Source organism: Loxodonta africana, chromosome 3 (genome assembly GCF_030014295.1).
Source record: "Loxodonta africana isolate mLoxAfr1 chromosome 3, mLoxAfr1.hap2, whole genome shotgun sequence".
In the NCBI taxonomy this organism is placed as follows: domain Eukaryota; kingdom Metazoa; phylum Chordata; class Mammalia; order Proboscidea; family Elephantidae; genus Loxodonta; species Loxodonta africana.
In genome coordinates this window covers 85852069-86140426 of record NC_087344.1, presented here as the reverse complement: position 1 = coordinate 86140426, position 288358 = coordinate 85852069, and the positions used below count along the sequence as shown (strand labels likewise).

Sequence of the window (288358 nt, the reverse complement as noted above, 5' to 3'; positions counted from 1 at the left end):
TGGACTATACGTGGGAGATGTTAGGCAAACAGATTGTGATCTTTGTTGGCTTCTGGCTCCATGTCCCCATCAGAGAAAGAAATTACATGGTCTGATGGGAATAGTAATATGGTCTGGGAGAAAGTGTCCTCTGGACTGGGAGTCAGGAGATCTGGATTCTGATGACAGCACCGACCTCATCCCAGAGAGCACCCTTTAGCAAGTCCTCTAACCTCTGTGAGGTGAGCTTCCTAACCTTTAAAAAGGGACCAAGGACCTTCATACTTTTCTAACCCTTGTTATGGGAATTAAATAGAGATATCCATGAAAAAGCATGGTATTATGCAAATAGAACAGATTTTAGATTCAGATGTACCTGGGTTTGAATCCTGGCTCAGCCACTAACTAGATGTGCAGCATTGGACAACTTATATAACTTCCTCCAGCCTCAATTTTCTGATCTGTAACAGTAGAACATAATAATACTTAATCTCACTGAGTTGTGATGCAGTCAAATGTATGTCAGTGTATAGTGTAAACTTGAAATATTAAGTGAAAATTGATTAAAACATTGAAAAGGCTTATATGAGTATGAATGAGGACCTACATTTATGTTAAAGAGAGTAGACAGGGCTATTAGAGCAAAAGACAAATAAATAGCTGCCTAAGTAGGACTAATGGGGCAAAGGGCCTTGATGGAGTTGCCACAGTTAAGGACTTTGACATCAGAACACCATTTAACAGTGGGGAATGCGCAATTCCCATGATGAGTCACTTATGTCTGTCATCCAGAGTACCCCCTTCCCAGTATCAGGGTATGTGGCAGCCAGGTTAGTGAACTAGAGGATGCTGGGTGAGTGTGAGATCAGGGAAGGGCTGGGAAAAGTAGGCATCCTGAAGGATATTTCACCCCGGCTCACAGTAGGGTCCACTTCTCCACACATGTGTCTGTCAGCTTGATTTTTTTTCCTGGAAAGGCACTAGCTAAATACTGCTAGAATTTTCCTCTCTGATTTCCCTTCTCCACTATATCAGGGAAATATGGCAGTGGGCACAGTCACTGAAGCATACCTAGCTGTGTGACCTTGGGCTGGTCACCACACTAAAAAAACCCAAACCCATTGCTGTTGAGTTGATTCTGACTCATAGTTTCTCTATAAGACAGATTAGAACTGCTCCATGGGGTCTCCAAGGCTGTAATCTTTACAGAACCAGATTGCCACATCTTTCTCCCATGGTGCAACTGGTGGGTTCAAACCTCTAAACTTTCAGTTAGTAGATGAGTGCTTTAACCACTGTGCCACAAGTCCTCATGTCACCTCACTACTCTGAACCTATCTCTTCAATTTGTAAAATAAAAATAATAAGCACTTTGTGGGTTATTGGGAGGATGAAATGATGCGATGTATCTGTAATCCCCCGGAACTGCCTGCCACCTAGTAGGTACTCAACAAATAACCCTTCTGTTCCCACTTCTCTCAGCCTCATACAAGCTCCATGGCTCTCCTTCTTTGGTTGAGCCTTTAGCCAGATGATCAGGCTTTGAAGCCAGCAACTGGGGTTCAGATCCTGACTCTACCACTACTACTGGGTGGCCTCAGCAAGCCTTGTCCCATCTCTTAGCCTCAATATCTAATAATTCCTGCCTGTCTGAGTTGTGGAATGAAATTATATGTGGACTCTATCACTACTCTGGTCCCTTTCAGTTCTGACATACTAAGATCTTTCAAGTTCGAAAATCTAAAGTGATATAACTCCACACTTAGATAAATTTATGACATCAAGAACCCATAATCCTGCTATTTGGTGAATCTTAAGAGTCAGTGATTCCATAAACATATGAGTTTCCAATCTACTAGGGAAAATTAGTGCAAAAGTGTCCTGGACAGCTTTCAGTTTAGGGTTCTTAATTGAGGGGTCCACTGACAAGCTTCAAAAGGAACCCAAAAAACGTCTAAAATTTGTGCAAAACTGTAAGTAAAGATGCAGAGGTTCATTTTCTTTGCAAAGGCCCATAGTTTTCACCAGATTCTATAACAGAACATCCTCAGGGCCTTCTGCCCTGACTAGTGGTCTTTGGGGCTCTTCCTGCTCTATGTCACGGCAAGAAGACAGCTCTGGTGTGAGAGTCCTAGGTGTGAGTTGCTGAGGGCCCTGAGCAAGCTATTTAACCACTCTGAACCTGTAAAGTAAGGATAATTATCATCTACTTCACAGAGCTGCTGTGAGGATTACACGGAAGAATGCAGATAAATCTCAGGGCACATACTCAGTGCCATTAAATATTATTCCCTTGTCTTTCCTTCCTGTAGTTGTTTTCGTTGTTGTAAACTGATAAATTCCTGAGAATTTTAGATCGTTCTTCAGCAAACCCAATTTACATTTTCCTGGGCTGCCAAGTAATAAATATGCTCTGTTCAAATGATTTTAAAAAAAAAAAAGAACAAGAGAAGTTAAACTGGAATCATAAAGTAACCTAGAGCTTCTTTGACCTTTGTTTACGGCCTGGTTACAAGCCAAAAGGAAATAGATCTTTCATATAACGTATAAGAAAAACATTGGGAACAGTGACTGGGTCCTGGCCAGATTGGTTTCCACGCAGGCCTGTAGTTGTGGACACCTTAAAATCAGAAAATGTAGTAGAAGGACGTGACTGGTGTGGGCAAGAGAAGATGCAGAGATTTAGAATTTAGTTAATTGAGTTGGTCTTGATTCAGAACCTACTAAATGCTTTGTGCTGGGCCCTCTAAAGCATATATCAGACATTGAAGATATAATTTATTTACTCATCCATCTAATAAATACTCATTAGACACTAGAAACAGACATATGAGTAAGGCGTGGCACCTGCCTTCAATAAAGAAACAGTTTAGAGGACGAAATAAATGTAAAGAGGCATCAGCTTCTCAGAGGGATTAATGCTCCAGCAGAGGGGAATTCTGATGGCTGCAGAAGCACACAGGAATCATCTAACCCAGCCCGGGGTTGGCAGGGGAGGAATTGGGAAGAAAGACTTCCTGAAGGAAGAAAAGCTAGAGCTCAGTCCTCAAGGATGAATAGGACATAGGCAGGAAGAGTTGGAGCAGCCTTTCCAGCAGAGGGAGAAGTACAGGAGAAAGCCCAAAGGCCAGAGAGAGCGTCCTGTGTCCAAAGCATCAGAAAGTGGTTGGGGCTGGGCTGGAAGCAGCAGGTGGGTCCACTGGGACAGCAACTTTTCTCCCTCAGCTTCAGGCATACCATTCTCCTAGTCTGAGTGGCGACTCCACCCTTAGAAACACCAGAGGCCAAGGCTACACCGTTTGAAGCCCCAGAGGTCGTGGCCATACCCTTTGACACTGAGGCAGCTTGGCTCCCTGTTTTCCTTGTCTCTTCAACTTCTGCTTCCTGGTTTCTTTTCTCTTCAGCTTCTGCTTCCTGGTTTCTTGGCCTCTAGCAGCCTTGGGCCTCTCTGACAGTGTCTGCCCTGCTGGGGCAAGTGTTCCAAAGCTCCGTAGCTCCACCAATAGTTGCCTGCAGGCACCCCACTCTGCCAGTAAACGTTGGCCGAAAGGCACTCAATTCTCTTGCTCCATGGGTTGGCAATCCTAACTCCACTGATAAGTGCCTAGAGGTACTCCACTCTGCCAGGAAGCCTCCTGTGCACAGGCACTCAGCTGTCTTGCTTCATAGGTTGGCTCCAGTGCTGTCTGGTGCTGGTCTCCTGGTTCTGTTGCTGCCAGTTCTCTGCTACTGCTTCTCACCATCTGCACCATCTCCTCTATCCATTCAGTTTCAAAACTTCTTCCACATTTTAGGTATCTGTTAGAGCAACACCCCACTCTGTCCTCTGTCAGTACCAAATTCTGTCTTGGTGTTCTGGTGCTGCTGTAACAGAAATACCACAAGTGGATGGCTTTAACAAACAGAAGTTTATTCTCCCACAGTCTAGTAGGCTAGAAGTCCAAATTCAGGGCATCAGCTCCAGGGGGAGGCTTTCTTTCTCTGTCGGCTCTGGAGGAAGGGTCTTCTCATCAATCTTCCCCTGGGCTAGGAGCTTCTCCGTGAAGGAACCCCAGGTCCAAAGGATACGCTGTGCTGCCAGTGCTTCTTTCTTGGTGATATGAGGCCACCCCTTTCTGCTTGTTCCCCTTTCCTTTTATCTCTTGTAAGATAAAAGGTGGTGCAGGCCTCACCCCAGGGAAACTCCCTTTACATTGCATAAGAGATGTGACCTTAGTAAGGGTGTTACAATCCCATTCATCCTCTTTAACATAAAATTACAATCACAAAATGAAAGACAATGATGCAATACTGGGAATCATGGCCTAACCAAGTTGATGGATATTTTGGGGGGACACAATTCAGTTCAGGACATTTACTGTAAACTTGAAATAATTAAAACTGTGTGGTATTGACACACAGATATATAAATGATTGGAACAGAATAGAAGGTTCAAAAACAACTCAAATACATACAAAAAATTTATATGATAAATATGACTTCAAATCAGTGGGAAAAAGCTGAATAATTCAATTAGTGGTGCTGGGACAATTAGCTGTTATCTATAAATAAAAACTTAATCCTTACCTCAAAACCTACATCCAGACAAACTGAAATAGAGACACAATATTTAAATGTTAAAAATGAAACAATAAAAGCAACAGGACAAAGAATGTAAGTATTAGATGAAGAAGCCATAAAATGAAAGATTGATAAATCTAACCATATATTTACAAATTCCTGCATGGAAAAAGCATTTCTGCATGGAATTAAAGCCAAAATATAAATGACAAACTGAGTTGAAATAATTTTTATACTGTACATAAAGACTAATTTATATAATATATAAAAAGTTTCTACAAATCAAAAACTAAAGACTAACAACCCATTTTTTTTTAATGGGCAAAGGATATGAATTTATAGAAAAGAAAATGCAAAGTTCTTAAATATATAAAACATGCTCAACTATATAATTAAAGATAATAATAATAATAAGAGAAATTCAAATGTAAACTAATCTTCTATATCATTTCTCACCCATCAAATCGGTTAATAGGCTGTCCCTTGTAAGTTTCTTCAGTTATACCCTCTTCCTATGCTGAAGATCCCTTGATTTGGGTGGATGCATCTATCTGCTCAGGCTGGTTGTTTATGGTCTCTTCCTCACTACCTGGTGGTCTGGCAGTTTACACCCAGTTAAGGTTACTGCATTCCTCAAGCGGCATTTTTGGTCTGAAGAAAGATAATAAATAAAGGAAGAAAAATTGGTTTTGTGGATCCTTCTTTTGCAAGTCCTGCCTAGTGGTTTCATATCTCACTTTGAAATGTGGTATCTATGGACAGTGAATAAGGAAGACCGAAGAAGAATTGATGCCTTTGAATTGTGGTGTTGGCGAATATACCATGGACTGCCAAAACGATGAACAAATCTATCTTAGAAGTACAACCACAATGCTCCTTAGAAGCAAGGGTGGCAAGACTGCATCTTAAATACTTTGGACATGTTGTCAGGAGGGATCAGTCCTTGGAGAAGGACATCATGCTTGGCAGAGCACAGAGTCAGTGGAAGAGAGGAAGACCCTCAATGAGGTGGATTGACACAGTGGCTGCAACAATGAGCTCAAGCATAACAACGATTGTAGGGATGGCTCAGGACCAGGCACTGTTTCCTTCTGTTGTGGAGCATAGGGTTGCTATGAGTCGGAACCGACTCAATGGTACCTAACAACAACATGGTTTTGGATCCTCAGCTAAAACCAAGACTTTAATCCAGTTCCATTTTAAGAACACGCTCCAGAATCTAATGAGTGGATTTGAGTATCCATGGTGATTTATCAGGTGTGAGGTAGAGAAGAGTCAAGGAAGATGCCTGGGTTCTTAACTGGAACAACATGGTGGATGATAGGCTTAATCACTTATATATAAATTATAGAAGTATGGGTTTGGAAGGGGATATTTTAAACTCTATTTGGTATGTGTTGAGTGTAAGGGGTTTGTATGACACCCAAACGTAGGAGTTTAATATACAGATAGGTCTATGAGCCCGAAGTTCTGGAGAGATGCCTGGGTTTTAAATAAGCTAAGTAAAGATTTTTCTACAAGGTACTATAGAAGTACAATAAAGGAAGTGATTTTCTTGATGGGCACAGTCAACTAGGCTTCCTACTTGATGAATTGGTGAAAATAAAGCTGGCCTTGGGATTCCCAGTTCCATTACTGCCTTTTGCCCCTTACCTCTTCAAAAAGCTGTGTAATCTTGGTTAAATTACTTCACCTCTCCAGCCAAATCCTGGGGCTGGATAGGCCCTCAGTGAGTGCTTGTATATTTACCCATGCATGCATGGGTACATGCATAAATGAATGAATGAATGAAAGAAATGGAAGGAGCCATCATCCAGCATCTGCTGTTCCATTTGGCTCACCAGTAGGGCAATGGGTTGTGTGGTCTGTCCTTCCCTGAGGAAGCATCAGCCTTGGGCAGGGGGTAGTGCTGCCTGGCTTTCCTTTCTTGAGGGGAGGCTTCACTTTTTAGGGAATGAAGGGCAGAGGAATAAGAAGCAGTCAAGTCTGAACGGTTCATTAGAATTTAAAGGTTTTTTTTTTAAGTGCTTAAGTTGGCAGTTTGAACCTACCCTGTGGTGCCACAGAAGAAGGGCCTGGCAATCTGCTTCCATAATATTACAGCCAAGAAAACCCGATGGAGCTGAGTTTCCTTGCCTTTCGTGAGCCCTGCCTTGGACCTACTGCCTCCCCCTTCCAGGTCACAATGTGCCCCGATTCCTGAATACCTTCTGCACAGGCCTGGAAAACCAAAACATCATTGCTTTCCCCCAGGCTTCCTCATCCCCCAAAATGAGGTTTCTAAGGGTTTTATCTGCCGTTGTCAAGTTTATAGCCGTAATTCGAAATGCTGTTAATGTTACCGACAGCAGAGAGCTACAAATCACAAAGTTGTAAAGTTACTTTCTAGTGATAACTGTCAACCTTAGCTAGCAGGGCTGCATAGCTCCACGGAAACGGAGTTGAGCGTAAAGAGAGTTGATATTGTTTCAGGATTATGGTTTTAGTAGATGGTAAGAAATCCTGGCTTGTTCCTAAGTAACATGAACATGCCTGTGTATATAAACGCTCACTTGCACACGTATGCACATGGTTGGTTGTGTTCCCACCCTCTCATTATAAAAATGGAGGTGGCGGGTGGGGGGCGGGGGGCAAAAGTGGAAGGACTTTTTCCAAGATCAGTTCCAACCAGTTGTAGATTTGGGGCCTAACTTTGACCAAACCAGAGGACAATGAGGGGGACTGTCTGCCACATAGTAGGTGTTTAATGAGTAATTATTGAGTGAATGAATGCCTGAAACACTTGGAGGCTTGGGCAAAATTAAGAACAAAGGCAATGAATAGTTTCTGCCTTTAAAGTAGAACAAAGGCAGCTGCAGAAGTACTGACTTGGGGAAATGAGGTTTTCTATGTAGTGAAGTGGTTTAGTCGTCTTAATTGACATTATTAAGCTCAATGTTGGTCAACAGGGCAATGTATCAACCGCCACATCCGCCACACACCACTTTCCTGCAGAATTTGATGCTGATTGTGGCTGCATTAACAGAAGCAGATGTCTGGAGCAAGGAGGTGCTAGTTTTTCTTTGCCCTGCTGTGTCACCCACCCCTGGAGATCTGTTTACTTCTGGCCCCCACTCACTGTAAGACATCCACAAAGTGATTCATGGGCCCTGAAGGACCAGGATGGGAAGAGAACACAAAGCTAGGGAAACCAACTGTCCTGGTTTTGCCAGGATTGAGGGGTTACCTGACACAAGGGATTTTCAGTATTAAAACCAGAACAAAAACTCACTGATGTCAAGTTGATTCCAACTCATGGCGACCCATATGGCTTCCAAGGCTGTAAATCTTTATGAAAGTAGACTGTCACATCTTTTTCCCACAGAGCTGCTGATGGTTTTGAACTGGTGACCTTTCAGTTACCAGTCAAGTGCTTTACCCACTGCACCACCTAGGCTGGAAGGTATCTTTGGTCTCAGCCACTGACTTTGCTGTGTGATGTTGAGCAAATCACTGCTTTTCCCTGGGTCCCACTTTCCCGCCTGTAAAATGAAGAATCTGGACAAATAACCTCCATACTCTAGACCCTGGCATTCAAAGACTTTATTTAACTCAGTCCTAACTCACATTTATTTAACATCTGCTATGTGCTGGACACAGTCATACCTAGGATTTTGTCAGACCCCTGGGGACATGGGCCATTCTTCCTGGGACCACCAATCCTCCCTTTCTTCCAGAAAGAACTGCGACCAGCACCTCAAACCTCACTTCTCAAGCCGGCAGACTACGTGCCCAACTGAGACACGCTGCCTGTCTGGGTTTCTTATCCATCAATATTTCCTCAGGATGATAAATGTCCTGCCAATAAGAGGAGGCAGCTGCCAACTCTGTCTGAGACAAGGTCCTTTAGCTGGGGCTGTGGCTGTCCTTGGCTTGTTGATGAGTCTCGAGAGGCAGGAGGTGGGAGCCGTGGCTGGGAAGATGAGAGATGGAAGAGATGGAACTCAGAGGGAGGAAGGGGTCAGGACCACTGCTCTCAATCTATGCAGATTTCACTACGAGGCAGCGGAAAGGGGACCAGAGAGAGGAGACAGAGGATGCTTGGGTTTTAGTTAGAAGCAAAATGTATTTACAGAGCTCCTACAGAATTCCAAGCCCTGGGTGGACCATCAGGAAGTGAACAGCACTTATCAGTATATGAAGTGTCTTCAGAGCCATCATCTTGTTTGATTCTCACAACAGCCTAGAGAGATGAGTATTATTACCCCTATTTTATAAACAAGAAATCTGACAGACAGAGGAGGGAGGTGCATTTTGCCCCTAAGTTCATATCCTGAGCTGGGACAGTCCCAGGCTCTAGAAGTGCAAAACTCAGAGTCAGGAGGAGAAGCCTGCTCAGGTGGCACAGATTATAAGTCGTGGTATAATACCCTCCCAGAAGCTCAAATTTTTTCTTCTCATATCAGATCTTCTGATTGCCTCACCAAAGGACACTTTCTTTGAAGAAACCAGCCATGTGGTCAAGGAGCTAATAGTTGAGATGTTAGTAGATGCCATTGTTAAATAATATGGTGAAAAAGAGCATGGCCTTTGGAGCCAGGATGACCTTAGTACAAATCTCGGCTCTGCTATTTATCAGCTGTGTGACCTTGGGCAAGTGGCTTAACCTCCCTGAGCCTCAGTTTGCCCATCTGTCTCAATGATGATGATTATACTTACCTCATAGTGTTGCTTTGATTAAATGGAAACATAAAAAATATATACTTAGGTGCCTAATAGATTACCTGGAATATAGTAGGCACTCAAAAAAATCATAGCTGTTATTATTACTATCACTAGCCAAGTATGGAACTAGATGAAATCTAAGTAATACATTTCTGGGCCATCAGGAATAGACAAAATCAGTGTGGGCTAGGGGTTCCATGAAAGGTTCTTAAGAATCTTAAGGGGTTTTTAAAGTCCTTAAGTAGCAATCTTCTTTAAAAATCTATTTCAAGTTCTCAAATATCCCAGTGGAGTCAGATTCCACTATCTGTGCTCACGTACATAATTCAAAACTTTTTTCCCAGGACAAAATTATCAAAGATCAGGCTCTGGGCTTAGTCTATGGTCAAGATCTGTGACTGAGGCCAGAGCTCAGATTGTGACCAAAGTTGGGTATTTGATGCTCAGTTGGAGACAAAGTATCTAAGCCCTCCTTGATTCTGGTATAGAGGAAAGATGTCGTGATAGAGTTAAGATATTTGGTTCTCATCAAGGAATTTAAGAGCGGGAAAGTACAGTGATTTTTTTTAAATATGATCATAGACAACTTACACCTCATGTCTGTGCCTCAGTTTCCCATCCGCCCTGCTGTGCCCGCCTTATGTATGTGTGTGCAAATCAACTGGTATAAGTTAGATGGAAATCATTCCGAAAACGATTCTGCCTTGCACTCAAGGAAGGGTTGATTACTGGGGAAGGGGAAGAGGAGGAAAGGGTACAGGGGTCTTGGGGGGGAGAAGTTGGAGGCATGCTGCCCTTTGGGACAGAAAGAAAGCAGCGAGGGAAGACCTCCTGGGTGAGGGTAAGGACAGGGTCAGGGCCCAGAGGAGGTGCTGGGCTGCTGTTGAGGCAGCCAAGAAGGACCCAGACCAGTCCATTGTCCATCTAGTGTCCCCAGGGGCTCTGGGAGAGGTGCTGGCTGCAGGACAGGTGACCTACCTGAACTAAGCAAGAGATAGCCTCTTCCTCTGGTTCCTTCTCTCTGCCGCTTGCCTTGAGGGACCACCAGCTGCAGCTTTGTTGCAGTTGCCTGAGGTTGAGGTGCCCTCTCCTGGCCCCCAGGGTACATGGCTGGCTTTGAGAATCAAGCTTCCTTCCCTGCATGCAGATCAGGAGGCAGCCAGGTCCTTTGTCTGGGTTGGGATCAGAGGTGGGGGCCTGCGCTGCCTTTGGGGGCTGGTGGAGGAAGGGGTACCTCCCCCTTCACTTCTCCTAGGCTTACCTCCTGCATGAATATCCCTCCTCTCACTGATTTCTACCCTCTCTTGTATTCTCCCTTTTCTGTTTCTTTTTTCTTTGTCTTATTGTCTGTTTGACTCACTCTGTCTTATATGCATCTACACACATTCACACTTATCTCTATTATCCCTTGCTCTTACCCTCCCCGCCTTCTATCTTGTCTCCCCCCGCCCCCTTAGCCTCCCTTCTCTCCTACCATCTCTTCTACTTTTCCCTTCTCTCTCTTTCTTCCTCCTTTGTTCCCTCTCTTAAGGCAAATTTTGGAAATGTTTTGCACCCAAATCTGCATTTGACTCCAGTATTCTCCACTTGCTATCATACAATCTTGAGCAAAGTTGCTTAGTGCTTTGACGTCCTAACTGACTGCGAGGATTAAATGAGATGATGTGTAAGTGCCTAGCACAGTCCTGGACACGCGGCGGAGGCTCAGCTGTCCTTCCTTTCCTGTCGGCCTCCAGCCCCCGCTTTGCTGGCCCACCCCCTTTGCTTTTTCCTCTTTCTTTTTCGACCCTCTCTCCCTTTTCCTGACATCATAATTCAGATTCAGATTCAAATCCCATTTATAAAGCTTTTCAGAAAAGTAGGGACTTGCCCTTCCCTTTGAAGGAAGTGTCTTTCAGGGCTCACTATTTTTCTCCCATGCCTTCTCAAGGGCCTAGATTGCCTTCCTGACCGATTGTCTGATCAGGTGCTGTGAACTGAGCTAAAGCACAACCAGAGGGTGTCAGAATGTCAAGGACAATGTGTCCTACAGAAAAGGTTTAGGGGAAGCAAAGAATCATTTCTTCCTCAGGCCCCACATGATATCCAGGAATATATGTCCATGACTGAGTTTTTTGTTTTGTTTTAATTTGCTTGCTCATTTATTTGTTATTTGTGGTAAATTACAACAAAAGCACATGCTCCAATAAAGCAATGTAAAGCATTTCCCAGCACTGAGCTCTTCAGGAAACATCTCACACAGGCATCCCATTTAGAGGCAGTAACCTCTGGTCTCAAGCATCCCTTCAGCAGATGCCAGCAGGCGTGTCATGAAGTTGCCTCTCATAGTGTCTCCTGATGAGAACCAAGGGCAGAATATGAAAACACAGCCCAAGCATGCAGCTGTCTGAGGTCTAGCTAGATGCTGTACTAAGAGAGGCAAGGGTAGGCTGCATCCTCTACACCATTCTCTGGGACTACCCTGTCTCTCAACCCAGTTACAGAGAGAGCCCGGATAGCCAACTTGTCCCAGCTGGGCTCTCAGACAAGGGCCAGGACTATAGGTATCTGAGCCAGTGTGTCTTAGGGATTAGGAGCCCAGGTTCTGGAATCATACCCATCTGGGTTCAAATTCTGGCTCTACCATTTCCAAGCTCTGTATGACTTTGAGAAAGTTACTTCACCTCTCTGAACTTCAGTCTCTTTATCTGCCCAATAGAGGCAATGATATTTCACCGGGTTTCTGTGAGGATTAAATAAGCTAATGTATGTAAAGTACTTCTAGTAAGGGCTTCCCGTAAGGGATGGTAGCTATTATTTCACATCGTAGGTCTGTGTGATCCTTTGATGGAGATTCCAGTAAGTCAGGATCTGCTGAATAGATGATTGGAAGGCCCAGTAGTTGGGAAGGAATCCCTGGTGGCGTAGTGGTTAAGAGCTATAGCTGGTTAACCAAAAGGTCGGCAGTTCAAATGCACCAGGTACTCCTTGGAAACCCTATGGGGCAGTTCTACTCTGTTCTATAGTGTCACTATGAGTTGGAATCGACTTGACGGCAGTGGGTTTGTTTTGGTAGTGGGGGACATCAAGAAGCATAACCAAACTTCTTGCCTAGATGGGGAACCCTGTGATCCACCACAGAGGCACATGTAGGCAGACCACCTGGTTTAAAGCAAAGGGGATTCTTCTCTTGAGTTCTCTCATGAGAAATCTGTGGCTGTGGTCTGCCTACCTATTTGCACTAAGAGCAAGCTGAAAAATCCCCAACTCACTTTCTCTTGGCTAAGCACTTTAGTAATAACATGTACAAATGTATGACTTTGGGATTCTGGGATGAGGGAGCTATCTGAGTCTTGGAAAAATAGGAAGATTTGAGAGGAAAATATTTGCTTGTTGCCTACTATGTGTCAGGCACTGTGGTAAGTGCTTAATTAGCTTACTTAATTCTTGTGACAACCCTACAGAAGTAGTCACTATTTCTGTCTTATCAGTGAGAAAACGATGGTTCAAGATACTAACTTGCATGGGGTCACACGACTTGTAAGAGGAAGAGTCAGGCTATGAACCCCAAGCCGTGTCATCTTATAACACTTGTTCTTTCCCCTGAGCTCACAGTCAGACTGCCTGTGAAATGTTGCCTGTCTCATCCCACTCTCTCCCCAGCCCTCCAGCCCCTACTGCTCCTTGAGGAGGCAGCAGAATGCTAAGCTGTTGAAGACCAGACCCCTCTCTCCAGACTTGCTGGCTTACTTGGTCTCTACCCTGTTTTGGTTTTCTTCTGAGTGACTGAGAGTTTTTCGCTTGTCCTACACGCCCACATACCTCTTCGTCAGAAGGTTGAGGGAAAATTACAGGGCTCTGCTGAAAGTCATTTTTGGATTCCAGAGCAGGACAAGAAGGAACAATGACTTTACGTGCGCATGACTAATTCAAAGCTTTTTAATCTTCAAAATGTCAAACTTTATGGTCAGTGGCTGTTCCACAGTAAGTGGTGGCACTGTGAATATTAAAATACCAGGATGGCAGGGCATCTAGACTGGGAATCTTTGGTAAGGGCAAATAATCTCTAAAAATGTTGGCTAGTGCTGCAGGCCAGCTTTGAAGTACAATTTGAAGACACAACATCATCGTAAGTGATTGACCACTTAGGATATCCTAGGTACATGGCACACATTATCAGTAATCTTAGCTAAAAACCTGAAAGACAGGCATTATGGTCTCCATTTTATGCAGGAGAAGACTGATTCTTAGAGCAATTAGAGGATTTGCCCAAGGTCATGCAGCTAGCTCCTGCTTCTACTGATTCTCACACCCAGGTCTGTCAACCTCCAAAGCCTGCTCTCGTGCTCCACATCACACTGTCCTTCCCTTCATGGCTTTAAAGCAGCATAAACTCATCATGTCAGATTCACCAATGATCTAAGACAAATTTGGAGTGAGTAATTAAGGACCCACTTCACCCAACCTTAGGTCTGTGTCAAGAAATGAGGCCTTAGAAAGAATCCGTAAGGTTATGGTTTCCTGGAAGTCAGGGGAGCCAGGATGGAATCCAGGCCCTACAACAAACTTGCTGTGTAACTTAGGGACTTTATTTTACCCCTCTGGGCTTCTATTTTCCTACCTATGGAAGTGTTAGAGGGATTCATGCAACAAGAAATATTTACCAAGCACCTACTCTGTACTAGGCCCTGGCTGGGCATTGGGGATTAAAGATAAATAAGATATTGCTTCTGCCCTGAAGTGAATAGTTGAATTAGGCAATCTGTAATGTCCTTACCTGCTCAGCTATCCTACGAACTCAAAGTATAGCCAAAGTGCAAATGATGGGCCAAGGGGCTTTGGCTCTGCTCTGTGAGTCTTAGGTCTATTGTAACCTAGACATAGGGCTTTGAACTATATATATCGCAGTGGGCCCAGGGTTAGAGCATACACAGAGGCCAAAGAGTCCAGGCAATATGGATCAGAGGCAGGTGAGCAAAGAGAAACCAAAGGGGCTCAGGCACTGGCCATTCATTTATTCAATTATTCACTCATTGTTTAGTAAGGACTTTCTGAGCATGCCTTCAGTGCCGGGCCACATACTAGGTAGCTGGGGAGATGGAAATGGATCAGATGAAACCATGGATTCCAAGAGTACGGTCTGATGGAGAAGTTGGTATACAACTATTATTAATATGGTAATTGCTGCAAGGACTCGTGAAGTACAGAGGGAGCATGAAGGAGAAGGTGTATAACTCTGCCTATGGGAGATAGGGTGGCTTCACAGCGGAGGAGCCCTCGAGCTGAAACTTGAAGAATGAAATGGATATGCAGCTAAAAAGGCCATTCTAGGCAAGGCAGTGGCATGTGCAAAGGCCCAGAAACAGGATACAACATGCTGTGTTTAGGAGCTAGAAACAACTGTGGGCAAGTGTTCTTCCCTATCCCACTAATGTTGGACTTTTCCAGGTGACATGGCCAATAAGTTGCTAACAGAACTGACTCCAGTGGATGTTTTCAATGTGCTCGTGCAGTTTGGTTTGGCACTGGCTACTCCCATGACCCACCAACAGATAAGTATGTCACAGGGGGGTTCCTGTTGCTTCAGCCGGCACAAAAACAAACACTGGAGAAGGCAGACCTGAATTCAGCCTACAGCCTGGAGCCAGGCCAGCATGAAGCACTGCCTTATGGGCCAAGTCCATCCTAAAACCTCAAGACCCATTTCCGTTGAGTCGATTCATACTCATAGCAAGCCTATAGGACAGAGTAGAACTGCCCTATAGGGTTCCCAAGGAGTGCCTGGTGGGTTCAAACTGCTGACCTTTTGGTTAGCAGCTGTAGCTCTTAACCATTACACCACCAGGATGTCCATGCTTGATCAGCCAAACCATCAATCCTGTTGGGGTTGCTGACCTGTTAGTGAGGGGGAAAAAAATTTTTTTTTAAAGCATCAGGAGAGGGAGTGAGAAAAGACAGGGCCAGGCAGAGGAGTGGGGTCCATGTTTTGTATGTCCTAGCGGTTCAAACCCTCAAGAGTCTGTCAGTTTGTCATACTGCAGGGGCTGGCATGTTGCTGTGATGCTGGAAGCTATGCCACCAGTGTTCAGATACTAGCAGGGTCACCCATGGCGGACAGGTTTCAGCTGAACTTCCAGACTAAGAAAGACTAGGAAGAAGGACCCGGCAGTCCACTTCTGAAAAGAATTAGCTAGTGAAGACCTTATGAATAGCAGCGGAACATTGTCTAATATAGTGCCAGAAGATGAGCCCCCCGGGTTGTAAGTCACTCAACAGAAGAATGGGGAAGAGCTGCATCTTCAAGGTAAAGTCAACCTTAATGACGTGGATGGAGTCAAGCTTTCAGGACCTTCATGTACTGATGTGGCACAACTCAAAATCAGAAGAAACAGCTGCAAACATTCATTAATAATTGGAACTTGGAATGTACGAAGCATGAATCTACGAAAATTGGGTATCGTCAAAAATGAACTGGAATGCATAAACATTGATATCCTAGGCATTAGTGAGCTGAAATGGACTGATATTGGCCATTTTGAATTGGACAATCATATGGTCTACTATGCTGGAAATGACACCTTAAAGAGGAATGGCATTGCATTCGTTGTCAGAAAGAATGTTTCAAGATCTATCCTGAAATACAGCGCTGTCAGTGATGGGATAATATCCATATGCCTACAAGGAAGACCAGTTAATATGACTATTATTCAAATTTATGCACCAACCACTAAGGCCAAAGATGAAGAAACTGAAGATTTTTACTAGCTTCTGCAGTCTAAAATTGATCGAACATGCAATCAGGATACATTGCTAATTACTGGTGATTGGAATGTGGAAGTTGGAAACAAAGAAGAAGGATCGGTAGTTGGAAGATACGGCCTTGGTGATAGAAACAATGCTGGAGGTCCCATGACAGAATTTTGCAAGACCAACGACTTCTTCACTGCAAATACATTTTTTCACCAACATAAATGGCAACTATACACACAGACCTCACCAGATGGAATACACAGGAAACAAATTGACTACATCTGTGGAAAGAGACAATAAAAAAGAAAAAAAAAAAAATAGAAAAGCTCAATGTCCTCAGTTAGAACAAGGCCAGGGGCCACCTGTGGAATAGACCTTCAATTTCTCATATGCAAGTTCAAGTTGAAACTGAAGAAAATTAAAACAAGTCCATGAGAACCAAAGTACCCCCTTGAGTATATCCCACCTGAATTTAGAGACCATCACAAGAATAGATTTGATGCACTGAACACTACCGACCAAAGACCAGATGAGTTGTGGAAGGACATCATACATGAAGAAACCAAGAGGTCATTAAAAAGACAGGAAAGAAAGAAGAGACCAAAATGGATGTCAGAAGATACTCTGAAACTTGATCTTGAACGTCAAGCAGCAAAAGCAAAAGGAAGAAATGATGAAGTAAAAGAACTGAACAGAAGATTTCAAAGGATGGCTCGAAAAGACAAGGTGTTATAAGACATGTACAAAGCTGGAGATAGAAAACTAAAAGGGAGTAACGTACTCTGCATTTCTCAAGCTGAGAAAACTGAAGAAAACAAGCCTTGAGTTGCAGTAGTGAAGGATTCTATAAGGAAAATATTAACCAACGCAGGAAGCATCAAAAGAACATGGAAGGAATTCACAGTCATTATACCAAAAAGAATTGGTCCACGTTCAACCATTTCAAGAGGTAGCATATGATTAGGAACTAATGGTGCTGAAGAAAGAGGTTGAAGGTGCACTGAAGGCATTGGTGAAAAACAAGGCTCCAGAAATTGATAGAATACCAATTGAGATGTTTCAACAAATGGATGCAGCACTGCATGAGCTCACTCATCTAAGCCAAGAAATTTGGAAGACAGCTACCTGGACAAACAACTGGAAGAGATCCATATTTATGCCTATTCCCAAGAAAGGTCATCCAACCAAACACAGAAATTATCGAACAATATCATTAATAACACACACAAGCAAAATTTTGCTGAAGGTCATTCAAAAGCAGCTGCAGCAATATATCAACAGGGAACTTCCAGAAACTCAGGCCAGATTCAGAAGAGAACGTGTAACCAGGGATATCATTGCTGATCTCAGATGGATCTTGGCTGAAAGCAGAGAATACCAGAAGCGTGTTTACCTGTTTTGTTGATTATGCAAAGGCACTCAACTGTGGGGATAATAACAAATTATGGATAATATTGTGGAGGATGGGAATTCCAGAACACTTAATTGTGCTCATGTGGAGCCTGTACGTAGATCAAGAGGCAGTCATTTGAACAGAACAAGGGGATACTGTGTGGTTTAAAGTCAGGAAAAGTGTGCATCAGGGTTGTATCCTTTCACCATACCTATTCAACCTGTAGGCTGAGCAAATAATCTGAGAAGCTGGACTATATGAAGAAGAGCAGGGCATCAGGATTGGAGGAAGACTCATTAACAACCTGCGTTATGCAGATAACACAACCTTGCTTGCTGAAAGTGAAGAGGACTTGAGGCACTTACTGACGAAGATCAAAGACAGCCTTCAGTATGGATTACACCTCAACAAAAAGAAAACAAAAATCCTCACAACTGGACCGATAAGCAACATCATGATAAACGGAGAAAAGATTGAAGTTGTCAAGGATTTCATTTTACTTGGATCCACAATCAACACCCATGGAAGCAGCAGTCAAGAAATCAAAAGACACGTTGCATTGGACAAATCTGCTGCAAAGGACCTCTTTAAAGTGTTGAAAAGCAAAGATGTCACCTTGAAGACTAAGGTGTGCCTGATCCAAGCCGTGGTATTTTCAGTTGCATCATAGGCATGTGAAAGCTGGACAATGAATAAGGAAGACCAAAGAAGAATTGATGCCTTTGGATTGCGGTGTTGGTGAAGAATATTAAATATACTGTGGACTGCCAAAAGAATGAACTAATCTGGGAAGAAGTACAACCAGAATGCTCTTTAGGAGCAAGAATGATGAGGCTGCGTCTTATATACTTTGGACATGTTGTCCGGAGGGATCAGTCCCTGGAGAAAGATATCATGCTTGGTAAAGTAGAGGGTCAGCAGAAAAGAGGAAAACCCTCAACAAGATGGATTGATACAGCGGCTGCAACAAAGGGCTCAAGCATAATGATTGTGAGGATGGCGCAGCACTGGGCAGTGTTTCGTTCTGTGGTACATAGGGTTGCTATGAGTTGGAACTGACTCGACGGCACTGAACAACAACAGCAGTTCAAATCCATGAGGCACTCCTTGGAAACGCTGCGGGGCAGTTCTACTCTGTCCTTTAAGGTCACTTTGAGTTGGAAGGAAGTTGATGGCATCGAGTTTGGTTTTTCTTTGTTTGTTTTGTTTTTTTAGTGAGGAGTGTAGGTGCTAGTCATGTTGAGTGAGAAATGACGTGAGCAGATTTGTAGGATCCTTGATCCACACAGAGACCGCAACCAAAAGACTTACTAGAGCTTGAGGGGGCAAACAGGATTTTGCAGCTGAGTTTTCTAACAAGTCCATCTGGAGAGACCTCAACCTCTTCTGTTCTCCCAGCTGAGGGAGGAAAGCTCATCACAGAGATTCCCAGCTGAGTGCTTGAATAGTTTACTGCTGCACCAAGTACCGATTCCTCAGTCTTCTCACAGCCATGCAAGGCCTGAAGCTGCCCTGGCTCTGGGGCTGATCACCTCCAGCAGAAAGCAGCCCCTCACTTTTTTCCTTCACTGCGCCAGCAAATATCATTTTCTCTGTGAGTCACAGCATGAAAGAGTCAGGAAGCACTGACTTAACACTCTTGGAGCTCTAAGGGGCACAGCCCTTCTTGCCTTCCCAAGGACATGCCACCTGCTCTGACCTGTTACCCTCCTGTCAAGGCCCATCTCCTTCAGGCCCCAGTCATGTCTTCCTCCTCCCAGGTGCTGGGTAGAGAGCAGACTTAGTGTTGCACGTCTGCATCTGTAATATACTGTCTGAGGATTTTTTACTACCCTGTCGAGACAAAGAGCAATGGGATGAATTTAAATTCAGAACCCAATAGACAGCAGCACCTTGTCTGAATCCTTCCCAGCAGCCAGCTCTAGCTTTGAGAGCTGCCCTAGACCAGCCTACACTGGAACTCTTTACTGGACCTCCTACTCCCTCATCCTTTATCCCCTACCAGACCCACCAGTGCTGGGCATCACATGCAGTTAGACTCTAATAGACAGGATGGAGCCAGGAGTGTCATGTGGGCCCAGAGCAGTCTCAGGAGTGTTGGAGACAAAGAAGGCTGGAGCAGTTGAGGACAATTTCTTAGAGGAAATGGGCCCTGATAATAAGATTTAGCAAAGTGAGTAGCTCACAATTTACAGGGGCTTTCACATATACAGACAGGGTCACAATGAATCATCGCAATAACCCTATGAGAGAAGAGCAATGTTTCCTGTTTTACAGATTAGAAAACAAAGGCTTAGCAAGGTATAAATAACTTGACAGAGGTGCACAGCCCGTAAGTGGTAGAGCTTAAATTAGACTCCAGGTCTTTTGGCTTCAAATCCTCAACTTGACTATATTGGTACACCCAAAGGGACCTATTCTGGACTTTATAAAAGAAGAAAGGTTTGAATATGTGCCATTTAATCTAGTTTTAATGAATATTTATTAAGAGGCTTCATTGTATCCAGCTGTATTAATATTGAGATTAAAAAAAAAAAAATAGCACCTGACCTCACAGTTTAATGAAGGAACTTCCAGAGTAGTGGGGAAGCAGGGAAGGCATTATAGAGAGTGGGTCATTGTGAATAAAGCCTCAGTGGTAGAACTCAGCATGTTAAGACATTGGCCTGTCTGGAGTGGGGTGTTTATACAAGGGAAGGTTAGGAACTGAAGTTGGAAAAGTCCTTTGGGGCCAGATCGTAGACAGCATTGAATGACATAGTACTAATGTTGGATTTTAGCTTACAGGCACTGGGAAATCACAGAAGGTTCTCAAGCAAGGGAATGGCGTGAGGAAATTATTATGTTAACAGAAGGAGTGGGTGGTGTGTATAGGAGGAATTGAGAGTAGGGGAGCCAGGTCAGCTTTACTCTTGGTATGATCTGGAAAGCATGGTGAAGTCCATACTCCATTCCCCAATCAAGAAACTCAAAATCAAAAGCAAGAACCAAGAACTCCTCCCACCTGAAATACTACCTCAGAAGGTTTAACAGAACCCCTGATGGAGCAGTGGTTAAGTACCCGGCAGCTAACTGAAAGGTTGGTTGTTTGAAATCACCAGCCACTCCGTGAGAGAAAGATGTGGCAGTCTGCATCTATAAAGATTTACACCCTTGGAAACCCTATGGGGCAATTCTACTCTGTCCTATGGGCCACTATGATTCGAATTGACTCAATGGCAACTTTTTTTTTTTTTTTTTGGACTTCTGTGAGAGGCCTTTCCTCCTGAAGATCTCACGGTGAATGTTCTTAGGCGCTGACATCTCCGTGAAGATGCAGAATTGAGGAAGGACGCATGGTAATGTACCAGGCACTGCCCTAGGTATTTTCCCTAATTTAATCTCAAAACAATCATGTGAAGAACAGGACAAGAATTGTTGTCCTCGTTTGATAAGGACACTGAACGTCAGAGAGATAGAGTCACTTTCCCAAGGTCACACAGCTGGTAGATGATTTCCAACTAGGGCTGTCTTATTCCATAACCTGCACTCCTAATCACTAAAAAGCAAGTAGAGGGTGGGTCTTGAAGGAACCCTGGATGCCTGAGTGTTGTGAAAAGAAAAGAGTAACAAATGGAGCGGCAGGAAAAAAGGAGTTGAACCAAAGACTATTTTTTTAAGACAGTAATGCCTTGCCAAGGCCTGACTTAGGGGTAGATGCTGGAAGCAAGGAAACCCAGTCATGTGTGGAAAGACATAGAATGTCAATTGGGGGAGACCAGGGAAGAGACGGTGATCACTTGCCGGAGCCCACCCCCAACTAGAGGCCTATCTCCACTCCCTGTTCAAACTGTGTTTGTATTGGAGGTGGTGAGAGAGGCCATTTCTTACTGCTATCAGGGCCCTCTCCTGGGTTCTGGTCACTACAGCCATCCAGCCTTTCCAGAGTTAACCCTCCATTGCTACAGTGGTGTGAACTCTGAGGAGAGGGCAGCCATTTCCTTGTTTGCTCCCACCTGTAACCATTGCCTTACCTGGTGGAAGGCATCATTTGGTGTAATTAGGTTTCATTAAAATGCTGATTAATAACATCTTGCCTGGGCCAGGTGTATGATGGGATTGGCCTAGTCACTGTAAATGTTAGTGTTCTCTGCAGCTGTTTACACATGGTTAACACCCCTTCAGGGCCAAGGGGGAAGAGACAGCAGAGGCTCTGAAAATGCACCCAGACAGGGAACCAGATGCAAAGAGATGGCAAGAGGTGAAACTGGGTCCTGAGCACAGAGGACTTGCTTCTAAACAGGAAAATGTTTGCTAGCTGGTGAGTTGGTTGGTTAGTTTGTTTAATTTTGAGTGTAAGGGCCTTTAAGCATGGCATTTACTGCCCAATTTGTCACTGCTCCCCTATTGTTCCATACCTGTCATTGCACATATTTGCATTAAAAGCCTGTCCTCTGAAGACATTTGAGTCTGTGACCCTTGTGTACATGTTGATAAGAGATGAGGCACTAAAAAGAAAAAGCTAATATGCAGGGGAAGCATACGAACAAAATCACAGATGTTGAAAGGCACAGAGCATAAGCAGGGAGCAGTGTGGTATTGCAGGGGCCAGAAATTATGAACAGGAGCCCAGAGCCCAGACACACAGACAGTCTGGAGTATCCTGGGGCCCCGCAGTTAGAATATGAGTTTAGTGTGGTGAGCGGTGACAGATGGGTCTTGGAGAAGGCTTCAGCGAAGGCAGCAGGAGTGAGAGCGTGGAGGGGGGTCTTGGATACCATGAATAATAGATTTGGACTTGATCCAGAGACATTGTGGAACCACTGAAGAGGTTTAAGTCAGGGAGGGACATAGTCAGATCTGCATCTTAGAAATATCACTCTGGCAACAGTGGTAAGAGTGGCTGGACAGCAGCAAGGAGAGACCAGAGGCTGTTGCAGTAATCTGGATACGTGGCCGTGAGGTCTGAACCAGGGCAGAGGCAGTAGATGGAGAGGAGGAAAGACACGTAAATCATTTCTGAGGTAGACTCAGTAGGAGATCATTGGTCTTTCCTTGAAGGAGACAAGACCCATCAGTTGATCATAATCCTGGCTGTTAAACCCATTGGGTTTATGGGAGAAAGTCCACAAATGGGGAAATGCTGGCTGCATACTGAAACTTCTAAAGAGAAATTGAGGCTCATGGGAAATCCAACTTTCAGTGTAAGGAAGGGAGAGAAAATCTCTGGTTTTGGTCTCCTGGTCTCTGCCTCTCTTGGCTCTCACTTTGCCATGTTGTTTGTTTAAATAACAAGTTTATTTGGACAGTTTCTGAATCCCTTCTTTCTGTTTTCTCTCTCTGGGCCCTCTGAGTTCGTGCAGAAGGGTGGTCGCAAGGAAGCTGTCTTCTTCTGAGGAGAGCTTCTCGTTTAGAAGGCCAAACAGGAACTGAAGGATTCTGAGAAAAGTAGGTCTGGAACAAGTGGTTGAAGATTTGGCCTAACTCTAAAGAGGTCAGGGGGACATTCTGGGCTCACCTGTGGTGCAGCCTGGCTTGGGAAGTTCAAATGGAGATATGCGACCAAGACTTAGCTAGTACAAAAGAGTGTTCACTTATCCTCTGTGCAGATCTCTTTCTCAGGTACTTGCAATGAGAGAAGCTTCAGGATCTTGGCTGTTGTCTCTTTCGAAATAAAACTGATAGACGAAGTAACTGGCCAAATGGGGGCTGTAGGTTGTATTTATCTGGACTCTTTATTATGACAGAACACTATCTCAAATTAGCTTATGCAAAAAGGTTTTGGTGACTCAAGAAATCCAAAGAGGAGTCAGACAGTCAGAGTCTTAGGGACAATGGAACTAGGACAAACACTGAGGACTCTCTCTCTTTCTCTTCATGTCACTTCTTGACTTTCCTCTTGCAGACGGATTTTCTCCACTGGGTAGAAAACACGGCTGCTGAAAACTTCTGGGTTTTTCATTTTGTGGCTTCAGCCACCAGAGTGCAAGATAGAAAAGGAAAGGAGAGGTGAACTCTTGATGCTTTCTCTGGTCCTAAGTCCAAAAATCTGAGGAAAGAGCTCATTGTTCATTATATCATCAGGGATCCATCCCTGGATTTGGGGCTAGCAGGGTCTTGTAGAATCTAGGAGCTCCCACGATAGCCATGCGGAAGGAAGGGCTAGATTCCTACAAGAGATAACACCACAGATGGAATAGAAGCCCACTTCTGGTAGAATGGAGAGAGAGAGCGAGCGAGTCAGAAAAGGTGACTTAAAGATAGACAATCAAATAGACGTAGAGAAAAAGAAATAAATTTCTTAAAACATACAGAAAAGATATGACAAAACTTTCCTACAACCAGTAGCTTTGGGAAAGTCTAGCTATTCTTATGGGCCCTTTCTCATTGAAACCTGAGTTCATTGGAGAGTATCCAGGACAAACACAACTATTTTCAGATATTCCTGCCCCCTCCTTAACTGAATTTAGGTCACGAGAGGGCATATAACTGAACTGACTCTATTTTATACGTTTTCTAAAGTCCTATATTGCACTTCAGTCCCTCGAATCCCCTTTAGCTATTATGATCTCAGAGATGATAAGTCTCACTTTTCTGTCACTCTCTTTTTGCAAACCATTTTCTTGCTGATTAAAATTATGTTTAATTCTTAGTTGTAGCAGCTAAGCTTTGACAAATTTTAATTTGGACTGTCACGGCTAAGCCTGATTTTAAAGATAACAACTCTAAAGCTTCCCAGTCATCACCTACTTTCCCAAAGCTACTGCTGGTAAGAAAAGTTTTGTCATATGTTTTCTGTGTGTTTTAAGAAATTTATTTCTTTTTTTTCTGTGCCTATCTGATTGTCTATCTGTTAGTCAGCTTTTCTGTCTGTCTGTCTCTCACTCTGTGTCTGTCTGCCTCTCTCTGAAAATTACTGTCTTTATGTGCTCTTTCTCCTGTATCTCTCCTTCTCTGTGTTTCTCTCTTTTTCTAACTTTCTCTCTCTGGCTCCTTCACTCCATCTTAGTTTTGTCTCTGTCTCTGTCTGCCTCTGTTTCTCTCCTTCTGTTCTAACGCACTCTCCCTACTCCCCTACCCCCTTTCTTCTGTCTCTTTCTCTCTATGCTTGGTTCTGATTAGACAGATGACTTAGAGATGAGGCCCGTCTCTGTCTGGTGCCTAATTGATGGCTGCTATAGAATTGCCTAAGTGAGGAACTCTTGTCATTAGCAAGAGATGGGTTGCCTTGGCCTACAACTAGAAAACCTTTGAAATCCTGCCTCTAAATTGCCATTCTTTTGACTGCTGCTAGTGATGCTAATTAGCTGTGTTAATTGGATGTTTTGATATTTGAAGAGCAAAGCAATTCAACTCTTTCCTCCAGAAAGCCAAAATTATTAATGAACTTGGCAGCAGCCTTGGCTATCTTTTCACAGTGGGCACAGCCAGAAATTTGAGGGCAGGAGAAGGGGCTGTTCTGAGCAAGTGTCTTGTCTACTCTTGGGGAGAAGGAAAGGCTGGGAAAGTCACTGTGGAGCTTCCCCAGTGATGAAATCACACAGTAGGACAGGAGAGCCTCAGACCTGGAGACCAGAGACCAACCTAAGGGATTTAGCCCTACTCTACCACTACCTGTCATGACCATGGACACCCGTGTTTGAGGATGCTCTGTATCCCTAGTGTCTAGCACAGTGCCTGGCACATGGTTAGCATTTAACGCATATCATTGAATGAATAACCAACAAGAGAACTGATTTTGTGTTTAGACTTAGATTTAAATCCCAGCTTGGCTGCATTGTAGCTGAACGACTTGAGCAAAAGCTACTTCACTTCTCTTGAGTTCTGATAAATATAACCTTCCCCAGCTTGTTGTATTTCCATTGATGCTTTACCATTTCATTATGGATGGTACCTGGTACCTGGCCTACCTAGCCTGCCTTTTGATCTGGCTTAGATTATAAAACAAAGTGCTTAAAGCCTAAGGAAAGACAGATACAGAATTCTGTGGGAACACAGAGGACAAAGCAACCAATTCAACCTTTGGGAGTCTGGGAAGGCTTCCTAAATGGGAAGATTTTGATATGGGTTTGCAGGGGTGATTAAGCATTCACCAAGAGGAGAAATAAGAGTGGGAGGAAAGAGAAGGCATTTCAAAGGGCCTTCAAAGCCCAGAAGCATGGAAGAGCATCTCACTGCTCTGAAGTAAGAGGCTTAAGTGATCATCTCTGAGGGTCCTGTTAGCTTGATAGGACAGAGTTCTATGAGACTGCCCTTTCCCATAACTTAGACCCTTTTTTTTTTTTTTTTTTTTAGGGAGCAAATTATAACCAAGAGCAGGAACAGAAATCTAGGAAGGGGAGGGTTGGATATGGTTGAGGAAACTTTACATTTCATTCACCACTGGAAGAAAGTTTAAATATAGGTAACTTTCTTTAAGAAGGCAAGCCCACACCCTGAAATCTGGTTAATTGGTTTCTTGGACTTTTTCATATACCATGAGGAGAGGCACAGCTCTGACAGTTTAATCATGGGTTCCAAAGTCCAAGCACAGAGATTAATAAGTGGTTACTGTTTTTTGAAGCGGTTGGTAGAATCAATCTAATCCAATTGCCCCTTTAATAGAAGAAAGAAAGGAAAGGAAGGAAGAAAAAGCTTTGTTAAAACCATAATATTTAGAACTGTTCCCACCTTACAAGTGTGATGCACCTTCTGTGCATACCTCTTAAACTAATTTCCTAGGACTGCCATAGCAAAGTACCATAAAGTAGATGGCTTGAAACAACAGAAATTTATTGTCTCACAGTTATGAAGGCTACTAGTCTGAACTCGGTGTGTCAGCAGGGCCATGTTCTCTCTGAAGTCTCTAGAGGAGGATCCTTTCTTGTTTCTCTTAGCTTTTGGTAGCCCCAGGCGTTCCTTGGCTTGTAGCTATAGCATAACTCTGTGGTCACAGTCCATCTTTCTTCTGTGTGTCTCTCTGTGTCTCTTTTCTCTTTTATAGAACATCACTCCGATTGATTTTGGGCCCATCCTACTCCAATATGACCTCATGGTAAAGTCTTCAAAGGCCATATTTCCAAACAAGGTTATATTCACAGGTCACATTCAAAATTTACTTCAACATAAATTTGGCAGGGGTGGGGGTAGTGGGGAGGGGGCCCAATTCAGTCCATAACACCTCTATTTTTGGCACTTATTACTTTATTTTGACGATGATCAGAAACTTAGCAGGTAGAGAACATTAGAAGGACATCATATGAGCAAAGACAGGAATTATAATGGAGCAGAAGGGCCAGCACTACAGGATGGCCAGAGCACAGGGTCAGCATGGAAGAGAAACTAGACAGGTAGGCAGGAGCCAGATCGTGAAAAGCCTTGGTGTCAGATAGATAAGCTTGGGAATTTATCCTGAAGACAATGAGGAACCTTCTTCCAGTGTAAAAACAAAGAACAACACAGTACAGAAATGTTAAAGCATCTCTCTTTGATGTCCCTTTTCATAATATCTACTAGACCATGAGCCCTTCAAAGGAGCTAATCACATCTGACTTATCTCTGTACCTCCTGGACTAGGCACAGTGCTGGAAACACCTTAGGTTTTCATAATTGTTGGCTAAATAAAATTGAGATGGCTAATAGGGTGGTTGTGAGTTGGAATCAACTTGACAGCAGTTGGTTTGGGTTTTGGTTTAAATTGATACGCAGAGAGAGTAAATGACTTGCCCAACATAACTATGAAAACTGGTGGCAGAGATGGGCCTAATCCCAGGCCACAGAGGTCATATAGTCATTTTTACAGGTATATTTCTAAAGCCATATATATCCCTGGTCACCAAGTCCTAGCTAATCAGGCTTCTTGGGTTTGAGTGTATCCGGTATGACATAATCTAGGGGCAGGGCTAATAACCCTAGCTTCCTTACTCTAATCCCAAATCCTTTCCCTCAAAAAACTCAGGGATACCTAGTGCCCGACCCCAAGAAACTCACTGTCTTTGTGTAACAACACAAAACCCACCAGTGTCCCAGCCAATGTCTTCTCCTGGGCAACCCACTGCTGTTATCAAATATGGAAGGATCACTTACTATGGCCCAAGGTCTGGTTATAGAAAGATGAATGAGAGACAGTTGCTACCCTAAAAGTCTGGTCTGAACCATGAGTCCTCAAGATCTGATTCTTGTCAGTATCTGTAGAGCCCAGTATATACTTGCTCAAGGAGAGCTGGTTGAATGATTGAATGAAGGAATTTGAAGTGATGAGGAACATAAGATACTCACATAAATATTGTAACGCAAGGTAACGTGTACATATACGTGTATGTTAGAGTTGATTGGGGGAGGGAAAAGGTAGAGGAGTGAAAGGAGGGTCTGCGGGAGACTTATCAAGTTGGTTAGGCTGGATCAAGAAGCTTCAAAGATCTAAAATGTCAGATCACATTAGGCCTTTATTCTCTGCAAGTCACAAAAGGTGTTTGATGTGGAAGGAAAGAGAACGGCTGTGAAATGCTTATTGAGTTCCTGCTATAGACCGGTGAAAAGTGCTTTATAGACAATATTCTTATTTAATCTTCTAAACCACTTTGAAGTAGGTATGTGTTATTCCCGTTTTACAAATGAGAAAGCTAAGTTTATGAAACTAGTTAGTGGTAGAATCTCTGTGACTCCAAAGTCCTTGATTTTTCCACTACACCATGCTGACAAGACAGCATGCTTATCCTATGCTCTCTTCTTATGCCCTGGTTGATTGTGTGTGTGTGTGGGCATACATATGGCTGCTTATGTTTGCCTGCATACAGGTACCAACTGTGGGCTAATGGAGATCCTGATTACTTCCATCCAATTACTGCTCTGTTCATTCTTGCTGTCTCCTTGTGATTAGAATTAATTGCTGTTGATTACACTGTGTGGAAGAGAAAGGACAGTCATCAGCAGTTCTGCTTAGGGGATAAAAACATTGTAATGCAAAATGGAACTGGTTCCCAAGGACTTGAATTAAAAAATTCTCTCCTTTGGAGAAAGGTTAGGCATTCTGTGACCAAAATCAATATTCTATGACCGTATCCAGGCAGAAGGACAACCTGCTCCTGTTCTGGTCAGCAGGAAAGATAAAAATAATTGAGGCAATATACTTATTTAGAAAGTTGATTGTGTGTAAAAACTGTCCGTGTGATTTTTGCAAATCTCTTCCTCATCTGACAAATCAAGAGTTTTGATGAGATAAACCTCAAGGACTTGTATTAGTCAAAATTCCTTTGGTTGCAAGTGACGGAAAACCCAACTCAAACTGACTTAAGTATAAAAGAGAATTAATTGGCTCACAAAACCTTAATGTCTACAGGTATAATGGTTTTAGGCAGAGGTGGTCTAGGGACTCAAATGATGACATCAGGATGTAGTCTCAAGCTCACCATCCTTCTATCACTCAGCTCAGTGTCCTGAGTATTGGCTCCATTCTCTGACAGGCTCTTCTCTCATGTAAGCAAGATGGCTGCCAGTGTTCTGGGTAGATATCCTCTCCTCTCAGCAGTAAGGGTGATTGTCGTTCTCACAAGTCCCAGAATTGAGTCTCCTTGGGCCCTATGCCATACTTATCACTGTGGCAAGAGGAACTCAGTGTTCTGATTGACTAGGTCAGGGTTGACTCTATTTCCATCCAAGGCCTGGGGTAGAGTCAGCACCTCCTGAGCCATGGGGACTGAGAGTGGGGGTTCAATATGGAAAACTGGGGTATTGTGAAAAGAGAAGAAGTTTATAAGCGAGAAAACAAAACAGATGGTCATTATTGGTTCTCTCCTGCTCTGATATTTTATGATTCCCTGAACCACTGGTGCACCGTCAAGTTCAGTTTACAAGATGTGAACACCAGTAAAGTTCAGGGAGTATTTGAGGTTAGGACTGGTGGGTTAAAGGCAAAAAAAGAGGACAAAGTATTTTTGAGTACCTACTTTATGTGAGACTGAATAAAACCAAAAATACACTGCTGTCAGACTGATTCTGACTCATAGTGACCCTGCAGGTTAGTATGGAACTGCCCTATAGGATTTCCAAGGCCATACATCTTTACAGAAGCAGACGGCCACATTTTTCTCCCATGCAGTGGCTGGTGGGTTCAAACTCCCAACCTTTTGGTTAGAAGCCAAGCACTTAACCACTGCACCACCAGGGCTCCAGCTGAGGCTCCATACTGGGTCATTTAATCTTTTCGATACTCTAGTTACTAGCTATGGCTATTCCCATTTTACCTGAGATTTAAGGGGGTTAACCACTTGTCTAATGTTTATTTATTTATTATTCTTTCTACAAACATCCTTTGGGGGTATTATACTAGGCTGTGGGGAAACGAGGATGAGGCAGATGGGGGCTCTGCCCTCCAAGAACTCAGGGTTGAATGGGTAAGACATATGTGCAAACAAGCAGTAGGGTTTTGAGTGCTATGAGTGCAGTCCCATATCTGGTGGGAGCCAATTCAGGACTAGCACCAAGCTGTGTCTGCTGACCCCTGGCCCATCTCCTTTTTTGTCCCCTCTAGGTACAGAACAGGGAGTCCTGGTGGCACAGTGATTAAGTGCTCAGCTGCTAACCAAAAAATGTCAGTGGTTCAAACCCACTAGCCGCTCTGCAGGAGAAAGATGTGGCAGTCTGTTTCCATAAAGATTACAGCATTGGAATTGCTATGGGGCAGTTCTACTCTGTCTTATAGGGTTCCTATGAGTTGGAACCGACTTGATAGCAATGGGTTTAGATACAGGACCAGGGTCCCCCACTAGGCCTAAGTAGGGCATTGTCCCTAGAGCCTGTGGTTCAAGAAGGAGCCCGCATCCCTAGAGTCCCAGTCTTACTCAGTTGGGTTCGATCCCTACCTACAACTAACCAGCTGTCAAAGGGACATCACCCCTTTACCCTAGGATTCACCTCAATAGGACTAGAAGGTCATCATTTCTCCCCCAAAACCTTTTTTGCATCCAAGAGACAGATGCTGCTTTACTTGAGGCTCCATGGAAATGCCTCCCAGATCGTACTTCAGATTGTCCTTCTTCTCTTCTTCATCGGACAGTCCCTCTTTCAGAGTCCCTAGCTTTGATGGACTTTTCCCTATTTTTAAGGAGCAAGAGAGGTAGAACAAGGCCACTTTAGCTTCTGGAGCTTGTGATGTTTGCTTTTGGCCTTCCTCCCACCCAATCCTGCATCTCACAGCATTTCTCTTTTCACAATTGTATTCTCCATTAACTGCTAGGAATTGACCTCCCTTTCTCTTTTCAATGAAGTCCTGAGATAACCTTGGCCCAGGGAGAAGGAGGAGCCAAATTACCCTCCAAATTCCCACCGTTAGCACTATTCATTATTTCACTCAGAAAATAATTAAACACTGAATGTGTCAGTCACTCTGCTAGGCACGGGGGAAATAACAGTGAACAAAACAGATATTGTCTTTGCAACCACAGAATTTAATAGTCTGGGAGAAGAGACATACACGTGTAGAAGAGACACACAGGTATAAACTTATCAACTGTGAGAGGACTATGAAGGAGTGCATGAGGTTCCAGAGGGGGTTGTAATGGTGGGCACCACACTGGCCAGGAAGTCAGGGGAGGCTTCCTTGAGACAATGGTGGTTGAATGGAGGTCTGAAGAATGAGCAGGAGTTAACTAGAGACAATGAGGCAGGAGATAGGAGACCCTTTCCAGCAGAGACCCTGCCACAGGAGGGCACATCACAGTGGCACATAACTGGCTTAAGAAATCCTGTTGATCAAAGGATAAATGATTGCATGGGATGTAATAGGACTTATTGTTACTAAAATAGGACAGGATTGAGTGAGATGTGGAACAGGCATGTTTTATCCTGACAGAGAGTAGATCCTAGTTAGCAAAAGGAAGGGAAGAGGCAATCAGATAGACGACAGCTAGCCAGAGTATGGGAGAGTGGAAATGGAGACGCAAGGAAAAGTTTCAGAGAAAGTGTATTCATACCCATTTTCCTTCAAGTCCCCCAGATTGCAACCTTATTGTACATTTACTTACCTATCTTCCCTTACTATAACATGAGCTCCATGGGAGTAGATACCTGATTATTTTTTTGCATGGTTATATTCCAGCACGTAGAAAAGTACTTGGTACATAGTAGATTCTCAATTATTTGTTGAATAAATTGTTTAATGAAGACTCATTTCAAAAAAAAGAAAAGAAAGACAACCGCACCAATTCCACTCAAGAGTCACCTCCTCTGAGAAGCCCTTCAGGATCCCTTCAGGTTTAAATTCCCTTTTCTGTGCCCCTACTTGCCTTATTTACTTCCATCTGCCATAATAGTCATTCCTCTACAATGCAATTTTTATTTACCTACCTTCTTCAAGGAAGCCCTGGTGGGGTAGTAGTTAAGAACTGTGGCTGCTAACCAAAAGATCGGCAGTTCAAATCCACCAGGTGCTCCTTGGAAACTCTATGGGGCAGTTCTACTCTGTCATAGAGTGTCTTTGTGAGTCAGAATTGACTCAGTGGCAGTGGGTTTTGGTTTTGGTCTTCTTCAAGTGATGCTTAAGGTCATAAACCCTGATTTCTCATCTCTGAATCCACAGCAGTTGGCACTATGCCTTACACAGCACAAATATTTAATAAATATTTAACAACTGAATAAATTCATTTTAAAGAAAGTTAAATAATAAGGGATTATCGCATAATGAAAGGGCCACTTCTTTATTCCCTGGTAAAGTCGAGGGTCAGCAAAAAAGAGGAAGACCCTCAACAAGATGGATTGACACAGTATCAGTCTATCTTGTTGAGGGTCTCCCTCTTTTTTGCTCATCCTCTACTTTACCAAGCATGATGTCCTTCTCCAGGGACTGCTCCCTCCTAATAACACATCCAAAGAACATGAGGTGAAGTCTAAGGAGCGTTCCTGGCTGTACTTCTTCCAAGACAGATTTGTTTGTTCTTCTGGCAGTCCATGGTATAGTAAGTATTCTTCACCAACATCATAATTCAAAGGCTCAATTCTTCTCTGGTCTTCCTTATTCATTGTTCAACTTTCAAATGCATATGAGACAATCGAAAATACCACAGCTTGGGTCAGGCGCACGTTAGTCCTCAAAGTGACATCTTTGCTTTTTAACACCTGAGAGAGGTCTTTTGCAGCAGATTTGCTCAATCCAAGATGTCATGTCGTTTGATTTCTTGACTGCTGCTTGTAAGCCAAATTCTTCATTTTTATACAAATGGATAAACCAAAGCTCAGGAAGGGGTAAGTGACCTGTCCACAGTCATACAGCAAAGCAGTGAAGGCTGACACTCAAATGTAGATCTCCTGACTCATATTGCTCTTTCTATTAATCCACTTAAGTACTTCAGATTCAGACTTGGTCAAGAGTGAAGATACAGAAACAGGGGAATTGGACTTCTCTTAAAGATCAGGGGCCCTATATTCTGTCCCTTCAACAAACCCTGCAGTGGGCATTTTAAGATCTGAGCCCAGCTTTTGATGCTCCTCAGCCAAAGATTGACCTCCAGTTCTCAGCCAGAATGGCCCAGACACCAGCTGATTTTTACAGTCACTTCCTATGAACTACCATTGCTGAACTGTTCTTTGACCCCTTCAGAAGACTGGGGTCACCAAGACTTGGAAGTTCTGTAGTTAAGTTAATGCACGTGCACTTGGGATCAATTCTGCATATTGTTCATTCCATTCCAAATCTAGCTTGATTTATCCCCCAGCACTGCTGGATTCTCAGTAATCTCAGAAGAGTCAGGATATAAAAAGGGAATGAGTCAGGAAAATGAAAGAAGAAATATTACCAGGAAAGTGGTGATAAACTCAATTATTCCACCCACAGACCTAGGGCAGGGACTCAACATTTTGGAGGATGCAGACTCCTTTGAAAACTGTAGAAAATTATGAATGCTCTTCCCAGAAAACTCACATATACACATAAAATTCTGCCTGTACTATCAGAAGGTTCAGGAACTCCCTAACTGTCCCAGGTAGGGACATATTGAAATATCTGCAAGCCAAGCCTTCCCTGGATTTACAGAGGAGACTTGCCCCATGCAAGGCCTTGCAACCACCTGAAGCAGTGCTGAGGCCAGAAGCCAGTACCGGTCAGATCTCCTCTAGCTCATTACACCTCTCTTCCCTCTCCTCACCCCGCCTGCTCCAAAATGCTACTGGGCAAATATTTACTCTGGTCTTTGGTTTTGTTTTTACTGTGCATCAGTTGAAGCTTCTAAAAGTACATATAAGACAAGCAGGGACTGAGCATCTGTCCAAAAGGCAGTGCCTCCTCTCAGGCTGAGCTGCATCAAAGTCAGCCGATTTCAAGAGCCACTTTCCAGAGCCGTGGTCAACAACAACAACAACAACAAAAACAGTCAGTGGTAAAAGGGAGGCACTGCTGGGAAATTGCTGGTGCCTAGAGTGGAAGAGGGGAGTTGTGCGAGGGAGACAGGAGGCAAGCAATAGTGTGGGAACTGGAGAGATTAATTTCCCTCTTGAGTGAGAAGTGGGTCTGAGACAGGCAGATGGGCTTTAAATACCAGGAATGCAGGACAAATGGGGAAGGGAGAAGCATCTCAGAGATTAAGGTATGCTGGAGATAGAGGGAGACCACTTTTCCCTGCCAAAGTGATTGCCTGGGAGGAGTTGGATAATCATCCTATGAGGTTAATACAGCCAGCAAGGGTAGATCTCTTTCCCTTTCCCTCATCTCCAAGGACCCATTCAGGGATTACTTTTTCCTGGTAGGAAGCCGAGACCCTCTCCAAGTCAAGCTCCTGCCAACCTCTCTCATTTCACCTGCTGCACCTCCACCACATACTGTGTAACCCCTAGACCAGTGGTTCTCAACCAGGGATGAGTTTGTCCCTCAAGGGATGCTTAGCAATGTCTGGAGACATTTTTGATTGTCACAGCTGGGGTAGGGAGTTGCTACTGGAGGAACAGGGATGCTGGTAGATACCTACAATGGACAGGACAGCCCCCCACAACACAGAATTATCTGTCTCAACACATTAATAGGGCCTGGACCATAAGCAGCTTGAAGGCAGGACAATCCCTGTTTTGTTTGCACCATATGCCCATTTATGCCTATTACACCTCAGCACACAGGAGGTTTTTTTAGTAAATGTCTTAGTTATCTAGTGCTGCTGTAACAGAAATACCACAAGTGGATGGCTTTAACAGATGGAAGTTTATTCTTCCACAGTCTATTAGGCTAAAAGTCCAAATTCCAGGCATCAGCTCCAGGGGAAGGCTTTCTCTGTCAGCTCTGGAGGAAGGTCCTTGTCATCAATTTTCCCCTAGACTACAAGTTTCTCCGTGCAGGGACCCCCGGTCCAAAGGACACACTCTGCTCCCAGCACTGCTTTCTTGGCGGTGTGAGGTCCCCCTGTCTCTCTGCTTGCTTCTCTTTTTATTTCCCAAAAGAAATTGGCTCAAGACACAATCCAATCTCCTAAAGTGCGTCCTTCTTCATTAACATAACTGCCTATCCTCCTCATTAACATCATAGAGAGAGGATTTACAACACATAGGAAAATCACATCAGATGACAAAATGGCAGATAATCACAAAATACTGGGAATTATGGCCTAGCCAAATTGATACACATATTTTGGGGGGACACAATTCAATTCATGACAATAAGTATCTGTTGAATGAATAAATAAGTAACAAATAATGAATGAATGACAACAGCCTACCTAATGTGGTCTGAAGCCCAAAATTGCCCCAATGTCATCCCATCCAGAATTAGGCACAGTTATCTCTGAGGTCAAATCTCTATCTGTTCTAGGCCAGCCACGCTCTAGCCTGACTTCTCTTCCAACTCCCCCATTGGAGTGGTGGCACCACCTTCATGCCTGATTAGGCTGGCCCTCATCTGCTTGGCCAGAAAGGATAATCCCTGCTCCAGGAAAACTCTTCTCTTAGAATAGAGCAGAGAGTGTGTGAGAATTAGAACTAGAGTTCATCTCATTCAACCTCTGGCCAATTTTACAGGTGAGGAATCTAAGGCACAGAACATGGTAGGGTCTTGCAAAGTCTTATCTCTAAACATCTATTTTAGAAAACACAGAATTTTAAAAACAATTTCTTCTCTCCCTCCTTCTGTCTATTCCTCTCTTTCTCCTTCCCTCCCTTATCTCTTGATTTTTTCTTGTCTATAGTGTGCTGAATGGCTCTGGATACAAAATTTGAACACGGCATAGTCTTGTCCTTGAAGAGCTCACAGTTTGTTGGGAAAGACAGGTTCATAAATAACAATGATAATAAGAAGAACTACTCTATGCCAGGAATCTGCCGAGTGCTTTGGATATATAGTTTCTAATCAGCACAATGAGGGAAAGGGGCTTGGTAGTTCAGTGGTAGAATTCTTGCCTCCCGTGAGGAAAACCTGGGTTTGATTTCCGGCCAGTGTGCCTCATGCACAGCCACCACCGTCTGTCAGTAGAAGTTTGTGTGTTGCTATTATGTTGAACAGGTTTCAGCCTACTTCCAAAAATCAACCAGTGAAAACGCCATGAATCACAAAAGTCCTATCCACACTGATCATGGGGAGGCGCAGGACCAGACAGCATTTTGTTCTATTGTGCACAGGGTCACCATGAGTCGAGGACCAACTAGACGGTGGCTAAAAGCCACAACAATCCACACAATAATCCTGTGAAGGGAGTAGTTTTATCCCTGTTTCAGAGATGAGGAAACTGAGAAGATAAAAACTACCCAAGGTCACATAGCTAAACATGTATGAACCAAGATTAACACCTATGCTTCTCAGACTCTAAATCCCACATTCTAAACAGATTCACAACAGGATACACTGTCAGGAGAGGAAGTTTAGGCCTGCTTACACAAAGGCCATTAAGCCAGGTTAAAGAGCTTAGATCTTAACCTACAGGTAACAGGGAGTCAATACAGGGTTGTAAACCAGAAGTGACAAGACTAGCAATTGTGAGAACATCACTCTCAGCAATAGTGGGGAGAGGCTGAAGGCAAGAAGAGCAATTAGGGTGAAGCAATAGTTCAGATAAGAGATAAGGGTCTGAACTAAAGGAATAGCAGTGGGAAAAGGGGAGGGGCAAATTTTCTGTATATTGAAGAGATAAAAGAGACAGCACTTGGTCCAGAGCAGATATTTCCTGGCCTTGAGAGGCAGCAAACAATGCAAATAAAAAGGACTCTGGAGTTAAACAAACCTGGGTCCAAATCCTGGTAAATCCATTTGCTGCTTGTATAGATGGTATTGAGACTCTCCTAGTGATACTGAGGGTGAAGTGGGGTGGTGCTGGTGGAGCATTCGGCAAGGTGTCTGACAGAGCCAGAACTCCATCTATGACTTTCCCTTCAGCATCTTCCTCCTAGCTAAGCAGCTGAATTCTGAGGGAACCTGTGGTAGCCTGAATAATGATCCCCCAAGATATCCAGGTCTTAATTCCTGGAACCTATATATTTTACCTTATATGGGAACAGGGTCTTTGCAAATGTTATCAGGTGAAGGATTTGAGATGAGATTATCCTGGATTATAAGGGTGGACCTTAAATGCAATCACATGTGTCCTCATAAAAGGAAGCCCTGAGGAAGGCTGGACACACACAAAAAAGGAGGAGGCAATGTGACCACAGAAGCAGAGACTGAAATGATGTGGACCCAAGCTCAGGAATGCTGGCAGCCACCAGGAGCTGGAAAAGTCAGGGAACCCTTTCTCCTCTAGAGCCTCTGGAGGGAGTGTGGCCCTTTTGACACCTTGATTTTGGTCCAGTGAAACTAATTTCAGACTTCTGGCCTCCACTACTGTGAGAGAATAAATTTCTCTTGTTTTAAGCCACCAGGTTTGTGGTAATTTGTTACAGCAGCAATGTGAAACTGATACAGAGCCTCGTAGTTATCCCAAACTTTTCTCCGCTCTTTAATGATTTAGACACCCTCCCCACCGTTTATACATATGCAGTCATCTTCAGCCTCCCACCTGAAGTGAACTTCTCAGAAAATACCGACCCTTTCGAATTTCATCTCACATAGAAAATAAGAGGCCTCCCTTCCTTCTCTCTGCCTCTCTCACTGTTTCTGACTCTATTTCAGTTTTATTGTGTTTCTTTAGAGTCCCTGGGTGGTGCAAATGGTTAAGCACTCAACTACTAACCCATTTACTAACCAAAAGGTAGCCACAGGTGGGTAGCCACTGGTGCCTTGGAAGAAAGGCCTGGCAATCTGCTCCCAAAAGGTCACAGCCTTGAAAACCCTATAGAGCATTTACTCTGAAACACATGGGGTTGCCATGGATTAGAAATGACTCAACAGCAACTGGGGTTTTTTTTTGGAGGGGGGCAATCTCATTTACTGTCTCTCTCTTCTGTCATCCATATATCTGTCTCTCTGTCTCTGAGTTCGATTCTCTCCTTTTTCTATCATTTGCCCCTTTTTCTCTTTCTCAGCCTCTCACTATTCCTCTCCAATTTCCATGTTTGAGTCTCTATCAGCACCTCTGATTCTTTCTTTCCTTATCTTCCTGCTTCATCTTAATCAGTTTCCCTCTGCATCTTCCTGTCTGTTTACACCTCTTTCTATTTAGGTCTCTGCCTCTCTGCCTATTTCTCTTTGTTTCACCCTCTCTTACGCTATCTCTCCCTGACTCTCTCTCCCTCCCTCACTCTTTCACAGACCTTCTTACCTCAGGGGCGCCTCAGGACTTGCCTGGATTGGAAAAGACTGCAATTACATCTGCAGCCTCCACACTGCACTTGAGAAAGGGATTCATCTGTTTAGTCATGCACCTGTCCGACACCGTGGGAAGACTGGTGAGGGAGGCAGAAACAAAAGATATTTCAATGTCGCATTGTTCTTCTGGCTTTACCTAGAGGCTCTGAGACAGGTGCCTCTTAATATCCCAGCAGTGCTGTCAGCCCTACCAAAGAGAAATCGCTTTCCTTGGCCAATCCCTCTGGAGGATTAATCTTTCCCTTTTAATGATGATCGTCTGTTGCTGGCAGTGGTAGGAGTATGGGCAGAGAAAGAACTCGGATGGGGGTTTCCAAACAGAGTGCAAGTAGGACTTTAGTTTTCTTATTTGGAGGCAGTTTGATGGCAAGGAAAGACCTTCATGAAGAGAGGGACACTGTCTGTTTTTCTCTCCATTGTATCCCAGCTCCTAGAACAGAGCCCAGCACATATAAGGCACTTAATACATGATTGAATGAGTGAATGAATGAACAAACTAACAATCCTCCTTGTGCCAAAACTTGATGTGCCTCATTGGACAACTCGCTTTCGATTTCTCATCAGCAAAATGTGGGTAATAATTACACCTGCCTCTAGCACAAAGCTGTGGGAAAAGAGGAGGTGAAACATTGCATCTAAAGAGTGGGAAAGGGCCTCAGCCCCTTCAGAGCAGGGCTGGCCAGGTGATCTCACTGGAGGTTCTGGAAGAGCATAGGGGACTGAGAAGTGGGGCGATGACTTCAGAGACAGGCCCATGAGGAAAGGAGCAGGACAGGACACCAAGGCTTCACACCAGGCCGGAGAATGTGTGCGAGATTCCACCCCTCTGTGGGTGCTGGTTGAGATGTGGTGACCCTTAAGCAGGAAACTGCCCTGTGCCGAGGAGACGTTCCTGACTCCCACCAGGGCAGACTTGTTCCCAAGATTGATTATCATCCACAGTTGTGGAATTGGGCTGGATTTAGCAAGAGCTCCCCTTTCAGATTCATGTTTGTCCTTTGAAGCTTTGCTGTGCACTCACATCTATGAAGTCTTTCACGGTTCTTTCATTTAGAATTAAATCATCTTCTTCATGACCACAGAATTTTGTGTTTGAATCTGTTATTACATGCAAGAGAGATTTTAAAAAATTTGCACGTTGTTGAAAGACACTCTTGGTTCATATGCTACCTCTACTGCTCTCAAGCCATGAGACCCTGGGTTCATTATGTAAAGTCTCTGATTTTCAGTTTCCTCATCTATAAAACACGTGTAGAATTGTCCTTTCACCGTGCAGGGTTGTGGTGAGGACTGGCAGTAACAACCACACTGTACATAGCAGAGAATAGGCTCTAAGAAAATACTATATTTTTATGCAAATAATGCACGCTTTCCACTTTTGTTTGCCAACCGCACTCCCGGCCCAGTGAAATATTTTCATAAGTGCGCTACACTAATTTTTTTTCCGGCAACATGGCGTCGCGCACTGTGGAAATACCTCTTGGGGGAGGGGGAGGGCGCGGTCGGCAAACAACCACAGAAATGATACGTTATTGGAGTAAAAATAAATACTGGTAGCAGTTGCTTCGGTGAGGGTGACAGTGCAACAGCCTACTGCGTAATCGGTTTCAGTGGGGTGTGTTGGGTTCCCCTCCCAGACTGTAAACTTTATTTGTGTCTAATTCTTCTTGACATCTCACCCCATCCCTGTAACTATTTATAGCAGTATACACATGGGATGAGCCCAACAAATGTTTGAATGAATAAATGAATGAACAAACAGTAAACGTCCAAACCCTCACTATCTGTTGAAGGGTCCCGTGACGTAAGATTCCAGGGCTACTGACACCCACCCTTTATTTCAAAACAGCTCGGAAGTCACCAAATCAGTCTAAGTGTCAGACAACCCCAGCCTCTCTGTCCCTGTCTTAGAGCTGCCTGTAGGCCTTTGACTTCTCTCTGGCCCAAACCCGCACCAGAGGACCCAGAATTGCCTACCCTTGGAAGGCAGCATCAGTCTCTGTCTGTGAAGGTGAGGTGCTCGCTTGCTCTCCCGTTGCTGTTACTGCAGGCTCTGATCTCCTAGGTTCTGACCCAGTCTGCCAGCTGGACCCATGAAACCCTACCTGCTTGCTTGACTCAGCTAGCTACTAAGGACCTTCCTCATCGTTACTGCCCTCCACCCAAATCCTTCTGCTTCCCCCCTTTGAGAGTCCTGATCCTACCTGTTCCATATAGCTAGCCATTCCCTGCCGCGCCCCCTGAGAAACAAATCAGTGACCTATACAAAAATCTGAGGATAATGAGATTTTCAGATTACACACCATCCTGAGATTTTTGTTGGCAATGAACAGTTGGGAGTTTTCACCCCAATTTTTTTCTCCCTTAATTCTGCAATATATTGGATAAATTCCAGCCAAGAGAGTTATTGCCTCCTCTTTGCCTGGGTCTTAAATCTTTGTTCAAAGACAGCTTATTTTAATTGAAAATGTTCAATCAATCTCTCCCCTCCTCCCCATCTATATCCCATTCCTTAACTCAAACAGGGCCATTTGCAGTAAATAACCTGGAATGAGGCTTTTGGGGCTGGAGGAATATGTAATAGGGTTGGAGGGGGAAGGGTAGAAAAGGGTTGTCCCAGACAACTCTCACCTTTAAAGTACTGTCTTTTAAAGACAGCTTGTCCAAAATTATCAACATCTCACAGTGGGATCTTGTACTAGGACAGCCTTTACCTCGTAGATTTAAAGAGGATTGATTAACAAGGATATCTCCTAAGATTACTTCAAGATGGGCTGTCAGTACAGGTTGGGGCAGAAGGGTTTTGGCTTCCCTCTTTCCTCTTCATTCATTCACTCAGTACCCATATGTTAATCGTCAGCTAGGTATAGCCACATACTTCACAACAACCCTGTGAGGCAGGCATTAGTTTCAAATTTTACAAAGGAGGAAACTGAGACTCACGGAGATGTAACAGCTTATGCAAGGACACACAGTGTTCTCATTCTTTATTGCTGTATAACAAATATATCCAAAACTTAGTGGCTTAAAACAATAGCTATTCTCTCGTGTTTTCTGTGAGTCAGAAATTGGGAAAGGGCCTTACTGGGCAGTTCAGCTTGGAGTCTTTGATATAGTTGTAGGAGTTGGAACAGCAGAGGGCTAGGGGAGCAGGGGGCTGTTTGGGAATCTCTCTCTTCATGTAGTCTCAGGGCTTCTTCATGCAGCCCTTCTGTGTGGACTTGTTGGGGCTTCCTCACAGCATGGCAGCCTCAGGGCAGTGAGACTGCGTACATGGAGGCTCAGATTCCAGCTTGAGTATTTCAGCAAGCAAAGTGAAAGTCAAATCATCTCTTCTGACCTAGCCTCATAAGTCCCACAGTGTTACTTCTGCTACATTCTTTTGGTTACAAGTGAGTCACATGCTCAGCCAGATTCAAGTGAAAGAGACATAAACCACATCTCTCTATGGGAGGAGTGTCAAGGTCATATCATAGAATAACATGTGAGATATCATCGGAGCCACCTTTGGAAAAGACAATCTGTCATGTACAATATGCAGCAGAGGCAGGATTTTGATTACAAAAAAACCCCCTAAAAACCAGTTGCTGTCAAGTAGACTGATTAGTGTTGACCCCATGTGTCAGAGTAGAACTGTGCTCCTCAGGGTTTTCAATGGCTGATTTTTTGGAAGTAGATCACCAGGCCATTCTTTCCAGGTACCTCTGAGTGGATTCAAGCCTCCAATCTTTTAGTTAGCAGCCAGGTGTGTTAATCAAGTGTGTCGCACCACCCAGGAACTCTGCTATAACTTTTTAGCCCACCCCACAAGGACCGTTCTTTTCCTTTATGCCCTGCAGCTCTTAGTGTCAGTACATACAACTTGTGCCTTGGTCTCCTCAAACAGACTGACTGGGTTAAAGCAGCCAGCCTGCCTCTGCAGACCTTGGCAGTGAGTGTGCCTCCAGTCTGCTGGTCAGAGAGGCCATGTCCCAAGGCCAACATGTGGACTTTTTAAAGAGGACAGAGAAGGTCAGTGACATACAGAAGAAGAAAGCAGATGGCAGCCCCAGAGCACAGCGTGGCAAGCCAGCCACACATCTCACTGTCATAAACAACTTGTCTGGTATTTTTCCTTCTATACCAGGTATTGACCTGGGATGACTCAGCCTCTGACAGATAAGGTGACTTCAACTTGAGAAACAGCCCAGAGTAGTGGAAAGTTCATAGTTCTGGAGTCAGACGTTCTTGGATTTGAGTCCTGACTCTGCTATTGCCACTTATGTGGCCTAGAAAAAGGTACTTAACCTCTCTGAGTAAAAGGGAGATAAAAATGCCTTCCTAAGCAGGAGAGCAGTGGGATACAGACCTCAAGTTCTCGTAAAAAGGCCAGACTTAATGGTCTGACTGAGACTAGAAGGACCCCAGAAGTCATAGTCCCCAGACCTTTAGTTGACCCAAGATAGGAACCAGTCTCAAAGCCAATTCTTCAGACAGGGATTGGACTGGACTATAAGACAGAAAATGATACTCCTGAGGAGTGAGTTTCTTGGATCAAGTAGACACATGAGACTATGTGAGCAGCTCCTCTCTGGAAAGGAAATGAGAAGACAGAGGGGATCAGAAGCTGGCTGAATGGACACAGAAATACAGGGTGGAGAGGAAGAGTGTGCTGTCTCATTAGGGGGAGAGCAACTAGCAAGGTATATATAAATTTTTGTATAAGAGACTGACTTGATTTGTAAACTTTCACTTAAAGCACAATAAAAATTTTTAAAAAATGCCTTCCTCACTGGGTTGTTTTGAAGATTAAAAAGCGTACATAAGCAAAGCACCTAGCACAGTACCAGGCGCATGGTAGGTGCTCCATAAATGATAGTTTTCATGTCCTGGGCTACCTCCAAGCCTGGCTTGGGGACTCCTTAAAGAAGGAGATGAGAACTCACTTGGCTGTTACTCAAAGGCTAGCCCAGTTCCACCGCCCTGGATGGAGTGGCGACCCAGAAGCCCTAGCGAGACCAGGGCAGCAGCAAAGGAAGGCCTGCAACAACTGCGCATCATGCTACAAGTGAAATCAACTGCATCTTTTCTTCCTGCTCCACCTTGGCTTCTCTGCTGCGGCCCTCCAAAGCCTCCTCCCACCAAGCGCTCCCTTCACACAGGTCCTGGCACACTGCAGGCTTCCAAAAATACTTGTTAACTGGATGGATGGATGGATGGATGGATACATGGGGGATCTAATTCTATATTGCTGCTTGTTTTATGTCACCTCCCTGAAATGTTCTCTCCAGTTGTCCTGTCTTTACAATCTAACTTAAAACTGTTCTCATCCAGAGAGCCTTCTCAGACCAACATCAGGTTCTTGCTCCTCTACCCTGCATGGCACCCCACGTGCCCCTGAGTCAGGGTGTGAGTCTTGTTTCCCTTGGTAGACTGAGGGTTCCCTACCATGTTTAAGGTAAGAGGTACACAGAGGTAAATATCAAATGGTGCATGCCCTGGAGGCTCTCATGATGAAACAGTATGGGAGGTTGTTAAGTACGTGGAGCTAGGGTCGTTGTTATTGCTGTATGCTGTTGAGTCAATTCTCACTCATAGTAACCCTATATGACAGAGTGGAGTTGTCCTATTGGGTTACCTAGGCTGTAATCTTTATGGGAGCAGATTGCCAGATCTTTTATGATCCAGCTCCTGGGTGAGTTCAACTCACTGACCTTTCCGTTAGCAGCTGGGCACTAAACAATTGCACCACCAGGGCTCCTTGGGTTCAGATCCCAGTTCCTTCACTTATTAGCTGCCCAATTTGGGGGGAAATCACTTACCCCCTCTATAAAGTGGGCACAATAGTATACCTACCTCACTGGATTGTTGTGAGGATTAAATAATATACATAAGGCACTTCTATAAATATTCACTGTCATGATTTATAATAGCCCTGGTGGTGCAGTGGTTGTGTTAGGTACTAACTGAAAGATCAGTGGTTTGAGCCCACCAGCTGCTCCATGGGAAAAAGATGTGGTAGTCTGCTTCTGTAAAGATTTACAGCCTTGGAAACCCCATGGGACAGTTCCACTCTGTCCTGCAGGATTACTATGAATCGGAACTGACTCAAAGACAGTGGACTTTGGTATTATGATTTATTCATTCAATAAATATATATTTTACACTTATTGCCAGGCAAGTATGTGGATATTAGGTGATGAATAAGACAGATATGGCCTCTGCCTTATAGAGCTTGCAGACTAGAAGGGGCTACCAAAAAGAAGAAGCAGTTACACTACAGTGTGACAAGTGGTCTGGTTGGTGAAGAACTGAAGAAAGAAGCTATATGAAAATCCTGGGAGGGTCCCCTATCCAGCTTGGGTGGCTAAACTGAGGTCTAGAGGCTGAGAAGGAGCTGGTCCCATAAAGCATGTGGAGGGAAGGAGGGTGTTCTGGAAAGACGGAATGGTATGGGCAAAGTTCTGGAGACAAAAGTTCAGTATTGCTGGAGTTTGAAGGGCAAGGGAGTAGACGGTGGGTGGTGGCAAGCACAAAGCTGTGAAAATAATCAGGGACCCAACTATGAACAGCCTTATAAATTATGTTCAGAAATTTGGACTCTGAAGGCAACTGGGAGCCACTGAAAGGTTTTACTGAGCTGATTGGCATGGTCAGATCTATGTTTTAGAACAACTTCACTAGCTATACTGCAGAAAACATACTAGAAGGGGACAAGCCTGTGACAGGGAGACCCATTAGGACAGGATGACAGTAATCTAGAGGAAAGATTGTGCTGGCCTATTCTAGAGGAATGGCAAGGGATGGTGAGAAGTGGACAAACCCAGGTGCTAGTTGGGAGGTCTCAGGGAGAAGAGTTGATGAGAGCTTAAGAGTTGGGAAGAAGGAAGGGGTAAAGGTTAAGGTGAGTAAACACATAATTCCAATATTCTGAGATAAGTGTAAGTGCTTTGAATTAAGTCACTTCAGAAGCCATGGAGGTATAGAACAAGGGTACCACCTATCACAGGTTGGAGGCAGTAGGAGTATCATGGTAGGCTTTACTAAATAGATATCATCTGATTGGAGAATTGATGGGAAAAGGAAGAGGCATTTCAGGCAGAGGAAATAGCACATGTGAAGGCTCAGAGATGTGAAGATGTGAGATATAATGCACAGAGCAGATACTCTGTGCTGTTGAATAAGGGATTATTTATTAATTCATACTAATGTGTTAGTGGTCCACATCCTAAGGGAGTTTGTACTTTAATAGACTGTAAATCCTTACCCAGCCCAGGGCAACACCAAAAGAAGGCCTACATCAAATTATTAGAAGAATTTCACAGTGGAATGGGGATGGTAATAGAAGGTGAGAGGGCTTTCCTATTATCCCTGAAGTCCCCAGAGTAGATGACTGAACCCTGAGGTCCTGGCCTCTATATAACAAATGGTCTCCTATTCTTGGGTCTTGTTTATCTGGCTCCAACCTTAGGTACCTGAGGTCAGTCAGGGAAGCCCAGTGATTTCCAAATGGACGCAGTGTATCCATAGACACAGTGTATGAGCACAGGCTTTGGGGTAAGACTACCCAGGCCCATAGCCTGACTCTTCCTCTTCTCAGCTTTGTGACCAAAGGGTAAGTTACTTCTGTACACCTCAGCTTCCTCATCTGTTAAATGAGAATAATACTAGTACCTGCCATTTAAGGTTTTGTGAGGATCAAAAAAGACTGTGAATTCAAAAATTTAGAACAGCGAGTGGTATTACTATTTTTATTACTAGTCTTCTTTTCATTCTGTGTCAGTCTCTTTTCAAAGTTAATCCTTAACGCACATACCTGCAGATATGAAGCTGGGACGGAATGTGGCAAGAACTTTTTTGGACTATTATCGGCTGAACCCCATGGTGGAGAAATTGGCTATTCCCATGCCAAGGCTGCGGTAAGTAGCAGAGCAGAGTCTGGGCTTGAATCCTGCTTAACGGCTTTGTGCGCAGAGGCAACTTCCTTGCTCTGGCCCTCAGATTCTCATCCGTATCATGGGAGTGATAATCCCAGCCCTGCCTCAGAGATTGGTATATGGATCAGAAGAGTGCAACAGGTATTCTCTGAGCGTAAAGTACCATCATGAGGTCAGACAGTGAGGGGTGGTCACACTTCTGGGTCTAACATGAGAATTTATGTGAGTGGAGGATTGCTGAGGAACTGAGTTGGGTCATTGTTCTAAGCTAGTCTTAGTATTTTCATATGCTTCTTCATCTGATAGTTTCTCCTCTGGGGTTTCTATATCACCGAGGCTCATAACTTCTCAGAGCTGTCAGTTTCTTCATCTGTAAAGTGAGGACAATGGTACTCATTTTAAGATTACTATGAGATGCATGTTAAAGCACCCTGCACAGTGCCAGGCATAGATATATCCCCTTAGTACATGATCATTCCCTTTTCTCAAGACATGAAGTGTCTGGACTGAAGAGGATACACTCCTGAGAAATTCCACTTCTGGGGCCTGAGCCCTTCTCTTCTGGGGCAAGCTGCTTGCTGCTTGCTTAGCCAGTGAGGAGAGAAGATCAGGAGGTGAGATCCATCTAGGCTAGAGCCCAAAGCAGTGGGCATTCCCATGTCCACTGGTGGGAAGCCCAGTGAAGATTCAAGCAGAAACATCCAGGCATCTGAAAGCGCTCGCCCTGCCCTACTGCTTGGCCTCATCTCCTGCTCCCTCAGTGGTCCAGCCTCATATCCAATTGGACATGGTGATGTCCAACTCCCTGCCCCTGTCAGTCTATCTTCCTACAGACCTTGCCCATGATCTTGCTCATGTGCTTTGCTGCCTCAGGGCCTTTGCAGTGCTGTCGCTTCCTCCCTACCCTGTTATTAACAACAATATTAATCCTATTATTTATTGTGTGAAGCACTTTTGGTTCATGGTCTTTTTAACTCCTCACAAGTCTGTGAGGTAGGTATTATACTCCCCACCTTACAAATGAGAAAATGGAGGCTCAGAAAGATTAAGAGGATTGCCTGAAGTCAGAGTATGTTTGGCAGAGCCAGGATTTGATTCCAAAGCCCAGTACACTGAAGTCTAGCTAACTTCCACTTCAAGTGAGAAGCCTTTCTCACTATCAGTATGGGTTCAAATTCTGTCTCAGGTTCATGCTAGCTGTGGGATCTTATGCAAGTTTCTTGGCCTCTTGAAGTCTAACTATAAAAGTGAAGATAATCACAAGAACCTCTAAAGATGGTTTTGAAGATTGGATACGAGCTTAGTGCAGTGCCTGGCAGCTAATAGGTCCTCAGTAGATGTTTCCATATCTGCTGGCTTCTGGATTGCAGTCTCAGATTTCCAACCAGCACATTCTGGCCTAAGGCAAGTCCTTAATTTCTCTTGTTGGGCTAGGTGATCTCTCAGAGCCCACATTCCATGGTGCTGTGAGTCACATCCTGGCTCCACATAGAGTCTGCGTGACACTGTAGCACTGACTTATGCCTTGTCTCAGGTTGTTCGTGAATCAGCTAGAGCCTTTGCGCCGCCCATACTGGGGATTAGGAATTCTTCAGGAAGATAGCATCTGTTTCTTCTCTGTGCCTTGTAGTGCCTTGTCCGTACTGAGCATGCATGCATGTATGCATTCATTCATTCATTCACTTAGGATAAACAACATTCTCTGCCAGGCCCTTGGGGAGGGGGCTGCAGAAATGAGTAGATGATTAAGGCATGACCCCACTTTTGAGGAGCTCATCTCTGGTGAAAAGGTTTCAGTTCATTCTCAGAAGTCATTCTTGACTGGTTAAAGTTCTTAACATTGTTAAGCTTTATAAAACTCAAAAGAATTCCTCAATCTCATTTACAAGTTAATTTGGAAGATTGTCTCTTTGAGGTCTTCTGTCAGCCTGAATAAAAGTATCTTGATCCTTAACCACTTTTTTCTTGCACGTTACACTGTCAGACCAATGAAATGATGCTGACATTCAGGAAGACTTTAGGAACCACCTAATCCCCCTCAGTGTGCTGGGCCTGATTAGGAAATAGAGGCCCAGCAAGCAGAAGGGGCTCATCAGGCTCAGGTGGTCAGAGTCCAGGTCCTTTGACACCCAGTCCGGAGATCTCAGCATCAGTCAGTGGAGATTTCTTTGAGAGGCAGAGAAGAGGGTGCTAAAATCGGAACTGAAGAATACAGGGGATTTCTCAGGGCCCTGATTTCAATTGTTATGGGACCTCCTTGCCCTGAGCTTTAGAATCCTTTCATTCCGCACAAGCTCACAGCCCTGATGACTTAAATGCCGAACGAAACAACAAACCTGTTGCCATGGAGTCAGTTCCGACTCATGCCAACCCCATGTGTACAGAATAGGACTACTTCATAGGGTTTTCAAGGCTGTGGCCTTTTGGAAGCAGATCACCAGGCCTTTCTTCTGAGGCACCTCTGGGTGGGTTCGAGCCATCAGTCTTTCAGTTAGTAGTCAACTGCTTAGCCCCTTGTCCACCTAGGAACTCCTGCACCCATGCTTAAATTAAGAAACAATTTAATACTCCCCCCCACCGACATCCCCACACCTCAGTCTCATCAAACTATGAGCACCACTTAGCTCTAAAATGGGCATCAACCTTTTAAAAATGAATTCCCACGAGGATTAAAGGCTCAGATTTGGGAATTTGAATACTTCTCTTTTTTTGGCATTATTTTTCACCCAAGCATCAAATAGCATAAGTGAAAGAGCAGCTCTGGCTTTAAAGGAAAATTATATGTTTTGACTCAAAATTAATCTTTGTTTTCTCCCATCTCTGTAGATAATTACAGTATGTCAGTTTCTACCCACATGCTGGCGGAAGCCTGCCGGCATCCCTGGGTGCTGGGCTGCCCTTCAGGGAGGGTCCCTGGGCAGGGGCAGCAATGTGGGCAGGGAAGCTCGGGCTCGGAGACATGGCCTTGGTGACTAAAGCTCTGAGACCTCACTTTATTTGGATCACAGTGACACAGTCTCAAGGGCTAAATGCCCCATCAGAAGGGATAAAAATGAGACAGGAACAATGAGCAGGCCAGGTGAGCCTCTGTGGGGAGGCAGCCACGAATGTGGACGGTGGGCTGACCTGATTGTGAGGCAGGCTCAGGCTCAGTGAGGGGCTGGGAGGGCTGGCTCCATGGTGAGGTCATTATGTCTGTATATTGGTGGTGGGGGTGGTGATCACCAGCTAGTCGACGCTCATGTACTAGAGCCCACCACGTGCCAGGCTCTGTGTGGAGTGCAGGAGGGACATACAGAGTACAGAGGCCCTGCGCATCAAGAGCCCCAGTTAACGGAGGGGAAAGGCATATACACGTGCAAAGATAATAAACAATATTGAGCACTATATAATAAGTGCTCAATGACATATCAGAATATACCTTCTCTCAAAAACCTTCCATGGCTCCCCATTGCCTTCAAGGTAATATTGCAGCTCTCCTTCTTGTTATTCAAGACCCTAGCCTGCATTGTTACTTCATTTGCCACCTCCTACCACGTCCCCTTCTTTGTGTGAGCACCCCCTCCACCCCCACCTGCTTTCTACCACTCCATGCCCTGTGTTTCAGCTTGAATATTTTCATGCCTCCATTTCTTTGTTCATCCTTTTCTCTCTTTCTGGAACATGTTCCCTTTTTGCTTCTTGCAATATCACAACCTCTGTTTCACCATTCCTGTTCTCTACTCAAGACAGAGATATGTTCCTCTCTGCTGGGTTCTCAACTACATTTTGTACATACCTTTGACATAGCATGTCCTGTGGTGTACTGTCATGATATCTTTACATGTCTGGCTTCTCCATAGACAGGTTGCACTTTAAGGAGCTGTGTCATACTTCTGTATCCTCAGTGCGTGGCATGGGGCCTAGCGCAGAAAAAAAAAAAAAAAGTGCAGAGTAGGTGCTAAATAAGGCCTGAATGTAACCAAATTTACTGGTGGCGTAGTGGTTAAATGCTATGGCTGCTAACCAAAGGGTCGGCAGTTTGAATCTGCCAGGTGCTCCTTGGAAACTCTATGTAGCAGTTCTACTCTGTCCTATAGGGTTGCTATGAGTTGGAATCGACTCGACAGCACTGGGTTTGGTTTTTTTTTTTGTGTTTGGTAACTGAATTATAAAATAACAGAACTGATGGAGCCCAGAGAAATCCTCTACTTCAACCCCTCCACACTATGGAAAAGAAAAGTGAGATACAACAAGAAGTTATCCCCCCATATGCATCTGGCAAGCATTCAGCAGCAGGCAGGAGCACCCCAAGAAGACTTCAGGGAAGAAGTGGGGTTCGAGCCAGGCTTTGAAGGACATGTAGAATCATGGATGAAATAGAAAAGGAAGAGAGGGCATTCCATGTTGGGAATAAGAGGTACACGTACAGGAGGAAGGACTTAAAAAGACATGTTCTAAGGCAATGACAAGGCCAGGCCAGGAAGTTTAGAGCAAAGGTAAAGATAAGACTGAAAGTTGATTTCTATTCATCATTGCTATTCACCGTTACACTCCTCAAGCACCTACCCCACGGCAGGCCTGTGCCTTGCTCAGGAATTATGGAGAAATATCAAATGCTTCAAATTTTCATTTTCATGAGGGAAACACAGTTTCATGGGCAAAGAGCTACCTAGAAAATGGTGTGCTGAGGGGTGAGATATAAAGTGCTGCAGAAGCCCGGAGGAGGCAGAGGATAATTTTCTGGGAAGTTAGCTTCCCAAAGGAGGTGAGTCTGGAGATGTAAGGAGAGGAAGCTATAGGCAGAGGGAACAGCCTCTGCAGAGGCCCAGAGGTTTGGGGTGCTTGTCTTCCAGTACCTTCTCTCCCTAGGTGCCCCGTCTTTAGTTATAAAAGCTCCTTTCCTCCCTAAACCCACCAGTCAATTCTACAAATTCACACTCCTCTGCAGCCACTACACTCCTTCCCCCATGCCACCATCTATCTAAGGCTACCCACCTGTGGCTATACCTGGGTTACCTTTCTAAAGCAAGCACATCCTCTCTTGTTGCCATAAAAACGTACCTATCTTATGCCCCAGGCTCCCTTTGGGTGTTAAGAACTATACCCCTCAATGACATCTGAGTGGCACCTTGTAATTTACAAAGCTCTTCCCCAACCTCCATTTCACCAGAGCCTATGAGACAGGAAGGACCTGGGCCCTTCTGCACATTTTAGAGGTGAGGAAACAGGCTCAGAGGAAAGGGACTTGTTCAAGGTCATGTTGCCTATAAATGGCACCCCAGGTCTATGCCCCAGGCTGTTAATGGGTGTTGAGGCCTAGATGTAGACCTCATGCTAGAAAACCTTGCCATGTTAGCAAGGGCCTTCCATGAGTGTATGACGTCAGGCAGTGAGGCTTCCTGTGGGGAGATATGTTAGGGTAAGATGTCCCTTTTGTGTGCTGCTACCTATTTCACCTTTACCTTAGTCATGATTCATTAACAATAAAGGACAATAAATACTTCCTTGTCAGTGCATAATGGGTCACAGAAGTCAATTCTTCAACCCCAGTTCAGACTCAGCCCAAGAGATACCCATTATCTATGGCATTTCCAACTTTCTGCTGTATGTTGTAGTTATTTATTATTTGTGTATTTATTTTATGCAGCTATCTCCTCTACTAAACTGTATGCAACCTGGGGATAGCATCAAAGTCTGACTCATTTTTGTCACCTCCAGAGCCTGTCAGACTGTACCTAGCACACCATAGGGAAGGGAAGGCACTAGGTGCTTTTACTCATGTTATTTAACCTCATAACACCCTACAAGACAGGAATGCTTTATTCCCATTTTACAAATGAGGCTCAGATAAGGTAAGTAACTTGCCCAAGGTTATACCTCTAGTACATAGCAGACCTGGGAATTCAGTTCAGTTCTTTTTGACTCCAAAGCCCACTCTTTCTACTGCAAATAAATCTTAGTGCAATGAATGAATGAATGAATGAATGGCACATCAGTCAACAATACAGCAAATATTTACTGAGTATTTCTTTAGTTCAAGGCCCTGAATGAGTGAGAATGCAAAGATGAATTAAAACGTGACCCTGCTCACAAGGAGCTCATAATCTAGTATGCAAGCAAAGCAGACAAGCGGGTGTTACTACACAGAGACATTCAGAGTATTTCACTGGGTGTTGGGTACTGGGTTCTGGGACACAGGGATGAACCATACGTCTTTATTCTCGAAGAGTCCTGAAGCTCGTGGGGGAGACAGACCCACCATGAAATGTCCATAATTGGAAAAAAAGGGGACTCTAGAGCCCACGATGGCTACGAAAGGAATGCGGTCCCAGGCCCTCCTAAGCCACAGCTCTTCTACAGCCCATCCCACCTCATCCTGGCCTGAGTTGGAATCAGGATGGGAAGATGGAAGAGCTGGAGCCACAGGACAGTTAGGTTTTCCCCAGAACTAGAATGACACCATATATTTATTCATTCATCCAACAGGCATTCTTGGTGCCTGATTGGCTCTGGGAACACAGAGAACAGGAAGAAAAGACCACTGCCCTAGGAGGTCACAGTCCTGTGCGGAAGATAGACATGCACACACTGATTATAACACAGTACGCATCTGTGCTATCCTTCTTCTCTCTCTCTGCTTATCTTCTCCTTTGCAGGAAAGAAAAAACCCCTCCCTACAAGCACCCACTCCTGCGGGGCCTGGCCAGCAACTACCCCAACGGCAAAGGGGACAAGAAGAGCTCAGTGAGCCACAAAGACCCTTCAAACTCTTTTTAAGGACATGGAGTCCGGGGAGGTCTTGTGGGCACAGGAGCATGCATTTTCTGCTAGAACATGAAATTAGTCACCCTTTTCTAGTTTTCCAGATGAGGTTTTGTGGGATAATAAATTGGCTAGTGAAAGGGGAGAAAAAATGAGAAATTTCATCATTGATTTTCCCTTTTACTAATGGAAAATGAATTGTGAGACTTCAGCTCAAGGCTCAGGAACAAAATAGGAGACCCCAACCAGGCAAATACAGGTGCTGTCTTCCACGATGTAGAGTTCCTCTCAGGAAGAGGAAAGCCTACACACCCTTTGTAAGAGGTTTGACATGTCTCAGGCCAGACCTCTCAAAGTCCTTCCGTGTTTTTAAGTTGTATAGTTACTATAGAGGCTACAGTTTAGGATAGGCTACGGTTGTTTGCAGCTTTAAAGATGCAGTGTTCATATTTTCAGATCCAAAACAAAAGCAACAATATGCACAACCCAAAGAAAAATGTATTGTTGAGAACAGTGGGACGGAATTTTTGAAATCAGGGCAGTCTTAGACATACGGTCACTGGATCTCTAAGCTGCTGTCTCCTGGCTTCCCTATCCCCAACATGCAACTTCAGAAAACCATTTTGAGAACTATTTGCCAATTACCTGGGTCATTTAATTATTACCTGGGTGGTTTAATTGTAACTTTAGCTGCAAAGGCAAAAAGGGTTGGTCACTTATTCCAAGAGGTCTGTCATGGTTAAGATCTCCAGATCTGTCTGGGAACAAGCTTTTCCACTTAAGAGGTGGGCATTGATAATCTGCAGTGGAAGAAGAGAAAGGGTCAGCTTGAGGGAAGGGTGACTGCAGGTAAGGAGGATGCAAATGACAAAAGGATATACCCCCCAAAAAAGGCGGGTAGGAATGATAAAACAGGAGTAGCAACTGTCAAGGTGGTGCAAACAAAACATTGTTCATTTTTCTGAAGAGTAAAGTGCCTTTGCGTGATGAATGGGTCCAGGGGAATCTGCTCCCTTCCTGTCTGTAGAAGCAGCAGGCTGAGTCACCGTGACAGCCTGCTAATTAAAATGACCTCGCAGAAATGAGGATTCGGAAAGAGCGAGAGGAACGGAGGCTCGAGGGAGATGAGGCCTTTAGCACAAAGCTGCAGTTAAGCATTCTTTTGGTTTTGTTTGAGATTTTTGGAGTTTGTTGCAAAAATCAAGAGCAAAGCTTGTTCTCTCTTTGTATGTTAGTTTGCAGAAGTAATAACAAAGAACCACATGTTAAAAAAAAAAAAAACATGTTAGCTGGCTACAAATACCATGTTGTATTTAGAGCTTCTCCCCTGGGTTCTTGTTGCCCCAATAAAGTGGTTTGTGCAGCTGCTCTGTTCCTATGGGTATTCTTGGCACCTCTTCCTCTAGATCTCTCACTCCCTCAAGGAACCAACCAGCCAACCCAAATTTGGCATAAACCATACTTTGATGTCAGGGGCTTTGTTATCAAGATAAGGAAGAATGGCCGAGACTTGACTTTCCAGCAGTCCTGTATCAGAGTCCTGAGGAGTCCTGAGGAGGTTAGTTGACTCTAATCAGCTCAGTGGGAGCAGGCAGTGTGGTAGGCCTGCCATAAATAAAGCATCACTTCAGGTAGCATAAATAGAGGCAGGTTGCATAAAATAAGGGAGATGATAGCCCACATCTGTTTTTCACTGGTCATATCACTTGCACAATGTTGTGACCGTATTTTGGCCCCACGTTTTAAAAACAGAATTGACTAATTGGATCTCAGGTCACAAAGGCAGCAGGTAGGCTAGTGGTTTAAGAGCAAAAAGTTGGAGCCAGGCAACATTGGGTTCTAATTCTGCCTTCATACCCTGGTTCTATCTTTCAGTCTCTATATGAGGCTGGGCAAGTTGCTTAACCTCTCTGAATATTGGTTTCCTTACCTGCAAAATGGTAACAATAATGTAATGATAGCTCATTACAGTAGTTATGAAGATTTGATGAACTTAGGTTCTCAATAAATGATAGCTGTGATCATTTGGAAGGTGACCGGAATGATGAGATGTCTAAATCATTTCCCACTAGAAATGGATGAGAAGACTAGAGCTGTTTATCCTGAGCAAGAAAAATAAAAGGAAGTGGGGTAGGAAAGCAAGATCACGGTCTCTAAAAAGTTGAAGGAACATCGTGGGAGAAAAGCAGCCTACTTGTTCTGTGTTGCTTGATGTAAAAACAAGGTCCAAGGATGAGACACAATGAGAGAGATTTCAGCTCAGGATGAGGAAAACTTTCTAATGATTACAGTTGTCAATCATTGAATGGGGACAGTGAGCTCCCTATCACCGGAGGTATACAAGCAGAAACTTAATGATCTGTCAGGAAGGGAATAGAGGGGAAGCATTTTTAGTACTGAGGTGGAGGACAGCACCGAGCCAGCAGGTGAAACAGTCAGAGCCTGTTGGCTTGACGAGCCCCAGCAGGGGGCGCTCCAGTCTCTCTTCTTGCCACCCACTTCCTTCTCAGGATAGAGCAATAAACAAACCATTGCTGTTGAGTCAGTTTTGATTCACAGCAACCCCATATACTACAGAGTAGGACTGCTCCATAAGGTTTTCCTGCCTGTAATCTTTACAGAAGCAGATCACCAGGTCTTCCTTCTACAGTGCCACTGGATGAGTTCAAACCATCAGCCTTCAGGAAAGTAGCCGGGGACAAACCATTTGTGCCACCCAGGTAGAACTGGCCACCAAGTCGGAGTTCTTTGTATGTCTGAGGAAAAGGAAAGAGAGATAAACATACCAGGTCTCTACCTGGCTCTCACACAGCTCTCCACACTCAGCGCCAGCTTTGCTCCACATCAGTGCAGAGTGTCAGACACAGGAATAGAGGTCCTTTTACCCCCAAAAGGTTAGGGCTCAAAAGCTCTGATAGGTAAGCAGGAGTCCACCCAGCCTTCTTGCTAGTAAAACCCACAGCAGAGGAGGCTGAGTCACCTGCTCTGATGATCTGGTTTGCTTTGCCTTTTAAACGCAGTAGTGGACCCTTGGCTGGGAGCTTTCCCTATTGCCTGTTTGAATTGGAGGAGGCACAGGAGAGCTTATATCCTTTGACTGTAAATCAACTGACACACCTGAGGCCTGCCTTAGAGGGCCCCCAACTCATTTTCCTAAATCATAAGAGTAGGGCCATCCGTGGAAGTACGAGGTGATCAACATTTGTTGAGCATCAAGTCATATATCTACCAAATATTTATCGAACATGTATTGTACACCAGGCACTGTGCTAGAGGCCTTCACAACGATTGCCTTATTTGATGTTCCCAACATCCCAACAGCTATGAGGTAAGTATCATTTTCTCCCTTTCTCTGGTGAGAAAATTGAGAGTCCTAAAGGTAAAATCCTTTGTTTGCATTCATATGGCTAGTGAGAAACTGGCTTCAAACCCAGCTCCCTTTCCACCACGCCATCCTGGGTCTTATCCGTTTGTCTCTCCAGGTAAAATCAGGTCAAAACAGAAAAACAGGTTGAAGCAGAATAAGGAAACAATGGCACCATCTAGAGGTAGTGGAGGTAGGAAGAGAGGGAAGGAGTGTGTAACTTTCCAGGCTGGTTGCATGTCTTAGGACTTCAGAGCTTTTTAGCACCTGCTTATGGAGCCCTGCCTTCTTCCCATCTCTCATTTCTACCCTCCTGGCCAAGTCCCTGCTGTGTGTCCAGTATCCTCCAGAGGGTAGGGTTTGGAGCATGGGACCTGTTCATCACTTGACATGCAGAGCCTTCCAGATCTTCAGCATGGTAGTCATCACAGGGCCCATCTGGCACCCTGTGGGTTACTGGCCCCAAGCAGATAATTAGCTCAAGCTCTTTATCACCCCCTCTTTCTGGAGTGTATGAGCTGCACCTGCCTCCTGAGTGCTTCAAGAGCACCGAGATTAGACATCCTATCACTTCTGGTCCAGCTCAGCTAACAGGGCACCACAGTCAGACAGAGTAGGGGAGACATTACAGCATAATAGAAACAGACTGTGTTTAAAGTTAGAGAAATCTAAGTGTGAACCCCAGCTATCCTATTAACTAGCTGTATGGCTTTAGGCAAAGTATTTAACATCTTTCAGCCTCTGGATCCTCATCTGTAAAATGAAAGTGATGATATCTACCTCCCCAGTTACTATGAGGGTAAAATACAGTAACATCTATAAAGTGCGTGGCACAGAGTAAAACTCTTTCCCCAAACCATCCTCCCCTTTGTACTCCACCTCCCACTTGCTTGACAGGGTTGGAAATTCCATTTCTTGAAGCCAAAGTTTTCTTACCCCCAGAGGACAGGCAGACAGGAGTACAAACCCTTTCTGAGTATAGGTCAGTTGTGATAGAGTTGCTCAGAAAGATGACAGTCAGCTGAGCAGTCAGTGCCAGGGCTGGGACCTAGGTCTTATTCATCTTTGTGGCCTCAACACTTAGCACAGAACAAGTAGCTGAGTCTGTGCTCACTGAATAAGGAGTGAATAAATTATTGGAGTGGAGGTGGGGTAGTCTGAAGGCCCTGAACTCACAAACAGGAAGAAAGATATAAGCTGGGGCTCTGAACAGATGGGAAGACAGTGTTGAAGACAATATTAACCCAGTCTGGATTGAGGCAGAATTTACAAGACTAAAAAGAGAGGGCAGTATAGATTCTGAAAGATACCATGTTTTATTAAAATAACAACAAACAAACCTTTCCAGGATTTATAACAGGCTCTTTCTGTGGTGTTTTCAATTGATATACAGCTTTTCAGGGATTGTCTCTATGAAGCCATCATCCCAACAAGCTCTGCCACCTGACACTCAGGGCCTCCCTGGTGCACTCTAACCAGTATTAGTAATTCCTACTCTCACCACACTCAGAGTGCATGCTATACAGGGCTTATTGTCCCCATTTTGCAGATGATGAAACTAAGATCAGTGTGATTGAGTTATTTACCCGTGGACCATAGCTGGGAAATGACTAGAACAGGACTTGGGCACCAGCCTGACTCTGTCACACCTCACTACCTCTAGGCTCAACTCTAAACTCTAACAATAAGCCTGACCAATTCAGAAATTCATCTCTATGACACCTGTTTTAGCTCCTTTCATGCTTAAAATTCAATTGTCCCCCAAAGACTTGGGATCTATTACAGCTGACTCCATGTTAATCTCAAGTTCAAATATACTCTGCTTGCTAGCATTAGCTGTCTTGGTTCATATCCTCATCTTCCAGTAGTTGCCCAGGCCAGAAACCCTGCCACTGTCTTAATTTCCTTCTCTCCCCCTCCCCACACATCCAACCAGTCATCAAGGCCTCTGTGAAGCCTCTCCCTCCAAGCAGTATAATGGAGTGACTTTGGAGTCAAACAGACCTGGGTTTTAATCTTAGCTCGACCACTTGCTATTTGTCTTGTGAGTCATTTAAATCAGAGTCTACTTTTCCCAACTTTAACAGAGGTTAATAATAACTACTTGGCAAGAATGTTGTTCATTTCCTTTTCTCTATCCTTTCCATCCTCTCCTTCCTTCCCACTCTCACCATCATCCCCTGCCTGGATTATTGTAATGGCATCGTAAATGGCCTCCCTGGTCCCATGTTCTTTCCTGCTAACCCATTCTCTCCTTGGAAGCTTCCAGGATCTTTATAAAAAATACCTCCCATGTTTATCACACCTCTTTCAGATCTATTGTCCTAGTCAGGTGCCTGGATACCATCCCACTTTTGTGTCTTTCACACCCGTCTTCTGATCAATTGCCAAATCCTGCCAGTTCTGCCCACTCAGTGTTTCTCATATCCATCCACCCTCTCTATTCCTCTTAACCAAAGAAAATCCTTCTCATCAGTCAGACTTAGCTCAAATGTCCCAACTCCATGTCACCCTCCTCAGCCTCATCAGTTGTAATTAATTCCTACCTTTTTTGGGGTTCTCCCAGCTCTTTGCTTATTCATCCATTTGTCAGTTATTTCACTCAGATTATAGCCACTTCCCCTACTATCATTTAATATCTTTGAGAGCAGAGATTGTATCTTCATCTCTGTACCTCTCATAGCATCTAACAGAGTACTGCAGATGTCAGAGGCATCAGTCCATATAGCAGAATAAATGAAAGAATGAATGAACCTCAAATCCAAAATGTCATCCTGACTCCACCCTGGTAACTTGATCCTAGCTACAGACTTATCTTCCCCAAGCACTGACATCCCTCGGACATTCCACTTCTCAGGCTTCTCCTATGGCTCCCCATCGACTGCGGGATTTAGTTCCCACGTAGTGTGAGAGGCGCAGGGTAGTAGAGACCTTTGGACCTAAGAGTTAGACACCCTGGTGGGTTTTCAAGGTGCCAGTCTCTGTGGAGAGACTGAGGTGATAAACCTGCTTAATCCCCTAGTCCCTTCCTCAAAACCAAATTCTTTTTCAGAGCCCAAAGCTATTAGACCTATTTTTTTGCTATAACAACTGCTGCTGCTGCTACTACTACGGCTTCTATTACTGCTGCTGACTCACTGCTACTCCTCCTGCCACTCCACTGCTACTGTTCCTACTGCTTATGCTCTACTCCTACTGTGACTAATTCTGCTGCTACTGCTAACCTCCTCCTCCTACAACCCCTACTACCTCTGTTAATACTGCTGCTGCTGCTCTGCCCCAGTTGCGTCCACTCTCCTCCAGGCCCTGCACTGGTTGCTCTGTGTTTGTGATCTCATGTAATCCTCACAACAAGCCTGTGAGGTAGGTGTTATTCTCTCCATTTCACTGATAAGGACAAGGAAGCTTAGAGAGGGTTAGTAACCTGCCCAAAGTTGCACAGCCTGTAAGTGGAGCAGCCTGATGGCACCAGACTCCAGTGTTGGTGTTCTTTCCACTTTCCCCTCCGCCTTTCTGTGTACATTCCGAAGACTGACAATACAATAAATATTTAATGCTGGTTATAAAAAGCCTCTGCCTGACAGAGCCCACAGGCTCGCCTCGCTCCTGTACATGACCTCATTTTGCCTTATTCCCCCGAGCCTGGCTTTAGGCATTCTCCTTTGTGGCTGGAAGTCCCTGCAAGCCCTCCGTGCCCAAGTCTCTTCCTTTGAAACGACTGCTCTGAAATAATTGTCTTAACAGGCAGAGGTGGTGCGATCCTCAGAGCTGTAACAATAAGAGACATGTTTTGCCAGGAGATCAGGATGGGGCGCTCAGATCAGTCTCAGCTTCCATTAACCTAGCCCTCCCCCACCTTCTGCATTTGTAAAGCTGATGCATAGTCACCAGCTGGAGAGAAGAGGAAGTTTTCCCACTAACTATCCCAAAGGCTTCCTTTTCCCTGTATGCCCATACCACTTCCCACCCTTACACCCAGGATTCAAATTGCAAAACCAGAAGAATTTAAAGACTAGGTTCTGTTTCCAGCTCTGATACTGCCCGGACTACGTGACCTTAAGTAAACCTTTTCCCTGTCTGTTCTTACCCCAGATCCCCGGCAGGTTTGTTTCTTATTCTTTGATAAAGGGACATATTTCTCAACCGAGCTACACTTAAGAATATTATGAAGATCAAATGAGAGAATGAAAATGACAGTATTTTGAAAAGTATTTCCCAGTATCTTCTCCCCATCTTCTGAGACCTCATAAAGACTCCCACTTCATCCATGCTTTGCCTTTGACCTGGGTTGACCTGTCCTTAATTCATACGCAAAATTTATTAAACATCTTAGGTGAACCAGGCATCTCCCCGTTCCCTACACTGCCTCAATTCCTCCTATTCTTCAAAACCCTTCCTCCAGGGAGTCTTCCCTGACACTCCATTCTCATCAATAACTCCTCTGAGTTTCTATAAATACTACTATATTGTCTGAACATCTCATTGGCACTTAGTGATGGCTTGATATTTCACTTTTCCTGTGTATCAGCTCTATCTTCCCAACTCAACTTTGTATTGTTCTTGAGGTGAGATGATCAGAGAGGACAAAAGCCTTGTCTTATTTATCACTGGGACCTCAGGGCCCAGCACGAGGCCAGGCACTCAGAGTTTTCTGTGAATGCTGCTGCTGATGGTGAGAATGAGGATGAAGATAAGGATGAGGGTACCTGCTCTGTGCAGAACATTTCTGACACCGACACTCCTTCCTTCTCTCCCTCCCTCCCAAAGTTCATAAACAAGAACAGCCCCTTAAGCTCCTGGGAAAATGCTCCATTTGTTTTCAAGTTGGACAAACCTAGTTTACAGCCCCATGTACAGAACCGTCAAACTTCAAGGCTACAAGCATACATGAGAGAGAGAAAAAGAAAAGAGAGAGATGGGGAGACTGGGAGAGGTGAGAGAGATAGATTGACTATGGGTTTGTGTGTGTGTGTACTCGTGAACTGTATTTGTATTATATGAGTCTTTTATGAGTAACTACATTTGTGTGTGAAAATACATGAATTTGTGTGTGTGTGTGTGTGCATTACTGAGTATTAGATGACAGATCACTGTCAATTTTAAGCACATTTTTACATCAACTCATAGTCAGAGGTCCTGGGTTAAGTTTCTGTTTGAAATTCTGTCTAATCTGTCAACATTTCATCGATCTTAACGGATCACTCCCTCTGCCCCACCCTCCTTTCACTGGGACAGTACCCAGCAGTATGTCAGGGCTACCTCTCCTCCTCCAATCCCTGTGGAGGCGGGTCCTAGTTGATCCTTGCCAGGCCAGGCCCTCCAGGGGTGGGAAGTCGCCAAGAGCTCCCCTGTTTCTGATTCTATCAATAGGTGAGCTCATATTTAGGTCTTTTTCCTGTATTTCAGCCATTGTGTTTCTGTCTGCCTCTCTTTCTTTCTCTCTCTCTTATTCTTCAGGCCAGCCTTGAACAAACAAATGCCGGTGTGGTGTTATATGGAAGAGAGAGGCTGCTTTCCTTTAGCAACCCCATTGCCTCTCTAAACTGCTTCTGGAGGGCTGAAATTCCATGGCTTCAGGGTGTTCATTGCTATTCAATTTTAGAAGCACTCACTGAGGGCCTGCTCTAAAGCGGGCTCAGTTCTAGGTGGTGGCCAAAAGGGGAGAGTGCAGATTATGAAAAAAAAATTGCATTGCCTGGCCCATAGAATAGCCTTCAGGGAGCTTGAGACTTTGACTTTGTTGAAACGCAAATTCACGGGATGGAGACTTTCAAACATTAAGCCTCGTTAGTCATACATGCGTTAATTCATTCTTTAGTAAGTTTAACATTCACTCTTTCTTTTATTCATTTATTCACTCATCCTCAGGGAGGCCATGTGGCTTACTAGAAAGACTGTTAATTCAGAAGCCTGGACCTAAGCCTGTGTCAGCTGCTCTTTGAACCTCTATTTCCTCACCTACAGAATGGAATTAAAAATGATTGCCCTTCCAAGTTCACAGAATTACTTTAAGGAACTTCAGGGAACATGGATGTAATGGGGAGGAGGAACTAACATTCCCTGAATTCCTACTAGAGACAGGCACTTCACATGTATTCATTCCACAGCCACCCAATAGAAGGGGGACAAGGGAAGTGAGGACATCGGGAGCAGGAATAAGGCCTAGAAATGATCCATTAGAAAGAGCCTGAAGTGGAAGCAAAAATATTTGTAATCTAATCACAGTCTGCGCCACGCATTCATATAATTTTAGAAGTCATCTCCACTCTCTAAGCCTCAGCTTCCCATCTGTAGAATGAATCAGTTGGAGTATGTGATCACTAAGAGCTCCTCCAGTTCTGCCATTTTGGAGTTCTAGGAACCTCCCATTTGTCAGTTTCCCTCCAACTCAGTTGTCTCCCCTGAAATATCTCATTCGGACCATGGCACACATGCCAGGTTGCTAGACCCTAATGCTGTGGGCAGTATGTCGAAGTGGTAGCGTTTCACTCTCAGCTCAGCAACAGTGGTGGTGACACTTGCCTCCCAAAGATTTTCTCTGTCCTCAGACTCGATGCTGAACCAGATACCTCTGGAGAGATGAGACCAGCGGGTGACACGGCAAGGCTTACATACAGGAGGTGCAGTGCTGCAGACCTAATTAACATCACCGTGAAATAGGCAGCCCGGAGCATGCGTGAGCTGCCAGACAGAATAAATAAAGCAATGTTTTAAGTGTTGGTTCATAAATTTTAGTGAGTAATAAATAGACCTTGCATTAGTTACCACACCTTGACCCCATAGACCTGCTACAGATGCCCACAACCCCATGTGAAGGCCCAACCCTGATCTCAAGTGTGTGCATTATAAACTGCTTGTTAAGGGGTTGGGGGAGAAATGGGACCCTAACTGGGTACTGTAATAGAATCATGTAAAGAGGCCTGTTGTGCAGGTGCAAGAGCGTGGACTCTGGTGTCTGACAGATTCAGCTGAGAGCCCTGCTCTGCCACCATGTGACCTTGATGTGTCACTATGAACCTCCATATCCTCATGTATAAAATGCCTTGGTCACAGGAGAATCGTGAAGAATAAATGAGATAATGTGAATAACGTTTATAGCAAATAGAGGTGTTCCATCAAGGATAGCTGTTATTATTAGTCACATCCACATACTCTTATGCTTAGTATTTCTAAGGTATGTCAGTCAAGCCAACAGCTAGGCACATGCACTTGGAAGCTATTATCCCTCTTTATGAATGGATGAAGAGGTAACAAGATCTTTCTTCATCAACAGCAGGTGGTCATTTGTCTCCCTCCAACAGTTTCCTCTTCCTTCTTAAAATATCATTCATTCATTCATTAGTGACATCTGTTATGGTATCTTAGTTTGGGTTCTTCCAAAAGCAGAGACTGGGAGCAGAAACTGGGAGCAAAAACTGGGAGCAAGTATTTATTTATGAGGTGATACCAGGAAGCAAAAGCAAAGGAAAGGCAAAAGTGAGACAGAGAGGAGAAAAAAGTCAGTAAAGGATGTGTTCGTGAGCTGATTCCCATGAGGGGAAATGGGCCTCTATCCCTCTAGGGATTTTCTCAGAAACCATGTAAAATTCTACCTCAGAATTGTCTCACCAGAGAATAGGGAGACTGAGTGGAGGGCTGCCTCCACGGGAATAAATTATCCTTCACTTCAGATTGCTCCTCTACAAGACTGATCTCCAAGGTATTTGAGATCCATTTGACAAGGGATGTTGGTCAAGTGCATGGAACTGTCTGCCATAGCTGTGCTAAAATCAGGTGGGCAGAGGTGATGTGCGACGGCAATGCAGCGTCTGCGCTGCATGGGCATAGGCGGGTAGGGTGAGGCATGAGTGCCTTTGCTAACCTGGGACTGGGAAGTTTGGTAGGGGCAGTGCTTGAGTCAATTCTGCATCCCAAGAACCTAGCACTGCCTGCACAGAGTAAGTACTCAGTGATTAGTTGGTAAGAGGAAGGATGGATGGATGAATGGATATATAGATTAAAAGATGGATTTTTCTCCTCAGAAAAGGTAATTTCTTTCTATAAATTGTGGGGAGTATATGGAGATTAGATGCAGATAGAGTTTGATGTACAAAGGTAATAAAAAGGGGTGGGGCATGTAAGTCAAAAAGTCCTAAGAGGAAGTGAATCTAGACCTGGGTCAAGCAGGCCATTGATGTTGGATTGTTGACAGAGTTGGTCCAACCTGGAACTCCAGCTTAGAATCAGCACCACAGGTTCAGGAAGAACAGCTGAACTAGAATTGGGGCCGGGGTGGGGAGTGGGAGGTGGGGGTGGGGGAAGTACTCTCAGAGTGGGATTAGAAGGGAGAAGATCAAGGAGGGCCCATAGTTTGGAACTTGGACTCAAAGAATCTCAGATTTAGATACTCTGAAGGCCTCTGCAAAGTTTTGCCTTATTGTCAGGTCTCTTGTTGCATGAAAGCTGAATTTCTTCTAAATAATGAGTACATTTGACAAACTTGACCAAGGCAAGGGTATGGAAGCTTCATAGACACATCCAAACTCCCTGAGGGTCTGAATTACTGGGCTGAAGGGTGGGACCATGGTCTCAGGGAACATCTAGCTCAATTGGCATAACATAGTATATAAAGAAAATGTTCTACATCCTACTTTGGTGAGTAGCTTCTGGGGTCTTAAAAGCTTGTGAGCAGCCATCTAAGATGCTCCACTGGTACCAGCCAGTCTGGAACAAGGGAGAATGACGAAAACCAAAGACACAAGGGAAAGATTAGTCCAAAGGACTAATGGACCACAATTACCACAGCCTCTACCAGACTGAGTCCAGCACAACTAAATTGTGGTGCCCAGCTACCACTACTGACTGCTTTGACAGGGGTCACAGTAGAGAGTCCTGGACAGAGCTGGAGAAAAATGTAAAACAAAATTCTAACTCACAAAAAAAATACCAGGCTTCCTGGTCTGACAGAGACTGAAGAAACATGAAAGTATGGGCCCAGAGACCACATCAACTCAATACTGAAGTCAGTCCTGAGGTTCAGCCTTTAGCCAAAGATTAGACAGGCCCATAAAACAAAACAAGACTAAATGGGCACACCAGCCCAGAGGCAAGGATGAGAAGGCAGGAGGGGACAGAAAAGCTGGTAAAGGGGAACCCAAGATGAAGAAGTGGAGAGTGTTGACACATCATGGGGTTGGAAACCAATGTCACAAAACAATATGTGTATTAATTGTTTAATGAGAAACGAATTTGCTCTGGAAATCTTCATCTAAAGCACAATAAATAATAAATTATGTAATAAAAAAATAATAATAATTAGTGCATTTGACCAGAAAAAAAGAAAACAAAAACAAAGTGTTTGAGATTTTATATATATTTTGCTTTTAGGCATTTTTATTTTTTTATTATAATTAAACCTTCAAGTTAAGGCCTTTCTATAAGTTGTTGTTGCTAGGTGCCATCGTGTTGATTTTCAACTCATAGTGACCCAATGTGACAGAACAGAACTTTCCCATAAGGTTTTCTAGGTTCTTTACAGAGGCAGATTGCCCAGGTCTTTTCTCCTGCAGAGCTACTGGGTGGGTTTGAACTGTCAACCTTTCAGTTAGCAGCCAAACATTTAACCACTGTACCACCAGGGATCATTTTCTATAAGTAACTTATCTATTTTTCTGATTATAAATATAATACTATTTATTTGAAAATTTTTGAAGTTTGAAAAATGGGGGAAAGAATAAAGAAAATAATTCCACCACCACCATCAAGAGATGTTAACATTTTATGCATTTTCTTTATACATTTTTAATGAAATTGGGGTCATTTTGTATTTACAATTTTAGATACTTTCCCCCACTGAGCTCCCTAGCAGGATTGTGTAATTTAAAGCTTTCATGTAGATTTCTCCACACCATTGAATATTCTTTGAAAATATTTTTTATTACTCATGTAATATTTTATTACACAGCTAAAACCTAATTTATTTAGCCGTTCCCCTCTTGTTATATATCTTTCTCATTTTTCACTATAATAAATTACACTGGTATGAACAGAACTGTGCAAAATCCTTTATATGCAATATTTCCTTTAAAATTCCGTACAAACCTATGAGGTAAGTACTATATATATTCCCTTTTTACAAATCATAAAACTGAGGATCAGAGAGGGGTTAAATGACTTGTCAAAGGTCCCTGCTTAGTTTGAGCTCTCCTGAAGCCGACCCTGAGATAAGGACTCCAGGGCAAGGGGTTGATTTGAGAGGAGAGCTCAAGAAAAACTGGTCAGGAAATAGGAAAGTGAGACAAGGAAAGGAGGGCAACCAATAAAATGTGTGTTTTCAAGCAAGTTACCACTGTGGATATCAGCACTTAATCCTGCTGGGACACTCCAGGGGCCAGTGTAGACCTCATGACTCAGAATTAACTCACATGAGGGATTAGGGAGTCAGGTATTTTTCATCAATTTCAGTCAGTCTTGGCTGAGGCTACTCCCACAGGGGCATTAATTCCCTGTCACTTCTGGGCTGTTGTGGGGCAGGGGGCATGGAGAGAGGACTGGCGAAGTGGGCTCTGAGGGCCACATACATGCAGGTGCAGGAAGGTGAGGGGCAGCATTCACTGCAGTGGGGAAGATGAGGGGATAAGGGTGGGCACTGGCAGAGGCCAATATGGTCACATAGCTTAGTAATTGTCCAAGCTGGGACTTCAACACAGATGTGCCTAACTCTAGAGCCCATACTCTTAATGACCTGACTTTGCAGAGAAACACAACCTCCCTATGACCTTGGGCAAGTTGCTTCATCTCTGAGCTCCAGGATCTGATGGGGATAATGCTGTCTGCCACATCTGAGTCAAAACACTGTCATGAGATGACAGAATGGATGTGTCAGCACTTCGGAGACCCACAAGGCTGTCATCTGTTCAGCATTACTGACCATTCCCACCAGATGGGTGGAATCACATCAGGCAGCCATTCAGTGCTTCCCCTGATGATAGCTTATTAAAAGAAATTAATAGAAGATGGGCCAGTTCCCTGAATGTATTAGATGAGTAGTTTTCTAGATTAATCACATAGTATGCAAGGTACACATGGCTCATTGAAACACAGTGTAAGTCCTTGGCCATCTTTGGAGTGTTCCATTTTTCTGGCAAGAGAGTGACAAATTCACAATTGCTCATCTCTATGCACTGACAGTCTCCAGGTCTGGATTCCCCTAGGAGGGGGTTTAATTGCTCCATGAGCTTCAAACTCAAGGGCTCCTCAATGCTAAGCTCCTGACGAGCTGCATTAAAGTAAAAATGACAAAGATGCCAATTGACATGTTTATTAAATATGTGGATCTTTGAGGAGCAGGTGTGGACTGCTCATGCCAATGAGGTTTCAGATGGGAAGTCAGCATCGCTGCGCCCTCCCAATTGACTTCCGTACACACTTGAAGGCAAGGACAAGGCAAATTGGAGATTCAAACCCTGGTCTGTTACATTTCAAAATTCATGCTTATTCCATAAGACCACTATGTGCTCTGCCCAGCTGAAGATATTTTAAAGCTTTATCAACCACTGGAAAGGAACTGTGTATTATTTTCACAGAACCATTCCTATATTGTTCTGTGGATTGTCCAAACAATCAAATCCTCTTCAGACTGTATTATGACAGAGAGCAAGAAAGTTAATGTCACTCTGGGGCAAGGCTGAATATGTACTGTTGTCCTAAGTGAATCAACTTGCTTCTGGTTCTTTTTTCTGATGGAGAGTAAGGGAATACATTAATCAGATCAATTGTTGTTGTCGTTAGTTGCCACCAAGTCAGCTCTGACTCATGGAAAACTCACGTATAATACAATTAAATGTTTTCCGGTCCTGTGCCATCTTCATGATCATTGGTATGTCTGAGTTCATTTTGGGGCTATAATCAGCTTAGACCAAATGCCAGAGGGTGTTTTGATGTGTTCTAATAAATATATCACATCCTGTACAGCTGTTGCAATTAGGCTACTACCTGGTTATGTTTATGGTAAGCCACGAACTTCGACCACAATTATCTGTTTTGTTCAGGTGCCAGACTGAATTATTAAATTAAATGGGAATGTAATAGGGGCCACAACATGCTCTAAGTTTAATATCTACTATTCCACTAGGATTTTGCATTGATTTTGATTTATTGTCTTGTTGGGATAGTGTGCAATATCAGGGGCATCCACTTGCCATTTCCCACCACAAGATGACTTTTGCTCCACAGATCAGAAAACAAACATGAGGTTTCTGCTGGCTGCTAAGTATATCCATCTCAATTATGTACTCAGAGACCAGGGAGACGACCACATTGGATTTACTATGAGGTGGACGTGGGCCAGGACTCAAATTTTTCCTGGCTTCTCTCAGCCTCCATTCTAATAAACAAGCCACGTTGGCATTTGGGGTTTCCAGGAACTATGTCAGCTCAGATCCTATATTTAGCAGCCCTTGAAAGATCTGGGTACTCCCCGCTCCATGGTACTCTGGAAAATGTCCCCAGGTCCCTTCGGGGAAAGATTGGGGGAAACACTACTGTATATACTGCTGTGGTGCTATAGCATCCTTCCTGAAGGGGAACTGGCTTCCTCTTCAAACAATGATCTCTGGGCTTGAGACCCGGACCAAGCCTGAAAACTAGGTGAGAGGTCATGATTTTTCCTTCCGCCAGCTGACATCGGCTTCTACTTACCAGCTCTCAATCATTTTTGGTTAAGTAATACCCTCGTCTGCCCATCTATCTCACAACTTTGCCACAGATCCCTGTGGGTCAGGACCATATAGTAATCATCGTGCCTTTGCTGCCCCATATACCTTTGCATCTACCTTCCCTTTAGATGGTTAAGTGTTAAACCTGGCCTTTGCTATTTCAGAATTCTGTCATACTCATTGACATTAGTGGCCCAGTTTCATGGCAGCATCCACTATTACTACCTCAGACAACAGAGGATAACCAATACTGAGCTCCTCAGAGATCTGGAGTCCCTTTCACTAGCATATTTCTTACTGCATTATTGACGGTTGTCCTCTGGGCCCTCGTAGGGAAAACAATCAGCACTGATAATCTCTTTGTATCTTTTGACCCTTTCTTTAATACTTTGCCAAGGTACTTTTAGCATCTTTCCCTCATGTCATCATTTCCCTCAGGCCATTATTGTTTGGTCAAGATTAAAGGAATGGCAACATATTAGGACTGGCTTCAGGTGTCTTTGCCAGGATGTTAAATCCTAAGTCACAGGTGAATGGTGACTCTACACTGATAAAATGTCTCTTATCTGGTCTTAGATTAAACTACCACATTCCTCTGCTCCCACCACATTTGTCTCTCCAGATACATTCCCGGGCATCTATCTCTAGTTTGTTCTGGTACATACTAACTAGGTAAATAATTCTTTACATGCAAAGTAGGAATAGTATGTGCTCCAGGCAGGCCATTGCTAAGACTCAACCCTAGTTACTAGTCTAGAAGCAATGGGCAGATCTTGAAGAAAGCACTCATCGTCTTGCAAAGCACCTACCTCAGGTGAGACCTTTTCATGTTCTCTAGGCAAGGGCAGTTGCTATTTTCCAGCAAGGGAAAATGAGCCACATGTGTCAACCTAGAGGGTTCAAGGAGTCTGTCTGGAGATTCAAGGTTTTCAAGCACTTCCACCCAGATGTCCCTATCCTCACCTCAGGGTCCCAGTCTTTTCCAATCAGGGCCCCAACTTCAGCATAGGAAATTATCCAGAGCTATAAATTCAACCTTCTCCATAACTCTGGTACTTTCATAATCAGGTCCTGGGTCTGATTTTTATCACAGTTGCAAGAAATGAGGGTCTCTTTAAATGTTGCCTTCGAAGTCTTCTGAATTTTATACCATGCTCTGAACTGGTAATTGGATGATATGAACTTGTTATTTTCTTTATTTACTACTTTGATGGCATTTACCAACAACCAAACAACTTCACAGTTCTTATAATCACCCTTGCTCCCATAGTTTTAAAAAGCTAGAGATTTTATATACACTAGCATATCTCATTCTAGCTGTTTCCCATCCTAGTTCAACATGTGAGGATATTAGTAATTCAGATGTTACATCATACCAGGGGTTGTCACCATCCTACTTATCACCAGCAATAGGGCCTTTATTGCCCCCTGAGCAACTGGTGATCCAATTCTAGAATCCTATCCTGAAGAGCTGTTTACTAAAACCATTTCTAGTACTATCTCTTTGAGTTTGGGTTCCCTGAAACAAGTTTTGAGTCAAGAATTCAAAAGCAAGTAGTTTATTTGAGAGGTTACCCCTGGCAACACTGCTAGAGAAATTTGGAAGTGAGACAAGGAAGAGAAGAAGCCAACTAAAAATGTGTTCTTAAGCCAGATACCACTGTGGGCAACCAGAGTGTAATCCACCTGAGGAACTCTTAGATACAGGTGATAGAATTAGCGGATAAGGACATTAGAAAACCCATTGTAATTATGCTTCGTGTGTTCAAGAATAGGCCTAGAAATAATGACAGACCTAGGTAACAATGAGCATCCCTCCCTGCTGCCTATATTGTGGCCTTGAAATACCATTTCTAACTAAACGGGCTCTTCAGAAAAATGGCTGATTCCATTTCTGGAACAGGAAATGTCCTAGAAGAGCCTGGAACATCTTGTCATATAGATAGCAAGAATGCATCAAAAGGACTTAGAAGTCAGTTTATGAGGCTCCCTGTGGCCAAAAAAGGGACAATTTGAACTTCAATAAGGATAACAACTAACTGAAATGATTTGAAAACACCAGATTTGTTTAAAGCCATTATTAGTTAGTAAAAAAAAAAAACTAATAATTCACTTTTGTAGAATGAGTAGAAACCTCATTATGTTGGAAAACTTGTTATCTTGAAAACTAGTAAATGAGGAAAGAATAAAAGATGTATTCTGTCGTTCCTGTGTGAACTGTAAAGAGTAGATGAAAGTGTCTATAGAAGTTTTCTAGCTAATAAGTGAAGAAGTGTTAGAATTAAAATATCACCATTTTTCAATCCTCATGAGTTAATGGATCTAAGCTTTGATCCTGAACATGTGCTAACATCACAAAAAGAGAGAAAACTAAACATATGTGCCTTCTGTTGAAAGAAGATGCCATCACTTATGTTTTGCAAAAATAAATATTTTGAACCTGAATCTGACTATGCCCCTGGATCTAACTACCAAATACATGAAGTATAGGGGACAGAGGAATGTATTAACCTGTACCATGAGGAAGCTATCAGCAAAATCCAGACTTGGGTCACCTAAAGATCAAATAACCTAGGTTCTTCCACAAATAAATTACAAGTAAAAAGGGGGGGTGGTCCGGGGCTGGGTGGGGAACTTTAGGTTAAAGAGTCTTACAAAACATATAAACAGACAGGACTAGTCTGTACTATATAGGGCTTCATGATAAATGATAAAACAATAAAGAAAGGCAAGGAAGTGATTACTATAAAATTGAAGATAGTGGTTACTTTGAGAAGGGGAAGCAAGAGGCTATGATTGGGATGGAGCGCATGGAGAGCTTTTGAGTTAGTTGGCAAAGTTCTGTTTCTTGACCTTGGTGGTAGTTACAAGGATGTTTGCTTTATAATAATCCTTTAGACTATACCTTTGTTCCATGTGGTTTTCTGTATCTGTGTTTTATTTTATAATAAACAGTTTGTTTTTTTTAAGTCATTATGAAGAAAGTGATTTGAATGAAATATTTTTACACATATAATCAACAAAGGAATATTTCCAGAGCACAATAAAGAACTGAAAATTTATTAGAAAATAATACTCAACCGTGTTAATATCCTGGAAACAGATGGCACACTAAAATTGGTAAGTTTGTGAAAAATTTTATAAACAGACAAATTACAACGTTCAGGGTCGGGTATGTGGAGAAAACAAGACAGCCCTTCCTAGGTCTGGAAGAACAAGGAGAGGTAACAGTACCAGAAACAGAAACAGGGTTGTTGGAGAGAGCAACCCGCTAGGAACTGTAGCCTTAGGTCAAAAGGTGCAGTCAGACTCTAGTGACTCTGCAGGCAGGAAGTGACTGCAACCTTACACTCCTCCCTCCCTCCAGTTTCCCACAATTCTACCTATTAGAGGATCAGGAAACCTGCTGCCATAATCCATCTGAGCAGAGTGAAAATGTTATGAGTAGATCTGGAGGGACAAATGAAAGACATCCAGCACATGAGTCCAGCAGACAAATGGTCAAAAGACTTGAGCAGGCATTTCACAGAGAAGGAAATCCAAGTGGCTGAAACTCAAATGCAAAGGTGTTCAACTGCATTTGTAATCAGGTAAATGCTAATTAAAACCGTGACAGAACTCTACACAGATCAGATTAGCAAGAATACAAAAATATGACAGTGCCAAGTGTTGGCAAGGATATGGAGCATCGGGAACACTCTTCCACTGGTAAGTATGTCAATCGGTACGATTTTGAAAAACGATTTGGCATTATCTAATACAGTTGAGGATATACTTACCCTTTGACCCAACAATTCCACTCCTGAGTATAGACCCTAAAGAAATTCACTCCCAAGTGCACCAGAACGCATGCACAAGCATGCTCATAGCAGCATTGTTTGTACATGTAACTTCAAACTGGAAACAACCCAAATGTCTGTCAACTATAAAAACAAACAAACAAACCTATTGCCATAGAGTCGATTCCGACTCATAGTGACCCTATAGGACAGAGTAGAACTGCCCCCATAGGGTTTCCAAGGAGCGTCTGGTGGATTCAAACATGCTGACCTTTTGGTTAGCAGCAGTAGCTCTTAACCACTATGCCACCAGGGTTTCCCTGTCAACTATAAAAACTATAGAATGGATAAATAAAATGTGGTATATTCTCATGTTGGAATGCTATTCAACAATGATAAAGTTGCTACTCACAATAATATGGATGAATCTTAATAGTATATTGTTGATTGAATGCAGCAAGACACAAAAAGTGTATAATGTATGATTCAATTTACATAAGTAACAAAACAGAGAAAACTAAATTAAATCATTTAGGCATGCATACTTAGGTGGTAAACATACACAGCAAGAGAGTAATTACATAAAAGTCAGGATAGTGGTTAACTCCAGGGAGAGAAGAGAGTTGGATGAAAGGATCACGGGGGTGAGGGGTGTTGGGATGCTGCAAATGTTGTTTTTTTAAATAAGTTTGGTGAATGTTTGCCTTACCATTATTTATTAAACTGCACACTTATATCTTATACACCTTTATTTTTATATGTCACGTGTTACCAAAAAATGGTTTAAAAAGGAGTGGACAACATCAAAAAACTGATCGGAGGCTCTATGGGCATGGACAAGGCTCAACTACTGATGAATTTCGTGGTAGGATGATCTGTTTTGTTCACTGCTTAATCCTCAGTGCCTAGAACAGTCTTTGACTTGTAGTAGGTCTTCAGTAAATATTTGTTGGATGAATGAATGTGTTCGGACATGCCTTGTGGTGTTGCTAAAAACCATCTGTACCTCACTCGCCAGAAAGTGGTATGTAGAAGTCTGGGGACAGCTCTTAGGTTCCCCAGATCTTGAGGCTTCTGTAGATTTGTTGATTTGGCTGAGAGTTCAGCATGCTGGCCAACAGGCCCCTGAAGTAGCCCAAGGGACCTGTACTAAGATAAATTATGCTATGCCTCACACCCATATCATTTTTATTTACTTCTGCTAATATTGTGTAAATGTGATTATTTGATTGCAAAATAATCAACCTTATTTACAGCAGGAGTTATCATACTCATTTGATAGATGAAGACTATGGTAGGCTATGGTGGACATGATTTGTTCTCTTTACATCTATTCCATTCCTCCCTAGTAGTGTAGCATCTATGTTGGTAGATAAGGTCTACCCCAATTTCAGCTCCAGAGGTAGGGCCTGATTAGTTTAGAACAGGGGTTGGTAAACTTTTTCTGCAAATAGTAAATATTTCAGGCTTTGAGGACCATAGGATCTCTGTCCCAATTACTCAACTCTGTCATTGTAGCATGAAAGCAACCATAGACAATTCATGCACAATTGAGCATGGCTGTGCTTGAATGCCACTTTACTGACTGAAACAGGTGACAGGCTGAATTTGACCCATGGGCTGTAGTTTGCTGACCCCTAGTCCAGAGCAGCCTTACTCAACCAGATTCCTCATCTGAACTATCTGACACAGAAAATGATTTGAATGACTCTGCTCTCAATTCTCCCCAGGATGGCAATAACCCCAGCGCAGTAGCTCTCAAAGTGTGGTCCCCAGTCATGCAGCATTGGCATCACCTGGGAACTTGATAGAAACGTAAAGTCATAGGCCCAGCCCCGAGTCAGAAACCCTGGGAGTAGGGCCCAACAGTGGGTAGTTTAACAAGCCCTCCAGGTGGTTCTGATGCACATTCAAGTTTAAGAATCATTCCTCTAGACTGAGTCTTGAACCTAGAGTAATCAAGAACATTTCTTCCTGCTTGTCACAGTGTAAATTCCGAAGCATAGCTAATCAGTACATGAAATTCCCTTAATTACAGGAAATTTTATGAGTGATCCAATCCAGGGGAAATGTTCAAAATATTTAACAACCTATATTGCAAGGGTATGTGTCCCTCAGTGTTGCAAATGGTTTGCGCTCAATTCACTTGACAACTAACCTAAAGGTTGAGCGTTCAAACCCACTTAATGGTACCGTGAAACGAAGACCTGGTGATCTGCTTCTGTGAAGATTACAGCCAAGAAAATCTTATGAAGCAGTTCTACTCTGTAACATATTGGGTCACCATGGTCAGAATCAACTCAAGGGCATTGAGCTTTGTTTTTGTTTTACAGCAAGGGCACGAAACAATTCGAATGGATGCCAGCCACGGTATCAGAGCAGAGTTCTGAAGGCCCCCTGTTATACGAGATATCAGTCCATGAATCACGAACCATGGAGTAGTCTGAAGGGTTCTGGAGGAGGAGCCTCAATAGACAGGGTAGAGGAGAGACACTTGAGGAGCTCAGAGGTGTAGCTATTTACCAACTGTATTGAATAACAACTGGTGTAGCTGTACCAGTGCATACCAGCTACATAGCTGCCCTGGTTTGACTGGCACAAACCTGAACATTCAGTGATTATGGAAACACTGTCCTTCTCCTCCTGTGTGTGATAAGTATGTAGATCATGAAGATAACAACTGCAACGATTAGTTTTTAATTTTTTAATTTTTTTATTGTGCTTTAAGTGAAAGTTTACGAATCAAGTGAGTCTCTCATACAAAAATGTATATTCACCTTACTATATACTCCTAGTTGCCCTCCCTCTAATGAGACAGCACAGTCCTTCTCTCTACCCTGTATTCCCGTGTCCATTCAGCCAGATTCTGTCCCCCTCTGCCTGCTCATCTCCCCTCCAGACAGGAGCTGTCCACATAGTCTTGTGTCTACTTGAACTAAGAAGCTCACTTCTCACCAGTATCATTGTCTATCTTATAGTCCAGCCCAATCCCTGTCTGAAGAGTTGGCTTTGGGAATGGTTCCAGTCTTGGGCTAAGAGAAGGTCTGGGGATCATGACCTTCAGGGTCCTTCTAGTCTCAGTCAGACCATTAAGTCTGGTCTTTTTATGAGAATTTGAGGTTTATCCTCCTGCTTTCCTGTGCAATGATTAGTTTTATGCATCAACTCAACAACAACAACAAAAAACAAACCCATTGCTGTCGAGTCGATTCCGACTCATATTGACCCTATAGGACAGAGTAGAACTGCCCCGTAGGGCTTCCAAGGAGCAGCTGGTAGATTTGAACTGCTCACCTTTTGGTTAGCAGCCTAGCTCTTAACCACTATGCCAGGACTATACCATTTTGTCATTGTTGTTAGGTGCCATCCAGTTGGTTCTGACTCCTAGCAACACTGTGTACCACAGAACAAAACACTGCCCAGCCCTGTGGCATCCTCGCAATCATTGTTATGCTTGAGACCATTGCTGCAGCCACTGTCTCAATCCATCTTGGTGGTGGTCTTCCTCTTTTTCACTCACTTTCTACTTTACTAAACATGATGTCCTTTTCCAGGGACTGATCCCTCCTGATAACATGTTCAAAGTATGTGAGATGAAGTCTCGCCATCCTTGCTTTTAAGGAGCCTTCTGGTAGTACTTCTTCCCAGACAGATGTGTTCATTCTTCTGGCAGTCCATTGTGTATTCAATATTCTTCACCAATATCACAATCGAAGGGCGTTAATTCTTCTTCGGTCTTCCTTATTCATTTTCCAGCTTTCCAATGTATATGAGGCGATCGAAAATACCATGGCTTGAAAACACCAGGATTAAACTATTAAACCAAAAAAAACAAACCTGTTGCCATCAAGTTGATTACAACTCATAGCGACCCTAAAGGATGGAGTAGAGCTGCATCATAGGGTTTCCAAGGAGTGCCTGGTGGATTCGAACTGCCAATCTTTTGGTTAGCAGCTGTAGCTCTGAGCCACTAACCACTTAATCACTATGCCACCAGGGTTTAGTACTACTACAGACTAAATTATATTACCCAGTTATTCAATCAAACACTAATATAGGTATTTCTGTGACGGTACTGTGTAGATATGGTCCTCATCTATAATCAGTCGATTTTAAATAAATTATTCTCGATGATATGATGGGCCTCATCCAATCAGTTGAAAGACCTTAAATGCAAAACTGATGTTTCCTTGAAAAATAAATTCTGCTTCAAGACTGTAGCATCAACTCCTGTTTGAGAGCTTACAGGCTGTTGGCCTGCTGGCTTGTCTTATGGATTTAGAACTTGCCAAACCCCACAGTCACATGAACCAATTCTTTGAAATAAATCTCCTTAAAAACCAAATTAGTTGCCATGGAGTCAGTTCTGACTCCTGGCAAACCCACGTGTTTCAGAGTGAAACTGCGCCCCACAGGGTCTTCAATGTCTACGGTCTTTTAGAAGGAGATCACCGGAACCTCCTTCTCAGGCACCTCTAGGGGCCTCCAACCTCCAGCTTCTCAGTTAGCAGCTGAGCACTTAACCATTGGCATTAACTAGGGACAACACATACGTGTGTGTGTGTGTGTGTGTGTGTGTGTGTGTCCTGCTGGTTTTCTGGAGAACCCTCTCTGATTGACACACCAATCTAAAGATGAAGTCAACAAGAGGAGGGGCCTACCCCTGAGAGAATCAAGGAGAAATAGAGCTGCATCCCTGATGCAGCCCCTCGAAAGCTCATCCTACTTCTGGATGTTCCACTTACATAACCCAGTTTGAGTTGAATTTTCTGGTTTTTGTATCTGAAATTGTCCTATCTGAAATAACAAAAATGAGGCCCAGAAAGGTATTATAAGGAAAACACGTTTCCAAGGGCCTGACTGAGCTGTTCCCCTTTCTTTCTGAAGTTTTGGGTAATGTCGACCCTCCCTCCTTCACAGGGTGTCTGGTGGGGAATGGCTCAGGCACCCATGGCCCCAGCTGCGTGTTGGGCTGGCTCCAATGCTTGTTTATTAGTGAAATGCATCTGATCAGAGGCCCGCCTGACAAGTTCATTACATATCAATTTAATTAGCTGATTTACATTTAATTTACATTTCAATTAATGTCTTTAGCAACAAAACGCAGCCTTAATAGGGTAATTGCCTGTTAGGCAATATGTAAAAGAATAAATAGTGGCATTCTGAGGAAGAATTCTTATTTTCAATTTTTTATTACCATAAATAACTGAAATAATTATTGCTCTTAAGGGCCACGTCCTCGTTTCCTTCTGGGCCTAATTATAAAGACTTAGTACCTCATTAAGCAAAATGGTTTTGGAGTCACAGAAAACATTACTGGAATCGTGACTCATTAGTTTCAACAAGAGGGGGAAACTGTGATAGTAGGCACATTTGGGGGACTGGGCAAGCATTATCCTCCCTGAGCCACACTATCCTGATGGTTAAAGGTGCCTCTGTCCTGCATACCTGTTGGGATGTTGGTCTGAGGGGTGCTCAGTTAGTACACTGCACATCGTTTGCTGATGTTATCATTCTCAGGTGTTCACTTGCAGATGTTCAAAGGTTACATTTATAAAGACACTAATAATAAAAGGCAATAATAATGAAAACTAAAAAAAGAAAAAGAGATACTCAACTCATGTCAGAACTGACTTACAATGGAGTCGAGGGAATAGAACCCCGTCGTTAAGTCGAAGACTACTTGTGTTGAGTACTGAGAAATGAGCAGCTGACACCAGCTCAAGAGGAGGTATTACAGAGCTATGGGTTTTAGACTTTTTTTTCTTGCGTTAAGGCAAAATATACCCCCTTCCCTGAAACAATTGTAGGTGGTGCTTGCTAGAGAAGCTGTTTTGCCAGAGGTGTAATTATTCATTATAATTATATAACAGAAATTGATAGGAATAAGAAATGAGCCGGGAACTGTAGAAAAGGGAAAAATGGTCTGAGAAACGGGGAGAATGAGATTGTAATTTGAGAGTTCAAGAGGAAAGGCCGCCATACTCGCAGAGTGAGTATCAGGGGAGGGAGGGGCAGAGGTTTAGGCGCATCAGGAGTCAGACACCGGAATCACAGTGCAAATGGGACTGGCTTGTTCCTTGAGAGGTAGCTGTGTGTCTAAGCTGAAACAGCAAGTATAAATAATTGCAAACTTTAAAGCCAAAGTGTGGGGTCTTTTTGGACAAGTGTGATATTTAGGGTTTATGCTTGCAGAGCCAGGGCAGTCGTTATCATCATCTCTGCAGCTCGTCTGCACCACCTTTTGTACTCTGTGGAGAAATCTTCTACAGTGACACCTCGTGGGAGCAAGACGCAACAGCAGGAGTGGTTCAGTTCGCTGGTGGGTTTGCGTCCTAGACAGTCATAGGGATAAAAGAAAGACTCGGGACAATGGTAGTAACTTCCGGAAAATAACTCATGTGGGGGAGAGAAAAGGTTTGAGTATTTAATTAGAAAAAAACGTGACCGTATTTGTAACCTAAAATTTTGGAAATATTCATTCCAGTTATTTGACCATTGGCTGTCCCTTCCCCTTTCTCCTGCTCAAAGGCAGTTTGCTCCATGTCAGCCTTTCAGAAATAGTGATAGGATTTAGACCCCTCATTCAGCCTTTGATCCCTCCTGAATCCCTTCAGTCCCTCTCAACCACCTTTTTTTTTTTTTTTTTTAAGGCTAAGGTTTTCAGATATATGGACGCCTTTGCCACTTTTGTCTGGAAGTGCTCAGATTTGTTCATAACCTTTTTAAAACGGACACCGAAATCTGAACGGAAACTGCCGGACTGGTCAGCACAGCGCAGGGTAAAGGGTATTAGGATGGCAGTAGACGATCCTCACCAGCAGGGGGTGTCTGGAACTAATCTTTCTGTTCCTGCTATTTTTCTGGTAAACCTAGAGCAGTGATTGATTCTCAGCCCTACCAGACCAAACCCTCCCTTTTTATAATATTTTGTAACATTTCCTTTTCTATTTGAAATTTATAGAAAATATAATTTATCTGCACACACAATTTTTTAAAGAAACTATGTAATGTTCTGGGACACCCTGGTGGCATAGTGGTTAAGTGCTATGACTGCTAACCAAAAGGTGGGCAGTTCCAATCCACCAGATGCTCCTTGAAAACTCTGTGGGGCAGTTCTACTCCGTCCTATAGGGTCGCTATGAGTTGGAATCCAATCGACGGCAATGGGTTATACAATAAGAAGAAACAAAAGGAAGTGTTGTGTAGTAGAGTGATATGTATTCCCATATGCAAATGTTCTGGCACAACTACACAGAAAGATTAATGAAGTAACCGCATGCTTTTATCTCTTCCTAAAATTACCCGGATATGATAACTACAAAGCTAACTGATGCAGATATGTTGAATCGGTCATTCAAATACCACCTCCAGCTGAGAGTGATGTGATTTTCTAAACTTTTGTATACCTCTTAGTAGAGTTCTAAACAAAACAAAGTATAGTATTCCCTTGATTTAAAAGGTAGTTGTGTTCCTGAAAAATTTGTTCTATATTAAAAGTCCACTGCAGTTGAGTCAATTCTGACTCACAGTGACCCTCCAGGACAGAATAGAACTACCCCATAGGGTTTCCAAGGCTGTAAATCTTTATGAAAACAGGCTGCCACATCTTTCTCCCATTCTCTATTAAAACCACGCAAAAAAAGCTTTGAGTTTATAGGTGAAATGCAGTTGGCTGTAAACTCAGATATTTGCAAGTAGGCTTTCCACTGGTGAGAATACGTGAAGGGGGAGAATAAACCAAGCCTAAATGCTTGACAATTCTTCATTGTGTGATTCTGCCTGCCATATCTGAATCTTGCCCACTAAGTGACAAGAGTACCCCCAGTTGTTGTGACAACTATTTTGAAATGACCCACCAATTTCTGAAACACCTGGAAGTATCATCCCTATGGAAAACCACTTGCCTAGAGCATTGCCTACGTATTCAGGAGACCAACAAACTTCAGACTTTTTCTAGGGACTTCCCCGTATGTTTGCCTGATCAACGCAGATTTATGTCTCCTTAGATCTCCAGTTCCCTTCAGAACCAGGATTTCTGTGCTGAACCCCAGCTGACTTCACTACAGTCCTAGCCCCCTGCCTTACACTTACCCCCACCAGTGAAACCCAGTGCCCAGTAATCTAGGGATGTAGGACTGGTCCTGTTCCTTAATACTCGGCTGCCCCCTGTTGGGTAGGTTACTCAGAGCTACAATACAGCAATACAGACTACCACCACAAGCTGAAAATCATGAGGTCTGCTTCTCCTTGGTTGTGTACTTCTTTGTGGCCCATGAGAGGGTCCTGATTGTCCACCTTGGAAACTGTAGCCTCCATTGTCTGTGTCCCATCTCTGTTACCTCGTACTCACTGGCTTAACTTCCAACTGCCAGCATCTATGATTCTTTGGCTGAAGGTTTTCTCTGGCTGCTGGCACCCAGTCTGCCAGCATAGCAGGCAGAAGGCCCGAGAATTAATGCTCTCAACCAATGGCTGATGGGAATGGGTGGATAAAGACTTCAGCTTCCTCACCCCTTGGGCAGGATAACTCCGAGGCATATGCTGTACACTGGTTCCCAGAGCTCCTCAATGAGATTAAGCTCCAGTTGCTTATAGTGGTAACTTGCTTGATAACACACCTTTTAATGGCCTCTTTCCTGCCCTGACTGGTGTGCTCTGGGATCACTGCCCAGATACAGTACTCAAATAATTCTCTGAGGATTCTGGGGGAACCCAAACTAAGATATGAACTCGGGGAGAGGCAAGCTTACAGGAATCCTGTTTGCATAAGGACCCCTAGTTCTCATGAGGAGAAATAGTGAGAGGGACTTTGGGGCCTGATGACTGAGCCCCAGATTATCATCATTTGGACCCTCTAGCAAATTGGATCTCATGGGTTGCCCTCCGGCAGAATATTGGAGGATTTGGAAGGAACTCATCCTGAGGTAGGAGGCCCATGGCTCCTGTCTTGGAAGATAGATTTGTGGCTTGTCAGGGAGGAATAATTTTTTGCACTTGACGCCGGGTGCTACCATTCAGCTGTCTTCCGTTCCTGGATGAAACGACCCACAATCCTCAAGAAAGGGATACGAAAACCTGAAAGGGCATTTACCTTCGGTAAGCTTTCTAAATAGCTGTATTTAGTAGATTGCCAGACACTCTGAAGTCTCACTCAGGGAAGTATTTTCATTGGCTGGAAAGACTCTCCCGTCAAGGAACCTTATTACAGGGAAAGCAGAGGAGCAAGGGTTCAAGTGAAGAAGCAGCTCTAAAGAGCGGCAGTAATGGCAAGGGAAGCTCAGGTCGCTATTCTTTTGCTATGGTAGCAGCACAAAGAGGAGGAGTGAACAGTGACTGGCACCCGTGGCCAGACAGCTTCAGTGGGGAAGGGGGAGATCTGGAAGCAGGCTTTGAAATCCCAGTAGCTTTTCTGAGAACTATGGTACTGATAACTATACTCTTGGGCATCAGCTGGGAGTACTTACTATATACTCTGATGGAGCAAGGGTCATATTTTGCTTTGGTCAGGGCATTCCAAAATCTGCTCTGTAACTGCAAACTAGACAGGGTCTCTCTTTTTTCTCTTTACAGTTTATTGGCAAAGTATCAAATGTTTTATACGGCAAATGCTGCCATCCACCCAGCTGTACTCAGCAGTTACGACCAGCAAGGATGTTTCACTTGGGACTCACGCTAGGGTAACTTCAGGTTTAAAAGCCTGCCTCCAAAAGCATCTCTTCATGCACTTTAAACAGTACAGATCAAAGGGGCACACTGGGAGGCTTGGGGATTGGCACACGTCCTGCACCTCTCGAGGAGACTATAGCCCTTTGCGTGAACAGAACAGCTAGGGGCAAAGAGGAGGGAAGAACACAGACAGCTTATCTAGAAGGCCTAAAGCCCCAGTGGACAAGGCAAATCCCTCTGAGACCAAGGCTGGGATCCTGAGGATACCTTATCAACAACTGCCAATACCAGGGACGTCTCCTCCTTTCAGGTATCAGCACTATTATTCCTGCTCACTCCTCTTCTTCCTCTCTCTCCTGTCATTTTTTTCATTCAGTCAGCATCTGAGTTCTTATGACGTAACAGGCAGAATTATTGTGCAGTTCAAGATGTTTCAGGTTCCTCACTTGCACTAGCCCCTTCCCCAGTAATGTGCTCATTTGATAATACGTTTTTGTAAATTTTAAAAGTAAGCTATTTTAGTGGCAGTTGTCTAAGACCCTTGTCTCTTTCCACTCCAACTTCCCCTCCACCTCACTTGCCTTCACGTAAGATGGCAACCGGACAACAATTGGTTGGTTATGACTATACTCAAGTTTCTCCCACCGCCCCCCTCCCCCTGGAAAGAAAAATCAGATGAACACAAAAATTAGGACCACCACCTTCTGACCTATGTCCCTCTGGGACTAACATCTAAAAGTTCTCTGTTCTTCAGCACTTGCTGTCTCCACTGCCTCATTTGGCTTTCATCCATTTTTCATCCATTACCTGAAATTCATCTAACCAAGGTCACCAATGACCAATTTCCAAATCCATCAGGTACTTTCAGTGCTTATCTTACTAAACTCATAACAGCGTGGGGTACTGGTGGTCATCACCCCGTAACTGAAACTCTTCTTCTATTGGCTTCCATGACACTGAGCTCTGCTGCTTATTCTTGTGCTAACCATTGCCTACCTCCTTCACTGAAGTGCTGCAAGGTAAGTGATTTCTGTGAATAGAAGCTTTTATGTTCCACATCTTTTTTTCCTTCAAGAGAAATGAAATCACCCCGTCTGTCTGAGTCTGGGTTCTCGAGAGACACAAAATGAGTGAAGCATATACAGGTGTATGTAGTAGAGAGAGTTTTACTTCAAGGAAATGATTCAGGCAATTGTGGGGTCTGGCAAGTCCCAAATCTGTGGGTCTGAAGACTTAAGCTGGCTCACAGGGCTGCAGGGGCTGACTAACCCAAAATCTGCAGGTCAGACATCAGGCTGGAGGCCTCTGCTGGCTCACAGGCTTGTAAGGGCTAGTGAATCCTAAATCTGCAGGTCAGGCAACAGGCTGAAGACTTCTGCAGGCTTATATCCTAAGAACCGTAGGTCAGGCAATGAGAAGAGCGCAGGGCCAAGAGGGCGAGCAAGCCTTGCCCGAACATCCATTTGTATACTGGAGGCAGGCTACACTCCCAAGGAAACTCCCTTTTCAGCTGACTGGCTGATCACATCAGATCACATCATGGAGGTGATTACATTATATTACATTATGGAAGGGCAAGCAGTCCAGTGTTTACCAAACCACAGAGAATCATAGCCTAGCCAAGTTGACACATAACATTAATCATCACATCATCTCTGAGCAGACTCCCCTTAACGCAGTGTTCAGGCTGGAGCTATAGCTTAAGAGGGGCACTGACCACTCAACAGTGCATCCAAAGAAGGGCACGAGAATGGTGAAGGGCAATCGGGCTATGTTGAAGCAGGATGGCTGGAGGAACCAGGGCTGGGAAGCCTGGAGGAAAAAGATGTCATAGGGACAGAAGGAGAGGTTGCAAATGTGTTCTAAGAAGTTCTAAATGATTAAATGGACCCTTGAGATTTTGTCTCGGTGTAAAAGAGAACTTTATGATCGTCAGAGCTTAACAGTGCAGCGGAGTACCTCATAACACCAGGCCCTCTGCTAGACTACGTGACATTTTTATGTGAATGAGAAAAAGGTGCTCCTTTCTCTAGGTGTTTGCAACACAGTACCGTGGAACCTGCCCCCAGTCACTATCTTGGGCAGGTGCCCTCGTACAGAGCATAATCTGCACTATTTTACGTAGCAATTCTGCAGAAGGCCATGATCTTCCCGTCGTTGGAAGCATTCACACAATGACTGGTTATATTCTGTAAACAGTCCTGCTATGGTTTGGCAGGGAGTATTTGTTGTAATCCTATTGTGATTATCTAACCCTGATTATGGAGATGTGCTAGCAATGGAGTGGGAGGGAGATGAAGGGAGAAAGAAATGGAGCAGGAAAGAGAGAAATGGTGAAGGAGGAAGATGGGGGAGAGAGAGAGAGATGAAGGCAGAGGGAGGTGAAAGAGGAAGGAAGAGAGAACAGAGAAAAGGACTGATTATTTTAACCTTATTTACAATTATGCCCCAACCCAGATAGTTCTTCCCTGTTTTATGAGCAAATAATTTCTAGCCGTGTCTACCACAACATGGCAACGCCTGTCCTATTATTTTTCCTGTCTTGCTTGCTATTTAAGTTCCAATTTTTTTTCTAGTTGGTATCATGTGATGAATCATAATTGTTCTATGCCAGTGGTTATCAACTTAGCTACACAATAGAATCATATACACCTCTATAAGGTGTATAATGCATGTAATACACAGGCTGTCTGGGCCCCACCCCAGATCAGTTAAATTCAGAACCTTTGGGGCTATCTTTTTTAAATTCCTCCAAGTAAGTCTAGTCTTAAGAATCACTAGTTTAAGCCAGTCATGAATATCTTCTCCCAGTTTGTGAGGTATTCCACTTCTAGCCTCCCCTACCGCTATGGGAGGCTGTGTGACTTGACAAACAGAAGTCTGTTGGAAAGCTTCTGGAAAAGCTTTCATTTTCTTATAAAAAGAGACAGGCATGACATGATTGTCCAGTTCACCGGTGCTGCCCCTTCTCCTTTTTCCTGATGTGAATGTGGACAAGTACCTAGAGACAACCAATTTTTTGAGCACAAAAAACTTGCCGTTGTTAGCTGCCTTCAAGTCAGCCCCTAACTCATGGTGATCCCATGCACAGGAAAGAAATCTGCTCGGTCCTGCACCATCTCCATGAGTGGCCATGGATCGAACCATTGTCATCCACAGGGTGTTTTTAATTGGCTGATTTTCCTAGTCTGTTTTAGTCTGGAAGCTTCGCTAAAACTTGTTCTGCATCATAGCAACATGCAAGCCCCCAGTGACAGATGGGTGGTGGCTGCACAATGACAGTGAAATGAAGACCAGAAGGGCCTGGGCTTTCAGACCTGAGGAGCTTCTGGAGTATCCTTCTCTTAACCACCTTCAGACTTCTTCTTGTATAAGATAATAAAATATATTTATTTTTAAGTCAATGATAATTGAGTTTTTTTGTTATATGCAACTAAAAGCAATTCACCTGAGTATTTGGTATTTTTTTTTTTTTTATGCTGAATGCTATTACGATTTTTTATCCCTTTGGAAAAAATAGAGATCTGCTAATATTCAAGGTTCAGAAAATAAGTATTTCTTAAGTTAAATGCATCACAGATTTAAATTTTTTTTTTTTTTTTTTTTTACTGGTGATTACAGTTTGGCTAGAAAATGTTTTAATATTAGGTGTTGTCAGCCATTATCTAAGAAAGAGATGGTTAAACCCATTTTTTAAAAAAAGGCCTTTCAATTTATTTGTAAAAACAACGCTTTGAGAGAGAGGTGAGAAGCCAACCTTGCTCCAATGGATAGGGGATCAATGTAAAAGGATGGATTTTCAGAGTGGAGATCAGACTGCACATCTTGTTCAGAAATGGGGAGAGACCCAACTCATCTCCACTCTTCTCTATAAGGATAAAGGAAAGCGAAGGTTCCCAGAGGCAGCCAAGCCATAGTTTGAGAGGGGCCCTTGGCAATCATGTCTGTTTGAAGAAGATAAACAAAATGGAGTGCCTGAGGTTGGAAGGCGGGATGGGTCTGGCACTTGGTGCCATTATGGCTTTATGTTTTTTCACCCACGCCCTAAATTGTTCCTTCCTTCCTTTCTTTTAGAATCGATATTTAAGAAGTTATTTTATCATAATAAAATATATATAACAAAACATTTGCCATTTCAACCGTGTTTCCATATACAATTCAGTAACCTTAACTGCATTCGCCAGGTTGTGCAACCATCACCACTATGTTCGTCCAGGTTTTTTTTTATCACCCTTAACAGAAATTCAGAACCCCTTAAGTAATTACTCTCCATTTCCCCCTCCTACCCATCCCTGGAAACTACTAGTAAATTTTGGTCTCTATGCATTTGCCTGTTCTAGATATTTCGTGTAAGTGAAATCATACAATATTTGTCCTTTTGTGTCTGATTTATTTCAGAGTTCATCCATGTCATGGTATGTATCAGAACTTCATTTCTCTTTATGGCTGAATTATATTCCATTGTGCGAATGTATTACATTTTGTTTATCCATGCAACTATTGATGGACATGACTTTTTGGCTATTGTGAATAATGTTGCAGTGAACACTGGTGTACAAGTATCTGGGTGTCTGCTTTCAATTCTTTTAGCTATATATCTAGAGGTAGAATTGCGGGGTCATATGGTAATGCTATGTTTAACTTTTTCTCCCCATCTCAAAATCATTAATTTGACCACATTGCAAAGTCTTTTTCTGTATACGGTAACATTCACAGATTCCAAGATCCATATAAAGTAACATTCACATCCAAGATTTCAGATGTGGACATCTCTGGGAGACCATTATTCAGCTGTCCACCAGTATTCAGTATCCCAGGCACTTAAACGGGAAAAGGTGTATATGTTTGGCAGCTATGGGCAAAAATAAATGGTACCTACATCAGAACTTGCTCCTCGCAAACAACTACTTAGCTCCGACTTCAGAAGGAGACACTTCCTCACCCAGAAACTCTTCCCTAGGGATGGATTTGGCTTATGGTGGACACGTTTTTAATAGTGCTTTAGGGACCATGGTGCAGGTCCTTATCTTTCCTGTAGAGAAAGTAGGATTGAGTCTCAAGAGGTTTTCCATCCAGACTGAAGAACTACACGACTCCAGCAGACCCAGTGTCTTTTACAGTGTTTTCCCACTCCCAGCTCTCATTTGTTAAAAGCAAGCTGGCCTCTTACTGATCCATTTTCCCTAAGGCATTGAGAAATTGGAAGTGATTCCTTATTGGCTTATTACTTTCTAAACCTCAGGCAGAAGAATGACAATCTAATTATTATCGACCGAACTAGCCTATCTTACTTAGGGATGCAAGATTAATACAACAAACATTTTCCTGGGTAATTATTTTCATAGTTGACAAAACACACGTTTTAAGCACAAAACACATTTGAAGCCAAAACACACTCAGTAGGTAAAACTTAAACACAATATGACTTTTCCTTTCTTTTATCCAAGGGGGAAAATTAATGCTGTTCTAAACAAGAAAATTCCTACTACAGGGTGATTCCTGGCCTACCTTTTCATTCCAAACTGTATCAGAAATATTTTTGTTTCTCTTAAAACTTCCACACAGCTCTCAGTGATAAACAACCCCACTGTCTAGTATTAGAGGTTTAGAAATAGTTCTACTTTATAGCATATAGAATCAGCTTAGATGACAAGAACATGCTTTCAGAAATGTGAATTTATATTCAAATGCAAGATCATAATAACATTATAATTAACATCTATTGTGATTGAATAATTACTATTGTCCTCATGATTATTTGGTTATATTGTATCTTGAACTAATTTGTATCTTTGTTAATGATAGCATTAACATAGTAAATAATAATGAGAGGCAGCATTTTATAGCAGAAAGAAGGCTGGCTTTGGAGTACGTTCAGACACAGATTCAAATTCTTTCTCTGCCACATCTGTGTGACCTGGGGCAGGTTAATTTACTCTGAGCCCATTTCCTCATCCATTAGTAGGGAATATTTACCTTGTAGAGTTGTGTGAAGTATACAAACATGTATATAAAATAGTTTGTACAATGCCTGATCCGTAATGGAGTGTCACTGAATGGTTACGACAGCTATTATTATCAGTAATGCTTTTCTTACCAATGAAAGTATTGACTTTGTTGGAAATCATTTCCCTGATGGAGACTGAGCATGAATGAAAGACAACAATGCTCTTTAAAAATGCCTCTGACCTTGTGATCATTTGGCCTGGGAGTCTGAGTTACCATCCTCACTTCATAAATGCAAAATAGTCTGTATATAAAAAAAAAATAATGCTCTAATTTATTCTCTCAAAGTATTCATTAAATGAGGTAGGATTTCTGGGAAAGATTAAGAGCTTACGTTTTTATTGCACTTATTTCCCATAAAATTTCATAGAGGATAAAAGGATGGGAAGTGCAGAAGCAGTACTATTTCTGTTTTATCTGCTAACCATGATCGTAAATTTTTCTGGGTATCATTAATTATAGTGGTGCCATTCACAATGCTGTCATTCAGGCCTGTTAGAATTTTCACCAAAAACATAATGCCTGGGACTTAGATATTGGCAGCTGAATTCTTGTATGGGGCTGAAATTTGAAGGTTAAGACAGAAGGAATACCTTCAAACTAGTCATAATATGAATTTAAAATTATACACAACCAGGGGTTTGGACTGAACTAGGGATGGTTTTGTCCACGACCCACTTCTTCAGAACAGCTCAAAGAATTTAAAAAATAAGATAAATTCAAACAATCCAAATCAGGTGAGATCTTCCAAGACTTCAAGACTTGAGTAGTGCTTACGGGAGAAGGTCAAGGAAAAGAACGTAAATCTTTACTGAGCTACCACGTGCTACGTACTTCACATTTTTCCATAACGCGCAAGGTGGACATTATTAACCCCATATATATAGGGAGGAGTCCCTAGGTGTTGCAAACGGTTAATTAACTAGGTTGCTAACCAAGAGTTGGCAGTTCAAGTCCACTGAGAGGCAACCTGGGAGAAAAGCCTGGCACTCTACTTCTGACAAATCAGCCATTGAAAACCCCAGGGAGCACAGTTCCACCCTGACACACAGGGGGTTGCCATGAGTTGGAATTCACTTGCTGGCAACTGATTTTTTGAAAGTAGATCACCAGGCCTTTTTTCCAAGGCACCCCTGGGTGGACTTGAACTGCCAACCTTTCAGTTAGCAGCCCAGATCATTAATAGTTTGCACCACTCAACATCAAGGCTAAGCATTTCTCACTGAACAGTATTGCCAAAAGCAAGGTACACTTAGGTACAGAATCCCCAAACCAAACCAACCAAACCAAACCAAACCAGACCAGACCAGACCAGATCAAACCAAACCAATCGCCATGGAGTCTATTTTGACTCATCGCGACCCTGTAAGACAGAATAGAACTGCCCATAGGGTTTTCAGGAGTAGCTGGTGAATTCAAACTGCTGACCTTTTGGTTAGCAGCCAAGCTCTTAACCACTGTGCCACCAGAGCTCCGAATCTCCTCCAGGGTGTCTTTAATTCAATCCCATGCATTTGTAATTTAGCACCTTTTGTGTGCTAAACTCTACGGTTGATACAAAGACACAGCTACTGCCCTCTAGGAGTTTACAATCTTTGGGAAAGACCTAGGCCAAGTTACTTGACCTCTAAGTATCTTTTTTTCTCATCTGTAAAGTGAGATAATTGGAATATTTTTTTATTTTTGTCAGCAAAATCTTTTTATTAAATGGACATATGAAGGAACCCGAATATGTATAAAGAACAATGAAATAGGGTGTTAAAGGAGCACAGAGAAAAGGCACCTAAGTCATACTTCAGTTGGGAGTGGAAGTTCTTCATGTTTTTACATTTTGATATCCTACTCTTCTTACGTGGCCCAGCTTAAATCAAACCTTTTCTGATACTCCTAGTATAGAGTTTCCCAAACTGTATGTTCACCTTAAAAAACAACAACAACAACAAAACAACCAAGAAAGGCTAAAAGCTGAATTCAGCTATTTAGAGGTACTTAACCATATGATTTCTTAGTGTTTTTGATACCATAAAGTATGATCACAGACAGATTTAATGCAAACACTGACTTTAAATCAAACCTATGAAACATGCCACTTATTGCCGGATCAAGGCCGGAGCCCTGGAGCAGTCGAGCCAATGAAACGCACTTCAGGTCAGAAAGAGTGAGAAAGTTTATTTAGGAGATGTATACATTACAGACCCGATAGCAACAGAGGAAGGAGAAAAAATTATAGGTTGATCATGGCCCTAGTTATGTCAAGCTCTCAGTTGCCCATTTTGAAATGGAGAAAACATGCTGGGGAGTATTAGGGTCACACACTCATTTAACCTTTACAACAACAAGCAGTCTATTACTTAAGTGCTAAGGGTAGGAAAAATTCAGTATTGAAACAGAGTGGAATTTGGACTTCTACTTCCATATGATGGAATAACTGGCCCCAAGTTCACCCCCTCCCCAACTTCAAAAAAATATAAAACTGGACAAAATATAGGTGGCAACTGTTTTCAGGCAGTCAACTACAGGCAGCCCCAGACTGCTCTCTCTGAGATAAGGAAAACTCACAAGGTAATTTCCATGATCTCTCAGCTTCCAGCCTGAGGACGTTTGAGAAATGCATACATAAATGGCAAAAGTATTTAGAAAAGCATGAAAATTATTGTGACAAAAATCTGGGTAGTGTCACCTTCCAGACAAGGAAAGGCAATGCAATCAATGGTTGAGCATTTCTAAGGTGCTGCTAATGTTTTATTTCCTAACCTGGGTATTAGTTGCACAGGTGTTGTTCACTTTATTGTTTTTAAGAGGAATATGTTTTATACACTTCTGTAAATATAATGTATTTCACAATAAAAATTATTGGATTGGATAATTCTAGGTTCTTTCTTTTTTGTCTTTAATGGTCTATGATTCAGGCCATTCACAACTGGGTTTATTTTTGGCCTGTCAGGCAATCTGTTTATATGCATACACAGAGAATTAGACAGGAAACCTTGTTACCGCAAATTGCGGGTTCAAGCTGCCTGCCGCAAAGCCAGTACTGAGACGGCGGAGGTAAGCAGTAAAAAAAAAAAAAAAAAAAAAAGGCAGTAAGAAGGCTTTATTGAATACCAGTATTCAAGAGACCAAGAGACAGAGGGGGTTACATTTCTCCCAAATTCTGTCTCCCCTAAAGGGTTGATGGGAGGGTTTTATACAGGGAAAGATCAGGATTACCTAATGTTTTGAGCACCTAGTCCACAGGTGGTCTTATACATCACGAAACAACTACAAAAACTCTTTATTAAACTAAAGATAAACATGTCAGGCACCTGGACTCTAATCAGTATATTCATAACAGGCTGAAAAACTCTCATAAGAATCTCTCGGCTAGTGGAGCTGTTTTGCCAAGTCCACTGTGGCTGACATAGGGAGCGAGAAAGAAAGCCTTCCTGTCAGTTTGCAGGCTGAAGGTCAATTCTCAAGAGAACAAAGAAGAGAGACCAAGCCCACAGGAGCTAAGATAGCTCCGCACTCCTCTGGAAGAGACTGATGCAGCTGGTGTAATTAAAAAATGTTTAGAGATTACTTAGAGCATAATTATGGCATTAGTCATCTCAAGCTCTCAATCACCTATTCTGAATAGGGGAAAACATGTTCTAAGGTATTAGGGTGTTCCTTATGTTTAATAGTGGAACAGGCTGCTCAGCTCTATTTCGAACAGAGCCTGCACCATTTTCCAAGGACTAGAGATTAATCACAGCTTATACAGCTATATTAAAGCAAATGAGAAAATATATTCTCCCTAATATTAAAACACTAAAGAAAAAGGATTTTTGATACTTCCACCTGGTCAGGAAAAGGGGGACACACCAAGAAAACAAGAATCACAGAGTAGGCTTCTGTTGTTAGGTGACCTGGGGTCAGTTCGACTCATAGCCGAGCTGCCCCAAAGGGTTTCCAAGGAGCAACTGGTGGATTCGAACTGCTGATCTTTTTGGTTAGCAGGCATAGCTTCCCATAGCTCTTAACCATTGGCCACCAGGGCTCGGATAAGAGTCTAGGAAGAAGAAAGCGATGATCTGATTCAAGCCCCTCTTCTCAGGGAGGCAAATGGGATTTTACTTAAGAGAGCCTGAGTCCCAGTCCTATCACTGCCTTTGACTTGGGCAAGTCTCCTCTCAGCCACACTGTCTCCTCTCCGTCCCGTCCCGCCCCGCTACTTCAGTTTCCTCCTGCTGAGTTTGTAATTTGTAACGTGAAATTGAAATAGGAAGACTAAAAATGGTAATCATTTTTTTACAGTTGGGGAAACTGAGGGCACAGAGGGACGCCATTAGCCCAAGGTGTCATCACTACGGCTGGAACTCAGGGATCCTGAGTCCAACTCCCTGACCTTGTACACTGTCCCAGTATACAAACAGCTATTCTCTCCTTTGTCTGGCTTTGGGCCCACAGTTTGATGTCACAGATGAACTGCCCCGCCCCGCCCCTCTATTTCGGAAGCCCCGCCTCCTCGCGCAGCCCCGCCCGCCCCGGCGTTCGTAGAGCCCCGCCCCCAGCCCCTCGTCCTCGCCCCGCCTCTCTTCCGGCCCCGCCCCACCTGGCTGCCATGACAACGAGTCCGCGCCCCGCGCACAGCTGCTGCTCCGGCGGGACCCAGGCTGGACCGCGGGCCCCGGCCTGGGGGCCACAGCTGCCACCGCCGCCGCCACCTCGTCTCCTCCCCGTCCCCGCCCCGTCCCGTGTCTCCCCGCCTCGCTCGGGCCCGCGGCCGGGGTCCCTCCCCGCCGCCCCACCCCGCCCGGATGCCGAAGGTGAAGGCGCTGCAATGCGCCCTGGCGCTGGAGATCCGCTCTGTGAGTACCCGCCGCGGCCCGCCACCCTCCGCTGTCTGGGCTTCAGTGAGCCCGCGGGCCCCTCAGGGACCCCCCCTTCACTTCAGAAAACCCCAGATCACCTCCGAGTCATCCCTAGGGAGCCATGACCCGCATGTCACCTCGGTCTTTCTCCGCTCAGAATCATAAATGCTTTTCCACACCAACCACACAGAGGTCTCACCATTTACATCAGCTTTTGTCCCATCTTTTAGCTTTGGTTCTTTGTATCCAAAGGAGTTCCGCTCCTTACGCCCAACTTTCCAGTGAATGTGATTCAAAAGTCCTCTTCTCTGGCCCGTTCTCCCGGTGAGAGAGTATTCTTGTCTCCACCCTCCCCACCCCATCCCGCGTCTTCACTAGGAGGACGTCACCTCCTAAATGACGGCAGGGAGATACCTTCAGACACGTTTCCAAGTTTCTAATTAGTGAGGGGCTTTCACTGTTAGTTTATCGGACGTAAAATCTCCATACCCCACCAACTAAAGGGTGTTATTACACAGAGTACCTTACAGGACCTGCAGGCATTGACCGACAAGCAGTTAGAACCAGAATTCCTCATTCAGTCCCCTTTCACGCTTCCCTCCTCCCTGAATCGTCTTATCTCTCAACCCAGTTTCCTGGAGGAATGAGGGGTACTGCTGGGTGCTACCTAAGGCAGCCCTCCCCGTTTCTTTCCCTCACACCCTGCTTGCGAATTTTCCCTGCAAATACCACCCCATGCTTGCAGCCTCCCCTCTTTGCCTGGCTTCCCTTCCTCACATTAGAAGGAGGCTGGTTGCTTGTGACTTCTAGGGAAGTCACAAGACTGTTTTAGGTCTTTTGTTAGGTCTTAAAGGAGGGCAGACTGGGTGGGGTAGAGTGTGAAGCAGAGTGGAGGAGAAAAAAGTTTCTGGGACTCTTGCTTTATCTTTTAAGCCTGCAGAGATTTTACTCACTGCTGTGTTGGGAGCTCTATAGCCCTAGCTTTGAATGTTTTCCCCTCACAGTTGTCTCTTTGGCAACTTCTTGTAAAGTAAGAATGCTGTAGTTTAGCGAAAGAACAAAGGCACTTCTTCTGCTTCCTAAACTGCTTGGCCAGGGGCAGCATAGACTTTGTCACTGGCTTCTCCCTTCTCTGCTAACCAATGGGGTTTAGCAGCCTGCTGAGCGCAGCTGGCTTGAGAGGCTGCCTGCTGCATGCCTTCCGTTGCCAATACAAACCTAAGAGGAAGTACGATACTTCGTCGTTTCACTACCCTTTCTCTTCAATATTAGTTGTCCTGCAGAAAGTGAATGGTTGTTTAACCGAGCTTCCTTATTCACCAAAAGCTAAAGAAAACTATGCGAGTAGGAACATTCCTACTGGTTTATTTGCAACAGACATTTGAGTCACAGAATTTTATAGTTAAAAGAAATTTTAGAAATCATTGAATGTGATCTTTTTTTTACAGGTGAGAAGAATTGAGGCTTGGCATGGTTATTTCTCAAGGGTTGCACAACTATTTGGGGACAGATCTGTGATAAGAAAGACCCTAAGTTTTCTGACCAGCAAAGGAAAAGCCTTTTCAATGGCTCTGGTGCTCAGAAGGAGCAAAAAAGAAAATTAGCAATCATACAAGTTAAACAAACTTGATTAATTTGACTTTGATTGAATAAAAGGAATTAAGTGACTTTAAGTATTTTTAACATTTTTTTTTAGTTTTTGTTTTTCTTTTCATTTTAACTTAATCTTTTTATATTTACGTAGTACAAAACACAAAACTATATAAAGTGGTATATTCGGAGAAGTCTTGTTTTCAGCCCTGTGCACTCCAACCCTTTTTCCCACCTATTCCCATATGTTATATGTTGTTGTTAGGTGCCCTCAAGTCATTTCCGACTCATAGTGACCCTATGCACAACGGAATGGAACACTGCCGGGTCCTGCACCAGCCTCACAATCATCCCTGTGTTTGAGTCCATTGTTGCCACCACTGTGTCATTCCATCTCGTTGAGGGTCTTAAATGGCGCCATACGATATGCAATATTTTGTGTCTGGCTTCTTTGCTCAGCATAATCCTCCATCCATGTTGTTGTGTGTATCAGTGGTTTTTCCTTTATATTGAGGAGTAGTAGTCTATGTATGTACCACAACATGTTTATCCATGTTTTTGTTTATGATTGTTTGGATTATTTCCAGGTGTTGGTTGTCACAAATAAAGCTACCAGAAACATTCATTCTTGTAAAATCTTATTATGGATATTACCTTTTAAAGAGACCAGGTTAAGGTATAAAGCATCCCATGTTCTGGATATTTAATTTTTTTCCCTTTTGTGGTATCATTTAATTGGTCCCCAATTCTATAAACTAGAAATTAGAGGTTTTTTCTATACTTGCCTGTTGAAAGTGTGGCACCTGGTTCTCATCTCACCCCTCTTCCTGCTTTTATTTAATTTTCTTTTGTTGTTGCAATCTCACATGTTTAATACTGTGATAACATGAGAGAAAAAAAAGTAAACATGAAAGGTTTTGCCCTATCATGTAACATTTTCTATAGATGACTGTGTTGCCCACCAGAGCCATATGACTTGAGAGAAAATGTATTTATTGCTGGGAGAAAAGTATGACTTTTCTCAATGAATCTTTGAAGAAAGGTATGATATGCCAAGCAACTAGTTTTAAAACAGCAGGAAAATAGTTATATTATCCCATCATTTATACTTTTAATATCTGGAAAATTTTATCTGTGAAAATTTTATGTATTTGGTGCCTGTACTTTCCACCTCCTTTTTATTGTTCAGTATTTCAGTTTTCATGAGATTAGTAGGGAAATTGGAGATCCCGAGAGTAAAGCTCAATGCCTGGGTGACATAACGGGACAATTTGCTTTAACCTGGTTAGCATCAGTTTTGGGTTAATTATATATAATTCCAAGTTTTTCTTCTCTATCTTCATCTCATTAAGGCAGTCAAAATATGTTTAGCGTTGGTGCAAACAGATCTGGATCCTTTTTATTAATTACTCACCTGAATATTTGTTTATCTTCGTTTAGGTTACTGTCGAGTAGTGACTCATACTACAGCAGGTGGTACATTTCCCTGGGATATAGACTTTTTAAAACTTTTAACTATGAAATACTTCAAACTTATAGAAAAAAATATATATATTAAACACTGTGACCTCCCACTCTGATTTAACAAGTACAGAATTTTACATGTTGGCTGCAGATTTTTCTTCTTAAGAAATAAAATGTAACAGAGTGGAGGCCCCTGTATTCTGGCCTCCCTTCTTCCCACTAACCCCACTGCCTTCAAGTCGATTTCGACTCATAGTGACTCTGCAGGACAGTAGAACTGCCCCATCGAGTTTCCGAGGAGCTCCTGGTGGATTTGAATTGCTGACCTCTTGGTTAGCAGCTGTAGTGCTTAACTACTACACCACCAGGGTTTCCCCTCCCTTCTGATTGGTAGCCAGTATCCTGAAGTTGAAGTGCGTTCTTTCTATTCAGGTTTTTGTACTTTGCTACATATTCGTGCGTGTCTTTGTACTACCTATACTATTCATTTGTTTTAAAACTTTACACAAATAGTATCATGGTATATGTACCCTTCTGCAACTTGTTTTTTTTTTAAGTGTTTTTTTTTTTTAATTTTTATTGTGCTTTAAGTGAAAGAGTACAAACCAAGACAGTCTGTCATAAAAAACTTATATACACCTTGCTATATACTCCTAGTTGCTCCCTCTTTAGTGAGACAGCACACTCCTTCCCTCCACTCTCTATTTTCGTATCTATTCAGCCAGCTTCTGCCCCCCTCTGCCGTCTCATCTCTTCTCCAGACAGGAGCTGCCCACATAGTCTCATGTGTCCACTTGATCCAAGGAGCTCACTCTTCACCAATAGCATTTTCTATCCCATAGTCCAGTCCAATCCCTGTCTGAAGAGTTGGCTTTGGGAATGGTTCCTGTCTTGGGCTAACAGAAGGCCTGGGGACCATGACCTCTGGGGTCCTTCTAGTCTCAGTCAGACCATTAAGTCTGGCCTTGGTTCTCTGTTGTGTTCCCTGTCAGGGCAGTCGTTGGTTGTAGCCAGGCACCATCTAGTTCTTCTGGTCTCAGGCTGATGTCTCTGGTTTATGTGGCCCTTTTTGTCTCTTGGGCTCATAATTACCTTGTATCTTTGGTGTTCTTCATTCTCCTTTGCTCCAGGTGGGTTCAGACCAATCGATGCATCTTAGATGGCTGCTTGCTCACATTTAAGACCCCAGACGCCACTCTCCAAAGTGGGATGCAGAATGTTTTCTTTATAGATTTTATTATGCCACTTGACTTAGAAGTCCCCTGAAACCGTGGTCCCCAAACCCCTGCCCCTGCTGCGCTGGCCTTCGAAGCATTCAGTTTATTCAGGAAACTACTTTTCGTTTAGTCCACTTGTGCTGACCTCGCCTGTATTGTGTGTTGTGTTTCGCTTCACCTAAAGTAGTTCTTATCTACTATCTAATCAGTACATACCCTTCTCCCACTTTCCCTCCCTCCCCCCTCTCATAACCATCAAAGAATATTTTCTTCTCTGTTTAAACTATTTCTTGAGTTCTTATAGTAGTGGTCTTACATGTATTTGTCCTTTGGCACTGACTAATTTCACTCAGCATAATGCCTTCCAGACTTCTCCGTGTTAGGAAACGTTTCACAGATTCATCATTGTTCTTTATTGATATGTAGTATTCCATTGTGTGAATATACCATGATTTATTTATCCATTCATCCATTGATGGGCACCTTGGTTGCTTCCATCTTTTTGCTATTGTAAACAATGCTGCAGTGACCATGGGTGTGCATATATCTGTTTGTGTAAAGGCTCTTATTTCTCTAAGATATATTCCAAGGAGTGGGATTGCTGGATCATATGGTAGTTCTATTTCTACCTTTTTAAGGAAGCACCAAATCTATTTCCAAAGTGGTTGTATTATTTAACTTCAGTGTTTTGAGATTATCAATGTTGATTCTTAGAGATCAAGTTTATTTCCTTAATACCTTTATAATCCTGTATGTTTATATGAGAGAATATTTTTTTACTCCCCTATTGGTGGACTTCTAGATACCAGTAGTTTCTACTTTTTCGTTATTATAAACAATGTTGCAATGAGTATATTTATAAGTATCTCCTAGTGTCTCTGTATAAGAAGTTCTCTGAGTCAGTTCTCAAGGATGGGTACTGTGCCCTAGGGAGCATTTTAGAAATTTTGGGGGCTACCTTTGTTTGTCCTGGAGTTCTGGTGGCATAGTGGTTAAGAGCTTGGCTGCTAACCAAAAGGCTGGCAGTTTGAATCTACCAGCTACTTCTTGGAGACCCTATGGGGTAGTTCTACTCTGTCCTATAGGGCCACTATGAGTTGCAATCAACTCAGTGGCAATGGGTTTGGTTTTTGTTTGTTTTGGTTTTCTTTGTCCTAGTGATTGGGGGGTCCTACTGGTGTTAATTGTTCAGTATCCTGTACGACTTTTGAATTTCCCATTCAATATATAAATGAAAAGCCTGTTTCTAATTATGGATCTAGAACCTGTTTTATTTATAAACAGTCTTTTTTTTGAAAAGTTTTATAAGGCTGAATTTTTCAAGAATACAATTACTATATAAATTGAGGGAAGAGTATACTTTATTGGAACTTTGCGAAGAGTTATTTATTTTTTTTGTAAAATTGTGATGTCAATGACAGTGTTGCTTGTGGTGTTTGAATTACCACCGTATGTTATTGTCTATCTGTCTGCATTTGAAACTGTCCATTTCATGTAGATTCAGTGTATAGGTTCAAATTGTATATTTTATAGGATAGTCTTGCCTGGGAATTTACATGGATTCTCTAAACTTCTGCTTATGTGGAAATGTCCTAATTTCACCTTCATATTTGAGAAACAGTTTTGCTGGATATATGATTCTTGGCTGGCAATTTTTTTTCATTCAATTTTTTATGTAAGTCATTCCATTGCCTTCTTGCCTGCATGGTTTCTGCCAAGTAGTCTGAGCTTATTCTTATTGGCTCTCCTTTGTAGGTGACTTTTCTTTCATCCCTGGCTGCCCTTAAAATTCTCTCTGCATCTTTGGTTTTGTCAAGTTTGATTATAATAAGTCTTGGTGACCTTTTTTTAACATCTACCTTTGTGGAGTTTGATGAGCATCTTGGATACATGATATCAGGGAAGTTTTCTGCCAACAAATCTTCAACAATTTTCTCTGTATTTTCTGTTATCCCTCTCTGTTCTGGTACTCCAGTCACTCGTAGGTATTTCTCTTGATAGAGTCCCACGTGATTCTTAAGTTTTCTTCATTTTTTTTTAATTCTTTTATTTGATTTTTCTTGAAGTATATTAGTGCCAAATGCTTTATCTTCAGGTTCAGAAATTCTGCCTTCCACTTGCTCACATCTGCTTCTCTGACTATCTATTGAGTTGCCTGCTTCTGTAATTTTATTATTAATCTTCTGAGTTTCTGATTGCTGTCTGTCTGTGGATTTTTCCATCTTATTAATTTTTTCAGAATGTTCCTGAATAAATAATCTTTTTAATTTCTTCGGTTGCTTTGTCTGTGTGTTCCTCGGCTTGTTCTGTGTATTGCCTCATTTCCTTCCTGATGTCTTGAAGGGTTCTGTGTATTAATCTTTTGTATTCTGCCTCTGGTAATTCCAGGAAGGCACTTTCATCTGGAAAATCCCTGGATTCTTTGTTTTGAGAGCTTGTTGAGGCAATCATGGTCTGTTTCTTTATGTGACTTAATATTGACTGTTGCCTCCAAGCCATCTATAAGTTATTGTATTAGTTTAGTTTCTGTTTGCTTGCTGTATTGTAGCTTCTTGCTTTGTTTTGTTTTAATATGCCCAAATGGGTTGCTTGAGTGAACTCACTTGATTATTTTCACCTTTGGAGCTCTGACATCCTGTCCCCAGATGGCTAGAGCTGTTATCAGGTATATCAGTTTAGGAGTCCATTCACTTTTCTTGTATGAATTCAGCTCAGGTGTCCAGGTAGCTGAGCATCAAGTATGTGGTATAGGCTCTGTCCTACAGCCTTAGAGGGGCAGGGGTGATTGGTGTAAGTACTGGTATCTGGTTGTAGTGGGAGGGGGAGTCACACTCTGAACAAGGCAGGGGGGTGAGAATCATCCCCCACGTGTCTCTGAGGAAAGTGTGTCCATGTTCCCCAGAGCATACAGGTGGGTGAGTTCTGCAGACAGACAGTGGGCACCTAATGTTTTTGGTTGTAAGGACTAGGAGGTACTAGTTATCCTTGGACCCCTGTTGTGGGTGGCTGGGTGACCTGAGTGGAGCCACCAGTCCTTAGGCCCCTGATGTGGGTAGGTGAGGACCCTGTTTAATAGGGAAAGCAATGTCAAACATCAAACACCCACCTCTCTGCCGCACAGCTGAAACAGCTGGAGTCTGCCAACAAGGGCCAATTTTCCTGAATTGGGCCTACACAGGTGCATGCAGAGGGAAAACATACTCAAAGTCCATGGACCATTTATGCCTGGATAGGAGCTACTTCTGTCCTAAACTCCCCTGGTTAGTGGAGCTGGAAAATTATCTTTTCCCTCAGTTGCAAATTTATTCCTTCTCCAAGGCCAGGAGGATGGCTCTAGGTGCGCAAGAGGGTCTTTATCAGGCCCAGGGAAATCAGGCGCTGAGGCTGGCTTGGGAGTGGAGCGGGGAGGGCATGGTAAGATATAGGCAAGTACTTAGCTTTTGCCAAGAGCGCCGTTCTTCTCTGGTTCCGGAGGTGGGAGTAGGCTGTGTGGCTGGCTGCTTCTCGCCGAGGAAACTGCAGCCCAACACTGGTACCAGCCCCCAGCTGCCGCCGCTCCCGGACATGGTGCCTGAGGGCTCCCTGCGATTCCGGTAACTCCTCTTTGCTTCTGAACCGTCTCTTCCTCCCCCTGCCCCTCACTTTGTTTTCTGAGCTTGCCTTTGATGTTCAGGGCTCCTAGCTTGTCATAAATATACTCATTTCACTTGTTTTTTTGGGTCTTTGTTGTAAAGAGGGCTTGCCGGAAGCATCTGTCTGTTTTGCCATCTTGGTTCTGCCTTGCTAATTGTTCGGGATTTACATGGAGAAATAAAGTATTTTATTATACCTTATTTCCTTGTTTTTTAATTTTACTTAGAACATTGATTTATTTTTTAGTTGTGTGTGTAGGTAATTTATGATTTTTGTTTTAGGGTAGTAAATGGGGTTGTAAAATATTTGTTATGAAAGATTTTTTTTTTGTCTTATAGAGCAGAGAGCCATTGCTGTAGAAATAGAATGCTGGGTCTCAGGGTATACATAGCTACAACTTTGCCAGATGTTGCCAAATTGATCTTTAGCATAGTTTTATCAATTTATGTTCCAGCGTAAGAAATGAGATTTCTTATTTTTCCGTATTTCCTCTGTGCTTGGTATTTTCAGGCTTAAATTTTCTTTCAATATTATGAATATCATTTTAATTTGGATTTCTCTCATTACTGAGTTTGATCCTGTTGTGGTGGTTGTTAGGTGCTGTCGAGTTGATTTTGGCTTATAGTGACCCCATGTGACAGAGTAGAACTACGTGATAGGGTTTTCTTGGAAGTAGATGGTCAGGTCTTTCTCCTGCAGAGCTTTGGGTGGGTTTGAACCGTCAACCTTTCTGTTAACAGCCAAGTACTTAACCATTGCACCACCAGGGCTTCTTTTATTGATCCTATTGTTGTTGCTATTAGGTGTTGTTGAGTTAATACCATCTCAAAGCGACCCCATGTACAACAGAATGAAACACTGCCTAGTCCTGTGCCATGCTCACATTCATTGTTATGCTTGAGCCCATTTTTGCAGCCACTGTGCCAGTCCATCTCGTTGAGGGTCTTCCTCTATTTTGGTGACCCTCTACTTTACCAAGCATGATGCCCTTCTCCAGGGACTGGTCCCTCCTGGTAACATGTCCAAAGTATGTGAAACAAAGTCTTGCTATCCTTTTTCTAAAGAGCCTTCTGGCTGCGCTTCTTCCAAGACAGATTTGTTCATTTTTCTGAGAGTTCACGGTATATTCAATATTCTTCGCCAACACCATAATTCAGAGACGTCAGCTCTTCTTTGATCTTTCTTATTCATAGTCCAGCTTTCACATGTATATGAGGTAATTGAAAACATTATGGCTTGTGTTAGGCGCACCTTGGTCTTCAAAATGACATCTTTGCTTTTCAATACTTTAAAGACATCTTTCGTAGCAGATTTGCCCAGCGCAACGTGTCATTTGATTCTTGACTGCTGCTTCCTTGGGCATTGATTGTGGATCCAAGTAGAATGAAATTCTTTACAACTTCAGTATTTCCTCCATTTATCATAATGTTGCTTATTGGTCCAGTTGTGAGGATTTTTCTTTACTTTGAGGTGTAATCCATGCCGAAGGCTGTTGTCTTTGATCTTAATCAGAAAGTGCTTCAAGTGTACTACCCGCTGTAGTACTACTCAACAGTAACCTGGATAAGGATCAAAAAGATAAACAAATATTCAGATGAGGAATTAATAATAAGGACCCCAGTTTCTTTGCACCAATGCTACAAATATTTTGACTGCCTTAATGAGGTGAAGATAGAGAAGAAAAACTTGCAATTATATATAATTAACTCAAAACTGACGCTAACCAGGTAAAGCAAATCGTCCAGTCTCGTCACCCAGGCATTGAACTTTACTCTCAGTCATCCTAGAAGTTTTCTCTTCTCTGACAGTTTATATCCTTTCTCCTTTAGGAACATAGGAGGAGGGTTTTTGTTTTTTTTTTCTTGTTAAACATATTTTAACCATTATTGGTTATAAAAAAAAAAAAATATGTATTGTAAATACCAAAGGCCTCCTCCTAATGGAAGTTATTTTTTTACTTTGTTTTTGCTATCTTTAGTAATGCTATTTCTTTTTTCATTTTCTAATTTTTTGCTGCTTGTAAAAAAGAATGCTATTTTTTTATTGATTTTTTAAGTTACCTTTTAATGGAACTATAACATATATTCTGAAAACTGCACAAATCCTTAAATGTGTAACCACCACCCACATCAATAATTAGAATATAGTCATCACCCTAGGATGTTCCCTGTGGGCCTTCCCTCTCAGCCACTTTAGCTGCCCCTCTTCCTCACAAAGGTAACCAGTGTCTTGACTTTTATCACAGTAGATTTTGGACTATACACTGCACACATCCACACATGCAAATATATACATAATTATACTGTATGAACTCTTTTAAGAGTCTAGCTTGTTTGTGTTGTTATGTCTGACTTTTTTGCCCGTATGTTTTTGTGAGGCAGTAATTCACTTTTCATTGCTGTATAGTTTTCCATTTTATTAGTATCTTGTTGTTAGCTGCCATCAAGTTGATTCTGACTCATGATGACCTCATGCGTATCAGCCTATATTTATCCATTCAGTTGTTGATGGGCATTTTCATTGTTCCCAGTTTTGAGATATTAAGAATTATGCTCTTATGAGCATTCTTATAAATGTCTTTTGATGTATATTTTATATTTCAATTTCATATTCAACATTACTGAAATCTCTGAATAAATATTCTGCTTTGTACTGGGTATATGTGTTATCAGTCTTAAAATTTATGGATTTCTTTAATTCTGGAAAAATTTTAGCTATTATATCTTTGAATATTGTTTTTAGGCTGTTTTTTCCTCTAGCAGCCCTATTAGGCATATGTTGGAGCTTTCATCTATTCCTTATGTTTCTTTACTGCTTTTATTTTTAAAAAAGTTCATCGTTTTACTTTCCTGTTCTTGGAGAATTCTTCAGTATTATATTCTTATTTACTTATTGATTTTTAAAAATATTTATTTTTTCTATTGAGCTTTTTGTTATTGACTATATTTTCCAAGATTTCTAACTTATTTTCCCTCTGTTTTAATATCTACCAATTCTTTTCATTTTTGCCTGTTCTAATTTCTAATTCCTTGACCTTTTTATGGATTTTTTTCATTATCATGGGAAGCATCCTAAATACTTGTTTTAAAATTGTCCTCGGATTTCGTAAATTAATTTTCATGTAAAGTGAATTTATCTCCCCATCAGTGGCTTGGTGGTTAAGAGCTAAGCTGCTAACCAAAGAGGCTGGCAATTCCAATCTACCAGCTGCTCCTTGGAAACTCTATGGGGCAGTTGTACTCCATCCTATAGGGTTGCTATGAGTTGGAATTGACTCGAAAGCAGTGGGTTTGGTTTTTGTTTTATCCCACTCTCAGGTACTTTTGAGTTGATTCTGACTCATGATGATCCCATGTGTGTCAGAGTAAAACTGTGCTCTGTAGGGTTTTCAGTAACTGATTTTTTGGAAGTAGATCATCAGGCCATTCTTCTAAAGCATCTCTTGGTGGACTTGGACTTCCAATCTTTCATTTAGCAGCTGAACGCTTTAACTGTATCACCCAGGGACTCAGAATTTATCTACAGGTTGTGATTTTTTTTTGTTTTCTAAGTCCTTGGGATTACATTGTAATTTTAGGTCAATTTTTTTGGGAATTGATAACAGTGTTGAGTGATTCAATCCATGAACCTGGTATATCTTTACATTTATTTATGTCTTCAGTATTCTTCAGTGATGTTTTGCAATTTTCTATGCACATGTCTTACACACATTTTTTAAATTTATACCAAAGTAGTTCATGTTTTTTGATGCTATCAGCATTTTCGATAATTTTAATTTCTAGCTGTTATGGCTAGTATGAAACAACAACAACAACAACAAAAACAGTTGCTGTTGAGTTGATTCAAACTCATGGTGACCCCATGTGCTGTAGAATAGATCTGTGTTCCATAGGGTTTTCATGGCTGTGGCCTTTCAGAGGCAGATTGCCAGACCTTTCTTCTGAGGCACCTCTGGGTGGGTTTGAATCACCAACTTTTTGTTAGTAGCCCAGCTTTTAACTGTTTATATAGAAATAAAATTGATTTTTGTATATCCCTGAACTTTCTAAACTCCCTTCTTAATTCTAGTAGTGGTGTTTTTGTAGATTGTAGATGAGAGTTATGCCATCTGAAATAAATTCAGTTTTACGTCTTCCTTTTCAATCTGTATGCCTTTTATTACTTTAATTTTTAAATTTTTTTTTTTTTTTGGTCCTTTTGCACTGAGTAGGCCCTCCAATACAACATAGAATAGAAACATTGAGAGTAGACATTCTTAACTTTTAGCTCACTTAGAGGGGAAAGCATTGGATCCTTCACTATTAAGTATGTGTGGTGTTAACTATAGGCATTTTCACACACAGTCTATCAATTAAAGACCTTTACTTTAATTCCTGGTTTGCTGAGAGCTTTTTATCATGAATGGGGGTTAAACTCCGTCAAATGCTTTTTCTGTATGTAGCGAATTGTTTTGATTAATTTGAACAGATTGAAAAAAGATTATTTCAATATGTGCAGAAAAGGCATTTGAAGGAAATTTTCTCAAATTTCATGTTACGATATACTTTTTGGAAGTGATTTAATTATCCCACAAATTTTGTTCCTTTCTATTTTCGTGGAGTTGAAAATATTTTCTAGTATCTCCTATAATTTTCTTCTTTGGCTGATGAGTGATTTTGGAATGTGTTATTTAATTTCTAAATATTTAAGTATCTTTCCATATATTTTCCTGTTACTGATTTTTAGTTGAAGCCCACTGTGGTCAGAGAAAATACTCTGCGTGATTTCAGTCCTTTTAAATTTATTGAGATTTGTTTTATGGCCTACAGTATCATCTATCTTGATGAATGTTTTCCTGTGCACTTGAAAAAAATGTATGTCCTGTTGTTGGATGGAGTATTCTGTAAATGTCAATTAGATGAAACTAGTTCAGCGTTGTTCACATCTTCTATATCCTTATTGATTTTTGACTACTTGTTTTGTCAATTACTGAGACGGAAGTATTGAAATTCAGATATGTATATATATATTTTTTGCTTCATTTATTTTGACACTATAATTAGATCCTTCTTGTTGTTGGGTGCTGTTGAGTCAATTCTGACTCGTAGTGGTACCATGTAACAGAGTAGAACTACCCCATAGGGTTTTCTTGGCTGTAATCTTTGTGGAAGCAGAGTGCCAGGTCTTTTTTCTGTAGAGCTGCTGGGTGGGTTCGAACTGCCAACCTTTCAATTAGCAGCCAAGCACTTAACCATTGCACCACCAAGGTATTAGGTCTTTACACATTTAGTTTTATGTTTCTTGATAAATTGAATTTTTAATCAATATGAAGTGTTCTATTTTATCCTTGGTAATCTTTCTCTTTCTGAAGTGTGTTTTTTAAATCATGTTAAGATAGCCACTGTGGCTTTCTTATGGTTAGTGGTTGCATGGTATATCTTTTCCCATTGTTGGTTTTTATCCTGTCTCTGTCATAGTTGTTTTTTTAATTGAGATATAATGCAAATGCCATAAAATTCACCCCTTTAAAGTGTACAATTCAGTGTGTTTTCGTATATCCACTAAAGTTGTACAGCCGTCACCAATGTCTGATTCTGGAACATATTATCACACCATAAAGAAATCCTGTACATATTATCAGTCACTCCCCATTCACCCTGTCCCCCCAGCTCTTGGCAGCTATTAATATATGTGTGTCTCTGTGAATTTGCCTATTCTGGAAATTTCGTATAAATAGAATCATATAATATGTAACCTTTTGTGTCAGGCATCTTTAACTTAGCATAATGTTTTCAAGATTCATCCATGTTATAACATGTATCAGTACTTCATTCCTTTTTAAGGCCAAATAATAAAGGTATGGCTGTACCACATTTTATTTGTTCATTTGTTTTTATTGTACTTTGGATGAAGATTTGCAGAGCAAACTAGTTTCTCATTAAACAATTAATACACATTGTTTTGTGACTTTGGTTCCAGCCCACTACATGTCAACACTCTCCCGTTCTCAAGCTTGAGTTCCCCAATGCCAACTTTCCTGTCCCTTCCTGCCTTCTCATCCTTGCCCTGGGCTGATATACTAATTTAGTCTCGTTTTGTTTTATGGGCCTGTCTAACCTTTGGCTGAAGAGTGAACCTCAGAAGTGACTTCAGTACTAAGTTAAAAGGGTGTCTGGGACCATAACTCAGGGTTTCTCTAGTCTCTGTCAGACTGTTCATTTTTTAATTATAATTATTTCTACATTTTGGCTGTTAGGAATAATGCTGCTGTGAACATTGTGTACATGTTTTTGTGTAGACCTGTGTTTTCAATTCTTTTGAATATATACCTAGGAATGAAACTGTTGGGTTATATGTTAACTCTGTATTCAAATTTTTGAGGAACTGCCAAACTTTTCCAAAGCACCTGAGCCATTTTGCACTGCTAATAGCTATGTACTGTGGTTCTAATTTCTCCAACAGTCAAGAAATCAGACAATGCATTGCACTGGGCAAATCTACCGCAAAGGACCTCCTTAAAGTGTTAGAAAACAATGATGTAACTTTTTAAGGACTAAGGTGTGCCTGACCCAAGCCTTGGTGTTTTCAATTGCATCATGTGCACGTGAAACCTGGATAGTAAGTAAGGAAGACTGAAGAAGAATGGACGCCTTTGAGTTCTGGTGTCGGTGAAGAATGTTGAATATATCATGAACTGCCAAACGAATGAACAAATCTGTGTTGGAAGATGTGTTTTGGAAGACATACAGCCAGAATGCTTCTTAGAAGTAAGGATAGTGAGACTTCGTCTCACATACTTTGGACATGTTATCAGGAGGCACAAGTCCCTGGAGAAGGATATCATGCTTGATAAAGCAGAGGGTCAGTGAGAAAGAGGAAGACCCTCAACAAGATGGATTGACACAGTGGGTGCAACAATGGGCTCAAGCATAGCAACAATTGTGAGGATGGTGCAGGACCACACAGTGTTTCGTTCTGTTGTGCATAAGGTCGCTATGAGTTGGAACTGACTTGGCGGCACTTCACAACAACAATTTCTCCAAATATTCAGTTATACTTGTTATTATCTTTTTTTTTTTTTTATATTATAGTCATCCTAGCTTGTGTGTGAAGTGATATCTCCTTGTGATTTTGATTTGCATTTCCCTAACCCACCAACCACTCCACAGGATGAAAGACCTGGTGATCTGCTCCTGTAAGGATTACAGTTTAGGAAACCTATTAGACAGTCTTATTCTGTCATATAGGTTCACTCTGAGCCAGAATCAACTCGATGGCACACAACAACAATGTAATGATGTTGAATTTCTTTTCATGTTCTTATTGGCTATTTGGGGTTCTGGCGGTGTAGTGGTTAAGAGCTTGGTTGCTAACCAAAAGGCCGGCAGTTCGAATCCACCAGCTGCTCTTTGGAAACCCTATGGGGCAATTCTACTCTGTTCTTTGGGGTAGCTATGAGTCAGAATTGACTTAATGACACCAGCTTTTTTTTGTTGTTTGTTTTGTTTTATTGGCTATTTGCAATTCTTTGGAGAAATGTGTATTCAAATCCTTTGCCCATTTTTAAATTGGATAGTTCTATTATAGAGTGAGCTAAACATGTTCTTCATATATTCTGAGTATAAGCTGCTTACTAGGTATATGGTTTGAAACATTTTATCCCATTCTGTGGATTGTGTTTTCACTTTTTTGACAGTTTTATTGGCAGCACTAACGTTTTTAATTTTCATGAAGTCCAGTTTACCTGTTTTTTTCTTGTGTTACTTATGCTCTTGGTGTCACATCTAAGAAGCCAGTGTCTAATCCAAGATCACAAGTATTTATACCTACATTTTCTTCTAAGAATTTTATATTTATAGGTTTTACATTTAGATCTTTGATCCATTTTTAGGTAACTTTTGCCAGTGGTGTGAGATAGGGGGTCTAGTCCATTCTTTTGCATGTGAATATTTAGTTGTCCCAGCACTACTTGTTGAAAAGACTATTCCTTTCCCATATAATAGTCTTGGCACCCTTGCCGAACATCATTTGACCATAAATGTAAGGATTTATTTTGGGACTCTCAGTTCTTTTCCATTGATCTGTGTATGTGTCTTTATGCCGCTACCACAGTGTTTTGATTGATGTAGCTTTGGAGTATTTTTGAAATCGGAAGTATGAGTCCTCTAACTGTTCTTTTTCAAGATTGGTTTGGATATCTTGGGTCTCTTGCATTTCCATATGAATTTAGGCTCGGGTTGTCAATTTCTGTAAAAAAGATGGTGAAAATTTTGATAGGCATGGTTATTGAATCTGTGCATCACTCAAGGGATTATTGTCTCTTAAGAATATTAAATCTTCCAATCCACGAACATGGCGTGTCTTTTTATTTAGGCCTTCTTTAATATCGTCAATCCCATTTTGTAGTTTACAGTGTACAAGTCTTGCATTTCATTTGTTAAATTATAATCTTAGGTATTTTATTATTTTGGTTGCTATTTATTATACATGGAATTGTTTTCTTAATTTAATTTTCAGATTACTGCTTTGTTGCTGTTAGTTGCCATTGAGTTGGCTCCAACTCATGGTGACTATGTATAACATAATAAAAAGTTGTCCAGTTCTGTGCCATCTTCATGTTCATTGGCATGTTTGAGTCCTTTGTTGTGGCCATCGTGTAATACCTTCCAACATAGTTGACTCGCTGCTAGTGTATAGAAAAACAGCTGTATCTTGTAACCTTGCTGAATTCATTTAATGGACTCTTTAAGTGGATTCCTTAGGATTTTGTATATACAAGATTATGCCATTTGCAAATAGAGGTAGTTTTACATCTTCCTTTCCAATATATTGCCTTTCATTTCAATCTTTTGCCGAATTTCCCTGATTAGAACCTCCAGTACAATATGGAATAGAAGTGTACATACTTATCTTGATCCTGATCTTAGGGGGATGTGTTTCAGTCTCTAATCATTAAGTATAATGGTAACTGTGGGTTTTTTTGTTTATGACCAGGTTTATCTTGGAGAATGTTTCGTGTGCACTGGAGAAGCATGTATTCTGCTGTTGTTGGGTGGAGTGTTCTATAGATGTGTGTTAGGTCTAGTTGGCTTATAATGTCCAAATCTTCTACACCTACTCCTCACATATCGACTCTTTCATTATTCAACATTTCTCATTTATGATTAATGGTAAAAAATTTAATACCTGAGTGTTTTCATATTAACATCGTGCATCTGGTAGTAATGAACACCAGGGTGCAAGGCAAGAGTAATGCTGGCTGTGATGGTTAAGGTTATGTGTCAACTTGGCCATGATTCTCAGTTGTTTGACAGTTATTAGTGATGTAGTCATCCTCGAGTTTGTGATCTTATGTGATCATCCGCCATTTTTGCATAATGCCAATTTTTGCATAGCAACCTGGTCTTTGGAACCTAACCATGTCAACAAGTGAGGAGTGAATGTATTTCCTTTCTGAGCTTCTTTCCAGTTATATCTGTTATTGAAAGTGAGTATTCACATCTCCAACTATTGTTACATCATTTATTTCTTCCTCCACTTATTTTAGTTTTTGCTTTATGTATTTTGGGGCTGTGTTGGTAGGTTCATAGGTGTTTATGACTTATCTTCTTGATGGATTGACCCTTTTATCTTTAAACAGTATCATTCTTTTTTCTAGTAACACTTTTTGTTTTAAATTTTAAGTCACTCTGACTCTCTTTGATTACTGCTTGCATAGTGTCAGAGATTGAATTGTGCGCTCCCCAAAATATCTGTCAACTTGGCTAGGTCATGATTCCCAGTATTACCATTTTGTTATCTGATATGATTTCTCTATGGGTTGTAAATCCTGTCACTATAATGTTAATAATAAGATGGATTAGTAGCAGTTATATTGATGAGTTCTACAAGATTAGATAGATAGTCTTAAGCCAATCTCTTTTGAGATACAAAAGAGAGAAGTGAGCAGAGAGACAGGGGAACCTCATTACCACGAAGAAAACAGCACTAGTTGACTAAGACAGAATTTGGTACCAGGAGTAGGGTGCTGCTCTAACAGACACCTAAAATGTGGAAGAGGTTTTGAAACTGTGGATAGATAGAGGACCAGTAGTGGCAGAGGGCCAGCAGCAGCAGAACCAGGAGACCAGAATGAAACAGTTCTGGAGCTGACCCACGGAGTAAACTTCAGCCAGAAGGCACTCAGCTGTCTCACTCGTGAGTCAGCAAACCTACCTCCACCAATAAGTGCCAGGAGGCACTCCACTCCTCCAGGAAGCTTCCTAGACATGGCCACTCAGATGGACTAGGAGAATGGTACGTCTAAAGTTGCTATCCCAGTGGGCGTAGAAGGTGGAGTTGAAGCCTAGGACCAAGGGGCCTCCACTCAGCATCTGGAGAGTATGGCCAATACCTAGAGTTTGGAGGTCAGGGCCATTGTGTAAATGGTCTCAGAGAACAGAAGATTATTTTCAAGCCTTGAGGGCTAATGTAATGTGTTCTGCTGACTTGCTTGGTGCTGTTACGCCTTCTTTCCTTCCAATTTCTCCTATTTGTGATGGAAATATCTACCTTGTGGCTGTTACACCTTTGTACTTTGTAAGCAGATAACTTGTATTCTAGATTACACAGATGAAGAGGAATTTTTGGATTTTGGTCTGGAGTTGATTTAAGACTTTTGCTATGATATGATGGGATGAATATATTTGACATATGGCATGGTCATGAATTTTGGGGGTCCAAAGGATGGAATGTCATGGATTGAATTGTGTCCCTCAGAAATATCTGTCAACTTGGCTAGGTCATGATTCCCAGGATTGTATGATTTTCTAGTTTTGTCATTGGATATGATTTCTCTGTGTGTTGCAAACCCTATCACTATGATGTTAATGAGATGGACTACTTATATTGACGAGATCTACAAGATTAGGTAGTGTCTTAAGCCAATCTCTTTTGAGATACGAAAGAGAGAAGCGAGCAGAGAGACATGGAGACCTCATACCACCAAGAAAGCAGTGTGGAGAGCAGAGCATGTCCTTTGGTCCTGGGGTTCCTGTGCAGAAAAGTTCCTAATCCTGGGTAGGATTGATGTCAAGGACCTTGCTCCAGAGCCAACAGAGAAAGCTTCCCCCTGGAGCCAATCTCCTGAATTTGGACTTCTTGCCTATGAGACTGTGAGAGAATAAACTTCTCTTTGTTAAAACCATCCACTTGTATTTCTGTCATAGCAGCACTAGATGACCAAGACACTAACTGCCTTCTGGCCTACATGGTTTCTGATAAGAAATCACCTGTTCATCTTATTGAGGATTCTTATATATGAAAAGTCATTTCTCTCTTGCTGCTTTCAAGATTCTCTCTTCTTTGTCTTTTGACAGTTTGGTTGTGATGTGTCTAGGTGTGGACTCCTTGAGTTTATCATACTTGGAGTTCTTGGATGTGTGAATTAAAATTTTTCATCAAATTTGGGAAGTTTATATCTATTCTTCAAATATTCTTTCTGGCCCTTTCTTTTCCTCTCCTAGAAATCCCATTACGCATGTGTGAGTATCCTTTTGGTGCCTCACAGGTGTCTCAGTCTCTGTTAATTTTTCTTCATTATTTTCTTTCTGTTCCTCGGACTGGATTATCTCAGTTTACCAGTTTTCAAGTTCATGGAATCTCTCCTCTGCCACCACATACCTGCTCCTAATCTCCTTTAGTGTTTTTTTTTTTTTTTTTTAATTTCAGATGTTTTATTTTCCACATCAGGATTTCTGTTTTTTAAAATAATTTATCCATTTATTCATATGCATTATTTGAGGAGACATCATTGTCATATTTTCCTTTAGTTCTTTAAACATGTTTTATTTTCGTTCTTTGTACATCTTTATAATAGATGATTTAAAGTCTTTTTCTACTTTAAATCATCTGGGCTTCCTCGGGGACAGTTTCTATTGACTTTTTTTCCTATTTCTTTGCATATCTCATAATTTTTGTTGAGAAGTTGACATTTTATATGATATAGTATAGAAACCCTGGAAATTAGACTCCTTCCTCTCCAGGTTTGTTGTTGCTGTTTGTTTGCTTACTTCCCTGGACTAATTCTGTAAAGTCTGTGTTCTTTGTTGTACGTAACTACTGAAATCTCTGCTCACTTTATACTCTGATAATGATTGGAGTTATATTTTGGTAAATGCCTTGAACCAACAAGTCTCCTAGCCTTTGTCAATGGTTTTGGTGTGCATTTTGAGGTATGTTTTTGATGATCTGGCAGGTAGTTTACAACTCTGACTTATTCTTTACTTCCTACTTTCCCACAGCCTTAAGGTCAACCAGAGGTGAAAGATTTAATGCCTTTTCAGATCTTTCCTAGGCATGCATATGGCTTTGCACATGCATCCCAGGAACACGTCAGAACTTTTCAAAGCCCACTATAGATACACTATTCCTCAGTTTTGCCTTTGAAGTATTTTGGTCAGCTTATTATATGCCCCAACAGTTACTGCTGCCTTAGGCAACTGTGGTGTTATACTTTTGTTGCTGATTGTTTTTGACAAATGCCTCAAGGTAAAAAGCTGTTTATGGTGAGCTCTGGTTGAAGTCACATGAAAGGAAGCCCTGCAAGTGGGAATTTCCTGGGAACTGCCATATAGGTCAAATAATGACAATTCCTTGTGTTGGGGCTTTTGGGTAGCCCCATAGCTGTTCTCCTCCAGTAGCTGCTGGGCTGCTGGTTTTCTTGGCTATCGTGATTTAAAGACTTTTGGTTTTCAAGGCTACTGCAGAGCTGGGTAGAGAGGAATGGGGATAGGGTGTTAAAACACCACAAAACTCACTATTCTTACTGAGATTTGGTTGTTTCTTTGATAAATACTCTTCAGATTGTTGTTAGCCTCTGATTAATTTCCAGAATTCAGAAAAAGTTGATTTTGACAGTTTCTGTCAGTGTTCTTATTGCTTTTATGGAAGGGCTAGTTTTCAGAGGTCTTGACTTCACCATTCTGGAGGTTTTCTTTCAATAAAGATTAAGGTTTTTTTTTTGTTGTTTTTTTTTTTTGTAAACATCATATTGTATGTCTTGCTTTTTTAAAAATCTTATCTGACAGTTTCTATCTTTTAATTAGAATGCTAAAAACATTTATATATTTTTTAAAATAATTTTTATTGTGCTTTAAGTGAAAGTTTACAAATCAAGTCAGTCTCTTACATATAAACTTACATACACCTTACTACATACTCCCATTTACTCTCCCCCTAATGAGTCAGCCTGCTTCCTCCTTCCAGTCTTTTCTTTTGTGACCATTTTGCCAGTTTCTAACCCTCTCTACCCTCCCATCTCCCCTCTAGACAGGAGATGCCAACACAGTCTCAAGTGTCCACCTGAGACAAGTAGCTCACTCATCAGCATCTCTCTCCAACCCATTGTCCAGTCCAATCCATGTCTGATGAGTTGGCTTTGGGAATGGTTCCTGTCCTGGGCCAACAGAAGGTTTGGAGACCATGACTGCCGGGCTTCTTTTAGTCTCAGTCAGACTATTAAGTCTGGTCTTTTTATGAGAATTTGGGGTCTGCATCCCACTGTTCTACTGCTCCCTCAGGGGTTCTCTGTTGTGCTCCCTGTCAGGGCAGTCATCGGTTGTGGCCAGGCACCATCTAGTTCTTCTGGTCTCAGGATGATGTAAGTCTCTAGTTCATGTGGCCCTTTCTGTCTCTTGGGGTCATAATTATCTTGTGACCTTGGTGTTCTTCATTCTCCTTTGATCCAGGTGGGTTGAGACCAATTGATGCATCTTAGATGGCCGCTTGTTAGCATTTAAGACCACAGATGCCACATTTCAAAGTGGGATGCAGAATGTTTTCTTAATAGAATTTATTTTGCCAATTGACTTAGATGTCCCCTGAAGCCATAGTCCCCAAACCCCCGCCCTTGCTCCGCTGACCTTCGAAGTATTCAGTTTATTCAGGAAACTTCTTTGCTTTTGGTCCAGTCCAATTGAGCTGACCTTCCCTGTATTGAGTGTTGTCCTTACCTTCACCTAAAGTAGTTCATATCTACTATCTAATCAGTAAATAACCCTCTCCCACCCTCCCTCCCTCCCCTGTCTCGTAACCACAAAAGAACGTGTTCTTCTCAGTTTGAACTGTTTCTCAAGATCTTATAATAGTGGTCTTTTACAATATTCGTCCTTTTGTAACTGACTAATTTCAGTCAGCATAATGCCTTACAGATTCCTCCATGTTATGAAATGTTTCACAGATTCATCACTGAAGAACATTTATATTTATGTAATTATACATATGGTTGGTTTAAATCAACTATCTTGCTATTTGTTTTCTTTTTGTCACATCTGATTTCCTTTATCCCCTCTTTTTTTGTGTTCCTTTTGGAAAGCTGCTGGCTGTTACTTTAAAGGATGGCAGCATTTGTAAAATTGTGAATAAGAAAAAAGAAGTCATATCTTCGTGCATATGTTAACAATTGGAAAGAGACTGTGCAGTTTCCAGTGAGGACAATTAGAACAGCCTTGTCCCATAGAAATATAATGTAAGCCACAAATATGAGCCAAGGATGTAATTTTATGAGCCAAGGATATATTTTCTAGTAGCTACATTAGAAAAATTAAAAGAAATAGGTGAAATTAATTGTAATAATATATTTTATTATTAATGAGATAACTTACATTTTTTTGGTACCAAGTCTTCATAATCCAGTATGTATTTTGCATGTACAGTGTCTCAGTTCAGACTAGCACATCTATACGTGTCTAGTACCTACCATATTGAACAGCATAGATTTAGAGAAACTCTAAGATAGATTTGACTTTAATGAGGCTGAGCAGGAAATGAAACTGATGGACAGAGTGAGATTTGTTGAGAATCTTGAGTTTAATGACCAGTAAGGAATATGCTAGGGCAAAAGTGGAAAATAGCTGTGTACAAAGAACATGAAGTCTTTGCCACTTATTCTATGCAATGGTTTGTACTAAAATGGTAGATGCTGTGGTTTTCAATCTAACAATGGGAATAGCTAGTATAGATAAAAAGAGCCCTGGTGGCGCAGTGGTTAAAAGGCTTGGCTGCTAACTGAAAGGTCAATGGTTCGAAATCACTGGTGGCTCTGTTGGAAAAAGATGTGGCAGTTTGCTTCTGTAAAGACTTACAGCCTTGGGGTTTTTGGTTGGTATAGATTGACTGCTCTATCAGGCACTGCTATAAGCACTTTGACTGTATTAACTCATTGACTATTATGACTGATTTACTGTGTGACCTTAGGTAAGTAAATTGCTTAAACTTTCTTGGAGCTCTGTTGTTTTCATATATAAAAACAGAAACAAAATTGGGTAGATAATCTTTAAGCTGCCTTTTGACTCAGAAAGACTTTGTGCTTAGATATAATGACGAGGAAAATGAAACGTCGGTCCTCAGGGAATTTATAATCAAATAAATGTACCCACTTTTTTTAAATTAAAATGCATGTAGACAATAACTAGGGCCTTAAGAGAACTACAAAATGGTTATGAGGATTTAGAACACATTTACTTGCATATAGTAAGTTCATAATAAATGTTTGCATTAGGTTGAGTAGAATAGTGATAGCTGGTGAATCATGAGAGGTTTTGTGTAGGAGATGTAGGGCTTGGCTGGTGGTCAAAAAAACCAAACCAAACCCAGTGCCGTCGAGTCGATTCCGACTCATAACGACCCTATGGGACAGAGTAGAACTGCCCCATAGAGTTTCCAAGGAGCGCCTGGCGGATTCGAACTGCCGGCCCTTTGGTTAGCAGCCGTAGCACTTAACGACTTCGTCACCAGGGCTGGTGGTAGGTGGAAGTAAATGATAAGGAGATAGAGTGGACTAGGATTCCAGGTAATGGAAGAATGTGAGGCAAGAAAGTAATACAAATGTTCAGAGAACAATAAAACATACTCTTTGGCTATATTGTTAGGGAGTGTTGAGTAATATTACTGTGTGGGTATATTGGTCCAGAATCTTAGAGAGACTTTAATACTCTGTTAAGTGTGTGGTTGATCACTGGCAGTGAAATATGGTTGGGACTGGAGAGATAGTTATGCATGTTTTAGAAACCCCGAATTTTATACCTATATTTTGTCAGTCATATTGATGGATGTTGTTGTTATGTGCCATCAAGTCAGTTCTGACTCATAACGACTCTGTAGGACAGAATAGAACTGCCTCATAGGGTTTCCAAGGCTATAATCTTTATGAAAAGGAGCCCTGGTGGCATTGGTTAAGTGCTCACTGAAAGATCAGTGGTTCAAACCCACCAGCTGCTCCACAGGAGAAAGATGTTGTAGTGTGCTTCCATATGGGGCAGTTCTCCTCTGTCCTATAGGGTTGCTGTGAGTTGAATCGACTTGACTACAATGAGTAATTTTTATGAAAGCAGACTGCCACGTTATTCTCCCAGGGAGTGGCTGGTGAGTTCGAACTGCTGACTGTTAACACTCGAGTGCTTAACGACTGCTCCACCAGGGGTCCTTGTATTGATGGGTAGTTTAGCGCAATTTAAAAAAAAAATTTTTACGTTAAAAAAATTTTATGTTAAAAAAATACTTCATTAGGCTAGAAACTTCATTTCACTAGCTTTAACCAATATGACAGTGTCCATGGACTGCTATTTAGGGTCATATAGGTCATATTTGCCCTTTTTATCTGTATTTTTTTTGTCCTCTAGTATAGTGTTTTATTTCTGCTGAGTGTTAACCCTCTGTGAATAAATGGTCCTGAATAAGTGTATGTCAGCATTCAGCATAAAGTGGGAGCCTAAGGCTGACTGTTTAAAGACTATGAGTGTCTGTCCCAAGAGCCAGTGCTTATAGCTTCAAATGTGGCAGAAACAACCAAATGGAAAATCATGTATTTTTCAGAGGGATGGAAGTTATAAAAGCATTTCATTTAACTTTGGAAAATTTGGAATCTCTTGTGGGTTTTTTTTTTTTTATTATTGCAAGTATTTTTATTATTTTTTTAGTATAGTAATGTTTTACCTAACATTCGATAGGTCATTTTTAGTAGTATTGCTGAGGAAATTTATAAAGCAGTTACATTCATCTGTCTAATTTCTTTCAGGTAACTTGTCCAGGAGTGGTGCTGAAAGACAAGGAGGACATCTATCTTAGCATCTGTGTGTTTGGCCAATACAAAAAGACACAATGTGTCCCACCTACTTTTCCATTGGTCTTCAATGCCAGAATGGTGTTTGAAAAGGTGGGTTCAAATGTCAGGTTAAGTATTAAGAAAACAAAAACATGGTTCCAAATTTTTAATGAAAGCTCAGAACACAAATTATTATTGCTGACTGAATATAAAAAAAGACTGAATACTATGGTTTAAATCAGAATGAAAGTTGTAACTTAAACCTGGAAGCTTGGAAATAAATATGCATTTATTATGCATTGAATCTGTTGTCTTTTTTCTTGATGGGTCAGTTTATTTCTAAAATTGTCTTAGTGGATTTTATTTAAAACACAATACCTTTTATGTAATAACACAGCATCTGAATAATAACGTTCATGGAAAAGTGAGTCACTAATGGGTAAAAATGGGACATATATTACTATGGCTTTCTATAAATCTGTTTTGACCACTAATATTGCTGCCTTTGGTTCATTATTAGAAACTGTGTTTTTCCCTTTTTATTGTTTGCTTTCCTCTCTGCCTATCTCTGTCCCTCCCTTCCACAAATAATTACCCAGTATCTGCTCTGTACAGTGTACTATTCTAGGCACTGGGGATACATGGTAAACAAGACAAATCCCTTGCCCTCTTGGAGCTGTCATTTTAATAGGAGAAACAAATGATAATCAAGTAAATACATGAATAATATAATTTTAGATAGTGATATATGTCATGAAGAGGATAAGGGGATAGAGAGGGACTGAAGGAATAGGGAAGTTGTCTATTTTAAAGGGTGACCAGAGAAAGTGATAACATTTAAGCTGAGCCTCAGTTGTGAGACGTTAGCAGTCATTTGAAGGTTGGGGGAAGAGCATTCTAAGCAATGGGAATAGCAAATGTAAAGACTTCTTGTTGGGAATTAGCTTGAGGAACGTCAAGAAGGCCAGTATGACCATGGTAGCAAACAAGGGGAGGAGTGGTAGCAGAGGAATTTGGAGAGGGAGTTAGAGCCAGTAATAAAACTTATTTGTTTGTCCATTCTGTTTATTTATTCTTTGTTTGTAAAGGCTTCCATACTGACCATAGAAAGCAGAGAGGAGATGATAGTTCTCAATAACGTCAAAAATTTCTTTGGTTGGGGAAGAAATAATATTTTGGGAATGAGAGAAGAAATACAAAGATTATCTTGTGTTTATTTTCCTTTCACTTCCTGTTCTCCATCCTGCTTCCCCCTACATCCTCCCCTTGTAGGTGTTCCCCGAAGCAGTAGACCCTGGAGATGTGGTTGCACAGCTCGAATGTAAGTTTTTAACTTTTAATTTCTTGCTTCTAAGATATTTTAGAATTTATCATCCTTATGATCTTTTTTTTTTTATGCTCTTTAATCCTGAGTTAAATAAAAGCTAAAAGGTCTAATAAGAATTTAAAAAATCCTGAATTGGGACATTTTTGGACTTTTTAGAATTTCAGAATATACCTAGAAATACCAAAAAATACATGTGCTGCAGAGAGGCTGGGGATCATTCAATTTTCTGTCTTTCGTCTGTGGAAAACAGAAAAAAAGACTTATTTCAACTTTTAGTTGATTAAGATGATACGGAGTGTTTGTCATGTAAAGATAGAGATTCACGTTAGGTAGGATTTTGCCCTACAAACAAAAATATGTCTTCAACCTCAGTGAATTGGAAATCAAGAGAGTGAAAAATAAAGGATCAAAGAGATGGTACCCGAAAAGATATCCTTTTTACATGGAGCCTGGTACCATGCTAAAATTTGGTCCTATAGGAAGGAAAAAGGGCCATGGTCCTTATCATAATGGAATGTATTAGTTAAGTGACTCTCCTCTAGAGAAATCTTCATGGCCAGTGTCAACCTTGTCTCCTTGTTTAATTTTATTTTTATAGTGATTCTAGTATTTGGTATTGTATCTTCCACTGTGGTAGATTAGCTGGTGGCAGTTTGGTACTAGCAGGTATATGTCTTTTAAATTTTATTGAACATCTTGTTTGGTATCTGGGAGATTGTGTACCTTAGAAAATATGAAGATAATCATTTCTTTTCATCATTCTGAATTTATTCTGTTTAAAATCCATAATGCCCCCCCGCCCCGTGTTTGATTTGAAATTTTGTGTCTATAAGAGGGACACTTAGTGATTATTATTGTTGGGGAATTTTCTTGCCTTGATTTTCCTGAATCAGTTTTTCTCTTGTGTCTCTTCCCACCTCACTGACATTTCAGGTTTTGGTATCCTTCTCAAGTTTCTTTATCTGCCCTATCTTTAAATTTTGGCATGCCACTGGCTTCACTTCTCTGATTTCATTTTACTTAGCTTCTACTTTCTCCTTAGATGATACTTTCCAAAGGCTTGGCTTCATCTATTACTTACCGCCTCATGACTTCTATGTCACTCTTTATTCCTGACCTCTTTTCTGAGCACCGTTTTCTTTTCTTTAGTTTCGTAATCTTTCTTTGCCTCCTAACCTTTTTAACATGAAAATTAAAAACATATATAAAAGTGGAGTGACTAGAATAATGACTCCCATATCCAGCCTCAATGATTTTCAGCATTTTGCCAATCTTAAGAAAGAAGAATGTTAAAATATTCAAAAACAAATTCTAGGCATGTAATTTCACTAGCAGGTATGCTAGTATGACCACCTGTAACTGATAAAGGCTTTTTTTTTTTTTTAATATGTATATAACCATGCTAATATCACACCTAACAAAATTAAGAGTGATTCCTTAATAATGTCAAATAGTTACTCAGATTTTACCAGTTGTCCCAAAAAATGCCTTTTTTGCAGTTGGTTTGTTAAAATCATGATTCACTCATTCAAGGTGTGGTTTACACTTTGCATATAGTTGTTTATTTAATAAGTTTCTTATTTTCCGTAATAGTATCCCTTGCTGCTGCTGCCTTTTTTTTTTTTTTTTTTTTAACATCATGAGATTGTTAGAAAAACCAGGCCCTTTAGAGTGGATACAAACCTGTTGCCATTGAGTTGGTCTCAACTCATAGTGACTCTATAGGACAGAGTAGAACTGCCGCATAGGGTTTCCAGTAAACACATGGTGGACTCAAACAGCTGACCTTTTGGTTAGCATCCATAGCTCTTAACCACTATATTACCAGAACTGCTCCTTGGAAATCCAATGGGGCAGTTCTGCTCTATCCTATAGGGTTGCTATGAGTCGGAATCGACTTGACGGCAGCGGGTTTGGTTTGGTTTTAGAATGGATTCAGCCCTGGTGGCGCAGTGTTTAAGAGCCTGGCTGCTAACCAACAGGCCTGCAGTGTGAATCCACCAGCTGCTCCTTGGAAACACTATGGGGCAGTTCTACTCTGTCCTAAAGGGTCGCTATGGTCAGAATTGACTGGACCTACCACAACGAGTTTGGTTTGGTTTTAGAATGGATTTGGCTGATCACTTCCTAAAGGTGTTGTTTACCTTGAATAATATTTGCATTTTGTAAACTGATCATTAGATCTAGAGGTTTGATTAGCTTTAGCTTTATTTTATTTGTCTATTTATTTTGCAAGAATCCTTCACAGTTGGAGCTTCGCCCTTACTATTGCATCATATCAAGTGCCGCATAATTTCGAATTGTCTTGAGTAATACTAGCACTGATCATTTGGCTTCAGGACATCATCAGGCTGTTTCTTCCATTATAAAATTTCTCAACAGCCTTTCATCTAATAGCTTTAGCATCCTTTGAGATCCATCTTGTCATTAAGGTTACAGAATTGTGATTTTTCTAATATGATCTTTTTTTTCCTGTATATATAAACTGGAATTCTTCTATATGGAAAATTTTCCTCATCAGCAATTCGGTTACTCTGAAATACAGGCTCTGTAGAAAAGGCAGGACAAATGCTTCACTCTTCTCCATTTCTCTTTCTTTTACAGCTTTGTTGTTGTTAGGTGCTGTCGAGCTGGTTCCAACTCATAACAACCCTATATACGACAGAACAAAACACTGCCTGGTCCTGCACCATCCTCATAATCGTTGTTATGCTTAAGCTCATTGTTGCAGCAACTGTGTCAATCCATCTTGTTGAGGGTCTTCCTTCTTTTCTCTGATGTCTTTCTCCAGGGATCGGTCCCTCCTGATAACACGTCCAAGGTATGTGAGATGAAGTCTCACCGTCCTTGCTTCAAAGGAACATTCTGGCTGTGGTTTTCTAAGACAGATTTGTTCCTTCTGGCAGTTCGTGGTATATTCAGTATTCTTTGCAAACACCATAATTCAAAGACAGCAGTTTTCCTCTAGTCTTCTGGATTCATAGTCCAGCTTTCACATGCATATGAGATGATTGAAAACACCATGACTTGGGTCAGGTGCATCTTAGTCCTCAAGGTGACGTCTTCGCTTTTTAACACTTTAAAGAGATCTTTTGCCTTAGATCCGCCCAGTGCAGTATATCATTTGATTACTTGACTGCTGCTTCCATGGATGTTGACTGTGAATTCAAGGAAAATGAAATCCTTTACAATGTCAATGTTTTCTCTGTTTATCATGATGTTGCTTATTGGTCCAGTTGTGAGGATTTCTATTTTCTTTATGTTGAGGTATAATCCGTACCGAAGGCTGTGGTGATTGATCTTCATCAGTAATTGTTTCATGTCCTCTTCATTTTCAGCAAGTGAGGTTGTGTCATCTGCATATCACACGTCGTTAATGAGCCTTCCTCCAATCTTGATGCTTATTTTTCTTCGTATAGTCCAGCTTTATTGAGGTATAATTTACATAGCCTAAAATTCACCTCTTGTAACTATAGTTAAATGGTTTCTAGAAAATTTTTTCAGTTTGCAGCCATCATCACAATCCAGTTTAGAATGTTGCCATCATTCCAGATAATTCTCTAGTGCACATTTGCAGTCAATCTCTATGCCTGCCTTCAATCCCCAGAATCCACTGATCTGCTTTCTGTCTCTATAGATTTACCTTTCTAGAAATTCATATAAATGGAATAACACAATATGTAGTCTTTTGTGTCTGGCATTAGCATGTTTTGAGGTTCATCCATGTCGTTCCATATATCAAAAGTTTATTCCTTTTTATTGCTTAATAGTATCTTACTGTATGGGACTTCCCTTTTTTTTCCTATTCACCAATTGAGGGATATTTGGATTGTTTCAAATTTTCAATTATTATAAATGACATTTCTATGAATAAGGGGATGTATACTGGGTAACGTGGTAAGAGATGTTTAAGTTTTTTTAAGAGGCAGAGTTCTTTATTACAGCCCAACAAGCAGCACAAATGTTAGCACGTTTGCAGTGGTTCTCCTTGCACCCAAGTCGTAAAGGGGTGTCATGATGAACCCAAGCAGATACTACACTAGCAGTGGGTTTGTGTCACAGCGAGGAACACAGAGCTTGAGGAACTCACTGTGTTTATAGTAGTCAGTAAGCGATCACCAGCAGCTTCCCCCAACATTCCCACTTTGGGTGGTTTTTTAGTGGAGTGCCTCCATTAAAACATCTCCCTCCCTGCAAATAGCCTTCCCTGGCACCCTAGCAGGAAAATTTCTGGCAAGTCCTGGAGTGCAGATGTCCAGCAAGCTTCCCTGGCATGGCACTAGTGTGACTTCTCTTCTATTCAGTGAACCAAGGCTGTACCTCCTCCAGCAGCGACTGGATCTCAGCACTGAAGAAGGGGATTGGGGAGATCTCTTCCTTGGGTGTTCTATATGAGTCCTAGAGGATAATGGTTGTTCCTTATATTTGCTGTTCCTGTTTTCTTTTAAGTTCTCTTTACTTCTTCCCAGACAATCTGTCTCTATTTCAATACCTGTTACATTTAATAGCTCTTTATATTAAAATTTCTCCCTCCTGATAGGATCCAAACTAGTGTATTCATTTTGAGCCCCTGTTTTACTTGTGTATCTATGTATATATATATTTTAAAAATTTTGTTGTGCTTTAAGTGAAAGTTTACAAGTCAAGTCAGTCTCATATAAAAAATTATATATACCTTGCTATACACTACTAGTTGCTCTCACCCTAATGAGACAGCACACACTCCTCTCCACCCTCTATTTTTGTGTCTGTCCAGCCAGCTTCTGATGCCCTCTGCCTTCTCATCTCCTCTCCAGACAGGAGCTGTCCACATAGTCTCATGTGTCTACTTGATCCAAGAAGCTCACTCCTCACCAGTATCATTTTCTATCTTATAGTCCAGTCCAATCCCTGCCTGAAGAGTTACCTTTGGGAATGGTTCCTGTCCTGGGCCAACAGAAGGTCTGGGGACCATGACCTCCAGGGTCCTTCTAGCCTCAGTCAGACCATTAAGTCTGGTCTTTTTACGAGAATTTGAGACCTGCATCCCGCTGTTCTCCTGCTCCCTCAGGGGTTCTCTGGTGTGTTCCCTATCAGGGCAGTCATCGGTTGTAGCCGGGCACCATCTAGTTCGTCTGGTCTCAGGCTGATGTAGTCTCTGGTTTATGTGGCCCTTTCTGTCTCTTGGGCTCGTAATTACCTTGTGTCCTTGGTGTTCTTCATTCTCCTTTGGTCCAGGTGGGTTGAAACCAATTAATGCATCTTAGATGGCTGCTTGCTAGCGTTTAAGACCCCAGACGCCACTCTCCAATGTGGGATGCAGAATGTTTTCTTAATAGATTTTATTATGCCAATTGACCTAGATGTCGCCAGAAACCATTGTCTTCAAACCGCCACTGGCCTTTGAAGTATTCAGTTTATTCAGGAAACTTCTTTGCTTTTGGTTTAGTCCAGTTGTGCTGACCTCTCCTGAATTGTGTGTTGTCTTTTCCTTCACCTAAAATGGTTCTTGTCTATTATCTAATTAGTGAATGCCGCTTTCCCTCCCTCCCTCCCTACCCTCGTAATCATCAAAGAATATTTTCTTCTCTGTTTAAACTGCTTCTCGAGTTCTTATAATAGTGGTCTCATACAATATTTGTCCTTTTGCAACCGACTAATTTCACTCAGCGTGATGCCTTCCAGACACCTCCGTATTAGGAAACGTTTCACGGATTCATCATTGTTCTTTATCCATGTGTAGTATTCCATTGTGTGAATATACCATAATTTATCCATTCATCCATTGATGGACGCCTTGGTTGCGTCCATCTTTTTGCTTATTGCTATTGCAGTGAACATGGGTGTGCGTATATCTGTTCATGTAAAGACTCTTATTTCTCTAGGATATGTTCCAAGGAGTGGAATTGCTGGATTGTGTGGTAGTTCTATTTCTAGCTTTTTAAGGAAGTACCAAGTCGATTTCCAAAGTGCTTGTACCATTTTACATTCCCACCAGCAGTGTATAAGTGTTCCAGTCTCTCCATAACCTCTCCAACATTTATTATTTTTTGTTTTTTGGATTAATGCCAGCCTTGTTGGCGTGAGATGGAATCTCACTATAGTTTTGATTTGCATTTCTCTAATGGCTAATGTCGATGGCACTGGGTTTGTTTTTTTGTTTGTTTGTTTGTGGCAATGGCGAATGAATGTGAGCATTTCCTCAAGTATCTGTTAGCTACCTGAATGTCTTCTTTAGTGAAGTGCCTGTTCATATCCGTTGCCTATTTTCTAATGGGCAGTTTGTCTTTTTTGTAGTTGAGTTTTCTCAGTATCTTGTAGATTTTAGAGATCACACGCTGATCGGAAATGTCCTACTAATAACTTTTCCCCACGCCGTAGGTAATCTTTTTACTCTTTTGGTGCAGTCTCTGGATGAGCATAGGTGTTTGATTTTTAGGAGCTCCCAGTTTTCTCTTCTGGTGTTTGTGCATTGTTAGTAATGTTTCGTATACTGTTTATGCCATGTATTAGGGCTTCTATAGGGTTGCTATGAGTTGGAATTGACTTGAGGGCACTGGGTTTGGGTCTGGGTAGCATTGTCCCTATTTTTTCTTCCATGGTCTTTATTGTTTTAGATTTTATATTTAGGTCTTTGATCCATTTTGAGTTAGGTTTCGTGCATGGTTTGAGGTATGGGTCTTGTTTCATTTTTTTGCAGATGGATATCCAGTTTTGTGAGTGCATTTGTTAAAGAGACTGTCTTTTCCCCATTTAACTGACTTTGGGTCTTTGTCAAATACCATCTGCTTATATGTGGATGGATTTATGTCTGAATTCTCAGTTCTGTTCCATTGGTCCATGTATCTGTTGTTATACCAGTATCAGCCTGTTTTGGCTACTCTTGCGGTATAATAGTTCTAAAAGCAGGTAGAGTGAGGCCTCCCACTTTATTCTCCTTTTTCAATAATGCTTTGCTTATCCAAGGCCTCTTTCCCTTCCATTTGAAGTTGGTGATTTGTTTCTCCATCTCATTAAAAAATGTCATTGGAATTTGGATTGGAATTGCATTTTATCTATAGATAGCTTTTGGTAGAATAGACATTTTTACAATGTTGTCTTCCTGTCCATGAGCAAGATATGTTTTTCCACTTATGTAGGTTTCTTGTAGTAGTATCTTGTAGTTTTCTTTGTACAGGTCTTTTATGTCTCTGGTAAGATTTATTCCTAAGTATTTTATCTTCTTGGGGGCTACTATAAATGGTATTCATTTGGTGATTTCCTCTTTGATGTTATTTTTATTGGTGTAGAGGAATCCAACTGATTTTTGTATGTTTATCTTGTATCCTGATAATCTGCTGAACTCTTCTATTAGTATCAGTAGCTTTCTTGAGAATTCTTTAGGGTTTTCTGTGTATGAGATCATATCATCTGCAAATAGAGATACTTTTACTTCTTCCTCACCAATCTGGATGCTCTTTATTTCTTTATCTTGCCTAACTGCTCTGGTTAGGACCTCCAACACAATGTTGAGTAAGAGTGGTGACAACGGGCATTCTTGTCTGATTCCCGATCTCAGTGGGAGTGCTTTCAGACTCTCTCCATTTAGGATGATGTTGGCTATTGGCTTTGTATAAATGCCCTTTATTATGTTGAGGAATTTTCCTTCTATTCCTATTTTGCTGAGAGTTTTTGTCATGAATGGGTGTTGAACTTTGTCAAATGCCTTTTCTGCATCAATTTATAAGATCATGTGGTTCTTGTCTTTTATTTATATGATGGATTACATTAATTGTTTTTCTAATGTTGAACCATCCCTGCATACCTGGTATGAATCCCACTTGGTTATGGTGAATTATTTTTTGATATGTTGTTGAATTCTGTTGGTTAGAATTTTGTTGAGGATTTTTGCATCTAAGTTCATGAGGGATATAGGTGTGTAATTTTCTTTTTTTGTGTGGTGTCTTTACGTGGTTTTGGTTTCAGGGATATGGTGGCTTCATAGAACGAGTTTGGGAGTATTCCATCCTTTTCTATGTTCTGAAATACCTTTAGTAGTAGTGGTGTTAACTCTTCTGAAAGTTTAGTAGAACTCTGCAGTGAAGCTGTCCAGGCCACGGTTTTTTTTTGCTTGAAGTTTTTAAATTACCTTTTCAGTCTCTTCTTTTGTTATGGGTTTATTTAGTTGTTCTACCTCTGTTTGTGTTAGTTTAGGTAGGTAGCGTGTTTCTAGAAATTCACCCATTTCTTCTATGTTTTCAAATTTGTTAGAGTACATTTTTCGTAGTAATCTGATATGATTCTTTTAATTTCAATTGGGTCTGTTGCGATATCGCCCACCTCATTTATTATTTGGGTTATTTGCTTCCTCACCTGTTTTTCTTTTGTCATTTTGGCCAATGGCTTATCAATTTTGTTGATTTTTTTTTTCAAAGAACCAGCTTTTGGTCTTCTTAACTCTTTCAATTGTTTTTCTGTTCTCTTTCATTTAATTCTGCTCTAATTTTTATTATTTGCTTTCTTCTGTTGCCTGAGGGTTTCTTTTGTTGCTTTCTTTCTATTTGTTCAAGTTGTAGGGATAATTCTTTGATTTTGGCCCTTCTTTTTGTATATGTGTATTCATATAACTTGACCTCTGAGTACTTTTTTCGCTGTGTCCCAAAGGTTGTGATAGGAAGTGTTTTCATTCTCATTGGATTCTATGAATTTCTTTATTCCATCCTTAATGTCTTCTATAATCCAGTTGTTTTTCAGCAGGGTATTGTTCAGTTTCCGAGTGTTTGATTTCTTTTCCCTGCTTTTTCTGTTATTGATTTCTCCTTTTATGGCCTTATGGTCAGAGAAGATGCTTTGTAATATTTTGATGTTTTGGATTCTGCTAAGGCTTGCTTTATGACCTAATAGGTGGTCTATTCTAGAGAATTTTCCATGTGCACCAGAAAAGAAAGTATACTTGGCTGCTGTTGGGTAGAGTGTATATGTCTGTGAGGTCAAGTTGGTTGATAATGGCATTTAGATCTCCTGTGTCTTTATTGAGCTTCCTTCTGGATGTTCTATCCTTCACCGAAAGTGGTGCGTTGAAGGCTCCTGCTATAATTGTGGAGCTGTGTATCTCAGTTTTCAATGCTGGTAGAATTTGTTTTATGTATCTTGCAGCCCTGTCATTGGGTACAGAAATATTTCATATGGTTACATCCTCCTTGTATATTGCCCCTTTAATCATTATATTGTGTCCTTCTGTATTCTCTGTGGTGGATTTAACTTTAAGGTCTATTTTGTCAGAAATTAATATTGCCACTCCTGCTCTATTCTGATTGTCGTTTTCTTGATATGGTTTTTTCCATCACTTGAGTTTTAGTTTTTTGTATCTCCCAGTCTAAGATGTGTCTCTTATAGGCAGCATATAGACAGAGAGTATGTTTTTATCCATTCTGCCACTCTCTGTCTCTTTATTGGTGCATTTAGTCCATTTACAATCAGCATAATTATGAATAGGTATGAGTTTAAAGATGTCATTTTGATGTCTTTTTCTGTGTGTTGTTGACAGTTTCTTTTTCCCACCTAATTTTTTGTGCTGAGTAATTTATCTTTACACATTGTCTTTTCCTCTTATTCGTTGTTCTTGATTTTGTTTCTGCTGAGTATTTTTTTTGTTTTATTTTATTTTAATGAGTAGGATTGTTAGTCTCCTTTGTGGTTACCTTAACATTTACCCCTATTTTTCTAAGTTTAAACCTAAGTTTTATTTCTTTATATCATCTTGTCTTCCTCTCCATATGAAAGACCTATGACTAAATTTCTTAGTCCCTCTTTATTATTTTAATGTTGGCTTCTTTTACATAATGACATCACTGTTGCCCTGTTTTTAGTGTTTTCTCATCTTGATTTTTTTTTTGTGATTTCCCTATCTGGGTTGACATCTGGTTGCTCTGTCCTGTGTTCTAGTCTTGGGTTGATATGTGATATTATTGATTTTCTAACCAGAGAACTCCCTTTAGTATTTCTTATAGTTTTGGTTTGGTTTTTACGAATTCCCTAAGCTTCTGTTTATCTGGTATAGTCCTAATTTAGCCGTCACATTTGAGAGACAGTTTTGCTGGATATACGATTCTTGGCTTGCAATTTTTTTCCTTCAATGTTTTGTATAAATCATCCCATTGCCTTCTTGCTTGTGTAGTTTCTGCCAAGTAGTCTGAACTCATTCTTATTGACTTTCCTTTGTAGGGGACTTTTTGTTTATCCCCTAGCTGCTCTTCAAATTCTCTTTTTATCTTTGGTTTTGGCAAGTTTGGTTATGTCTTGGTGACTTTATTTTGAGATCTACCTTATGTGCAGTTTCATGAGCATCTTGGATAGATATCTTCTCATCTTTCACAATATCAGAGAAGTTTTCTTCAACAATTCTGTCTGTATTTTCTGTTTTCCCTCCCTGTTCTTGTACTCCAGTCACTCATAGGTTACTAGGGTTTCGTAGATTCTTAGGGTTTCTGCATTTAAAAATTTTTTTTTATCTGATTTTTCTTTGAGTATATTGGTGCCAAGTGTTTTATCTTCAGTCTCACAAATTCTGCCTTCTACTTCCTCAGTTGTGCTCCTCTGACTTTTTATTATTGAGTTGTCTGATTCCGTAATTTTATTGTTAATCTTCTTAATTTCTGATTCCTGTCTCTCTGTGGATTCTTGCAGCTTATTAAATTTTTCATTATGTTCTTGAATAACCTTTTTAATTTCTTCAACTGCTTTGTCTTTGTATTCCTTTATCTGTGTGTTTCTTTACCTGTATGTTCTGTACATTGCCTGATTTCCCTCCTGATCTTATTCCTGATTTCTTGAAGATTTCTGTATATTAATATCTTGTATTCTGTATCTGGTAACTCCAGGAATGCACCTTCATCCAGAAGATCCCTTGATTCTTTGAGAGTTTGTTGAAGCGATCATGGTCTGCATCTTTATGTGATTTGAAAATTGACTGTTGTCTCCAAGCCATCTATAAATTATTGGGTTATTTTATTTTATGATTGCTTTCTGTATCCTAGCTTCTTGCTTTGTTTTGTTTTAATATGTCCAGTTAGGTTGCTTGAGTGAGCTAGCTTGATTATTTTCACCTTTGAAGCTCTAACATCCTGTCACCTGATGGCTAGAGCTGTTGTCAGGTATATGAGCCTAGGAGTCCATTCACTTTTCTTGTATGAGTTCAGCTCAGGTGTCTAGGTAGTTGGTCATTAAGTGTGTGGTACAGGCTCTGTCCTACAGTCTTAGAGGGTCAGGGTTGTTTGGTGTATGTACAGGTATCTGGTTGCAGCAGGGGGTCATGCTCTGATCAAGGCTGGGGGATGACAACCATCCCCCAAGTATCTGTAAGGAAAGCGCAACCCTGTTCTCTAGAGTGCACAGGTGGGTGGGTTCTGCAGACAGGCCCTGGGTACCTAATGCTTTTGGTTGCAAGGACTGGGAAGTACCAGTTATCCTTGGATACCTGTCACGGGTGGCTAGGTGACATGGGTGGAGCCACCAGTCCTTAGGTCCCTGATGTGGGTAGGTGAGGATCCTGTTTAATAGGGAAAGCAGTTTCATACATCAAACACCTACCTCTCCACCACACAGCTGAAATAGTTGCAGTCTCCTGAGATAGGCCCACACAGGTCCATGCAGGGGGGAAAGGTATTCAAAGTCCGCAGTTTGTTTATGCCTGGACAGGAGCTGCTTCTGTCCTGAGCTCCCCAGCTTATTGGAGCTGGCAGATTATCCTTTCTCCCAGTTGTGAATTTATTACTTTTCCAGGGCCGGGCTAATGGTTCAGGGCACTTAGCAGGGTCTATCTCAGGCTCAGGTAAATCGACAGCCACTGAAGTCAGCTTGGGGGCTAGGGACGCTTTAAAATATATGCAAGTACTTAGCTTTTGCTGAGCACGCCTTTCTTCTCTGGTTCCAGAGATATGAGTAGGCTCTGTGGCTGGCTGTCTCTCCGTGAGGAAACTGTATCCAGAATGCTACTGCCAGCCCCGCTGTGGTCACTCCAGGGAATGATGCCTGAGGGCTCCCGGCGGTTCAGGTCCGGCAACTCCTCTCCACTTCTGAACCGTCTCTCCCTCCTGCTGCCGCTCAGTCCATTTTCTAGCTTTTCCTTTGATGCTCAGAGTTCCTAGCTTGTCATAAATATAATTGTTTCACTTGCTTTTTCAGTTCTTTATTGTAAGATTGATCCCTGGAAGCATCTGACTGCTCCGTCATCTTGGCCCCACCTCTTGCGTATATATTTATAATTGTTACGTCTTCCTGAGTCTGGCGCACATTCATGGTAGCAAAGCTGTGCTTGCCTCATTCATGGTAGAAAGATTCATGGTAGCAAAGTTATAGCAGTTTCAGGCTTCACATCTTCCCACCATATTCTCAAGTAAGAGATCCGTGTTCCAGAATTTTCAGCAAATCTTGAGATTTGATTTATTCTTAAGGGGGATATAATATTCTGAAGTGGAACAATTCAAAATGAGAAGAAACAGCTGAAGACATCCATTAATAATTGAGATGTTTGAACAGATGTAAGCAGCGCTGGAGGTGCCACTCTTGTATGCCAAGAAATTTGGTAGACAGCTGCCAGGCCAAGTGAGTAGAAGAGATCCATATTTGTGCCCATTCCAAAGAAAGGCGATTCAACAAAATGTGGAAATTATTGAACAATATCATTAATATTGGAGATCCTGGTGGCATAGTGGTTAAAAGCTGTGGCTGCTAACAAAAAGGTTGGCAGTTTGAACCTACCAGGCAGTCCTTGGAAACCCTATGGGGCCGTTCTACTCTGTCCTATAGGGCTGCGAGGAGTTAGAATCAACTTGAAGGCAATGAGTTTGTTTGTTTGTTTGTTTAATCATTAATATCACACTCAAGTAGAATTATGCTGAAGACCATTCAAAAGTGGTTACAATAGTACATCACCAGGGAACTGCCAGAAATTCAAGCTGGCTTCAGAAGAGGACATGGAATAAGGAATATCACTGCTGATGACAGATGGATCCTGGCTGAAAGCAGAGAATACCAGAAAGTTCTTTACCTGTGTTGTGTTGACAATGCAAATGTGTTTGACTGTGTAGGTCATATCAAATTACAGATAACATTGCGAAGAATGGAAATTGCGGAGCACTTAATTGTACCCAGACAGAAGCTGTTCATTGATCAAGAGGCAATTGTTTGAACAGAACAAGGGGAAACTGTGCAGTTTAAAATCAAGAAAAATGTTCGTCAGGGTTGTGTCCTTTCAACCATACTTGTTCAGTCTGTACACTTAGAAAATAATCTGAGAAGCTGTACTATATGAAGAAGAATGTGGCATCAGAATTGGAGGAAGACTCTTTAACAACCTGTGATAGGCAGATGACACAGCCTTCCTTGCTGATAGTGAAGAGGACTTGGTGTAGTTACTGTTGAAGGTCAAAAATTACAGCTTTCAGTATGGATTATACCTCAACATAAAGAAAACAAAAATCCTCACAAATAGACCAATAAGCAGAATCATGATAAACTGAGAAAATGTTGAAGTTGTCAAGGATTTTATTGTACTTGGATCCACAATCAACTCCTGTAGCGGCAGTCAGGAAATCAAAGGACACATTGTACTGGGCAAATCTGCTACAGAAGACCTCTTTAAAGTGTTGAAAAGCAAAGATGTCACTTTGAGGACTAAGGTACACCTGACCCCAAGCCATGATATTTTCAGTCTCCTCATATGCTTGCAAAAGCTGGACAATGGATAAGGAAGATTGAAGAAGAATTGATTCAGTTGAATTATAGTGTTGGTGAAGAATATTAAATATACTACGAACTTCCAGAAGAATTAACAAGTCTCTCTCGGCAGAAGTACAGCCAGAATGCTCCTTGAAAGCCAGGATGGTGAGACTTTGTCTTAGGTACTTTGGACATATTATGTGTAGAGACCAGTCCCTGGAGAAAGACATTATGCTTGGTAAGGTAAGGGTTAGCAAAAAAAAAAGGAAGACCCTCAGTGAGATAGATTGACACAATGGCTATGAGAATGGGCTCAGACATTGCAGTGACTGTGAGGATGGTACAGGTCTGGGTAATGTTTTGTTCTGTTGTAACATTGTCACTATTAGTCAGAGCCAACTGGGTAGCACCTAACAACAATTTACTAATGAGATTGTGAGTTACATATATTATTTCCTATTGTCAAAATACAAAATGAATATGTGCTTGTTTGTTTGCCTAGAATGTTATCTAAAAGCATATTGAATATGGTACAAAAAAGTCAGGCTCCTGGGTCCCGTTTTTCTAGACAGCCTTTTAGTAGGTCAGGTCCTTGAGTAAATTCAGATCAAGTGCTTAGAGCAGTGCTTGACACACAGTATTCACTGAATATGTTAGTTGCTTATTATTATTGGTGGTATTGTGTTATGATTATTACTATTATTGTTATTATAAAAATAGCCTACCAATTCCATTTCACACCATATATGCACCTCTAAGAAAACTCCAGAGACCTAGAATCACTTAAGGGTTTGGGGAAATTGGATAATGATATTAAAAGCCCAGAGCATAATAGGGCAATTTCATATTTACAGAGAAGGTGTTCTCTAGGAAAATGGTTTTAATCTTGCGATCTACCAGAATAAAATTAGTTATGGCTGAAACTATACCCTGGGTACCATCTTTAGGCAAGAAAGACAATATATATATATTTCTCCTTCTTAGACTTCTGTACTAAAACTCTTGATTTTCTTCCATTCTCATTGAAGGTTTACAGATTTCTCTTTTTTTGACCCACCCACGTATATGTGTGTGCACGCATGCACCCACTCTCTCTCCTCCCACAAATATACTGCCTGGAAGGCTCTTCCTCCAGATACACAATTTGCTTGCTCCTTCATTTCTTTCCAGTCTGTACTCAAATTTATCATCACTAACCAAGGGGCTTCCCTCTCCAACATATCTTAAATAGTACTTCCCTGTGGTTAACATCACAGTCTCTATCTACCACATTATCTTTAGCATTGTCATATCTTCTACACCAGGGTATTTTGAGAGTGAAAGGGGGTACTATTAATATTTCTGCCAAGACAACAGGTATGAACAGGATACTGCTCAGAGCAAATAGAGATGAATAGTCATCTTGTTTTTCTTTTCAGCACTGATGTTTTATTTTCTTTCTCACTAGAATGACAGTTTCATAAGAACAGAGACTTTTCCTGTTTTGTTCAGTGCTGTATCTCTGATGCTTAGGGTAGTACCTGACACATAGTAGGTATTTGATATTCAAGGAATTAAATAAAATATCACAAATGCACCATAACACTGCTTCTCATTACAATCTTTGACTGTTGGAACTATGCTATTGGGAGATACCTGTTTGTAGTGTTATAATCCTTTGATTAGGAAATATGTTTTGTATTTGAGAGCTTATAATATTATAGCTGTGCTTGCCTTATCCCATTCAACACTTGGGTAAAGAGAAGATATGATCTTTCATTTATATTGCACTAAGTTACTAGGTGCCCCCTATTGATTTCTCTTGCTTATAGGGAAAAGCAGTGGTTTCGTTAGAGCTCCTGTACTTGTTTCTTACCCTCTAGGAATTAGTCCCAAGTTCTTTAAGGTGAGGATCCGAAGGCTGAGACTAAATCTTTCAAAGTTTATTAATGAGAGCACTCTTGTCTCAGTCCTCAGAAGACCTTGCAAGACCCCATCAGGATTCGTATTTTAAATCCTCAGTGGCAAATACATCTCAACCAATTCACCCTTATAGTTAGTGCAGGAGAACAGCCCTTTAGAAGAAACTTTTATAGCAAATGTTCTTGCTGGTACAGAGGGTTAACAGTATTCTGGCACTTTTTCTTAGGTATTTACTGTAGCTTTTATGTGACTAGGATATCTGGAGTATTGTAGTACATTTATTTTGTAACACACTGAAAGTACATGTGAAAATGTGAATTTTTACTGAGGAGGGAGGAAAACAGTCATTCTTATAAGATATAGGGCAGCTGTCAAATGAGGTTAATTATACTATATATTCCAGTAGATGTTGTTGTTGTTGTTAGGTGCCATTGAATTGGTTCCGACTGATAGTGACCCTGTGTGCAACGGTATGAGACACTGCCTGGTCCTGCGCCATCCTCAGAATCGTTATGTTTGAGCGCATTGTTGCAGCCATTGTGTCAGTCCATCTTGTTGAGGATCTTCCTCTTTTTTGATGACCCTTTACTTTGCCAGGCATGGTATCCTTCTCCAGGGATTGGTCCCCCCACTAACATGTCCCAAATACAGGAGACAAAATCTCGCCATCCTTGCTTTTAATGAGCATTCTGGCTATACTTCTTCCAAGACAGATTTGTTTGTTCTTCTGACAGGTCATAGTATATTCAATGCTCTTTCCCAATACCGTAATTCAAATGCATCAATTCTTCTTCAGTCTTCCTTATTCATTGTTCAGTTTCATATGCATATGAGGTGACTGAAAATACCATGGCTTGGGTCAAAGGTACCTTAGTCCTTAAAGTGAAATCTTTGCTTTTTAATTCTTTAAAGAGGTCTTTTGCGGATGATTTGCCGAATGCAATACGTTGTTTGTGTATAATAGACGGATGTGGTTTACATTAAATTACTATTTGGTTTCCAGCAGCATTAGTCCTCTATAACATTTTTCCTTAAATAATTTAGGGTCTTTCTCCCTGAAGTATCAATTTTTGCGAAAACACATTTTTTAAATACAAAGGAATAAAAAATTGATTTAGAAACCAAGACATAGTTTTTCTCAGTAGAAGTTAATCTGTGCTCTTATGGTAAAATATAATTTAAACAAACCAAAGCAATTGCTTTTGAGGCCAGCTCTCTATAGCTGAGGAATTTCGGTAACAATGCAATCTGTATTGTTCAGTTTCATTGCTTCATGTTGTGTGGCAGTTATTCACTGTGTTGATGATAGATTTAGAAGATACACTTTATATTGATAGAAATCTAAATTTTTGCTTTTTCTTTAAACCTTTTGTTTTTAAACTTTATGTCTGGATTTACATGAGACTGTTGCTATATTGGAAACTTGGTGATGCAGTGGTTAAGAGCTCGGCTACCAACCATAAAGTCATCAGTATGAATCCACCAGCTGCTCCTTAGAAACCCTCTGGGGCAATTCTACTCTGTCCTACAGGGTCGCTATGAGTCAGAATCGACTTGATGGCAACGGATTATTGATACATTAAATTTACCTTTAACAAACTCACTAGAATTAAAAGCTAATTATATTGGAAATATTTTTTGTTAATAGCTATATTTATTTTTCTTTCTTTTATTATTTACAGGAATAGTTATTCACAGCTCTAATACCTAGCAATATTAAACGTTTTTGTTAATTTTTTATTGGCTGTGTTCTGCTTATGTGTTTGGCCCTTCCAGAATGATCCTGGTGGGGGTAGGATCATTACACCCTTACATCCCTTATAAAAGGGCTATTTCCTTCCTTGGCTTTATTTCTAGCCTTTTATATTCCTTTATGAAATGTTTTACTGCTCTACAATGCTTTCTTTGTCATAAATCTAGTACATATACATGTGGGTCATTTTCCAGATTCTCCTTTTAGTTTCATGATTCTATCTGTCCATCCTTGCATAAATATTACACTTTCTTAAATCATTGTAGTTTAAGTTTTAATATTTGATATTCAAGTCTTCCAGGTTTATTTTTCTTCTTGAAGATTGTCATATCTATTCATTGTATGATAAAGTATCTAAAGTATACTAATCTTAATCTTAAGTATATACTTTAATTACTATTAACATGTGTGTATATTCATATAACCACCACTCATCAAGATACAGAATTTTCTAGCAACCAGAAACGTACACTTTTTCCCCTACCAGTCAGGGCCTTCACACTGAGATAATTATTATTCTGACTTCTGTTAGCATTGATTACATAGTTTTACCAATTCTTGGACTTCATATAAATTAAATAATATAATTGTTTACTTCTTAATATGGTTTTTTTCACTCAGCCTTATGTCTGTGAGAGTCATCTATGTTGTTGTGGAGTCTCAGTGATTTATTCTTCCTTATTGCTCTTTAATATTACATTGTATGAATATACTACCATTTATTCATTTTCTTCTTCATGAGAATTTTTAGTTTTATATTATTTTAAATAAAGCTACTCTGAACATTCTTATGTTTCTTGGTGAACAAAAATACTCAATTTTCTTGGTATATTCTTAGGAGTGGAAGTTTTTAGTAGCGTGGTAGGTGTATGCTTAGCTTGGAGCCTTGGTGGTGCAGTGGTTAAGAGCTACGGCTGCTAAGCAAATGGTCAGCAGTTTAACTCCACCAGCTGCTCCTTGGAAGCCCTATGGGGCAGTTCTGTTCTGTCCCATAGGGTCGCCTTGAGTCGAAATTGACTCGGCAGCAACAGGTTTGGTTTTATCATGTTATCTTTCTCCAGGCAGGCTTTCTGTTTGCTTTTCTGCAGTTTGCTCATAGCAGCAGCAATTCTTGATCATGTCAATCTAATGTCAGAGGTGGAGATGATTTGAAGCTGGGTTGCAGTCTTTGTAAAGACCAGCTTGTTTCCAGTTCATTCTTATTCCTATGATGTACTCTTTTGAGGGGCCGTATAGGGTCGTTATGAGTTAGAATTGAGTCAGCTGCAGTGGGTTTGGTTTTTTGGTATAGGGCTCTGGTGGTTCAGCAGTAGAATTCTTGCCTTACATGTGGGAGATCTGGGTTGGGTTTCATTCCTGGCCAGTGCACCTCGAGTATCTGTCAGTGGAGGCTTGTGTGTTGTGATGCTGAACAGGTTTCAGCAGAGCTTACAAATCAAGACAGACTAGAAAGGAAGGCCTGGCAATATACTTTCAAAAATCAGCCAGTGAGAGGCGGGGCCAAGATGGCGGACTAGGTGGACGCTACCGCGGATCCCTCTTGCAACGAAGACTTGGAAAAACAAGTGAATCAATCACATACATAACAATCTACGAACTCTGAACAACAAACACAGATTTAGAGACGGAGAACGAACAAATACGGGGAGACAGCGATTGTCTTCAGAGCCAGGAGCCCAGCGTACCAGGCAGGTGACCTTCGGAGCCCGATTTGGGGCAGAGCCCAGGGGGGCAGCCGGCACAGACAAGGGGCCCAGCCCTAGCCCCTGAACTCATCCCGGGAGGGAGCCAAGCCGGTTGGCGCGGGAGGCATGGCGGCGCAGCCGGTGGGAGAAGTCCCCGGGAGGCAGTGACTGGTCTTGGAGCGGGGAGAGCAGCGTCCCAGCCGGGGAGCCGTCCCGCCGGGAGTTTGGGGGGGAGCGGACGTGGCGCAAGCGCGGGGACCAGCCACATTTCCCTAATTGACCCCGGGGGGGCCCAGTCGTTCGTGCGGGTGGCGCTCACCCAGATCGCGCGAGCAGCGCGGCGCACCGGAGGGAGAAGTCCCCAGGAGGAAGTGACTGGTCTTGGAGCGGGGAGAGCAGCGTCCCAGCCGGGGAGCCGTCCTGCCGGGAGTTTGGGGGGGAGCGGGCGTGGCGCGAGCACGGGGACCAGCCACATTTCCCTAATTGACCCAGGGGGGGCACAGTCGTTCGTGCTGGCGGCGCTCACCCAGATCGCGCAAGCGGCGTGGCACACCGGAGGGAAAAGTCCCCGGGAGGAAGTGACTGGTCTCGGAGCGGGGAGAGCAGCGTCCCACCCGGTGAGCCGTCCCGCCAGGATTTTGGCAGGCGCGGGTGGGGCGTGAGCACGGGGACCAGCTATATTCCCCTGAATTGACCCCGGGGGGGGGCCCAGCCCTTCGTGCGGGCGATGCCCACCCAGTTCGCGCAAGCAGTACGGCATGCCGGAGGGAGAAGTCCCTGGGAGGAAGCGACTGGTCTTGGAGCGGGGAGAGCAGCGTCCCAGCCGGGGAGCCGTCCCGCCGGGATTTTGGCGGGTGCAGGCGGGGCGTGAGCCCGGGGATCAGCTACATTCCCCTGAATTGACCCCGGGGCGGCCCCAACCCGTTCGCGCGGGCCCATCCGGTTCTTGCGGGCGGTGTGGCAGAGCAGCTGGTGGAAGAAGTCCCCGGGAGGCAGTGGCTGGTCTTGGAGCGGGGAGAGCGGCGTCCCAGCCGGGACGTGCAGTCACGACTCAGGCGTGGGGACCTGCCCCGCTCTCCTGAGCTGACCCCGGGGGGGGAGCCCACCCAGTTCGCGGGAGTGGCGCGCAACGCGGCTGGCGGGACGGGGAGACCCCGGGAGGCAGCGACTGATTTTGGAGACGGGAGTGCACCATCCCAGTAGGGGAGCCTTAACCTTGGGGGAGGGGCTGACAGCGGAGGATCTGACCGTGATGCCAGCGGGCCAGACCCCCCGGGGGGCAATCTCCACATAGCCAGTACATAAAGGCGATGTGCCTCGCGGAAATCTCAGATATAAGAGTCATTCCAAGTAAGACAAACAACTCTGGCTATATTCTGAGGTGCTACACTCCTAGCTCTCTGATCCCTCCCCCACCCTCCCCAGGCGGCACCATTAACATCCGAATAGCCTGGGCCAGAGGGAGAACTCTGATAGGGATCTGACTGCATTTTTTTTTTAGCGGATTTCCTGGAAAAACTAGTTTCCCAGTGATGGCTCGGGGACAGCAGTCCATATCAAACCACATAAAGAAGCAGACCATGACAGCTTCTCCAACCCCCCAAACAAAAGAATCAAAATCTTTCCCAAATGAAGATACAATCCTGGAATTATCAGATACAGAATATAAAAAACTAATTTACAGAATGCTAAAAGACATCACAAATGAAATTAGGCTAACTGCAGAAAAAGCCAAGGAACACACTGATAAAACTGTTGAAGAACTCAAAAAGATTATTCAAGAACATAGTGGAAAAATTAATAAGTTGCAAGAATCCATAGAGAGCCAGCATGTAGAAATCCAAAAGATTAACAATAAAATTGCAGAATTAGACAACGCAATAGGAAGTCAGAGGAGCAGACTCGAGCAATTAGAATGTAGACTGGGACATCTGGAGGACCAGGGAATCAACACCAACATAGCTGAAAAAAAATCAGATAAAAGAATTAAAAAAAATGAAGAAACCCTAAGAATCATGTGGGACTCTATCAAGAAAGATAACTTGCGAGTGATTGGAGTCCCAGAACAGAGAGGGGGGACAGAAAACGAAGAGAAAATAGTTGAAGAACTCCTGACACAAAACTTCCCTGACATCATGAAAGACGAAAGGATATCTATCCAAGATGCTCATCGAACCCCATTTAAGATTGATCCAAAAAGAAAAACACCAAGACATATTATCATCAAATTTGCCAAAACCAAAGATAAACAGAAAATTTTAAAAGCAGCCAGGGAGAAAAGAAAGGTTTCCTTCAAGGGAGAATCAATAAGAATAAGTTCAGACTACTCAGCAGAAACCATGCAGGCAAGAAGGGAATGGGACGACGTATACAGAGCACTGAAGGAGAAAAACTGCCAACCAAGGATCATATATCCAGCAAAACTCTCTCTGAAATATGAAGAAGAAATTAAGATATTTACAGATAAACACAAGTTTAGAGAATTTGCAAAAACCAAACCAAGGCTACAAGAAATGCTAAAGGAGATTGTTTGGTCAGATGACCAATAATATCAGGTGCCAGCACAATACAAGGTCACAAAACAGAACGTCCTGATATCAATTCAAATAGGGAAAGCACAAAAACAAACAAATTAAGATTAATTCTAAAAAATAAATAAATAAACAAAAGAATACACATAACAGGGAATCATGGAAATCAATAGATAAAAGATCACAATAATCAAAAAGAGGGACTAAATATAGGAGGCATTGAACTGCCAGATGGAGAGTGATACAAGGTGATATAGAACAATACAAGTTAGGTTTTTACTTAGAAAAATAGGGGTAAATAATAAGGTAACCACAAAATGGAATATCAACTCCATAACTCAAGAAAAAAGCCAAGAAAAATGTAACGACTCAACTAATAAAAAGTTAAACATTATGAAATGAGGATCTCACAATCTACTAAGAAAAACGTCTCAGCACAAAAAAGTATGTGGAAAAATGAAATGGCCAACAACACACATGAAAAGGCATCAAAATGACAGCACTAAAAACTTATTTATCTATAATTACGCTGAATGTAAATGGACTAAATGCACCAATAAAGAGACAGAGAGTCACGGACTGGATAAAGAAGCACGATCCATCTATATGCTGCCTACAAGAGATACACCTTAGACTTAGAGACACGAACAAACTAAAACTCAAAGGATGGAAAAAAATATATCAAGCAAACAATAAGCAAAAAAGAAGAGGAGTAGCAATATTAATTTCTGACAAAATAGACTTTAGACTTAAATCCACCACAAAGGATAAAGAAGGACACTATATAATGATAAAAGGGACAATTGATCAGGAAGACATAACCATATTAAATATTTATGCACCCAATGACAGGGCTGCAAGATACATAAATCAAATTTTAACAGAATTGAAAAGTGAGATAGACACCTCCACATTTATAGTAGGAGACTTCAACACACCACTTTCGGAGAAGGACAGGACATCCAGTAAGAAGCTCAATAGAGACACGGGAGACCTACTTACAACAATCAACCAACTTGACCTCATTGACTTATACAGAACTCTCCACCCAACTGCTGCAAAGAATACTTTCTTTTCTAGTGCACATGGAACATTCTCTAGAATAGACCACATATTAGGTCATAAAACAAACCTTTGCAGAGTCCAAAACATCAAAATATTACAAAGCATCTTCTCAGACCACAAGGCAATGAAACTACAAATCAATAACAGAAAAACTAGGGAAAAGAAATCAAATACTTGGAAAATGAACAATACCCTCCTGAAAAAAGACTGGGTTATAGAAGACATCAAGGAGGGAATAAGGAAATTCATAGAAAGCAACGAGAATGAAAATACTTCCTATCAAAACCTCTGGGACACAGCAAAAGCAGTGCTCAGAGGCCAATTTATATCAATAAATGCACACATACAAAAAGAAGAAAGAGCCAAAATCAGAGAACTGTCCTGACAACTTGAACAAATAGAAAGTGAGCAACAAAAGAACCCATCAGGCACCAGAAGAAAACAAATAATAAAAATTAGAGCTGAAGTAAATGAATTAGAGAACAGAAAAACAATTGAAAGAATTAACAAAGCCAAAAGCTGATTCTTTGAAAAAATTAACAAAATTGATAAACCATTGGCTAGACTGACTAAAGAAAAACAGGAAAGGAAACAAATAACCCGAATAAGAAATGAGAAGGACCACATCACAACAGAGCCAAATGAAATTAAAAGAATCATTTCAGATTACTAAGAAAAATTGTACTCTTACAAATTTGAAAACCTAGAAAAAATGGATAAGTTCTTGGAAAAACACTACCTACCTAAACTAACACATTCAGAAGTAGAACAACTAAATAGACCCATAACAAAAAAAGAGATTGAAACGGTAATTAAAAAACTTCCAACAAAAAAACGTCCTGGCCCGGACGGCTTCACTGCAGAGTTCTGCCAAACCTTCAGAGAAGACTTAACACCACTACTACTGAAAGTATTTCAAAGCATAGAAAAAGACGGAATACTACCCAACTCATTCCATGAAGCTACCATCTCCCTGATACCAAAACCAGTTAAAGACATTACAAAAAAAGAAAATTACCAACCTATATCCCTCATGAACATAGATGCAAAAATCCTCAACAAAATTCTAGCCAATAGAATCCAACAACACATCAAAAAAATAATTCACCACGATCAAGTGGGATTTATACCAGGTATGCAAGGCTGGTTTAATATCAGAAAAACCATTAATGTAATCCATCACATAAATAAATCAAAGATAAAAACCACATGATCTTATCAATAGATGCAGAAAAGGCATTGACAAAGTTCAACACCCATTTATGATAAAAACTCTTACCAAAATAGGAATTGAAGGAAAATTCCTCAACATAATAAACGGCATCTATGCAAAGCCAACAGCCAATATCACTCTAAACGGAGAGAACCTGAAAGCATTTTCCTTGAGAACGGGAACCAGACAAGGATGCCCTTTATCACCGCTCTTATTCAACATCATACTTGAAGTCCTAGCCAGGGCAATTAGGCTAGACAAAGAAATAAAGGGTATCCGGATTGGCAAGGAGGAAGTAAAGCTATCACTATTTGTAGATGACATGATCGTATTCATGGAAAACCCTAAGGAATCCTCCAGAAAACTACTGAAACTAATAGAAGAGTTTGGCAGAGTCTCAGGTTATAAAATAAACATACAAAAATCACCTGGATTCCTCTACATCAACAAAAAGAACACCGAAGAGGAAATAACCAAATCAATACCATTCACAGTAGCCCCCAAGAAGATAAAATACTTAGGAGTAAATCTTACCAAGGATGTAAAAGACCTATACAAAGAAAACTACAAAGCTCTACTACAAGAAATTCAAAAGGACATGCTTAAGTGGAAAAACATACTCTGCTCATGGATAGGAAGACTTAACATAGTAAAAATGTCTGTTCTACCAAAAGCCATCTATACATATAATGCACTTCCAATCCAAATTCCAGTGTCATATTTTAAGGGGATAGGGAAACAAATCACCAATTTCATATGGAAGGGAAAGAAGCCCCGGATAAGCAAAGCATTACTGAAAAAGGAGAAGAAAGTGGGAGGCCTCACTCTACCTGATTTCAGAATCTATTATGCAGCTACAGTAGTCAAAACAGCCTGGTACTGGTACAACAACAGGCACATAGACCAATGGAACAGAATTGAGAACCCAGATATAGATCCATCCATGTATGAGCAGCTGATATTTGACAAAGGACCAGTGTCAGTTAATTGGGGAAAAGATAGTCTTTTTAACAAATGATGCTGGCATAACTGGATATCCATTTGCAAAAGAATGAAACAGGACCCATACCTCACACCATGCACAAAAACTAACTCCAAGTGGATCAAAGACCTAAACATAAAGACTAAAACGATAAAGATCATGGAAGAAAAAATAGGGACAACCCTAGGAGCCCTAATACAGGGCATAAACAGAATACAAAACATTACCAAAAATGATGAAGAGAAACCAGATAACTGGGAGCTCCTAAAAATCAAACACCTATGCTTATCTAAAGACTTCACCAAAAGAGTAAAAAGACCACCTACAGACTGGGAAAGAATTTTCAGTTATGACATCTCTGACCAGCGCCTGATCTCTAAAATCTACATGATTCTGTCAAAACTCAACCACAAAAAGACAAACAACCCAATCAAGAAGTGGGCAAAGGATATGAACACACATTTCACTAAAGAAGATATTCAGGCAGCCAACAGATACATGAGAAAATGGTCCCGATCATTAGCCATTAGAGAAATGCAAATTAAAACTACGATGAGATTCCATCTCACACCAACTAGACTGGCATTAATCCAAAAAACACAAAATATTAAATGTTGGAGAGGCTGCGGAGAGATTGGAACTCTCATACACTGCTGGTGGGAATGTAAAATGGTACAACCACTTTGGAAATCCATCTGGCGCTATCTTAAACAGTTAGAAATAGAGCTACCATACAACCCAGAAATCCCACTCCTTGGAATATACCCTAGAGATACAAGAGCCTTCACACAAACAGATATATGCACACCCATGTTTATTGCAGCTCTGTTTACAATAGCAAAAAGCTGGAAGCAACCAAGGTGTCCGTCAATGGATGAATGGGTAAATAAATTGTGGTATATTCACACAATGGAATACTACGCATCGATAAAGAACAGTGACGAATCTCTGAAACATCTCATAACATGGAGGAATCTGGAAGGCATTATGCTGAGCGAAATGAGTCAGAGGCAAAAGGACAAATATTGTATAAGACCACTATTATAAGATCTTGAGAAATAGAAAAAACTGAGAAGAACACATACTTTTGTGGTTACGAAGAGGGGAGGGAGGGAGGGAGGGAGAGGGTTTTTTATTGATCAATCAGTAGACAAGAACTGCTTTGGGTGAAGGGAAAGACAACACTCAATACAAGTAAGGTCAGCCCAGTTGGTCTGGACTAAAAGCAAAGAGGTTTCCGGGATAAAATGAATGCTTCAAAGGTCATCGGAGCAGGGGCTGGGGTCTAGGGAACATGGTTTGAGGGGACTTCTAAGTCAATTGGCAAAACAATTCTATTATGAAAACATTCTGTATCCCACTTTGAAATGTGGCGTCTGGGGTCCTAAATGCTAACAAGCGGCCATCTGAGATGCATCAATTGGTCTCAACCCACCTGGAGCAAAGGAAAATGAAGAACACCAAGGTCACACAACAACTAAGAACCCAAGAGACAGAAAGGGCCACATGAACCAGAGACCTACATCATCCTGAGACCAGAAGAACTAGTTGGTGCCCGGCCACAATCGATGACTGCCCTGTCAGGGAGCACAACAGACAACTCCTGAGGGAGCAGGTGATCAGTGGGATGCAGACCCCAAATTCTCATAAAAAGACCGTACTTAGTGGTCTGACTGCGAACAGAGGAATCCCGGCGGCAATGCTCCCCAGACCTTCTGTTGGCACAGGACAGGAACCATCCCCGAAGACAACTCATCAGGCATGAAGAGGACTGGTCAGTGGAGGGGGAGAGAGATGCTGATGAAGAGTGAGCTAATTAAATCAGGTGGACACTGGAGAGTGTGTTGGCAACTCTTGACTGGAGGGGGGATGGGAAGATAGAGAGAGAGGGAAGCTGGCAAAATTGTCACGAAACGAGAGACTGAAAGGACTGACTCAATAGGGGGAGAGCAAGTGGGAGATGGGAGTAAGATGTATGTAAACTTACATGTGACAGACTGATTGGAATTGTACATGTTCACTTGAATCTTAATAAAAGTTAATTAAAAAAAAAAAATCAGCCAGTAAAAACCCTGTGGATCACAGTGGTCTGATCCCATTGTGCATGAGTAGCCATGAGTTGGAGGCCAACTTGATGGCAGCTAACACCAACAGCAATCTAAAGAAGAGAATTTATGGAGGCCTCCTCTTCTTGGTAGACCCTGTACTCACTTTCTGCTTCTAGGTCTGTGAGATTGCCAAAATCTCACCTAAGCTTTCTAGTCTCTTAGTTGCCTTTTTGGAAATTAGCAGATGCCCCTAGGGAGAGAGAAAAAAACAAAACAAAAACAAAAAACAACTCCAAATGTTTGGCTCATCTCTCTGGACTTCCTTCTTTTCCCAGATCTTGACCTTGTAAATAGATTTAAAAAACTGTTTGTGCAGATTTTCTAAGTGTTCTGAGTAGAATTCTTGACCTGCTTTGTGTAGAAATCTATTCCCCATTGATATCTTTTCTGTCCTCATCCTTTCTCTCTGTACTTTTCCACTCCTCTTTCTTCCCCCATTGTGTCTGTTTCATTGCTGTATCTATTTGAATTGATAATGCAGATTTAATTTTTATAGCTTTCTATAATCCATATTCTTCTTTTTTCATTATATACAAACACACGTTTATGTTCCTACCTGCTTATTTTTCTAGGTTAATTTAGAGTCATTTTTCAAGGCTCGAGATAAGTCTCTTTGAGTTTTAGTTTTAATTATATTTTGGGAAAATATAATTGGCTCAATAGCAGTTAGTTTGGTTTGTGATTTTTGGTGTGTATGTGTGTCTACGCTTGCTTTGCATTTCTTGTAACTGTTTTACATTTCTTGTTGCTCTTAGGTATAAGCTCCTTGCTCCAATTTTATTTTCTTCTCTATTTAAAAAAAACCAACATGTCTTATATCCAGTCATTTTATTAAATCTTCAAGTTGATTCTAATGTCTTTTCACACTATTTCAAATATTTATCTGTGATTAGTTTAAATATTATTAAGAATATTATTAATTTGCATTGGGATCAGAGCATGTGCCTGTACTACTACTGCTTCTTTGAATTTATTGTCGTTTTCCCTGAGTGTCTAGGATACAGTTCAAACAAACATGACATGACTACTTAGAAAGGTGTGTACTTTTTGTGTGGTTTACAACAGTTGAAACTTTCCTTTTGTATTTTATTTTACCTTACTTATTTCATTATATCAACTCTCCCACCAAGACTGACATGAAGAAGACTCTTAATGAATGTCCATTCCTGGGTCAGTGCTATAACTTGCCTTTCCTGGCTGGGTTAGTTTGATGTTGCTGGTAGGCTCTGATTACCTTCAGATTGGTGCCACTGCAAATTGCTTATCAGTGCCACCCTTCTATCTTTTTACTTCTTGGAGAACTTCCTCTCTAATTTCTGTTATTGCTGTACTAAACATATTCACCCTTCATTCAGGTCTTCCCTTACTTAAACTCCAATATTCTTAGGAAGAACAAATAACTCTACTTCCTACTTTGGTGACCAAAAATTAAGGCCACAGGAGTGATATGCCTCGGTTTATTGCACCCTTGACCTAAAAGCATCATTACCCACATTTATCACTTTTCTCCTGGATTCAGAGGATGAAGTTTCTATGTTCTATTTAAGATTTTTCTGTCTACGTGCCCCTTTTTACCTCTTCTCATGCTATCTCTAAACCAAACTAAAAGCCCAAACCCATGTTGTCACGTTAATTCCAACTCATAAAAAAAAAAAAAAAACCAACCAAACCCAGTGCCGTCAAGTCGATTCTGACTCATAGCGACCCTATAGGACAGAGTGGAACTGCCCCATAGAGTTTCCGAGGAGTGCCTGGTAGATTTGAACTGCCGACCCTTTGGTTAGCAGCCATAGCACTTAACCACTACGCCACCAGGGTTTCTATTCCAACTCATAGTGACCCTATAAAACAGACTAGACCTGCTCCACAGGATTTCCTGGGCTATAATATTTTAGGAAGCAGACTGCGACATCTTTCTCCCATGGAGCAGCTGGTGGCTTCAAACCACCAACCTTTCGATTAGGAGCCAAGCACTTAAGCACTGTGCCACCTGGCCTCCCAGTGTCATCTTTGGAAACTTGTTTGTTTATCAGACTTTTTTTCTTCTTTCTATATCTTCAGCATCTCTCTTCTTACTGACCATCTTAAAAAGAAAAATATTCTTTGCCTCTGCCTGGCTACTGTCTGATCTTTTTGTTATACTAATTCAAAATACAACTTCTTGCCCTGTTATTTATTTTGTGAATCACTGGTTTCCAGTTCTAGTGTAACTGTTAGTGAAAAAAAGTGCAGGTTCAAATCCAAGCTCAGGAACTTATTATCTTTGAGTCATACTAACTTTTAGCCTCCGTTTCTCGTCTGTAAAATGGAGATAATACTTGCCTCATGAGGGTTGTATTGAGGATTTGGGTGAGGGACATGGAAGCACAGTTGTAACATGCAAAAAATGCTTTATAAATGGCAGTAAATAATACAGAAAACCTGTGAAAGCCAGAACCTGTGTAAGGCAGACACCTGTCAGAGAAAGAAAACTCAAATATTTTCCACTAAAACGAGTGGTAGAAAAGTGGTAAGACTGCACCTTGTCAAAGGCAGAAAACTCGAGAGACCTGGAAAAACAAGGCAGTCCCATGGAGTTCCAGCTCTCACAGGTTTCACTGTGCTATTATTTTGACTATTCATATCCATTTTTTTTTAAATGTAATTTCTAGTTTGTAATCATGTTTTTTAAATAGCTGAGGCTTCGAAATAAGTAACCTCAAAAATAAAGTGTTAGTATGTATGAAAAGTAAAGACTGAGCTTATCCTAAGACTTTTTGGTTCTTTAACTGTTTCAATCGTATAATCATTCTTGAAATCCAGATGATTAAAATCAGAAGAATTTAGAAGTATATGGAAATCCAGTTTTAGAATTAATTTCCAATTAATTTTTTCTATTCTAATAGAAGTTAAAAATTTTCCTTATTTCCTTTTTATTGAACACTCACATATAATACAGTGTAATTAAATGAGTTATTAAAAAAGGTGAACTTTGAAAATTTTGAAATCTTTGATGATTTTTAAAAGATATTTTAGGGAAATTTATGCATTTATAATAAATATTTAGATACATTACTACACATGAGGATCTTTAATAATTTTATCCTAATTTAATGATTGTTAAATGTGGCAAATCAAAAATAATAGTTCTAAGTATAAGGTTAATCTGTAAATACTATGACTTTAAATAGGTGTTTTGAAAAAATTAAGAAATACCATTATCCTTAGTACTCTGAAAATGGGGAATCTTGCTAATTGAATATTTGGGTTAGCCCTGAGTGTCCTGTACACACTAACACAGTGCCTGACTGACAATCCGTGTATACAAACGGCAGCTCCTACCTGTTCCCTAAAAATAGGAATTAAAATATTCTTCAGAGCAATTAGAAAACTTTAAGAAGCCTTTGAAGAATCTGAGAGCTTAAAAATAAAATAGAACCATTCCCGAAGACAACTCATCAGACATGAAAGGGACTGGACAGTGGGTAGGAGAGAGATGCTGATGATGAGTGAGCTACTTATAGCAGGTGGACACTTGAGACTGTGTTGGCATCTCCTGTCTGGAGGGGGTATGGGAGGATAGAGAGAGTTGGAAGCTGGCATAATTGTCACTAAAGAAGAAACTGGAAGGGCTGACTCATTAGGGGGAGAGCAAGTGGGAGTGTGGAGTAAGGTGTATATAAACTTATATTTGACAGTCTGACTTGATTTGTAAATGTTCACTTGAACCTCAATAAAAGTTAATAAAAAATAAATAAATAAAATAAAATAGAAACACAAGGAAAGAAACTTTATCGTTTGTCTTAGTTATCTAGTACTGCTATGACAGAAATACCACAAATGGGTGGCTTTAATAAACAGAAGTTGATTCTCTCACAGTTTAGGAGGCTACAAGTCTGAATTCAGGACACCAAATCTAGGGGAAGGAATTCCTTCTCTGTTGACTCTGGGGGAAGGTTTTTGCCTCCTTTCAACATCTGTGGGCCCAGTGTTCCTTAGAGACCTCCATGTGTCTTGGCATCAACCTTCCCCTGGGTCTAGGAGGTTCTCAGCGCTGCTTCTGGCCCTTCTTTCTTGGTAGTAGTGAGGGCCTACTCCTCTTTGCTTGCTTCTCTCTTCTTTTATCTCTTGAAAGAAAAAAGGTGTGATTCAAACAAGGGCGTGACTTGAGTAAGGGTGACTTGAGTTATGCCCTTTAGTAAGGATGTGACTCAGGATACACTCCACACTAATTCTACCTCATTAATATATAGAGGTTTAGGATTTAAACACATAAAATGGAGGCTAATTACATAATTCCATAAAAGAAGAACATTTACATCAGATCACCAAACGGAGGACGGTTATGCAATATTGGTAGTCATGGCCTAGCCAAGCTGACACATGTTTTTGAGGGACACGATTCAATCCATGACACTGTTTTGGGGATAATTAATCCTACCTAACTGCATAAATTTCCATGTTGCAGCTTACTTTTCTCTGTGTATGATTCCTTCTTCCAAATAGCTTTCTTCGTACTGTAGGAAGTCTCCCCTGTATCTTTATTACTCTCCCTAAAAATTCAGTTGAGATTGATTTGAGTTCACAAGACTATGTTCTCTTTTAAAATGTATGTAGTGCTTTCAGGATTATGGGACTGACAGTCTGGAATTAGGGTGAGGTAATTTTATCATATTACATACTAACATATAGCTGAATGAATTCTGCATGGAAATATTGGATATTTTTATTGCAAATGGATAGGGTTCTGAATGCTTATGAGATGTGGAACACAGAACATTTTTATGATATAGTAGGATTGATGAGGATGCTTCCATCATAATTTCTGGGATACACGAATACATGGCTATTTGGGCAAGACAGCATCTGCTAAAAGCCTACAGAAAGGGAAGTGGTCAAAATGCCAAATAGTAGTAGTATTAACAGTAGCAGCAGCAGCAACAACATTGGTAATAATGATGGTAATGATGAAAATAGTAGCTAACACTTACTGGGCATTTATCGTATGCCAGGTACGCTTTTAAGCGTTTTATATGTGTTAACTAATTCAGCTCTCCATAAACAATCTGTTAAGTAGGCACTGTTAGAATTACCATTTTACAGATAAGGAAACTGAGGCATAGAGCATTTAAGTAGCTTGTTCAAGATGATGGCTGCGTTGTTCGTGCTTTGACCCACCCTATTATATTGACTTTCAGTTAGTGTATACATTTTCAACTGGGGCAGTTTTGTCCCCAAGGGGGCAAAAATTGGTTCTTGGGGATCAGAAGTGTCTTAGATTTTACAATGGTTTGTCATTCTCCAAAGGCCTACAATCCATAACATAAAACAGATATACAGTATATCTGTGGTATTAAAATTTCTCAAGGGGGTGGCTGTGGAAAAAAAGGCCTCTTTGAAGAACCAAACTCATTGCCATTGAGTCGATTTTGATTCATAGCAACCCTGCAGGACAGGATAGAACTGCCAAATAGTGTTTTCAGAGAGCAGCTAGTGAACTTGAACTTGCAGCTTTTTGGATTAGTAGCCATAGCTCTTAACCACTGCACCAACAAGTCCCCACTAAAATTTTAAAAAGTTCAATAAATACAGGTCTAGTTACATTTTGTCTAGTTCTAGTGTTTTATATCTTGAAAATAAAGAGAAAAGTGTTCCTGTCCCACTTCTGTTTTTCCTGCTTCCCATGTCCTTTTATTCCAGTAACTCAGAATTCAAGCTAATATTAATACTGTTATATTTCCACTACATTATGGATTAACTAGACTTTTGTGGGCTGAGTTAGGAATTCAAGTGCCATGGATGACACTATTTTTGCAGAAGAATGTACTGTGGGTTCCAAATAACCAAACTTTAAATGAGTATTAGAAAACAACCTTTATTAAACTTCAGAACCATATGTACATTCTTTCCACATTGTGGGGAATTAAAGTAAAATACACTTAAAATTCTGAAAGTGTACTAAATGTAATGCATCTTTTTGGTTGGTTTGAAAGGGAGTTACTCTTAAGCAATGATGAGATATAAAGACAGACTTGTAAGCAAATAATTATAATACAGTCTTGTAAGTAAGGAAAAGGTATGTGTAAAGTGCTTTGGGAGCTCAGAGGACATTTGTAATAAAATTTCATTTTATGTTCAGGTATTTTCTAGAAGCCAGTGTTTTCCCTGGTAAGGACATATTGTATTATTATAAGCGTAGTAGATTCAGAAGAGGTAAGCTCTTATTTCAATACTGTGTTCAGCATTCATTCCTTTTCTGTTCTTATTTTTTGATAATGGAAGAAGAAACAGCATGGCGTATTCATGGAATATGTTGTGTGATTTCAGGGGTGTAGAAAAATTTTCCTAAGCAAAAGTTGCTTATCCCCCAGCGTATGAAACACTTTTTAATTGCTGGTGCAGGATCAGTCACTATGAGAGAATATAGGGGGTTAAAAATGAATAAAATATAGGCCCTTTCCTGAAAGGAGTATCCATTTTAGTAGAGGAATCAGACATGTAAATAATCAGAATGTTTTCATAAGGATTCCTGAGGCAGTCAGAGAACTGTTGGATGAATCATTCACATGGATATTGATATTGCTCAAGATTATAGCAAGTCTTAGTTTTGAGAGGAAACCCTGGTGCCATAGTGGTTAAGTGCTACGGCTGCTAACCAAAGGGTTGGTGGTTCAAAACCGCCAGGCACTCCTTGGAAACTCTATGGGGCAGTTCTACTCTGTCCTATAGGGTCGCTATGAGTCAGAATCAACTCGATGGCAACAGATTTGGTTTTGGGTTTTGGTAGTTTTGAGAGGAAGAGAAGCCATTAGATTTTCAATGAAAAGGTGGAGTGGCCTTGAGGTTAAGAGGTGGTAGTGAACAAGAGGATGAAAATTGACAAAATCAGATGGCATGAGGCTAAAAGGAGATGATTAATGTCTTAATAGAGCCTATTGCTTCTACTATCCTCTTTTTAAAACCTTTATTATTATTTTAATGATAAAATAAATACATTCATTTTGTACAATAAAGGAAATACAGAAATTTGGAGGACTCATGAAAAAAATTACAACTGATTTAAGATGACTAAATAACATGTTGAAGAAGGAATATGAAGTTGAACATATATAACATGTTGAAGGAGGAATATGAAGTTGAACATATAGAATGGATGGCTCCCATTTTAGTTGATCTCATGGACCAGGTGGAAGATGACTTTAACATAAAATAGTATAATGGGACTTCTCTAAAACAGTGATGTTTTTAGAGTACAATGTTGTTGTTGTTAGGTGCCATCGAGGTGGCTCTGACCCATAGGAACCCTATGTACAACAGAAGAAAACTCTGCCTGGTCTTGCACCCTCCTCACAACCGTTATCCTTGAGCCCGTTGTTGCAGCCACTGTGTCAATCCATCTCATTGGTGGTCTTCCTCCTTTTTGATGACCTTCTACTTTACCAAGCATGATGTCCTTCTCCAGGGACTGATCCCTCCTGATGACATGTCCAAACTGTGTGAGACATAGTCTCGCCATTCTTGCTTCTTTGGAACATTCTGGTTGTACTTCTTCCAAGACCGATTTGTTCATTCTTTTGGCAGTCCGTAGTATATTCAGTATTCTTCACCAACACCACAATTCGAAGGCATCAATTCTTCAGACTTCCTTATTCATCGTCCAGCTTTCACATGCGTATGAGGTGATTGAAAACACCATGGCTTGTGTCAGGTGCACCTTAGTCTTCAAGGTGACATCTTTAGAGCACTACAGTGGGTTGAAAGGAGCCCTAGTGGCACAGTGGTTAAACACTCAGCTGCTAACTGAAAGTTTGGTGGTTTGAACCCACCAGCCGCTCAGCCGGAGAAAGATGTGGCAGGCTGCTTCTGTAAAGATTACAGCCTTGGAAACCCTGTGGGAATTCTACTCTGTCCTACAAGGTCACTATGAGTTGGAATTGACTTGACAGCAGCAAGTTTGGTTTTTGGGTTTGGTATAGTGGTTTGAATCGTGTCCTCCAAAATGATATGTCTAGGTCCTAAATCTGGTACTGTGAATGAGACCTTATTCACACATAGTCTTTGGAGAGGTAATTAAACTAAGGATTTCATCTATTAATATTTCTCTTCTTTAATTACACTTGATAATGTTTATAATTCTCTGTGTATCAGTTTATCTTTCATTCGGTATTTTTCTAGGTATTTCACACTTTTAAATGACATTACTCTGTCATTTCTCACTGTTGCTAATATATAAAAATCTAGTTGACTTTACCATATCGACTGTGTTTTGAGCAATCTTGCTATATGCATTAATTTAAAAAACATGTCTTTAGGTTTCTTTGAACTTTTTGTGTGCACAATAACATTGTGAATACTGAGAATTTTATTCTTCTTCTTCTCATACTTTTAATTTCTTTCATTGTTTTATTGCACTGGCTCAGATCTCCAGTAAAAGTGAATGCCTTATTCTCGATCTCAGTGGGAAAGCTTCAACATATCACCCTTTGATATGATGTTTGCTTTAGTTTTTTTTTCTTTTTAAATTTTTTTTTGAGATGAAATTCACGTAACAAAATTTACCATTTTAAAGTGAACACTTCAGTGGAATTAAGTACAGTCACAATTCTGTGTAACCACCAACTCTGTCTTGTTTCAAAATATTTTCATTATCTAAAAGGAAACCTAACCATTTAGCAGTTACTTCACATTTCCTCCGCCCCCAGCCCTGGGCAACCACTAATCTGCTTTCTTTCTCTATAAATTTACCTATTTTGGATATTTCATGTAAATAGAATCATACTCTATGTGACCATTTGTGTCTGGCTTCTTTTACTTAGCCTAATGTTTTGAGGTTCATCCACATTATAAGATGTAATGGGTACTTCATTTATTTTTATGTCTGAATAACATGGCAATTGCATGTATATACCACAATTTGTTTATCCATTCATCTGTTGATGGACATTTGGGTTGTTCCCATCTTTTGACCTTTGACAATGGTGCTGCTATAAACATGTGTATGCATGTATTTGAGTATCTGTTTCAGTTCTTTTGGGTATATACCTAGGAGTGGAATTGCTGGACTACATGGTAAGTATTATTATTATTATGTACTACTATTATGCAAATTTATGCACCAGCCACTAAGGCCAAAGATGAGAAAATTCTGCAGTCTGAAATTGATAAAACGTGCAATCAAGATGCATTGACAATTACTAGGGATTGGAATGAGAAATTTGGAAACTAAGGAGAAGGATTGGTAGTTGGAAAATATGGCCTCGGTGATAGAAACAACGCCAGAGGTTGCATGATAGAATTTTGCAAGACCAACAACTTCTTCATTGCAAATACCTTTTTTCAACAACATAAACAATGACTATACATACGACCTTGCCAAATGAATACATAGGAATTAACTGACTACATCTGTGGAAAGAGATGATAGAAAAGCTTAATATCATCAGTCAGACCAAGGCCAGGGGCTGACTGCAGAACAGACCATCAATTGCTAGTATGCAAGTTCAAGTTGAAGTTGAGGAAAATTAGAACAGGTTCATGAGAGCCGAAGTATGACCTTGAGTATATCCCACCTGAATTTAGAGACCATTTCAAGAATAGATTTGACGCATTGAATGCTAATGACTGAAGACCAGTTGAGTTGTGGAGTGACATCAAGGACATCACACATGAAGAAAGGAAGGTCATTAAACAGACAGGAAAGAAAAAAAAAAAGGGCAAAATCGATGTCAGAAGAGACTAAATTGCTGTTTGAATGTCAAGTAACTAAAGCGAAAGGAAGAAATGATGAAGTAAAAGAGCCGAACAGAAGATTTTGAAGGGCAGCTCGAGAAGACATAGTAAAGTATTTTAATGAAATATGCAAAGACCTGGAGATAGAAAATCAAAAGGGAAGAACACATTCAGCATTTTTCAAGCTGAAAGAACTGAAGAAAAAAATTCAAGCCTCAAGTTGCAATATTGAAGGTTTCTCTGGAGAAAATATTAAACAACGCAGGAAGCATCAAAAGAAGATAGAATATAGAGTCATTGTAGCAAAAAGAATTGATCATCATTCAACCATTTCAGAAGGTAGCATATGATCAAGAACCAATGGTACTGAAGGAAGAGCTCCAAGCTTCACTGAAGGCCTTGGTGAAAAACGAGGCTCCAGTAATTGATGGAATACCAATTGAGATGTTTCAACAATCAGATGCAGTGCAGAGGTGCTTAATTGTCTATGCCAATAAATTTGAAAGACATCTACCTGACCATCCGACTAGAAGAGATAACATATTTGTACCCATTCCAAAGAAAGATGATGCAACAGAATGTGGAAATTACGGAACAATATCATTAATATTACAAAGAAGTAAAATTTTGGTGAAGATCATTCAAAAGTGGTTGCAGCAGTATGTCGACAGGGAACTGCCAGAAATTCAGGCTGGATTCAGAAGAGGACTTGGAACCAGGGATATCATTGCTGATGTCAAATAGATCATGGCTGAAAGCAGAGAATACCAGAAGGGTGTTTACCTGTTCTTTATTGACTATTCAAAGGCATTCAATTGTGTCAATAATAACGAATTAATGGATAATATTGCAAAGAATGGGAATTCCAGAACTCTTAATTGTACTTAGACCAGGAGGCAGTTGTTCAAACAGAACAAGGGGATACTGCATGGTTTAAAGTTAGGAAAGGTGTGTCAGGGTTGTATTCATTCACCATACTTACTCAATCTGTATGCTGAACAAATAACTCAAGAAACTGGATTATATGAAGAAGTACTGGGTATCAGGATTGGAGGAAGACTCGTCAACAACCTGCATTGCTGAAACTGAAGAGGACTTCAAACACTGTCTAATGAAGATCAAAGACCACAGCCTTCAGTATGGATTACACCTCAACATGAAGAAAACAAAAATCCTCACAACTGGACCAATAATCAATATCATGATAAACAGAAATGATTGAAGTTGTCAAGGATTTCATTTTACTTTGATCCACAGTCAACGTCCATGGAAGCAGCAGTCAAGAAATCAAAAGATGCATTGCACTGGGCAAATCTGCTGCAAAAGACCTCTTTGAAGTGTTAAAAAGCAAAGATGTCACTTTGAGGACTAAGGTGTGCCTGACTTAAGCGGTGGTGTTTTCAGTCATCTCATATGCATCTGAAAGCTGGACAAAAAGTAAGGAAGACTGAAGAAGAATCAATGCCTTTGAATTATGTTGGCAAAGAATATTGAGTATACCATGGACTGCCAGAAGAACAGATATGTCTTGGAAGAATTACTACCAGAATGCTCCTTAGAAGCAAGGATGATTAGACTTTGTCTAACATTCTTTGGACATGTTATCAGGAGGGACCAGTCCCTGCAGAAGGACATCATGCTTGGTTAGTGAAAAAGAGGAAGACCCTCAGCGAGGTGGATTGACACAGTGGCTGCAACAATGAGCTCAAGCATAACAACAGTTGTGAGGATGGTGCACGACCCGGCAATGTTTTGTTCTGTTGTACATAAGGTTGCTATGAGTTGGAACCGACTTGATGGCGCCTAACAACAACAACATAGTAAGTATGTTTAATTTGTTGAAGAGCCAACAAAGTGTTTTCCATAGCTGCTGCATCATATTATATTCCTAACAATAGTGTGGGAGAGTTCCAGTTTCTCTACACCCTTGCCAATACTTATTTTCATTCTTTTTTTTTTTTTCCTGGTGTATCCATCTTAGTGGGTATGAAGTAGTACCTCACTATGGTTTTGATTTGCTTCTTCCTAATGACTACTGAGTCGAGCATCATTTCATGCGTATTATCAACCATTTGTATATCTTGTTTGCAGAAATGTCTATTCAATCCTTTGCCTACTTTTGAATTGGGTTGTATTTTTTTGTTGTGTTGTAAGAGTTCTTCATATATTCTGGATATTAATCCCTTATCAGATATATGATTTGCTAAGAAATTTTCCCATTCTTCGGGTTGTTTTTTCACTCTCTTGATGGTGTCCCTGATGCACAAAATTTTCAAAAATACTAGCAAACTGAATTCAGCAGTTTATTAAACAGATTATATGCCGTGATCAGTGGGATAGAGTCCTGTTGGCCTGTTTCGTGCCTCTCAAATCCCAGATGTCTACAGCCTTCCTTCGTTTTGTCCTATCTCTGCCCTCTTCAGTACGGGATGGTAGTGCTTCTGCTGAGTTGATTGTTTCCATTAAGTCTTACACTTAATCTCTATCAAACAGTTGTCCAGCTACACTCTTAATGTTCTCTCCAGAGCATACTTTCTCATTTTCCACTATTAATAAGCTCAGAATTTTTTAAATCTTCAAGTTCAGATTATTTTTTGATTAACAGTTCATTCCTCAATCTGTGTCTTTCCTTTCACATTTTACTATAAGGAGCAAGGAGAAACCAGGTTGCATCTCTCACATGTTGCTTAGAAATCCTTTCAGCTAAATATCCAGGCTCATTGTTTACAAGTTATACTTTCCACAAAACAGTAGAATTTGGCAAGGTTTTCTGTCACCACTCTGCAGCCTCTTAGAATTGGTAGATGCCCTTAAGGGGAAAAGTAGCCTCAAATGTCAGGGTCATCTTTTTGACTTCTATTCATTTACTGCCATTTATGACTTCCAGTCTTTAAACAGATCCGGTAATTGTCTACCTTTCCAGATATTTGTAGCAGGAGATCTGTTTTTATAATACCTAATCCTCTTTTTTTTTAATCCTCTAGATTACCGTATATTCTGTTTACATCCTATTCCTTCTACTTGGGAAACTCCCCAGTTAACACCTATTTATACTGTAGATTAGGTCCCAAAGATCTCTTCCTTAGGGAACTTTCCCTGACTCCCTGCCTAGATTAGGTCTCATAGCTACTCAGTGCTACTGTCACAGCACTTACAATGTTTTCATTGTACTTGTGATTTGTAATTATGTATTTATTTGGGTGTTTATGTCACTTAATGTTATCTTCTCAATTGAATGTAAGATACTTGAGGGAAAAGGACATAGTGTGTGTGTGTTTTCTGTTTATTACTGACCCAGAGTATGACCCAAAGAGGGTATCCAGTGCCTTTCATAGATATGAAATATAGGTAGAGGGCTAAATGACTAATTTTTCAATTGAATGAAAATGCCACAGTGTTAAGGAAGAGAGATTATGGCTTTTTCATGAGTTCTTATAAGGAAGGAAGGACACAATTTTATTTTTATAATTTATTATAAAATACTTTAGACGTATTTAGACATACTGCAAGTACCCAGATGTACTCATCACTCTGCTTAAGATATAGACAAAATTTATGTTTATAAAGATAGTCTACTGAGATATATGTAGTCTACCCAGCAATTTCTTTGGCCTTTAGATAGTTTTTTGGGTAAAGTACTAACCTTTGCTTATTATTAATTTACTTAAACAAAGATTTTCTTTAAATTTTCAGATGATACAGCAGTGTTTGAGTTGATACAGCTTGTTCCGCCAGGTAATGTATTACATGTTGATAAGGTAATTGAATGGAAACCTATTTCAGTGAAAATGCTCTTTAAAGATTTCATCTTTTCTCCTTTTTTCTAAATGAAGAACAGTGTAGAGCTTCTGTCATTGTTCCATTATGTGTAAAAGATCAATAGAACAAAATAATATATACAGAAAGATTGACATAAATGATATTTGAACACATTTTTCTAAAACTGAATTAATAGTAGTAATTCAGAGTGGAAAATAAATTGATATTAACCTAAGATATTTTGTGAAAACCATAAAAATTGACTCTGAAATTGTTGTGATTTTCTAAAATTATGCACTTCTGTTGCTGAAGTAATTTATCTTTTGTGTGTGTATTGGCTGTTATTGTGGAGTGGAGAGGAATAAAACTTTACCTATTAATAAACATTACAGATCTCTGGGGGAGGTAGAGTTAACGTATGTAGATTAGTTTTATTTGTCTTACTGATTTGTATGATTATAGAAGAAATATATCTTAATTAAATTATTGCCTTATGTCAAAAATAGAGAGCTATGTTTTATTGAAAGCTAGTTATCTAAAAATTTTGTGTATTACATGTATACCTAATTCAGGTAATTGCAAATTCTAGAAAAGTCTAAATTTTTAAAAAATGTAACCCTATATTTTATAATGGTACATAGAAAACAGTGAAGTTGTAGGGATCATAATTAAATTTAAGATGTGTAAATGCCATACCAATTTGATATTTTTAAATAGATATTTGCTTTTTTACCAACTCATAGGTGTTCACTGAATGTATATGAATATCCCCATTCTACAAAAAGGGACTAAAAAAAGAATTAGTGAAATGTAGCATAGTCCTGAATAATTAAATGTGTTAATCCATTTAATATACCTTTATTTTAATTTTTCTTTCATAGGAAAAAAAATACATGGCCCTGAAGCAGGTATTTCAATAAGGCTCAGGCAACATATATATCGTACTTGATGATCTTGTTTCTAAGTAGAATATTTTGTTATAATTTGAATCATAGGATGTCTTTCTTGTAGTGGGTGAAACACTGTCTACGTATGATGAAAATACAAGAGATTTCATGTTCCCGGGTCCAAACCAAATTTCTGGACACCATGATTCAAACCGCCAGGTTACCATGAGGAGGATTTCTGGCCTTAGAGTAAGTGCTTACTCTTTTATGAGTCAATTTCTGATGTAGGAATATTGTCAAGAGCTACCACATAGCCCTCAATACCTCCAATTTGAAGAACAAATTCAAAGTTTAATTTTGTTTAAAGGTTACTTGTTTTATAAAATTATAATGTTATTTCAAACACACTGAAATCTAAATGAAAATAATTTAACAGAATCCATGCTGCATCTACCATCTAAATGAACAGGTATTAATTTTACTTTATATTTTCAGATGGCTTCCCTTCTTTTTTTCTTTCAAAGGAATTACCAGTAAACATTTGAAAAGGTGCTAATTCTCATTAACATTTAGTGGAATCCAAATTAAAAACCATGATTTCATTTTTATAGCCATAATATATTTGGCAAAATTTAATAAATGTGGCAATATCAAAGGTATGAAAAAATGGAAAATATTATATGTTTGCTATGAGTTGAAATTGACTGTACAGCAATGGGTTTGATTTTTTTTCTTTTTTTTTTTTTTAATGCTGCTGTGCCCTGTAAGAAAACGCTGGTGGCATAGTGGCTAAAATCTAGGGCTGCTAACCAAAAAATTGGTGCTTCAAATACACCTGGCACTTTTTGGAAACTCCATGGGGCAGTTCTACCCTGTCCTATAGGGTCGCTGTGAGTCAGAATTGACGTGATGGCAATGGGTTTGGTTTAGTTTTATGCTCTGTAAATTGGAACAATATAGTTCAGAGTTATCTAGTAAAGGCAAAGATGCTTATACATATCTTAGAGATATATTCTTTCTGGTATACTAAAAGCCTTCTTAAGAAAGTTTGTTTGTAGCATTGTTCATAATAGTGAAAACTGGGAGCAATTGAAATGTCCATTAGTAGGAGTTTAAATAGATTAATTGTAATATGTTCATGTAATGGAAATATATAGTCATATACCTAAAAGTGAAAGCTACATTGAGGAAAGGCTGACTCTCTCATGCCTTCATAAAACTTCCTTCAAATTTAGTTGAATACATTTAAAATATTTTTATTCCTGAAAATAAGTCTTCTACTCAGAGAAACTGAAAGAAGCCTCTGCTTTTTGAAAGAGCTAAAAACAAAAGTTGTATAGGTTGAAGTTATTTGGAAAGGCATTTTTTACAATTTTATAAATGTTATAGAGTCTGAATAAGGAAAGTGGGGTGATATATGAGCCAATATGATGAATTAAATAACTTCTCATGTAGGTCTGGGTTTATGTTTTCTATCCCACGAAATAGCAATTTCAGCTTACTAAAAGTTTTAAAGTTGCCTTGCAAATCTTTGAAAATATGGCTCATACGTGATATTTTCAGTGTTTAATTAGTTAGCTCCTGCAATTATAAAAGTCTTCAAAGAGTGTTTGGAACTGTCTAGAAACCTGCAATGAAACAGAGTACTCATATTTTAAAGTTACGGTCCCTTTAAAGTAGTTTTAAATGCTGTGTCATGCCAAGATGGTAATATAAACTCAAGAGTATGGACCATTAGCAGGAATCTATCTTTCATATTTTAATTTGAGTTACCTTTGCATACATTGGAAAGATGTTGAATTACTAAAGTAAAAAATATATGAACGATAAGGGCTTCTGGTAATGGGGCTGTGAAGAGACTGGCAATTATTCTACACAAAAACAAGTGTAAACGGGACACAATTGCCATAAACAACTTCAGAGCACTGTAAACTGATGGAGTCAAATAACAAATTAAGAAGCGCTTATGTTTGAAAACTGCTGTAACTTTGTAAAAATGGCAGGAGTGTGTAGCCTTCTTGCTTGGGCCTACTCCCATACTCAGTGTGGTCAGTGAAAACTATAGTGTCACAAATCTGGGGATGGATGCAAAATTTATCCATTTTGCAACCTGTAGGGACATAATCGATTTTGAGTAGAGTGACAAGACTGTAGCTTTCCCTGTTAAAAGTGACAAATTTAGTTGGGAATGGATAGGGAAACCTTACACCTTTGCTAGGCTGACTGCAGTTCTGATTGGGGTAAGCAGCAGACCAGCCAAAGAGTTGACAGGAAGATCCTGGAAGTGAAGGAACAATAAAAAGGCTGAGATAAGCTATCCATACATTCCTGACTGACTGAAAAGCTATACATGTAGAGGGGAGACAGTGAGAGTCCAGCAAAAAAGTGAAAGCAAAGGGAAACTGGAGAACTGGATGTAGTTTTGAATGCATTCCTCAACCAACACACAAATAATCAACAGAAGGCAGAATGTTTACAGGTCCGTTTGATAACGAATGAGCAATGTACACTTGAGGTCCCTAGGAAAAATAGAATAGGAAAGAAACAGCACATGTATAAACCAAATAGAAAAATGGCACATGTAAATCCAAATCAGTATGGATTTTGATATCAATAACTAAATGTGAATGGTTAAAATACTCCTATCAAAAGGCAGAGATTGTCAGACTGGAAAAAAAAAGTTAAGATCCAATTATATGATTTCTTCAAGAAAAAAAAAGAGATGTACTTTATTCAAAGACACAAAAAAATTGAAAGTCAAGGGATGGAAAAAGATATACTATGTAACAATTTTACTGAAGATCATTCAAAAACAACTGCAGCTGTATATCGATAGGGAACTGCCAGAAATTCAGGCCGGTTTCAGAACAGGACTTGGAACCAGGGATATCATCGCTGATGTCAGATGGATCCTGGCTGAAAGCAGTGAATAACAGAAGGATGTTTACCTGTGTTTTATTGACTATGTAAAGGCATTCGACTGTGTGGATCATAACAAATTATGGATAACATTGCGAGGAATGGGAATTCCAGAACACTAAATTGTGCTCATGAGGAACCTTTACATAGATCAAGAGGCAGTTGTTCAGACAGAACAAGGGGATACTGATTGGTTTAAAGTCAGGAAAGGTGTGCGTCAGGGTTGTATTCTTTCACCGTACCTATTCAATCTGTATGCTGAACAAATAATTCGAGAAGCTGGGCTATATAAAGAAGAACCGGGCATCAGGATTGGAGGAAGACTTATTAACAACCTGTGTTATGCAGATGACACAACCTTGCTTGCTGAAAGTGAAAAGGACTTGAAGCACTTACTAATGAAGATCAAAGACCACAGCCTTCAGTATGGATTACACCTCAACATAAAGAAAACAAAAATCGTCACAACTGGACCAATGAGCAACATCATGATAAACGGAGAAAAGACTGAAGTTGTCAAGGATTTCATTTTACTTGGATTCACAATCAACAGCCATGGGAGCAGCAGTCAAGAAATCACAAGACGCACTGCATTGGGTAAATCTGCTGCAAAGGACCTCTTCAAAGTGTTGAAGAGCAAAGATGTCACCCTGAAGACTAAGGTGCACCTGACCCAAGCCATGGTATTTTCAATCATGTCATATGCATGTGAAAGCTAGACAGTGAACAAGGAAGACCAAAGAAGAGCTGACCCCTTTGAATTGTGGTATTGGCGAAGAATATCCAATATACCATGGACTGCCAAAAGAATGAACATCTGTCTGGGAAGAAGTGCAGCCAGAATGCTCCTTAGAGGCAAGGATGGCAAGACTGCGTCTTACATATTTTGGACATGTTGTCAGGAGGGATGAGTCCCTGGAAAAGGACATCATGCTTGGCAGAGTACAGGGTCAGCGGAAAAGAGGAAGACCCTCAACGAGGTGGATTGGCACAGTGGCTGCAACAATGAGCTCAAGCATAATGATTGTAAGGATGGCACAGGACCGGGCAGTGTTTCGTTCTGTTGTGCATAGGGTCCTTATAAGTAGGAACTGACTCGACGGCATCTAACAACAACAACATGTAACAATAATCATAAGAGAGCTGAGATGGCTATACTAATATCAGATATAATCCACTACCACCACCAGTTACTGTTGAATTGATTCCAGCTGATGATGACACCATGCATTTCAAAGTAGAACTGTGTTCCATGGGTGTTTTTTTTGTGTGTGTATTTTTTTTATTATGCTTTAAGTAAAGGTTTATAAATCAAGTCAGTCTCTCACACAAAAACTTACATATACCTTGCTACATACTCCCAATTGCTCTCCCCCTAATGAGACATCCCACTCCCTCCCTCCACTCTCTCTTTTCTTGTCCATTTCACCAGCTTATAACCCCCTCTACCCTCTCATCTCCCCCCCCAGGCAGGAGAGGCCAACATAGTCTCAAGTGTCCACCTGATCCAAGAAGCTCAATCCTCACCAGCATCCCTCTCCAACCCATTGTCCAGTCTAGTCCCTATCTAAAGAGTTGGCATTGGGAATGGTTCCTGTCCTGGGCCAACAGAAGGTCTGGGGGTCATGACCACCAGGGTCCTTCTAGTCTCAGTCAGACCATTAAGTCTGGTCTTTTTATGAGAATTTGGGCTCTGCATCCCACTGCCCTCCTGTTCCCTCAGGGGTTCTCTGTTATGTTCCCTGTCAGGCAGTCATCCATTGTAGGTGGGAAACATCTAGTACTTCTGGTCTCAGGATGATGAAGTCTCTGGTTTCTGTGGCCCTTTCTGTCTCTTGGGGTCGTAATTACCTTGTGTCCTTGGTGTTCTTCATTCTCCTTTGATCCAGGTGGGTTGAGACCAATTGATGCATGTTAGCTGGCCACTTGCTAGCGTTTAAGACCCCAGATGCCACTCTCCAAAGTGGGATGCAGAATGTTTTCTTTATAGATTTTATTATGCCAATTGACTTAGAAGTCCCCTGAAACCATGGTCCCCAAACCCTCGCCCTTGCTGCGCTGGCCTTCGGAGCATTCAGTTTATTCAGGAAACTACTTTTCGTTTAGTCCACTTGTGCTGACCTCGCCTGTATTGTGTGTTGTCTTTCGCTTCACCTAAAGTAGTTCTTATCTACTATCTAATCAGTGCATACCCCCTCCCATCCTCCCTCCCTCCCCCCTCTCATAACCATCAAAGAATATTTTCTTCTCTGTTTAAACTATTTCTTGAGTTCTTATAATAGTGGTCTTACATGTATTTGTTATTTCACTCAGCATAATGCCTTCCAGATTCTCAATGTTATGAAATGTTTCACGGATTCATCACTGTTCTTTATCAATGTGTAGTATTCCAATTGTGTGAATATACCATAATTTATTTATCCATTCATCCGTTGATGGGCACCTTGGTTGCTTCCTTCTATTTGCTATTATAAACAGTGCTGCAATGAACATGGCTGTGCATATATCTGCTCATGTAAAGGTTTTTATTTCTCTAGGATATATTCCAAGAAGTAGGATTGCTGGATCATATGGTAGTTTGATTTCTAGGTTTTTAAGGAAGTGCGAAATTAATTTCCATAGTGGTTGTACCATTTTACATTCCCACCAGCAGTGTGTAAGTATTCCAATCTCTCCATAGCCTCTCCAACGTTTATTTTGTGTTTTTTTGGATTAATGCCAGCCTTGTTGGAGCAAAATGAAATCTCATTGTAGTTTTGATTTGCGTTTCTCTAATGGCTAATGCCCCCACATGTCCGTCAGTTTGTTGTACTGTGGGGGCTTGTGTGTTGCTGTGATGCTGGAAGTTATGCCACCGGTATTCAGATACCAGCAGGATCACCCATGGAGGATAGGTTTCAGCTGAGCTTCCAGACTAAGACAGACTAGGAAGAAGGACCCGGCAGTCTACTTCTGAAAAGCATTAGCCAGTGAAAACATTATGAGTAGCAATGGAATATTGTCTGATACAGTGCTGAAAGATGAGCCCCGACGTTGGAAGGCACTGAAAAGATGACTGGGGAAGAACTGCCTCCTCAAAGTAGAGTTGACTTTAATGATGTGGATGGAGTAAAGCTTTTGGGACGTTCATTTGCTGATGTGCCGCAACTCAAAATGAGAAGAAACAGCTGTAAACATCTGTTAATGGTAGGAACCCAGAATGTACGACGAGGAAAACTGGAAATCATCAAAAATTAAATGGAATGCATAAACATTGATATTTTAGGCATTAGTGAGCTGAAATGGACTGGTATTGGCCATTTTGAATCGGATAATCATATAGTCTACTATGCTGGGAATGACAGCTTGAATAGTAGTGGCGTTGCATTCATCATCAAAAACAACATTTGAAGATCTATCCTGATGTACAACACTGTCAGTAATAGGATAATGTCCATACACCTACAAGGAAGACTAGTTAATATGACTATTATTCAAATTCATGCACCAACCACTAGGGCCAAGGATGAAGAAATAGAAGATTTTTTATCAGCTGCTGCAGGGTAAAATTGATCAAACATGCAATCAAGATGCATTGATAATTACTGGCGATTGGAACGGGAAAGTTGGAAACAAAGAAGGATCAGTAGCTGGAAAATGTGGCCTTGGTGATAGAAACAATGCTGGAGATCAAATGATAGAATTTTGCAAGACCAGCGACTTCTTTGCAAATTCTTTTCTTCACCAGCATAAACGGTGCCTATACACATGGACCTCGCCAGATGGAAAACACAGAAATCAAATTGTCTACATCTGTGGAAAGAGACGATGGAAAAGCTCAATATCATCAGTCAGAGCAAGGCCAGGGGCCGACTGTGGAACAGGCCATCAATTGCTCATATGCAAGTTCAAGCTGAAACTGAAGAAAATCAGAGCAAGTCCACGAGAGCCAAAAAATGACCTTGACTATATCCCACCTGAATTTAGAGACCATCTCAAGAATAGATGTGATGCATTCAACACTAGTGACGGAAGACCAGACGAGTTGTGGAATGACATGATGGACATCATCCATGAAGAAAGTCAGAGGTCAGTGAAAAGACAGGAAAGAAAGAAACGACCAAGATGGATGTTGGAGGAGACTCTGAAACTTGTTCTCGAATGTCGAGCAGCTAAAGCAAAATGAAGAATTGAAAAAGTAAAAGAACTAAACAGATTTCAAAGGGCTTCTCGAAAAGACAAAGTATTATAATGACACGTACAAAGAGCTGGAGATAGAAAACCAAAAGGGAAGAACATGCTCGACGTTTCTCAAGCTGAAAGAACTGAAGAAAAAATTCAAGCCCCAAGTTGCAACAGTGAAGATAGATTCTAAGGGGAAAATGTTAAGTGACGCAGATAGCATCAAAAGAAGATGGAAGGAATACACAGAGTCATTATACCAAAAAGAATTAGTCGGTGTTAACCATATCAGGAGGTGGCATATGATCAGGAACCGATGGTACTGAAGGAAGAAGTCCAAGCTGCACTGAAGGCATTGGCAAAAAACAAGGCTCCAGGAATTGATGGAATATCAATTGAGATGTTTCAACAAACCGATGCAGTGCAGGAGGTGCTCACTTGTCTGTGCCATGAAATATGGAAGACAGCTTCCTGGCCAACTGACTGGAAAAGATCCATATTTATGCTCATTCCCAAGAAAGGTGATCCAACCAAATGTGGAAATTATAGAACAATATTATTAATATCACATGCAAGCAAAATTCTGTTGAAGGTCATTCAAAAATGGCTGCAGCAGTATATCGACAGGGAACTGCCAGAAATTCAGGCTGGTTTCAGAAGAGGACATGGAACCAGGGATATCATTGCTGATGTCAGATGGATCCTGGCTGAAAACAGAGAATACCAGAAGGATGTTTACCTGTGTTTTATTGACTATGCAAAGGCATTTGACTCTGTGGATCATAAGTAATGTGGATGATGTTGCGAAGAATGGGAATTCCAGAACACTTTATCGTTCTCGTTAGGAACCTTTACATAGATCAAGAGGCAGTTGTACGGACAGAACAAGGGGATACTGATGGGTTTAAAGTCAGGAAAGGTGTGCGTCAGGGTTGTATTCTTTCACCGTATCTATTCAATCTGTATGCTGAACAAATAATACGAGAAGCTGGGCTATAAGAAGAAGAATGGAGCATCAGGATTGGAGGAAGACTCATTAATAACCTGCGTTATGCAGATGGCACAACCTTGCTTGCTGAAAGTGAAGAGGACTTGAAGTACTTACTGATGAAGACCAAAGACCACAGCTTTCAGTGTGGATTGCACCTCAGCAGAAAGAAAACAAAAATTCTCATAAATGGACTAGTGAGCAACATCATGATAAACGGAGGAAAGACTGAAGTTGTGAAGGATTTCATTTTACTTGGATCCACAATCAACAGCCATGGAAGCCACAGTTAAGAAATCAAAAGACGCATTGCCTTGGGCAATCTGCTGCAAAGGACCTCTTTAAAGTGTTGAAGAGCAAAGATGTCACCTTGAAGACTAAGGTGCGCCTGACCCAAGCCATGGCATTTTCAATCACATCATATGCATGTGAAAGCTGGACAATGAATAAGGAAGCCGAAAGAAGAATTCATATCTTTGAATGTGGTGTTGACGAAGAATGTTGAATATACCATGGACTGCCAAAAGAACGAACAAATCTATCTTAGAAAAAGTACAACCAGAATGCTCCTTAGAGGCAAGGATGGCGAGACTGCGTCTTACATACTTTGGAAGTGTTGTCAGGAGGGATCAGTCCCTGGAGAAGGACATCATGCTTGGCAGAGTACACGGTCAGCAGAAAAGAGGAAGAAGACCCTCAACGAGGTGGATTGACACAGTGGCTGCAACAATGAGCTCAAGCATGACAACGACGGTAAGGGTTGCTCAGCACTGGGCAGTGTTTCATTCTGTTGTGCATAGGGTCGCTATGAGTAGGAACTGACTAGAGGGCACCTAACAACAACAGCAACAATGGCTAATGATTGTGAGGATACCCTCATGTATCTGTTAGCTACCTGAATGTCTTCTTTAGTGATGTGTCTGTTCATCTCTTTGCCCATTTTTTAATTGGGTCATTTGTCTTTTTGTGATTGAGTTTTTGCAGTATTATGTAGATTTTAGAGATCAGGCGCTGATCGGAAATGTAATAGCTAAAAACTTTTTCCCAGTCTGTAGAAAATCTTTTTACTCTTTTGGTGAAGTCTTTGAATGAGCATAAGTGTTTGATTTTTAGGAGCTCCAGTTATCTAGTTTTTCTTTTGCATCGTTAGTAATGTTTTGTATACTGTTTATGCCATGTATTAGGTTTCCTAGTGTTGTCCCTAGTTTTTTTTTTCCCATGGTCTTTATTGTTTTAGATTTTGTATTTAGGCCTTTGATCCATTTTCAGCTCGTTTTTGAGCATGGAGTGAGGTATGGGTCTTGTTTCATTTTTTTGCGGGTGGGTATCCAGTTATGCCAGCCCCATTTGTCAAAAAGACTGTCTTTTCCCCCATATAACTGTTTTGTGGTCTTTGTCAAATACCAACTGCTCGTATGTGGATAGATTTATGTCTGGATTCTCAATTCTGTTCCATTGGTCTATATATCTGGCTGTTTTGACTACTGTGGCAGTATAATAGCTTCTAAAATCAGGTAGAGGAAGGCCTCCCGCTTTGTCCTTGTTTTTCAGTAATGCTTTACTTATCCGGGGCCTCTATCCCTTCTGTATGAAGTTGGTGATTTGTTTCTCAGTCTCATTAAAAGATGTCGTTGGAATTTGGATTGGAATTGCATTAACTGTATAGATTGTTTTTGGTAGAATAAACATTTTTATAATGGTAAGTCTTCCTATCCATGAGCAAGATATGTTTTTCCACTTATGTAGGTCTCTTTTGGTTTCTTACAGAAGTGTGCTGTAGTTTTCTTTGTATAAGCTTTTTACATCTCTGGTAAGATTTATTCCTAAGTATTTTATCTTCTTGGGGGCTAGTGTAAATGGTATTGATTTGGTGGTTTCCTCTTCAATGTTTTTTTTGTTGGTATAGAGGAATCCAACTGATTTTTGTATGTTTATCTTGCATCCCAATACTCTGCTGAAGGCTTCTATTAGTTTCAGTAGTTTTCTGGAGGATTCTTTAGAGTTTTCTGTGTATAAGATCATGTCATCTGCAAATAGAGATACTTTTACTTCGTCCTTGCCAATCGGGATGCCCTGTATTTCTTTATCTAGCCTAATAGTTCTGGCTAGGACCTCCAGCACAATGCTGAATAAGATAGGTGATAAAGGACATCCTTGTCTGGTTCTCGATCTCAGGGGGAACGCTTTCAGGCTCTCTCCATTTAGGATGATGTTGGCTATTGGGTTGTATAAATGCCCTTTAATATGTTGAGGAATTTTCCTTGTATTCCTATTTTGCTGAGAGTTTTTATCATGAGTGGGTGTTGAACTTTGTCAAATGCCTTTTCTGCATCAATTGATAAAATCATGTGATTCTTGTCTTTTGTTTTATTTATATGATGAATTACATTAATTGTTTTTCTAATATGAACCATCCCTGCATACCTGGTATGAATCCCACTTGGTCATGGTGAATTATTTTTTTGATATGTTGTTGAATTCTATTGGCTAGAATTTTGTTGAGGATTTTTGCATCTAAATTCATGAGGGATATCAGTGTGTAATTTTCTTTTTTGTGTGGTGTCTTTACCTGGTTTTGGTATCAGGGATGTGCTGGCTTCATAGAATGAGTTTGGTAGTATTCCGTCCTTTTCTGTGCTCTCAAATACCTTTAGTGGTAGTGGTGTTAACTCTTCTCTGAAAGTTTGGTAGAACTCTGCAGTGAAGCTTTCCAGGCCAGGGCTTTTTTTGGGGGGGAACTTTTTGATTACCTTTTCAATCTCTTCTTTTGTTATGGGTCTATTTAGTTGTTCTACCTCTTTTTTTTTTTTTTTTAGTTTAGGTAGGTAGTGTGTTTCTAGGAATTCATCCATTTCTTCTAGGTTTTCAAATTTGTTAGAGTAGAATTTTTCATATTATCTGATATGATTCTTTTAATTTCAGTTAGGTCTGTTGTCATATCGCCCATCCCATTTCTTATTCGGGTTATTTGCTTCCTCTTCTGTTTTTCTTTTGTTAGTTTGGCCAATGGTTTATCAATTTTGTTGATTTTTTTCAAAGAACCAGCTTTTGGTCTTGTTAATTCTTTTCATTGTTGTTTGTTTTCTATTTCAATTAGTTCAGCTCTAATTTTCATTATTTGTTTTCTTCTGGTGCCTGTGGGTTTCTTTTGTTGCTCTCTATTTGTTCAAGCTGTAGGGATAATTCTTTGATTTTGTTCCTTTCTTCTTTTTGTATGTGTGCATTTATTGATATAAATTGACCTCTGAACACTGTTTTCACTGTGTCCCAAAGGTTCTGATAGGAAGTGTTTTCATTCTCATTGGATTCTATGAATTTCTTTATTCCATCCTTAATGTCTTCTATAACCTAGTCATTTTTGAGCAGGGTATTGTTCAGTTTCCAAGTGTTTGATTTCTTTTCTCTGCTTTTTCTGTTATTGATTTCCATTTTTATGGCCTTATGGTCAGAGAAGATGCTTTGTAATATTTCAATGTTTTGGATTCTGTTAAGGCTTGCTTTATGACCTAATATGTGGTCTATTCCATGTGCACTAGAAAAGAAAGTATACTTGGCTGCTGTTGGATGGAGTGTTCTGTATATGTCTATGAGGTCAGGTTCGTTAATTGTGGCATTTAGATCATCCTTGCCTTTATTGAACTTCTTTCTGGATGTCCTGTCCTTCACCGAAACTGGAGTGTTGAAGTCTCCTACTATTATTGTGGAGCTGTCTATTTCACTTTTCAGTGCTGATAGAATTTTTTTTATGTATCTTGCAGCCCTATCATTGTGTGCATAAATATTTAATATGGTTATATCTTCTTGGTATATTGTCCCTTTTATCATTATATAGTGTCCTTCCTTATCCTTTCTGATTGATTTAACTTTAAAGTCTACGTTGTCAGAAATTAATATTGCCACTCCTGTTCTTTTTAGATTGTTGTTTGCTTGATATTTTTTTTTACATCCTTTGAGTTTGTTTGTTTGTGTCTCTAAGTCTAAGATGTGTCCCTTGTAGACAGCATATAGACAGATCGTGTTTTTTAATCCATTCTGCCACTCTCTGTCTCTTTATTGATGCATTTAGTCCATTTACATTTGGCATAATTATAGATCGGTATGAATTTAGTGCTGTCATTTTGATGCCTTTTTGTGTGTGTTGTTGACAAATTGTTTTTCCTAGTTAATTTTATGTGCTTAGTAGATTATATATTGTCCTTTCCTCATATTCGTTGTTGTTGATTCTGTTTCTGCTGAGTCTCTATTTTTTTCTTGTATTTTATTTTGATGTGTAGGATAATTTGTCTCATTTGTGGTTACCTTATTATTTGCCCCTATTTTTCTAAATTTCAACCTATCTTTTATTTCTTTGTATCACCTTATCTTCCTCTCTAAATGAAAGATCTATGACTGCATTTCCTAGTCTCTCCTTAGTGTTTTAATGTTGTCTTCTTTTACATAATAACATCACTGTCACCCTGTTTTTAACTTTTTTTTTTAATCTTGAGTTATTTTTGTGATTTTCCTGTCTGGGTTAACTTCTGATTGCTCTGCCCAGTGTTCCAGTCTTAGGTTAGTACCTGATATTATTGATTTTCTAACCAAAGAACTTCCTTTAGTTTCTCTTATAGTTTTGGTTTGGTTATTATGAATTCCCTAAACTTCTGTTTATCTAGAAATGTCGTAATTTCACCTTCATATTTGAGAGTGAGTTTTGCTAGATAGATGATTCTTGGCTGGCAATTTTTTTCCTTCAATTTTTTGTATAGTCATCCCATTGCCTTCTTGCTTGCATTCTTTCTGCCGTGTAGTCCGAGCTTATTCTTATTGTGTCTCTTTTGTAGACGAATTTTCGTTTATCCCTGGCTGCTCTTAAAACTCTCTCTTTATCTTTGGTTTTGTCAAGTTTGATTATAATATGTCTTGGTGACTTTCTTTTAACATCTACCTTATGTGGAGTTCGATGAGCACCTTGGATAGATATTTTCTCATCTTTTACGATATCAGGGAACTTTTCTGCCAACAAATCTTCAACAATTTTCTCTGTATTTTCTGTTAACCCTCCCTCTTCTGGTACTCCAATCACTTGTAGGTTATTTTCTTGATAGAGTCCCACATGATTCTTAAGGTTTCTTCATTTTTTTTTTTTTAATTCCTTTATTTGATTTTTCTTCAAATATGTTAGTACCAAGTGCTTTATCTCCAAGTGCAGGAATTCTGCCTTCCACTGAAATCTGCTTCTCTGACTTTCTCTTGAGTTGTCTACTTCTATAATTTTGTTGCTAATCTTCTGAATTTCTGATTGCTGTCTGTCTATGGATTTTCCCAGCTTATTAATTTTTTAATTATGTTCCTGAATAATCTTTTTAATTTCTTCAGTTGCTTTATCTGTGTATTCCTTGGCTTGTTCTGCGTATTGTCTCATTTCCTCCCTGATATCTTGAAGGGTTTTGTATATTAATCTTTTGTATTCTACCTCTGGTAATTCCAGGAAGGCACTTTCAACTGTAAGATCCCTTGATTCTTTGTTTTGAGAGCTTGTTGAGGTGATCATGGTCTGTTTCTTTATGTGAGTTGATAGTGACTGTTGCCTCCAAGCTATCTATAAGTTATTATATTAGTTTATTTTCTGTTTGCTTGCTGTGTTGTAGCCTCTTTCTTGCTTTGTTTTGTTTTGATATGCCCAAATGGGTTGCTTGAGTGAACTAGCTTGATTATTTTCACCTTTGGAGCTCTGACGTCCTGTCCCCAGATGACTAAAGCTATTATCAGGTATATCAGTTTAGGAGTCTATTCACTTTCCTTGTATGAATTCAGCTTAGGTGTACAGGTAGCTGAGCATCAAGTGTGTGATACAGGCTCTGTCCTACAGCCTTAGAGGGGCAGGGGTGATTGGTGTAGGTACCAGTATCTGTTTGCAGGAGGGGGGTCACACTCTGAACAAGGCAGGGTCTGAGAATCATCCCCCACGTGTCTCTGGGTAAAGCGTGTCCCTGTTCCCTAGAGTGTGCAGGTGGATAGATTCTGCATATAGACCACAGGCACCCAGTGTTTTTGGTTGTAAGGACTGGGAGGTACCAGTTATCCTTAGATCCCTGTCACGGGTGGCTGGGTGACCTGAGTGGAGCTACCAGTCCTCAGGCCCCTGATGTGGGTAGGTGAGGACGCTATTTAGTAGGCAAAGCAATGTCAAACATCTAACACCAACCTCTCCGCTGCACAGGTGAGATGGTTGGAGTCCGCCAAGAAGGGTCTATACTCCTGAAATAGGCCCACACAGGTCCATGCAGAGGGGAAAGGTACTCCAAGTCCATGGACTGTTTATGCTGGAATATGAGCCACTTCTGTCCTGAGCTCCCCTGGTTAGTGGAGCTGATAAATTATCTTTTCCCTCAATTACAAATTTGTTCCTTCTCCGAGGCCGGGAGGATGGCTCTAGGCACTCAACAGTGCTTATCTCAGACACAGGAAAGTCAGCCGCTGAAGCCAGCTTGGGAGTGGGGGGTGGTGGGGTACAGTAAAACATACGTAAGCACTTAGCCTTTGCCGAGAACACCATTCTTCTCTGTTTCCAGAGGTGTGAGTAGGTTGTGTGCCTGGCTGCTTCTCCCTGAGGGAACTGTGGCCAAACACTAGTACGAGCCCGCCTCCACCACTCCTGGGAATGGTGCTTGATGGCTCCCCACAATTCAGGTCTGGTAACTCTTCTTCACTTCTGAACTATCTCATTCTCCCCCTTCCCCTCAGTTCATTTTCTAATCTTGCCTTTGGTGTTCAGGGCTCCTATCTTGTCATAAATATACTTGTTTCACTTGTTTTTTTTTTTTTGAGTCTTTGTTGTAAAGAGGGCTTGCCAGAAGCGTCTGTCTGTTCTTCCACCTTCGCTCCACCTCCATAGGTTTTTTAACGAAGTAGTTTTTGGAAATACATAGCCAGGCCTTTCTTTCGATGCACTCCTAGATGAATTCGAACTGTCAGCGTTTTGGTTAGTAGCTGAGTGCTTAAGTATTTGTGCCACCAGAGACTCCATCAGATGTAATAGACGTGAAAATATGAAGAGGAACATTTTATAATAATAAAAGCGTTAATAGATTAGAAAGATACAGCAATCATAAATGAACATGTCCTTAATGAAAGAGCCTCATCCATACATGAAGTAAAAAATGACATATTGAAATAAGAAATACACAATAAAATAATTTTTTTTGGAGATTTCTATACTATTCTTTCAGTAATCTGTCAACTAGACAGAAAATCAGTTAAGAATATGTTGTTGGATGCCATCAAGTTGATTTTCTACTCATAGCAACTCCATGTGACAGAATAGAACTGTACCACAGGGTTTTCTAGGCTCCAATATTTATGGAAGCAAATGTTGTCGTTGGGTGCCATTGACTCAGATCCGACTCATAGCGACCCTATGTACGACAGAATGAAACATTGCCATCCTCACAATGGTTGCTGTGTTTGAGCCCATTGTTGCAGACACAGTGTCAGTCCATCTTGTCGAGGGTCTTCCTCCGTTTCACTGACTCTATACCTTACCAAGCATGATGTCCCTCTCCAGAAACTGATCCCTCCGGATAACACATCCAAAGTATGCGAGACTGTCTTGCCATTCTTGCTTCCAAGGAGCGCTATGACTATACTTCTTCCAAGACAGTCTTGCTTGTTCTGGCAGTGTATGGTATATTCAGTATTCCTCGCCAACACTGTAGTTCAAAGGAATCAATTCTCCTTCCGTCTTACTAAGTCATTGTTCAACTTTTCCATGTGTATGAGGTGATTGAAAACACCGTGGCTTGGGTCCGGCACAACTTAGCCCTCAAAGTGACATCTTTGCTTTTCAGCACTTTAAAGAGGTATTTCACAAAAGATTTGTCCAACGCAATGCATCGTTTGATTTCCTGACTGCTGTTTCTATGGGCATTGATTGTGAATCCAAGTAAATTGAAATGCTTGATGACTTCAGTCTTTTCTCCTTTTATCATGATGTTGCTTATTGGCCCAGTTGTGAGGATTTTTTTCTTTATGTTTAGATGTAATCCATACCAAAGGCTGCGGTCTTTGATCTACATCAGTACATGGTTCAAGTCCCCTTTGCAATCTGCAAGCAAGATTGTGTCATCTGCACAACGCAGGTTGTTAATGAGTCTTCCTCCAGCCCTGATGCCCCGTTCTTCATATAGTCCAGCCTCTCGGATTATTTGCTCACCATACAGATTGACTAAGTATAGTGAAAACATACAACCCTGACACACACCCTTCCTGACTTTAAACCATGCAGTATCCCCTTGTTCTGTTCGAATGACTGCCTCTTGGTCTATGTGTAGGATCTGCATGGGCACAATTAAGTGTTCTGGAATTCCTATTTTTTGCAGCGTTGTACATAATTTGTTATGATCCACACAGCTGAATGCCTTTGCATAGTCAACAAAACACAAGTAAACATCTTTCTGGTATTCTCTGCTTTCATCCAAGATCCATCGTACATCAGCAGTGATACCCCTTGTTCTATGTCCTCTTCGGAATCCAGCTTGAATTTCTGGCAGTTCCCTGTTGATGAACTGCTGTAGCCAGATCTTTCTCTTGTGGAGCCCCTGTATGGGTTTGAGCCACCAACCCTTTCGTTAGCAACAAATGCCTAACCGTTGCACTCCTTAGTAAGAATATAGCCAGTAACAATATTAACCAACTTCTTGAGCAGCATAATACATATTCTTTTCAGCCCTCTTGGAATGTTCTTCAGGATATATATTATGTTAAGCCACAAAAAATAGCCAATAAATTTAAGGCATATGAAAATTTTCTAAGTACATTTTCCAACCACAAAGGAGTTAGAAAGGTGGGAAATTTCCAAATATTTTCACACTAAGCAACATGTACTTCTAAATCACCTATAGATCAAAGAAGAAATCAAAAGAAAAATTAGAAAATATTGGAGTGAAAATAAAAACACAAAATATTAAAATTAATAGATGCAGGTAAATTTGCGCAAAGACATTTATAGCTTTAAATTCCTGTTAGAAGTGAAGAAAGGTCTAAAATCATTAATATAAACTTTCACCTTAGGAAGCTAGAAAAAGAATATAATTCAGAATAAGTAAAAGAAAGGAAAAATAAAGATCTGAGTTTAAATCAAAGAGAATAGAGAAAAATAGAGATAATGAATGAAACCAAAAGTCTGTTCTTTGAAAACATCAACACAATTAATGACTTTAGCTAGACTCAAACAAGAGAAAAAGAACTGAGACACAAATTACCAAAAGGAGGAATGAAAGAGGGGACATTGCTCCTTACTCTGCAGAAATTAACATGATTATAAAGGAAAGGTTTGAACAACTTCATGTTAATTAATTAGAGAACTTAGATGAAATGGACAAAAATTCCTACAAAGAAGCAAATTATTATACCTAAAGGCAAGAAGAAATAAAAAATTTTAATTTTAAAATTTCAAGTAAAGAAATTTGATTAGTAATTTAAAGTCTTCCCATAAAGGGCTCAACCCAAAAAAAACATTTAAGGGAGAAATAATACCAATGTCATTTCAACAGTAGCTCTTCAGAAGATAGAGGAGGAGTGAACATTTTGTGGTTAGTTTTTCTGAGGTGAGTATTACTCTGATACAATAAAAGACAATAAAAATACGGAACAATATCCCTCATGTATATAGATTCAAAAATCCTTTTAAACTATTTGCAAGTCAAATCCAGTAACATGGAAAATGCACATTTTTTTATATCATGACCAAGTAGGTTTTATCCTAGGTGTGCAAGAACTGTTTAATGTCTGGAAACCAGTATGTTTACTATACCATATTAACAGTATAGGACAAAAAAGAAAAAAATTATTTCAGCAAATGCAAAACCGTTTGACAAAATTCAACACTCATTCATATTTTAAAAAGAAAAGCTGCTCAACCTGGTGAAGTACGTCTATGAAAACTTACACTCAACAGCTACCAGCATATACAATGGTGAAGGACTGAGTGTTTTCCTAATATCATTGTCAACATGGCAAGAATGTCCTTTTTCACCACTTGTGTTTAATTTTGCAGTGGAGGTTCCAGCCACTAGAGTAAGGCAAGTAGGAATTAAATGCATACAGACCAGATGTTGGTGTTGTTACGTGCCATCGAATTGGTTCCAACTCAGAGTGACCCTATGCACAACAGAACAAAACACTGCCCGGTCTGGAGCCATCTTTACAATTGTTGTTATGCTTGAGCTCACTGTTGCACCCACTGTGTCCGTCCACCTCGTTGAGGGTCTTCCTCTTTTCCGCTGACCCTGTACTCTGCCAAGCATGATGTCCTTCTCCAGGGACTGATCCCTCCTGACAGCATTTCCAAAGTATGTAAGACGTAGTCTTGCCATCCTTGCCTCTAAGGAGCATTCTGGTTGCACTTCTTCCAAGACAGATTGTTCATTTTTTTGGCAGTCTGTGGTGTATTCAGTATTCTTCACCAACACCACAAGTCAAAGGCAGCAGTTCTTCTTTGGTCTTCCTTATTCATTGTCCAGCTTTCACATGCATATGATGTGATTGAAAATGCTATGGATTGGGTCAGGCGCACCTTAGTCTTTAAGGTGACATCTTTGGTCTTCAACACTTTAAAGAGGTCCTTTGCAGCAGATTTACCCAATGCAAGCCAAGCCATGGTATTTTCAATCACATCATATGCATGTGAAAGCTGGACAATGAATAAGGAAGACTCAAGAAGAGTTGACGCCTTTGAATTGTGGTCTTGGCGAAGAATATTGAATATACCATGGACTGCCAAAAGAACGAACAAATCTGTCTTGGAAGAAGTACGGCCAGAATGCTCCTTAGAGGCAACGATGATGAGACTGCGTCTTACATACATTGGACATGTTGTCAGGAGGGATCAGTCCCTGGAGAAGGACATCATGCTTGGCAGAGTACAGGGTCAGCGGAAAAGAGGAAGACCCTCAACGAGGTGGATTGACACAGTGGCTGCAACAATGAGCTCAAGCATAACAACAATTGTAAGGATGGCACAGGACCGGGCAGTGTTTTGTTCTGTTGTGCATAGGGTCGCTATGAGTCGGAATTGACTCGATGGCACTAACAACAACAAACAACAGTGCATCTTGTGATTTTTTGACTGCTGCTTCCATGGCTCTTGGTTGTAGATCCAAGTGAGATGAAATCCTTGACAACTTCAGTCTTTTCTCCATTTATCATGATGTTGCTTATCAGCCCAGTTGTGAGGATTTTTGTTTCCTTTGTGTTGAGGTACAATCCATAGTGAAGGCTGTGGTCTCTGATCTTTATTAGTAAATGCTTCAAGTCCTCTTCACTTTCAGCAAGCAAGGTTGTGTCATCTGCATAACACAGGTTGTTAATGAGTCTTCCTCCAATCCTGATGCCTCATTCTTCTTCATATAGTACAGCTTCTCGGATTATTTGTTCAGCATACAGATTGAATAGGTATGATGAAAGGATACAACCCTGATGCACACCTTTCCTGACTTTAAACCAATCAGTATCCTCTTGTTCTGTCTGTACAACTGCCTCTTGATCTTTGTAAAGGTTCCTCATGAGCACAATAAGTGTTCTGGAATTCCCATTCTTCGCAATGTTATCCATAATTTGTTATGATGCACAAAGTTGAATACCTTTGCATAGTCAGTAAAGCACAGATAAACACCCTTCTGGTATTCTCTGCTTTCAGCCAGGATCCATCTGACATCAGCAATGATATCCCTGGTTCCATGTCCTCTTCTGTAACCAGCCTGAATTTCTGGCAATTCCCTGTTGACATACTGCTGCAGCCATTTTTGAATGATCTTCAGCAAAAATCTGCTTGCTTGTGATATAATGATATTGTTCTATAATTTCCACATTTGGTTGGATCACCTTTCTTGGGAATAGGCATAAATATGGGTCTTTTCCAATCAGTTGGCCAGGAAGCTCTCTTCCATATTTCATGGCATAGACGAGTGAACACCTCCAGCGCTGCATCTGTTTGTTGAAACATCTCAATTGGTAGTCCATCAATTCCTGGAGCCTTGTTTTTCACCAATGCCTTCAGAGCAGCTTGGACTTCTTCCTTCAGTACCATCGGTTCCTGATCATATGCTACCTCTTGAATGGTTGAACATCGACTAATTCTTTTTGGTATAATGACTCTGTGTATTCCTTCCATCTTATTTTGATGCTTCCTGTGTCATTTAATATTTTACCCTTGGAATCCTTCACTATTGCAACTTGAGGCTTGAATTTTTTCCTCAGGTCTTTCAGCTTGAGAAACGCTAAGTGTTCTCGCCTTTTGGTTTTCTATCTCCAGCTCATTTCAGATGTCATTATAATACTTTACTTTGTCTTCTTGAGCTGCCCTTTGAAATCTTCTGTTCAGTTCTTTTACTTCATCATTTCTTCCTTTTGCTTTAGCTGCTTGACCTTCATGAGCAAGTTTCAGAGTCTCCTCTGACATCCATCTTGGCGTTTTCTTTCTTTCCTGTCTTTTCAATGACCTCTTGCTTTGTTCGTGTATTATGTCCTTGATGTCGTTCCACAACTTGTCTGGCCTTTGGTCACTAGTGTTCAATGCATCAAATCTATTCTTGAGATGGTCTCTAAATTCAGGTGGGATATACTCACGTTCATATTTTGGCTCTCATTGACTTGCTCTGATTTCCTTCTGTTTCAGCTTGAACTTGCATATGAGCAGTTGATGGTCTGTTCCACATTCGGTCCCTGGCCTTGTTCTAAGTGATGATATTGAGCTTTTCCATCGTCTCTTTCCACAGATGCAGTCAATTTGATTCCTGTGTGTTCGATCTGGTGAGGTCCATGTGTATAGTCATCATTTATGTTGGTGAAAGAAGGTATTTGCAAAGAAGAAGTCATTGGTCTTGCAAAATTCTATCATTTGATCTCTGGCATTGTTTCTATCACCAAGGCCATATTTTCCAACAATTCTTCTTTGTTTCCCCCATGTGTCTGTCAGTTTGTCATACTGTGGGTCTTGCATGTTGCTGTGATGCTGGAAGCTATGCCACCGGTATTCAGATACCAGCAGGGTCACCCATGGAGAACAGGTTTCAGCTGAGCATCCAGAGTAGGAAGAAGGACCTGGCAGCCTACTTCTGAAAAGCATTAGCCACTGATAACCTCATGAATAGCAGCAGAATATTGTTTGATATAGTGCTGGAAGATGAGCCCCCCAGGTTGGAGGAACTCAAAAGATAACTGGGAAGAGCTGCCTTCTCAAAGTAGAGTCGACCTTAATGACGTGAATGGGGTAAAGCTTTCAGGACCTTAATTTCCTGATGTGGCACAACTCAAAAAGCGAAGAAACAGTTGCAAATATCCATTAATAATTGGAACCTGGAATGTACGAAGTATGAATCTAGGAAAATTGGAAACCCTCAAAAATGAAATGGAACACATAAACGTTGATATCCGAGGCATTAGTGAGCTGAAATGGACTGGTATTGCCCATTTTGAATTGGACAATCATATAGTCAACTATGCCAGGAATGACAACTTGAAGAGGAATGGTGTTGCGTTCATCGTTAAAAAGAACATTTGAAGATCTATCCTGAAGTACAATGCTGTCAGTGATAGGATAACATCTATATGCCTACAAGGAGGACCAGTTAATACAATTATTATTCAAATTTACGCACCAACCACTAGGACAAATATGAAGAAATAGAAGGTTTTTATCAGCTGCTGGAGTCTGAAAATGATTGAACATGCAGTCGGGATGCATTGATAATTACTGGTGATTGGAACGCAAAAGTTGGAAACACAGACTAGATAGGAAGAAGTAAAACTTTATTCACAGACGACATGATCTTGTGTGTAGAAAATTGAAAGGAATCTACAAAAATAGATTAGCAAGTTTAGTGAGGTTGCAAGGTATAAGAGTAAATAAATAATTTCTTTTATGAGGATCAGTACACAGCTGGTTCCTATGTGGCAGAGGTTAAAGATATCCCAAATGTCTTAACTTTTCAAGCTGCAGTACCACTCCATCATCTCTTAACGTCAGCTACTCCCTCTTGCCTCAGTACTCCCTCTCCTGTCTTTGGGTTCCCTAATTCCCTGCAACATCTCACAGAACTCATGAAGCATATGAAGGAAATGGCTCATGTGGTTGTGGAGGCTGGCAAGTCCCAAATTTGCGAGTCAGGTGTAGGCTTCTCCCTAGCCTTCAGTCTCTGCTCAAAGGCACTCAGCTTTCTCTCTCCATGGGCCAGGAACCTACTGTGCCATCTCCTGCGAGTCTCTGCTGCAGGCCTCTGCTGCAGGTCACTCCTTTGGTGATAGTGGGCTCTCCTCTTTGCTCTGGAATTGGCTCTCTTTCAAGGCAAAACTGACCAGTCCCCTCAGTAGGCCACAATTACCTTATTACACAATCACCTGGCTGTAAGTTTAAAGACCATGGCTAGAAAGGCCACACACAAAAGTAATTAATCAACTGCAAAGATGGGTATACAAAAATCAATTTTATTTCTATATCCTAGCAGTGAAATATTTACAAAGGAAGAAAATTCCATTTATACCAGAATCAAAAAGAATAATACTGAGGAATACATTTACCAAATGAAATAGAAGATATGTAAACTGAAAACTGCAAAACATTGCTGAGAAATTAAAGACCTCAATCAAGGGAGAGCTATACCCTGTTTGTAGATTGGATGACTTAATATTCCTAAAGTGGACATTTTCTGAAAATTCATCTAGTAGATTCAAAGTGGTCCCTATCAAAATCCGAGCAAGTTTTTGTATGAATTGACAAGTTAATTTGAAAGTTTCTATGCAAATGCAGCAGACCTACCCATTGCTGTCTAGTCAATTCCGACATAGCGACCCTATAGGACAGAGTAGAACTGCCCCATGGAGTTTCCAAGGATGTGATCGTCAAAGAAGCAGACTGCCACATCTTTCTCCCATGGACCAGCCGGTGCATTCAAACTGCCAGTGAGCACTTAAGAACTGCGCCACAAGGGCTCCTTCTGCAAAGGACCTCAGATAGCCAAAACAATTTGAAAAGAACAAGGCTGAAGGACATAACACTACCAGATTTTACGACTTACCATAAAGCTCCAGTAATCAAGACATTGTGATATTGGCATAAGGATAGACATATAGATCAATGGAACAAATACGAGTCCAGATATAAAACCTCACATTTGTGGTCAAATGATTTTTGAGAAAATTGCCAAGGTGATTAAATGGGGTAAACTCAGTTGTGCTGGGACAAATGGATATCCATATGTGTGAACACACAGACACACACACACACACAGAGAACTTAGATTCTTACCTTACATAGGCCCAAAAATTTACTTGAAGTGGATCATAAACGTAATGTAGGAGCTAAAAGTGTAAAGCTTCTGTAAGCAAACATATGAGGAAATCTCTGTGACCTTGGGTTAGAAAACATTCCAAGATATGACCCCAAAAGCATAATCCATAGGGGAAAACAGTAATGGATTTCATCCACATTAACAACTTTTTTGCTCCAAAAGTCAGGCCATTAAGAAAATGAAAAAATACAGAATGAGAGAAGAATACTCACAAATCATGTATCTGATAAAGGACTTGTATCCAGAATATGTAAAGAACTCCTACAACTCAATAGATAATATGGCCATTAATTTGAATAGATACTTTACTGAAAACATACACAAATCACAAGTAAACATGTGAAAAGATGCTCAACCTTATTATTGATTAAAGAAATGCAAATTATAAACACAATGAGTTCACACTCACTAGAAAAGCTATAATCCAGAAGACTGACAATACTAAGGATTGAGAAAAAGGATATGGAAAAACTGAAACCCTTTGCTAATGGGAATGTAAAGTGGTATATCCACTTTAAAAAAAATGGTTTGGCAGTTTCTTAAAAATTAAACAGTTTTCATGTAACCAGGCAATTTTATTTCTGGTATCTGCGTGAGTAAAATTAAAAGAAATGTCTGCACAAATTGAATGCAGGTTCTTACCAACTGGTGAATGAACAGACAAAATGTGATGTGTCTATACAATGGGATATACCATTTATAAAAGGGAAATCTATAGAGAAAGTAGATCACTGTTTGCCTGTGGGTGGAGGTAGGATTGACTACTCGGGGTACACAAGGGAATGTCATTTGGCAGTGGAAGTGTTTTCAAATTGAATTTTGGTGATGGTTGTACAACTAAGTTTACAAGCACTCAAAAATCTGTACACCTAAAATGTGTTAATTTTATGATATGATATACTGACTATACCTCAATAAAGCTGTTAATAAAAGAAAAAATTATAAAGATATGTAAATAATAGGATTTAAGTTTTCATTCTGATTTGCTCACATCTAACTTACCTTTTGAAGTTAGTTTTGGAATAAAAGACTTTTGAAAGAAAATGCCTTTGACCGTGTGATACCTTGCATAAGACCTTGAAAATAATGATGGCAGATTATATATTTGTTCAGTGACTGAGACTGAATGTATTTTTTATGGATATAATGCTACCATATATTCTTGTTTATTTCTTATTGCATTTAAAACTTTATCTACTTTCTTAAAACTGACTGTCAGTTAAAGTTAAAATTGAAGAAAATCAGCAGACCTGGATATTTGAATCCCAACTTTATTTATGAAAATGAACATTAAACTATACTCAATCATTTTGTCTCTTTTAGTGCTAGAGTATACTAACATCAATACCACTTCTGCATGCTTGTATTATTTAAGCCTTTCCCAAATACGTGAAAGACTTAATGCTATTATAAGTGTAACGGTTTATTTAAGTGTGCGTAACTAGAAGTCAAGAAAGGTAAAGGTATTAGCTTACCTGGTGTGATGAGCTTCTGAACTGAGGAATTTGTTGCCCTGACAGAGAACAATCCACCCTTAGAATTCTTCCGATTTTGCATAGTCATCTGAGTCCCAAGCTGTTCAATAATAATTTTACTTAGGCTAGACATGGGTTCTTGATTCTGTCACATTGGCAAGGATTCAAATCACGTCCGGGATTGAATTCTGGCATGGGTTACTAGTTAAGTAACCTTGGACAAAGTGCTGTAACATGGATGATATCAAAGAATTGGGTGGACTGACATAACCTTGTAAATGGTTGTAGCGGTACCTGGCACATAGAAAGGACCTAAGTGTTAATGATGTGATGATGGTAGTGAAGACGATGGCATCAGTGACTGATGATGATAATGATGTCTCCTCCTTTAGACTGCACGCTCCATAAAAAACAGAACCTGTGACTTTCTCATCTGTGAATCTCTAATTCAGAACAGTGCCTTGCATGGTACTTATTAAATGCCTCTGGATTTAATTGAATGAATAAATTACATCTTATTGTGAGATCCATAGAGGAGCTGACATTTGAGATGGGTTTTGAAATTTCAGTAAAAAATAATGAGTAAAACATTAATTGAATTTTTACTATGTGACCAGCAATATATTGAAAAGGGTAAACTGATAAGTCGTAGTCCAGGCTGTAGTGATTTAGGAAACGGTCTACAGATTCTTTGATATTCCTCACGTCAATAGGAAGAGCCTAATTCTCCTCTTCACTGTAGGCTGTAGTGACTCTAGCAGATATTATGTGGTGAAGTGATATGTTAGACTTTTGATACCAGTTCATTAAAAGTGTTGTAGCTTCCACCTTATTCTTGCTTTTGAAGCGCTCACTCTGGAGGAAGCCAACTGCCATGCGTGAACACATAAACAGCTTCCTGGAGAGTGTAGAAGTTGGAAGATCTTTCAAAGAGTATTTGTGAAAGCTTAAAGAGCCTTGAAGAAACTGTCATATGGGCATTCGCAGGAAAATGAGGTTGATGTTATTGGAAACTGGGGGAGAAGAGGATCCTTGTTATGTATAGTGGCAGAAAATTTAGTAACATTCTTACCTGCAAAAATGTGGAAAGTTAGAAAATGTACCCCATAAAATGGGTGGTGTGGCTAAGGAGATTTTCAGACAGAATGCTAGAAGGGCTGCGTGGTTTCTCCTTGTTGCTTAGATCAAAATGTGAGAGGAGAGAGAAAAGGAAAGACTGTTAAACAAAAAGGGGTTGGAATTGCCATTTCTGATGATTCCTAGCCTCCTCAGATGGCAAACAATGCTAAAGTTAAGAAATGGCTTTTAAGCAAAGATTATTCTAGGACACTTTCAGGAACTTGTGGTCTGAAGGTGAAACCACAGGGGTGACTGTAAAACCTTTGTTATAACCTCAGAAAGATCCAAGATAGTGCTTCAGAAAATAATTTAATTAAGAAAAGGGGGATTTCTAAAAATGCTTAAGAGCATTGTCCCTTGCCAGTCTCAGCAAAAGCCCAACATAGAACAGGGTGTGGCTTTTGTCTAACAGACTGAACACCAATGAGATACACATGATACTCTCCCCTCCCTAGTAACCACCAAAGGTTGATTTTTTTCTGTGTGTAAACCTTTTCTTGAGTTTTTATAATAGTGGTCTTATACAATGTTTGTCCTTTTGTGAATGACTTATTTCACTCAGCATAATGCCCTCCAGATTCATCCATGTTGTGAGATGTTTCACGGATTCATCATTGTTCTTTATCTTTCCATAGTATTCTGTTATATATGTGTACCAGAATTTGTTTATTCATTCACCTGTTGCTGGGTACTTAAGTTGTTTCCATTTTTTTGCTATTGTGAATTGCTCCAGTGAACATGGGTATGCATATGTCTGTGTGTGTGACAGCTCTTATTTCTCTAAAACTTATTCCTAGGAGATTGCTAGATCATATGGTATTTCCACTTCTACCTTTTTAAGGAGGCACCATATCTTTTTCCATAGTAGTTGTACCATTTTACATTACCACCAACACTGCATAAGAATTCCAGTCTCCCCTCAACCTCTCCAACATTTGTTATTTTCTGTTTTTTTTTTTACTAGTGCCAGTAATGTCAGAGTGAGATGGTATCTCATTGTAGTTTTGATTTGCATATCTCTGATGGCCGGTGGGAAACCCTCATGGTATAGTGGTTAAGAGCTACAGCTACTAACCAGAAGGTCAGCAGTTTCAATCCACCAGGTGCTCCATGGAAACCCTATGTGGCAGTTCTACTCTGTCTTATAGGTCTCTATGAGTCAGAATTGACTTTACGACAATGAGTTTGGTTTTTTCGGTTTAATGGCCAGTGATCATGAGCATTTCGTCATGCGTGTGTTAGCTACCTGAATGCCTTCTTTGGCGAGGTGTCTGTTCACATCTGTTGTTCGTTTTATAATTGGGTTATTTGCCTTTTTGTTGTTGAGTTGTTATTCTAAAGATTTTAGAGCTTAGACCCTTGTCAGATGTGTCATAGCCAAATATTTTTACCCTGTCTGTAGGTTCTGTTTTTACTCTTTTGGTGAAGTCTTTTGATGAGCATAAGTGTTTAATTTTTAGGAGCTCCCAGTTATCTAGTTTATCTTCTGATGTTTGTGCATTGTTAGTTATGGTTTGTGTTGTATTTATGCCATATATTAGGGCCCTTAGTGTTGTCCCTATTTTTTCTTCCATGGTTTTTATCATTTTGTGCTTTATATTTAGGTCTTTGATCCATTTTGAGTTATTTTTTATCTATAGTATGAGATATGAGTCCTGTTTCATTATCGTACAAATGAAACATCCAGTTTTGCCAGCACTATTTGTTAAAAAAGATTGTTTTTTTCCCAATTTAATGGACTTTGGTCCTTTGTCAGAGATCAGCTGGCCATAGGTAGATGGATTTACATCTGGGTTCTTGAATCTGTTCCATTGGTCTATGTGTCTGTCATTGTACCAGTACCAGGTGGTTTTGACTACCTTGGCTGTATAGTAGATTCTGAGATCAGGCAGTGTGAAGCCTCCTGCTTTGTTCTTTTTCTTCAGTAATGCTTTGCTTATCCGGGGCCTCTTTCCTTTCCGTGTAATGTTGGTGACTAGCTTTTCCATCTCATTAAAGAATGCTGTTGGTATTTAGATCAGGATTGTATTGTGTCTGTAGATCGCTTTGGGTAGGATTGACATTTTCACAGTGTTACATCTTCCTATCCATGAGCATGGTATGTTTTTCCATTTATGTAGGTCTCTCTTGATTTCTTGCAGTAGTGTTTTGTAGTTTTCTTTGTACAGGTCTTTTACATCCCTGGTTAGATTTATTCCTAAGTATTTTATCTTTTTAGGGTATATTATAAATGATACTGTTTTCTTGATTTCCTTTTCAGAATTCTCTTTGTTGGTTTATAGGAATCCAACTGATTTTTGTATGTTTATCTTGTATCATTCTACTCTACAGAATTAGTTCCAGTAACTGTCTTGTGGAATTTTCAGGGTTCTCTATGTGTAGAATCATATCATCTGTGAATTGGGAGGATTTTACTTTTTCCTTACCAATTCGAATGCTCTTAATTTCTTTTTCTTGCCTTATTGCTCTAACTAGGACTTCCAGCACAGTGTTAAATAGGAGTGGTGATAAAGGGCATCCTTGTCTTGTTCTCTTTCTCAGGGGGAGTGCTTTCAGCTTCTCTCTGTAGAGAATGATGTTGGGCATTGGTTTTGTTTAGATGCCGTTTATTATGTTGAGAAATTTCCGTTCTATTCCTATTTTATTGAGAGTTTTTATCAGGAATGGGTGTTGAACTTTATCAAATGGCCTTTTCTTTGTTGATTGAGGCGATCATTGTGATTCTTTTGTTCTGTTTATGTGGTGGATTACATTGATTTTCAGTTAGTTTTTAGGCAGCTCAGAGGTTTAGTTTTTTCTGTGACATGTTTGATGTTTTAAACTTGTAGGTTAAAGGCTGGGTTTGTAGAAGCCAATTGTAGGCACCTTTGGTGAATTTCTAGCTTCCACTATATTTGAGTAAGGCTGCACTGGAAACAGATGATAACCTTTAGTGTTTTGATGAATGCACAGCTTAATGTGCTTTCAAATATTTTCCCAGGTACTTTGTGATCATCCCTTTGAACTTTACCGTTTTTCTCCAACCAAAAACCAAACCAGTTGCTGTCAAGCTGATTTAGATCATGGCGATTCCATGTGTATTAGAGTAGAACTGTGCTCTATAGGATTTTCACTGGCTGATTTTCTGGAAGCAATCTGCCTGTACTTTCTTCCAAGGTGCCTCTGGGTGGACTCGTACCTCCAAGCTTTTGTTTAGCAGCTGAATATGTTAACGGTTTGCATCATCCAGGACCTCTCTGTTTGTCTGTCTTATCTAAAAACAGTGTCCAAGCTAGTGATTAAAGTATTGCTAGAAGTAGAAACTTTATTCATTCATAGAACTAAATATAAGCTACATTAGGGAAAAAATTTTGGAGGAATTGGTAAACATTTATTTTCTCTTTTCAGGAACTGCATACCAAGACTGTGATTTCTTTTTTTTTTTTTTTTTGTTAAACGTGAGACTATCCAAAGTATTTAATTTTATAGTTACATATGTCTTAAGTTTTGAAAGTAAAAAGAACTGAAATCTATTAAGTATGTTCATATTTTTGGCTATAATATTATATGATAGATTAATTTTTTTTTTTAATTTTGATGGGGAGATACTTGAACGTGAAACAAAACCCTCTTAATAAATAAAATAATGATTAATCATCTGTAACTGAATCATCAGTAACAAAACTGTTTCTTGTAAACATTTAGCATTACTATATTGCCTTTATCTTTAATAAGAAGGTAAAACTAACAAATGAAGCAATTGAACCTTGACAAGTGTTTATTACATTACTTCATAATTTCATCACTAATAATTATCTTTTGTTACATAGAAATGTCTAATCGTGTCCTCTTTCCCCCCCTTAGGGAATTGCTCCAAAGATGGAATTTTCTACAACCTCAGTGATTACTGAATGTCTCATAAGTTCGAAGAAGTGCCGCACTCAGGTTAAAATCACTTATTTACAGTATTTAATTGTTTAACTTATTTATTTATTTTTTGTTTATGGCCATTTGGCAAGCATTATCCTTCTATTTTGGAGATAGGTCTTTCTTTTTTTGTTAATCTTTAGTTTAATCGAAGCCATTATTATAGATATTTAACAGTTTGGTTGCATATTTACAAATGTGAGAATGAGAAGCTTCTATATGATGTTATTTTTCTTACTTCATGCCCTGTTTTTAAATCACACTACTTAGCCTTTTGTTACTTTCTTTCCTCTCTTTCTCTCTTTTTAATTGGCTAGTCTTTTAGAATGGAAACCCTGGTGGCATAGTGGTTAGGTGCTACGGCTGCTAACCAAAGGGTCAGCAGTTTGAATCTGCCAGGAGCTCCTTGGAAACTCTATGGGGCAGTTCTACCCCGTCCTATAGGGTCACTATGAGTCGGAATTGACTCAACAGCACTGGTTTTGGTTTTTTTTTTTTTTCTTCAGTTTTTTAGAATAGTTTTAGGTTGACAGGAAAATTAAGTAGAGAGAGCTCTCTCATACCTTCTCTCTTCTGTAACAAAACAAAACAGACCTGTTGCTATCCAGTCAATTCCAGCTTGTGTGTCAGAGTAAAACTGAGCTCCATAGAATTTTCAGTGGCTGTAATATTATGGAAGTAGATCGCCAGGCCTTTTTTCTCTAGGTGCCACTAAGTGAATTTTAACTGCCAACCTTTTGGTTAGTAGCCAGGTGCAAACCATTTGCACCATCAAGGGTGCCACTACCCCATATGGTTTCCCTTATTAAAATTTTGCTTAAGTGTGGTACATGTGTTACAGCTGATGGGTGGATATTGCTGCATTGTATTGATATATTAACTGAAGTCTGTAGTTTATATTAGGGCTCACTCTTTGTGTTATACAGTTCTTTTTGTTTTGACAAATGTATGTCATGTATCCATCATTAATTACAGTATGATACAAAATATTTTTACTATCCTAAAAATCTTTTGTGCTCCACCTACTCATCTCCCCTCCCCCCGCCCTTCTTTGGCAACCACGGATCTTTTTACTGTCTCTATGGTTTTGCCTTTTCCAAAATGTCGTATAGTTGGAATCATACAGTGTGTAGACTTTTTAGACTGCTTTCACTTAGCAATATACATTTAAGATTCCTCCACGCCTTTTTGGGGGTTGTTTCTTTTTATTGCTGTATGCTATTCCATTGTATGGCTATACCACAGTTTGTTTATCCATTCATCTATTGAAGGACATCTTGATTGCTTCCAAGTTTTCAGACTTATTAATAAAGCTGTTATAAACATATGTGTACAGGTTTTTGTGTGGACATGAGTTTTCAGTTCATTTAGGTGAATACCAAGGGACATGATTGCTAGATGGTATCATAAGACTGTGTTTAACTTTTTAAGGAACTATGCCCACTTATCCCCCATCCCTTTTTTAATTCAGAGAAATCAGGCTGCTTGAAAGATGGGATGAAAGAAGTCCCATAGAAAACTAGATTGGAGGCTTATATAAATTGTATAGAAGTTAACGTTTACCACAAAAATTGTTTGTTGTTGTGTGCCATCGAGTCAATTCCAACTTATAGAGACCCTGTAGGACAAAGTAGAACTGCCCCATAGGGTTTTCTAAGCTGTAATCTTTACAGGAGCAGATCACCAGGTCTTTTCTCCCATAGAGCCCCTGGTGGTGGTGGGTTTGAACTGCTGACTTTTCAGTTAGCAGCCTAGCGCTTAACCAGTGTGCCCCCAGGGCTCCTTGCAAAAAGTTTAAGGGATATATTTTTAGCAACTGTGACCAGAGTTTCCCTTAGATTGGGATAATGGTGTTTAGTAAGTGTGGTTTCTTGAGTGTCTCTAGTTCCTTAAGGGATTGGTGCTCAGTTTGGTGACCATACAGGTGCTGTCAGATCAAGGGAAGCCTAGAAACACTTACTAAGTACCTTCTATGTTGGTGAAAACTGCCTGTTGTAAACTGGGATATCTGGATATAATATTCTAGTCTGGTCTAACTTCTTACTGAGTCACCGGGGTTGTCTTGCTACCTTGTCCACAGGTTCTGTAATAATGTCTAGGCCTTACTCATATGCATTTGCAGTGTGACCAAGTAATAATGACCTCTTTGTGACAAAGAGTCAGTAATATATAAGGCCCAGAGGGCCCAAACATGGTAAGCCTGGGCTTATCATGGGAGGAGTGGAATGTTAATTTACTGCATTATCCATTTAGAGTGAATTTGCTGAGGTTGATAACTAACTTAAGCTAACAAAGGTAAAATATAGTTATAGAATTTATTGAAGGGATGATTCTTATTTTGTTTAGCAAGAATTTGGTATTTCAGAATCAGGCTGTAGTTTTTTCTTTTAAATGTAGGGTGAAACATAGTTATTATAGATCTAACAACCTGTAATGGCCAAATGAGAAGGCACATTTATTGACTTGTTTTTGAAACATGCCATTACGCACTTGTGTAAATTGTTAGAAATATTTTGCCTGTCCTTCCACAATAGTTCTCTCGACATTGGAGTGTGCACTTGTAATGGATGAGTAGAGAAGTCCTTCTTTGCCTTTTTGACTTTTTTCTGAAGGATAGCATATGTACAAGGAAAGAGCATATATTCCAAGTGTAGTTGTTGGAAGACCAAAAAAACCTAACTTGTTGCCATTGAGTCATTTCTGACTCATAGTGACCTTATAGGACAGAGTAGAACTGCCCCATAGAGTTTCCAAGGAGTGACTGTTGGATTCAGACTGCCGATTTTTTGGTTAGCAACCATAGCACTTAACTACTGCGCCACCAGAGCTCCGCCCTTTCAAAATACAAAGCTTTCACCTCATTAGTAGTTTCCTCTGTAAACTTTTGGCAAGACAATTCCATTTCTACCCTGGTGGCATAATGGTTAAGTGCTACGGCTGCTAACCAAAAGATTAGCTGTTTGAATCTGCCAGGTGCTCCTTGGAAACTCTATGGGGCAGTTCTACTCTGTCCTATAGGGTCACTATGAGTCGGAATCGACCCGATGGCAGTGGGTTTGGTTTTAACTTTGTGTTTCAATGTTTGCCATTTGATCTTTAATGAACAGAGTAAGAGAGTAGGCTTTGGTGTTAGACAGTGATTGAGAGAATATGCTTTCGAATTAGATGAATCTGAGTTCTAATTCTTTCTCTGCTACTTATAATGTAACCTTGAGCAAGGTATTTAACCTCTTAGCCTAAGTTTTGTCATCTGTGAAACGGATATAATTGTTATTACCACATAAAGCTGTTGTAAAGATTAAATGAGAGAATATATACAAAATGCCTGGCACATGATATATAATTGATAAATTTTATGGCTTTTTTATAAGGAGGATATCAAGTTGGGTAAGTTTTGTTAGCTTTAATTAAGATAGCTGGGGGAGGGAGGAAGATAGTAATTGAAATATAAGGTGGAAAACATCGTCTACTGGCACACCACAGTGTACACTTTTAAAGTTCCCAGGGTGAATAGTCTTTGACCTGATTGGAGAAGGAGATAAATTCACTTCTCTTCCTAGCGAATATTAGTTAGAGTTAAAATTTTAATGGCTCTGAAGCATTATTTTCAGGCTCACATTTAAGAATAAAACAAATTTTGATTTTTAAGAGCGTGAATATAATCAATTTTATACAGTTATTTAGGCTTGCAAATATTTAAGGCAGTATTTATTTCTTTCAGCACTTTATTTTAATATTTGATGTTTTACCACTAATTGAATGAACCAAAAAATTAAGCATATGATTGTGATTTTCTGGAATGAAATTAGTTTGCTCTTCTACTCAATTATTCTTCTCACATACTGTAAAATAAAATTTATCATTAAGTGGATAAATATCAGTAGTCACTTATTAACATATGTTAAATTGCTGTATCAGGTAATTTTTGCTGTGTGAAAAACCATGGAAAATCTTAGTGGCTTAAAACAACAACTGTTGCTCACAGTTCTGTGGATTGGCTGAGTGGTTCTTTTGGTTTGTATTGGCAAGGCTGGGGCTGAATGACCTAGGATGGCGTCACTCACATGTCTGGCAGTTAGCAGGCTTCTTGGTCTGGGAGCAGTCTTACATTTCTGGCAATTAGCTTGATTTCAGCTGGGGAGATGGCCCTGAGGCTCTTATAATCTAGCAGGCTTGATTTGTGCTCATTCACATGGTGGCAGTAAGATTTCCAGAAATAAGAGAAGACATGCAGTTTTAAAGTCTCTGTGTGTGTCACATATATTATCATCCTGTTGTCCGAAACATGTCACATAGCTAAGCCTAGAGTCATTGTAAGAGGTGAAACTAGCCTAGGTGTAGATATAGGAAGGGAAATTATGGCAGCGACTTTGTAAACAGTGTCCACTTTAATTGGGTATTAATGACAATGCATTAAAGATTATGTAGGGTTAGGTAGAATGCATTTGTAGTAGGTACTATACAGTTTATGACTTCCTATAGTAGTATACAGCACTCAGAAACTGTAATGAGAAAAGTAGATGGGTTTTGTTAAGTATAGGGGTATCCTCTGAGGAGGAGCTTTACAGCATTGCTGAAAGAAATGATTATGAGTTCAGCAAAGTATGGTGGTAAGATATATTAAAAATGTGTGAAAGACTAGGAAAAAGAGATCTAGGGTCTGAGTAGGTGAGGAGAGCAAGTAATAGATTCAGTGAGAGTAAAAGAAGTATATTGTGGAAGGGAGGTTGTGATCGCTAGAAATTTTTAGAGTTTGAGGTGAAATGGATCAGCATAATGATGAAATCTAAGATTAAGTAGAAGAAAATAATTAAAACAGAAATAGGAACTCTGAGTCCAGGTTCTTGGGAAGATTCATTGTTTGTCGAATGTTTTAGTTAACCTCAAAGACTCTTTGTAGTGCTAACATTCCTTGTTTTTGTGAGTCAGTGTGATGTCACAGAGATGGATGAAGTGGGGTAAGGTAGAGAGGAAAATTGTGAGCTATTTGTTGAAGTCATTGAACAAGGTGGGAGGAGGTCCAGGAGCATATCAAGAACAAAAGAAGAAGAAAGATAATGAAATAATCGGATGCTGCTGGTCTGTATGAAACTTATGGACTTATTTTTCCAGTTAGGAAAATATCTTTATTCTCATGTTTATTTACTTTTTAAAAATATTTGACTTTTCTATTTTCACATTTGTATTTTATCTACTTAGAACAGATACCCTTAGCAAATTGGGAGTGGGGAAAGGTCTGGGAAAGTAGAGAGGGAGGGAGGATTGGTGGCTTTTTCAAGTGAGTAGAGTTAGGAGTACATTCAAAAATTCTCAACCTATAAGATTAAAAAAATTATTTTCTGCCCAAGCTAATTTTTACTTTTGTGTTCAGGATAAATTTATTTACCACTCGGCTCCAGTTGAAAAATCACACGGCAGATTGCAAGGCAGAACATCAAGATCACAGAAGAAAAAATCCAAGTCACCTGAGAGAAGTAAATGCTGCATAAACGCAAAAAACTACGAGCAGCCTACAATTTCATCAAAATCACATTCTCCATCTCCCTACACAAAAAGACGCATGTGTGAGCTATCTGAAGACACCAGGCGGCGGCTGGCCCATTTAAATCTGGGACCCTATGAATTCAAAAAAGAAACAGATAAACCTCCGTTTGTGATTAGACATGTATGTGTTCCCTTAAACGTTTCCATTTGAAACTGATCAAATTTGCCCTTCCACATAATATGATTCTGAAACTTCTTCCACCATCTAGCTTATATTAATAATTTTCTTTCCTGAGTTGTCTGTTAGCCTAGCAATCTAAAATAGAAAATTAACTTACAATAAAAGAATTCTTTTGTGAGTCTTTAAAACCTGAACAGAGATCAAACTCCATTATGAATACCATGTTTGAATCCTCTAAGTACCCATGTCCTTTCTTCTTACATAGCGGGCAGCGTAGTAACTCTACGAATTGAACTTGGATGTAATTGATATTAGTACTAAAATGGCAGAGTAGGATTAAAAGAAGACCAAGTATTCATTATGAAAAAGAAGACCCCCCCGCAAGCCTTTTAGAAAATTATAATGGAAAGTAAGTTTCCTTTGAAACTATGTCCCATGGGTCTAAGTTTCGTATAATGGATCTTTGACGTAAATCGTTATTTGTTAGAGAGGGGAAACCTGTTTAAAAAAAAAAAAGTGAAGAGAATTAACTTAAAGGTAGCATAGTTCTAATCCTTCTCTACAGCAGCCTTCTTTTGATATTAAGTTTAGACTTTGTGTCCATGATAGTTAAATAGACTTTGGCTAAATTTAAGGGTCTATAATCAAAATAATAAAGGACTTTCTCAGAATCTTCATAGTTTCTTGAATTTTTATAAAGTATTTTACCTTAAAATCAAATGTTTTTATATTCTTTACCAAAAACTTTCAAATTAATATATGTATGTATATATATATAAGCTTTAGAAATTGACCTCAAAATTCAAGTGCCTATAGAACTATAGCAACTTTTTGGGATATCTGTAAAACTATTTCGTGTGTTAGTATTTCTAATTCATTATTTACGCATTCCAAAATGAATCATTCCAACATGTAAATATGCCCCTTTGTTGGTCTAATAGATTTTTGAACATACAACATCTGGAGGTTTAGATTTTCATTGTTACACCTTTTAAAATAAATTTAGATGTGCTTTAAGCCATATTTTATTCCATCTTTATATTTTGACTATAAATCCATTATTTTTTTAAGATAAAGATCTTTTATTATAAAAGGAAAATTCATATTGTAATAAAGCACTTTAAAATGGTAACATTTTATTGAGATTATTTTTATTGTATTTGTCTTATTTCTGGCCACATTTTTTTGTTTGTTTCACCAGTATCCAGATAATATTTACTTGATTTTTGATGGCAGTTTTAGAGTGCCTCTAATTTTATGTCTGCCCACAATTACAAATTAAATGGGAAAGAACATATTGAGTTCTAATTTGAAGGAATAGTGGCATTTTAATTAAAAAGTGTACATACAAAGATAACCAGGAATATTTTGGGGATTAGTCACATAAATATTGTTTAGGGAAAAGCTGTTCTTAAAATGTTTATTACTGTTTTTCATGTCAGTGTTTAAATGGTGTAATTCTAACAATGCTAGGTATAAACCTTGACAGTTTTTATTTTAAAAGGCCCCCCTGTCCAGCCTTTTTAATGAACAGAAATGCAGACTTTAAAGTTTTTAGTTAGAAAATTTCTTATTGAGGCTTTCCAATTGTATGTGTAAACATAGAGATGCCTTTTTTCTCTCACACCATTCATGATTTTTAAAAGCACTCAACAAATTGGTAACTAAACAATATTTTCTTTTTTTTTAAACTTTATTGTGCTTTTAGATGAAAATTTACAGCACAAATTAGTTCTCCTTAAAAAATTTATATACAAATTGTTTTGTGATATTGGTTGCAATCCCTGCAATGTGTCAGCACTCTCCTTTCCACCTTGGGTTCTCTGTGTTTATTTGCCAGTTTTCCCATCCCTTCTTACCTTCTCGTCTTTGCTTTTGGGCAGGTGTTGCCCATTTGGTCTTGTATACTTGATTGAACTAAGAAGCATGTTCCTCACATGTGTTATTGTTTGTTTTATAGGCTTATCTAATCTTTGGCTGAAAGGTGGACTTTGGCAGTGACTTCAGTTCTGAGCTAGCAGGGTGTCTGAGGACTGTAGTCTTGGGGGTTCCTCCAGTTTCTGTCAGACCAGTAAGTCTGGTCTTTTTTTGTGTGAATTTGTATTTTGTCCTATATTTTTCTCCCCCTCTATCCAGGACCCTCTACTGTGATCCCTGTTAGAGCAGTTGGTGATGGTAGCCTGGCACCATCTAGTTCTTCTTGGCTCACACTAGTGGAGGCTGTGGTTCATGTGGCCCATTAGTCCTTTGGACTAGTATTTTCCTGTGTCTTTTTTTTTTTATTCTCCTTTGCTTCAGACATAAACAATATTTTCTTAACTTCATACATTCATGTGCTGCGTAAGGATAACACTTTTGTGAAGGACATTCTATTTTTATGTATAAAAATATGGTATGAAAAATAATCCTAAAGAATAGGAGCAGTTTCAAGAAATCAGTTAACATGCCTCCAAACAAACTGGCATCACCATCTTAGAAGTGTTAAGTGACACTCTTTTTCTTTTATGCAGAATAGGATCTTTTTTCTTTGTTATGGTGGTAACATTTACCATTTCAGTCATTATAAAATGTACAATTCAGTGACAGCGGTGTCACTAGGGTTGGTGTCACCCCTCCTCCATGGACCTTCCCCTGTACGAGACCATACAGAATCCTTAGTAATGGTTATTATCAATTTTAAGCATAGAATGATATGTGATATAGTTGCAAATTGCTAAAGTGTAATATTCCTTAGATTACATGAATACTAATAACAAAATTGTTTTGTAAAATCTTTCTACACTGAATTACGTTACTAGTTACAACAGTAGTAGTAACTGAGCAGAAGCCTTTTTTGACTTCAGTCCTTTTCCTTTAATTACTACTTCTTTCTCAAAAGAACTTAATGATATAGGTTCACAAATACTAATTACAACAATATTGTAGCTGAAACAGGAGAAAATTTGACAAAACCAGCGACTATAAAAACACTGGCAGCAACAAAAATAGCGCCTGCTTGTGGAGCATACAGACAAAACCACGTGATTCAAAGTGTCATTGTAATTGGCTAACAGTGGCAGCTCTGACTGGAGCACGTTAGAAGGTTCAAAAGTAAATTAACATAGCATTTTAGCCTTGTAGGTATGCTGATACATGTAAGGTGGGCTTAGGAAAAATGTTTTTGTTGTAACTAACTACAAGGGTATTTTATAAAAAATAATAAATTTTCTGCTGAAATACTGTACGCAGATTTTTTAGATAGTCATTTTCATGTCACCCTCTCTGGCAGTGTCAACCTGGTGCAGTCCGCACCCCCTAATGACACCACTGTTCAATGACATTAGGTGCATGCCCATTGTTATACAACCATGACCGATACATACTCCCCCAAATTTTTCGTTACCTAAAAGGAAACCTTGTTTCCGTTAAGCATTCATTCCCAATGCCTCCTTCCCCAGTCCCTGGCAAGAACTCATCTTTTTTATCTGTGTGGATCTTCCTATGCTGGATATCTCATAAAAATGGAATCAAACAATGTGTGGCCTTTCGTGTCTGACTTCTTTCTATTTAACTTCTGTTTCATTTCGATTTTTAAGCTTCATCTGTATTGTAGCATGGTACAATATTCGTTTTTATGGATGAGAAACATTCTGTTGTATGGCTATAGCACATTTTGTTTATTCATCCATTAGCTGATGGGCATTTGGCTCGTTTCTACCTTTTGGTTATTGTGAATTAGTGCTGTTATGAACATTGGTGTGCAGGTATCTGTTTGAGCCCTGCTTTCAAGTCTTTTTTGTGTATACCTTTTTTTAACGGTAATTTTGTGTGTAACTTTTTGAGGGGCACTGTCAAACTGCTTTTCACAGTGGCTGTGCACCATTTTACATTCCCATCAGCAATGAATGAGGGTTCCAAATTTCTCTACATCCTTACCAACGCATCTTTCTTTTTTATTGCAGCCACTGTCTTAGTTATCTAGGACTGTTATAACAGAAATACCACAAGTGGGTGGCTTTAAAGAACAGAAATTTATTTTCTCAGAGTTTGGGAGGCTAGAAGTTCAAATTAGGGTCTTGAACCTGTCAATTCCTTCTTTGTTCGTAGTCCTAGGCAATCCTTGGTTCTTGGCAGTCCTCAGAGGGCATCAGTCTTCTCGAGTATGTGCTCATTTCTGTGTCTAATCTGCTGTTTTTGTAACTCAGAAGTCATAGGTTTTGGACGCACCCTACATTGGTATGACCTCATTAACATAGCAATGAAAACGCTATTTCCAAACTGTTACATTCATAGGAACAAGAGTTAGGATCCCAATACATATCTTGGGAAGACACAAATCAATACGTAACAGCCATTCTAGTAGGTATGAAGTAGTGTATCACTGTGGTTTTGATTTGCATTTCCCTAGTGACTACTGACACTGAGCATATCTTCATGTGTTTGTTGGTCATTTGTATATCTTCTCTGGAGAAGTATCTATTCAGCACCATTGCCCATTTTTTAAATGAGCTATTTTTGTCTTTTTATTGTTGAGTTTTAAGAGTTCTGTACATATTCTGGATGCTAGATCTTTATCAGACATACGATTTGCAAATATTTTTTCCATTCCCATTCCTATGCATCTTGACTAGTGTCTTTTGATGCATACAAGTTTGTAATTTTATTGACTAGAAGTGTCTTTTTTACAAAGATTTATATCACCCTGACTTTTTAATCTTTGATCAGGAAACTTGGTCGACTGTTATTATCTATAAGCTTATACAGCACTCACCATGCTAAGTAGCAAGTGGCTAAATTTGTTTTTTAACTATGGCAAAGTAGATTGTTCTTTTTTTTAACCTTGCAATGGAAAGCAAAATAGGCAATGAGATAATGAACATTTCAACTGGTAATCTGTTCATTTTAAATTAAAAGAAGACATATATTTAAACATTTCTGGAGTTTAATTTCAATTTTGTTTAAAAATGAATAGCAAAATATCTGACTAAGTTCCTAAGTCTCTTGGAACATGCCTCTCCCTTACAGGCACTATCACGTCAAGCTGGTGATATGTGGTCTATGTACTCCAGTTGTCTTTCTGGTGCCATGAGACTGAAAGACTGGGATATTTAAGCTCTTTTTTTTACATTGATATCCTGCCTCCTCTAGGTTGATCCCCCAAGTCCCAGGGCTGATGCTTTATTTGGATCTTCTGGCAGAGATTGTGAAAGAGATGGATGGTCCAGGATGCACAATGGTAAGCTAGAGATTATCAACTGTCTTCATTTCTTTAGTTAACTGGGCTGTATACAGCCTTTAAAGTGCCATTGATAAACAAAAACAGAATCTTTGCTGTGTCATTTTATGCCTTGTGGGACACCCATATAGATACTCTCTAAAAATAATACATTCTGTGTGGCTATAAGCTTATTTCCCTCTTTGAGACTCAAAATTCATATTAGCATATTAAAGACTGTGATACCTTCTGGTAAAATAAGCTTGATTTATCCATTTTGTTTTACTCAACATTTTCTAAACTTATTTGACCATGTTGTTGTTGTTAAGTGCTGTCCAATCTGTTCCAACTCATAGCGACCCTATGTACAACAGAACAAAACACTGCTCGGTCCTGCACCATCCTTACAGTCCTTGTTATGGTTGAGCCCATTGTTGCAGCCACTGTGTCAAACCATCTCACTGAGGATCTTCCTCTTTGTCACTGACCCTCTACTTTACCAAGCATAATTCCCTTCGCCAGGGACTCATCCCTCCTGATAACATGTCCAAACTATATGAGACATACTCTTGACATCCTTGACTCTAAGAAGCATCCTGGTTGTACTTCTTCTAAGACACATTTGGTCGTTCTTTTGCCAGTACATGGTATATTCAATATTCTTCACCAGCACCACAATTCAAATGCGTCAGTTCTTCTTTGGTCTTCCTTATTTTCCAGCTTTCACATGCATTTGAGGGTATTGAGAACACCATGGCTTGGGTCAGGTGCGCCTTAGTCTTCAAGGTGACGTCTTTGCTTTTCAACACTTTAAAGAGGTCTTTTGCAGCAGGTTTGCCTGACACAGTGCATCTTTTGGTTTCTTGACTGCTGCTTCCATGGATGTTAATTGTGGATCCAAGTAAAATGAAATCCTTTACAAGTAAAATGAAATCCTTTACAACTTCAGTCTTTCTCCATTTATCGTGATTTTGCTTATTGGTCCCATTGTGAGGATTTTTGTTTTCTTTAGGTTGAGGTGTAATCCATACTGAAGGCTGTGGTCTTTGATCTTTCTCTGTAAGTGCTTCAAGTCCTCTTCACTTTCTGAAGGCAAGGTTGTGTCATCTGCATAACGCAGATTGTTAACAACTCTTCCTCCAATCCTAATGTCACGTTCTTCTTCATATAGTCCAGCTTCTCGGATTTTTTGCTCATCATACAGATTGACTAGGTATGGTGAAATGATACAGCCCTGACACACATGCTCCCTCACTTTAAACCACACAGTATCCCCTCGTTCTGTTTCAACGATTGCCTCTTAATCTATGTACAAGTTCCTCATGAGCACAATTAAGGGTTCTGGAATTCCAGTTTTTCACAATGATATCCATAATTTTTTATGATCCACATAGTCGAATGCCTTAGCATAGTCAGTGAAACACATTATTCTCTGCTTTCAGCCAGGATTCATATGACATCAGCAATGATATCCCCGGTTCCGTGTCCTCTTCTGAATCCAGCATGAATTTCTGGCAGTTCTCTGTTAATGTACTGCTGCAGCTGCTTTTGAATTATCTTCAGCAAAATTTTACTTGTGTGTGATATTAATGATATTATTCTATGATTTCCGCATTCGGTGGGATCACCTTTCTTAAGAATAGGCATAACTGTGGATCTTTTCCAGTCCAATTGGTATTCCATCAATTCCTGGGGCCTTGTTTTTTGCCAATGCCTTCAGTACAGCTTGAACTTCTTCCTTCAGTACCACTGGTTCTTGATCATATGCTACCTCCTGAAATGGTTGAACATCAACCAGTTCTTTTTGGTAGTGACTCTGTATTTCTTCTACCTTTTATTAATGTTTCCTGCATCATTTAATATTTTTCTGGTAGAATCCTTCAGTATTGCAAAAGTTCTTTCAGTTTGAGAAATGCAGAGCATGATCTTCCATTTTGGTTTTCTATCTCCAGCTCTTTGTACATGTTATTATAATACTTTGCCTTTTCAAGCTGCCTTTTGAAATCTCCTGTTCAGCTCTTTTACTTATTCATTTCTTCCTTTTGCTTTAGCTACTAGACATTCAAAAGCAAGTTTCAGAGTCTCTTCTGACATCCATTTTGGCCTTTGCATTCTTTTCTGCCTTTCTAATGATCTCCTACTTTATTCATGTATGATGTCCTTAATGTCATTCCACAGCTCCTCTGGTCTTTGGTCATTAGTGTTCAATGTGCCAAATCTATTCTTGAGATGGCCTCTAAATTCAGATCGAATATACTCAAAGTTGTACTCTGGCTTTCCTGGACTTGTTCTGATTTTGCTGCTTTGACTTGAACTTGCATATGAGCAATTGATGATCTGTTCCACAGTCAGGCCCTGGCCTTGTTCTGACTAATGATATTGAGCTTTTCCATCATCTCTTTCCATAGTTTTAGTCCATTTGATTCCTGTGTATTCCATCTGGCTAGGTCCACGTGTATAGTTGCTGTTTATGTTAGTGAAAAAGGTATTTGCAATGAAGAAGTATTTGGTCTTCCAAACTCTATTATGCAAATCTCTGGCATCTGTTCTATCACCAAGGCCATATTTTCCAGCTACTGATCCTTCTTGTTTATATCCAGCTTTCACCTTCCAATCACCAGTAATTGTCAATGCACTCTGATTGCATGTTAAACCAATTTCAGACTGCAGAAGCTGGCAAAAGTCTTCAATGTTTTCATCTTTGGCCTTAGTAGTTGGTACATAAATTTGAAAAATAGTCACATTAACTGGTCTTTCTTGTAGGTGTATGGATATTATCTTATCACTGACAGCAATGTCATTCCTCTTCATGTTGTCATTCCCGGCATAGCAGACCATGTGATTGTCTGATTTGAAATGACAAATACCAGTCCATTTCAGCTCACTAATGCCTAGAATATTGAAGTTTACGTGTTCCATTTCATTTTTGACAATTTCCATTTTTCCTAGATTCATACTTCATGCATTCCAGGTTCTGATTATTAATGTATGTTTGCAGCTGTTTCTTTTCATTTTGAGTCATGCCACTTCAGGAAATGAAGGTCCCAAAAGCATGACTCCAAACTCGTCATTAAGCTCAACTCTACTTTAAGGAGGCAGCTCTTCCTCAGGTGTATTTTGAGTGCTTTCCAACCTGAGGGGCTCATCTTCCAGCACTGTATCAGACAGTGTTCTGCTGCTATTCATAAGGTTTTCACTGGCTAATTCTTTTCAGAAGTACATCATCAGGTCCCTCTTCCTAGGCTTAGTCTGGAAGCTTAGCTAAAACCTGTCCGCCATGGGTGACCCTGCTGGTGTTTGAATACTGGCGGCATAGCTTCCAACATCACAGCAACACCAAGCCTCCACAGTACAACAAAGTGACAAACACGTGGGGGTATTTGACCATGGGGCCTAATAATCTGTTTATTAAAGAATGAAGATAAGATAGTAACTTAAAGAAAATGCCCAGACGCATAAGATACTTAATATCAGTTGTCATCATAGTTATTATTAGTATGTCTATTTCTGGAAAGATAACGTTCTTTAGTTTTAGTTTATAGGAATTTTTTTTTTATCTTTAGCCCTGATCTTTATGGTTATATAAATTGTTTCCTGCATTGAATATGAAAATGATTTTTATGATTGTTATATGCCATTGCTGTTAGGTGCTGTTGAGTCCATTCTGACTCACAGAGACCTGTGTACAACAGAAGGAAACACTGCCGGGTTTGGCATCCTTACAGGTGTTACTGTGTTTGAGCCTATTGTAGCCACTGTGTCAATCCATCTTGTTGAGTGTCTTCCTCTCTGTCACTGACGCTTTACTTTACCAAGCCTGATGTCCTTCTCCAGGGACTGGTCCCTCTTAATAACATGTCCAAAGTACATGAGATGAAGTCCCGACATTCTTGCTTCTAAGGAGCACTCTGGCTGTACTTCTTCCAAGACAGATTTGTTTGTTTTTCTGACAGTCTGTCCTAGTTATCTAGTGCTGCTATAATAGAAGTACCACAAGAGGATGGTTTTAACAAAAAGAAATTTATTCCATCACAGTTTAGTAGGCTAGAAGTCCGAATTCAGGGTGCCAGCTCCAGAGGAAGGCTTTCTCTCTCTGCCAGCTCTGGGGAAAGGTCCTTGTCATCAGTCTTTCCCCAGCCCAGGAGCTTCTCCATGCAGGAACCCCAGGTCCAAAAGATATGCTCTGCTCTTTTTTTTTTTTTTAGGCACAGCTTTCTTGGTGGTATGAGGTCCCCCTGCCTCTCTGCTGTCTTCTAGTTCAAGAGATTGACTTAAGACACAACCTAGTCTTATAGATTGAGTCCTTCCTCATTAACATAGCTGCCTCTAATCCTGTGTTATTAACATCATAGAGGCAGAATTTATAACACATGGGAAAATCACATCAAAGGACAAAATGATGGATAATCACAGAATAATGGAAATCATGGCCTAGCCAAGTTGACACACACGTTTTTGAGGGACACAATTCAATCCGTAACACAGACCATGTAAGACCATGTAATATTCATAATTCTTTGCCAATGCCATAATTCAAAGGCACCAATTTTTCTTGGTCTTCCATATACATTATCCAGCTTTCACATGCATATGTGGCAATTGAAAACAACATGGCTAACACTGATTCATGATAAAAACTCAGCAAAATAGGAATAGAAGGGAAATTCCTAAACAGAGTAAAGGGCATTTATGCAAAGCCAACAGCCAACATCATACTAAATGGACAGAGTCTGAAAGAATTCCCCTTGAGAATGGGAACCAGACAAGGATGCCCTTTATCACCATGCTTATTCAACATTGTGCTGGAGGTCCTAGCCAGAGTAATTAGGCTAGATAAAGAAATAAAGGGCATCCAAATTGATAAGGAAGAAGTAAACGTATCTCTATTTGCAGATGATATAATCTTATACACAGAAAACCCTAAAGAATCCACAAGAAAACTACTGGAACTAATAGAAGAGTTCAGCAGAGAATCAGGATACAAGATAAACATACGAAAATTAGTTGGATTCCTCTGCACCAACAAAGAGAAGGTAGAAGAAGAAATTACCAAATCAATACCATTTACGATAGTCTTGAAGAAGGGAAAATACTTAGAAATAAATCTATCCAGAGACCTGTACAAATAAAACTACAAGACAGTACTGCAAGAAACCTATATAAGTGGAAAAACCTACCTTGCTCAGGAATAGGAAGACTAAACATTCTGAAAATGTCTGTTCTGCCCAAAGGAATCTATAGATACAGTGCAATCCTGATCCAAATTCCAATGGCATTTTTTAATGAGATGGAGAAACAAATCACCAACTTCATATGGAAGGGGAAGAAGCCTTGGATAAGTAAAGCATTACTGAAGAAGAACAAAGTGGGAAGCCTAACTCTATCTGATTTTAGAACCTGTTATATCACCACTGTAGCCAAAACAGCCTGGTACTTGTACAACAACAGATACATAGATCAATGGAATAGAATTGAGAATCCAGATGTAAATTCATACACTTAAGAGCAGCTCATATTTAACAAATGGTGCTGGCATAACTGGATATCCATCTGCAAAAAATTGAAGCAAGACCCATACCTCACACCATGCACAAAAACTAACTCAAAATGGATCGAAGACCTAAATATAAAATCTAAAGCAATAAAGATTATGGAAGAAAAAATAAGGATGCTAGAAGGCCTAATAAGTGGCATAGATAGCATATAAAACATTAACAATGCACAAACACCAGAAGAGAAACTAAATAACTGGGAGCTCCTAAAAATCAAATACTTAAACTCATCCAAAGACTTCACCTAAAGAGTATAAAGACAACCTACAGACTGGGAAAAAATTTTTGGCTATGACAAATCTGATCAGCATCTAATCTCTAAAATCTATAAGATATTGCAAAACCTCAACAACAAAAAGACAAATAACCCAGTTAAAAAATGGGCAAAGATATGAACAGACACTTCATCAAAGAAGACATTCAGGCGGCTACCAGATACAGGAGAAAATGCTCGTGGTCATTAGCCATTAGAGAAATGCAAATTAAAACTAAAATGAGATACCATCTCACCCCAACAAGGCTAGCATTAATCCAGGAAACACAAATTAATAAATGTTGGAGAGGTTGTGGAGAGACTGGAACACTTATACCCTGCTGGTGGAAATGTAAAATGGTTCAACCACTTTGGAAGTCAATTTGGCGCTTCCTTAAAAAGCTAGAAATAGAACTACCATATGATCCAGCAATCTCACTACTTGGAATATATCCTAGAGAAATAAGAGCCGCCACACAAATAGATATATGCACACCCATGTTCGTTGCAGCACTGTTTACAATAGCAAAAAGATAGAAACAACCTAGGTGCCAGTCAGTGGACAGATGGATAAACAAATTATTGTGTATTCACACAAGGGAATACTACACAATAAAGAACAACGATGAATCCATGAAACATCTCATAACATGCATAAATCTGGAAGGCATTATGCTCAGTGAAATTAGTCGCAAAAGGACAAATACTGTATGACACCGGTATTATAAGAACTCAAGAAGAGGTTTAAACACAGAAGAAAACATTCTTCGATAGTTATGAGGGTCGGAAGGGAGAGGGGTATTCACTAACTAGATAGTAGACAAGAATTATCTTAGGTGAAGGAAAGGACAACACACAATACAGGGGAAGTCAGCGCAACTGAACTAACCCAAAAGCTAAGAAGTTTCCTGAATACAGCAAAACACTTCAAGGGACAGAGTAGCTAAGGATGGGGGCCTGGGGACCATCATTTCAGGGGACTTCTAGGTCAATCGGCATAAGAAAGTTTATTAAAATATTCTGCATCCCACTTTGGTCAGTGGGATCTGGGGTCTTAAAAGCTAGCAAGCGGCAATCTAAGATGCATCTATTGGTCTCAACCCAGCTGGAGCAAAGGAGAATGAAGAACACCAAAGACACAATGAAAATATGAGCCCAAGAGACAGAAAGGGCCACATAAACCAGAGACTCCATCAGCCTGAGGCCAGAAGAACTACATGGTACCTGGCTACCACCAGTAACTGCCCTGACAGAGAACACAACAGAGAATCCCTGATGGAGCAGGAGAAAAGTAGGGTGCAGAACTCAAATTCTAGTGAAAAGACCAGACTCAGATGGTCTGACTGAGACTGGAGGGACCCCAGAGGACCTGGCCCCCGGACTGTCTGTTAACCTAAAACTAAAACCATTTCTGAAGCCAACTCTTCAGACAAAGATTAGACTGGACTATAAGACATATGATATTGGTGAGGAGTGTTCTCCTTAGCTCAAGTAGACACATGAGACTAAGTGGGCAGCTCCTGTTTGGAGGTGAGATGAGAAGGCAGAGGGGAACAGGAGCTGGTTGAATGGACATGGGAAATATAGGGTGGAGAGGAGGGGTGTGCTGTCACATTATAGGGAGAGCAACTAGCATCACATAACAATGTGTGTGTTTTTGTATGAGAAACTGACTTGCATAGTAAATTTTCACTTAAAGCCCAATGAAAAGAAAAGAAAAAAGAAAACAACATGGCTAAAGGAGAGCCAGGCACACCTTAGTTCTCAAAGGGAAGTTTTTGGTTTTAAACACTTTACAAAGGTATTTTGTGGTAGATTTGCCCAATGTAATAAATCATTTGATTTCATGACTGGTCCTTTCGTGGGCATTGATTGTGGATCCAAGTAAAATGAAATCCTTAACAACTTCAGTGTTTTCTCTTGAAGGTTAAATAATTTGTATAATTAAGGATATTTGAGAGTAAATACCTATAGACACTGGCTTGTCAGTTCCGCAAGGATTTACTAGCAGCCTCTAAGATATTGTACTAGACTCTGAAAAGGCGCAGGAGGAGAAAAATGAGAGAGGAAAAAAAGGTTTGTTTTTTTTAATTCACATGTAGTGAATTCTGACTGCTCTTTCTGAAGTGTAGTGTGTAATCTCTCTCTCTCTCTTTTAAAACCAGAAATGAAACATTCTTTTCTGAGAACATACACAGTTTGTGCATGCTTATTTTGCCTTTTTTTTTCTTTTTTAGAGAACCAAAGGGGAGATAGAGTTAACTGGGTAATGAATGAGTCTTTTATATGTGGAATAGCAGATATATGAAATTATAATGAATGTTATACTGTATCTCCTCTCTTGGAAGAAATTTATAGACATGAGGAATGAGTTTTAAGCATGAACAAATGGAAAACAACTTCAATATAGATATTTCTTTGGAATGTTTTTTAGAATTCACTTAAGTGTCAGATTTCTCTTTACAATTATTATATATTTGGCAGCAGAACCTTCTAATTTTCAGTAACTTAATTGAAGCCGTCAGCTGCCTGTGTAGAGGTATCATCCAAGAAGTCAATAATGAGTTTGCTTTTTTCCTTTTAATTTTTTATTTTGATGTAATTTCAGACTTACAAAAACTTTGAAATAATGCTAAGAATCTCCACGTATGTTTCACTCAGAATCTAAGAATAGCATTTGCTTTTCCTTTTCTGTCTTTCCATGCCTCCCTAACTTTCTATATGTGTGTCGGTGTATAGTATTTGTTTTTGAACTTTTTAAAACTCAGTTGCCACCATCGTGTGCCTTTACTCCTAAATACTTTGGTGTGTGTTTCCTTAAAAGAAGGACATTATCTTATGCAATGCAATTGTCAATAGCAGGAAATTAACAACGATATAATAATATTAACTAGTATATAAACCTAACTCAGATTTTTCCAAGTGTCCTAATTCTTTTATAGCAAACGGAGGTCTCATACATAGCATTCAGTTGTGATATCTCTTTAGTCTTCTTTAATCTGGACAAGATCTTTAGTCTTTCTTTGTGTTTCATAGACAATAATTTGGAGTATTTGGGTTTATTTGATTTTTCGTTGTGATTAGATTTAGGTGTTATGCATTTTCCCCCAAATTCCAACAGAAATGATGTGTTATGATGTTCAGTGCATCATATTAGCAGGCATGTGATGTTGCTTTGTTACTGGTGATGTTAATTTTGCTCCCTTGGTTAATATGGTATCTGCTAGGTTTCTTTATCATAAAGGTGCTATTTCTTTGTAATCATCGAGAGATATTCATTCTCTGTTATTCTCCAACTTTGACCCTTTTAGCATATATTGATGACTCTTGCCTGGAACAATTATTATTGTTACCGGGGTCTCAGGTCCTCTCTTGGCGTGGCACAAAATGCATGAAAGCGAAAGAAGAATATTTGCTTAGCCAAGTAAAGGAGCACACTGGGAATTGTGTCACCAAGATGGCTCACTGAACAATGGCTGAAACAGTTTTTATTGAAGGAAGAACTGAGGAAGGGTCCTGGTGGGAAGGAGCAAGGTCGTAGATTGGTCTAGCCAGAAAAGGCATTCCCAGATTGGTTCCATCGTCTACACTTGCTCTGTCCAAAACGGATTCTCTCAAACTGCATCTTAGGCTCGGACCCTTCGCTTCTGAGAGACTTCCCCCAATCCTGGACTGCTAAAGTTTGATTTCATCTGGCAGGACAAAAGTTCTGAGGTCACCCAGAGGACGGGTTGATAGTTTTGTGCATGTCAGGCGGGCCAGATTTGGTCTCAACTGGTTCTATGGTGTGTGCCCACAGCCTCTTTTTTTCTTATTTTGGGCAAGAGGTTGGCAGATTGCCTTAAAAACATCTGGAGAAACCAGTTCAAAGAGGAGGTGGCTCCTGCTACTCTACTTACAAGTTGGGGGTTGGATTATGGCCGGAGGATGTCGGCCTCATTATGTTGTCTGCTAAATGGTCATTTTGAAAAATCCGGTTATTCCGTGTACATTACTAGTTGGCTTTCTGTTGTAAAGAAGAGTTTTTCTTTCTCATCTCTCTAATTTTAATACTACTGTTCTTTTGACGGCATTTGTTCTAACAGAGCAAGGGGATACTGCACAGTTTAAAGTCAGGAAAGGTGTGCGTCAGGGTTGTATCCTTTCATCATATGTATTCAGTCTGTATGCTGAGCAAATAATCCGAGACGCTGGCCTGTATAAAGAACAGGGCATCAGGATTGGAGCAAGACTCATTAACAACCTGTGTTATGTAGATGACACAACCTTGCTTGCTGAAAGTGAAGAGGACTTGAAGCACTTATTGATGAAAATCAAAGACCACAGCCTTTATGCTTTCAACATAAAGAAAACAAAAATCATCACAACTGGGCCAATAAGCAACATCATGATAAACGGAGAAAAGATTGAGGTTGGCAAGGATTTCATTTTACTTGAATTCACAGTCCACACCCATGGAATCAGCAGTCGAGAAATCAAAAGACGCATTGCGGTAGGCAAATCTGCTGCGAAGACCTCTTTAAAGTGTTAAAGAGCAAATATGTCACCTTGAAGACTAAGGTGTGCCTGACCCAAGCCATGGTATTTTCAATCACCTCATATGCATGCAAAAGCTAGACAATGAATAAGGAAGACTGAAGAAGAAATGATGCCTTTGGATTGTGGTGTTGGCGAAGGATATTGCATATGCCGTGGACTGCCAAAAGAACGAACAAATCTGTCTTGGAGAAGCACAACCGAAATGCTACTTAGAAGCAAGGATGGCGAGACTACATTTTACATACTTTCGACATGTTATCAGGAGAGATCACTCCCTGGAGAAAGACATAATGCTTAGTAAAGTACAGGGTCAGTGAAGAAGTGGAATACCTGCAATGAGGTGGACACAGTTGCTGCAATGATAGGCTCAAGCACATCAACGATTGTGAGGATGGCTCAGGACCAGACAGTGTTTCATTCTGTAGTACATAGGGTCTCTATGAGTCGGAACCAACTCGATGGCACCTAACAACAATTCTTTCACTGGAACCTGGTGGTGCAGTGGTTAAGAGTTCGGCTGCTAACCAAAAGATCGGCAGTTCGAATCTACTAGCCACTTCTTGGAAACCCAGTGGGGTACTTTGGCTCTGCCCTATAGTGTCGCTACAAGTTGGAATCGACTCAGTGACAATGGGTTTGGTTTTCTGGTTTGATATTCTTTTGAGTACATCTTTTTTTTTTTCCTGGCTAGCAGTTGAGCTATTCTGTTTAGGGTTCTCACCAGCTATATAAATACATACGGGGATTTCTTATAGTAGGATCTCTTTAACACTTTTTTTGCCAAACCATCTTGCATAATAATACATAAGCTTTTATAGGATACCATTTAGTCCTCATGATAGTCGTGTGAAAAAAAAAATTTTTTTTTTTAGATGGTATTAAATATACTTGATTAAAAAAAATGGCAGAGGCTAGAGAGATTAAGTGACTTGTTGCAGAGTTGCAAAATACCGTGCTCAGTCTATAAGCTAGGTCTTCTAGCTCTAAGTCCCTCCTTTTCCACCACTCTCCTAATACTTTCTCTAGTTTCTTTAAGGTGTATTTTTTATATGTATATATGTGTGTGTGTGTGTGTGTGTGTTTCAAACACATTGTGTCTTTTTGGAATTGCCATGCTATATAATTCTGATAGTAATTCGTGCAAGTCTTTTTGAAGAAACTTAGTATTTCCTGTACTACAACCTTTAGTCAATCATTTGTGTATTTTGAAGAGGAAATCAAGGACATCATCCTGGCCCCCCTTTTCTATTTGTTTAGGAATTGAAGAGTACATGTTAAATTCTGCCTCCTGTCTTAGAGGAAACATTCCTATTTTCTTCATTTGAAGATTCTTTTATGAGTTTTATTTCTAAGTTTGTAATCTTTTGTGAACTTCCACTAATCCCTTTGTTTGATGGTTACTGTTGTAAATTAAATTGGAAATAACATTCCAAATCCTAGTATGTCATACCTTGAGTAGACAGCAATACATGAGGCAATGTATTAAAATTTTTAAATTAAAGTAGCATGTAATCATCATCTACATACTGATTATTAAAATATCTCTTTTGTTTTGCCTTTCATTTAATAGTTTTCCTCCTCTTTGGATTTCTTGTCTGAAAGAGCAGTAGCAGTTGAACAGTGTCGTTTCCTGGAATCTCTTTTTTAATTTCTTTATTTTTCATTAGTCATTTTTAGTTGTTTTTTTAAGGTATAATTTACACACCACAGAATTCACTTTTTTAAAGTATACAATTAAATAATTTTAAAATAATTTACACAGTTGTGAAGCTAACACCACAACCCAGTTTTAGAATTTTTCTAGCACGAAAGAGGTTCCTTATACTCATTCACAGTCAATCCATATCCCTATCCCTAGGCAGTCATTAATCTATGTTTCTACTTTATGTTTCTATAGATTTGCCAATTCTGGACAATTCTCAGAAATGGAATCATATGGTTGTGGTATTTTCTGTCTGGCTGCCTTCGCTTAGCATTTTTTTGAGGCTCATCCTTGTAGTGTGTATCAGCAGTTCTTTCTTATTGCTAAGTAGTATCCCATTGTATGGTAGATATACATTTTGTTTATCCATTCACTATTTGACAGATATTTGGATTTTTCCCACTTTTTGGCTATTATAAATAATGCTGCTATGAACCTTCATGCTGAGGTCTTTGTATACATATATATTTCTGTTTCTCTTGGATACCAAAACTTGTTGTGGAGTCAATTCCTACTCATAGCAATTCTACAGGACAGGGTAGAACTGCCCTAGAAGGTTTCCAATACAGTAAATCTATACAGAAGCAACTGCCACATCTTTCTTTCAACTAGATGGCAATGGATTTTTTTTTTTTTTTTTTGGTTTAATGGGTATGTAGTTCTGTTCCAACTTACTTTTAATTTGCATTTCCCTAATGACTAATGGGAGGAGCCTTTGAGGCACAATGGTTAAAGACATCAATGGCTAATTGAAATGTCAATAGTTTGAAACCACCAGCAGCTTCTCAGGAGAAAGATGTGGCAATCTGCATCTCTAGAGATTTACAGCTTTGGAAACCCTAAGGGGTCACTATGAGTCAGAATCAACTAGATGGCAGTGAGTTTAATGACTAATGGCAGTCCCTGGGTGGTACGGTTAATGTACTAGGCTGCTAACCGAAAGGTTGGAGTTTTGAGTCTACTCAAAGGCACTTGGGAAGAAGGGCCTGGCAATCTACTTCTGAAAAATCAGCTACTGAAAACCCTATGGAGTACAGTTATATTCTGACACACATGGGATAGCCATGAATTAGAATAAACTCAATGAGAACTTTTTTTTTTTAATGACTAATGATATTGAACACCCTTTCATAATGTATTAAAATGTATTAGCCATTTGAATATTTTCTTTGGTGATATCACTTTTCTAGTCACTGGCAAACAGGTAACTTGCTGTTAGCTAAACTTCAGGCAAGAAAACAAAAGGGAGAGGGAAGGTCTGGGATTTTTGTGTTGATACTTTGATAGCCACAGAAATGAGAAAGATAAAAATGTTAGAGTTTGGAGTAAACAGTTTCAGGTGAACACAGCACAAGTCAGCAAGAGATGAGAAATACTTTGTTATATGCCAGTTTTTAGAAGGTTGGGTCCCCTGAGACAAATTAAACCTTGGTTTTATTTTATACAGGTGGGTAGCCTAACTTTGCTTCTGGTTACAGGGTTGGATATACGGTAAAAGCAACAGTTGTATGTGCCATGAAGATTCAAAGTAGAGCAGAGGCTAGCCTTGGCATGTTATGTGGGCATTGGTGTTGATAAAGCATCAGGGAAGTCTTGCAATAAGTAGTAGCACTAACTACTACTAATTGAACCAGAATTGGGTTCAGTTCCCAGAAGATATGCAAATGGAGAGTAGGATCCCCAAGTTGCAGGAAATAGTATGCTATGAGTCGGAATCGATTCGACAGCAACGGTTTAATGGGGTATGATGGTTGCCAAGATAGGTTTTGACACAGAGGGAGCACATAGTGGCCATATTTTCCAGAACAAGGCACAAGAATTACTTGGATAGAAAGAATGAGTTTGTACAGAGATGCTGAATTTTGAACTCTTCTGTCTTAAGTCAGCATTAGTTCACTAGGCCCAAGTCAGATCTGAGCCTGTGGGCGAGGGTCAGTTTTAGAGAGAGGAAGGATGCAAAGCTCCTGGTTGTCAGACTAGTCCTTGTGTGACTGGTGACTTCACAAAATGGATCTTAGTTTCTATGTTAGATGGTTGCTAAGAAACTGTTTTGGTGACTGATTTTAACTAGTACTGCTAGCCCCTACTTGAAGTTTGATTAATTTTAGTGTCTATCACATCCATTTGGCTGACAAATCCGTAATCTGATGTTGTTTTTCAAGCTTAAGAACACTATTCTAAGGGATTTTATTCTGAGACTAAAGAATACTTATTGTCCTGTACTTTTATTTCATAATAAGGAAATTTTCCAATATCCTTGTATTAGTGAAATTAGTACTGAGCTAATTAATGAAAAACCTCAGTTCCATCACTTGTTAGCTAGATAGGAAGTGAAATCCTGAAATGTAAAGGAGAAACAATAATCTCATGAGGTTATTAGGAGAATACAGTAATAATAATTAACATTTGTTGGATGTGTGTTTTCTGCTAGCCACTATTCAAAGTACTTACTGATTAATTACTTGGAGTAACCTCATGGAGTTTAGATATATTACTTATCCCCGTTTTACACATGAGAAAACAGAGGTTTAAAGAAGCACAATTAGTTCGAGATTACACACACAAGATCTGAACCAGCTCTCCTTTTTTCTTTATACTTTTCTTAAGTATGATCTATTCTTTAAGGGCCAGCTCAAGTTCCCACACCCTTAGGAGGTTTTTCCTGATTGCTTTTAACCTTGAGAGATTACTCTCTGATATGACATAGCATGAATTTCCTGTACCATTTCTAACTTTTAGCCTATTCTTTTCTGCTGTTAATATTCAACTTTGTATAACTTAACTGAAATAGACTGTAAGCACTTCATGAGCACAGGCCATGGCTTTTATCTTTGTTATCTCCTGCATTTAGAAAAAAAAAGATAGTTCTAATATTTATTGGTGTGGATGATTAAACGTGAACATTGGGAAACCTCAGATCGCAGTCAAAACTTAGTTAGTAAAAATGAAAGAAAATTGCACACCATTCTGATTTAGGGTAGGTTTCAAAATGGTTTGTGGAAAGAGAAAGACATAGCAGAGTTTTAAAATATTGAACTTTTAATATTACACTAGCTTCCAAAAATGATGCCGCTTCCAGAAATTATTACCTTAATTTTCAAAGTTGGCATATTTGGAGAATTAGACTCAGTATGTCTTTGTCATTCTTTTATTTCTTCTGCTACCTGTTGCCAAGCTGAACATTAGACTTATACCTAAGAGGAGGTGGGCTGGGATTTGTTTTTAATTTTATAAAACACTTGAAGTAAATTGAATCTAACATTAAATGAAGAACTTATCCTTGTGTGAAAGATGTCAGTATTTCAGCTGACCTCTAGAGTGGTATTGGGGCACCTGGAAAACGAACAACATCTTGTGCCGTAAAAGAAAGCCAAAGAATTTACTGAATATAATCTGTTCTAGGTCTCTATAGCAATTTCTTTCTGGAAAAGGTGCTTTGGGAAAGTAAAATATAGAATGTTAGAATGCTTTTGGCCAGAATGTATGAGTGAATAAGAATTGCAGATTATGATTATGATTTGCTTGACTGTCAGTATCGCAGAGATTCTCTGAGGTAAGGTAAAGCATTATCTTCATATCTGGAGATGAGGAACAAAACACAGGGTAATTATATTACTTGACTAAGGCAGTATATTTGATAAGTGGTAGAATTAGAAATTGAACCTAGCCTCATTTAATTCAGAATTCGATAGTAATGGCATTGATGATGGTGTTAGTAATAATAATTAACATTTTAATGGCTTATATGCATTATATAACCTTTAAAACATTACGTGAAAGCAGCACTATTATTATCTCCATCATACAGATAAAGAATCTGAGACTTAGAAAGGTTAATTAATTTTCCCTAGATCATACAAGAAGTGGTGGGGTCTGGACTGTAAATGCTACCACCTGCTAAAGCTGCCTGCTTTCCGTTATAGCCACTTGATTCTAGCATGGACTCTGAGAATAGATACACAGATAGCCTAACAATACCTATCACATTTATATGTAAAAATTATATTTCATCACACTGATTTATCACTTAAAATTTATGCATTCCATGTAGAAAAGTTGGTTTATCAACTAAAAATTATTCCAGTCTATATTCAGTTATCTCTTGCTATAATGAAAGTAGTGTTTATGAAATCATTTAATTACTGAACAACTAATATAGATGTAATTGGTTGGCTTATCAACTTTGCTTATATAACATTACTGAAGGATTTTAAGGTATTTCTGAAAACTGCTTTATTAATTATAACTATAGAAACAGTGGTGGTAGCAAAAACCAAAGAGAGAACCAAATTTTCTTTTTTTATTATGGAATATTTATGGTTTACTTCTTTTGTATGTCCTTTTTCAGATCATTCTCATCATGCCTGCTACAGACCCAAGGATTATAAGGTTTGTGGAATAGTTTATAAATTATAGAATTATAATTGTCCTGGTTTTCACACTACAGCATAGGTATATTCCTTACATGTACATTCAGACTGAGATTATGACACCTGTTTAATCAAGGAGATACACACGTAATAATTCTCATATCAGAAATGTAATTATTTTGGCTACTTCATCAAGTGGTAAAATAGCTATTCATCAAATGTCTTCCTGTAAGTATTTTGTGGCTTATGATTACTCGTTGTATTAATTATTTTTATGTGTGTGTATGAGAGGGAGAGAGAGAGAGAGAGCAGGTAGATTGTTACTCTTAGTAATACCGTATACACTGGTGTTTCTAAACTTCATTCACAGAGCACCGTCATAATTATTACCATATCTATATACCGTTTATGTCATTTTCTTTAAATTCACTTTCTTTTGATTTGTCTAATTACTGTAAATGAAAAAATCAGTATCAAAGGCTTTAAGTGGACATTAACCTTGCAAAATACAGTGAAAACAAACAAGGTTACTAAATCCTGGCTAGATAACTGTTTGCTGAAGTCTCTGAGGGATGCTCTCCATTTGTTTAAAAGGTGAGATAAGCGATGATAGGTGGAAAAGACAAACCAACTGCTAACTGAGGATTGCTTCTTGAAGTAAGCAGGAAGGATTGAAAGCTAACTGAAAAGATAATTAATTTGTCCCATGTGATTCAGTGTTATTGAGCATATGTCCATGTGCCATGTAAAATAATCTTGTGTGTCACATAAAATAATTTTGGGTACCATGTAAAATCATCTGCCATATCACTAGCAGTTCATGTCCTACATTTTGAGAAGTACTGCCTCAAATTTCTTTTTCTATCCCTAAGTGAAAGCTTCTTGATAAGGTGTCATTATACTTGGGAAAACAAAAACATGACTTTCTTCATAATACCTTTGTTTATTTATTGGAAAACAAGTTATTTGAGGCTTACTGATACTGAACAACATAATACTTTGCCATGCGTTAGAGCCCGATAGCATAGTGGTGAAGAGCTCAGCTGCTAACCAAAAGGATGAAGTTTATAGGACACTGATCTATTTCCTAAGGTAACTACAGTCCATCTCTAAGTTGGTTGTTGTTGTTGTTGTTGTTAGGTGCCATCGAGTCGGTTCCGACTCAAAGCAACCCTGTGCACAACAGAACGAAACACTGCCCAGTCCTAAGTTGGCTAGGCCATTTAAAGACAGGTGTATATATTTAGAGTCCTCTTTTCCAAATGAATTCTGTGGAAGAACTATGTTTTTTGCCCATCTTTCTTTCCCTCCCATTTCTACTTGTGTATCCTTCAGTTTAAGGGTTAGACAGAGTTGGTCTTCCATACTTCCTTTGGAGGGTAATAGCTGGTAAGTGAGCTCACAGGATTATTTTGGTATCAAGAGGTAGATTTTCATAGAAATACATGAAAATTGTTGAGTACTGCTGTTGGAAAGAATAAAGAATTATTTTCCTAAAGGCACGTACTGCTTGGTTAATAAGTATTCAGGTAATACAGCACTATAGGATCTCAGGAACGAAAAGAGCCATGAACCTAGGAGTCCTTGCACAAAATTTTCCAGACCTTGCCTGGGTTTTGTAAAGAAATGTATTTTTTATAGGCAAGAGAAGAGAGAAGAGCACCCTCAGAAGGAAAAAAACATGGGAGCATCTTGGAGCTTGAAATAAGTACAATGTCCTGAGAGATGAGGGAAAACTATTGATCTGGCTCGAGTTGTTGTTAGGCGCTGTCAAGTTGGTTCTGACTCCTAGCGACCTTATGTACAACAGAACAAAACACTGCCCAGTCTTGCTCCATGCTCAGAATCATTATGCTTGAGTCCATTGTTACAGCCACTGTGTCACTCCATCTTGCTGAAGGTCTTCCTCTCTTTTGCTGACCCTGTACTTCACCAAGCAGGATGTCCTCGTCCAGGATTGGTCCCTCCTGATAACATGTCCAAAGTACATGAGACAAAGTCTCACCATCCTTGCTTCCAAAGAGCATTCCAGCTGTACTTCGCCCAAGTCAGATTTGTTCCTTCTGGCAGTCTATGGTATATTCAATATTCTTCACCAAACCATAATTCAAAAGCATCAATTCTTCTTTAGTCTTCCTTACTCATTGTCTAGCTTTTGCATGCATATGAAGCAATTGAAAATACTATGACTTAGGTCAGGCACACCCTAGTCCTTAAAGTGACATCTTTGATTTTTAACACTTTAATGAGGTTTGTTTTTTCTTTTGCAGCAGATTTGCCCAATAAAAGAAATGATTTCTTGACTGCTGCTTGCGTGGGTGTTGATTTTGGATTCAAGTAAAATTAAATCCTGGACAACTCCAATCTTCTCCATTTATCATGATCTCGCTTATTGGTTCAGCTGTGAGGATTTTTGTTTTATGTTGAGGTGCAATCTGTACTGAAGGCTGTAGTCTTTGATCTTCATCAGAAAGTGCATCAAGTCCTCTTCATTTTCAGCAAGCAAGGATGTGTTATCTGCATAACACGGATTGTTAATGAGTCTTCCTCCAATCCTATTGCTGCATTCTTCTTCATATAGTCCAGCTTCTCAGACTATTTGCTCAGCATACAGATTAAGTATGGTGAAAGGATACAACTTCGACTCACACCTTTCTTGACTTAAATGAAGCAGTATCCCCTTGTTCTGTTGCAATGACTGACTGACTTCTTTGTACATGTTTCTCATGAGCACAATTAAGTGTTCTGGGATTCCCATTCTCTGCAATGCTATCCAGAATTTGTTATGATCCACACAATCGAATGTCTTTGCATAGTCAATAAAACACAGATAAACACCCTTCTGGTATTCTCTGCTTTCAGCCAGGATCCATCTGACATCAGCAATGATATCCCTGGTTCCATGTCCTCTTCTGAATCTGGCTTTAATTTCTGGCAATTTCCTGTTGATATACTGCTGCAACCACTTTTGAATGATTTCCAGCAATATTTTATTATTATATGATATTAGTGATATTGTTCGTTAATTTCTACATTCTGTTGGATCACCTTTCTTTGGAATGGGCACAAATATGGATCTCTTCCAGTGGGTTGACCAGGCAACTGTCCTCCAAATTTCTTGTCAAAGAAAAAGCAAACACCTCCAGTGCTGCATCCCTTCATTGAAACATCTCAATTGGTATTCCGTCATTTCCTGGAGCCTTGTTTTTTGCCAATGCCTTCAGTGCAGCTTGGACTCTTTCCTTCAGTTACACAGATTCTTGATCATATGCTGCTTTCTGAAATAGTTGAACATCAACTGGTTCTTTTTGGTATAGTGATTCTGTGTATTCCTTCCATCTTCTTTTGATGCTACCTGCGTCATTCAGTGTTATCCTCGTAGAATCTGTCAATATTGCCACTTGAGGCTTGAATGTTTTCTTCAGTTCTTTCACCTTGAGAAGAGCTGAGCATGTTCCACCATTTTGGTTTTCTAACTCCAGGTGTAGGCTTGAGTGGACGGTCTATATTGAGCGATAATGGTTAATTAACATTCTTACTTTATATCTTTTCTGCTTCTCTATACCTATTATATCAGCACTCTACCTTTTTAGAATTTCTAGTTTACTCAGTCTCTGTCCATTCTTTTGGTCAAATTCAACTCTGTTCACCCTGTGTGCTTAGCAATCAGCTATTCTAATAAATACCCATGTTCTTTTAGTTTCATTTCTTTCCTGTTCTACCATTAATCTGCCATGGGTTTTTGGCTTCTTCTCTTCCATGTGTAGTTCTGTAAGTTTTTTGTATAATAGACATTCACGTAATGCATTGGTCTTAGTGGAGATTTTACCATCCATTCTCAAGGTGGCATTTAGACATTTATGGGTGCATTTCATTATCAAAATCACTTATGGGAAGTGTTATTGATATTACTGGGCAGAGATGCTAGTTCTTCAAAGAGTGGGGCAACTCCAAACAATTATCTTATACCCCACATGACTTTCAGCTATCCCACTGAACATTATGTAAGTGGAAAGACGTTTATGATTTTTAAAACTTAGAGCCTAACTCCATCAGTACATTAAAATACATGGTATTTTGCATTGTTTTAATATATATTGTATATTATAGGAATACAACTATGCCGTTAACTAGATTATGCTTTGTTTTGTTGAAAAACTTTTACCATGGTGAAGTATAGCTCACTTTTGTTTTCCTGGTTTTCATGTATGGAATGGCATCTGATCTTAAATCCATTAACTCCAAACTTACTTATGTAAGCAAGTGGAAGCATCCAGTATGTTTTCTAGAATAGTCATACTTGAGCATCTGTATATTGAAGTACTTATTGTAAGTTACTTTTCTTCAATTTCTGTTTATACTCCTGCAAGGACAATGCATTGCATTTTTTTTTTAAGTGTATATATAAGAAGTTACATTTTCTATACATTTTACTTCAAGATATAGAAGAAGATAGTATAAATATTTAGTAAAAAGGAGGTTTGGGACTGAGGGTTGAAAAATCACTAATACTATGTGTAATCAGTATGTGAATTGGTGAGTATATTTATAGCTAATAATAGAGTGGTTCTGGAAGGAATTATGAAATTCTTTTACCAGGGTCTTTACAAATATATCTTTTTTATTTTAAGTTGGCCATCAGTGCTGTTTGACAATAATCTTGTTCTACTGTTGATTCTGTATACCAGTCAAAACTTCATTAGTTCTACTTCTTCTTACTATGTGTGTATGACTTCATTTTCTTTTGTCAAAGAAAATATTAGCCAGCCACTGGGTGGAATTGCCCCCAAATTGTCTTCATCTCTACTTCAACCTCTCTATTAATCTTCACCAACTTTCTTTTTTCTCCTGTTTTACCTTAATAAGGTTAACACTTTCTTTTGGTATTTCTAATTTCTTTACTGGGTCTAACTCTTGTAATCACAAGCAGAATAATAAAATCAACTTACATTTATATAATGGATTCTGATTTTAAAGCTTTTAAAATGTGATTATATCTCTGGATTACATGCAGCCTACATAGTCAAACAGGAATTAACATCCCCATCTCTGGATGACAGAAGAAAGACTCTTCAAAGCTCTATTTAAAAAAGGAAATACTTCTCAGCCTGCCTCCCTATAGTCTCTATCATATACCCCCTCTTTTTTCTTTCTTCCACTGCCATTCAAATGAGCATAGTTTCCACTTCTTTCTCCACCATTCATCTGTCAGTTTATTGTACAGCCAGAATGCTGTTTAGAATTGAGGATGGCGAGACTTTCTCTCACATACTTTGGACGTGTTATCCAGAGGGAATAGTCCCTGGAGAAGGATGTCAAGCTTGGTAAAACAGAGGGTCAGCGAAAAAGAGGAAGACCCTGGACGACATGGATTTACACAGTACCTGCAACGGTGGCCTCAAACATAGCAATGATTGTGAGGATGGTGCAGGACCAGGCAGTCTTTCGTTCTGTTGTTGTACATACAGCCACTATGAGTTGGAAATGACTCTGTGGCACCTAACAACAACAACTAACTGGTCTACCAGTATCCACTCTTTTCTCAGTCCAATCCATTTACCAGACTGTAATTCAGAGTGATTTTTTTCAAAGTACAAATCCAATCATGTCACCTTACTATTTAAAACAATTTCATTTGCTTCCCATTATACTTAGAATAATGATTAAAATTCTTAACATAGCCTAAAAATTTTGATCCCTACCTGCTTTTCCAGTCTCAATTTATACTATGCACTTACTCATGCCTTTGATTTCTAGTAACAATGTTGTTCTTTTAGTCACCCAGCTCCTGAACTTAAAGGCACGTAATTGTGGGATTTTGGGTTCTGAGCTCAAGTATTTTAAGGTAGCTCTTTCCGTATGGGAATCTAATTGGTAAAGTTTATGATGTAGAAGTTTAGGATTAATGGACCCAAAGTAAAGGGTGTTAATTTAAAGCCAGTTTTGATAAGTTAACAGTTATTTGATAAAGAAGGGGTTTTCTAGGTAAGTTATCTATTGTTCTGAGAAGGGGACTGTTTGCCCTGATTAAGGATCTGTTGTCTTGAGATGGGACCTGATTGATGATTGAACAGTCTGTTGTCCAGGTAAATTAATGATTTATGGCAAGGTGCTGAAGCAAATAATGATGTTGTTTACTAGTTTACATGCAACCACATTTTCCTGAGTGTCTTGGTTATCTAGTGCTGCTGTAACAGAAATAAAAGTGGATGGCTTTAACGAAGAGAAGTTCGTTCTGTCACAGTCCAGTAGGCTAGAAGTCCAAATTCAGGGTGTCAGTTCCAGAGGAAGACTTTCTGTCTCTGTCAGCTCCAGAGGAAGGCCCTTCTCATCAATCTTACGCTGGACTAGGAGCTTCTCTACACAGGAACCTTGGGTCCAAAGGGTACGCTCTGTTCCCAGTGCTGCTTTCTTGGTGGTATGAGGGTCCCCTGTCTCTCTGCTAGCTTCTTTCTTTTATGACCCAAAAGAAATTGGATCAAGACAAAATACAGTCTTATAGATTTGAGTCCTGCCTCATTAACATAACTGCTGCTTATCCCCCCTCATTAAACATCATACAGGCAGAATTTACAACACAGGAAAATCACATCAGATGACACAGTATGGCGGACAATCACACAATACTGGGAATCATGGCCTAGCCAAATCGATAAACTTTTTTTTTTAATTAATTTATTTATTGTACTTTAAACGAAAGTTTACAAATCAAGTCAGTCTCTCATACAAAAAGTTATGCACACCTTGCTATGTACTCCTAGTTGTTCTGCCCCTAAAAAGACAGCACATTCTTCCTCTTTTCTGTATTCCCTGTGTCCACTCAACCAGCTCCTGTCCCCCTCTTCCTTCTCATCTCACCCCCAGAAAGGAGCTGCCCCATAATCTCGTGCATCTACGTGAGCCAAGAAGCTCATACCTCACCAGTATCATTACGTATGTTATAATCCAGTCCAATCCCTGTCTGAAGAGTTGGCTTCAGGAATGGTTCCAGTCTTGGGCTAACTAAAGGTCTGGGGACCACGACCTCCACTCTGACCATTAAGCCTTGTCTTTTTAGGAGAATTTGAGATTTGCATCCCACTGTTCTCCTGCTCTATCAGGGATTCTCTGTTGTTTTCCCTGTAAGGGCAATGTTCCATGGTAGCTGGGCACCATCGAGTTTTTCCGGTCTTAGGCTGATGGAGTCTCTGGTTTATGTGGCCCTTTCTGTCTCTTGGTCTCATCTTTACCATATGTCTTTGGTGTTCTTCATTCTCCTTTGCTCTAGGTGGGTTGAGACCAATTGATGCATCTTAGATGGCTGCTTGCTAGCGTTTAAGACCCCAGATTCCTCTCACCAAAGTGGGATGTAGAACGTTTCCTTAATACATTTTGTTATACCAATTGACCTAGATGCCCCCTGAAACCATAGTCCCCAAACCCCATCCCTTCTACTCTGGCCTTTGAACTGTTCGGTTGTATTCAGGAAACTTCTTTGCTTTTGGTTTATCCAGTTGTGCTGACTTCTCCTGTATTGTGTGTTGTCTTTCTCCTCATCTAAAATAGTTCTTGTCTACTATCTAATTAGTGAATACCCCCTCCCTCCCTTCCCACTCTCACAGCCATCAAAGAATATTTTCTTCTGTATTTAAACTTTTTCTCGAGTTCTTATAATAGAGGTCTCGTACAATACTTGTCCTTTTGCAACTGACTAATTAGACTCAGCATAATGCCTTCCAGATTCCTCCATGTTATGAGATGTTTCACAGATTCATTGTTTTTCTTAATCATTGCATAGTATTCCATTTTGTGAATATACCATAATTTATCCATTTATCTGTTGATGGGCATCTTGGTTGCTTCCATCGTTTTGCTATTGTAAACAGTGCTACAGTGAACATGGGTGTGCATATATCTGTTCGTGTGAAGGCTCTTATTTCTCTAGGATATAGTCCAAAGAGGATACACTATTTTAGGGGGGGCACAATTCAATCCATGATGCTGGGCAAGAGTTTCCCGTAACATATAGTAAAGTTATATTTAGGTAGGTGGGCCTTAGTTTTTACTGCGATATTTAAGCCATGGGAATGCAGGTAGTTTCAGTTCTCACACGTCTTACTATGTATGTTTTTCCATTAATGTGTTACACATAGTTTGTTAGATTTCTACCTTATACCTTATCGTTTTGGTTGCTATTTGTAAATTTGTCTCTTTTATAAATTTGCGTTTTTTGTGTGTTTTGCATTTGTATAGGTTTGCTTTGATTTTTATAAGACAATCTTGTCATAGATATTACTGAATTTTCTACAGAGATAATCATATCATCTACAAATAATGAATTTTATTTGCCCTTCAATTTATTTCTTTGTCTTGACTTATTAAAACCTTCAATAGAATATTGAATAAAAATGGTGATAGTGGGTATGGCAGAGACATTTATTGCTCATTGACTATTCAAGCACTCTCCTATATTTCTGAGCCCCCCTTGGAGGTAGATGGGACCTAGTTCTAGCCACTGGGCTGTGAATGGAAATTATGTGGATTTCTTCCAGGGTGAATTGGTATTTACACTCTCTTTTATCTTGTTGTAGTGACAGGGAGACCTCATGTTCTAGATGGTATAGTTGTGAGTTCTTCAGAGTATCCCATCAGCTCAGGCCTTGAGCAATTTTGTGAAGTATAAATTCTCTTGCCAACCTGTATTACCATAAAGCAGAGGGAAAGAGAACCTTTGTTATGTTAGTCCACTTATATTCAAACTTAATTTGCTACTATAGTATAGCCTAATATGCTGCAGCATAGACTAATATAATGTGTATTCTTGCCTTTAATAGGATCATATCTTAGGTTTCACAGGTAGGGATATTATTTACAGTATTATTGTTAGATATCCTTTAGTAAGTTAAGGAAGTTCTGTGTGAAATTCCTTTTGCAAATATATATATTTTTTGTCACAAGTATATGTTTAATATTATCAAATGCTTTTTTTCTTCGTCTGTTGCAATGATAATATTTTTTGTGGTGAATTAATAGATTTTCTAATGATAACCCCTTCTTATATTCTTTGAATAAACAGAACTTGTCATGTTGTATTCTCTCTCTCTCTTTTAACGTTTCTGGATATAGTTTGCTAATATTATATTTAAGATTTTTTATACAGGTTTCCCCCACTATCCGAAAGTAGAGCATTCCTGTGAAATCTTTTGTTAAGCCAAAATGGCATAAAGCCAAGAATCAATTACATTAATTTCTGTGAGAAAAATTTTTGAGCATTCCCAGGCCCAAAAACTAACCTACAAAATCATATCAAATAACACATAAATCCTGAAATAACTTTAAGGTATAGTGAAAGCAGGAACGCACAAAATAATCCGGGATAAAGCACAGATGCTCGCAAGAGTTCCAAGCTATGGTGGCTTGATGCTGAGTTGCTGAGTGTAGTTCCTGAGGAAGGAGATTGGCGACACCACTCTTACTGCTTGGGGTGTGTGCTGCCTCCTCAACAGCTCGCTGTGAAACAAACACTGAATGCTATTTGTACTTTTCACCTTTCTTTGGATTTCTTTCAGTTAGGGAAAACAGATACTAATGTAGGTCTTTTGCAAAAGTGAAGTAGCACAAAGTGAACTTTAGAAAAGTGAGGAATACTTGTATATGATCAGAAGTGATGATGGCCTGTAATTATCCTTTCTTCTATTTTCCTTGAGTGGTTTTAGTACTGTTGTTCTGATCACATCGTAAAATTAGTTGGGGATATGGTTTTTCTTTTTCCAGAACAGTTTGTCAGTCTGTTCCTCAGCCTGTGTATTGGATTGCTGGCAAATTGGATCGTGAGCCTATGCTGTCTTGGGCTTTCCTTATAGGAATCTTGCGAGGCTTGAGCTATGTGAGTTTTCTATCTGTCTCTGCCATAGATTGCTCATATGCCACCGGCCTTTGACCTTGTTGCTTAATAACTGTTTGACTTTGCTTATTTCCTCACCTTGGAAATGTAAATAATGAAAATACCTCCCTAATAAGGTCTGGAAACCCTGGTGGCATAGTGGTTAAAAGCTACGGCTGCTAACCAAAAGGTCGGCAGTCCAAATCCTTGGAAACCCTGTGGGGCAGTTCTACTCTGTGCCATAGGGTCTCTATGAGTCAGAATTGACTCGACAGCAGTGGGTTTTTTTTATTTGTTTGTTTTAATAAGGTTTAGGAGTCCCTAGCTTGCACAGGTGGTTAAGCACTCGACTACTAGCTATGAGGCTGGTGGTTCAAACACATCTGAAGGTACCTTGGAAGGCTGGCCTGATGATCTGCTCCCGAAAGGTCACAGTCTTGAAAAGCTATAGAGCAGTTCTGCTTTGCACAAAGGGGGTCGCCATGAGTCGGAGGTGACTCTAATAACAACAACATAAGGTTTTTGTGAGAATTAAGTGAATTATCTGTATAACTTATAGAACAGCGGTTTGAGAGGGGAGGGATCCCCCCCCCAAGAATTGATGTTTTGGAATTACTTTTATATTTTTTCATTACGTTATTTTAAGATTTCGTCTAAATTCTTCAGTGTAAAGAAAGAATGTTTTTCTTAAATCAAACCAAATAGTTGAGCATATGGAATTTTTAATTTGGATAAGATAGGAATTGATCGTATACTTCAAGTAGGATAAAACGGTTAAGCACTCAACTACTAGCCCAAAGGTTGGCAGTTCAAACCCACCCAGAGGCACCTTAGGAGACAGGCCTGGCAGCCTGCTTCCAAAAGATCACAGCCTTGAAAATTCTATGGAGAGGTTTTATTCTGTATACATAGAGTTGCCGTGAGTTAGAATCAAGCGGATGGCAACTAACAACAGCGCTAGGCAAAACTGAGAAATTGATCTCAGTTACCAATACCTGCTTCTCTCATTATTGAAACAAACAAGCAACAACAACAACAACAACAAAAAACCTATTACTACAGAGTCAGTGCCAACTCATGGTGACCCCATGTGTTAGAGTAGAACCGTTCCGTAGGGTTTTCTTGGTTGTAATATTTATGGAAGCGATCACCAGACCTTTCTTCTGTGGTGCCTGCCGCTGGGTAGGTTTAGAAAGGCCAACCTTTAGGTTAGTAGCCGAGTACAAACCACCTGTGCCACCACTCAGGCAATATTTGAAGCAGAACCATATTTTATTCTTGCCTTCCTCTAAATAGTATTTACTCTGCATTTCATTACTACAACCCTTTTTCGCAACTAATCCTATTTGAATTATTTGTATTTATTTCTAAAATCTCATGCCCCATGACAGAGGAGACGTTTTAGAACATGGTATGTAATTCCTGGCACTAGGTAGGCTTTAACAAATATTTTTCAGTAAGTGAATTTTTGGTTCCCATTATACTTAGTGATTAATACTCTCTTCTACTAATTTGACCTTGAATTTCCTATAAATATAAAATTTTATGGACATAAGTATGATTTAACTTGATAATTTATTGTAGAAGCAACTTTAATATTATTTCATTAAGTGTTGTATAACCAACCCACTATCTATCAAATATTTGAAAAGTACGTCATTAATTACAATGAATTTAGTATATGAGACTTCCTTTATTACCTGTAAGTCAGATTGGTTAAGAGTTTTTTTTTAATCTTGATAAATTTCTGAATTTGCAGTATTGTAATTGTTAAATTCCTGAGATCTTAGAACTATTTCCATAAATGTAAAAAATGCAGAAATAAAAAGATTTCTGTAAATAGAGGAAATAAATATTATTGCCTTTCCTGAACCAAGCTCTCTGCTAGGTGTTTTAAGTGATTTTAGCTATTTAATTTTTGTGATAAATCCATTGCTGTCGAGTTGATTCTGACTCGTAGCAACCTTGTTACACTCACAGCAACCCTATTACACTGCCCCATAGGGTTTCCAAGGCAGTAATCTACAGAAGCAGACTGCCACATCTTTCTCCTGTGGAGCGGCTGGTGGGTTTGAACCGCTGACCTTTCAGTTAGTAGCCAAGACATGTAAAAACACTTCCCTGGTTTATATATGAGGAAATTAAATGTTGTTAGGTGCTGTCAAGTCAGTTCAGACTCATAGCAACCCTGTGTACAACAGAACAAAACACTGCCCGGTCCTGCGCCATCCTCACAATAGTTAACGCTTGAGCCCGTTGTTGCTTAGAAATGGTAAATGACTTGCTTAGGGTCACATAACTGCAGGAATTTGAACACAGATCTTTGTACCCTAAGATTGGAAACGGAGCTCTTCTGTCATGAGCCAAAGAGTTTGGTTTTTGGCAGCGAATAAGTAACCTAAGGAGAACTCAGTTGGGCAATGGAACTTAAGCTAAGGCTTAAGTTTGAAACTTTCAGTTGGTTTCTGATGGAAGATCTACCCCCTTCTTATATTTCCCCAGTCCCCCATTTAGATATAAGTTAGGTGCTTTCAAAACTGTACAATTACTTATATGTATATCTATTTAGTTCTAATTTTTGTCCTCATTGTTATATGGTTACTTATTTTTATATCGCTCTCTCTTTTGGGTTGTAACTTATTTGAGGTCTCCTGTTATTTTTTTTTTTTGTTATATTTATCTGTGATTGCTGTCCCCTACCTTCTTCAGTACTTTAGAAAATGTGAAATGAACAATTCAGATGTCTTTAATATTTAATTTTACAGTGATAAAATGACTGCTGCATTCTGAAATTTACCTTCAAATATAGCTGTGGCATTATATTTGTGTTTTTTTTTTTTTTTACTTTTATAAAAGAGTGTGTGTGTGTATGTGTACACATATATACATATTACTATATATATATTGTTATATGCATATATAATATTTTAACAGCTTGTCAGAGCACCCCATGGGAGAGACTTCGATGACTCTTTGGAAAGGTGTGATGAGTATATGAACACAAGGCCATGTAGCAAGCCCCAGCATTCAGCGAGGACATTACTAGCCCATTCAGCACCCTCAACGATGCCTAAGCATTCTCCAAGCCCTGTGTTAAACCGAGCTTCTCTCAGGGAAAGGTAATATGTACTCTCTATTTCTGTACTAACCTTTTGAATAACCAGCATTAGAAAAGGGAAGGCAGCAATCCTGAATGTGATGTGAAGGCTACTCTTTGTGAAAGTTTAATTTGATTCTAAGAGCTTTACTTAAAATAGGTTTCATTTAGAACATATTACACAGTATTAGATTACCCCTTCCTACCCCAGTTCCCTAAAAGTCAATTCTCTAGATATAACCCAAACCAAAAATAGGTCACTTTAACTCTAATTAAATACTGTATCTCTTAAAAGTAAAAAGTGATAGTATATAATCATTTTACTTTTTAGTGGATACATAGTTTATAATATGTTCATAATAGCATAGTATTAAAGACGTGCCTTAAGTATACAAATAGCATAGATTATATTTTCCTTTCTATTACAATGACGATGCTTTCTATTGTTGGTAGATGGTATCTAGTTTCGTCAATTAATCTTCTCCCATGTGAATCTTAATCACGTAAAAATTCCAGCCCTCCCTCTAAAAATGTGACCAAAGTCTGATACTTGTTAAATTTGGATGTGAAAGAAACAATTCCTCTGTGATATCTCTCGCTCTCTTTTTTGTTGTTGTTGATTCAAATCGGGTATTCTGTACTCTCTCACAAATAGCTAGTAACATAGAAAACAAGAGTTGTCATAAATTAAAAAAAAAAAAAACCGTGAGTGTTTAAAAAATTTGTAGAAATTTGAAAGCCTAAGAGATACACTGTTAACCTAGAAATCAGTCAGTTTTTAAATACAGAATCAAAAACTAATATAGCACAGTAAATTGCTGCAGTGTATTAGAGCCATCAGGCATAATTAACAAAGTTTAAGTTAACTGTAGAGAGTAACAATTCAGCTCAAGAGCGTGTCAGTTTGGAGACTCTATTAAAATAAACTTATTTCCTCATCAACCCTCTAAGCATTCAAAATGCATATATGGAGACCGTAATCCTGAGATAGAGAATTTTGATTTCTGTTGCTTCTGGTCCATTTGAATCATGTCTAAGGGGATCATTGAGTTCTTAGGCTTGTATATACAAGCTTTAAAGTTTAGTAGTTAGACACTCTTGAAGAGAGGGTTTTCTGCTGAACTCTGGTGACTTTCCTCTCAGTCTCAGGGGACTTCCCTTGATTTCCGTGTCTGCTCCGATGTTCAGGCATTTAGCTGGTTCCTACCTTCCTTTTATCTACTTTTAGAATTAAGCACTTGTAGTTTTGCGGTTTAGGTCCTTTGCTATGTCTATAAGTTTTCAATATATATTTTTTTTTTTTTTACCTGTAGCTCCTTTTATAAATATCTGTATCTCATTTTATAAATATTGTTTTATTTTTCTACCTGTTCACATATTTTGCAGACGTATTCTTGTAAATTCACCACTATGGTACAATATCAGTTTTAGTCCTGTGTAGCTTATTCTTGTATACAGTTTTGGCCCAGCTGGGAGTCTGTTCTATCCAAGTTGATAAATTCTTCAGTAAGGCTATATTCAAAAATGCTTCATTGAGGATAGCTAAAGTCAGCTATCCCTTTATTCATATTTCAGTGAATGGGGTGGCTTGGAGTAAACAGTGGCATTTTGCACATTATCATGCTGGATGGTAGATATGGATAAGTGCTTCTTTGCTAGAAGGAAATTAGTATTTCTAATGTTAGACATTACCTATTTTGCTTATAGCTTGAGGGCAGTCGAGGTGCTTTTAAAATAAAAGAAGATAATGACATGTTATTTCTGAACTTCTTGTCTAAATAAATTAAAAAAATTATTGGTTCACTCTCTGGGGCAGGCACGATAAATAAGCATTTTTATTTTCACCAAGACAGAACAGCTCTCACTTGAGTGTATTTTCAGATAAAATCTATATTTAGTATCTAAATTAAAATAAAATATTTTATGGTCATATTGCTAGGAACAAAAACATTTTATTTTTTTAATACACCGAGGACCACATCTTCAAATATAAGACAGTCTTTCACCTGGCTTTTCCTAGGCCCCTCAGCAGTATACTTACAGAGTGTTTATATAATCCATTGGAACTGATAAACAGTTTAAACTGATGGAACTGTGAATTGTGTGTCCCAGGAAAAATTGGGAGCATGACAGAACATACAGTATAGGAGTTTATCTGGGTACATATTCATTCAAATTAAATAAGTTTTCTTTAAGATTGTAACAATATGCCTACACCTTAATCATGTATATGAAAAAACAGATTTTTAAAACTCTGTCAGTGACTTCAAGTGAATGAATTCCTTTATTTATAGTGAAGGTGCTTTTTGCTTTAAGCCCATTTTAAAAAAACCTCCAATAGAAGTTAGCACATCATAAAATGATTTCAATTTAGATTACAAGTGTTATGTTTCAGAAGCAGTTTTCTTCCCAAGGTGGTATAAATATTAATATTCTGACTGAAAATTTGTATTAGGCTTTATAGTTCTTATTAAAATTAGACCTAAGAGATTCTAGCAAATCTAATTTAAAAAGAGCTGATACTCTTTTTAATCACGCTTAAGGTTTTGGTTTTTATAATTTACAGATTAGTAGGCAAACATTCCTTATACCACAGTGCAGACTAGTGGATCTTCCAATAGTGTCATTGAAGAGACCCACTTGGAGCTACATATCTGGGTCTCAGATTTCCAAGATGTGCCACATATATAGCAAATAACAAAATCTGCCAGTATATTTGCATTGGTGCATTTTCCAAATGCAGAAGATGAAATTGTAGATACAGTTGATCATCCATTATTGACTGTGTTCTTTAAAACATATGTAAACAATTTGTCCTGCTTAACAGGGCTCGTCACTAGCCAGAATCAACTCCACTGCAACTGACAACTAGTTTATATTTTGTGTAAACCTATAAAATTGTAACTTTGTAAGAACAAATTGGAAAGAAAAAGCAAAGGTTTAAGCTACGCGCTAGCATTTACTCATTCCTTTATAGAGGAATTATCAATAACACTTGATACAGATGCATCAGAATCAGATGGCTGTGGACGTTTTATTTATTTGTAGAAGACAAAGCGGCTTAACTATGTTAACACCAGTTTTGAGTTTGAGAAGGGCATAAGAAAGAGGAGGCGGATGCTTTATTTCTTCTTTGAAATCTTTAATTCCAACCTTCAGACTCTCTAATACAAGTCTGTAGAATACCGATATTATTTTTATTTCCTATTTTTCAATAAATATATATATTTTAAAAATAGACTTATTGCAGAGAATAGAAGGTGTTATCATCTGTGTTGGAGAGGGGACCATTCGGTTTCTATAGTCCCCTGTACTCTGAAAGAGTAAGAGCATGGTTGGATTCTAAATAATATTTTTACATATTATACACATTTAGTTTGATTTCATAAAATTAGTTTTATTTTTATGTACACAGAAAGGAATTTCTTCACATACTCTAAGAGACTATGATTAAATCACCAGAGAATAGGAACTAATTTTAAAAGCACTGTATATAGAATTACCATTCTAATATGAAAATCTGTATCTTTACTTAGAGATAAAGCTCTAAAGACTTATTTATGGAAATCGTTAAAATGGTGAGATATATAGATATGTTCTCCCAAATGCATGCCAGACTTTATTACTAAGACTATTTATTGAACGTATGTCGAAGACTTAATACTACAGCTGAGAATCCAGACCTAATACCTGGTTTTATGCCCACCCACTCTGAATCAAAGAAAGAAAATATGCTATTGTGTATATGTTATCAAATAGGGATTAGAAAAAAATGACTTTCTGTATCTAGCATTTGGGAATTTGGAAATATTTGTTTTTCTCTCCTTCTAGCTACAAGTCATCTTTGCTTTTTATGCCTACAGATTCCATTCTGATTGGTGTTCACCTTCAAACTGTGATGAGATCCATGACCGGGTAAAAAATGTCTTGAAATCACACCAGGCTCATCAAAGACATATATATGTTAGTTTCTAAAGTTTTCTCTTGACGATTTTTTACAATGGGGGTGGGGGGGAACCCACCCAGATGCTTAAAGCTTGCAATATTTAGTTACTGGGAAGAAAAAAGAAATTTCCATTTGATACAAGCCAATTCTTTCATGAAAGGCAACGTATCTAACTTCCTCCTTGACCTGAGCTCTTATGCAAAATGTTTGACACAGATTTTCTTGAATGTAAACAATGTTACTGATAATTATAAAGAGTAGTGATTTTATGATAATTATTTTCACAGCCTTCAAAATATGGGAAGTCTTGTTTTGTGGTCCAGTATAAAGCAATTCCTTTTGCTGCAAATAGATTTGATTCCAAATGGTAGCACCAGGGAAGGGGGTGAGAAATTGTACTTTGAAGACCTTCCCAGCTGATTTTTATGTTAATTAAATATTTAAAAGAGGAAAAGAGCAGGTCAGGTATATCAGGTTTAGAGTTAGAGAACATCAATGTGAGAATATTTTCTGAGTTAGGATGAAACATATACATGAATGACTGCTGGGAAATAATGAAAATACCTTCTTTCTGTGTTTGTTTCTTCACTAATTAAAAACGAAACACACAATCATTTATCTTCAGTGTCACGTTGGGCACTCAACTTGGCCCGTGGGTATAACTGGATCATGTGACCTTGGAATCAATGTGTAGATTTTTAAATTTCTACATGAATGCTATTTTTATTAAGTTTGTTTTCAAAGTATAATATACATACAGAAAATGCACAAATCCTAAGTAACAGCTTGATGAATTATAATCAAATGAAGAGATTTAGGTAAACTATCAGATTAAGAAATAAAACATTACCGGCTCTAGAGAAAGCCGTTCCTGTCTCCTCCCAGCTACTACCACTCCAAAGGTAAATTCTTCTAACTTCTAACAGCTAGACTAGTATTGCATGTTTTGATCTTTATATAAATGGCATCCTTTTTATGTCTATCCTTTTTATTTTGTCTGACTTGTTTCCCTCAACATTGTTTTTGTAACTCAGACATTTTGTTATATGTAGCAACAGTTCTTCATTCTGGTTGTTGTATGGCATTTCCTTGTGTGAAAATACTATTTATCCCTCTGTTAGTGGACGTTTGGGTGGTTTCTGGTTTGGACTATTATGGATGGAACTGCTATGAGCAGCTTAGACATGTCTTTGGGAAACATTGTATACATTTTATTTGGGGAAATACTTACCAATGAAATTGCGTAGTCATAGGGCATGTGTATATTCAGCGTTAGTTGTTGTTGTTAGGTGCCATCGAGTCAGTTCTGACTCATAGCAACCCTGTGCACAGCAGAACGAAACACTGACCAGTCCTGCACAATCGTTATAATCGTTATTATGCTTGAGCTGGTTCCAGCCACTGTGTCAATCCACCTCGTTGAGGGTCTTCCTCTTTTCCCCTGACCCTGTACTCTGCCACAATGTCCTTCTCCAGGGACTGATCCCTCCTGACAACATGTCCAAAGTATGTAAGATGCAGTCTTGTCATTCTTGCTCCTAAAGAGCATTCTGGTTGTACTTCTTCCCAAGCAGATTTGTTCATTCTTTTGGCAGTCCATGGTATATTCAATATTCCTTGCCAACACCACAACTCAAAGTCATCAATTCCTCTTTGGTCTTTCTTATTCATTGTCCAGCTTTCACATGCATATGATGCAGTTGAAAACACCATGACTTGGGTCAGGCACACCTTAGTCTTCAAGGTGACATCTTTGCTTTTCAGCACTTTAAAGAGGTCCTTTGCAGCAGGTTTACCCAATGCAGTGCGTCCTTTGATTTCTTGACTGCTGTTTCCATGGGTGTTGATTGTGGATCCAAGTAAAATGAAATCCTTTACGACTTCAATCTTTTCTTTGTTTATCATGATGTTGCTCATTGGTCCAGTTGTGAGGATTTTTGTTTTCTTTATGTTCAGGTGCAATCCATACTGAAGGCTGTGGTCTTTGATCTTCATTAGTAAGTGCTTCAAGTCTTCTTCACTTTCAGCGAGCAAGGTTGTGTCATCTGCATAACGCAGGTTGTTAATGAGTCTTCTCCAATGCTGATGCCCCATTCATTTTCATATAGTCCAGCTTCTCGGATTATTTGCTTAGCATACAGATTGAATGCGTGTAGTGAAAGGATAGAACCTGATACACACTTTTCCTGACTTTAAACCAATCAGTATCCCCTTGTTTTATCTGTACAACTGCCTCTTGATCTATGTAAAGGTTCCTCATGAGCACAATTAAGTGTTCTGGAATTCCCATTCTTCACAGTGTTATCCAGAATTTGTTACGATCCACACAGTTGAATGCCTTTGCATAGTCAGTAAAACACAAGTAAACATCCTTCTGGTATTCTCTGCTTTCAGCCAGGATCCATCTGACATTAGCAACAATATCCCTGGTTCCACATCCTCTTCTGAAACCAGCCTGAATTTCTGGCAGTTCCCTGTCGATATACTGCTGCAGCCGTTTTTGAATGATCACCTTTCTTGGGAATAGGCATAAATATGGATCTCTTCCAGTCAGTTGGCCAGGAAGCTGTCTTCCATATTTCTTGGCATAGACGAGTGAGCACCGCCAGCACTGCATCTGTTTGTTGAAACATCTCAATTGATATTCCATCAATTCCTGGAGCCTTGTTTTTTGCCAATGCCTTCAGAGCAGCCTGGGCTTCTTCCTTCAGTACCATCAGTTCCTGATCATATGCTACCTCTTAAAATGGTTAAACATCGACCAGTTCTTTTTGGCATAATGACTCTGTGTATTCCTTCCATCTTCTTTTGATGCTTCCTGTATCGTTTAATATTTTCCCCATAGAATCCTTCACTGTCGCGACTCGAGGCTTGAATTTTTTCTTCAGCTCTTTCAGTGTAAGAAAAGTCAAATGTGGTTTTCCCTTTTGGTTTTCTATCTCCAGCTCTTTGCATATGTCATTATAATACTTCAGTTTGTCTTCTCGAGCTGCCCTTTGAAATCTTCTGTTCAGTTCTTTTACTTCATCGTTTCTTCCTTTTGCTTTAGCTGCTGGACATTCGAGAGCAAGTTTCAGAGTCTCCTCTGACATCCATCTTGGTCTTTTCTTTCTCTCCTGTCTTTTCAGTGACCTCTTGCTTTCTTCATGTATGATGTCCTTGATCTCATTCCACAACTCATCTGGTCTTCAGCCACTAGTGTTCAATGCATCAAATCTATTCTTGAGATGTCTCTAAATTCAGGTGGGATATACTCAAGGTCATATTTTGGCTCTCATGGACTTACTCTGATTTCCTTCCGTTTCAGCTTGAACTTGCATATGAGCAATTAATAGTCTGTTCCACAATCAGCCCCTGGCCTTGTTCTGACTGATGCTGTTGAGGTTTTCCATTGTCTCTTTCCACAGATGTTGTCAGTTCGATTCCTGTGTGTTCCATCTGGCGAGGTCCATCTGTGTAGTCACTGTTTATGTTGGTGAAAGAAGGTATTTGCAATGAAGAAGTCATTGGTCTTGGAAAATTCTATTATTTGACCTCTGGCATTGTTTCTATCACCAGGGCCGTATTTTCCAACTACCGATCCTTCTTTGTTTCCAACTTTCCCATTCCAATCACCAGTAATTATCAATGCATCCTGATTGCATGTTCAGTCAATTTCAGACTGCAGCAGATGATAAAAGTCTTCTATTTCTTGATCTTTGGCCTTAGTGGTTGGTGCATAAATTTGAATTATAGTCGTTTTAACTGGTCTTCCTTGTAGGCATATGGATATTATCTTATCACTGACAGCGTTGTACTTCAGGATAGATCTTGAAGTGTTCTTTTTGATGATAAATGCAATCCCATTCCTTTTCAAGCCGTCATTCCCAGCATAGTAGACGATATGATTGTCCGATTCAAAATGGCCAATACCAGTCCATTTCAGCTCATTAACGCCTAGGATATTGATGTTTATGTGTTCCATTTCATTTTTGAGGATTTCGAGTTTTCCTAGATTCGTACTTCGTACATTCCAGGTTCCGATTATTAATGGATGTTTGCAGCTATTTCTCCTCATTTTGAGTTGTGCTACATCAGCGAATGAAGGTCCCGAAAGCTTTACTCTGTCCACATCATTAAGGTTTTCTCTACTTTGAGGAGGCAGCTCTTGTTTGTAGATATTGCCACAGAATATTCCAAGTGGTTTTAGCAGTTACACTCACTATCATGTATGTAAGTTCTATTTGTTCCATGTCCTGATACTTGATTGATTTTGTGTGCATGTGTGCATGCGTGTGTGTTTTCATTTTGGCATTCTGATAGGTAAAAAATAGTTTATCATGTAATAGTTTTAATTTATAGTTTCCTGATAACTAATGAACGTCAGCCTTATTTTATATGTTGGCCTTTTGGATACCCTGTTATGTGAGTGCCTGTTCAAGTCATTTGCCTGTGAGAGGTTGTCTACCTTTCTCTCATTGGTTTGTTAAGATCTCCATATAGATTCTTGATAAGAGTTCTTAGATGTGTGTATTTCAGTTTTCCTTTCCCACTCTATTCCTTGCCTTTCATTCTCTTAAGGGTAATGTAATCTACTTCCTTTTTTTTTTTTTTTTTTTTTGGTTTTGGGTGATCAGTTTTAGAATTTCTACCTACTTTAAGACTTTCCTCCTCTGTTTTCTCCTAAATTCTTTTTGTTTTCTTTCACATTTAAATATATGATCTATTTGGAATTTCTTTTTTTTCTTCTTTATAAGGGTAGGTAGATGGCAAGTTTCAAGTTCAGATCTCATGATTATGGATTTGTCTAGTTTTCATTTTAGTTCTGTTAATTTTATTTTATATATTTTGAAGCTGTGTCATTGGTTGGCTACATATTTCAGACTGTGATATATGCCTAGTGGATTTGACATTTTGTTCTAAAATGTCCTTTTCTTTTTTATTATTCTTTATAAAGTATGTTATGCCAGTTAAGCTAGATATTCCCCAAGATCATCGTCCCTACAGCCCTCAGTCCAGCAATTTTGTCCCTCAGGGAGTTTGGATGTGTCTATGGAGCTACCATGACCTTGCCTGTATAGGTTGTTCGGGCTTTCCCAGTGTTGTATACTATCTTACCCTTTACCAAAGTTTGCACTTATCTAAAATATTCTTTATCTCTATTAATATTCCTTGCCTCACAGTGTATTTTATCTTTGACTTTGTGTTCAGTAGTTTTACTATGATATATGTATACGTGACTTTCTTGGATCACTTTTGTGTTAATATTGCAGTATTCTTGTATTTGTAGGTTGATGTCTTTCATCAGTTTTGGAAAATCCTTAGCCATTTGTCTTTAAACATTACTTCTGCGCCAATATTTACTCTCTTTCTGGGACTCCCAGTTACACTTACATAAAGTATGTAGAATGTGTCTCACTTACGTAGACATTGTCTCACATGGATTTTATCTTATTTTGATAAGAAACATGTTTTCATTCTTTTTTCTCTCTCTTCTTCAGTTTGCATATTTGTTTTTGACCTGTCTTCTCATGTTTGTATTAATGTTAAAACTATTTGAAATGGACCAACTCCTTGGAAGATGCAAACTACCAAAAATAGATATATCAGTAGTTATGTATCTGTTAAAGAAATTGAATTTGTATTTAAAAATATTCCACAGAAGAAAGTGCTAGGTCTAAGTGGCTTCTCTGGTGAACTCGACCAGACCTTTAAGGAAAATAACACCATTGTTACAGTCTTTTCCTGAAACTAGAAGGAGGAGGAAAACTTCCCAACTCGTTTTGTGAGGTCAACATTTACCCTAATGCTAAAACCAAAAAGAAAATTACAGACCAGTATTTCTCATGAACATATAGACAAAAATCCTCAGCAAGACATTTCAGTAGACACAGAAAAAGCCATTGACAAAATTCAACACCAATTCACAGTGAACACTCTCAAGAAAGTAGGAGTAGAAAGAAGTTTCTTTACCCTTATAAAGGACATCTGTGAAAATCATACAGCTAATATTAACTTAATGGTGAAAGACTGAATGTTTTCCCCCTTTATTCAGGAATAAGAGAAGGATGCCCTCATTCACCACTCCTTTTAACATCATCCTGGGACTCTTTTATAATGCAATAAGAAACAGAAATAAAGGGCATACAGGTTGTTGTTATGTGCTGTCAAGTTGGTTCCAACTCATAGCGACCTTATAGGACAGAGTAGAACTGTCCATTAGGGTTTCCTAGGCTGAAATCTTTATGGGAGCAGATTGCCAGGTTTTTTCTCCTGCAGAGACACTGGTGATTTTGAACGACCAACCTTTTGGTTAGCAACTGAACACTTTAACCATTGCACCCCAAGGACTCCTTATACTGTATTTGCAGATGATATAATTGTCTATATACAAGGATCTGTAAAAAAAAAAAAAGAACTCCTAGAACTAGTAAGTGAGTTTAGCAAGCTCACAGACTACAAGATTAGTATACAAAAGTCAAAAGGGTTAGCAGCAGGGGGGGATACAAAAGTCTAATGCTTTTCTGTATACCAGCACCGAACAATTGGAATTTGAAATTAGAATATCCACAGCATTTACAGTGCCAAAAACCAAGCAAACCTGTAGCCGTTGAGTCAATTCCAATGACTAGCAAGTAGCAGTAGAATTTGAAGTGATTAAGTATAATTCTAACAAAATGTGTGTAAAATATGCATTCTGGGAACTATAAAACACTGATGAAAGAAATCAAAGAATATAGAAATAAGTAGAGATACCATGTTCACAGACTACACTCAATGCTGTTAGGATGTCAGTTTTCCTTAGTTGGATCTCTAAATGTAAACTCCAATCAAAATCTCTAAACTCCAATCAAACTCCCAGCAGTTTTTTTGTTTTGTAGATATTGACAGGCTGATTCTAAAAGAAAGACAAAGGAACTAAAAAAGCCAAAACAATACTAAAAAAAAAAAAAGAAGGTTAGAGGACTAACTACTTAATTTTAAGGCTCACTATAAGGAACAGCAATCCAGACAGTATGATATTGGCCAAATGATGGGCACAGGTTAATGGAACAGAGTAGAGATCCTAGAAGTAGACCTGCACAAATATTGTCAACTGATTTTTCAGAAAACGTGCAATGTCAACTAATTGGAGAATTTGCATTTGCTGTCTTTTCAGCAAACGGTGCTACAACAACAACAAAAAATGTACCTTGCCACATACATCTGTCCTTATACAAAAATGATTTAAAATAGATCACGGACCTTAAATATAAAACTATAAAATTTATTGAAGAAAATACAGTAGATAATCTGTGTAATCTTAGATTTGGGTATATACCTAGGAGGGAATTGCTGGGTCGTATAGGTAATTCTGGTGCCCTGGTGGCACAGTGGTTAAGAACTGTGGCTGCTAAACAAAAAGTTAGCAGTTTGAATCTACCAGCCACTCCTTAGAAACCCTGTGGGGAAGCTCTGCTGTGTCCTATAGAGTCACTATGAGTCAAAATCAACTCGACGGCAATGAGTTTGGTTTGGTTTTTGGTGTTAAGGTTGGGCTGGACATAGTGACTTGCTTCTAATGAAGTATGGAAAGAGAAACGGTAATGATGGTGGAGAAATCTGGCAGATACTTCTTAATGAAGTGATTAAGTTTAACACCACCAGTGGTATCTCATGTTGATATCATGTATCTCCTGATATCATGTGATATGAAGAAAAATTCTCTGTGATACTATTTTCCAAAACCTTGGTCTAAACATGAGAAAACATCAGACAAAACCAAGCTGAAGGACACCCTATGAAACACCAGAACAGTACTCTTTGAAACTGCCATAGTCGTGAAAAATAAGGAAGGACTGGAACCTGTCGCAGATTGGAAGAGACCAAAAAGAGTGGCGACTAAATGCAGCATGGTATTCTGGATTGGATCCTGGAACACAAAACATGCATTATTGGAAAAACTGGTGAATTCAAAATAAAGTCTGCAGTTTAGATAATGAGTATAGTACCAATGTTAATTTCTCAGTTTTGACAAAGGTAACATGGTTATAAAAGATGTTAACATTAAGAGAAGATGGGTGAAGAATACTTAGGAACTGTCTATACTGTCTTTATAACTTTTCTGTAAGCCTAGATATTCCAAAATGAAAAAGTTGAAACTACTGAACTTTTAATTTCAGCACTTTGGGCCTTAAACTGATTCTGGACCCCTTCCCTCTCTCAGGTCCTATGTCTAATTCTTATCTTCTCAGGCAAGGCAGTAGAAAACTCCCTTCTGCTTTGCAGAGGCTTACTAGTTGGCGTTTTGTCCCATCTCCCTGCACAGCTTCAGGCATTCTGCAAGTGTTTTGAAGGAACAATCAGCTCATATTTGTGCCCATCATATCTTACTGGATTTTGACCCCTCACATCTTAAGTTTTGTTCTTCCAGCACAGCGAGACTGCCAAAACCCTGCTGGTTTCTTTGTCCTCTAGCAGTAGGCCTTGGCTGAACAAACATAGATTCTCAACATTTTGTTCTATGCCCAGAATCCACAAATGCCCCCAAGAGAAAACCAGCTACAGAGCGTTAGCTTACCTCTCAGATGTTCTCCCCTCTCTGGAATCTTGGCACCACTGAAACTGCTGTTTAAGCAGCTTTCTTTCTAATGCTTTCTAAACAACAAAAAATTATATATCAATGTGTGTGTGTATGTGTGTATATATATGTACGTATATATAAAGCTCTGGTGGTGTGGTGGTTAAGAGTTCGACTGCTAACCAAAAGGTCAGCAGTTTGAATCCACTAGCTGCTCCTTGGAAACCTTATAGGGAAGTTCCATTCTGTCCTATAGGGTATGAGTTGGAGTCAACTCGATTGCAACAGGTTTGGTTTTTGGTATATATATATATGTATGTATGTATGTATGTATCATTTAAGGATATGTCACTTTGAGGACTAAGGTGTGCCGTGGTATTTTCGGTCACCTCATATGCATGTGAAAGTTGGACAATGAATAAGAAAAACTGAAGAAGAATTGATGCCTTTGGATTATGGTGTCGGTAAAGAATATTGAATATACCATGGACTGCCAGAAGAAACAAATCTGTCTTGGAAGAAGTACAGCCAGAGTGCCCCTTATAAGTGGGGATGGAGAGACTTCATCTCATGTACTTTGCACATATTTTCAGGAAGAACCAGTCCCTGGAGAAGGACATCATGCTTGGTAAAGTAGAGGGTCAGTAAAAAAGAGGAAGACCCTCAAAGAGATGGATTGATGCAATGGCTGCAACAACGGGCTCAAGCCTAATAAGGATTGTAAGGATGGTGCAGGACCGGGCAGTGTTTTTGCTCTGTTGTACATAGGGCCACTGAGTGTTAGAACTAACTCGACGGCACTTAACATTTGTTGAGTATTTTTCACCAAACGTGTATACTTTTTTTCATGGCCCTATGGAAACCACTGGGAATATCTTTATAAAATCAAAGTGGCTGCCCTTTAGGAATTTATATAGTCCAATGATTATTTAATAAGTGAATATGAGCCAGAAAAATAACTGTGGGGCAGTATATGGTTAAGTATAAGATGCATTAGCATTAATTGCCATAGTTTTTTCCAGAGAAAAACTGAAATTGATTAATAAAAATGATATTAAATACTTGCTGTAGTCCAAGCACTATGCACATGTTATTCCATTTTATTCTGACAAAAATCTTATGAAGCAAGTACTGAGAAGTTAAATGACTTGTATAATGTCATGTAGCTATATAAGATGATTGGAAACAGGATTTGAATCCAGGTTAACACCCTTTTCTCTTAACCACTAAGTTCTACAGAGGTAAACACACAAACCCAGTAATATGCCCAAACATAAACACATAAAAACGTACAATCACAAATCTATAGACACATACATGTTCAGAAACAGAGACAGAAGTAATGTTAACATACTATCAACTATAACGTGAAACACATTTTCCCTAGACCCAGGTCTGACCGAAGACCATATGTTTCCTACTTAAACAGTGGTCATAGACAAAGGTAAAAAGTACACCACCTTAAATATAAAAATCAGGTGTGATTTTTACTTTTCAAAGAATTTATTTAAATATCAGTCTCTTCTAGGACAGTTTGAAAGTCCTTTATGAGTCATTAAATATTTGAGCAGCACAGAGAAGAGAAAAACAAAATGTCAGAAGTTTGACAATCATTTAAAAATGAAGGGAACCCATCTCTAATAAGCTAACAGAAGTCAGCAGGGAAAGAAAATTCTATGTAAAATGAAACCCAAAGACAAAAAAAAAACAGCAACCACCCAACATTTTGGTTTTCACATTGTGTAAGAAGATATAAGTCAGCCAAAACCAGATCAGTTCACCAAAGTTCCCAGCCTTTTACTATTTTCTATTTTCTCCTCAGATCTAAACCCCAGGTTCTGGTACCTTTGGGCAGAAATAACAGAGAGTATATGACTTAATCCTGTCAAACTGCCCTGTCTAGAAGTATATATTGCTTTAAATAAAACTTACTGTCAAAATTTTGAGGAACAATCCAGTTAAAGCAGAAAGTTGGTATTGGGCCAGATCATGGAAAAGCAGGGTAAATTTAGACTTTATCCTGAAATCTAGGTCATGAAGTCAGATGTATTCAAGGCTCAAGTAAGTTTTGAGTAATGTGGCCAACTGGGAAAATATATAACCTCTGAAAGAGATAGCCACTACTCAGCTCTAGTTAAGTGTTGCCATGTAAGAATTCAGGCACAGTGCTGCCAAATCTTCCAGTTATTTTTTTAAAATACTGACTTTTATATAAATTTGTTGTCAACTAATTCAAATGAAAAATGAAATACTTTGTGGTCCAAACAAAATATATATACCAGCTGCTAGTTGGCCATCTCTCCTTTAGAAAGTAGAGGGCCGCTGAAATATTTAAGTGTATGATTAGTATTTTTCTTTAATGAAATGAATTTGGTAACATTAAGTGGTTAGTTGGCTTGGAGAAAGAGTAAGAATTTTGGATGAGATTTGCCAAAATAATATGATGAAAGAATAAATCAGGAGAAGGGTATGTGATTTGCCAAGAAATATGGTTTAGCTTTTAAAACCTTGAAGTTGAGTAATAAATTTAGCTAACATTTATTGAATTCCTACTATATACCATGCACTGAACTAAGTGCTCTTTTATGAAGGCTCTGGAAACAGTCTCTTGGGCAAGTTACTTCTCTGTGTTTTCTCAGGTTTCTTGTGACTGTTAATAGAGGTAGTATATGTCATGGGCTTAGAAGAATGCTGGCATAAAGAAAACACTAACGTGTTAGCTATGCCCTTTTTGTAAGTCACCTATCTGGTGGTGAAATGGATATTATCATAAGGAACTGAGAGGTCAGTCTTACCAGGAATTTATCAGACTTAATATCTTTTCCCTGTAAAAAAAGACTCGTTTTATTGCCTTGATTGGTTTTGTTGCCTCTTTTACTTTATTGATCTTTGCTCTGTCATTTCATTCCTTCCCCTTTCTTTGGAATTAATTTTCTATTCCTTTTACAAACTTTAGGTGACTTTTTAAATCATTGATTTTCAGACTTTTTCCTGATTGTGTACATGTATTTAACCTGTAGTTTTCTCTCTAAGCAATGTGTTAACTACATCCTGTAAATTTTAATGTCATAGTTTCACCACCATTTGGTTAAAAATATTTTGTAATTTCCATTATAATTTTTTTTTCTTTTACCTTTGGATTATTTCTAGACAGTTTTTTCGGGGGGGTGTAGGGAGATCTGTCAAAGATTTCATTCTACTTGGATCCACAATCAAAACCCATGGAAGCAGCAGTCAGGAAATAAATCATGCATTGCATTGGGCAAATCTGCTGCAAAAGACCTCTTTAAAGTGTTCAAAAGCAGAGATGTCACATTGAGAACTAAGGTGTGCCTGACCCAAGCCATGATATTTTCGATCACTTCGTATGCTTGCAAAAAGCTGGACAATAATTAAGGAAGACCAAAGAAGAATTGATGTATTTGAATTATGGTGTTGGTGAAGGTTACTGACTATACCATGGACCCTCAATGAGACAGACTGACACAGTGGCTGCAACCATAGGCTTAAGCATAACAGTGATCATGAGGATTGCTCAGGACCGGGTAGTGTTTCATTCTGTCGTATGTAGGGTCACTATGAGTCGGAACCAACTCAGTGACACCTAACAACAACAACAGGGAGATTGGTGTTGTTAATTTTTTTTTCTTTCATTGCTTTTAGCCTCATTGTACTGTGCTTTGAGAACACACTCTGATTTTTCAGTGCGCTGTAATTTCATGATACTTTCTTTACGGCCTCGTATGTGTTCACTTTGTTTCCATGTGTACTTCAGAAAATGTAACATCTGTTGTTGTTGGTTGTAGGGTACTTGACAAGTAGTTCACATCTGTTAATTGTGGTTCAGTTCATCTTTATCTTCACTGACTTTTTTCTTGTCTGCTTGTTCTGTCAGAGAGAGAAAAAGAGAGAGCAATTTAAATAAATCTCCCACTATAATTTGAGTATTCTATTTCTTCTTTTAGATTTTACAATTCTGACGTTTTATACTTTGGGGCTGTATGATTAATCAAAAACAAAAACAAACCCGTTGCAGTCAAGTCGATTCCAACTCATGGTGACCCTACAGGACAGAAAAGAATTGTCCCATAGTGTTTCCAGGGAGTGGCTGTTGGATTCAAATTGCCGACCTTTTGGTTAACAGCCGAGCTCTTAACCCCTTTGCCACCAGGCCTCCACTATGTAATTAGGTGCATATAAGAAAAGGTGAATTGTACCATTATTAAATGTCCCTCTTCATTTCTAGTGTTAATGGGTGCATATAGGTTTAGGATTGTGTTTCTCTTCTGTTTGATTCCCCCATTTATTGTAGTGAAATGTCTTTATTCTAGGAAACTTCTTGCCTTCAGGTATAGTTTGTCTGACACATTGACTTTCTTTTGGTTAATATTTGCTTAGTATTATTTCTTCATCCTCGACTTTTATTGTGTCATGATTCTTAAGATGTGTCTCATATAGTTGGGTTTTATATTACTTAGTGTTTCCCTTGGTTTATTTTGTGTATTTATTTAATTGTACTGTTGAATTTGTTACCATTTTCTTTCTATTATTTCCTGATCAATGTGTTTATGTCCTTTTTTTATCTCCTTTATGCCTTCTTTGACAATGAAATATTTTTGTTCCCTTTTTTTCGTATTTTAACTTGTAGGCTATATATTCTATATTTGCTTATTGTTATTTTAGTAGTAGCTTTATAAAACACAGCATATGTCCTTTATTACAGTCTAATTCAAAATTTTTTTTTTGTTTTACTAGTTTTCTGACAATGCTAGAATCTTAGAACACCTATACTCTACTCACACCCCCCTCCCTTTTAGAGTTATTCTTGTAATGCATTTTAATTCAACATGTATTTTAGACTCTGTGAGACATTGATACTTTTGTATAGTAATATTTATTTCTATTTGCCTACATATTTGCCCTTTTTGGTGCTCTTTGTTCTTGGACCCTATTTCCATTTTGGATCCTTTCACCTGAAGAATTTCCTTTAGTGTTTCTATTAGTGCCCTGTAGGACTGAGTAGAACTGCCCCATAGAGTTTCCAAGGAGCACCTGGCAGATTCAAACTGCCGACCCTTTGGTTAGCAGCCATAGCGCTTAACCACTATGTCACCAGGGTTTCCGTTAGTGCAGGCCTGCTGGTAATAATTTTCCCATTTTTATTTGTCTTACATATCAAATTTGTAAAGGATTTTCCCCTATTGGATATAGATGTCTATGTTGGACATTGTTTTCTTTCTGTACTTTAAAAAAGATGTCACTACATTGTCTTATGGCTTCCATCGTTTCACTTAGAAGTCATTGTCAGTCTCATTCTTGATCCTTTGAAGGTAATGTATTTGTTATCTCTGGCTTCTTTTAAGATTTTTTTCTTTAGCTTTGGTTTTTAAAGATGTGGTTTTATGGTTTTATGTATTAACCCTGTTTGGTATGCTCAGAGGTTCTTGAATCTGTGAATTCATGACATTAATTTTGAAATTCTGGCCCATTGTACCTTCAAATATGCCTCCTTTATTCCTTTCTTTTTGGGTGTCCAGTTACTTCTGTCCCCGATGCATCAGTTTGTCGTACTGTGGGGGCTTGTGTGTTGCTATGATGCTGGAAGCTATACCACCAGTAATCAAATACCACCATGTCACCCATGGTGGACAGTTGAGCTTCCAGACTAAGACAGACTTAGGAAGTAGGACCCGGCGATCTACTTCTGAAAAGAATTAGCCAGTGAAAACCTTATGAATAGCATCAGAACATTGTCTAATATAGTGCTCGAAGATGAGCCCCTCAGGGTTGAAGGTACTCAAAAGACGACTGGGGAAGAGCTGCCTCCTCAAGGTAGAGTCAACTTTAATGAAGTAGATGGAGTCAAGCTTTTGGGACCTTCATTTGTTCAAGTGTCATGACTCAAAATGAGAAGAAATAGCTGCAGACATACGTTAATAACTGAAACATGGACTGTATGAAATATGAATCTAGGAAAATTGGAAATTGTAAGAAATGAAAAGTAACATATAAACACTAATATTTTAGGCATTAGTGAGCTGTAACGGATGGGTGTTGGCCATTTCAAATCAGACAATCATATGGTCTATGCTGGGAATGACAACATGAAGAGGAATGATGTTGCATTCATTGTCGAAAAGAAAATATCAACATCTATCCTGAAGTACAGTGATGTCACTGATAGGATAATACACATACGCCTACAAGGAAGACCAGTTAACACCACCGTTACTCAAATTTACGTACCAACTATTAAGGCCAAAGATGAAGAAATTGAAGATTTTTATCAGCAGTCTGAAATTAATCTAACATGCACTCAGCATGCATTGATAATTACTGATGATTGGAATGGGAAAGTTGGAAATAAAGAAGAAGGATTGGTAGTTGGAAAATATGGCCTTGGTGATAGAAACAATGCTAGAGATCTGTGATAGAATTTTACAAGACTAACGACTTCTTCATTGCAAATACCTTTTTCACCAACATAAACGGCAACTATACAGGTGTACTTCCCCAGATGGAATACATAGGAATCAAATCGACTACATCTGAGGAAAGAGACAATGGAAAAGCTCAGTATAGTCAGTTAGAATAATGCCAGGGGCTGACTGCAGAACAGACAATCAATTGCTCATGTGCAAGTTGAAGTTGAAACTGAAGAAAATTAGAACAAGTCCATGGGAGCCAAAGTACGACCTTGAGTATATCCCACCTGAATTTAGAGACCACCTCAAGGATAGATTTGATGCTTTGAACACTAATGATCAAAGACCAGACGAGCTGTGGAATGACATCAAGAACACCATCCGTGAAGAAAGCAAGAGGTCATTAAAAAGACAGGAAAGAAAGAAAAGACCAAAATGAATGTCAGAAGAGACTGAAATTTGCTCTGGAACATTGAGTAGCTAGAGCAAAATGAAGAAACGATGAAATAAAAGAGCTGAACAGAAGATTCAAAGGGTGGCTCAAGAAGACAACTATTATGACATGTGCAAAGAGCTGGAGATAGAAAACCAAAAACAAAGAACATGCTCAACATTTCTCAAGGTGAAAGAGCTGAAGAAAAAATTCAAGCCTCGAGTAGAAATAGTGAAAGATTCTACAGAGAAAATAGTAAATGACACAGGGAGCTCAAAAGAAGATGGAAGGAATACCCAGTCAGTATACCAAAAAGAATTGGTTGACATTCAACCATTTCAGGAGGTAGCATATGATCAGGAACTGATCGTAATATGGTAATAAAGGAAGAAGTCCAAGCTGCACTGAAGGCATTGGTCAAAAACAAGGCACCAGGAATTGACGGAATACCACCTGAGATGTTTCAACGAATGCATGCAGCACTGGAAGTGCTCACTTGTCTATGCCAAGAAATTTGGAAGACAGCAACCTGGCCAACCGACTGGAAGAAATCCATGTTTATGCCTATTCCCAAGACAGGTGATCCAACTGGATGCAGAAATGATCGAATAATGTCATTAATATAACATGTAAGTAAAACTTTGCTGAAGATCATTCAAAAATGACTGCAGCAGTATATCAACAGGGAACTGCCAGAAATTCAAGCTAGATTCAGAAGAGGATGTGGAAAGAAGGATATCATTGCTGATGTCAAATGGATCCTTTCTGAAGGTAGAGAATACCAGAAAGATGTTTACCTGTGTTTTATTGACTATGCAAAGGCATTCGACTGTGTGGATCATAACAAATTATGGATAACATTGCGAAGAATGGGAATTCCAGAACACTTGTGCTCATGAGGAATCTGTACATAGATCAAGAGGCGGTCATTCAGACAGAACAAGGGAATACTGTGTGGTTTAAAGTCAAGAAAGGTGTGTGCCAGGGTTGTATCCTTTCAGCATACCTTTTCAGTCTGTATACTGAACAAATAATCCAAGAAGCTGGACTATATGAAAAAGAACAGGGCATCAAGTTTGAAGGAAGACGCATTAACAACCTGTGCTATGCAGATGACAGCCTTGCTTGCTGAAAGTGAAGAGGATTTGAAACACTTACTGATAAAAATCAAAGACCACAGCCTTTAGTATGAATTACACCTCAACATAAAGAAAACAAAAATCCTCACAACTGGACCAATAAGAAACATTATGATAAATGGAGAAAAGATTGAAGTTGTCAAGGATTTCATTTTACTTGGATCCACAAATTAACATATGATTTTGTCATCTAGTGCTGCTATAACAGAAATACCACAAGTGGATGGCTTTAACAAACAGAAGTTTGCTGTCTCACAGCCCAGTAGGCTAGAAGCCCAAATTCAGGGCACCAGCTCCAGAGGAAGGCTTTCTGTCTCTGTTGGCTCTGGAGGAAGGTCCTTGTCATCAGTCTTCCTTTGGTCTGGGAGCATCTAAGCACAGGAACCTCAGGTCCAAAAGATGCACTCTACTCCTGGCACTGCTTTCTTGGTGGTATGAGGTCCCCCTGTCTGCTTGCTTCCCTTTCCTTTTTTATCTCTTGAGAGATAAAAGCTGGTGGAGGCCACAACCCAGGGAAACTTCTTTTACATTGGATCAGGAATGTGACCTGGGTAAGGGTGTTACAATCCCACCTTAATTCTCACATAAAAGTAACATAAAATTACAATCACAAAATGGAGGACTACCACACAATACTGGAAATCATGGCCGAGCCAAATGGATACACATATTTCGGGGGAACATAATTCAGTCCATGGCAACATCCATGGAAGTGGCAGTCAAGAAGTCAAAAGACTCATTGCTCATTAGCCGTTAGAGAAATGCAAATTAAAACTACGATGAGATTCCATCTCACTCCAACAAGGCTGGCATTAATCCAAAAAACACAAAATAATAGATGTTGGAGAGGCTGTGGAGAGATTGGAACTCTTATACACTGCTGGTGGGAATGTCAAATGGTACAACCACTTTGGAAATCTATCTGGTGTTTTCTTAAAAAGTTAGAAATAGAACGACCATACAACCCAGAAATCCCACTCCTTGGAATATACCCTAGAGAAATAAGAGCCTTCACACAAACAGATATATGCATACCCATGTTTATTGCAGCTCTGTTTACAATAGCAAAAAGCTGGAAGCAACCAAGGTGTCCATCAACGGATGAATGGTTAAATAAATTGTGGTATAGTCACACAATGGAATACTACGCATCGATAAAGAACAGTGACGGATCTGTGAAACATTTCATAACATGGAGGAACCTGGAAGGCATTATGCTGAGTGAAATTAGTCAGAGGCAAACAGACAAATATTGTATAAGACCACTATTATAAGATCTTGAGAAATAGTATAAACTGAGAAGAACACATACTTTTGTGGTTACGAGGGGAGAGAAAGGGAGGGTGGGAAAGGGTTATTTACTGATTAGTTAGTAGATAAGAACTATTTTAGGTGAAGGGAAGGACAATACTCAATACACGGAAGGTCAGTTCAAATGGACTGGACCAAAAGCAAAGAAGTTTCCTGGATAAACTGAATGCTTCAAAGGTCAGTGGAGCAAGGGCGGGGGTTTGGGGACTATGGCTTAAGGGGACTTCTAAGTCAATTGGCAAAATAATACTATTATGAAAACATTCTGCATCCCACTTTGAAATGTTGCTTCTGGGGTCTTAAATGCTAACAAGCGGCCATCTAGATGCAACAATGGGTCTCAACCCACCTGGATCAAAGGAGGGTGAAGAGCAAGAACACCAAGGTCACACGACAACTACGAGCCCAAGAGACAGAAAGGACCACATGAACCAGAGTCTTACATCGTCCTGAGACCAGAAGAACTAGATGGTGCCCGGCCACAACCGATGACTGCCCTGACAGGGAGCACAACAGAGAACCCCTGAGGGAGCAGGAGATCAGTGGGATGCAGACCCCAAATTCTCATAAAAAGACCAGACTTATTGGTCTGACTGAGACTAGAGGAATCCCGGCAGTCATGGTCTCCAAACCTTCTGTTGGCCCAGGACAGGAACCATTCCTGAAGACAACTCATCAGACATGGAAGGGACTGGACAATGGGTTGGAGAGAGATGCTGATGAAGAGTGAGCTACTTGTCTCAGGTGGACACTTGAGACTGTGTTGGCATCTCCTGTCTGGAGGGGAGATAGGAGGGTAGAGAGGGTTAGAAACTTGCAAAATTGTCACGAAAGGATAGCCTGGAAGGGCGGACTCGTTAGGGGGAGAGTAAGTGGGAGTATAGAGTAAGGTGTATATAAGCTTATATGTGACAGACTAACTTGATTTGTAAACATTCACTTAAAGCTCAATATAAATTATTAAAAAAAAAAAAAAAGACTCATTGCATTGGGCAAGTCTGCTGCAAAAGACCTCTATGAAGTGTTGAAAAGTAAAGATGTCACCTTGATGACTAAGGTGCGCCTGACCCAAGCCATGGTGTATTAAATCATATATGCATGCGACAGCTGGACAATGAATAAGGAAGACAGAAGAAGAATTGATGCCTTTGAATTATCCTGTTAGCGAAGAATATTGAATATATCATAGACTGCCAAAAGAATGAACAAACCTGTCTTGGAAGAAGTACAACCAGAATGCTGCTTAGAAGCAAGGGTGATTAGACTACATTTCACATACTTTGGACATGTTATCAGAAGAGATCATTCCCTGGAGAAGGACATCATGCTTGGCAAAGTAGAGGGTCAGTGAAAAAGAGAAAACTCCTCAACGAGATTGATACACACAGTGGCTGCCTCAACGGGCTCAAAGCATACCAATGATTGTGAGAATGGTGCAAGACCAGGCAGTGTTTCATTCTGTTGTACATAGGGTCGCTATTCGTGGTAAGTGACTCAATGGCACCTAACAACGGTAACAAGAGTTACATCTGTTAGACCTTTTGATTGAGTCCCACAAGCTTTTTACACTTTTTTCTCTCTCTTATTCTTTTTTATTTTTTTTACATTTTAAAAAAAATTGTTGTTGAGGATATATATAGCAGAACATATGCCAGTTCAACAATTTCTGCATGAACAATTCAGTGACAATTGATTACGTTCTTTTTTGTGTATGTGCATGTGTGTGCTTTAGGGGAAAGTTTGGGTAGCAAATTAATTTCCCATTTGATAGTTTGTACACAAAGTGTTTCAGGACCTTGGTTTTGTTCCCCACAGTGTGTCAGCACACTCCCCATTTCCACCCTGGTTTCTTTCTTAGTTTTTAGGAACCACACACTGTTTTCCACAACTGTGCCATTTTGCGTTCCTACCAGCAAGGGATAAGGGTTCCAATTTCCCCACATCCTTGTCAACATTTGTAATTTTCTGTTTTTATGTATATATATATATATATATGTATATTTTTTTTAGCCATACTAGTTTTAGTGAGAGTGAAATGATACCTCATTGTGGTTTTGATTTGCATCTCTGTGATGGCTAAAGACATTGAGCATCTTTTCATGTGTTTGTTGACCATTTGAATATCCTCTTTGGTGAAATGTGTATTCAAGTCCTTTGCCCATTTTTGGTTCGGTTATTTTTCTTTTTGTTGTTTAGTTGTTGAAGTTTTATATGGATTTTGATTATTAGACTCTTATCAGATATATGGTTTCCAAAGATATTCTCCCAATCAGTATGTTGTCTTTTCACTTTTTTAATAAAACTTTTTTGATGAACAAAAGTATTTTAATTTTTATGAGGCCCGATTTATTTATTTTGTCTTTTGTTGTTTGTGCTTTTGTTATTAATCCAGATAATCTGTTGTTAAAGGCTAGGCCTGACACCTACGACCCTGAATTTTCTTCTAAAAGTTTTATGGTTTCAGTTTTCACATTTACGTTCTTAATCCATTTTGAGTTTGTTTTATGTATGGTGTGAGGTATGAATCCTATTTCTTTTTTCTGCATGTGGAAATCCAGTTTTCCCAGCACCATTTACTGAAGATACTCTTCTTTCCCCATTGAATAGACTTAGCACCCTTGTCAAAAAATCAGTTGATTTTAGATGTGTAGGTTTATTTGTGGACCCTCAACTCTATTCCGTTGGCCTCTGTGTCTTTTATTATACCAGTACCAGGCTGCTTTGATTACTGTAGCTGTGTAATGTTTTGCAGTCAGGAAGTGTGTGTTCTCCTTTTTTTTTTTTCCAAAATTCTTTTTAGCTGTTCAAGGCCTCTTGCCATTCCATATAAAATTGAGGATTGTTTTTTCCATTTCTGTAAAGTAGCCTGTTGGGATTATTATCAGGAGTGTGTTAAATCTATAGATTGCTTTGGGTAGTATTGAAACTTTAACAGTATGAAGTCTTCCAATCCATGAACAGAGAACATCTTTCCATTTATTTAGGTCTTCTTTCAAATCTTTCACATCTTTGATTAGATTTATTCCTAAGTGTTTTATTCTCTTAGATGCTATTGTAAATGAAATTGTTTCTCTAATTTCCATTTCATATTTTTCATTGCTGGTGTTAACATTGCAAAAGAATCCCCCTATTTCCAAGCAGGGTCAAATATAAAAATGTATCTCACCATTTGTTTTTGATGGACACAATTCAACCCATAACACTATGTTACCATTATGAGGAACTGCTAAACCGTTACCGAAAGTGCTGCTCCATTTTACATTCGTACCAGCAATGTATGAGTATTCCAATTCTCAACATCCTTGCCAAAACTTGGTATTGATCATCTTTTTTATTATAGCCATCACAGTGATGTGAAGTGATAGCTCATGTGGTTTTGATTTGCATTTTCCAAATGACTAATGATGTTGAGAATCATTTCATATACTTATCATAATTTGTATAATGTCTTTGGAGAAATTTCTACTCAGAACCTTTGCCCATTTTTATTATTTGTATTATTGTTTTATTATGAGTTCTTTATGAATTTCAGATACCAGTCCTTTATTAGATATATGATTTGCAAATATATTTTCCCATTCTGTGGGTTATATTTTCTATTTCCTCTCAGTGTCCTTCAAAACATGCTTTTTAAAAATTTGGGTGACGTCCATTTTGTCTATTTTTTCTTTGGTTGCATGTGCTTTAGGTGTCACATGTTAGAAACAATTGACTAATTGAATGTCATGAAGATTTTCCCATATGTTTCCTTCTAAGAATTATGTAGTTTTAGCTCTGAAATTTAGATCTTCGATCTATATTCAGTTATGATTAACTTCTACATTTATCTGACTCTGGGGTTGACTTTAAGCCTTTTGAGAAATACTTCCAATGTTTCTCTTTTTTAAAATTCTACCCCAAACACCTGGGCTCTGTTTATGGTATATATCCCATACATGTTCTGGGCTAAAATTATTCATAACTATGCCAGAGTAGTATCCTAAGAATTTTAAAGTTTTAGCTCTTACATTTAGATCTTTGATCCACTTTCATTTAATTTTTATATGGTATAAGATAGGGGTCTAACTTCATTCTCTTGCATGTGGATGTTTAGTTTTCCCAGCACAGTTTGTTAGACTCTGATTTTCCCATTAAATTTTCTTTATACCCTTGAAATAAATCAGTTGACCATAATTGTGTGAGTTTATTTCTGGATTCTCAATTCTGTTGCACTGATCTACATGTCTATCTTTACACCAGTACCACACTGTTTTGGTTAAAATTTAAAAAAAATTTTTTTTTTTTTTATTTTAACCAAAACAGTGTGGTACTGGTGTAAAGATTGGTTACTGTAGCTTTATAGTAAGTTTTAAAATTGCTACATGTCAGTCCTCCAAATTTGTTCTTCTTCAACAAAGTTCTTTTCAGGATTGTTTTAGCTATTCTCGGTCACTTGCATTTCCATCTTAATTTAGAATAAGTTTGTCAATTTCTGAAAAAAATGGCAGCTGAAATTTTCATAGGGATTGATTCTATAGATCAGTTTGGAGAATATTGTCTTCTTAACTGTATTGTCTCTATTCCAATCCATGAACATGGGATGTCTTTCCTTGTATTTGTTGTTGTTTTTAGGTGCTATACAGTTGGCCCCCAACTCATGGCAGCCCCAAGCACAGGAATGAAATGCTTCCCAATACTGCCTCATCATCATGGTTTGTTGCAGATCAGACCTTTTTCATCCATAGGGTTTTCACTGGCCAATTTTTGGAAGTAGATTTCTAGGCCTTTCTTCCTAGTTTGTCTTGGTCTGAAAGCTCCACTGAAATCTGTTCAGCTTATAGCAACATGCAAGCCACCACTGACAGATGAGTGGTGGCTGTGCATGAGGTGCATTGGCTGGAAATCGAGCCTGAGTCTGCTGCATGGAAGGCAAGAATTCTACCAGTGAACTACCAATGCCCCCTTCCATTTATTTTGGTCATCTTTAATTTCTTTAAACATGCATTATAGGTTTCAGTGTAGAAGTCTTGCACAGCTTTTTAAAAATTTATTCCTAAGTGTTAATGGATTGAATTGTGTCCCTCCAAAATATGTGTTGGGATCCTGGCTCCTACACCTGTAGATATAATCCTATTTGGAAATAGAGTTTTCTTTATCATGCTGATGAAGACATATCAGTATAGAGTGTGTCCTAAACTGAATCACTTCTGAGTTATGAAAAGAGCAGAGTAGACACAGAAAGGAGCACAAATGGGGGGAAGATAGATGTCACATGAAAATCATCAAGAATCTGAGAAATGCTGGGGCTACAGAAACTGAAGGAGGCAAGGATCTTGCCCGAGTCAGCAGATAGAGCCTTCTCCTAGAGCTGGTGCCCTGAATTTGAACTTCTAGCATCCTGTACTGTGAGAAAATAAATATGTTTTTAAAGCCAGCCACAATAGCACTAGGTATTACAACAGCACTAGAAAACTGAAACACTAAGTATATTATTATTTTTGATGCTATTGCAAATGAAATTGTTTTCTTATTCATAGATTGTGTATTACTAGTGTATAGAAATACAATTGATTTTTATATATTAAACTTGTATCATGCAGCCTTGTTGAGCTTGTTTATAAAATCTGATAATTTTTGTGTGTGCATATGTGTGGATTTTTTAGGAATTTTTATGCTTAAGATCATGTAGTCTGAAAATATAGTTTTACTACATCCTTTCCAATTTGGATATGTTTTATTTCATTTTCTTGCCCAATTGCTCTGGCTAAAACATCCAGTACACCGTTGAATAGAAATGAAAAGAATGAACTTCCTTGACTTATCCCTTAGGGGGAAGCTTTTAATCTTTTGCAATTAATTATAATATGTATTTTGTGTAGATGGCTTTTATCTGGTTGAGGAAGTTTCATTTTATTCCTAGTTTGTGTTGAGTGTTTTTATCATGAAAGAGTGTTGGATTTTGTGAAATGTTTTTTCAGCATCTGTTGAGATGATTATGTGGATTTTGTCTTTTGTTCTATTTACATGATTTATTATGTCGATTGAATTTTGTATGTTAAAACAACCTTGCGTTTCTGGGAATCTCACTTGATCATGATGTATATTATTGTTTTTATATTTTACTGGGCTTAGGTTGCTTGTATTTTGTTGAGAATTTTTGCACCTATATTCATAAAATGTATTGGTTTTTCTTTTTTTTTCTTTCTTGTGAAGTCATTGCATTTAATATGAGGGTAATACTGACATTATAGAAGAAATTGTTCAGTGTTCCCTCCTATTCAAATTTTTGGAAGAGATTACGAAGAATTGGTGTTAATTCTTCTTTTAACCTCTGGTAGAATTCATCAGTGAAACCGTTTGTTCCTGGGCTTTTCTTTTTTAATTACTAATTCAATCTCTTTCCTTGTTATAGATGTTATCAGATTTTTCATTTCTTCTTGGGCTTGTTTCTGTAGTTCATATCTTTCTAGGAATTTATCCATTTCATGTAGCTTGTCTAATTTGTTGACCTACAATTGTTAATAGTATTCTCATATAATCCTTTTTATTTCTGTAAAGTCTGTAGTAATGTCCCCTCTTTTGTTACTAAGTTTAGTAGTTAAAGTCTTTGTTTCTTGGTCTAACTTAAGGATTGTCCAATTTTTTAACTTTTCAAAGAAGCAACTTTAATTCTCATTGATTTTCTCTATTTTTCTATTCTCTATCATGTTTCTGCTATGAGTCAGAAATGATGGCAGTGGGTTTTTGGTTTTTATCACATTTCCGCTCCAATCTTTAATATTTTCCACCTTCTGCTTGCTTTGGGTTTCATTAGTTCTTTTTCTAGTTCGCTAGTGTTTACAGCTAAGCTATAAATTTGGGTTATCTCTTCTGTTTTAATATAGAAAATTACAAGTATAAATTGTAGCCCATACGTGTGTATTGGGAAACAGGAGCTGAAGTAAATAAGCTTCTAGTCTGAGAAATTGTTAATTTGGCTACAAGTTGGATTTGTTCAATTTTTGAAGTAGTTATAGGAGAAACCCCTATAGGGCAGTTCTGTGTCCTGTAGGGTCACTGTGAGTTGGAATTGACCCAATGACAACAAGTTTGGTTTTTTGGTTTTTATAGGAGCCAGAGTCTTCAAATTCCTCTAGTATTCTTGTTTTTGTTTCCATTTTTGACTTTGGTCTTCCTTATGTACTCCTCCTTAGAATTTGTATCTTCCAGCTCTTTTAGCTATAATCCACTATTTTTATTCTAGAGCCCTGTTGATTTGTTAGTAAGGTGTGGGGCAAGTGAAGCATTCTATTTATAATATTCCAAATAAATCTCATTGTTTTAGTGGACCTATGTCTCTATCCTATGGCCTTCACAAGTGTTTCTTGTATAGTTCTCCATTTGCCTTAGATGCGACAAGAAGCCTGGGGTGGGGGGGTCTGGAATGAGAGAGTACCCTTCCATCAGGGCTCTGGGATAAGGCTCTGATATAGTATTTCCTCCTAGAGTAGGCCTTTGTTTTGCAGAAAGTTCTGAGCATATTTCATAAGGATTACTCTTACCCTCCACCGGCCAGAACCTGAAGGCCATTTTTCTTATATCTTCATCTTGAGAACCTGATAGGATTCCTAGAGCTAAAGCCAGTGAAAGTGTGGGGACTCTGAAGACTGCGGCTGCCAGGAGCTTCTTATTTTTACTCTAGTTCACATTCCACCATTTGTCAAAACTTACCATTCAAGTGCCCTGTAAATGGTCTTCCCTTTAGATTTTATTATTAAATTTATAGTACAATCTAGGTTATATAATTAGAAAAGACTGGGTTCAAGGCCAAACCTGCAACTTCTTATCCATGTGACTTTGTCAGCTCCTTTTAAACTTTGTTTTATGAATTAGGAAATTTAAGCCATAGAGGACTAAGAGATTTGTCCAAGGTGATAATAGAAATTAGAACTAGAGATCAAATTCTATTTGAATTCCTATCCTTGTATACAATTTTTTATACATTTTGAATATTCATAACAATAAAAATATTTTATAAGCATTTTAACTTTACACGTGCAGTTTCCATTTGTGTGAAAATGACGGGTGTATGTTTTATTTATAAACTATTAGTGAGATTTCTACCTTTTAACTCTGGCTTTGTCTTAGATTATTTAACTACTTTTGACCTCCATTTTTAGTCTGCAAACACTAGTAGATAACTTTCCTTTTTTCCCAGGGATATTCTACCTAGGACTTCAGTTACATAAATAACATAGTGATTCACAAATAGAATTATTGATAAAAAAGAACCTTAAGAGAACAATTTAACTTACTGCCAATTTCATGGAATGAGAGCTTCTTTTAGTAATGTTCCATTTTATTAATGACTTTTGATGGAAGAAAAATATTTCTTCATGGGTAGCCTGGGCCATGTTATTTTGTTCAGGCCACTATAATGCCATAATATAAAATAAAATAGATATTATCTGAAAGAGGTTGGGTATAGTTTTCCTATAGTGAAATGTATAACTTATGTTTTTGGGTAGAGGTTTTGATTTTTAGACCAGCTTATTTATATTCCAGGAGGCAATATAATGTACTGAAATTAGACAGATCTGGGTTTAAATTCCAGCTCTGCCACTTAATAAGCTACATCTTTGGGCAAATTATTTATTTTTTCTGAATTTCAGTACCTTTTTCATAAGGTTATTGAAGACTGCAGTGAGATCCATATGAAAAATACCCAGCTCAGTTCTGGACACATTGAAGGGACTACACAAATGTTAGTTTTCTTCACTGTTTTCTGATTTTATGTCTTAGCAAATGGGAATGTTGGTGAGGAATAAGAGGTGACTCACTTCTCCATGCCTCAGGAATGTTTTCTGGCATGAACAAGAATGATATATCTACCCAAATGCTTGCTTGGCCCATCATTAATAGTTTACAATAAGCTGTAATGTTTTTTGACCCTTTGATTTGATATAACTTGATCTTAAAACAAAATCTATATGGAGAGATATGTATGTATGTATGTAGAAAAAATATATAAATTATCACAAAACAAAGTCTTAAAGTTTGAAGGGAATAATCATTAAGGCCATGTAGTCTTTTTTGTTTTTCAGGGTATAATTCCCCCTCCGTGATATCCCTGATCTAGATGGGCATCCGTGCTCTTCGTGAATAGTGCTCATAATTGTGATCTTACTCTCAAAGCATCTATTTAAGACAGCCATTCAAGACTGCAATTTGATTTTTAGAATGGTCCATTAACTAGAAAGTTGTTCTAATTTTGTTCTTTAGTATGTGTCTTAGTCATCTAGTGCTGCCATAACAGAAATACCACAAGTGGATGGCTTTAACAAAGAGAAATTTATTTTCTCACAGTCTAGTAGGTTACAAGTCTTAAATTCAGGGCATCAGCTCCAGGGGAAGGCTTTCTCTCTGTGTCAGCTCTGAAGGAAGGTCCTTATCCTCAGTCTTTCCACGGTTGAGGAGCTCCTCAGGCACAGGGACCCCAGGTCCAAAGGACGTGCTGAGCTCCCAGTGGTACAGGGTCCCCTACTCTCTGCTTGATTCCCTTTCCTTTTATCTCTTTGAGAGATAAAAGGTGGTGCAGGCCACACCCCAGGGAAACTCCCTTTACCTTGGATCAGGGAGGTGACCTGAGTAAGGGTGGTGTTACAACCCCACCCTAATCCTCTCAACATAAAATTACAATCACAAAATGGAGGACAGCCACACAATACTGGGAATCATGGCCTAACCAAGTTGACACATATTTTTGGGGGCACACAATTTAATCCATGATATTCCACCCTTTGGCTGCCCAAAAATCACATCACTGTAACATGCAGAACATATTCACGCCATCATATCATAACAAAAGTCTTAATTCCAAGTCCAGAATCTAAAAATTCCTCTTTACCTGTGAAATCTAGAATACACGTTATCCGCTTCCAAGGGTACACTGGCAGAACAGGCACAAGCTAAACATTTCCATTACAAATGGGAGAAACTGAAGGGAAAGGAGGGATAACAGGCACCAAGCAAGTCAGCAGAACACATTACATTAGCCCTCAAACCTTTGAAAATAATCCTCTGTTCTGTGAGACAATTTACACAATAACCCTGTCCTCCAGCCTGTAGGTATTGGCCACACTCTTTGGATTCTGAGTGGAGGCCCCTCCGCCATGGGCTTCAGCTCCACCTTCCAGGCCCACTGGGACAGCAGCTGTGCTCCCTCAGCTTTTGGCACCCCATTCTCCTAGTCCATCTGAGTGGCAATTCCACCCTTAGAAACACCAGAGGCCATGGTTCCACCCTTTGAAACCCCTGAGGTCATGGCCGTACCTTTTGATACTGAGGCGGCTCAGCTTCTTGTGTTCCTTTTCTCTTCAGCTTCTGTTTCCTGGTTTCTTGGCCTCTCGGGCCTCACACTCACATCTGCCCTGCTGAGGCAAGAGTTCCAAAGCTCAGTAGCTCTACCGATAAGTGCCCGGAGGCACCCCACTCCACCCAGAAGCCTTCCGCACACAAGCACTCAGGTTTCTTGCTCCATGGGCCGGCTCCAGTGCCATCTTGCACTGGTCTCCTGGTTCTGCTGCTTCTGGTTCTCTCCTGTTGCTGCCCTCTCTGCCGCTGTAGGTTCTCTGCTGTGCTAGTCCTCTGTCGCTGTCACAACTCTATCAATTTACCATTTCAAAACTGCTTCCACATTTTAGTTATCTGTTAGAGCAGCACCCCGTTCTCTTGGTACCAAATTCTGTCTTAGTCATCTAGTGCTGCCATAACAGAAATACCACAAGTGGTTGGCTTTAACAAAGAGAAATTTGTTTTCTCATAGTCTATTAGGTTACAAGTCCAAATTCAAGGTGTCAGCTCCAGGGGAAGGCTTTCTTTTTTGGCTCTGGAGAAAGGTCCTTGTCCTCAGTCTTCCCCTGGTCGAGGAGCTCCTCAGGTGCAGGGACCCCAGGTCCAAAGGATGCCTGCTGCTGCTGGTGCTGCATTCTTGGTGGTACAAGGCCCCCAACTCTCTGCTTGCTTCCTTTTCCTTTTATCTCTTGAGAGATAAAAAGGGGTATAGGCCACACCCTGGGGAAACTCCCTTTACCTTGGGTCAGGGAGGTGACCTGAGTAAGGGTCATGTTACAATCCCACCCTAATCCTCTCAACATAAAATTACAATCTCAAAATGGAGGACAACCAAACAATACTGGGAATCATGGCCTAACCAAGTCGTCACATTTTGGGGGGGACACAATTCAATCCATGACAGTGTGTTTCCTAATAATTCTACCCTTTGGTTCATTTGACCCTTAGAGTTTCATTGAATGAACTAAACATTGTTTTATATATGTGCAGGGACCATGTCTTAATCAGCTTTCCATCCTCAAAGCCTAAGATAGTAAGTGCCCAGCAGATAGTAACTGTGTAAAATATACTTTTTGTAACGTATAACTGAGGTTCAGATTTTTTATCAAGATACTTGTATATACAGTATTCATATATAAACTTTTAATACTTTTGGTCAAAAATTTAATTTTTAAAGCTGTATTGACAAAATTAAACAGTGAAAACTGATTTATGTTTGCATCTGATATCACTTATTATATAAATCTAGAATTTTATAACTTGTTCCAAGGATAGAATTTAAAAGTTCAATATTACTTGTATCTATTCCACTCAGTTCTTCTTGTATCATAATCTATTTCCAAAGTTTGAGGATGTATTACATTCTTTTATTTCTTATACTTCTTTTTGCCATACCTTTCTCACTTATACAGTCAATTTTATTTCTACAATGTTAGTAAAATACATGCTCCACTTAACTGACTTATTGGATTGAACAAGAGTAAGCAAAATCTAACTATATGCAATATCTAACAATACGGATTACACCTCAACATAAAGAAAACAAAAATCCTCACAACTGGACCAGTAAACAGTATCCTGATAAAGTGAGGAAATATGCAAGTTGTCAAGGATTTCATTTTACTAAGATCCACAGTCAACACCCATGGAAGCAGCCGTCAGGACCTCAAAGGACATACTGCATTGAGCAAATCTGCTACACCAGACCTCTTTAAAAAGCAGAGATGTCACTTTAAGGACTAAGGTACACCTGACCCAAGCCAGGGTGTTTTCAGTGGTCTCGCATGTATGTGAAAGCTGGACAATGAATAAGAAAGACTGAAGAACAATTGATGCCTTTGAATTATGGTGTTGGCAAAGAATATTGAATATACAGTGGACTGCCAGAAGAATGAACAAATCTGTCTTGAAAGAAGTATAGCCAGAATGCTCCTTAGAAGTGAGGATGGCGAAACTTCATCTCATCTACTTTGGACATGGCATCAGCAAGGACCAGTTCCTAGAGAAGGACGTCATGGTTGGCAACATAGAGAAAAAGAGGAAGACTCTCAGTGAGATGAACTGACACAGTGGCTTTAACAATGGGCTCAAACACAGCAACAATTGTGAGGATAGCACAGGACTGGGCAGTGTTTCGTTCTGTTGTACATAGGGTCGATTCAGCGGCACCTAACAACAACAGTGTATGCTATTCAAGAAAAAGATTTAAAACATAATAATATTGAACAGTTGAAAATAAAGGACAAAACATACCATCCAAGCACTAACTAAAAGAAAGCTGTTGTAGCTGTATTAATAGTAGACAGGAATTAAGGTGTAAAAGCATTAATAGAAGTAAACAGTTACTTCATAATAATAAAACAGTTCAGTTCACCCAGAAGCTGTAACAGTTCTAATTATGTCTGCACATTTTTTGGTGAACTTTAAACTTGCTCTGTTATTTATTGCGCACATTTCTAAACTGAGTGTTGTCTTCTCAGTTTCATCTTGTCAGCAAAATTTTCAAATTATTTTTCTTCATAATCTGTGTTCAGCTAGTTTCTTATATACTGTGAATAAACCCATTATTAATAATGATCCTTGTAGCAATTTGTTTGTATTTACTAGTTCCTCTGTAATCAGTTCTTTTTACTTCTGTTCTTGTTTGACTAAGGAACAAGGGTATTGGCTAGCAGTTGAGAAAGATATTTGCTATTATATAAATTTACTATACATATGAACATAATTACTGTGGCTGATATAGTTTACAATCCTGGCTCTGTTCAAAATCCTATCTCTTATGTCCTTGAATTAGTCAGAAGTTAAGAATTAACTGCCCATAGATGCAGAAATATCCACACATTTTAATTCCAACTACCTTGAGTTTCGTTTTGCCTCTTGTGACTTATCACATTTTGGTTTATGATTAATAATTCTAAGTTACTTCTTTGGTAAGTCATAGCTGTGTTAGAATGCTTGAGGCTACATTGTTTTCCCAAATACCTATGTCTCAGAATACAAGTATAATCTTTTTGGAGTTTTATAACAATGTGTGAGATGTTACCAATTTACTTATCTTGAAACAGGATACAATCCCACTCATTTGTTGATTCAAGGAACGTCTACTTGGTGCCTAGTCTTTGATAAGCACTTGTCATGGGTTGAATTATATCCCCCAAAAAATGTGTGTATCAATTTGGCTGGGCCATGATTTCTAGTATTGTGTGGTTGTCCTCTATTTAGTGATTGTAATTTTATGTTAAAGAGGATTAGGGTGGATTGTAACACCCTTACCCAGGTCACATTGCTGATCCAATGTAAAGGGAGTCTCCCTGGTGTGTGGCCTGCACCACTTTTTGTCTTATAAGAGATAAAAGGAAAGGGAAGCAAGCAGAGAGTTGGGGACCTCATACCACTAAGAAAGCAGTGCCAGGAGCAGAGTGCATCCTTTGGACCCGGGGTCCCTGCATGGAGAAGCGCCTAGTCCAGGGAAAGATTGATGAGAAGGCAGACAAAGAGAGAAAGCCTTCCCTTGTTGCTGATGCCCTGAATTTGGACTTTTAGCCTACTTTACTGTGAGGAAATAAATTTCTTTTTGTTAAAGCCATCCACTTGTGATATTTCTGTTACAGAAGCACTATATGCCTAAGACAGCACTATTAGCAAAAATATTATAAAACTTATTAGTAAAACTATATTCATATTTATTGACAGGATAATCAACTCACAATCCACCCTTTTGGTTTCCTTCCTCAGAAATCCAAGCATTAAACTTCTTTTAAATGGGGGAGGGGGAAAGCATTTCCCAAAGAAAGGTTAGCATAATTTTGGAGGCAATGAGAAAATGAATCAATGAAAATCTTTAAATTTTTCAGGATGAGAGAGACCCAGAGAAAGAAGAGGAACTGGAACTGAAAAGAGGGCTTTTTTACAGGGACTCTGCCTATGATAGTGACCCCGAGTATAGGTATGAGCTTGGTTAATGCTGTGTTTAGAGATCTTTCTCATAGTTGAAGTAAAAATAACCGATTTATTAATCTCCTATATTTGTGGCAAATTTAGACTTAGTAATTCATTTTGGTATCTGAAGCTATGTAAAATCCTATTAAAACATTTTAATGTTTGCCTACTGAAACTTTTCAAGGAAAACAAATATAGTCAATTAATTGTTATGCCTTTGATTCTACTGAAGATTTGTAATGTATTTGGCTGCTCTGCAAATCTGTACATCCAGAAATTATTTCAGAATGTATTTATTATAACCTAAACAATTTTTATAAAAAAAAAAAAACTTTTTTTTTATTTTTAAACAATAGTTTCTATAATTTTAGAACACAAGTAATCCTTTTTAAATAATATAAAAGTAAATCCTGTTCTTCTGGCCTGAAATTTCAGGCATGTTTGTAATAATAAAAATTTTCAAGGTTATACTAGCAAATTCCATGAAGACTTTTGAAAACTCTGTGTTAATTGCCATAAAATGTAATACATTAAAAGACTTAAAAAATATAAATATATTAAAAACTGAGTTTAAATTAGGAGCTTACGTAGCCAAAGGTTCTCTGACTCCTTGGATGCTATGCCACTAATTACTGTATGACTTCACTTTTTTGAGATTCCTGAGAAAAAATACAAGAAAATTCCAGGCAGTGGGATATATTTTATTATTAAGTGGGATTTTGGACTCAAATCTTTAATTTTTACCTTAGTAAGATAGGCTAGGAGCCCTGGTGGTACAGTGGTTAAAGCACTTGGCTGCTGAGCAAAAGGTCAGCAGTTCAAACCCATCAGCTGCTCTACAGTAGAAAGATGTGGCAATTGTTCTGTAAAGATTTCAGCCTTAAGATCTATTAAGAAAGCATTCTGCATCCCACTTCGGAGAGTGACGTCTGGGGTCTTAAACGCTAGCAAGCAGCCATCTAAGATGCATCAATTGGTCTCAACCCACCTGGAGCAAAGGAGAATGAAGAACACCAAGGGCACAAGGTAATTATGAGCCCAAGAGACAGAAGGGGCCACATGAACCAGAGACTACATCAGCCTGAGACCAGAAGAACTAAATGGTGCCCAGCTACAACCGATGACTGCCCTGATAGGGAACACAACAGAGAACCCTTGAGGGAACAGGAAAGCAGTGGGATGCAGACCCCAAATTCTCATAAGACCAGACTTAATGGTCTGACTGAGACTAGAAGGACCCCAGAGGTCATGGTCCCCAGACCTTCTGTTAGCCCAAGACAGGAACCATTCCAAAAGCCAACTCTTCAGACAGGGATTGGACTGGACTACAGGATAGAAAATGATGCTGGTGAGGGGTGAGCTCCTTGGATCAAGTAGACACGTGAGACTATATGGGCAGCCCCTGTCTGGAGGGGAGATGAGAGGGCAGAGGGGGGCAGAAGCTGGCTGAATAGACATGAAAATAGAGAGTAGAGGGAGGGAGTGTGCTGTCTCATTAGAGGGAAAGCAAATAGGAGTAGATATCAAGGTGTATATAAATTTTTGTATGAGAGACTAACTTGGTTTGTAAACTTTCACTTAAAGCACAATAAAAATTTTAAAAAAAGATTTCAGCCTTAGAAACCCTATGGGGCAGCTCTACTCTGTCCCATAGGGTCTCTGTCAGTTGGAACGACTCGATGGCAGTGGGTTTTGGTAGGATAGGCTAGACCATCTATGAACATGCAAGGACTCCTCCTTTTGCCCCTTTACACAAATTATAAATGTGGCTTTCATTCCCCAAATTACTGCCTCCCAAGCAAGAGATAACCTGGCCTTTCATCAGGATAATTAATGTATTGTAGATGAGTTTTAAGGAGAAGCAACCCAAAGAGTAAAAGAAAGGTCCAAGAAACCCCACGCTTTAAGAAAGAAGTATTTTAATTCCAATTTGACTGAGAAGTGAGTGGGATTGATAGAGGAAAGAGTCTTAGTAATGATTTTGGATTTTCAAATTTTTGTGTACAAAACAATCACCTGAGTTGCTTGTTTAAAATACTCAGAATTTCACTTCCTATCTCCATAGATTCTGGTTTCTTACATATCAGGGTGAGATCTGGAAATATGCATTTTATAAAATATCATGGGTGACTCTAATGCATGTAATGTAAAAAAAATGTAAGGACTACCTTAAAAAAAAAAAAAAAAACCACCACCATCAAGTGGATTCCAACTTGAGTCTGTACACTTTTGAAAAGTGTTGCCCTTGATTTAAAGGTTGCCATAAACCTCACTATTGGTTCTTTTTTCCAGTTTACCAAGCAAAGTTAATGACAAAGCTTTTTATTACCCTAAGAGTGTTCTGGTACCTCTCAAGTGAAAGAGTTAAGCAGAGTACCAGAAAAACTCAGCTTGCACATTTGTGAGATCACTTTGTAATCTTTGTCATGTCTCTTATATCCCTACTTGGGGCAAATAGGGTGGCATGGTTTAGTCTTTCAAGGCCTTTTATAAGAGCATCTGGATATTAGCTGCAGAAGCTATTGAAGTGATCAGGATACTATTTTAGTTTATCCCCAAGTCACATTATATACCAAGCCAAAAAGTCATTCCCATTCTGTTTTCCACTTCAGAGATGAGGGAATCAAAGTAACTGCCCCTTCCTAGCCTTGAGATTTCTATCAGCAGAAGTCAAGAGGGAGTTTGGGGTCTTGGCTTAGTATCAGCCTTCTGCAGACATTCAGTGACACAGCAGTCAAGAGAAAGTGTGTAGACTTCCAGAATGGACCAAGTGAGAAGCTCAGGAAATCCTCTCCCCCAAAAGCAACAATAAAACTGTATAAAATTGTAAAAACAACAATTTAAGGACTCCAGAAATTGACCAAAGGCAGACTTGAATGGGTGTTTATTGAAGAAATGTTTATCATGAAGCTCTACTGAGCCGCAGTGAAAACAATGGGAGTCTGTGGCATTTTAGCCTGGAGTTACTCCCATGCCCACCTTCATCTCCCAGTTCCATGGCACAGAAGTTCTACCAGGGCAGGCAGGCTGGTAGATCAGCAGCTGTGCTTCCAGAGAGGAATGACTTTATATGGAGCAGAACATGAAAAATCCCATTTACGGGGGACTTCTTCTAATGTTTTATAGTTCCTATAAAAGGAGCCCTGGTGGCATAGTGGTTAAGAGTTTGGCTGCTAACCAAAAGCTTGGCAGTTCGAATCTACCCTATGGGGCGGTTCTACTCTGTTCTGTAGAGTCACTATAAGTTGAGTTTGACTCGGCAGCAACGGGTTGGCTTTTTTTGTTGTTTTTGGTTAATAATGAAAGATGATAAATACCAGTATGCAGTTTTTCCCCAAGCTTTTTTTCTGGTACTTGTTAGGATTCCAAATTCTTAGACCCCGTTTCTGACATACTGAATTAGAAATTATTGGTGTGAGGCTCAAAATCTGAGTTTTAATGAGCCCTCCAGGTAATTCTTATGCTTATCGACTATTGACTTTTGAAAACCACTGGGTATTATGGGAAGCAATTAACCTCTTATAGTATGATACATCTTTGATAATATTGATTTTTAGATAAGTTTAAACTGTAGAATATGTGTCATAATTCTTAAAGTTACTTTCAACTTTGATTACAAAGGGTACATGGTCAATGTTTTCTTATTCTCATGACCTTCCAGTTCTATCTTAGAGTTAATATGCTTTGGGTAGCATTGCTTCTTGCCTTCTAACATTCTCTTCCGTACGTATCACCTTACGGTTATTTTATCTGAAGACTACTTATGGTAACCAGTGTTATAGACTTTGTATAAAGTGATAAATGGTCTTCATTTGATACTGATACATCATGAGAAATTATCATTTGTGTGAAGTGACATTCAAAATAAATGAAGCAAATATTTGTAGCACGTAATAGCCAGAGTATGCAGTTTTACCTGGCACAAACTTTATAATCTTTAACAGTCCAGAGTGGCCAAATCTATAAAAAATTTTTCATTTATTGAAGTAGGTCAATTGCGTGTTAAAAAATAAGTAAATAAACTCAGTCTTTGAAGATGTCAATAGTAGCCCAGAATGTAATGTCTATAATCGTAAAATTGTAACTTTGGTATCTTAATAAAAGTATTGTCAAGACTTCAGAAAATGTTGCTTTTTCTTCCTGTTCCATTACAACTCGCCTAGTCCTAGTCTATTTCATTAACTTCCTTTATGCTCTCTTTTTTCTTTTTCAAGACTTAGAACTACAGTGGATCCCTGCTATCACTGCAGAGTCAGACTTTTGGGTCTTATTTTCCATCTTCTACTAATTATTTTTATTCAGACTAATTTTCTACTTCTCCTTGGGACAATAGCTGCATGTCACATTAGAAAGGGCTTTAGAGCTACAGACATGGTCTCCTGTCCCATTCTACCACTTACTAGTTGAGTAGTCTTAGACAAGTTACTTAAATTCACTGAGCCTCTTTTTCTACCAGCCTCAAAGGGGATAATCCTTATGAAACTTCTTGATAAATGCATATGAAGTACCTATTTCAGGGCCTCGTATTTTTTAGCTCCTATGTCCAAGGGAAGCACTATACCAGGTACTTAGCATATATTCTATTTTTTTGAAGTAATACTGCAAAATACAGTTAAGGAAGCTGAGATTTGGGTGATTAAGTAAATCGTCCAAGATCCCACAGCTGAAATTCAGTTCCAGGTCTGCTTGACAGTAGAGGCCATGTATACTAGTAATGGTCAGACCAGACCATTTGTATTCTTTTTTTTATCATGTCACACCTATCTATCTTCTCTGAATTCCTTCTTAACTCATGGCCTTTCATGCAAAATTTCATCTCAGTTTTTTGAAACCGTTTCGTGCAAATGGATCTGCTTCTCCTTCTAGAGTGTCGCTTTTTGAAGGCACAGGCCTTTTTGTATTTTATTTTGCATAACCCCAGGAGAGTGTCACAAACCCATATTCAATAAGTTATTTGACTTATATAGTGCTACCTGTAGTTTTACCATGGTTTTTCATCTTTTATATTCTTTTTTGATAGCTCATTTCATCGGCCACGTGGCACTGTCCATTTGGATGATGGTGAATACTGGTCCAACAGGGCAGCCTCTTATAAAGGAAAACCCCACCGACCCATCTTTGAGAACAGCATGGACAAGATATACAGGAACTTATACAAAAAGGCCTGTAGTTCTGTTTCTCATACACCGGAAAACTTCTGAGGCCATCCGTGATAAACAATGAGTGTCCGTGTCAACTTCTCAATGAAAACGTTTGATGTGATCAATATCTGTATTTCTTTTTATTTTGAACAGGTGGTTCTAATTGAGTAATGAGACCTGAATAAGTTCATTACTTCAAATGGTAAACTATCATAGGCAAGTCTTTTTGATTACAGAAGAATATTTGACCTTCCAAAAGTCAAAGCTCTGGAGCGTAATCAGAACTTCCAGTTTGATTGTGACACAGGGTTTTTCTGTCACATTTGTATATCTCTTTGTTTCACCACCTACAAATCCAAGAATAGGTTTCTCTAGAAATACTCTTCTACCTTAACCACTGTATAATTTTCCTTTTTTGTGCTTGACTGATTATTTTGTCCAGGTAAGGTTTAATTAATATTAACTTCCTCTTCTTGGTAATGAGAAAAAATATATATTGTAAAGAAATGAATTCCCAAGAGTTTAAACTGTTTTAACTGGTATTTTCTACTTTTTTCTCCCCCAGAAAGGGCTATTTATATTTCTTAAAAAAAGCTGGTAAAAATAGCTTTTTTTTTTTTTAAGTATATACGATCGTTCATTCCCTCTTCTCTAGAAGAGCTACCTATGGGACCTAAAATGCGTAATAGTTAGCTGGAAATGGCAGTGTCTATATATAATCCAAAACCTGAATAACTAATTTTTAAAGAGAAAAGTTTTACATGATTTTTGTTTTGTGTTTCACTTTTTGGTTACAACCAGGATCAGAAAATAGCCTTTGTTAGTCAGCTTGTAGAGACTCAAAATGAATAATTTTAGCTCATCAGAGTTTTCATTGGTACCATATGGCCCAAGAAAGTAGTATGTTTTAGAGAAATGGACACTTAGAACCAGAAAGAGGAGTAAAATATTATAGCAGAACTCTGTGTAGTACAATCAGTCAAAATCTATTGGTTAATTAATAAAATTAGCTTTTACTCTCTATACGCACACACACACATCTGTGAGGCCAGTGGCCATTTGAGATATGAAGAAATTAGTTGCTTCGTATTTACCAGGGAATGAGGGGGAAGTAAAGGGAGAGCAGGAATGAGTGAACCATAGTCATAGTACATTCTAGCATGTGCCAAGAAGTCCTGGTGTAAACCTGTTTTCCCTTAGTATCTAGTACAGAGTCAGGAATATAGTTGGTGCTCACTAAATATTTGTTGAATTAACCAGAATTTCTTAGCACTCACTTCCAAATGCCATCCTCAGGTACACATGGACAGCAGTTGGGAAATGCCAGGCCACACGATTGCTTAAGCACCCTCTGCTTCTAGGCTATATAATGATGGTTTGCATACTGGCATTTGAAGATCAACATTGAATAGTGCTGTTCATATTATATCCTTAGTTAACCTTAGAGTGTTTTCCTGTGAAGACCAAATGAAAAATACCTGTTGAAAAGTTGCTTCTTAGTGAAAAGAACAAATATAAACTTCAAAGAAAATGTTTTACTATCACAGAAAAGCCTCCTGAGAGAGTAAGTACCACAGAAATTATGTATTGCTCCAATATCTGCCATTGGCTATAACAAAGACATAAAAACTGAGGCTCAGAGGGAACTGGTATTCTGATAGACATTTTCCTATGGATTAAGTTTGGTATCTCTCTGAAGTACTGGGGACAACTTTCCAGATATGTAGCATTTTTGCTAAGTGTCTGATTATTTTTCATTCCCTAAGGGAAGGAGTGGTCTTTGTTGCTTCCCTATTACTTTGAGTTCTTATGTTGTATTATCTTTAGATTAAATTGTTAAGTACTAATAGTTGTCTTTTCTTGTTGATAGAAGCAGAAAAATTATTCTCAGTTTTTTTTACATTTCTCTCAAATACAGTAATAGTCACTGTACTTACTATGAAAGGTAATGATTCATGTCTTCCTTTTAATGTATGTTTTCTTATAAATAATAGTAAAAAAAAATCTGGGAATTTTAGAAAGGACAGAGTCAAATTCAACAAAGAAGGCTGAGATGAATCTTTGGATGAGAATGAGTCCTCTCTGGTTCCACTACTAGTTATATAACCTCTTTTAAGTCATTTATCCCTCTTGGAGCTCAGATTTCTCATCTATAAGGTTAAGGGATTAGTTTAGAATCATCTTTTAATGTTCTATCATTTATATAACTGTATAATTGATTAACATGGAGGATCAGGAAATCCTAGGTAACAGAGTTGTGATTTCAGAGATTATGCCTCTTGTTAAAAATCTAGAGTAGGTAGAGAATTGTAATGAACATGTTCATTTTTATTATAACAGCTTTATTGAAGTACAATTCACATACCATAAAATTCACTCTTTAAAAATATACATTTGAGTAGTTTTTAATATATTTATGGAATTGTACAACTATTACCACTGTCTTAATTCCAGAACATTTTCATCATTCCAAAAAGAAATCCCGTACCCACTTGCAGTTACTTCCCACTCCTTCCTGGCCCCTTAACCTCAGGCAACCACTCATCTACCTTTTGTCTCTATGGATTTGCTTTTTCTGAACATCACATGTAAAAGGTATCACAGTATGTAACTGACTGCTTTAACATAGCATAACTTTTTCTAAGTTCATCCATGTTGTAGCATGTGTTCTTCATTCCTTTTCATTTCTGAATAATAATGTGAATTTACTACATTTGGTTTATTAGTTCATCAGCTGATGGTTCTTTGGGTTGTTTCCACTTCTTGGGTGTGAATTATGCTACTATGAACATAATGCTACTGTAAACCTGTATATCCAGGTTTTTGTGTGGCCATATGTTTGTTTTCATTTCCCTTGGATTTATCCTAGGAGTGGAATTGCTGAATCATATGGAAATTGTGTTTAACACTTTGAAAAACTACCAAACTGTTTTCCAAAGTGGTTGTACCATTTTACAATTATGTTTATTTTTATTTTACCTTAGGATCCCAGACTAATTACACATTCAAGCATCCATCCATCCACCACACATTTATTGAGCACTCTGCTAGATGTAGAGGATATATGTAACATTTTAAAAGGCATCTTCCTCAAAATATGTAGTCTATTCAGAGAGAAAAACAATAGTGTACTTAAACACTTAGATTGGTTTGTTAACTTCTGTGATAAAAGAATGCAAGAATGGGGAGAAGGCCTCGTAGCTTGATGAAACAGGACATGTTAAGGTGTGAAAATGGAAGAGCACATGATTGTTCAGAAAACTCTAAGTCCTTTAGCTGGAGGTGGTGTGCAAAGTTGCAAATACTTTGAAAGAATGTGACAAGTGCAGTAAGAGAACTGCAAAGAAAATGATGAGCTTGGAGCCATGGTAGAAAATGATAGAAAGTTAATGATAGAAAAGACTAAACACATATGAATTTTCAGCTGGGTGGGACTTGAAAGATGGGAAGGAATTTGGAAAGCAGGAAACCAAAATGGAACAAACTAAATATTGTACACATTTTCCAAAGGTAAAGGTGAGGTCGAGGAAAATGTCCTGCAACTTTGGAGAACTCAAGACTATAAAAAGGGATTTCGAAGTCAGGAAAAAATAAATGAAAGTCCATGCTGCTTTTGTCCTAATTTTTATGTGACCATAATGGACACCGTAAGAATAGTGTAGTTCAAACAATTGCCCTTTTTGCTGATTTATGAAGCCTTGCCAGTAGAGAGTTAGTTTGAGGAGCCACCCTTTTAAAAATTAAGAAAGATATCCTCCACCCCACCCCAGATTTTCTAACTACCTAGAAATTCATGTGCAAAATGAAGAGCCAAGAGAATTTCCAACTTTTTCAAGAGTCATTGAGTTGTCATGAGTTTATATCTCTGAATGATACACTTTGAGTTTAATTACATAAGGTTCCCTCATACAACCGGATCTTGTGACTGTTTATCCATTCAGCAAACATTATTGTAGACAGTCTTCAAGGCACTGACTGATAACCCAAAGATAAACAAAAACACAGTCCCTGACATGAGTTTGTGACAGATACTTAGGCAAATACTTATTACATAGTGAGAGAAGTACTATAATAGATGGCAGAAATACTATAAGAGCAAAAAAAGAAGGCCTGATTGAGAGGAGTCATATGCTTAGAGAGGGACAATAACTGCTGTTAGTCGATATTCTGTCTCGCAGGCCTGGATAGCGTAAGCCTTAGCAAATCACTTAGTAGGTTTTTAAAGTAGGAGGGAAGTAACCCAACGCAGAACAGATGTGAGCTTTCTTCTCCACTACCACACCTACATTATTCTCGAAAAGTTAATTAAGAAGTCCTTGGTCTCTTCTTTATTTAAAAAAAAAAAAAAACTGCTTTTGGGGGGAAAAAAGCGTGTCTGTAAGACACAGGAAAGTGCATTTTGCTGTATTTCTGTAGATCACCTCCAGGAAAGTACTGAACATGAGAGTTGGTGAGATAAATTGGGGTTCCTGTAATGAAAGAAGTTGCCCTGATTGTTGATGGAGGGATGGACAAGTAAACCCTTATTCTGGGTTTAGTATCAATGGATTTACCCATTTTTACTCTGTCATACTCTTTGTAGGCTCGTTTAGCAAGCCTCATTTCTTCTTCATCTTTTCATTATCTTTGTATCCCCAGCACCACAAGTTGTCACCTCATAGCATCTGGGCATATTATAGCACTTAACAAATCAAATTATCAGTGATTTACTTATCTCCTTCTGCTAGTCACTGGTCTTAGACCTTGTTCACCTCTGATCTCTTGACACAAAGTAGGTGTTCAATCTGTTTATTGAATAACTGAAAGAAACAAAAAAAAATATGAAAGGCCATTAAAAGCAATGCAAAGCTAACTCTGTCTGGATATAACAGATTAGAGTAGTGAGAAAAAGACCTGACAAAGCCATTGTTAACAGCCAGTCTCTATGCATTTACCCAAAAGAGATAAAGATGAAAAAGATGAGAAAAATAATTTGTTGTACCATGGTCCTCAAGAAGGAAGAAATGGTTGCTCAGTGAAATCTATTTTCAGAAGAATACTCTTAAAGTTAAAATATGATTGCCTGTGTCTTTTTGTTCGTTTCTTGGCTAACCAACTGAGATGCACAGGGCTCAGGTAACATGGACCAGCTCCTAAACTGCTACTGCAAGAGTTGATAAGTGTAGTGTTAGGCAATGAACCAAGGAAGCAATTGCCTGCAGTTGTTTAGAGCAGCTTATATTCCAATGCAGTTTAAATCCCTTCTATGAAATGCAAATTTCCTGGTTCCCAATATTCTTTTCCAATTTCTTATCTTTTGTCATTCACAAAGCAGAGAGTCTGACTGAAGGATTGAATAATTCTCCGTCTTTTAGCCTTCAAATGTAACGAACCCACTCATTCTAGAAACTGTGGTTAACCCTCTAATTAAGAATTTGCATCTATGGTAAGTAAGGTAGTTATGTGAATATTTAAGCAAATATTCAAGGAAGTGCAGCCTCCCCCTTTTTTTTTTCTTTACTAATGTCTTTAATCTTAGTATGTTGCATTTAAGCTGGGTTAATTCACATAAATGAGCCTGATAGAAGCCAGTGTATTCTACTCTATTTGGAATAGCATATAAATGTTTACAGGGTTATTTTTGGCGTGAGTTTGTTTGTTTTCATACTCTGTCTCCATCTTAATGACTCCTTTAAAGTTCTTAAAACAAGGGACTCTAACATTTATTAAGGACCTCCATCTTATTTGGTGATTGACACACGTCGTCTTATTTCATCTTTACAATGACTTTGTGAAGCTAGGGGATGGTATATGCAATCTCAGTTTTACAGACTAGGAAACTGAGGGTTAATTTGTGGTTGGTCAGTGATAAACACAGCTAGTAAATGGTAACGGTTGCATCTGAATCTAAATCCAACACTACCTCTCAACTGGATACCAAACCAAAGGACTCCATAGCGACTCTATAGGACAGAGTAGAACTGCCTCATAGGGTTTCCAGGGAGCAGCTGGTGAATTTGAACTGCTGACCTTTTTGGTTAGCAGCCGGGGTCTTAACCCTGCGCCACCAGGGCTCATTCAACTAGATGAGTTGTTAAAAAGCTTGGCTTGTTACAGATGAGTTTTTAAATGGTGGAGTATCTCTTCAGAAAGGACCTCAGCAAATTAAAATGCAAATTGAACTCGCTAATAAACCCTAGGACAAATATTCCAATGTCTGAACACTAAAGGGAATCTCATGAAATTGGTAATACAGACACATATAAATAAGGGGATGGAAAAAGGTTTATGTATATTCAGATTTTTAGAAAGTTCCATTACCAGGGGGCTGACAGCAAGATTGCATAGTAGAAAAACATTTCCTTCACAACTTTTCAGATCTTCATTTTTTCCTGCTTTTGAAATAGGATATTAATAAACATTACCCTGTGTTCCTCAGAGAAATATTAGGATTAAATGAGAAAATGTGTGTGGATGCTCTTTGATGTATATTAGGCACTGTACTATCTTGCTTTTATAAGTGACCTGGGAAAGGGAATTTGTAGTCTGAAAAATATCCTGGCATAATAGCAATCCTGTTGGTCCTGGAGCTGAACAGTCCTTGGATTTCTTTCTCTGGGTTATCACCTGTGTTCCTTAACCTTTCTGAACTTGTTTTTTCATTTATAAAATGAGATGTCTTCACAGGTTTATTGTGATCATTTAAAGAGTTAGTGCCCATGGAACACCTGAAACAATGCATGGTGCTCAATGAAGGACAGCTATAATTACTAAAATTCCAAGTCAATAGAGTACGCTGAAAGATCTTGAGGGACTGATTGAGGGAAAAAAAAAAAATGGCATATGAGCAATGTGAAGGTAGCAAAATATTAAAAATTATTTTTAGTGATGAGACCAGATTATTCAAGTTTTCCTTGTATGGCTGTTAAATTTACTAGTTATTTATTTGTGTAGAATGAGCAATGTAATGGAGTCATATAAACCTGTTTGAATTCTGCACTGTGGTGATATCTCATTATCTTAAACCTCAATTTTAGTATCCATGAAATGGGAATAATACCTACCTAGGAGGATTTTTTTTTTTTTTTAGGAGGATTACTGTGAATAATACCAGTATATGAATTAAAAGGTGCAAAGTAACTAGCTTTATATCTGACAAATAGCATACATGTAAGAGAATTTAGTACCTTTTCTCTGTCGTTTGTTTTTATCATCTTATGCGTAAATCCAGCCAGGCATATATAGCTGCCTCAGCATCATAATCTTTTCTTTCTAATTCTGTTAGACTTGTATACCTTGTATACTTTGGTGGAGAAGTTCTATGTAAATTTTACAAAATGAAATCAAACCCATTATTTCAGTTCCTGAGAATATTGTCCAGATAAATTTTATATGTGCCCTCTCTCATTAGTTGGGATACTGTTTTTAAAATAAAAATAAATTTAGTTTTGAGAGTTACAGCCTCTAAAACCACAGCCTCAGTCCTATGAAGTTCATTTCATCTTTCTAATTTTGGATTTAGCACTGTTAAGTTTTATAATTTGACTATATTCTTCTGATTTGGTGGATGTTAGAGGTAGAAATTGGAGTAAATCACCATAGTTCAACAGAAGTAGCCTTAGATCATTTCAGCCAGATGAGCATTTTTATAGCTCTTAAGAATTTTTCGTAAATGTGATTAAGCAGTCAGTCACCTTTTTCAGAAAATTATGTGTGACGGTAGTCACAGAAGGTATATATCTGTGTTTCATATCCATCTTGGGCATACTAGGGAGATCTTTAGCAGTTTTAAATTAAAAAAAATTTAAATTACAGAATTTTCTCTTAAGATATATCAGTCTGAGAAATATCACATGTATTTGTGAAAATTGCTGGCTGACCTGTGACCATTATGCTGTAGCTACTGGATCTTAGTGCGTAAGAATTATTCACTGCCCAGAAAAATAGCCTAGTTGTTACATACATGTCCTCTGGAGTCACACTACTAGATTCAAACTACCTTAAACAAATTATCTAATCTCTTTGTATCTCAATTTGCTCATCTATAAATGAATATAACCAATCTCATGGGGCCGTTCTGAGGAGTAAATAAATAAAAGTGCTTAGAGCAATACCAGTTACATGGTAAGGGCTTTATGAATGTTAGTGGTAATAGTTATTATTATATAGCTGGCTGTCTGTTGGACTCAAATGAAACATTTTCTGAAACAATTACTTTATGTAGTTCCCTTTTTCTGTTTTAAATGGATATATATACACACATATATGTATTTATGATATATTGCTGTTAAATAAGACATTATAGTAAAAAGGAATCTACCATTCTACTCAGCAAGGACATGGTAAAAATATTTTGCATTTTCCTAAAGGATAGAAAAAATGTGCTATCCTGGTTCTCCTTTGTGGCCCAGCAGTGGTTCACAGATGATATATTCTACAGCTGCTGCATAAAGAATGTATTTTGGCATGGAAACAACATAACTTGGAGGGCTTTTTTGTTGTTAATCTTAAACAAAAACAGTCAAATTCATTTCCGTTCCACTAGAAACCCAGGAGGGGATTTTTTTTTTTTTTTTTTTTTTGCCAAATGAGGAAAAAGATGCCAACTTTTTGAATCAGGAAGTATTTTCAAGTGTTTATGTTGGCCAAATAGAAGACAAAGAATGTCTCACGTGAATTTTTATCTGCCAAACATTGTTTAAAGTCTTGGAAAAATGTTACTAAACTTTGACGATAAATAACAGCCTGTATTTTATATCGCCTGTTACCATTTCCAAGCATTTATTTCATTGTTTCCCTTGATGACAGCTTTGTGAATTAGGTCAGGCTGAGATTATAATCTACAGTTCTGCAAATGAGAAAACTCTCAAAATGTCTCTTGCAGGTCATGCAATGGTAGTGTAGGTGGCTAAACGAAGACTTAAACCCGGATATGAGTATTTTTTCATAAATAGCCTATAGAACTTATCCCTACTATTGTTTTCTTTTCCTTGAGTATTGGATTAATACTGCTACTTGATTCTCAGTGATTCCTCCACTTCTGTGCTAGAGGAGGCTTGTTTTCCATTATTCAGAATTTTATTATATGTTTGTAAATACCTTTAGACTTTTTCTTTTCCTGCTACCTATTCTGTCTCTGCCTGTTGGCCAGTTCACCTATTTATTAAAAGACCTCCACTATATTGAACAGCAAGGTAAAGTTAAACCAGTCAATTTGTAATTTATTGGCAGCTCTACTAGAGAGGTTTTATAGTGAAAAATTCATGGGATTTAAATAATCCGGTGATCTGGCTACCACAAAAAATTGGAAATGGTCATAATTTTGAAAGAACTTTTCCTTAGGTATAGGATTCCGAACTAGAATACCCGAGACAAGCTTGGTATTGCAGAATAGATGTGACTGTGTACCATCCAGGTTTAAAGCCGGTGAGGCTTTGGTCATGTGCACTTTCAGTGGTTCCAAAACCTGACTGATCAGAATCACTCAGGAAGCACGTTAAAAATAGCTTTCTCGTCTTAGCCTCTGGAGATCCTGACGCATTAAATTTAAAAGATATCTTTTAAAGATTGTGTTGCTTGCCCAGGTTTGAGAGCCATGGGACTAGCACCTATCTGTGGCTTCCTCTGTAGTAAAAAGCATGAAGAACTTTTTATATAATTTTAATTTAATATTTTTTAAAAATTCCAAATTTTGTTATCCTCTTCACCATCTGGGTTTTTTTTTTTTTTTTAGAAATTAGGCACAAAATGCCTTGAGCTTCAAGAAGAATAATGGCTGGCCCTTGTTTTCCATGTGAATTTCATACTTTCGGGTTATTCATGGCCAACCTTTAAATCCTAGGCCTTCTTCTCCCTTCATCAAGCAGTTAACAAGGTCATTAATTTATTTACACATTTATTAAACAAACTTTGAGTACCTGCTTTGAACTAGATATGTGGAGTATATAAGAAGATGTATCCTGACCTTTCGCAAACACCTCACAATGTAGTATAGAAACTGGTAAGTGTATTGTACACGTACACAATACAAGTAAATACAGGCAGGAGATGTTTGGGTGGGTGCTTTAGGAGCAGGAAAGAAGAAGCAACCATTGTCATAATGAGTTAAGGAAGACATCACAAAAGGAACCAGCATTTCATTTTGATCTTAAAGGGTAATTTTACCAGAAAGGAAAGGCAGGACATGGAGGCATGAAAGAAACACAGCAAGTTCAGGAAACTGCAAGAAGTTTGGTATGGTTAGAGTATAAGGGTACATGTTAAAATTGGGGCCCAAGATGAGGCTGAAATGTATGTTGAAATCATAAGTAGGGCCTTCTTTATATGCCTTACTGTGAAATTTAAGTTTTGTCTTCTTACCAAAAAAGCCTTTGGGTACTTAAACAATGCCATCTCATGTTCATAGTATCTATAAGCAGGCATATCTGACACCCGAAAAGTCGTAGTAAGGCCACATGTAAGAGTTTTGTAATCTGTGTCTCCAGCCATTTTTCATCTTTCAGCATATTTTAACGGTTGCTATGTGCAGTCTTGTGTTGAACACTCTGGAGGGCATAAAAAGTACTGACTTCTTAAATTTTCTCACAGAAGTTTCAGTCTAGCTTAGCAGATGACATAAATACTTGAAAAGACCAAAGTAAGAGATACCACAGAGAAACCTATAATTGCTTAAGAGTTAATGAATAAAAAGAGTTCAAAGGATGGCGAGAGCTAAATAAAGTCTTCTCTGAAAAGGCATCATGAATACAGAGGAGGGACATGAGCTCAGTCTGAAAGATGGGTTGGATTAAAATAGGTAGAAAAGGAGGAAAGCACTTTAGGAGGGGAAAAATTGAGCAGTGGCATAAAGATGCAGAATTAGGGATAACGAGGAGTATGTGAAGGCAGCAAGTGTTGATGAGTTTCCTCAAGCAAGGGGTTCACATAGGGAAGCTCACCAGTGAGTATTGACAATAAATAAACATGGCTTCCAAATGAAAGGAAGCCTTCAGAATCCCTAGTAAGAAAGGCCATCCCTGAATTTACTTTGGATACATTTTAAAGACTTAACATCAGCTCAAACCTCAGCTGATCATTTAAAGATGCTTGTGCAGGTTTGAGAACTAGGTTTTGCAATATGTAAGAGTATTTCCTAGCTTTAGGATACTTTCAAACACTAAACTCATTATGAGAGATTTTCCAGCTTAAACTCATGCTGTTTAAAAGCATTGGAAAGAGTTTTAGATAACCTTTTTATGTTTAGTTTGGGGATTTTTGTTTTTTAATGAAAAAATGACAGAAGACATAGCCATTGGCCCTGTGTACATGAGGAGCGTAATTGTCACACTTTCGTCTGCTAGATGCCTGTGTTTTCAGTGGAGGGAAGTTATCATTGTTTGCCTGTATCCAGTGAACTTTAGGGATAATTTCTTCTTGGACCAAATCTTAGCTAAAACACTGACACGTTATATAAGAGTGAAGGCCTACCATTATTCAAACATCAAAGGTTAATAAGAAAAAAATCTTTTCTAATAAACTTCCCATTGCCATCAAGTCGATTCCAACTCAGCTACACTATAGGACACAGTAGAACTGCCCCATAGGGTTTCCAAGGAGCGGCTGCGTCACCAGGGCTCCACTAATAAACTTAGAACCATTGGTATTTTATATCATTTTTCTTGGTAAAGATTGCATCTTTAACCAGACTTTTTCAAATGTTTATTTTCTGATTTTGAAAGGTAATACTGCATAAAAATTGGAAGATTCAGAGAAGTACTCCTATGAGAGTAAAAAGCTTGAGATGATTTGATATTTTCTTATTGCAATATCTTGTGCATTTTTACAAGGTTGTTAGTTTTTAAAAATTTTATATTCTGCTATTTTAATGTTAATACATATTCATGTTTCTAAAATGATACATAAATATATTTTTTAATGGCTAATATTGCATTGATATACTATTAAGCACTTTAAGCATTCCCTTATTACTGGGCATTTAGATTGTTTACTAATCATGTGTGTGTGTGTATGTGTGATATACAGATTTGGAGAAGCATGTTAAAACCAGAGGTAGGGTATACCATCTACTTAATGCATTGTGCAAGTAGGGAATGGATGACAGAGGGTGGTTCTTACCTCCTTATTTGTTTATACCAGAACTCTTTGTTGTTTACATATATTTTAGCCTCTGTGCCATTTTTAGAATCTTTATTTGTCTCACTTTTGTGGTTTGGATAATGCTGAAATAGAAAATCCATCTGTGAAGCATATTGTATATTCACATTGAAGGCTAAAAACCCATTTTTAATTAAAACTTTATTCAGCACTCATGGTTCACTTTGTCCTGTTTTTATACTCAACACTTCAGTCTTCTTGCTAAAACACATATGTCTTGCACTTTTCAAGATGTTCCTTGTTGCTCATGCAGAACTAGGTTCTTTATGCAGTCAGCTCACTGCCATATGTTCCGGCTGTTCATTTTGCTTCCATTCCTGGCATTTGTGTAGGCAACATCTTGTATGTAACACAAGTTAGTTTTCTTCCCTTCTCTTTTATAAAACTTGTCAGAAGGTAAAATAGCAAACTGGAAACCTTGAATAATACTCTGGCATGTTATAAATAATTATAAAACATATAGCCTCAAATTCTTAATGTTTATATGAAGAGAAAACATGTGAGACCTGAAGTCTTGCCAGATATAATAATTATATTGATACTATTTGTGCTGTTTGGCAGTAGCACACATTATATAAATTGGAATTCATTAGTATTGATTATTAAACCAAATGTGAAGTTGGGGGTGGGGGGAGGAAACATGAAAATCAGATCATCCCTTTATTTTAGTCTGGTTCAGAAACACACCAACCATCATGATCTCATTTGAAACTCTTTGCAGGGTCACCCACATCACTTAAGCGGTTTTTGAGACAAGTTGTATTACATTTCAAGTTAGGTTATCGTCAGAGATGAAATAATTTAAAAAGAAATCATGTTTAAATTGAATCTGAATTGGAAAAGGTCGTGATATCTGATGACATTAGTAAGTCTGCTTTGTCTTTAAAGCAAATTACTAGTCATGATATGCTTTACATTCTCCATAATATGAAGTCCCAAAACAGTAAAACCATCACCATTTGAACCCTAATGAGTGACCGGAATATCTGATTTTTTTCAAATAGTTGAGTTATAATTTAATTCTAACATTTGTTCTTTTAACTCTTTTGACTGGAACACCTTCTAAGTTTATCATCTATTTCCCAACCTCCTTAAACAGAAGATGCTGAATATATTTTAATGGTTTCTTGATGATTCTGGCTTACCAATAATATGCACACCATTGTTGTATTCGCTGGTATAAATGTAGGCCTGTTGAGGTAGAGTCATTTGTTCCTGCAGCGTCTCTCCATGCTAATGTGTTTCTGTTTTGTTTGAGCATTTACGTCTCTTCGATGTTTGTCTTTCCATTGCCAATGATTGGCACATTTTGTTATTTCAGAATTTCTTCTTCGTATTTGCTACTTGTAATATAGTGTAAGCTTGAAGATCAAGTTATTTTGTCTTAATTGTTTCTCACAAGAATGAAAAGTATTGATGTTAATGCCATCAGCTTTAACTGCTATGAATATTTTTTGTTTGCTTCTTGTTTCTTCTAGATGAACTTGTTAGATAGCTGTGTCCAAAGATAAATAAATCTAGTTTAACATTTAATTATAAAATTACTTTGGCCTAAAATAAATAAATAAGATAAAAATAAAAATAAATTTTTTTAGTGTCTTAATTTCATGTTTAATATTTTCTTATTGTTAGAAAATTTTATCCCTTGCCTGTAATAAGAGAATAGCATAAATGTAGTGTTTAGGCTGCATTTATATTCCTATACATGATGATTTACCACGTCATGCACCCACCCCCAGACTGATTAGGATGCATATTTGTAATTACAATGTCGCATAGTCTGTGACGCAGGATTGCCCCAATACAGACAGTATGGTACACTTTATTTAAGCTCATAGTGTTTTCTTTCTGATACTGATGCTTTTCTTCAGTCGCAACATAAATGAAAGAGCCAGAATGTAGAGCTTTGTATGTTCTGTGCAGCCATTTTGAAGTGGGCTAATAAGCTTTTTATTCCTTCAGTAACACTTGGCCTTAGCTCAGTTTCCATAAATACCATCTACATTATTTTATATACTCATATAGTTGCTAAGAGCTTTTTTTCTCCCTGAACTAAGACATGTAGAAATACACACCCAGTAGATAACTTTAATAAGTTCCATATTTCTTGTTTGGGGACGTTTGTTCATTCAAAGACACTTGTTAAGCACTACGTGCTGGGAACAGTGCTAGGTACCAAGGAGAGGGGATACAGAGATGAACAAGCCTGCATCCCTGCTCTTGAGGAAATAGAGTCTTAAGGAGGCCTGTGGAGAGAGACACAAATAGGTGTTACAGCTCAACGTGGGAAGTAGCGTGACATGGATAAGCAGTTTCAGTTGCGAACTCTAGGGGCTGAGGGAAGAGTAAGACAAAAGGAGAGGCATGGAAGGTATGGGATCAGGGAGACAGGGAGAAAATACTCCTTTCTGATATGAAGGAATAAGAGAAACATCTCAACCCAATGTTGGGAATATCATAGTTGCATTCATTAAACACTTTTGAATGCTGTTATTATCCTATCTTGGAAAAATGGAAAATACCTAGGTACAAAGTGCTGTGTGGTCAAAAGGAATATATGGTTAATTCTAGGGGGCAAAGGAAAAGTCCAGGGAAAATGTTGTTTTTGTTGTTGTTAGTTGCCATCAAGTCTGTTCTGACTCATGGCAACTTTATGTATAACAGAACAAAACATTGTCCCGGTGCCATCTTTATGATCATCAGTATGTTTGAGTCCATTGGCTCAAACAGCTATTATGTCAATCCATCCCATGGCGAGGGTCCCTCTTAATTTCACTGACCTTGGTGTCATTTTGTAGCAACTGATCTTTCCTAATGACGTGTCCAAAGTCCATCAGCTGAAGTCGCTACATCCGTGCTTCTAAGGAGCACTCTGGTTGTATTTTACTAAGACTGACTCTTCTTTGGCAACTCAGTATATTCAACACTCTTTGCCAACTCCACAATTCAAATGCATCAATTCTTCTGTCTTACTTTTTCATTGCTCAGCTTTCACATGCATATGAGGCAGTTGAAAAGACCATGACTTGGGTCAGGCACACTTTAGTTCCAGCCAAAAAACCAAACCCAGCGCCGTCGAGTCAATTCCGACTCAAAGCGACACTTTAGTTACAGGCTCTTAAAGGATGCATAGATTTCAGTAGGCAGAGATGTGCAGAAGCAGTTTAAGAACAGCTTAAACAGAGGAAATCATGTTAATGAAGATGTCACCATCTGTCTTAGTCATCTAGTGCTGCTATAACAGAAATACCACAAGTGGATGGCTTTGACAAAGAGAAGTTTATTCTCTCACAGGGCACTGTGTCCAGGGGAAGGCTTTCTTTCTCTGTTGGCTCTGGAGGAAGGCATCTCAGCACAGGAACCTCAGGTCCAAAGGACACGCTCTGCTCCCAGCACTGTTTTCTTGGTGGTATGAAGTCCCCATGTCTCTCTGCTCGCTTCTCTCTTTTATATCTCAACAAAGATTGGCTAAGACACTACCTAATTTTGTAGACCTCATCAGTGGAATTGCCACTAACCCATCTGATTACATAGTGATAGGGTTTACAAATACAGGAAAATCACATAAAATGGTGGACAGTCACGCAATACTGAGAATCATGGCCCAGCTAAGTTGACAATATTTTGGGGGAACACAGTTCAATCCATGACACCATCTATCCTGCCACAATTTTTTATTTCATCACACAATTGAAGGTACAGTGTAGTGTAGTTAGAGCCATGAACTCTGGTCAAATCAGCCTGGCTTGAGTCCTGTTAGTATCATGTACCAACTGGTGACTTTGAGAAAGTTGCTGAATCATTCTGTGCCCCCATTTCCTCACCTGAAAAAGAGTAATGCCTCTCCTCAGGGCACCTATGTTGCACAACTGCCAGGGCACCATCCACGCTGTACCCAGAGGCCCTGCCTATCTCAGATGTCAATGCTTATGAAACAGTACAGTGGCTGGCACATAGTAAGTGCTCACTACACATTGTTGTTAGCTGAAATTGAGTTGGCCCCAGTTCATGCAGCCCCCATATATGATAGAACGAAACCCTGTCCAGTCCTGAGCTATTCCCATGATCAGTTGTGAATTGGACCGTTGTGATCCATAGGGTTTCATTGGCTGACTTTTGAAAGTGGATTGCTAAGCCTTTCTTCCTAGTCCTTAGTCTGGATGCTACACTGAAAACTGTTCAGCACCATGGCAACATGCAAGTCCCCACTGACTAACGGGTGGTGGTTGCACATAGGTGCAATGGCAGGAATCAAACCCAGGTCTTCTACATCGAGGGCAAGAGTTCTATAACTGTACCACCAATGTTCTAAAATACA

General features: G+C 39.5%; 2 protein-coding genes across 8 annotated transcripts in view; both read left to right on the top strand.

The window, feature by feature from the left end:
* Window positions 1–52928, top strand: part of AGBL4 (AGBL carboxypeptidase 4) — a 1457453-nt gene extending 1404525 nt beyond the window's left edge. Inside the window, exons 11-13 of one of the 2 annotated variants that reach the window (XM_023549621.2) lie at window positions 45830–45926; window positions 50726–50757; window positions 52588–52928. In XM_023549621.2, coding sequence (XP_023405389.1) covers window positions 45830–45926; window positions 50726–50757; window positions 52588–52703 — 245 coding nt within the window. In that variant the 3' untranslated portion in view covers window positions 52704–52928. Of the gene's footprint in view, window positions 1–45829; window positions 45927–50725; window positions 50758–52582 lie in introns of both variants that reach the window. The other variant, XM_010591301.3, reaches the window with a different exon arrangement.
* A 39907-nt stretch (window positions 52929–92835) lies between these two features.
* On the top strand, window positions 92836–278727 carry SPATA6 (spermatogenesis associated 6). Of its 6 annotated transcripts, none has more exons than XM_064281935.1 (14): window positions 92836–93033; window positions 117973–118110; window positions 119272–119320; window positions 159644–159685; window positions 160591–160617; window positions 160721–160845; window positions 190428–190508; window positions 195862–196155; window positions 201283–201370; window positions 217744–217784; window positions 230562–230746; window positions 234588–234639; window positions 266683–266774; window positions 271788–278727. In XM_064281935.1, exons 1-14 carry the CDS (start codon window positions 92983–92985, stop codon window positions 271966–271968), a joined length of 1446 nt encoding a protein of 481 aa, XP_064138005.1. In that variant the 5' UTR covers window positions 92836–92982; the 3' UTR covers window positions 271969–278727. The 6 variants fall into 6 exon arrangements, with proteins under 6 accessions (XP_064138005.1, XP_064138003.1, XP_064138006.1 ...); XM_064281933.1 differs by having other exon boundaries at window positions 234588–234687; XM_064281936.1 differs by lacking the exon at window positions 160591–160617.
* The last annotated feature ends 9631 nt before the right edge of the window (window positions 278728–288358 follow it).

Coding starts and splice junctions, on each gene's coding strand:
- SPATA6 (XM_064281933.1), top strand. CDS start 92,983: ATGCCGAAGGTGAAGGCGCTGCAATGCGCCCTGGCGCTGGAGATCCGC. Junction 217,785..230,561: donor ACAGACCCAAGGATTATAAG/GTTTGTGGAATA, acceptor ATATTTTAACAG/CTTGTCAGAGCACCCCATGG. Junction 266,775..271,787: donor GATAGTGACCCCGAGTATAG/GTATGAGCTTGG, acceptor CTTTTTTGATAG/CTCATTTCATCGGCCACGTG.